The sequence below is a fragment of the Octopus bimaculoides genome, chromosome 5 (assembly GCF_046866305.1).
Source record: "Octopus bimaculoides isolate indiv1 chromosome 5, ASM4686630v1, whole genome shotgun sequence".
Classification (NCBI taxonomy): Eukaryota; Metazoa; Mollusca; class Cephalopoda; order Octopoda; family Octopodidae; genus Octopus; species Octopus bimaculoides.
In genome coordinates, this window is record NC_142932.1 from 65,592,759 (window position 1) to 65,800,258 (window position 207,500).

The 207,500-nt window shown below is 38.4% G+C and overlaps 2 protein-coding genes across 2 annotated transcripts; one reads left to right on the plus strand and one right to left on the minus strand.

Annotated features, from left to right (window-relative positions):
- The first annotated feature begins 23,342 nt into the window (after nt 1-23,342).
- Nucleotides 23,343-164,705, plus strand: LOC106870415 (uncharacterized). Its single transcript, XM_089352355.1, has 15 exons — nt 23,343-23,499; nt 40,207-40,284; nt 43,306-43,380; nt 52,452-52,584; nt 54,891-55,069; nt 87,379-87,516; nt 95,657-95,689; nt 99,184-99,234; nt 103,171-103,257; nt 123,617-123,814; nt 133,045-133,116; nt 133,237-133,294; nt 140,167-140,362; nt 140,631-140,658; nt 162,851-164,705. The coding sequence occupies exons 1-15, from the start codon at nt 23,436-23,438 to the stop codon at nt 163,531-163,533; spliced, it is 2,073 nt and encodes a 690-aa protein (XP_089208481.1). The 5' UTR covers nt 23,343-23,435; the 3' UTR covers nt 163,534-164,705.
- Nucleotides 164,706-184,509: 19,804 nt separating this feature from the next.
- LOC106870414 (uncharacterized) lies at nt 184,510-193,678 on the minus strand. The gene is made up of 2 exons (XM_014916477.3): nt 191,981-193,678; nt 184,510-185,296 (listed from the first exon to the last, which is right to left on the minus strand). The coding sequence occupies exon 1, from the start codon at nt 193,549-193,551 to the stop codon at nt 193,027-193,029; it is 525 nt and encodes a 174-aa protein (XP_014771963.1). The 5' UTR covers nt 193,552-193,678; the 3' UTR covers nt 184,510-185,296; nt 191,981-193,026.
- Between the last annotated feature and the right edge of the window lie 13,822 nt (nt 193,679-207,500).

Here is a 207,500-nt window from a genome sequence, read left to right on the forward strand (position 1 = left end):
ATATATATATATATATATATATATAAGGTTGAGGAGGGTATTGGATTTAACTAAACCCAAAGGATACAGGTAATACCGAGTAAGTGCTGTATACCAACTAGTTATGCCCCAGTCGTTGTATGAACAGGATTGGGGATTATAAGTCGTGTATTAGCGTGTGTATGTATAAATATATAAAAGGATAAAGAGAGCAATGGTAAAGCTGGAAATATATTTTATGGATAGAGTCTTACAGCTGTTTCAGGGAAGATCCAATGCATCCCTTCATCGGAGACAGAAATAGTAAAGGAATCGATTATTACATCCATGAGCGGAGAGTTATAGTAGGAAGTGAGAGTGAGTGTGATGCGCTGAAAAAAAGAAAGAAAGAACAGTACTTGGAGTGTAGTTTCATTCCAGTAGTAAGTATCCGTGTAAAATAATCCTTGTGGGAATTTTCCGGAGATAGTTGCTGCAGCAAAGGCTGAAATAGCAGAGGTGGATATATGCCATATCGTGACCGAGGTATATTGCTTGTGTTTACTTGAAGGATGTCTCAAATCAAGTGAGAGATGTGTGTAGGGTAAATAGGTCAAGTCTTAAAGACAGAAGGGGAAGGGGATAGAGGAATGATTCAGGTGGGGGATGGTAGTGGTATTTTTTGTGGTCAGTTAATCTGACTGGACAGAGAGAATGAGTATTGTGAGGGAAGGAGGAAGGGGGATGAGGGTAAAGGTTTAGTGAGGAAGAAGGAATATGCAGAGGTAGTATATAGGTGGTGGGGGTATGGGTGACAAACCAAGGACAGTATTAAAGGAAAAAAGGAGAGAGAGAAAGAATTAGTAGTATCATATTCTAAAATATAGCTAAACCTAATTTACAGATGGTGGAAGTGGGATCAAAAGTTACCAAGTAGCCTGTATGCGGTGGTGGTGTTACTACTGGAATGAAACTACACTCCAAGTACTGTTCTTTCTTTCTTTTTTTCAGCGCATCACACTCACTCTCACTTCCTACTATAACTCTCCGCTTATGGATGTAATAATCGATTCCTTTACTATTTCTGTCTCCGATGAAGGGATGCATTGGATCTTCCCTGAAACAGCTGTAAGACTCTATCCATAAAATATATTTCCAACTTTACCATTGCTCTCTTTATCCTTATATATATATATATATATATATATATATATATATATATATATATATATATATATATATATATATATATAAAGACAGGATGGTATTTTTAAAATACCATCACGTGTGGCAAGCGAGTTGTCGGTCGTACAGGCAAATTAATAAAATATATACATCTCCCCTTCTTGCTAGCTCTCCTGTGGGACCCTTCTACCGGCATTCGCCATGATAGATTGCTAGCCACTACACATTCTTTATTTTCTCTCCCTGTTTCTTTGTGTTCCTTTCTGTGGAAGAGCGTAGACTCGAAACGTTAAAGACTTTTTCACTTCCCGAGCGTTAAACTAATACATCTGTGTGTTGTCTACACAACCTGTCTTCGTCTTTTTTTTTGTGAATTCTCACTGTATATATATATATTGATAGAAAGGACAACAAAAGAAAGAAAGAGACCTCGATATTATGTAAATACAGAAATTTATCTGTAAAAATATGTGACACTTATTCGGTAGCCATGATAAAACTCCGAGTTTTGGATTCCGGGGTGGGAGCCCACGCCAACATCTCTTCAGTTATCCGGGCATTGAAAATTCCTGTGAAAATGACCGTTAAACAAAGGGAAATTACCACGCCGACTAAAGCCTTGGTAGATGGAAACTGAAAGAAGCCCGTCGTATGTATGTATGTATATATATATATATATATATATATATATATATATATATATATATAAGCCCGTCGTATGTATATATATATATATATATATATATATATATATATATATATATATATATATATATATATATATACATATATATATACATATGCATACATACATACGACGGGTTTCTTTCAGTTTCCGTCTACCAAGGCTTTAGTCGGCCCGAGGCTATAGTAGAAGACACTTACCCAAGATGCCACGCAGCGGAACTGAGCCTGGAACCACTTGGCTGGTAAACAAGCTGCTTTCCACACAGCCACGCCTGGTTCGAAACGATCGTATGCATGTATTATAATCCTTTTCAAATTCTAATATCTTTTCTCTATCTTTTAATAATTTGTTGAGTTTCTATGGGACACCTTTCCATAAATTCTCATAACACACTACATACATGTAATAATTTCATATTCGTAAAAATCTTACGCCAGTAAGCTATCAACGAAATATGAAGAATCTTTGTTAGAAATCGCCCTTTGGAACCTTCCAAAGTAAAGGATGAAATAAAACTCAACCTTTTCACACACACACACACACACATATATATATATACACAAACATATATACAAATACATATATTAATATATAAATATAAACGAATAATTATATTCTTGGGAATAGAAATTTCCCTTATGAATTTTTTTACACACTAGTTTCCTGATAAAATTCTTGTAAAAGATTTTTATCCTCTTATTGAATTAATATATATGTATATATATCTATCTATCTATCTCTCTCTCTCTCTCTCTCTCTCTCTCTCTCTCTATATATATATATATATATATATATATATATATATATATGTAGTGAAACTAACCTCTATCGCCATTATATACAAACAGACCATCTTCCCCACTGTTATAAATATATTCAAATTCGGGCGTAGCAGAGAGCAGCCTGCTGTATCCATCACATGACTGACTATTCTTTGCGCGGGTAAATTTCTCCACCCGTTCTCCCCATGACGCAAACTGACCAACCGTAGCCCCTAATAAGGTCACGTGATAGTGTTTTTCTAATGCTTCTCTGGAGCCTACCTTCAGCTATAAATAGACTAAATTATACCTGCCAAATGGTCGCGCTTTAGATCTCTTAGATCTGGCCGCCGGCCACACACGCGTAACACACCACAAACCAACCAGCCAGTTCCAGCGACGACATCGACACCATCGTACAGTTAAGAACTACAAGCATCGCCCCCCGACGTCGCCAACAGCATCGTCCAACTACGACTACCAGCATCGCCGCCAGCGTCAACATGACTCTACACGTACACAAGCTACCAACAGCTAACCGCAGCACTTCTCTTCGACCCTGTTAGTGTGAATCGCTTCGCCACGAAAAATAACAGCCAAGAACCCAGCCTGCGAAGAACATCTGTATTCAAGAACCCGGCTTGGCATAGAAGCCCTAACATCACGCCGAGTGATCGCTCTGCCCCACACGCCTTAACTTCTTATATACAGACACTTACCACTGTGTACTCTAATTAAGAACTGGTAAATTCTTATACGTGTTACTGACTCTAATCTAACTCTGTATCTCACGCATTCACATACATGTATTACTTGCACACACTCTTTTGTTTACATGACGGCCAGTCTTATATTGTGTTTTATTATGTCGCATCCACTCACACACAGACATACAATTTAATGCTCCAATAAATCTTACTGTTATTCATCTCATACGGTTGTGTTCCTATCGTCTTCCTTACTGGCATTTACGACTTCTCTATGTTATAGAATTATAACATATTTATCATTTTATATTTTTGTGTTCGACCGTGTGACGCGTTTAATAAAGGAGCCTGTTTTTCCATTCGTCACCATTTCTCCTTTTGGGTTCGCACGGTCGTTCTTATATATATATATATATATATATATATATATATATATGTATGTATAAGCCATATAAGTCAAGAGGTATGCTAGGTAAATATATGTATTTATTTAACCCCGTGGCATCTTTAGGGCTATAGCCGTTTCACAACCTTCTTTATCAAATATTAATTCCAGTGTGGGAAAATTATGCTTATATGTGTAGCGGGGATTCGAAACCGAATTCCTGGATACGGGGTCAGACATCATGAGCAAACCATCATTGTATCACATAATTGGTCTATTAGCCGACTAATCACCGTGAAGCGTTGGCGTAGACAGGTTTTCTCGAACATTCTACTATTTGATATCCACTCCACTGTAAAAACCGTAAGCACGCTTTGTTGCTAGCTAGACGATTCAGGAAGATGGCTAAGACAGATGGCGCAGATAAATGACAGGAACCTCCTTCGTCAGGAATATAGCACAGTTGTTTCTATTTATGCTGGGCAAACCGCGGGTTGCCGTATTAAGAATTTGCTGTAAACTCCAAGCAGTATCTCTCTCCCAGTATGTAATTATTGCTGTGGACATCTGTAAAAAGCCAGTTCAGTTTGTCTTTATGAACGATAATAAAATCTTCTGTTAAATGTTTGCTTGTGTTGTTCAGTTATTTCTACACGCAGCCCAAGAAGCATATTTTCATTCATCAACTCAACTAGTTACCACCACAGACGAGACCAACAACCTTCAGACCATGGCACGTTTGCATTAATATGTATGCTTTACATTACACAATACAATTATATTTTCACAAATCAATGGAAATACAGAACGCTAGCTCATGAGATCACCAGAATATCATGGTTACACCAACGATGGGCTCGATGTGTGTGTGTGTGTGTGTGTGTGTGTGTTTTACTATCTACTTGCCATGACGTCGGGTAGTAGTTTTAAGCGAGTGTCACTGTCATGCAAGAGATGCTCTTTATTTCCCGTCTTCCATGTAATCATGTCTGGGCATGGATGCTATTCCCGTCTTCAATTTATGTTCCGTTTTGTGTAGTATATTATTCGTTTCCTTATTTATTTTCTCCCTATTTACTTTATTATGTGTCAACAATTTCGCGCCGAAATTTGTCATATGCTGGATTCGTCTCTTGAAAATTACATTTGCAAACAATTTATTTTCTTAAATTCCAAGCTGTTCTTCTTTATTAACATTAAAACCTCTTTTCGGTGAGGTAAAAGACAACTCTGTCTCAAGAGCGGAAATTATATTAAAACACTATTACAAGGACCCTCTCAATCTCCAAATATATCTGGAGAGACCAGTCGAATATGTCTTGTTTGGGTCGTGTGTGTGAGTAATAACGTATCTTAAATTTATTCGTTGATGATCCAGTGTAGGATTTTGGCTGTCATCATTCATTCACTTTTTGGCAAAATATTTTATGGTACTAGCAAGATGGTTTTCATTAAGCGGATAATTACGAGAGTTTATTCAATTATAAGTGCGTCTGGTGTGAATATTAAGATTATTTAATAGGCGTCACGTAATAAATGGGGCTAAAGTTTTGCAACACAGGTACGTGACTTTAATTAGAATTTTATAATATCTGTGTTTCTTTCTAAAACGAAAGGATTAAAAATCTCCTTGCCCATTTCTGTTGGAGGTAGCGAAAAGTAATATTATATTTTCAAGCAAATAGTCTGACGTCATGCTATAAATAGTTTACGAGCAAATGGAAAACATCCTGGCAATCAACCAATCAGCTCAGAGTTAATGATCAAACGTTAATGTGGACATGCGCCTGTGTGTGTATATCTGATAGCCCATGAAATATAAGAATTTTAGAGCTGCATATTCGACGTTGCATGCTTTACGAATTTTCTTAAGGGCAACAATGCAACACGTACAAGAGAAAACACACATAATACATATCCTAATGGTCTGATTGTTCGGAAATACCAATGGCGGTTTAACAAATTCAAAAAACGGTGGTTTCGATCTTTTGGGTGGATATCGATCAGGAAAACCAATGGTTCTCAATACTGACGCAATGAAAACAGCAATTGAAAGCGATCCACGTCAGTGTATAGGGAACTTATTTCAGAAGCTTAATAAATCTTGATCACTGTGCAAAATTATTTCAAGCACATGGAGAAAGTGCAAAGGGAAGGCAAGTGTATTCCTCATATGTTTTCCCCACCCAAGTGAGTGCAACAACTTGCAACAAGAAAAGATAAATCCTTTACACTAGGAAGCTCTACCTCACCCTTCCTGCTCACCAGATCTAGCAACAGAGATTTTCACTTATTCATGTCACTTAAACACTTTACCAGTTGAAAAACATTCAAAAAGCAGGGACGATTTCGAAACTGCGCTCTAGGAATCAGAAAACTGGTTTCGAGGTTGGAAAATATTATTGCTAACAGTAATTATTATATTTTGAATGAATAAATATATTTGGTTTCAAATTTTGGCAGGGCCAACAATTTCGGGGGAGAGAGAAATTCGATTACATCAACCCCAGTACTCAGCTGATACTTATTTTATCGACTCCGAAAGGATGAAAGGCAAAATCGACCTCGGCAGAATTTGAGCTCAGAGCGTAAAGACGGACGAAATTTCGCTAAGCGTTTTGCTTGGCATGCTAACGATTCTGCCAGTTCGCCGCCTTAATGAATAAATATATTTACGAGAAATTTTATGCTGATTTGAACTCATTACATAAATGTGGCATTACTTTTCAATAAGTCTAATATTTCTACGTTGAGAGATTCAGGCTTGGATATATATTCTGCCTTATCTAAAAGTCCTCTACGTCTAAACGTAGTTGAGTTGCAGTTTTGCAAGTCAGCTACAACTTTATATAAAGTCGATTTATATCTATTAACATCGGAAGCTAAATTGTTGTGATTTTACGAATGATTAGAACTCTTATTAATGTAAAAGAACCTTTCATTAGGTTTATGATAAGTGTTTTAGCCTCTAAATTTAATTCTATATCTTGAAAATTAACTTTTGCAATGTTACTCTCGACTGTAGTTTTTAAATCTTATCCACAGAAGAATGAAATATCATTAATTTAATTATGGTCTGCCCAGGAATCAAAATATGTCAGTAAAGTGCAGTACAATCTTCCATACATTACACAATCAAAATCGTTACATAGATGACCACCTTGTTTTGTGGATCCAAACAATGATTTCAAAATCCTAATTGATAATATAACAACATACACTTCACAATGGAATACAGATGAGATTAACTACACTTTTTGCATATTTTAATCATCATAAAGGACACAAATATTGAAACCGACAGTTTCTAAACAAATTTGATATTTACTTTTTGTCACTCAAAACATGCCAAAAACAACATGAAGTTTCATATATATTTAACGCTATGTTCAATAGTGTTGAATTTTGAAACTCGAAGTAAAAGACTTTAAGAATTAAAATAAATACTTTTTAATAGACAATACCCAACAATGTTAACTGATATTGAAATAGAACGTTCCAAAGTAATAGATATTCAAGAATTACGGAGAACAAAAATCAGTTCAAATGCATCAAATATTCTACACAGCATCACAACATACAACCTAATCAAAGCATTCCATTCGAGAAGCAAGACCCAAAACTGAAAAAGTACTTGAAATACAAAAAAAAAAAAAAACCCGAAAGCAAAAGACAATCAAACTCTCTAAAGAAAATTATTTTCCAGCATCAAATCCCTCATTAATAGGTATAAAATCCCTCAATCAATAAGTATAAAAGAAATGTAGTCGCCTCGGCAACGGAACTTGCATCAACCTTATGGACGACATTTTATAAATTGAAATCAGGAATGTTTTCTTTGGAAAAAAATCACTTCACCTTAATTTATGCTATTAAATGTGATGGATGTAATGGAAAGTGCGTAAGACAAACGAAACGTAAGAAAGAGATTCAACATTTACTGGTAGCGAATACGAAATTAGATACCAGATATATTCCACTAAGTGAGCATTTGTGCAACAAACAAATCACTTCAATTCCTGGTTCTTCTTATTTTAACAAATTATAGATAAAATACCGACGAGTAAAAAAGATTATGTTCATTAAAAATACAAACCACGAACGAATAAGTTATAACAACGTATCAGACGGAGACATTACACTATTGTACTTCATAATTTCACCCACAAACACATAGACAACTATGTATATGAACAATTAAGCTATCACTCTATTTTTAGTTATTCTGACAACTTGTTCGATGAATGTGTCATGTTCATACTGTAACATGTCGCATTCATTGGATTAACACGGACTTGACATTCTTATCTTCTATACTGTCACGACTTATTCTGCAAAGATAACATAATTGTTGTTTATACTGTCACTTACACATTCACTGATCTAATACATCCAAAAATTTAGGTACAATTATCGTTCATACAATTATATGATACTCTGACCTTGTGACCAGTTTCAACCAACCAAATTCTATTGCAATTGATGGCAGTTTGAGCCACAACTTCTCCATCATAAGCAGAAGTTGTGGGGGCGCATCATAGCCATATGTTGAAAGGAATTCTTTGGGGTTTGGATAATTCACCTTTGGAAACATGGGTGTTTCGTTCAACATCCTTAAACAACCCTTATTCAGGGACCTTCTGATCGGGATGGGCTACTCGACCTGAAGAAAATTCAAACTAGGCCCCACCTGCAAGGTCATCGTCGCACACATGTGGTTGTGATGCATGTGCCTGGTGTACCCTTATCAGACGGGTATTCATGATGGCTTCGTATATTTTACCCCAGTGTCACTTTGATGGCATGCACCGCTCCCACTCAATAATAATAATAATAATAATGATTTCAAATCTTTGCCACAAGAGCAGCTTGGGGGAGGGGATCAAGTTGGTTACATCTACCCCAGTGCGTAACTGGTACTTATTTAATCAACAATGAAAGGGTGTAAATGATAATAATAATAATTTTTTATATTTATTTCTTTATTGCCCACATGGGGCTAAACATAGAGGGGACAAACAAGGACAGACAAAGGGATTAAGTCGATTACATCGATCTCAGTTCGTCACTGGTACTTAATTTATCGACCCCGAGAGGATGAAAGGCAAAGTCGACCTCGGCGGAATTTGAACTCAGAACGTAACGGCAGACGAAATACCACTAAATAATAATAATAATAATAATAATAATAATAATAATAATAATAATAATAATAATAATAATAATAATAATAATAATGATAATAATAATAATAATGATGATGATGATGATAATGCTAATAATGGTTTCAAATTTTGACACAAAGCCAACGATTTCGGGAAAGTGTGTAAGTCGATTTCATCGACCCAGAGATCAATTGATATTTATTTTATCGACCCCGAAAGGATGAAAGGTAAAGTCAACGTCGGCGGCATGGTGATGATGATGATGATGATGATGATGATGATGATGATGATGATGATTTTTTTATATTTGGGGATGGTCGTCTTTTACCAATTAAAAACACACGCACTATTTATTTGATCTTTACTTTAGCTTTCTTCTTATTTTGTAACCGCTTCAGTAACTTTTTCTCCCAAGTATCTCCTCTTGTCCTGACTATTCCATTTAGATTAAGAATCTTGAAAAACAAATACATAAACGTAATAATGATTTTATTAACCACAAAGGGTTTACATTAAGAAAACATTAAGGACAGTGCAGGACAAAACATTGAATGTGTCTGTATGCGTGTGCGTGTGTGTTGGTGTGTGGATTTTGCGTGTAAATGGGTTTAACAATAAAAAAAAAGGAGGTAACAAAAGAATGTTAGCAACGAGAATTCTTCAATAGGGAGACGTTCGAGGGGCTGCTTGTGAAAAAAAAACTTATAAAACCACGGCTGCCTTGACTTTTGAGGTAAGTGCCATCTCTCATTTCTTAATCTCCGATTTACAAGCGTATAGTCAGGGCAGGTCTGTTCACTCAGACCATGTCGCCACTTTCAACCAATTTTTAACAAAATAGCGGGAAAACAACTCTTCCCTCTCCATCCTTATTTTCCTCTTCAAGTGAAACTTAAAGAACCTGATGAGGGATTAGCCACAGAGGTAAGTATTTGTTTTCAGCCTCTTTAATCGCATCCCCATATAACTTCTTTCGGCGTGGTCATCAGCCTTATAAAAATTGGCTGCCCTTCCCAGTAAAAAGAAGACGGCCAGGCGATCTTCACGATGAACTCAGCTGATAGTTGGGTCCGTCTCAAACCCACAGGTCAGCAATACTCGGGCACTGAACGAATGTGTATAAGAAGGTTTCGTCTCCCTGCGCGTATCTCAGACATGCTCAATCATGTCTGTAGAGTTATTTCGAACCAGCAATGCTCCTCGGTAGCACCGTCAGGCCAGGGATTTCTGGAAGCCACCCATCGATTCAGGGCTGTAAGTTACTCTGGAAGAGGTTGGCTAGTTGATCAGCTTCGATGTCCAGGATCTCTCTAAGAACGTTGTCGCTTTTACTCTTCTCTAACCCTCTATAGGTTGCTAAAATGGATTTTTCACCTATCACAGTGCCTGATTGGCTGGAGGCTTGTGAGCGCTTTCCAGGTATTCTCTCTAGTTTTTTTGCTGAATCCAGGGTTGTAACCCCGTCAAGAAGACGAGTTGGGGAAACGCGTGTTCGACGAACAGCGACCGCACCTGTTCACAGTCAAGGAAGCGCTGGAGATGTCTTAGCATTAGCAGATGTTTGCGTATCATCATCATCATGCCCAGTCCACTACGTAGAGGATGTTGACTGCAGATGGCTCACTTGACTATCAGAATGCGTCCCTTCCACAAAACACAAGAGTAAACGCTCCAGTGCAATCAGACGGAGACCGGGACAAAGCACGACGGTCAGATGGCAGTAGAGGACGTGTTGTACGCGTTTGCCACCACCTGACCCTTCAAGATTAACTTTCTCTCGTCCCATTTCTGAGTGAGCGTAGCAACGCTGCTCGTTACTTCGTCCCAGTTTTTGTTCATGCGGAGGTCCGGACAGAACATGAACTCGAACAATTTAATTGGTCCGTCCGTTCACTGGTCAGCGTGAACTTGCTTCTCCAGGTGCCGAACCGCAAACCCACTGACTTTTCCTGGTTAATTTACGCTCCTGTTTCGGCTTCGTACTCTCTGAGAGCAGTACCGATTATCTTAATGTGTTTGGTGTTCGATATAACTACGGTGATGTCGTCGGCATATGCCGACATGGATCTTCCACGTTGCCCCTCAATGTCCCGGATTTGTGTAGTAGTGGATCGAGGGTCAGTATGTACAACAGGGATTAGAGGAAACAACCTTGATGGACCGAGCGCATGATGTTGAACGGCTCCAAAAAGTGACCGTTCACTCTGACCACTGAACAGATGTCGTTGTGCATTGTCACGTTCCATCTCCTGAATACGAGCAGAAAACCGGCTGCCATGATAGACGATGGATCCTATCAAAAGCTTTCGAGTGATCTAAGTTGAACAGGGCCCCACCCATGCCAGGTTCTTTAGTCATCTTCTCTATGGTGCATTGCACAAGGTCGTAGATGGATCTTTTTTGAAATGGCTTTTGCCTGCGTTTCCCCTACCTGACTACTGATGACAAGCGCCAATTTCGTCGCTAACACCTTGGCCAAAAGTTTGAACTCTGCAGAGTTATGGGGCTAAAATTATCAATATAGTCCTCCTTGTTCGGGTCCCTTCTCAGCAGCACCACCGTTCTGGTAATTCTCCCGTTCTGTTGCCTATAGGTCAGCGAACAAGTCTGACTCATGACTAAAGCTCGTAGAGCAAACCATCTAAAGTAGGCGATTTATCCCTCCTACAGTTATTCATCACTCCCCGTATTTCAGCGGCTTTTCACAACACTCTGTCCGTTGAAGTCGGCACTGATGTCCATTCAACGATGGCCCACCACTGCTTCTGAACAGCTGAACGATATGTTGATGAAAAGCCGAACACATCTGTTTGGGATCGAGTAGTCTACAAGAGGTACAAAACCTGAAATTTTGTGGGGAGAGGACTAATCGATTACATCCACCCAGGGTACAATTGGTATATATTTTATCAACCCCGAAAGTCCAAGTCGACCTCACCAGAATTTGAACTCAGAACGTAGAAACGGACAAAATGCCACTAAGTATTTTACCCGGCATGCCAGCTCGCAGTCCAATAATAAAAATAATAATAATCTAGACGATGTAATGTAACCAAACACCTGACAGTGAGAAGAAGCACAGATTAGGTAATGACAGACGAGGAAGAAGTAGTGTGTTTAACTTCCTCTTACAACTGATTAAGGTTGCTGCTACTACTGCCACTGTTACCTAACTCCTACACATAACAACGCTATCACTACAACCATCACCAGCTCCATCACCAGCACCACCAGCATCAGCACCAGCACCAGCACCACCGCCAGCGCCACCACCAGCAGCACCACAACTCCAGCACCACCAGCACCAGCACCCCACCCCACCACCAGTACCAGCAGCAGCACCACCACCACCACCACATGCAACTATATCTTTACTAAATTCAATTACTGTGTTGTGTATACCTTATTAATGCTGCATAAGCGAATTACAAAAGTCCCTTTACACCCATCCATTATACGCACATACATACACATGCGCACAATAATACACACACACACACACACACACGTTTATACACAGTGTTCATAAATTATTTTTGCAACTTAATTCACGGTATTGTTTCATCTACATAGATGTTTTGTGAATGTATGCATGTATATATACATCAAACAATCAAGCAATCTATCATGACATTAAAGGATGCTTAACAGAGGATTGTTTATCAATTTTGATCAATGAACAGGTTCAGTAGCCAAAATAGGTCAACCTGTTCATTGTTCAAAATTCCCGATATATTTCTGAACCTGATTATGGTCACATCTCTGATGCATCTTTCGCTGCTCCGGTCCTGGAGGCGTTGTTGCTGCTGCTGTCATTGGAGCTGTTATCGGTGCAGTAATTACGGGTCTGGCAATATCGCTGTGGCTGTCGTCGTTGTAGTAGTCATCCCTAGCCGTAGTGGTCAGCCAGAACTGCCTTCAAGCGGCGCCTGTACAACTACAGGTCCTTTTTCAGAATTCCGGAAATATGATTCGTCACGTCCCTGGCAAGCCACATGTGGCACCTTAAAGATGAAGGGACCCCAAGCGATATCAAGTGAAGAATCATAGAGCGGTCGGGATCCTATATCAACGGGAGCGGACGCTGCTAGCTTTGCATAGCTGAGCGAGCAAGGATTCCCAAAGACTCTCTGGAATCAGAAATATCAAATTCCCGACAAGAGATTTATATCTCCTGCCTTCGTTTCAAACGCTACCTGCTGCAAGCATGGGATTCCCCATTCATCGATTAGATCCGAAAACGTCCTTACGGGCTAGAAGCAACCTAAGGGTGAAATTCCTTGCTTGCCATTTTAGCGTATATGGACTGCCAACTGAACTGGTCTAAGGGAAATAACTCGTCCTCACCAACACAGATTGTTTATTCTTTGTTTACTAACTGACCGTAACGTTTGAAGAGGTATATGGACTTCGCCATTAGAGTCTGACGAGTCGTCCATAAAGCTATGCGATTTATGGATGCGAAACCACTGGTCACTCTATGACCGGACATATAATTAGCTGCATATAAACTCATTGCTGCTCTATGCCTTAGAGTGTGCTTCTTTTTCGGATATATGATGATATATATATTATTTAATAAGCACATGTTTTATGTGCTACTATTAGTTTCATGGGCTGAGAACATGCCAAACATTGATTTATAACACGTCTGGTGTCCCAGTACCGTCATCAGATAGTGCCCACATGGCATTACGAACTAAAAATGGGACGAGAGAAAAAGCGAGAAAAAGGCGAGAAGAAAGTATATATAAAAACTGGAAAACGAAACAATAATCAGAAAATAACGGATCCCCAAAAGAGTAATAAAAAAGTAACGGATCAAAAATAATGTAAGCTATGTGTGGCTGAAAGATCTCAAATCCTTTACTGACGTAAGATCTCTAACTTATTGCTGAACTCTAAATCCGAAAATTTCAGCGGTTGTAAGCATACGCCTAAGTTCCTCTTGAAGAAGTAGAAAGTATTTCCCCTCACCGGATTAAATCTGTACCATAAACTCTAAGCTACTATCTTTTCAGCCTTATAATTTACAGTATAAGGGGAAATAACCTTCCACTTTTTATATATACTTCCTTCTCGGCTTTCCCCGTTTCTGCTCTCGTCCAATTTTAAGTTCGTTATGCTATATGGGCAGTGTCTGATGATTGTGCTTGGACACCAAACGTTATAAAACAATTGTTTGGCATGTTCTCAACACATAAAACTAATAGTAGCACATAAAAAACATATATCGTGCTTATTAAATAATATCTATCTCTCACAAGATCGTGTACATTTTTTATTGATCTTACCACCACGGAACAGTACACAATATATAATGGTGTTGATGATGATGATGAAGATGATGATGATGATGATGATGATGATAATAATAATAATAATAATAAGAGCACTCAAAGAGCGCAAACCTCCGCCAACGCAACACCAACGTCCTCTTAACGATTAACCGGAGATGGTTTTTAAAATTAGAATATTTGAAATAAAATCCTTCAATGAACATTATGAGACCTTTTGGTTTTCTCTTCTCTTAAATTCCGGACTTCCTTTAATAATACTATTGTCTTAGATCATTGTATAGAATTATGTATATATATCTAAGTATACTGTAAAGTGTTAAAATGTATGTATAAACTCCTAATAATGAGCGTTTAAGTATATATAAAACTCCTAATAATAATAAATGCGAAAACTAATTTCTATGTGTCAGTGTGTCACACTTTGACCCCCTCTCTCACTATTCAATGACACTTCCTCGTGCTGGCGGGAGAGGCATAGTGACGGTGAGGACGGTGGCGGAGAAAGAGAGAGAGAAAGAGAGTCAGAGAGAAAGAGAGTCAGAGAGAAAGAGAGTCAGAGAGAAAGAAAGAAAAAGAGAGGGAGAGAAAAACAAACAAAGAAATTTAGGGAGAGTTAACGATGTTTTATTAATAGTAGTGTTGATGGTGGCAATGGGAGTAATAATAAGTGAGGGAGAGAGAGTATATGAGAGAAAGAGGGAGATGATGTACAACTTTCCTGGACAGAAATTCTTGTGGCCAGCATACTGAACCAACTACTTAACACTATCTTTTTGTTTTATTTTTTGCTTTCTTTAATACATACATATATGTATGTGTGTGTGTGTGTGTGTGTGTGTGTACATACGCACACATACACACACGCACACACACACACACACACACACACACACACACACACACACACACACACACACACACACACACACACACATATTTTTCTCTGCTTGTTTCTCTCCTTGTTTCTTTCTGTGTTCCTTTCAGTGGAAGAGCGTAGGCTCGAAATGTTAAAGACTTTCAATTCCCGAGCGTTATGCTAATATATCTGTTTGTTTTCTGCACCACCTGCCTTTGTCTCTTGTTTTTTTTTGTGAATTCTCCCCCTATATATATATATATATATATATATATATATATATATATATATATATATATATAGAGAGAGAGAGAGAGAGAGACGGAGAAAGAGAGAATAAACTTTAATTGAAATACAGTTTCCCAAAAATTAAAAATATCTAATAAATGTGAATGTCAATGTGTCACACTTTTTCAACTCTACTCCTAGAGGCCGTAGCCCAACGTATCATACCATTTTGGAATCAGGATGATTCCGTGAGTAAATTAAAAATATTCAGGACCGAATCCGGACCTGCAATCCTGAAATTTTGGATTCCTATGTTTTCATTACAGCGATTGTTTTCGGCAACTTTTATTACCTTTTAACTATGAATATTATCATCATTGGACGAAGCAATTGCAACAAATTCTCCAAAACAAATCAGAGATCTCTTTGCAGATCTTCCCATTCAGGATTAGTTGCTTAAAAGCTACATACTAGCTTAAAAGCTAGTTTTATATATTTGTATATATATATATATATATATATATATATATATATATATATATATATATATACACATACACAGTAGGGGGAAATAAATATTCGTACATATCAAAATTCTTTATTTATTTAATTTCTAATGAACATAAATGGGATATACCAATACTATATTTGCATACACATGCATAAACTAAGAATATGCAAAAGAAACTAATAAGTTATAGTAACTAAGGAATTTATATTCAATTATAAATATTTAGGGGTGAAAAAAGTATTCTTACAGAATAAATTTATGATTTTCTATGTCACAAAATACTGTTAAAATAATTATTTTCTACTATAACTTTCTCATTTGTTCCAGTAATCTTATCAGTAGTCATTTTTAAGTGTCAAAAATGACACTTCTTCGAACCCACAAGAGTTAACAAGTGAAACAGAGACAGACAGAAACAAGATAAATGCCCGTTATTTGAATACTATACAAATATGTCTTTAAAAAGACTTTTCTTTTAAATTTACCAATATTTAACTTTTCAATAATTTTTCAAAAATTTATTATTCATATTTACCGTTGAAAAGATCTCAAGGATCGAAACCGGTTCTGTAATGTTCTTTATAAAAGTCATTTAGCATTTTCTACTTTGTCTTTTTTCCATATATATCTACTCGTGTGTTCCTCTTCAACCTTTTACATACACACACACACACACACACACACACACACACACACACACACACACACACACACACATAATTTATATTATTATATGATTGAACGCCACGCATCCTCTTCCAAGCTTCCAAGTAAGTTTTAGCTTAATTATTCTGATGCGCTCTCTATACGAGCTATACGAGAGTAGAAAAACAGCCAACAACTGATGAAGGGTCGTTCTTCATGTTGTTTGTCTTGTTTTCCATTTGTGTTTTTCGGTGTTCGAAAAAATAGTTCATATTCCATGTACTCGTACTTCGTATTTTTTTGTTGTTATACACGTTTTATGACGTCCTGTGCCCACATATGCATATATATATATATATATATATATATATAAAAATGAGAATGTGTGTCTGTCTGTCTGTCTGTCTGTCTGTCTGTCTGTCTGTGTGAATCCCTAAAACTCGAGAACTACGCAACCAATTTCATTCAAATTTTACAGATGCTTTACTTAAGGTTCCAGTTGTGTTTTAGTCAAAAAAATTTTTAACTTCTTCCAGAGTTCGAGCCCACAGCAACATAATATCTCCTCCACTATTTAAGTATTACGTGTCAAAAGTCAAACAAAAACACTCATGTCAAATACTTTCACTTTAAAAATGAAACTATTCTACTAACTGAAACAATCACATTTCGATACTTTCAGAGAGAGAGAAAGAGAGAAAGAGAGAGAAAGAGATGTATATGTATACATATACATGTATATGTACACGTATATACATAGATATATATATATAGATATAGATCTATATGCATACATGTATATGTATACACATGTGTAGATGTATATATATAGATGTACATGTAATATGTATACATATATACATATATATACATGCATACAGATATCTATACATATATACACCCATCACACACAAACACATGCATACAAACACACACATTAGTCATTTGTTTTCTTATCCAAAACTACGTCAAAAGTACTGAACGGATCTTTATGAAATTTGGAAATTATATTCTATGTATAACGGCCATAACTCCCATGAAAATTCATATATTTTTGATGTTGATGAAATTTTAACCCGAACATAATAGATGAGCATTATTTGTAATTCAACGATACAACAGTGTAAGACTACCCTTTCAGATATACTTTCATTGTGATTTCTGCAATGTGGTGCATAAAATGTCAAGTAAATGAGACGCATCTTTGCCTCCACTGATTCACTTGCAAAGTGTTGAGTAAAATTATTTCGTTGCAGACCTCCTTGGGTCTTTTTATTATCACTACGACACACATAGTCCCCAGTTGGTAACATTGATTTCAAGGCCCTCCTAGATGAGAGACTGGCATTCCACTTAATGTCTATGTTCCATGCTGGCATGGATTGGAGAGTTATTAATGTAGAAATATGGTATCGTAGCTACTAACAGTTGAGGGTTGCGTAGTCTAGACGGCGTTTTTAGATTTCATTATTCTCTTTAACCCGGGCAAAGCCGGGTATTTCTGCTAGTATATATATATATATATATATATATATATATATATATATATATATATATATACGTATAGATGTAAGTATGTACATATGCATACATACATACATACATACATACATACATACATACATACATACATACATACTCTCCTTGTCTCCGTATTCTTTCTGTTGAAGAGCGTAGCTCGAAACGTCAAAGACTTTCCGTATTCCCGAGCGTCATACTAATATATACTTTTGTTATTTACACCACCTGTCCTCGTCTGTTGTTATTATTTGTATATTCTCCCATATATATATACGTACACATGTATGTATGAATGAATGTATGTATGTTATCAATCAGTTTCATTTCTGTATTTCTTGTCCATAGAGAAAGAGCCGGACTCTAACATAGATTCAAGGCTCCTTCATTGGAACTTTTATCAACATCATCTAGGTATGTGTGCATATGTGTGTGTGTGCAGTATTTGGTGTTAGTGTATGCGCAGATTTGTATGTTTGTTTTATGGATGCGTTTTTATGTCTAGATGCATGCATATGTATTTATGTGCTAAATTTTTGGAAAGTTTTACATATCTTTACAGTTCCATTGATGGCTTGAATCTGTAGTCTTCTAATCAGCCTTTTTCTTTCAGGTTTTGAGAACCCTAATTTTTCCAGGTTTTTGTTGAGCCAGTTCGTTACATATCCCAATGCCCCAACAATCACGGGTATGTATGTATGTATGTATGTATGTATGTGTGTATGTGTGTATGTATGTGTGTATGTGTGTATGTATGTTTGTGTTTATGTGTGTATACATATGTGTGGTGGTGTGTGACATAGTGGTTAGAGTATTGTACTTATACTCTTAAGATTGTGGTTTCGATTCCTGTCCTTTTGTAAAACAATTCATTTCAAGTTGCCATAGTTCGCTTAACTGGCAAGTGAGAAATGCTACAACTGACCGATCTTCTGTCCAGGGGTGTGGGAACACAATACTCCACAAATTCCAGGAAACCGGCTTTGAGCCAGTGGCTCGAGAAGGGTTATTGATTCTTTTGTTTTTGACACACAGACACATACACACATCTATGTGTGTCTCTCTTTCTATTTGTCTATCTGCCTCTCTCTCTCTATCTATCTATCTATCTATCTATCTATCTATCTATCTATCTATCTATCTATCTATCTATCTGTCTGTCTGTCCATCTATCTATCTCATTCTATATATACATAGCCATGCACATAAAGAGATTGGTATTTACATTATATGTAGATAGGGGTGTATGTGTATGTGTGTGCGCATTTTTGTGTGTGCTTTTGAGTATGCCCGCGAGTATTTGTGGATGTGTGTGTTCGTGCGCATGCGTGTGAATTGGTCCCCATCGCTGAAGTTATTTATGGTTTAGAATTCTGTGCCAAATATGAGCCACCGCAATTCCCCGAAGCCAAGTTGAGGTGGAGTTAGGCAACTTTTTATCTCCGTATTTAGCAAAGCCACCCGAATATTAAATAACTCAGCCTGATAGCAGTGCCCCACCCCTTACATCACCCTTATTTCCTTCCTCTTTCTCTTGTACGTTCCCAATGAGTGTGTCTAGAGAGAGAGAAAGAGAGGAGAGAGAAGGAGAAAGAAAGAAAGAAAGAAAGAAAGAAAGCTAGTGTGGGGGAGAGGACACACACGCACGCACACACACGCACACGCGCGCGCGCACACACACACACACACACACACAAGACAGAAACATAAACACAAGCATACATGGTATATGCAAACACACTTGTGCGTTTTGTGTGTCTATGTATGTATACATACACACGCACACACACCCACCCACCCATATAAATAAATTGATGTATATCTCCGCGCACATATATAGTTGACATGCACATACGTGTAGCGTGTATGTGTGTGTATATACATGTATGAATATTTGCAGGTATATGTTTGTGTGTGTATGTGTGTGTGTGTGTGTGTGTGTGTGTGTGTGTGTGTGTTTGTGCGTATGTGCATCAGGCAGAAATAAGTGTGTTTAACATTTATCCATCCATCCATCCATCCATTCATCCACGCACATATACATAGACGTACACACACACACATATATATTTGCAATATACATACACGCAAACATACGCATACTCACATACATATACATACATTTATAAAGTTCTGAAAAGAAAGTGAGAGTAAAACACAGATAGGAAGAAAGAGAAGGCGGTGAAAAGAAGCGAATGGGTGGAAAAGGTAGAGAGAGAGAGAGAGAGAGAGAGAGAGAGAGAGAGAGAGAGAGAGAATGGTTGAAATTACGAAGGAGAGAGGTAGGTGAAGGGAGAGGCTGAGACCAGAGAGTGAGAAACAAAGTGGGGAGTAGTGTGCGTAAAGGTTAATAAAGGAGAAGAGGAAATCATGATAGAAAGACATGGAAAAAGGAAGACGAGATGGAGGAATAAGGAAGAGGAAGAGATTTGTGCGTGTGCGTGTGTGTATGTATGTAAGAGATGTGTATGCATGTGTGTATAAGAGATATGTGTGCGTGAGTGTGTGTGTGTGTGTGAGAAAGATAGTAACAGAAAGATTTATGTGAAAGAGATAAAGTGATGTGTGTTTGTGTGTACGAGAGAGAGGGGAAGAGATGTGTGTATAAGGGCAAGGTGTGTATGAGAGAAAGATAAAGAGAGAGAGATAAAGAGAGAGAGAGAGATGTATGCGAGAGAGATAGAAAGATTTGCGTGTAAGGGGGATGTGTGTATGAGAGAGGGAGTGAGATAGGGAGAAGGAATGGTAGCGAGAGATAAGGGGAGGGAGGGAGAGAGAAAGAGAAAGAAAGAGGAAGAGAGAGATGTGAGTGAAATGAAGAAAGGTGAGGTAAGAAGAGTATGCAAGCTGTCCTGTAGTTCATTTTATCCCTTCACTATTTATGGCGTTAACTGAGTGTTGGGTATCAAATTGTCGACATTGTTGTTGTTGTTGTTGTTGTCATGACTATAAGTGGAGAGATGGAGATTCTCAACAACAACAACAACAAAAATAATAATGAAAGAAGCAGCAGACAACTTTAAATATCTCGAGGAAACCTCATTGGTTCATTCTAGAGGTGTGGAACTGTCTAACTCTTGCCTCTCTCTCTCTATCTCTCTTACATTCTCTCCTCTTCTCTTTCAAATTCTCTCATTCTTTCTCTCTCCCTATACTCTTTCTTACTCTTTACCTCCTCCCTCTTCCCTACATTCTTTATTTCACTCTCTCACTCTCTGTAGTATGGTATGGATAGAAAGAATGTCTTTGCGTCTGTCATTGCTGTTTACGTATTTATAGCGATGTGTGTGTGTGTGTTTGAGCGCGTGTGCAAGTCTACGTATGTGTTTGTATATGTATGTGTATATGTGTGCTTGTGTGTATGTGTATGAGCATGTATGTGTGTGTGTATATATATATGTATAAATCTTTGTGCGCGCGTATATATATATACATACATACATACATACATACAGGTATGTTATATTCCTATTGCTGTTTCTATGTTTAAACGTGTGTGTAAATGAGAGTTACAGAAGGTAGGACAGGAACATCTAGGTGTCAGTACTACAGGTAATTCAGTCCACTAGACAGTAAACGGGTACCATGTTTGACACAGTTGAGGTGGCTGAATCCTTTCAATATGCAACGCTTACATCATAACCTATTCCTTCTCAGATAACCACCACCGCTGCGGCCGCCTCCTCCACCGCCACCGCCGTTATCACCGCCACTGCAACCGTAATCGCCACCGCAGTCGCCACCACTACCGTCACCACCATCTTGGTTTCCTAAAGAATTTATCGAAAATCATGAATCCTAGGGGACAAGTTGGCCCATCTCACGACTGGAGAGAATTGTTACTTATTTACATTTAGAAAAATGAAAAAAAACGTCAACAAATATGTAAATAAATCATTTAATGGTGGAATTGGAAGTGAAAGATATTGGTTTCAAATTTTGGCACAGGGCCAATAGTTTCGGGGGTGGTGGGTGAGTCGATTACATCAACCCCAGTACTCAGCTAGTGCTTATTTTATCGACTCTGATAGGTTGAAGGGCAATGTCGACCTCGGCAGTATTTGAACTCAGAATGTAAAGACGGACGAAGTGCCGCTAAGCATTTTGCCCGGTGTGCTTATGATTTTGAAAGGGGAGGATAAATGCTACCTCTTGGATTTGAACAACTCATCTTTTTTAACTGTGGCATATGTTCTAACCTACATCATCAAAGTCTCCGTCGGTCTCTTTTCAATCAAATTAAACACTATCATCACATAAGTGAGTGGCCTGTATAAACAGTTTCGTTCGCATTAATTTGGTCACTTTAAACACCACCGTAATTCGAACTAGTGATTGAGAGACATTATTATTTAACTAATTACAACGATAAAAGCTGGAATAATTCCTGACTGTAGGATTCAATCAGTAGGTTATCTTGTGTATACTGTCGATCCCATAGGCAGATCATAAAACCGATATTTGGGCAACTCGAATTATATTGCGGGCCACTTTAATCACAGAAAGTCTTTTTGAGTGCTGCTTGTATACTTTATGCACTAATAGTCAAATAATCAAATTACTGAATCAAGAATTTTTCATACTTTTCGTTTGTTTAAAATTATAAAATTGTAGGCTATTGCTTTACTGCCAGTTATAAATTTTAAATTTATTTTGAATCAAATGTTTTACACAAACAATTTTATTTTGAAATTAAACATTATACTTCAAGAAAGTATCAAGATAAAAGTCTGCGGGCCGCATGCGACCCGCGGGCCTCGTGTTGGCCAACTCTGTCCTAGACCAAGCAGGGCACCCTGTCAGTCACATGACATTATCTACACGATAGAATTTACATAATTTGGTCATATTTACCGTCAGCCCTTTTTACAGTCCCCTGTGAATTGTCACGTTATGTAAGATCTCAGTTGTTAGTGTGGGGGACTCTGTTAGTAGTAAGTTCGATGCTATAAAGCAGTGGATGGGTAACCATCCTCCATGCCACCTGCTGACAACTACACAAAACTGACTTTAGTACTGAGCACTTGCCAAAGAAGTCACCACCGGTCATTAGCCGATGTTGTAAGCACAGTATTAAGCTACCATTTGTAATGCACCCTTCCTATTCACATCAATGAGTTGTACATTTCTATGGTATTTATACTCACAATTAGGTACATTAAATCTTTGAGACTTATATAACTTTTCCAGGAGTTCTGTGCAACACCCAGTTATGAATGTTTATTACCTAAACTAATTGAATCATCCAAAGCATTGATCAAGCAGTCAAAAGAGGTGAATGTTAAAAACGGATAAAACAACGAGTAGATCAACTTTCCATCCACTCGATGCGATATCGATGAAAACAAAAACTACGTTGGAATGTGTGTTTGTCTATGATAATGTTGAATATCGAGGTTTCAAGCGAGAGAACGCTGGGCGTTCGATGATCAATGTTTAAAGAAGGAATGGGCCGGCGTTTAGTTTTTGTCGGAGAAGAAATACGACGTGAATACTTGTAAACGTTAGTTATACGTCTTGTGAAGGAAATGGAAGCGGGTAGGTTAGTGACAGTCATTATTGTTATTCCACTGGTACTCTTGGTCGACAATGGTAAGTCATTTGTAACACCATTTCTTTATTTCTCGCCAAAATTTCAAATACGAGTTATGAAGGGGGAAGAGATATATTGAAGAAACAACTATCTTTTAACCAATTTGCAAATAGATATCATAAATCTGTCTAGTTACTTGAAAATGAAATCTTGTATGTTTAGCTAATCCCATTAATATAGGTGCTGGACGGTTTTTCGTCAGTGTGAAAACATGAAGCTTGGATTGCGGTTGAAGAGTCGACACATAAATTAACACTGAGATACATTGCACACACGTGTGCATGTTTGTGTGTGTGTGTGTGTGTGTGTGTGTGTGTGTGTGTGTGTACGTGCGTGTGTGTGTGTGCGTGTGTGTATACACATACATATAAATATCACACACACATATATATAATACACACACATACTCGCACACACACAAACACACACACACACACACAAACACACACACACACGCATAAAATAAACATAAAGTTTTATAATTTAGTATATTATTTTTTTACCAAAGAAAAAGAAGAAATAAATATCCTTAAGCGATAAAATATGAACAGAGAGAAAAATTAAAGAAAATCATTTTGGTTTAATTCTTGTGGAATCATTTTTAAAGAAGTGGAAGCAAAATCTATTTGAAATATTAAAAAACGGTTGTTCGTTAGTCATAAGAGCTGAGCTTTATTTTCTTGAAACGATAAGTTGTGATGTACATGCCTACACTAAAGACACACGTGGTTATAACAATGAAGTTCCTAAATAGTCGTTCCTAAATAGAAGTTCCTAAATAGCAGCTAAATCTTCCTCAAATTACACGCCATAGCCTTAAACTAGAACATACAGTATAGTGTAGTCCTAGTTGGATCATGTTTAAATAAAAGACAGGAAGGGAATGACGAGAATTCTGTGATTATTGGTTTGCTTAATCCGGAATAACACAAGCCTAAACAACAACAACAATAACGACAGCATTAGTAGCATGTGAAGATGCTTAAACTTGAGTCACAGACTCTGTTGAGTTTTGGAACCCTGTCTGTAATTATTACAATAAATCATTCACTAAGCTGTAACTCGGCTGTTTAACAGTTTGCCTTTCCACCTGGTGACGTAAGGTATGAATTTAACAGTTGGTGTTGTTTAGCTCCGAATCAGACTCGATCCAGCAGACTTGTAACTAAAGATGTTCTAGCGGTGACCATTCTGTTATTTGCTGTGACATAGTATATCTTGAAGTACATTATATGTTCTTATTGTTGTTTAGTACCAGGTCAGACTTGGACTAGGAGAAGAATAATAATTATTTCTACTACAGGTACAAGGCCTGAAATTTTGGGAAAGAGGGCTAGTTGACTCTCGTGCTGAGCTGGCACTTATTTCACTGGCCCCGATAGGATGAAAGGCAAAGTCGACTTCGCCAAATTTGAACTCAGAACGTAAAATCGGAAGAAATGCTACTAAGTATTTTGTTTGACGCGTTAACGATTCTGCTGTCTTAATAATTATATTATTACTAGCTGACCCTGTGCCGTCAAAAATAACGGCTAATTGTTTTATTTTATACATAAATGTGGATGGTAAATAAAATTAATACACTTGTCAATGTTATCTAGCGGTTGTCTTCTGAGATGTGAGGTCGATCATCGTTTGTTACTGAGAGAACGTTAGTTTACACATACAAACATTCACATATTTCCCTTGTACACGCACACACACATACACACATATATTCACACAGAGTTGAAACGCTGTTTCATTTTTCTTTTCAGCGTTGAATGTTCACCATTCCACTTCCATTGCACATGCGCGCACACGCGCACACACACGCACACACACACACACACACACACACACACACACACACACACACACACACACACACACACACACACACATTCACATACCTCCTTTTTATATACACACACATACTCACACAGAGTTGAAACCCTCCCACTACCAGTTCGCCATCACCCCTTCCTTCCTTATTCATCTATCACCCCTTTCTTTCTCATTCATATGTTGTGACGAAGAAAACAAGATTCTACTTGTCCCTGCGTTCCTGCGTGTTTCATCCGAGTGTTATTCTTACGTCATCGAATGTAGAAATTCGTGGAAAGAGACCCTTTGATAACAGAATTAACCGAAGCAAATACGATCGCGAGCTCTGTGAAGTAAAATGTAATAATAATAATAATAATAATAATAATAATAATAATAATAATAATTGATTCTTTTATTAGTCACAAGGGCTCACATACAAAAATATTAAATGACAATCAACAACATAAAAGACAAAAACAGGACGATACAATGGGTTTTACAGCGTGAAAACAAATTAAAACTCCCAGTAGGGGAGGCACTTTAAGGTCCCCGTAGAAAAACCCACAAAATCCATGGGTGCCTGCTCAACAGGGCAAGAGCCCTACTCCTTTAATTCCTTTTTTTATAGGTGCACGCTAAGAATTGGTCCTTTCACACTGGCCATTCTTCCAACATACACCCACCTTTCAACAAACCTGCTAGAAGACAACACTTCCCTCTCCACCCTCAATTTCCTTTTCAAGTGAAACTTGAAAAAGTTGATGAGAGCTTGGCCAAAGAAGAAAGTGTCTGTCATTAGCCCTTTCAAACGGGTCCACCATACTACATCTTTCGTCACAGCCACTAGACAAATAACAATTGCTTGCCCCTCCCGGCCAAAAGAGGTCGGCGGGGAAATCTTCACAATAGATTCAGCTGACAGCCGGATTCGTCCTACACGCGACAGCAGGTGTTCGACATTAACCCGCAGGTCAACAATACTCGGGTATTGGACTAGGGCATGCAGAACGGTTTCACCGTTCTGGCCGCACCTCGGGCAGGCCCGACTGATGGCACTTCCGTGACTGTAAAGTATATCCCGAACAGGCAGCGCCCCTCGGTAGCAATGCCAAGCAAAGGATTTCTGGAAGTTATCCATAGGCCCAGGCCCAAAAGTTCTCCGAAACATACCGGTTAATTGATCTTCATCGACGCCCAGAGTTTCCCCGAGAACGTCGTCGCACTTTCCCTCCACTAGCCCTCTATAGAATGTTAGAGTGGAACTACCACCGACCGCATAGCCCGCTTGGCGGAGGGCTGTGAGCGCTTGACGACACTCGAGGTGCCAAGCGCCCTTCCTCGGTTTACGCCTAATCCAGCCTGATCAAAGTTTTCTTAGGACAAGACACAACGGTTAGGCAGTAGTACACTACCGAGGCAATATATGCATTCGCTACTTCCGCCCGGCCTTTCAGAGACAGCTTCACTTCTGCCCATTTCCGGGTGAGCTTGGCCACTCTAGTCATGACAATTTCCCAATTCCTATCTACCTGGAGATCTGGTCCGAACCAGACTCAGAGCACTTTCACAGGACCCTCCGTCCAGCGACAGAAGTCGCTACTAGTCGACTTGCCTCTCCAAGAGACTACTCAAACTGTTCTCGTCAATCTGTTCTAGATTCAATCCTTGGCCATCATCGCTCATACCCTCAACTAGCTCTCTATAAAAATTTTGGGTTCTTTTCTCGTTAAGCAAATATAAAGATCTTGAAATAGAAATTGGCAAAATGTGGAACTTCAAGACTAGAATAATACCTGTTGTCATAGGCGCCCTAGCAATAATAGCAAAATGGGCTGTCTCAGATACGAGGAAATCCTAAAATGGAAGAAATTAAAAGTATAGTGTTCACAGGAACTGCTCATATCCTGCGAAAAATATTATCTATGTAATTCCAAAACATTGTCAAAAGTACTCTTAAATGTACATAATAGCAAGCACTTTTTACTATCATCTTAAGACCACACTATCATCTTATAATCAAATTACTTTTAAAACAAACTTTTGATTCTCCTATGTTTTGACAGACACTCTTTAGAACATTATTTTGTGCAAAAACAAAAATATGACGCCCTAGTCATAATATCAATTTGAACTTCTAACGTGTTGTCTCTTGGGGTATTTGGATGAAACTTGGAGCCAACTTGTACAAATACAAAGCAAAAGCCAAACAAATAATAATAATAATAATAATAATAATAATAATAATAATAATAATACCCCCACTCCACAGAAGATTCCTCCAAATAGCATGTCAAGGAGGATGAACATTAGCACTTAATTTTGGACGGCCATAGAAAGTGCTCCAAATCAATAACGACATAGGCCATCCAACCAACACAGTCAAATACAAGAACGAAGACAAACAAAAACAACAGAAACGATCTGACAGAAGAGCAACAAAACCACTGCGATTAAAGGAAATAGTCAAAGAGAACAATAGCTTACAACAGAGCTACCACCACCATCATCAACAACAACAACAATACAAGCAAATGATAATAATACTAATGATAACACGCCCTGGATATGACATGAAACAGCATCCGGTTGTGGCGTCACGACTTGGGAAGGTTACCCTTAACTTCAACTACCTGCAGGTCATTGTTGGGCAAAGTGTAGTATCTGTAAGCCACCCTGGGACCTATAAATACCATAGCTATAAGGATCGTCTTCTCAGCAGTTGGGAGTGGTATGTACTTGAATTGACAAGTAGAAAATTTGTCAGATGTAGTATCCAATGAGGTCAAAGCTGGCTGGTCAGCAGCAAAGCGGACAAATCTATCACTGAAGTGGAAGATAGAGAACAAATAGGAAGTCTGAATAAAGCATCTGCGATTGAGTTATTTATTCCGGCTATATGTGAAATATCACAAGTAAACTGCGATATGAAGTCCAACTGTCGACTTTCTCGACTTGGTCTTCGATAGTAAAGCGAACGTGAGTGACCTGTGGTCAGTGAAAATGGTGAATTCACGACCCTCTAAAGAGTGAGAAAAGAGGTACATAGCTAGAAGTTCTCTGTTAAAGGTGCTGTAACGAGTTTCAGCAGTTTTAAGTTGGCGAGATAAGAATGTCAAAGGACGCGTCTCGATGTAATAGGATTATTGTAGAACGGCACCTACAACAGAATCGGATGCATCAACTGAGAATGACAGCTTAGCATTCTGTATTGAATAGGCTAACAAAGAAACTTGTCCTAGCTCATCAGTTGCGTTAGAGGAGCCAATTACCTAGCACAATGTGGAATGAAACGCCAGTAGAAGTTTATCATTCCTAAAAATTGGCGTAGCTGGAGAAGAGAAGTGTAACATCTGAAAGAAGAGGCTTGTCTGTAAGGAACTTTACCGGCCAAATTATGCATGATGCACCAGTGTCTACTATGAAGAACTTTCGAGAATTAAAGTTCTCCACAAAAAGTGCACGATTTTGAGCCTGGGAAGAGGAAGCTGCTACCGTGCTCAAGGCTTCCTTTTCCAGACAAGGGAAAAACAAGGAGGAAAGCATTTTTGCTCGTTCTTATGAAACAGGCATGATACCAACAATATGGCAAGGCAGAAACAGAAAACGACCGGCGTCTTGGAGACGGTGAACGACTGGAGTACCGACGACGTCAAGGATATTGCAAAGAGAACAGCTTTTTAACTTTTTTGGTAAGTTCTAATATTGCGGCTGAAGGAGAAGAAGACGACTTTTATTTTCAGCAGGAGCGCTGTCTGAAAACTCCATTTTTTAAATCCGCGCTTGTTGCCAGCTGGTCCACGGAACTGACCTCTGGCATCGATTGAACGTTCCTTGGGAGACAGCAGAAGAAGAGTTGTTTGACCAGTTGCAGTAGTTCGGCATAACTATTTATGAAAAGAGAAAATGGAGGAAGGGAATTTGATAAGTGTGGAAGACCGCGTGCGTATCGAACTCGAGAGCTTAATGAAATACTTAGTCCAAAGTAAGAAAACTTTGCTAGTGACAGTTAGGAACGAGGGAGTACTGAAAGCAGAGATAAATGGAAAGCAAAGGAAGAAGTAGAAAAAGAACATGAGGAAGAATTACGCAACAACGGACTACACAATCAATTCCACGTGGCCACAACAGAAGTTGCTGGAAAAAATAGGTGGGATTGGCTGAAGAAAGGAACCCTAAAAAGAGACCAAGAGCACTATACTAGCAGTGCAAGACCAAGCTTTGGCCACGAACTGGAGGGCCAACCTTAAGAATAAGCAAGTGTCAGCTGTACTGCATCTGCAATAGAGTAGATGAAACCATTGCCCATATCATGAACGAAACCCTAGACTTGCCCAAAACCACTACCAGTTGTGGCGACACGACCAGCTAGCGAAAGGGCCATATTGGAAACTGTGCGAAAAGTAGGGGTGAGAGAGGGGCAAGACATGGTATGAGCACAAACTGTAGAGAGTTGCAGAGTCGGAGACGAGCAAAATCCTCTGGGATTTCCCAATCCAAACAGATCAGATGCTAGAGCGTAACAGACCAGACCTAGTAGTGGTGGACAAGGTGCCCCACATATGCAATATAGTTGATGTTGCATGCCCCTTTGACCCACGAATAGTCAAGAAGGAAGGTGAAAAGATAGATAAATACAGCCCTCTTAAGTACGAAATAGCCCTGCTATGGCAAGTGAAGAAGATGAAGATAGTGCCGATTATTGTTGCCTCCTTGGGAATAGTATCAGAAGGTATCAAGAGGAATATAAAGGAAATTGGAATAGAGTGCCCAGTAGAACTGTTACAAAAGGTTTGCCTCCTTGGCATGACCAGAATAATCAGGTAAGTATTAGATAGCTGAAAAGAACGGATAGCATGGTACCGTAGGCTGCAGGTAGTATACCTGCTACGCATGCAAGACTCCAGGAGCTCCAATAAAACCTGTGATAAAGAGAAATAACAATAATAATAATAATGATGAAGGTGAAAGTAAAAATGTCACTATCCTCTGAGGTTTTCTAGTCAACACCGACGGAACGATCCAGATTAATCGGCCAGACATAATTATCAAAGACAGGGAAGAAAATACTTGTAGACTATTAGATGTAAATGTTCCCACTGATAAAAATATATCTGTAAAGGAATTTGACAAATTAAATAAATATAAGGACCTGGAAAATGAAATACAAAAAATGTGGCTTTTTAAAGCAAGAACTGTTCCTGTTATTGTAGGTGCCCTAGGTATGATAAAAAAAAAAGGGATGTCAGAAACATCTAGATAACATCCCAAGAGAACTATGTCGCAGAGAAATCCAAAAGATTGTGTTTACAAGTACTGCCTACATCCTGAGAAAAACCCTATCAATTTAAATGTCTGTTGTATTACATGAAGATATATATCGCTACTGTCTCTGTCACTTCCCCTCCCCAAGCTTTCAGTCTTACTGAAACATGTCTTGTACTTCACTCGCCCTAGGACGCTGGGTGTGTCTCGGCAAGTGATTGTAACAATCATGCAGATTAAAAGTAAATAACAACTACAGGCAACGATGACAACAACAACAACATTAATGATAACACCCTGATCTTAAATGATTTGAAATGTTATCCTGCACATATTTTGTCCTGGTATAAACATGGGCTTAGCAAGTACTCTGCTCAGTATCACAGATTTGCTTGTCAGCTGCTTGACCTTTTTTTCTAGTTGAGCATGCCCCTTAGTGACTGATGATATGTGCATCTCTGATCACGAGCAGAAGTAGTTGGGGAGCATCATAGCCATTTGAGAGAAATTCTTTGGGGTTTGAATAATTCACCACTGGAAACATGGGTGTTTCGTTCACCATCCTTAAACATCCCTTATTCAGCATGGGCTACTCAACTAGAAGCACATTCAAACAAGGCACCACCTGCAAGGTCATCCTCTGTTTATCTTGATATAAAATCATCATATCGCACACATATGGTTTTGATGCATGTGCCTGGTGTACCCTTATGAGACGGGTAGTCATGATGGTGTAGTGATGCCAGTATGCGACAACCTACAATTTTACAATTGCATGCGAGAAAGAGGGGGTCACCATCTTGTACGTAAAACGACAAGAAAAATAAGAACTTGTGAGACGTTCATAAGTCATAACATATTTATTATCGGATCTAATGCGTTAACATATAAGAATGGTTCGAAAGAAAAAAGGCTTGTAACATATTACATGAACATACTTTACAACTACATGTCTCAAACCAAATGTGGCGAATATGCGCGCGTGCATGTGTGTGTGAGTGACGTGGCTCAATGCGTACGCCTAGAAACTGACAGGTGAAAGGCACGAAATTAGAATTGCGTTCGCTTTATATAAGGGATGAACCGGAAGTCTCTGACATCTATGTCATCCGGAAGTTAATTGAAAGCTTTTAGAATATCCGAGAATGTCCGAGAAGGTCGAGGGAGATTACTCTCGTTAGATCCCTTTTTCGTTTTTGCTTTCCTGCTTGACTGCCAGAGGTCACTACAATGGGTATATTGGGCTTCGTATATTTGTACCCCAGTGTCATTTTGATGGCACGCGCTGTTCTCTCACTCAATAATAATAATAATAATAATAATAATAATAATAATAATAATAATAATAATAATAATAATAATAATATATAACATGTGAGAGCGATAAAACACTGCTCAGAAATCTATCCAAAAACATCGAGAATAAAGACATCATATGGAACCAAAAATAGTTGACAAAGCGTTGGACTATATCCGAGTAAGAAATACTTATTGACATTTATTTCTATTTTCCAAATGAAATGATGTATTCTAACGGTATATCATCTCCACTTCTCGCACAGCACATATAAACACGCTCGCCACGTTACGATCCAATCAACACCAGACCATCTCCGTCCCCAAATACCATGTACAAAAAAAATTTAAATAAATTAAATAATACCGGTATTATTCAACCCAAGATTAACAATCGGGAAGTACGTACTTTAAACTTGTTACACAAAAAGTACGAAAAACTACACGTGCAAAACAATTTAACACCTGAAATGAACGGACCGGTACCCTACGAAAATGATGACCGTCAAAATAAAAGGCAAGACGTTATTCTTCATGTCCTGCAAATAAAATCAAAAAAGCATAAATGGACACATGAGGAATATATTTCAATCCTACACACTTATTTTACAGCAGTGCTCTACACAACGAAAACACCACAACATATAGTTCTATATTTAAGAAATGAGGAATTACTTACATTATTTACATTTGACGGATATTCGTCCTCATCTTGTTTGTTGTTAACACAACGTTTCGGCTGATATACCCTCCAGCCTTCGTCAGGTGTCTTGGGGAATTTTCGAACCTGGGTTCTCATTCCTATCGATGTTACTATTATTATTATTATATTATTATAATTATCATTATATTTTTATTATTATTCAGGTCGTTGCCGTGAATCGAACTCGGAACCTTGGGGTTAGTAGCCCGCGCTCTTAACCACTACGCCATATGCCCGTGGGCAATTATGGGGTGAATTTTAAGGCTTATAAATCTATTATTTTTCTATCCTTCCTCAATACCGGTTCCCATATGCTATTCATATCTGCACTCGGTCTGCTTAGGAGGTTGTTGTGTCCTAGCATATGTGCTGCTTCTTTTAGTTTTCGTATTTTCCAGTGTTGTTCCCTGTCTATTATTTTAACTTCATCCCACAGGGGGAGGTGGTTTCCATTTTTCCATACATGATCAGCTATACCCGATTTATCAATATCTCCTCGTGTCACAGCTTTGCGATGTTCTTCTACCCTTATTTTGAGGGGGCGACATGTTTCGCCTTTGTATAACCTGCCACAGTTGCATGGGATGGAGTACACGCAGTTTTTGGTCATATTCTCTTCTGTTGGTGGTTTTACCCGAAGGAGATATTTGCGAAGTGTTGTATTGCTCTTGAATACTGCCCTGATGTCATATGGGCCGCATATCTTTTGTATCTTTTCGGAGAGGCCTTTCACATAGGGTAGACAGACTGTAGACAGTTTATTGGTTTCATCCTCTCTTTTCTTCATAATTGGAGTAGATAGTATGTTCTTGGGGTAGTTGTTTCTTAATAGATTGTTACTGAGCTTGATCATTTCCTCGTGGTGGGTATCACCATCGCTACTTATATTCTTTGCTCGGTGTTTTAGGCACTGAGCAATTCCTCTCTTTACACTGTATGGATGGTGGGAATTGAAGTTAAGGTATCGTCCAGTGAAGGTTGGCTTGCGATATACGGATGTCCTGAATCCATACTCGGTGCGTGTTATTAATACGTCCAGGAATGCCAGCTGATTGTTCTGTTCCTTTTCCATGGTGAACTGTACGGATGGATTTATTGAGTTCACATGATCTAACAGCATTTGGACATCTTGCTGGTGGGGCCAGAGAATAAAGGTGTCATCAACGTATCGCAGCCATAGGGTTGGTTTTAGTGGTATTGATCCTAAAGCCAAATTCTCGAAGTATTCCATGTATATATTGGCTATTATCAGTGATAATGGCGAACCCATAGCTAAACCATCTTCTTGTCGATATATATCAGTGTCCATACTGAAGTAGGTAATTTCTACACAGAAAGTCAACATTTCCATCAAGTTTGTTATTGGTATACTAGTGCGTTCTTTTAGATGGGTGTCTGTCACTAGTTTTTCTTGAATCACCGATAGTGCTTCACCAGTTGGGACTTTGGTGAATAGACTTATCACATCTAGACTCACCATCTGGTTGGATTCAATGGGGGTATCCTTGATCAATTCTGTGAAGTGGATGGAATTCTTCACGTATGATGTTGACTTTCCTGCTAATGGACTGATTATATCCACCAAGAAGCGGCTCAGTGGATGACATGCTGAACCTCTACAGCTCACTATAGGTCTTAGTGGAATACCTTCCTTGTAAATCTTAGGGAACCACCAACAGAAGAGAATATGACCAAACACTGCGTGTACTCCATCCCATGCAGCTGTGGTAGGTTATACAAAGGCGAAACATGTCGCCCCCTCAAAATAAGGGTAGAAGAACATCGCAAAGCTGTGACACGAGGAGATATTGATAAATCGGGTATAGCTGATCATGTATGGAAAAATGGAAACCACCTCCCCCTGTGGGATGAAGTTAAAATAATAGACAGGGAACAACACTGGAAAATACGAAGACTAAAAGAAGCAGCACATATGCTAGGACACAACAACCTCCTAAGCAGACCGAGTGCAGATATGAATAGCATATGGGAACCGGTATTGAGGAAGGATAGAAAAATAATAGATTTATAAGCCTTAAAATTCACCCCATAATTGCATATGGCGTAGTGGTTAAGAGCGCGGGCTACTAACCCCAAGGTTCCGAGTTCGATTCACGGCAGCGACCTGGTTAATAATATTAATAATAGTAATATTAATAATAGTAATATTAATAATAATATATTAATAATAATAATATAATAATAATAATAATATAATAATAATAATAATAATAGTAACATCGATAAGAATGAGAACCCAGGTTCGAAAATTCCCCAAGACACCTGACGAAGGCTGGAGGGTATATCAGCCGAAACGTTGTGTTAACAACAAACAAGATGAGGACGAATATCCGTCAAATGTAAATAATGTAAATAATGTACCACAACATATATTTATAAAATCTGGAAGAAAAATAACCTAAATAAAGACTTGCATACCTTAATGAACCCTAATAAACTAGCTAACATACGAAGATATATTCTCAAAACAAAACAAAAAATATCAGAAATAGCAATAGAACACTTAAAATGAAAAATACATCAGGAAAATGTAGATAGTAACCATACAGCAATGCCAAATAATATCATAAGCATTGGAACTGTAAAACACGAAGACAGACGTAACATTTCCAACAAAAGCGAAGTAAACAACGAACGATAACAAATCCAGACCGTAGGAATGTATAATGATGTACAAAAAGCATCAAACCAGAACAACACAGACAAAAATATGAACAGGAGGGAATATGAAACAATTCTAAAACCTGGAAACAGTGAAGGTGAACTTAATGATTATGATACTCTAAAAATGAGCATAATCAAAGAACTGAAAGCTACAAGTCTCAGTATGAACCACCGATTGTACATCCCAAAAGTTAAAATTGATACTAAAACAACGTCAATTATAAATAGCATGAATTTGGCCGTCACAGAACTAATAGCCACAGAAACAAATATCAATATCACCGGGCTAAATGATATAATTTATGCAGCAGCCACTGTGGCCCCAACAGAAGCTGGATACTCCCTCAAACTCATCCAAACAGGAGTACTACCATCCAAACAAACCCTGTGGATAAATACTATCCAGAAAAAAATAGAAAACAAGAGAAAAGATCTGTCAATCCTTAACGAAACTAGTAGACAATCAACATTACAAGAAGAGAACAAAAATACTGTGCAAATACAACATTACAGAAAAAGGTTTACCTAAGGTAAAAGAACAGGTAAAGCAAGATATCCTTGCCAAAGCACAAAGGATCCGCTGGTATGAGAAAATCCAACGTTTCTTTGAACAAAACAAACAGTTCCAACCCCAAAAGATTCTACCAAGAACTTGGCACAAATAAAATAGACATCAATGCAGCACCAACAGCAGAAGAAGTGGAGGAATTTTGGGAAGAAATATGGTCGGCGAAGGAACAACCTCAGAAAAGGTTTATCAAAACAACGAACTCAGCACCTGAACAACTCTGGACCCCTACAACAACTGAAGAGGTCACCCAGGCACTGCAAAGACTAAGCAACTGGAAGGCATCCGGGCGCGATAAGATCTCCAACTTCTGGTTAAAATACCTGACAAGAACACACAAAAAGCTGGCTGAGAAATTTAACGACATAGTAGCAGAGCCAGAGACAATGCCTGAATGGCTCATGAAAGGGAAAACTAGCCTAATTCCCAAATCCACTGAAACGGCAAAACCACAAAATTACAGACCAGTAACTTGTCTCCCAAAAATTTACAAAGCCTTTACTGTAATAACATCGCAGAGAATGAGCAAGCATCTGGAAGAAAACAACCTGTGTCCAGAAGAGCAGAAGGGATGCTGCAAATGCTCACACGGCTGTAAATAAAAAAACTAATGATCAATAAAGTCATAACTGAAGACAACCGCAGAAAGAAGACAGGTCTAAGTATGGCCTGGATCGATTACCGAAAGGCTTTTGATAGTATTCCCCAACACATGAATCCTAGAAACACTAGCCATGAACAAGGTAACACCAATAATCATAAAATATATAAAGCACTCTATGAATACATGGCAGACAGTGCTACATAGCTCCAAACAAAAGAGGGACTCATAAAAACCAAAGCCATCCCCATTAGAAGAGAAATATTTCAGGAAGACACGCTCGCTCCACTCCTTTTCTGCTTGGCACCGACACCTTTATCTGATATGCCAAACAGAACTGGATGCGGATACAACTGTTACGGCAAAACAATCAGCCTATATGGATGATCTAAAACTGTACGCTACAAATGATAAACAGCTGGAAAACATTACTACAGACAGTACATGGATTTACCAAAGAAATAAATATGAACTTTGGCTGAGAAAAATGTGCCAAAGCAACATTGAAAAGAGGAAAACTAGTTATGAGTAGCTACATCACACTAGATAAAGAAAATGGAATAAGAGAATTAGACGAAAGCTAGACATACAAATATTTAGGAATCAATGAACTAGATACGATACAACACACACAAATGAAAGAGAAAATGAAAAAAATTATGCTATAGACGAGTTAGATTAATACTGAAAACAGAGCTCAATGAGAAAAACAAGATAATAGGTATCAACACTAGCCGTCCGAGTTATAAGTTACAGCTACAATATCATTAACTGGACTCTAAATGAACTAATCAAAATAGACGGGAAAACAAGAAAAATAATGATATAGGATGCACCACCCAAAACGTATAGAAGGTGGTAGAGGCTTATACAGCTAGAAAACTATTACAAAATAACCACCATAGGACTGCAAAAATACCTACTTCAGAAGCAGGGAAAACTAAACACGAACAAAGCACGAACAAAACCAAAAAACTATTTTCAGTCTTTAAGGAAGCTGACAAATACAAAAAAGAGGTCATAGTATCTAACAACTATGAAGAAAAAGAAGAAACAACAAAAGCTGTAAAACAAATGAAATCCAAACTAAAACTAGAACAGCAACGGATCATGATAAAACGATGGCAAGAAAAGCCCCTTCATGGCAAATCCTGGGCTAAACTAAACGCAAAAGAAATAGACAAAGCAAAATCCCAGCAATGGCTGAGAAGCTCAGGACTCAAAGAAGAGACTGAAGGATTTTTAATTGCAGCACAAGACCAAAGTCTCCCCACCAGAAATTACCAAAAACATGATAAAAAAGAAACATATCAAGTAACTGCAGAATATGTGGAGATGGGCAAGAAACAATAAATCATATTGTCTCTGGCTGCACAGTCCTGGCTAAGAAGGAATATATTCACAGACACGATAGAGTTGGGACCTACATAAAGTGGAAGCTATGTCAACACTATGGAATAACAACAGAAAAAAGATGGTATAGGCACACGCCAGAAAAGGTCACAGAAAATGAGTAAGCAACAATACTATGGGATATGCCAATACACACAGATAGAGAAATTAAGGCCAATAGACCAGATATAGTTGTCAGAGATCATGAAGAAAAAAAAATGCGTTCTAATTGATGTATCAATAACAGCAGAAGACAACGTTTCTCTAAAAAAAAAAATGGAGAAACTTTCAAAATACAAAGACCTGTAAATAGAGGTAACTCGAATGTGGAGTCTAAAAGCAGAAACAATTCCTATCATAGTGAGCGCATTAGGCATGATAAAAAAATATCAGACAAATACATAGCAAAAACACCAGGACTAACAAATATATATAACATACAGTAAAGAGCACTACTAGACACTGCACACATCCTACGTAAAACACTTTCAATACAGTAACCATAAGAGCATCACAGCACATACCTAAGGCACACAGGGCTTCGCTCGGTAGTACAGTGAAAGCACGTTATAAAAATAAAACTACTGAATAATAATAATAATGATGATGATGATGATGATGATGATGATGATGATGATGATGATGATGATGATGATGATGATGATGATGATTTCTTTTATTTGCTACCAGGGCGAAATATAATAAAATAATAATATTTACACATATACACTGGAAGCTATGCCAACACTATGGAATAATAGCAGAAATTATGTGTAGGCAGAAAAGGTCACAGAAAATGAGAAAGCAACAATAATATGGGATATGCCTATATACACAGATAGAGAAATTAAGACCAGTATGCCGGATATAGTTGTCAGAGATCACTAAGAAAAAATGCTTTCTAATCGATGTATCAATACCAACAGATGACAATGTTTCTCTAAAAGAAACAGAGAAACTTACAAAATACAAAGACCTGGAAATATTCAGACAAATATGTCACAAAAACACCAGGACTAACAAGTATATATAACATACAGAAAATAGCGCTACTAGGCACCGCACACATCCTGCGTAAAACACTTTCAATACAGTAAAAATAAAAGCATCGCAACGAACCACAGCACATACCCAAGACACACAGGGCTGCGCTTGGTAGTGCAGTGAACGCACGTGATAAAAAGAAGAGTACTGAATAATAATAATAATAATAATAATAATAATAATAATAATAATAATAATAATAATAATAATAATAATGAGATACTACCTGTCTAGCAGAAAGGATATAGAATACACTCCCAGAGAACTAAGGACCATATTGTTATTGACAAAGCGATCATAAATAATAAAAATTTAAAAAACGGCTTGGATAGACTTAAAGAAAGCCTTTGACATGGCTCTACATTTGTGGGTATTGAAATGTTTGAGAATGTTTGGAATAGCAGATTGTAATGGAGTGCAGTATGTTTTTGTAGAAGACAAACTTATATCCAATAAATAAACACCTCGGTGTGGTCAATATAAAAAGTGGAATATTCCAAGAAGATCCATTCTCACCATTACTCTCTGTGATCGATTTGGATCTAGTATCAATGATCTTACGGGAGACAGATATTAGCTATCAGATTAGGACATAATAACAATCATATACTTTTCATGGATGAGCTGAAGCTCTTTGACAGGAATGAATCACAGGTTGGTTCACTGGTCAGAACTGTTCTTGATGCTGTAAAGACATTGGGATGGAGTTTGGTATTGCAATGTGCGCCACCCTGACAATGAAGAAAGGTAGACGTTATGCAGTAGTGGATTGAGTTACCTAATGGAGAGTCTACTGGTTACCCTGAGGAGAGTGGGCAAAAATATCTGGAGAAAATGAAAAGAAATGCGAAGGAAGTCTAATTAAACAGGTTAGAGTTGCCACTGAAAACGAAGGTGAATGGGAAAAAACTTGATTACTGCTATCAAGGTCTGGGTTGTGCTGGTTATTAGATATAGTGCAGCCATTTTGAATTGGACCAAAGGAGAGACAGAGAAGTTCGATGGGTTAACGCGATGGAAAATGGCTGACAATAGTGAAATGCACCCAAAGGCAAATGTTATAAGGCTATATACACTGCAGAAAGGTGGAAGAGGACTTATACATGTGAAAGATTGTATGGCAAGTGAATTCAGGTTTTTAGATTTGTATTTGGCCAGTTGTAGAGAACTTTTAAGATATGTTGGATAATGCAGTCCTTAATACACTACATCTGTAATCTAAAAAAATGGAGTGGTCACTGTTGGTACGTCTTTGATCAAAACTGACCAGACGTAAGATAACAACAACAATAAAAATCTCTTGTCCTGAATTAATGGAAGTTTCTTGTTTTATTCTTTTCTTGAAGGTCTTCATTGTCTAGAAGTAAATATTTCTATGGAGAATGAAACTGTTCTCCAATACAAGTCACCGTCGTTAATGAAAGGTAAGATTAACAACTGGTCTCCTCCTCCTCCTCCTCCTCCTACTACTACTACTACTACTACTACTACTACTACTACTACTACTTTAGCCACTAACACTAACTACTATAACATGCAGTAGATAATGTAATTCTAGATACATTATGTCTGAATGAAAGATGGTTTGATTACCGTTGGATCATCTTTTATGGTAGACTTGTCTGATCAGGCGTGACCTGAGTCTAAAGAGGAAGAAGAAGAAGAAGGAGAAGAAGAAGAAGAAGAAGAAGAAGAAGAAGAAGAAGAAGAAGGAGAAGAAGAAGAAGAAGAAGAAGAAGAAGAAGAGGAAGAAGAAGAAGAAGAAGAAGGTAGAGGTGTGTGTATTGAATGACGTCAGAGCCGCCTTAGAATCCATCATTGTTGGTCCCTAGGCAAATCAATGTACCCTATAGTATTTATTTATTGACAGTAAGCCACAACATGCATAGTTGAAATTTGGGTCCCTAGACGCTAGGTCTCCTTGGACCAGTGTGCCGATACCTTAAGATGGCCCTTAATAAGCTGAAATTCACGTCTTTAGAAATTGTATTATTGTTTATAAACTTTTTAATAATTGTTATATTTAGGGACGGTCATTTTTGTTTTTGCTAAATAAACACACGCACTAACTGTTCGTTCTTCACTCATTTATTATTGTTCTTATTTTATATATGCCCATTGCCTGGAAATCTTTCGTCACACATCTGTGACCTCTTCAGCGACACTTTCCATTCACGTGTATCCTCCTGCTCCACCTAGTCCAGGAGTAGGAGGATACACGTGGATGGAAAAGTCGCTGAAGAGGTCCCGGATGTGTGACGAAAGATTTCCAGACAATGGGCATGTATAAAATAAAAACAATAATAAACGAGAAAAGAACGAATAGATAATGTGTGTGTTTATTTAGCAAAAAAAAATGTAATATTACAATATCTCTTTCAACGCACGGTTTCACATCAGAAAGCTTGAAAAACAAATTCATAAACGTAAATTTTTAATAATTGGATGGTGTAAAAAAAAAAATAGGTAAAGATTCTTCCCGAGTCATATAGACTCTCTGGGCCTGTTTCCCGGGCGTATATATTCCCCACCAGGACGGGACGCCGGTCTGTCGCAGAATTACTCATTTTTGTCAGCTGAGTGGATTGGAGCAACGTGAAATGAAGTGTTTTTCTTAAGAACACAAGGTGCCGCCCGGTCCAGGAATCGAAACCACAATCTTATGATCATGATTTCAACATCTTAACAGCTAAGCCACGTGCCTCCTCTCATTGGATAGTGTGGTCCTTGATATTCTATGATTAAAAAAAAGACAGCATGGTTACCGCTGGAACGCCTTTGATCATAGGTAAGATGGATGAAGAAGTAAACCACAACAGCAGCGACAACAATATTTGTCGTTATTTTCAAGATGTCATGGTTTTGCGGGAATGTATCATGATGTTCATACTATTCTCAGGAACAGCGTTGGCAGTTTAAAAGAAGTAAAGAAAAGGCTCTGTAGGAGACAAAATAACAACAACAACTGAAGATGATATTACGAAGAATACAATTTTATAAAACTAATACTCAAAGATTACATGAGGAACTATTTTTGAAGACGAATACTTCGGAAACAAAGCAGGCAGCCGTGTGGAATTTATAAATTATAGAACTTCTATATCCATACGGCAGTCTAACAGTGATTTGGTTCCTAGTTTTAACGAAATCTTAGCCTTTCTGAAAACTTGGTAGAAGGAGACAGAAGATATATTTTAGGTTTTGCACCAAAGGTTATCAAAGGTTATTTAAAAATAGAGTTTTATTCTAGGAATGGCTTTAAAAGTATTTAGCTTTAACGAACCGGAAACATCATATATTCAAACTGTTGATTCTTGAATGTGTGACTTCAAAACTCATTCAAACAACATCTTTAAAATTGACTCAACATTTTATTGATATTAATATTAAGTTCTAACACAACACCATAAATGCAGAGGGAGAGACATGTCGATTTATAGTCTCCAGTATTTTATTCGCACTTATCTTATTTTCCCTGGAAAATAAGAAGCAAAATCACCTTCAGTTGGATAGGAAACCAGAATATAAGGGGACATAATAAAACCCCCTTAGTCCGTTACTGAACTCTTTCTGTCAGTTTACTGCCCAGTATCGGCTGAGGCAGGATTTTAAGGTCAGCCATTGAGATAGTGTACATAATGATTGCCCGTAATAACTCCCATTTTTTTTAATGGTACAGTGTATTTAGCATTTTATAAAAAGAACAATTTGCGTTGCTACAAAATAAAACGGGATAATTACGGGTGGAATGTTTTTGGACATCGGTCTATTCAAATAGGTTTGACCTGCGGATAAAAACCAATAGCAACAACATCAAAAGCCAATGCCAGGTTATTTTTATATTTTTCCAGAAACCATGGGAAGAAATCTTAGCTCTCGACTAAATAATGAATATGTCAGCTTTATTGAAAATACTGAAGGTGTGGAATAAAATGAACAAGTTTCGGACTAATGTGAAATAAAAAGAGTACTTGTTCAAAATAAACATCAACATTTAAAAAGTAAAAGATAAAAAAAAACAAATACATTACTCAAAATTTTTGTTTCATTTAATTATCATTGTTGGTGGATGATGATGGGGGAATATAAATTACATTTTAAAACTGAAAAGAAACATTAATTCCTGGCGTCTTTGATAAATGTGATTCCATGCCATTGTATCATAGAACAAATTTGAGTTTCATTGTTTTTCGTTCCTTACTGAAAACCATCATTATGACTGCCCCTTCCTCATTTTCTCTCTCTCTCTCTCTCTCTCTCTCTCTCTCTCTCTCTCTCTCTCTCTCTCTCTCCTCTCTTTTTCTCTCTTTTCTTTATTTTGATCACAACCAAATATCGAACAGAATTTTGGTACTTGGTCAGAGTTTTGCTGTACAAATTCGTTCTCAATAAAATTGGGTGATTCATTTTAAGTTGTCATATTTTTGTATCTGTCTATATTTCAGACGATATTGGAAAGACTCAAACATTGTCTGCTACTCGGAAGAAACGAACCTATGATGTCAATCATCAGAAAACAGGTAACAATATTAATTCAATAACGAAATAATTGACATCAATGAACGTAGAATAATTCAGTTGTATTTAAAACAGTTCATGTTCACCAGTTCTTGTTTGATCACATTTTATAGAATCGTGTGTGAATGAGAAGTTCTGCGCTTCTTTGATCGCTTTTTCATCAAAGACGTGATTAATTTCATTTTTGTTTTTTTGCTATGACTGCCCTTGAATATCCATAATTCCCCACAAAGGCAACTAAAACAGCAGCATATCAACACCAATTATCATCTTTGTATGAATTTAGTCTTTCTTTCCAGAGTCAAGAATGTCTTTAATCGCAATATATGACAACCTGGAATGGAAGATTAGTCAGGGCCACAATGCTATGAGATGTCTTCTGTTTCGTAAGTCGCAAACTGTCTCCAGTCTCATTTATCCTGTACGACTAGGTATTCCATATTTAACTATATACTGTGTCGTGGTTTACTCTTTCTTTATTTTTTTTTCCAAAGTCACATTCCTATTTTCACCCAACATTAGATTCAAATTTTGGCACAATGCGAGAAATTTCGGGGAGGGATAAGTCGATTATATCGACCCCCAGTGCTTGACTGTACTTACTTTACCGATCCCGAAAGGATGAAAGGCAAAGTTGACCTCGGAGGAGTTTGAACTTAGAACGTGAAGGCTGACGAAATGCCGCAAAGCATCTTGTCTGGCGTACAAACAATTCTGCCAGCACGCCGTTTCTTCTCACCTAATATTAACATAAAATGAAATGAATATATACAATAGTCGCAATGGTTTTAGCTGTGTTGACAAGCTAGGAGAGATGACTTCAGGTAAAACGTTGGAGAGTGGGGGTTAAAGAGACTTGACCTGAATGCTTGTAACCGAGTGGCCTCTACTAAGGGTACTCAAGAACCAGGTGACATTAAAGCAGATGAAGCAACCAGAAATTATCCTGTCAAAGGCTTCCAAATAATTTCTCCCACAAGGCTATGGTATAAGGCACTTAGCCAAATCACCGAAAAAAGGAGATCGAACCGGGTATGATGAGATTACGAAGCGATCTTGTTAAGCACACGACTACGTCTTCCAGACGCCTTCTGATATTCTTCAAAATTAAGAGGGTTATCTAAATAAGTAGTTATTTCTTTTGTTGCGTTATTTCATGGAGGTTGTTCACCATTTGTTGGTAGAACAGTGGCATCGCCTGTCACTGACTTGTTTAAGAGATAGCTCAGCACACGCGCGCAGACATAAACAGAGTGGAGAGAGGGGAAGAGAGAAAAAGAGAGATTTGATCTAATACCACTGATGTTTTAGCAACAACACACACAGACATTCACACACACACACGTATGTATACGCACAGTATGTATACTTAAAATATACATCTATACATATACATGCAAAACATAAGAATACACACATACAACATAAACATACATACGTACGTATACACATATATACAAACACGCTCGCATACACACACACGCACACACACGCACGCACACACTACACATATAGACATATATTACATAACGTTACATACAATCTACTACTCTTCTATGTTGTTCAGCATACTAACTCTGTAAATATCTGTACATGGAGTATGGATACGCGTACACACACACACACACACACACACACACACACACACACACACACGTTTGCATACACGCACTGGTAGACACCACAAACACCCAGATATATGTAAGAATGTGAATGCAAATCTATTATGTATGTCTAAATATGCGTATGAATGCATATATGCGTACAAGTAAATACAGACGTATCATGTAAATCTATATATAAAAACGCATACGTGTGTATATATATATATATATGTATATATATATATATATATATATATATATATATATATATATATATATATACATATATATAAGAGAGAGAGAGAGAGAGAGAGAGAGAGAGAGAGAAAGAGATAGAGATATAGAGAAAGAGAGAAAGAGAAAGAGAGAGAGAGAGAGAGAGAGAGAGAGAGAGAGAGAGAGAGAGAGAGAGAGAGAGAAACTGATAGAGGGGAAGAAAGAGATGAATAGGGTTCTAAAATCAAATTCTTGTAAATATAGAACCGTTGCCAAAAATAAAATTCTCTGCTCATTTCACTCTAAGTTGGGTTAACAACTCTTCAATCTTTGGCGTATCTTTCCCTGCCCTCAACACGTTGCTTGTTGTCATTGTTGGTAGTGGGTTTGATTTTTCATATCACATATGCCTACTTACACAAACACACGCAGGCACGAACACACTCACACACACACTCATGTATTCGTATACATTGCAGCTCAAAGCTACGTATATATGTGTGTGTGTGTGTGTGTGTGTGTGTGTGTGTGTGTGTGTGTATGTGTGTGTGTGTGTGTGTGTGTGTGTGTGTGTGTGTGTGTGTGTGTGTACTAGACTACCCATGACCCATTGGATCATGATGACGCTGGTCAGCAGACTGATGTCTGAAGGTTGCATCAAGTGACGTCTCGCGGCGGAAGCCTGAACTACAACGGGTTTGTCCCACAGAGAATGTTTCCGGTTATTTTTGGGTAGCCCTAGTATTTTATTTATTTATTTATTTATGTGTTTCAGCCAAGTGGCTGCGGTCATGCTGGTGCACCACCGCGAGTATATATATATATATATATATATATAAGTTCAAAAAAACACAAAAAACAATAACAAAAAAACAACAAAGTGAGGACGTGATACGGATAGTGTTATTGGACGCTCGGGAAAGGAAAGAGAGAGAGTATGACGTTTCGGGCGGAGCCCTTCGTCGGAAAGACGGAAAGTTCAAAGAATTGAAAAACGGAGGAAGAGAAAATCGGCACCGATGCCCACGAGGTTACATTGTGGAATGACCGGAAGAGGAGGTGGTGGAGGAAAAGTTCTTTCTAAGACAGGAGAGTGAAAAAGGGAGGTGAATATCTGTGCGTGCGCGAGTGTCTGCAAGTGTGTGTGTAATAACAGAACATGTGTGTGCGTATGTATGTGTGTGTGTGTGTGTGTGTGCGTGGTTTGGTGGTTTATCTGTTAGTGTGTATGTGTGTGTTTGTGTGTGTGTGTGTGTGTGTTTGTGTGTGTGTGTGTGTGTGTGACGTAGTGGAAGGAATTAGTAGCAGGAATAGTTAGTGGGTGCTTATGGACAATGGTCAGTGGAAGGTCAGCAGGCAGTTTTTGAGTATGTGTGTGTTCGTGTGTGTGCTTGTGTGGGGTTGTAGGTGTTGGGTACGTGTGCGTGCGTGTGTGTGTGTATTTTGTACGTGCGCGTGTGTGTATGTGTATGTTTTTGTGCGTGCGTGTGTGTTTATGTGTATGTGTATGTTATGTATATGTGCGTTGCTGTGTACGTGTGTGTGCGTGCGTTTGCTTTTGTATGTGCGTGTGTTGTTTATGCCCATGTGTGTGTGATTGTATGCGTGTCTGTGTGAGTGTGTTGTGTTGGTGAGAGGTGTGTGTGCGTGTGTGTGCATGTGTATGTGTATGTGGGTGTGTGCGTGTGTGTGTATGTGGGTGGATGTGCGTGTGTGTGTATGCACGTGTGTGTTTATGTGTGTCTGTATGTGTGTGTCCGTGTGCGTGTGTGTCCGTGTGCGTGTGTGTGCGCGTGTGTGTATATTTTTTGTGCGTGCGTGTATGTGTATATTGTGTATGTTTTCGTACGTGCGGGTATGTATGTGTATGTTGTGCATATGTGCGTTCCTGTGTGTGTGTGTGCATGTGTTTGCTTACGTACGTGCGTGCATGTGCGTGTGTCATTTATGCCCCTTGTGTGTGTAGTTGTATGCGTGTTTATGTGAGTGTGTGTTGTGTATGTGAGTGAGTATTGTGTATGTGAGAGGTGTGTGTGCGTGTGTGCATGTGTGTATATGTGTATGTGTGTACGTGTAATTGTGTGTACGTGTAATTGTGTATGTGTGTGTTTGTGTATGTGAGAGGTGTGTGTGCATGTGTGTTGTGTGTGTGTGGTGTGTTGGGGGGCGATAGGTGTGCATACATGTGTGTGTATGGGTGCGTGTATTTTTTGTGTGTGGGTATGTGTGCGTGTAGGAAGAGATGAAATAAATTGTGGAAAATTGTAGTGATTGTAATAAAAAAGTGAATAATGGATATAATGTAAAGTGGATGAGGGGGGTGGGGTAAAAAAAATTAATAATAATAAAAAATAATAAATAAAGAAAAGTGTTGCATTGTCGTAAAGGGGAGAGTCATAAGGAGGAGGGGGCTGTGTTGAGACCGAAGGGGAAAGATGATCTAAGGTTAAAAATATAGCGCTGTTCCAAGTGGAGTCGCGAGGGAGTGGACCCATGGTGCAGGGCGAGGCCAAAAACGGAGATGTTAGAGGGGGAGTGGTTGGCCAAGTGGAAGTGACGGGCGACGGGAGAGTCCGAACCTAGTCGAACGTCCCTTAGGTGTTCGGTGAAACGGTCGGCCAGCCGGCGGCCCGTCTGCCCCACGTATAGTTTGTTGCATAGGTTGCATCTGATGCAGTAAATTAGGTTGGAGGAGGTGCTGGTGAAACTGTGTGGAATGGGAAGAGTGTGTAGGTTCGACCCTGTGACAGAGGTAGTGTTGGTGAAGAAGGGGCAGGTGTGACAGCGGGATCTGGAGCACGGGAAGGAGCCGGGTGGGGTGGGGAGGAAGAGGAGAAGGTACTACGGACCAGTAGATCGCGTAGGTTGCGGGCGCGTTTGAAAGAGGATAGGGGTGGGTTAGGGAAAATGGGGTGGGTGGTGGGATCGAGCTGGAGGCGACGGAAGGCCCGTAGGATCCTCCGACGAAGGGGTAGGTTGGCAGGGTATATGTATGTATGTATGTATGTATGTATGTATGTATGTATATGAAGAGATTACAAAACGATCTTGTTAAGCACACGACTACGTCTTCTGATATTCTTCAAAATTAAGAGGGTTATCTAAATAAGTAGTTATTTCTTTTGTTGCGTTATTTCATGAAGGTTGTTCACCATTTGTTGGTAGAACAGTGGCATATATATATATATATGTATATATATATATATATATATATATATATATATATATATATATATATATATATATATATATATATATACACACACATATAGTTTATATATATATATTATAAATATGTATGTGTGTGTGTGTGTGTACATACAAATATGTATATATATGGATATATATAGGTAGCTTTGCAACCGTGAAGATCACGGTTTCAATCCCACTGCGTAGCATCTTGGACAAGCGTTATCACAGCCACTGATCGCCCATACTTACAAAATGAAATAGAGTGGAAATTGTGTAGAAGCTCACTGAATGGCCTGAACATTAATTCAAAAGTGCAGCTTTGAATTTATGTTTAGGATATATATGCCTGTAGAATACTCACACACCAATTCAATAAGCAGATATTTCTATTCATCAAACGACTGGACATTAACGCGTCGTTCTCCAAATATATATAGTAAGACAGTGAGATGACAAAAGAATAAACGATTATCATATGAATTACATTAGCTTACAGCTGTTTCTGCTATAAGATGCAGTGGACTCATAGCTGAGCGCCTCAATAGCACCTTGTAGCCTAACTGGAGCCTTGAAAATTAAATGAAATTTATTTCTTAAATAAATTGCATTTCATTCTTGAGGCTCTAAAGCTATAGTGTGCTACTGAAGCACTTAACTATGAGTCCACTACATCTTATAGCAGAAATCATATAGCTAATAAAATTTATTTGATAATCGTTTATTTCTTTGTCATCTCACTTTCTTACTACTACTTTGTACTTGACTAGCGCTTCATTCTGAAGCATATGTGTATTGAGTTTTTCACCAAATTATTAGTCTCGAAATACTTAAGCGATATATATATATATATTTGTGTGTGTGTGTGCGCGCACGCGTTGAGTCAAGAGTGTTGCGATATTTTGGTAACTTACTTGCTTTATTCGTCAAGTTACAACAAAAGCAGCCTAGCATTCAAAGCAGAGGCTATAATGTTGTACCGTCAGAAGCTACTTTTCTGCCAGTTATTTGATCCTACCTTGTTGTCACTTATTTTTCTATATATTGCGAACTGGAGCGGATTACTGCTTTCTCTAGCGGTTGAGTGTCCACCACTGAGGATGAGCACAAACAGCTCGAAATCGTACGGTCTGGTGATCCCGTCACCGCCGCTAGAATATGGTAGGGGTTCACTCCCCTGCTTGCAATATATATTAGGTATAGATTACATCGAAAACCTGCTGGAAGAGTCTCCTCTCGAAGTTTAAAATGGTTGTAACGTCGGTACCTACGGAACAGTTATATTGAAGTGGTGATAAACATTACTTCTCAGTATAGTTATTACTTTTATCTCTCATACAGATTTTAAAACTAACTATTTGGCTTGTTATAAGATCAGTGACTGGTTGTCACTTATTTTTCTATAAGCTGGAGTGGATTACTGCCATCTCTAGCGGACCACTGAGAATAAGCACAAATAGCTCGAAATCGAACGGTCTGGTGTTCCCGTCGCTGCCACTAGAAGATGGTAGGAGTTCGCTCCCATGCCTACAATACATATCGGATGCAGATTGCATCGATAACCAGCTGGAAGAGGCTCCTCCTACGGTTAAAAATGGTAGTAACGTCGGTTCTTACGGAACAGCTATATTGAAGTGGCGATAAGCATTGCTTATAGATATGTGTATATCTATATACAATGGGGGGAAATAAATATTCGTACATGTCAAAATTCTTTCTTTATTTAATTTCTAATGAACATAAATGAGATATACCCATACTCTATTTGCATACATATATATAAACTAAGAATATGCAAAAGAAACTAATAAATTATAGTAACTAAGGAATTTATATACAAATATAAATATTTAGGGGTGAAAAAAGTATTCGTACAGAACATAAATAATTCTGATTTAATACTTCGTAGCATAACCATTATTCAGTTCCACTTCAACCAATCTCTTCTTGTAGTTCTTAATCAATGACTCGCACGTTTCTTTAGGAATTTTTTCCCATTCTTCTTGACAAATTTTCTTCAAATCTGGAATGCACACTGGGACTCTTGAATGAATTTTAATTTTCAGATAACGCCACAAATTTTCAATGGGGTTCAAGTCAGGTGACTGGCTTGGCTATTCTAATAATTTTCATATTGTGATTGATAATCTATCTTTGGTAGACTTCGCCGTGTGCTTAGGGTCGTTATCCTGTTGTAAAACCCACCCTTCACAAAGCTGGAGCTTTTCAACAGAGTCCCATAAATTATTGTTCAAAATATTTTGGTACATCTCTGCATTCATTCTACCATCTATCACATGTAAATTGCCAGTGCCATTTGCAGAGAAACACCCCAATACAGTGATGTTTCCACCTCCAAACTTTACAGTAGGAATTGTGTTTTTCGGCGAATAGGTGGTACCATCTTTCCTCCAAACATGGCTACGCGAATTTCGTCCAAACAATCCAATTTTCGACTCGTCTGTCCAAAGAACATTTTCCCAAAATGTATCAGATTTATCTTTATTTTCATAAACAAATTTTAAACGGGCATCTCTATGCCTTTTAGTCAACAGTGGAGTTTTCTAGGAGAAGTTCATTGCTGATTGTTCATAGTCCCTGAAGCTAACAAATTTTCTTGCAACTCCTTTCCGGTGATCATTGCGTTTTTTTCGACACTTCACTTCATTTTTCTTAAAGATATAGGGGAAATCTTGTGTGGTGCACCGGATCTTATTCTGCTTTCAACAGTTCTCGATTTTTTATATCTTTGAATAAATGAAGATATTTGAGAAAATGGATTACAAAGGATCTCTGATATTTTCCTGTAACTTTTACCTGCTTTCCACTGTTCAATAATTAAGTTTTTCACTGAATTTGTGAGTTCTTTACTTTTTGCCATTATTACGACACTACTTTATGTTGTCTCAGTGCTGAATGAAGAAGCTAGCGTTTTGACATTTAAAAATGACCACTGATAAGATTATTGGAACAAACGAGAAAGTTCTAGTAAAAAAAAATATTTTAACAGTATTTTGTGGCATAGAAACTCATAAATTTATTCTGTACGAATACTTTTTTCACCCCTAAATATTTATAATTGTATATAAATTCCTTAGTTACTATAATCTATGAGTTTCTTTTGCATATTCTTAGTTTATGCATGTGTATGCAAATATAGTATCCCATTTATGTTCATTATAAATTAAATAAATAAAGAATTTTGACATGTACGAATATTTATTTCCCCCTACTGTACGTATATACATATGCATACAGAAACCTACGCGCATATATGAAATGTCATGTAGAAAAATAAATCAAGTTACACGCATTGAGACACATTTTATATATCCTTCGCCTGGACATGAACCCAAGTTTCTAGTGGAAATTTGTCAATAAAATTTTATGTACTATCGTCGTCAGTAGGTGATAGAGTGACCAGTATGTTATGCTGTTTAAGATTGTAGGACTAAATTTAATTGTCCAGTATCTATAACACGTAGTGAGGTAATATTCCGTGTTTTCTCGAATTTTCGGCTATCTCGAAAAATTCCGCTGGTTTAAAAATAGTTTGTTTGACTAGCCATTTATCTTTACGAAACAAATGAGTGAAATAGGTTATTTTTAACTCTCGTCTAATTCTCGAGCAATCTCTTCAGCAACATACATACATGCGTGCATACATATATATCTTTCTGAGGGACTTTTCTCCCCTCTCATGAAAACTTTTTAATTGTAGCCATCTTCGAATCACAAAGAGTTGAGCAGATAACTTTGATTTAACAAATTGAAGATATTTCAGTCATCAATAATTGCAATGACTAAAAGAATGCGATACAGGCTTCATGGTTAAACGATCATGAGAAGATATCGGCCCCGCTAGTATGTTGTAGTGCTGTGAGTAGAAGAAGATTTAGGAAAACGGAATTTGAAGTATTGCATATTGCTACGGTCTAACAAATTAGAAGCTGAAGACTAGCATAATATGTTTGTACCATGATTAAATTATGTCACAGAAGAATGAGTGAATGTCTCTTCCTCACTCATATCTAATTCCCCTGTCTACATTTGCTATATTTCAGCTAGTGACGCTAATGGTATTTGTATCAGCCATTTGTCACTTTTCAAATCGAAGTCAACGTCCAAACCAGAACCGATACACAAAGTCATTGTGGCCGATGAAGGAACACCAGTTTCACTGGCTTGTCACTTTTGGTTAGTAAATCTCTTTCTCTCCTATCACACACGCATGTGTGTGTGTGTGTGTATGTACACACACACATCTACATGCATATATATTTATATATATACATACATATATCTTATGATTTTGTTGCAGAACTGAGAATAAGTGAGGGACAGTTTGATGTGGGAGGAAGAGTCATGATAAGAGTGTGAGTCTATGGGTTTATAGTTGATGGAGGTGGTAATAGAGGAGTGACGGATGGTAACAGAAATGTCGAGAAAGTTGACAGAGGTGTTGGAGACAGCACAGGAAAATTCGAGGGCGAGATGTAAGGACTGGGTGAAAGAGAGGAAAGAGCCGAGCTGTTCGCGGGTGAGCGAGTTTTCATCAGTATAGTCGTCAATGTAACGACCATATAGCTCAGGAATGCGACTGATAAACACAGAATATTTGGACCTCAGTATAGCCAACGAACAGGTTTGGATAGCTGGGGCCCATTCTTGTCCCCATTGCCACTCCCGAATACTGTTGGTAAAATTCACCCGTAAATGAGAAGTAATTTAGAGAAAGACCAAACTCAGATAAACGGAATATAGATTTATGGATTATACATGTTTATAATTATGACATTCTTGATAATCCAATATATTTTAATTGAAAAGGAGAATATTAACGAAATATTGAGTTGGTTATTAGAGAAAGACATCTGATGCACACAAGAGTTGATAGAATGTGAGTCGTGAAAAGTTAAGAGTATATACGTTGCGATAGTGCCGTCTGGTTGGAAAATTCAAATTTCGAAGAGACATATGAGCAAGTCATAGAATATCACATAATTTTGTCTACAAAACCACCAAGATTAAGTTTTTATTTTTTATACATTTTCATGATCAATAAATATAAAAACTTTACTAAAGTCATTTCTGTTAATATTAACTCTTCTCAATATTTAACCTACTCAAATATTGACTCCACTCGAACTACTCAAACGGGAAACGCCCCGATCTCTTTTCAACAGAAAACGTTATTACACACCACCTATGTAATAGTATATTTGATTATTATTTGAGAATCTAACTTTACACTCTTGCAACATTTATTTTGGGGTAAAATATTGAAACAGAATATAGGGATATATTCAGTCGTTATGGTGTCGTCTATTTGGGACACTGGTTCGACGCTGACTTGTTTGACATCAGACGTTTTAATGTTTCATTCATTTTAATGTTTCATTTATTTTAATGTTTCTCTCATTTTTTTTCTCTCTCTCTTCCTTCCCCCTCTCTCTCTCTTCCTTACCCCCTCTCTCTCTTCCTTCCCCTCTCTCTCTCTGGGTATGCGTGTTACACCTAGTAATGTTTGTATGTATAATGTCTCTCCCCCTCTCTCATGTGTATATCAAGGACAAACCCCCCTCTCTGTATGTGTATATTTCTGCATGCGTGTGTGTGTGTGTATTTGAGTGTGTGTCTGTGTATGTGTGCGCGCGAGAGAGAGTACTGTGAGTATTTCCCTCGAGTACCAAAAAAAAAAAAAATACTGTCACCAAAAATAAGTTGAATGTCCAGTCAGCCGTACCAAATCGTCAGCATCCAAATAGTCGCGTTCAATCATTTCGTCCCGAAATATAGTTTTAGTGTTTACGAGAGTTCGAGTTCAAACAAATAAGTTATTACAACGATTCATTTTTAAGTAGAGTTACTGTCGTTTATTCTAACTCAGCTCTGAATCGTGGATTGGCATGTCTTATATTTTTTAAAACGGTGGGAGTAAAATTTAAGAGATATTTGTTTTCTATTTCTAGCAATACAAGCTACTGCCGACGTGCTTGGCTTCTCTCTGTCTTTTCGATCCCTACAACAGTGGCCTCTCCTTTTAAGTCCTTCTTAGTGTGTCTCTACTACTCGGGATCTCTCGACCCACTTATCTCTCCAACTTTTGTTTCCCTTGTTCGTCCCCTCTTTCTCCCACTAACCACTTTGTCCAGTCCTTCACCCTGGAATCTTCTCCTCACTCATGTCTTTCCTGAAGATGTAAAGCTATAATAGTTTAAACAGAACATTATCGGCGTGTGGGGGGGGGGGGGACTGACTAGGGTCATAGGTCCTGACTATTTCTCGAGATTCATAGAATTAAAAATCAATTGTCTCCCTTGTTGGTTTGTAGATAGTACTATACAGATTAAGTCATCACTGACTGAGTCAGTGTTCCATCCCCAATGCTTTGGTTTGTCCTTGATAATATTTGAATCTAGAACAATGTCTTTGGTTCTTCCTTTACTTATTCATACTAAACTGACGTTTCAATTAATGGGGATTTCTTTGTTTTCTACTAGTAATGATTCCAACACGGTAGTGTACAGTAGCATCTTGTGGTACCAAATTGCCAGAACAGTTCCTGAAAAAAGCGGTCTCCCAGTTTCAGAGGTGGCCACTGATATGAAGGACGACGAGAAGGAAAACCGTATCATCGTCACTCCGACTCACACCTTAATTTTCAAAAGTATAAAAGAAGGTAACAACTTATTAGTGACGTTTCAATCTGTAATCTATTCTGTCACAGCATTTCTTCTTCTTCTTCTTCTTCTTCTTCTTCTTCTTCTTCTTCTTCTTCTTCTTCTTCTTCTTCTTCTTCTTCTTCTTCTTCTTCTTCTTCTTCTTCTTCTTCTTCTTCTTCTTCTTCTTCTTCTTCTTCTCATTTATAATGTCTTCACGAGGATACCCTCACAGGAGTCGGGGCTATGTATTGTCACCTGTGGTTCTTGATTCGCTAGGATTGGGAACAAAATCTCCCTAAAATTGTACACTGTTGTGTTTTCAGGGAATACATTCAATAACGTTGTACTATACATACACTATGTCTGAAAATAGATGGAATAGTCATGGTTGGAACATGTCTGATCATGGATTCTATTGGATCAAAGTTGACCTGGGGTTAAACAAAACACAAGTGTGCTCATGGCTTAAACTCCTTTGATAACAACTTGCATATGTTTAATCGACTTGCTAAAATAAAAGGTAAACTTTAACGATGTTATTGAAAATTACGATCTACTACACCCTGTCAAATACCCCGAGTCGCGAATAACCATTGTAATGACCCAACAAACTTTACGCTGAAAGTAATCTTTGCATTACAATAACTCCACGTACAGATTTCAAGAGTTGAAAGACACTAACTGCTTATCAAGTCAGGTTTCTATTGAAGGGAACGTTTCATGTAGGAAGAGTTTTACGCACTCATCTATTACTACTACTTGTTATGCACATACATTATACGACTCATGATAATTCAGATGTTCACAACTAAATATTCTGAACGTGGACACAGCACAATACCCACAATTTTGTATATTTCCTTTCCAAAATTGCACAGAAGTGTCATATTTTGAAGAATAATTGTTTATATATATACATACAGACAGACAAACATACACACATACACACACATATATCTATAGATGTATGTGTACGTACATACATAATTTAGCTGTCACACGTGAGTGAGTATAACTCAATAAATTGTACTTTGCTTTCACAAGTAGTTTTAGGCGCCTGTATAGTTGTGAGCAAACATGGACACTTATGGAATCGATCTCACGACCTTACGACCATAAGCCCAACATCCTAACTACTATGTCTCGCGCCTTCTCAGATATTTATACATGCATGTATGTATGTCTCGTATATAATAAAGGTGGATCATTCACAATTTACAACCGAAAGGCAGAACTATAGACGTCATATATATATATATATATATATATATATATATATATATATATATATATATATATATATATATATATATCCCAAAAAACGGAATAAGAACATAACGTACGACAATAAAAACATACGGACAGATAGACGATACAAAGACGGACAGGAAAAACCAGAATGGATCATTCGTGACCTTCTTTTCATCAGCCAAGTTTCCAATTATCTTTACAGTTTCGGCCTGTTACACTTGAGACTGTTCAAAATTGGTAGGCTCCAACAATATAAGCTAAGAGCATTAAACTTTTGGAAGAAAGCAAGCAAATGTGTACGACTACACAGACAAAGAAACGAGAAGACGAAGAAAATGTTACACGATTACAAATACAAACAACACGAGAATAACAACAGATGTCTTTCGACTAAAAAGAACAAGTTAAGTTGAGCTGGCTTGTGGAGTGAAAGCCATGCGGCACAACATAGATGAAAGTCAGGAGACGGGAAAATAAAGTGTTGTACGGGCGGCGGTCGGGCTAAGAAAGAAAGATTATGCTTGGCCGAACACCGGTCACGCGGAAGGAACAGAGAGGTAGGGGACAGAGGATTGAGGAATTAGGGAAGGAACTAGAGAGAGAGAGAGAGAGAGAGAGAGAGAGAGAAAGAGAAGGAGAGGAAGGGATAGATGGAAAAGTACAAGAGAGATAACGAAATATGTATATATATATATATATATATATATATATATATATATATATATATACATGTGAATTTTGAACAATGAGAATGAGTACTCAACACTGCATTGGTGGATGAAATTTCTTCATTTGTGTATTAAGGCAACCATTGGTCTCATGTAAGCAGAATGTCTTAATATCTTAAAAGTTTTTCAAGCCTATCACATGGAGGAATAGTGTTCGTCTCCATTTTGGATGAAAAATGGAAATGAACTTATTAAACACCGAATTCTTCATGACGTCAAGAGTGGCTCTAAGAGAAATTCAAGGCAAGCTAATATGGTTCGATGAAGGAAGCCGGACTTATGGTAAAATCTCTGTCATTGTTTACTGGTTGTATACCCAATACTCGCTGCACAAACCATCAGCAAATTACGAACTTTACGGTTATTACGTAACTTCGAGATTCTTGAAACAGCAGTCGAATTAAGAAATTATTATTCTCTTAGTATTCTGTATTTTTTATGCTCTATGTAAATATGTGTGCGTGTGTATATGTTTATCTTTCTGAATATCTGTACGTGTGTCTATGTGTATCTCTCCTCCTCTTTCTCTCTCTCTCTCTCTCTCTCTCTCTCTCTCTCTCTTTCTCTCTCCCTCTATCTATCTATAAAATTGTATTTGTTGTTAAGCAAGTTATGGGTTTATAATTTTTGGGTTCATTTGTTTCTTCATTTTTTGGAAGTAGGAATGTAACACCATTAACTAACCAAGAGGGAATCATACTAGGTTGTTGCAAAACATTTTTGTAAAGCTTTGTTAGTAGTTCATGACTTTCTGGGAAGGCATTCAACCAGAAGTTAGGAATTTTATCCTTTCCTGGAGATTTCCAATTGCTTGACTTCCTGAGAGCAGATCTTACATCCTCTACCTTGAAACCCTTCCAACTTTTGCTCTTCTAAGGAGTCTACATCAGTAGATATTGAATCAATCCAAAGGGCCTTTTTGTTGAGTGTTTTTTCTTCTGCCCAAATTTTATTCCAAAATTCCTGCACTTCTATTTTTGATGAGACAGACTTTACTGTAACTGGTGTTTTCCCTATCTTCCTGTAAAACATTTTTGGGTTATTTTTTAACATGTTGTTGTCCTTGAAGAATCTAATGCGCTTTTCATACCTTGCTACGCGGTTAGCTTTAGCACACACCTTTTGCTTGATAGTTTCTAATGTAGTATAACGAGCTGAGATTATCTTATTTATATGGTAATTATTCTCCCGAGTAGACTTTTCTAAGTCTTAGTCGGTCTGTCACCAATTTATAACGTTGTGTTGGATTATCTGGTTTAAAATGTTTTTGACTTGGAAAAGATAATAAATATAGATGTTTATTGAGTAGAAATCTATTGTGATAAACCCGTCACTTATAACTTAATTATAAGTATTATCACTATACATAAATCTTAACTCAGGCTGCGTAAACGCCGTGATGAATTATATACACCAAGACGCTGAAACGTACATGTATGTTGAAGATAAATAAGTTCGCTCTTTTTCACCGCTATAATAATAGTTTCATAATTACAGAAATAAATCTCATTAACAGGTTGAAGAAAATGAAGAAAGAGAAAATATTTACTAAATTAGTTTATTTACGTACATTTAATATTTACAGTACATTTAGAAGTCAAAGAAAATTGTCGTAGAGAGTTACGACGTAAAATTTATATTAGCCAATTCTTCCATACTAAGCTACTAGAGTTTTATACAACAATTCAAAATAGACTTGTTGAATTAAGTAATAGACATGGTATAACAATAGTCAATATCTCAAGAGAGTGAGTATCGTGGAAATGAGTGACAACCAGCGATCACTGAGAGTGAGTGTCATGGAGTCGATTGACAATCAACGATCACTGATTAATTTCCCCAAAATCAGGTTTTTTATAACTGCTCATACCTGAATTCTAAGAACCGTATTTCGTGAAAGATTTCTCTTTGACGAAAGTTTAGAATTCAAATATGGGCAGTAAGTTTAACCAATGGGAAACTAACAATTATACCTATTCGGGTAACATGACCATTACGTCATATTACCACCTATAAATCTTTATTATGATGACTTGCGTTGCTACAGCAGTATCGATGTCAAGTATGGCTTTCATATTATACTTTTCTTTAACTTTTGTTGGTTTGATAGTCTTATCAAACTTAAGGCTTTTTGAACATTCTATGTCAGACCTAAGTAGCTGAATTTGGTGTTGAATACGCTCTTGCCAAGTAGGTTTTTTGTGGGAATGTTGTCGTTTATTATTATTATTATTATTACTATTATTATTATTATTATAATTATTATCATTATCATCATCATCATCATCATCATCATCATCATCATCATCATCATCATCATCATCATCATCCTTTTTTTGAGTGAGAGAGCAGTGCATACCATCAAAGTGACACTGGGGTAAAATATACGAAGCCCAGTATACCCATCATGACTACCCGTCTGATAAGCCCATCTCGCTCAAAAGGTCTCTGAATATAGTTTGTTTAAGAATGATCGACGAAACGTCCATGTTTTCAGAGGTGAATTATACAAATCCCAAAGAATTCCTCTCAACACTTAGCTCTGATGCTCCCCAACTACTTCTGCTCGTGATCAGAGATGCACATATCATCAGCCACTAAGGGACATGCTCAAGTGGAAAAAAAAGTTCAAGCAACTGACAAGCAAATTTGTGGTATTGAGCAGAATATTTGCTGTAGCCCATACCAAGACAAAACATGTACATGATAACACTTCAAATCAGTTAAGATCAGAAGCCATGGTACTTCATCTATTATTATTATTATTATTATTATAAAGGAATTTGAAGATTTCATTCTCAAAACCCCCAAGGACAGACTCTTAATTAAAATGTCTTCAGACTTTTATAAAACTATGAGAGAAAAATTCCCAGGTAGTGTGAGGATTTAAAAAAAAATGTATTGATAAAAGGTTGCTGGAAGGGCAATTTAAAAACTTTTCGCAAGGAGAGAGGCCCGGAACTTTCGGCCGTCTCAAAAATTAGGCGAATAACCTCCTCATTTTCTTTCTCCGACTAGCATGGCTATGCTGAAAATGTGAATATGCGTGGCCTGTGATCAACCTGGAAGGAAGGTCACTTACTCAAAAATCTCAGGTAACTTGATTTTGATGTAGCTACCATTAGTGAATCAAGGATCTCCGGAAAATACGCTCTAGCATCTATTTTCGAGGACTACAAAGTATTCTCATCTTGTGGTCTATCGGGAGCGGGTGGCGGTGTAGCAGTGCTACTCCGGAAATCCTTACATCTCCAAGTACGCACTATCTTCCTGCACCCGGATGGTAGGGTGATGATCCTGGACGTAAATGGCAGTGAAGTTGGCGTTTTTAGACTAGTGACAGTTTATGCACCAACAGGGGTTGGAAGGCCAGATTTCTTCAGGTGTCCTAAAAATTCTTGGGAACGTCTCGTACTTTAATACTAGTAGAGGACTGGAATAGTATTTTGGACGCACGGAAGGACTGTGTGGTTTCAACACATAGTAGAAGGGGTTGTAAAAGCTTCGAACACCTGCTCAGGACTTTCCAGCTTTCTAACAGGTACCGACTAGATTTCCCTGATGTGCCAGTGTGGACATGGAACAGCCACAGCAAGTCATCTAGATCATATTTAGATAGAATATTTTTTAGGTCAGAGGATAGGAAGAGCATAGGTTGTCCACAATTTAAATTTGTCGGCTACACAGATCACAAATTTGTGATATGCTCAGTCGACTTAAGTAGGACACGTAGACGGGGACACGGTTACTGGAAGTTGGATGCGTCCTTACCGGCTCACAAAGACTATAGGGACCGGATTAGCAAACTAGTTAAGCGGCAGTTGACGGGAGCTATCGTCAGCAACCGGTGGTGGATCGCTCTGAAGAGAGGGATTGGAGTAGAATTGAGATGGTTTAGCAAAGAATTAGCAATAGAAAGGAATAGATTAGAGGGAGAATTAGTTAGCAAACTAGAAGAGGCTATTAGTAAAGGCATCGTGACCGACTTGTTAGCGGCGAGAATGGCCCTTGACCATTTCTTTGAGGTGAAACACGAAGGGTGCGTTGTCAGAGCTAAAGCACGTGCGCTAAAACACGAAGGAACTAAAGCCATCGGATGTGCCCGAAGACTGATAAGGGCAGACGCATGCTACTCGTTTCTGAGCAGATGTGTGCAGCTTTCTAGCAGCACTTTGCGGGGCTGTTTGAGGAGCGTAATGGAGGGTCGACGGGCCTACCACGGCTCTCGGTGATGGACATGTGATTCTGCGAAAAGCTGATTACAGCCTCTGAAATACAGGAGGCGATGAGCGATTGCATAAGTCGAAAATCGCCCGGTTTGGATGGTCTGCCCTACGAATTCTATGTATTCATGTCAGATTTGTTTGACAGCCTCTTGACAGATGTCTACAGTAACTGACAGCAGAACGGGAGAATTGCCAGTACTGTTAGCCAGAGTGTGGTAACGCTGCTGAGAAAGGACACCGACAATGGGGACGTGCTAGAGAGTTTTCAGCCCATAACTCTGCTAAAAACAGAGTTTAAGATTTTGGCCAAGGTGTTAGCGAAAAGGTTGGTGGTTGTAGTGGGTAGTCTGATCGGGGAGGCACAAGCGTGCGCAATCCCGTGCAGGTCAATCCACGACAACCTCTACCTTATGCGATACATCGTAGAGAGGGCTGGGACTAAAGCTGGTTTCGGTGGGACCCTGAGCAATTTAGATCAGTTGAAAGCTTTCGATTCGGTATACCATCGCTACTTGGATACCGTCCTTAAAGCAGCCGGTTTATGACCCGTTTTCAGAGGCTGCATTGCTGCAATGCACAGCGGTACCTGCTCGGTGGTCAAAGTAAATGGTCACCTATCGGAACCGTTTAGTATTACACGATCGGTTCGTCAGGGCTGCCTGCTGTCACTTCTTCTGTATGTGCTGGCTCTCGATCCAGTATTGCGGAAGTTGGAACAGCTAAGAGGCCTCCCTTTCGAAATTGGACTCAGGAGCTCAGTGTCTACATACGCGGACGACGTTACCGTCATGGTGTCGGACGCCTCCGAATTGGAGAGGGTCGGCTCCATTGTAAAGGAATATGAGTCGGTTGCAGAGGCTAAAACCAATGCCGACAAGTCGGTGGGTTTGCGACTGGGCACCTGGAAAGGCAGATCCATGCCATCGGACGCTGGACTGATGGACCAGTTAAACTTTTCGGGGTTTGATTTGGTCCCGACCTCCAGGTGGATAAGAATTGGGAAGAGGTGACGAACAGGGTGACCTCTCTTTTCCAGAAATGGGCAGAGAGAAAGTTGTCCTTGATAGGTCGGGTAGAGGTGGCGAATGCCTACATCGCCTCTGTCATTATTTATCGGCTAACCGTCGTTCCTTGACCCAGTTACTGCTTAATTAGATTGGAGCATATCCTGTTTTTCTAGTGAAAGGAACGCATTCCAGGTGCTCACTGTCCTCTACAAGTCAGGCAATAGGATCGGTGAATGTTCTACTTTAGCGATTTACAGAGGATTAGTAGCGGGGGAGTGCGACGGCGTCCGCGGGAAGACCCTAGGCGTCGACGAAGACGAACTGACAAGTCTATTCCGGTCCGGTCGGGAACTGTTATGGATAATTTTCAGATGTCTTTGGCCTGACAGTGCTACCGATGGGTGCTACCGGTTCGTCCTAAACTCTACAGGAACGGATGTGCTATCAGACGGGCTTGTCCGAGGTACTGGAAGAGCGACGAAACCGTTCTGCATGCACTGGTTTAGTGTCCGGGCATTGCTGACTTGTGGAATTATGTCAAACAGCTGCTGTGGCGTGTGGGACGGATCCGTCTGTCAGCCGAGTCCATAATGATGATTGCCCCGCCACCCTCCTTTAATCGGGCTGGCAAGGCAGTTTTTCTTTGTCTGGTGACTGTGGTGAAAGAGGTTATCTGATGGACGAGGCTGAAAGGAATGAGAACAGAAACAGTCTTCTTTGATAAAGTCCCCACCGACTTTTTGAAGTTTCAATTGAAAAGGAAAGTGAATTTATGAAAGGGTGGGTCAAAGTTGCGAAAACAGCAAGAGTGGATGGTACCACTCACAGTGTAGACCTGTGAGTCGGAAGAAAGAAGTCGGAGAGGGCTCTCGTCCTTGGTATTCAGGGTGATCTTGGATGGTGGGATTCCTTGATTATCCTTAGAAGTCCTCCAGTATCAGGGGGACCCCATCACAATCACTTCCCACCTTTTTTTCTAAACGTTTTGAAACACGAAGTTTACAATATGTTTCAACAATGCGGAAATTTTATTCATCAAAGTAAATACCATTACAATCAACACATTTTTGCCAATGAGTTACGAGTTTGTTTATTCCAGTAACATAAAAATCTGGAGTTCTGGAGCTGATGAACTCTTTGAATGCATTTTCAGTATCGGTTTGATTTTTGAACTCCTCTCGCAGGAAACCATCAAAGTGCTTGAAAAAGTGGTAGTTGGTAGGAGGAAGGTCTGGGAAGAATTTGGGAGGGAAGAACCGTGGTCAAGTTCCCTCAACTTCTGGAGCGTCATTAGTGAAACGTGTGGTCGAGAATTGTCATGAAGAATGATTGGTCCTCTTCTGTTAACCAGTCTGGGACGGAGGAATAGTAGTTTTTCGTTCGTTTTGGTAATTTCATGGCAATATGTTTCTGCAGTAATGGTTTTAACGGGTTTTGAGAAGTTATAGTGTACGAATCCAGCAGTACACCACCAAACAGTCACCATAACCTTCTTTTTGAAGAGCTCGGGTTTAGAGGTTTTCGGTGCTTCATTTTGGTCCAACCATTGCGAAGAACATATTTTCATTATTGTACAGAAACAACTTTTCATCGCAAGTTACAATACGGTCGAGAAATGGATCGGTCTGGTTACGGAGAAGAAGCAACGAGCAAATTTCATATCTGCGTATTTTCTGATTTTCATTCAAATCGTGTGGTATCCATTTGTCGAGCTTTTTTTATTTTCCGATCGTATGCAAATGGTTGCAGGCAGTTTTCTGGCTAACTTGAAGTTCTTTTGCTAGTTCTCGAGTGGTTTTACGTGGATCTTTCTCAGTGATGGTCTTTAATAGACCATCATCGATGACAGATAGGCGTCCACTACGCTCACGATCTTCAAGGCTCAGGTCTCCACTGCGAAATCGTTTAAACCATTTTCGAGCTGACCCCTCACTGGTCATTTCCTTACTAATCGTTTCGTTAATATCGCGAGCAGTTTCAACTACACGTGAATTTTATGAAGTCGAATATCACGCTTTAACAGCTCTATTCCAGATGTTTGTAACAACGGTGAAAGAATTATCAATGTTAATTTATTGATGCAAGTCTATATCTGTATTATCAGACAATTTCAAAAAAATGTTTAAAAAAATTCAAAACTCTGCAAAAGTTTGGTACAAATTCTTCATGGTTCAAAACGTTGCTTACTTTTTACTCAACCTGATATGTATACTTCCCTTCTTCTAATGTATACTGTATATACTTTTTATTTTATCATTCCCTTATATGTAAGTCCCAACACTTTATGTCTATCTTTCTATTGTCCCCCTCATCCTTCACCCTTGTGGCAAATAAATTATTATTATTATTATTATTATTATTATTATTATTATTATTATTATTATTATTATTGTTGTTGTTGTTGTTGTTATTATTATTATTATTATTATTATTATTATTATTGTTATTATTATTATTATTATTATTATTATTATTATTATTATTATTATTATTATTATTATTATTATTATTATTATTATTATTATTATTATTATTAAGGCGGTGAGCTAGCAGAGTCGTTAGCGCGCCAGGTAAAATGCTTAGCGGTATTTCGCTCGTCGCTACGTTCTGAGCTCAAACTCCGCCGAGATCGACTTTACCTTTCATCCTTTCGGGGTCGATAAAATAAATACCTGTTGAACAGTTGGATCGATGTAATCGACTCACCCCTCCCCTAAAATTGCTACCCTTGTGGCGAAATTTGAAACCATTATTAAAGGCGGTGAGCTGGCAGTATTGTTAGCACGCTGGACGATATGCTTAGCGGCATTTCGTCCGTCCTTATGTTCTGAATTCAAATTCCGCCGAAGTTGACTTTGCCTTTCATCTTTTCGGGGTCGATAAGTTGAGTACCAGTTGCGTACTGGGGTCGATTGTCCCCCTCTCCTCAAAAATCCAGGTCTTGTGTCTAGAGTAGAAAGGTTTGTTATTAAGGCTGTGAGCTGGCAGAATCAGTGTTCAGTATCAGACTCTAATTCGAGATTTTGAAAAACAGGCTTGGTAGAGAATTACAAAATGCAATTCTTGAGATGCACAGATGGAACATGCCACTTACTTGTTGGTTTCAATGTAATTAGAATGTCACCCTGATGATACCCGTATTACATGAAAGCTCACCAAGCTGATACACCACACCCATATTACTTGATAGCTCATCAAATTAATATTTCTTACCCGCATTAATAACATATCATACTCCTCTATACTCTCCCTCTCTGTCTACATCTCTGTAGCCCACCCTATCTGTCTGTCTGTCTGTCTCTGTTAATGTTTCTCCCCCTCTCTCCCTCTCTTTTTCTCCCTCTCTCTAAGTTTAATAGTCCTATATCTACATCTTTTCCTGCATCTTTCTTTTTCTGTCATATCGAGTGACCCAACAAATGATACCAGCGGTCAGCAAGACAGTGACGGCATTGCTGTCGCTGGTGTTGTTGCTGGTAGTGATGGTGGTGGTGGTGGTCGTCGTCGAGTAATTAATGTTAGTGGTGGTGATGATGGTAATCATGGTGGTGGTGGTGGTGTCCATTGCTGTCACAAGAAATATATGAGAACTGCCGGCTGTTGATTATACGTGCCTGCTGTATATATAAAGTAGAGAGCTAATTTAAGACAATGTGAGAAGATATCAGGTCTCGCATGTCGGTCTGAAACCCGATACTGAAGGAATCTACAGCATAAAAATGCTTTTGTGAAGCAGACGAAGCAGAAGATATGGAATGCGGCAAGTTCTTTGCCAGGTTTCTGTAAACGCCAACGAAAACGGAAACAACGCAAACATAATATACTTCGAGAATGGCATTTGTAAAGGCAACGTCTTCCGTGTTTACACCATCTGGTCCTTTCCAACGTTTGTCCATACACGTATGTATGTATGTATGTTTGTTTGTAGGTATGTTTGTTTGTATGTATGTTTGTTTGTATGTATGTGTGTATGTATGTTTTTATGTATGTGTGTATGTATCTATGTATTTATATATATATATATATATATATATATATATATATATATATATATATATATATATATATACATACATATACATACATACATACATGCATTTCGTGCAAATTTATAATTCATAGCTATTTAAAGCTATTATAACTGCGTTCCACCCATGCCACTACTGGTGATATCATCAAATTTAGAATTTATCCACAGATGATATGAACAGTAGTGACATCTAACTTCAAATCTCAGTGTTTGAATGTTCCATTTATATATATATATATATGTTGTTTTCACTGTCCATTTTTTCCTGTCTTGGTTTGTGTTTGCCACCTTGGAATCCTCTGTTTAGTGGGTCGATCCACTACTCAGGAAGAGACTATTCTAGAGTACGTTCTGCCTTATCTTCGAAACGTCTAGTTAGAATAGAGGCAGCTGACGAAGGATTAATTCCAAGTGGCTATCTGTTTTCGTATGTGTTCGTTCCGTTGTCTGTAGTTCATTTTTTAAACGTCCTGTACCCTGATATGCATCTGTATACACATGTAGATGTAAGTATGTACATATATGTGAGTATACATGCATACATATTCTTTGTATTATATATATATATATATATATATATATATATATATATATATATATATATATATATATATATATATATATATATATACATATATATATATATATACATATATACATGCGCACGCATATATGTATGTATGTGTGTGGCATCCTCCGTCAGTCTGGAGGTTTACAGACAATGGAATGCACCTGTAGTGGTGGAGAACCCCTATAACTACTCATAACATATACCACTGCTGTTTCTCTTGCAATCTTTCTTTCTATGATGAGAAGTGAATGTTGGGCTGTTTGATATAATCTTTTGTGTTGATATTAGACACACACACCCCCACACACACACACATTCATGTAAGTATGTATGGAAGAATTCGAACCACATTTCGTGGTTAGCCAACTCAACTCCTTTATAAGATCCAGTGGCTAAGGACATCATCAGGAGGAACCACGTCCGGTTTCGGCCCCTACTCCTCTACCGTTTTCTGATGTAGCGGGGCCCCTCCTTTCGGAGGTGTCTTCAGCTCTGGTGCTGGGTGCGTTTTTTTTTCTTGGTTGCGTCATCTTCCATGCAGCATCAAAGAATGTCAGCTGGCGAACGACCACCCTGCCAAATTTACCTCTAAATACTCGCCAGTAGGCTGCAGCAACCAGCGCCAGCTAAGTGTCACGTGACACAATCGAAGCTTCAACAGCCCGCATCGACTAACTGTCACGTTGCGTAGTCTACTAACCGATGGAGAGGGAGGGCACGTAGTTTTGGCCCGCACCCTCTCTAGACCTACCGTCCAACAAAATCGTGTGAGTTTCAGCTCCAGCAGCCAGAACCGACTAGCTGCCTCGAAGTGCAAGCCTTCAAACTATCGGGGGAGGAGGGCGCGCAATGAACAAGATGGTTCCCTCGGTCCACCTGTCAAACAGCAATGCTTAAGTGCCAGCCAGCCTCACCTGGGGACGCTATTTCCCAGTCGGCATATTATAGCTTTCGAGCCATTTCGAGTCTTCTCGTTTCAGCCATATATAGAAGCTGGCCTTGTCGACTGCCTCCTGTATCCTCCTTATTACATTTTTCAGTTCTGTGCTCGAAAATACAAATCGTCTATTAAATAACGTCGCCATTTTCTTTCCAATGAAGCGTCTAGCCCCTACTGCCAGTGGTAATACTCGACAGTCCACCCCTATTCCCCGCACTCTTCGATTAGTTTCTCATACCTGCTCTCTTTCCGTTGCTCCGCATTAGCGATGTTCTCGTCTCACGGCTCTGTCAGCTCTAGCAAAATTCCAGTTTTTCGGTCTGTATTCCATATGATTAAGTCCGGTCTTTTTATTGTTTTCATGAGTGGACATACTAATCTTTCCCAGTATCCCTTCCATCTTTCGTCTGTCTCGTATACTTTGTTTTGAAGGCCTGGTCTTATGTTCTTTTTCTTCCTTCAAGAAGCATATCCTTCAGCGTTTTTCCACATTTGGGTACTCATCCCTATTATATCCCTCGATCTTCTCGTTGAGTGCTGCGCTTCTGACGCCGAGGACTTGGTTGTATATCTGTCTAGTGCTAGTCTGCAGTTTGACAGAACATGTCTTACCGTTGCTTTCTCTCTGCATCTACATTCATCAGTCGTCTGACTAAATTGGCCGGTGAAGGTAAAACGTCGAAGGTAGACTTAATCAAGAAGCCCAGAATTCCTTCCATGAGATTTTGCGACTGACCACATATTCCACCCACCTCAGACACTGTCCCTGTTGACGACATTGCACCAAACGTACATTTCGCCTATCTTTTTCCTCCTTTCTCACTTCGTGTACCATTGCTTCCTTTATCTCTTTTACATTGCTCTTGCAAAATGGTTTGAAATTTCGCAACGCTAGCTCTTGCTTCTTGCGTCATTCCGACTATATCGGTATGCCTTAGCTTTCCAATCTCACTGTTTACTGCTTCTTCCGCTTTCCATTTCCTCCTTGTTCGTATCTCTGGAGGGTTTTCTCGGATGTTCTGATCTTTCGAATAAATACCTTAGCATTATTATTGTCCTCACATTTCCTGCCTTATATTCTTCGACGATTGATGTTATCGGTAGTTACAGCACGGGTTTTCCATATAGTGAAGTAGTATTCAGCGGTCTTGGAAGACCAAACCATTTTCTGATAAATACATTGCATCTTTGTTCCATCCTTTCTACTTTACACGAGGCTATTTAATATATTTGCAATCCTGTTCAAATTGCCGTATCCAGCATTTGAATTTCCCCGGTAATGTTGTTCCGTCTATTGCCTTTAGTCCCTGTTCAACTAACTTGCGTGTTTCTTTGCCTTGCTTCTTATCATTTAATAAAGCTCTGTACCGTCTGCCGAGACTTTTTACTAATTGTTCTTTCACCGTCGGTATTTCTTCACCTCCTATCCTGAATTTCACTTCATTTTGGATTCCTTTCACGAATACCACACTTTGAGATTTCTTGGCTTTGATTTTCATTCTCACCCATCCTATCAGCCCTTCCAACTGCCTAACGTTCCATCTGCTGCTTCTCTATTTTCTGACAATACAGTAATGTCGTCTATAAAAGCCCTTAATATAACAGCTTTCTCACAGTTTGTTGATCTTAGTAACATCTCCATGACTAGCACAAATAAGATGGCTGATATCGTGCATCCAGCTGCAATACCTGCTTCTAGCCGTTGCTACTCCGTTGTGAATTTTACTGCAGTAAATCTCATCCTCAATTTATCGTAGTAACACATCAGCTTTCGTTGAACATCTGGAATTCAAAAGAAGTCCATAGCTGCTTGAATTAGTGCGTGTGGAACAGACCCATATGCATTGGCAAGATCTATCCATACAATGTATAGGTTTTTCTTCCGTTGTTTTGCACTGTTGATAGCTTCCCAGATGGCAAATGCATGTTCTATGCATCCAGGGATTCCAGGGATCCCTGCCTTCTGGATTGCTTCCTTAGCATATCCGTTATGCTATACGAATTTTATAATTCCAAACATGATCTTCCCGCCGATATTTAGCAGTGAAATGGGTGTGAATTGTATACGTTGGTCAAATTGGGAATGTATTATTGGAACGTTCACGTGTGTATTGACAGCAAATTTGAGACCCTGATGTCCATCAGATCCCTTCAAGCAACCATCTGGCAACATGGGATCAGAAAAAGTTTATATTATTCGCATCCTACAAACTACACAACTCAAGGGAAGTTGAGAGAAAGGTCAGAGAAAAGAATTTTATTGATAAATTCAAACCCGCTTTAAATGGGTAGTTATAGTAACGGTGATAATTATAACGATGCTGGTGATAATAATAATAATAATAATAATAGCTATTGCTATCACTGCTACTGCCATCGCCACCACTAACAACAACAATGATAAAGGTGATGGTGAAGATGGTAGTAATGTTGACCATATGAACATTGACTCGATCGAAATGTAAAATTTCTGGAATAGCAACAATAGAAATCAGTGAAAACAGGAATGTTGGAAACAACATTCCAAAATATAGTCACAGTTATTCCTTTAGGTGCAGTCAAAGTAAAGAATCCTTGACGTGCCCACCAAACTATGACGTCTAAGCCACATACTAATTGGTCGAAATATACTTAAAACTTAGTTGGCGCGTTCACCAAACTGTGACATCTAAGCCACATATCGATTGATCAAAATACAGAATGGTGCAGGTAAGATCCGGGCTACATATGTTTCATAGCAAGCGGAACCTTGGAAGTAATAAATATCCAAACGAGGTGTGTACCGCAGTCTACTCCTCAGGAGTGGCTGTGTGGTAAGTAGCTTGCTTACCAACTACGTGGTTCCGGGTTCAGTCCCACTGCGTGGCACCTTGGGCAAGTATCTTCTACTACAGCCTCGGGCCGACCAAAGCCTTGTGAGTGGATTTGGTAGACAGAAACTGAAAGAAGCCCGTCGTATGTGTGTGTGTGTTTGCCCCCCCCCCCCATCGCATGACACCCAATGTTAGTGTGTTTACGTCCCCGTAACTTAGCGGTTCGGCAAAATAGACCGATAGAATAAGTACTAAGCTTACAAAGAATAAGTCCTGGGATCGATTTGTTCGACTAAAGGCGGTGCTTCAGCAGGGCCGCAGTCAAATGACTGGAACAAATAAAAGAAAAGAAAGAATTAGTATTGATTGTTGACTCGCTGATGAGTATGACCACCTTTTGTGTTCTTTTCTGTTTCCTTTTAAAGTGTGGTCCCTATGAAGACAGAGCTGTGTAACAAAACAAAAGCACTGCCAATCCAGACGCAAATGGTACTTCAAAGAGGGTTGTAATCACACGGATGACTGAAGATTCGTGACTTTCCCACTTCTATACATTTTATATGCCCCAACGAATTATGGCTCTAAAAAGTTCGAGGTTTGACTCGTGCATTTATTTTATTAAAGTCAACTGTCATTCACTCAACGAGGTTTTTTTTTCTGTCTCACGAGCTCTCCTAATATCTTCCTCTTCATGAAGCAGATTTGGTGTTGTTCCTTGTTCAATTATCAACAACCAGACCATCTAATAAGTTGTACTCGGTTACATGTTATAGTATGTGTGTATTGTGGGATTAAATAATTTTAAACAAGAATGGTCTCATGTAAAAATGTCATTTAATATTTTTATCTAATTGCTGCAATATCCATCTGTCACATTACCTCTAATAATTTTGCAATAATCGGCTCGTTAGATAATTATTCGATTGCTGAGGTAATCTAAATATAAATCTGAAAAATCATGAAGAGTAGACATATCTGAGATATCAGTATACGTGAAGAGAGTCGAGTCTTGATACTGCAGGCAGGTTTTACCAGCCATGACTGTCAATACCTTTCTCCTGTCTCTACTTATTATCTTTGCTAGATTAACGTCAGGCTAATCCTATACTATACCAATATTAATAATATAAGCATAATAGAGGTTAAATAAAGGCGTGTGGCTTAGAGGTTGGGAGTGTTCGACCGAGGATCATAAGGACGTGGGTTGAATTCCTTGACTGAATGGGGGTTTGTGTCCTTCAGTAAGGCACTGCTTTCATGTTATTCCAGTCTATTGAGATGAAATTGAGTACCAGCCGACTGCTGGTGGAGTTTTCTCTCTCCCTCCAGCACATCTTGGATCTACCACTGAGTAAGTGTAAGATGATCGAGAAGGTGTCTATGTCTGCTCTTAATTACATAATCATATAAAACAGCGAAAGCGCAGTTCATGTTCCCAAGTCATACCCGCTCACGAGTGATTGATGGTTGTTAAGAGCTGCACAAGAAGCAACTACAGTATTGTGTAGGAATTAACTATAATTACAGTATAGTGGGTAACTACTGCTCAGGGATTAACTAGGTGCCCTATCTTTCTGTCAGTTCGAATGGTGAAGTTCCAGAGTAATGAGATGTGATCATTTTCAAGCACTGGGGGTGGTTTGTGTTCCCACCAGTTTTTATCATGGGGCAAGTCCAGGTTTTTGCAAATTAACCAGTGAATATATTGTGCAGCTCTATCATGCCTGTTGAGATACTCTGTAGGCGCAAGAAAACTGCACATGGAGGCAACATGATCAATGGTTTCCTTTTGTTGTAGACATACACGACATATTGGGCTACTGCCGTTCTTTAATATGTTGGCATGGTAGCTCCTTGTAGGTAAGCATTGATCTTGGGCTGCTATGATAAACCCTGCTGTTTCTGATTTGAAGCCAGTAGACACTAGCCATCGATGGGTAAGGGTTTTGTCAACATCGGCCTTATTAGCTCACTTTGGATATCAACCATTGAGAGGTTTTTCTTGCCATTTATCAGTCAGAATATGTAAGGCAGCAGTTTTAGCACGGGTTTTCATGCACTTAGCTTTTTCTGCGTTTGTTTCTAGTACGTCTAATTCTGGAATCTGTTGTATTCGGAATTCTCTTAGATGTTCTTTCGCCTGTTTTGTTACTGAGTAAGATGCTTTCTTGTTTTCATGTTTTGAGACAAGTTTTAACATCCAGTCCTCAGAGTTTTTCAGGTAGGTGTCTATGCCAATTGTGGCAATTTTCATTGTTAATGCCAGTTGTAAAATCCACGGCCTCCCTCTTTTCTTGGCAGGTAAAATCGTTCTATATCTGCCTTAAGTTTTCGTATTTTTCTGTCAAAATTACATATTTCAGTGATTGACCAGTTAATGATATTGAAACTGTAAGTCACGACCAGTATGGCTAAAGTATTGATCGCTTCGATCCTGTCTTTTGTATTCAACTCTATCTTGAGTATTCCCCTTACTCTGCGATAACATTTTCTGCTCTAGATTAACGTTAGATGTTTCTGGTCTAGATTAACGTTAGATGTTTCTGTCAGTTTTCCTTTGATAAAGGTAGCTTTTGCACATTTATCGAGACCAAATTGCATGCTGATGTCATCACTGAATTGTTTTACAATCGCTAGTAGGCCTTTGAGTTGTTGGTCATTTTTTGCAAATGAGATGATTTATATTTTTATCAAATATTTTATAATCGTACTGTGCATCATTGAGCAATTTTGAGAGAGGTATTAAGGCTAGACAAAAGAGGAGTGGTGATAGTGAGTCACCCTGGAAAATGCCACATGAAATTCTTACATCTCCAGCATTTAGAGATTCATTGTCACTGTTCAAAGCCAGTGATCTAATACTTAAATACAAAAAGTTTCGCAGAGTAGGAGCTATTTTATACATTTCCAGACATTTCTTAATCCAGTTATGTGGTAGGCTATCAAAAGCCTTTTTATAGTCTATCCAGGCTATTGACAAGTTTTTGTGTCGTTTGTGACAATCTTCCAAGATCATCTTATTGATGAGTAGCTGATCTTTACAACCATAAGATCCACGTTTACATCCTTTTTGCTCATTAGGGAATATGCTACTTTCTATTAAAAAAACTATAGGTATATTCAGTCAGAACAGATGTTAGCGTTTTATACATTGTTGTTAAGCAGGTTATGGGTCGATAATTTCTGGGTTCATTTGTTTCTTCATTTTTAGGAAGTAAGAATGTTAAACCATTAACTAGCCAAGAGGGGATCATACTAGGAAGCTGCAAAACATCGTTGTAAAGATTTGTTAGTAGTTCATGGCTCTTTGAGAAGGCATTCAACCAGAAGTTAGGAATTTTATCCTTTCCTGGAGACTTCCATTTACTTGACATCCTGAGAGCAGATCTTATATTTTCTACCTTGACACCCTCCTACTTTTGCTCCTCTAAAGAGTCTAAGTCTGTAGATATATCAATTCAAGGTCCCTTTTCATTGTGTGTTTTTTCTTCTGCCCAAATTTTATTCCAAAATTCCTGCACTTCTACTTTTGATGGGACGGACTTTACTGTAACTGGTATCTTCCCTATCTTCCTGTAAAAACTTTTGGGGTTATTTTTTAACATGTTGTTGTCCTTGAAGAATCTAACGCGCTTTTCATACCTTGCTGTGTGGGCAGCTTTAGCACTTTTTTTATGGTGGTATCAATGTCAAATATGGTGTTCATAAATTTTTTCTTTAATTTTCGGGTTTTTGTAGGTTTGATAGTCTTATTAAACTTAAGGTTTTTCAAACATTCTATGTCAGACCTAAGTAGGTTAATTTGGTGTTGAATGCGCTCTCGCCAAGAATGCTTTTTGTGGGAATGTTGTCGTTTTCTAATCTTTTCACCACATAGAATCGTTGAGATTTTTGCGGATGCATAGTACAGGTGGTTGAGATCTGTAATATCAACATAATTTGCAGAAATTATATCTCTACGTGCAAGGAGGATTTTACCAATTATTTTCAGGTTTTGGTTTGAATTGCGAATTTTCGGGAAAGTATCGCGTTCATTCATACTGGTTTTCTATACTTTTTAGCCATTCAATCATGATTTGATTTTTTAGATCATGTAGTTCTGTCGGGTCAATTTCTGTGTGACTTTCTTCATCTATTTGATTTTCATCTGCCTTAGTGTTTATGGTTGGTTCAGAGAGTATTTCACTTTGCTTATTAGTTAACTCTTTCAATCATTACTGTATTTTCATCAGCCCAGGGCTCGTCTATAATTATTTCCTCTGTAGTATCTTTTTTAGCTGCAGCTTTATTCTTTTTATCCCTTACTGCTTGTTTAATTTGGTCAATATCTACTTCAGTTAGTATTTTTTTTCATGATGTTTCTTCTGACGTTGGCAAGTTTGTTACTGTCTATGTAGGGTCTTACTTCAAGGTTTTTCTATCTCCCGTTTAAGTAGGTTTGTACAGCATTAGATATATTTGTGGGGAAATATATGGCATGGTAGAAGGTCGTAAGAACTTCTTTATTATCTTCCCTAGACCATTTTTCATTCTTTTTCTTTTGGTTGTTTGATGACGGGAATGGATGGCCATCTGTTGAAATATTCCGGTTGTAGGGTACTTCCATCTCCTGTTTGTCGGGAAGATTTGAACCAGTAGCGGATTTCCTGAATCGAATCTAGTTCCTCATTCGAGTAAGCGGCCTTTTTTAATCAGGGCGATGACCATTCCGGTTTGTATTTTGCTTTGTTAACAGTGAGGCATGACGAGCTTCGACGTTGGCATTAGGGGACGGATCTGTCTGTTTAGGGTTAATTTTCTGAGACAACACCGTCTCCGAGTTCTCTGCATGTAAACATTGCTCGTAACGTAGCTTCTTAAGGCTAACAGATCTATATAGAAGAGAGTACGTGGCCCTTTGTAATCCGGTTGACGACTAATCTGGTTTGTAATTTGCTTTGTTATGTTGTTGTTGTTGTTATTATTGTTGTTATTATTATTATTATTATTATTATTATTATTATTATTATTATTATTATTATTATTATTATTATTATTATTTCGAACAGCTGCTGTCGCGTGTGGGACGGATCCGTCTGTCGTCCGAGTACATAGTGATAATTGCCCCGCCTCCCTCCTTTAATCGGGTAGGCAAGGCAATTTTCCTTGGCCTAGTTGCCATGGCGAAAGAGGTTGTCTGGTGAACGAGGCTGAAAAGAATGAGGACAGAGACATTTTCTTTGGTAAAGACCTTATCGACTTTTTCAAGTGAGGGTGGAGAGGGAGATGCTGTCCTCGAGTGAATTTATGAAAAGGTGGGTGAAAGTTGCGAAAATGGATGTTATTACTCTCAGTGTAGACCTGTGAGTCGAAGGAAAGAAGTTAGAAGGGGCACTCATCCGTAGTATTCAGGGTGATCTTGGATGGTGAGGTACTTCGATCATCTCTAGAAGTCCTCCTGTATACATTAACAGAAGTGAAGTATACTTGTGTGTCTGTGTTTTTTTAATTGGAAAAATTAATAAAATCTTCTCTTCACAAAAAATGCAAAAATGCCAAACAATTATTACACCCCCCCCCCCCAAAGGGGAGTGAAATTATACAAAATGTTACCACCACGATCCACATAGTGCAAAAATACTTGATTAAACACAAGTTAGAGAGTTTGAACTTGTATGACGTCATAGGCTGACGGCCATAATAATAATAATAATAATAATAATAATAATAAAATATTTTTTATAGTAGTAGTAATAGTAACAACAACAAAAGCAACAACAACAACAATAATAATGATTGCTTTTATTTGCCACCAGGGCGAAGGATGAGGGGGACAATACAGAGACACATAAATGTGGAGGGGGGGTTAATTTTCTGAGACAACACCGTCTCCGAGTTCTCTGCATGTAAACATTGCTCGTAACGTAGCTTCTTAAGGCTAACAGATCTATATAGAAGAGAGTACGTGGCCCTTTGTAATCCGGTTCACTTTTTCTTAGTGCCATATTTTCTTTTACTTGTTTCAGTCATTTGACTGCGGCCCTGCTGGAGAACCGCCTTTAATCGAGCAAATCGACCCCAGGACTTATTCTTTGTAAGCCTAGTATTTATTCTATCGGTTATTTTGTCGAACCGCTAAGTTACGGAGCCGTAAACACACCAACATCAATGTCTAGCGATGGTGGGGACAAACACAGACACACAAGTATACTTCACTTCTGTTAATGTATACTGTGAATACTTTTTTACCATTCCATTATATGTAACCCCCCTCCACATTTATGTGTCTCTGTATTGTCCCCCTCATCCTTCGCCCTGGTGGCAAATAAAAGCAATCATTATTATTGTTGTTGTTGTTGCTTTTGTTGTTGTTACTATTACTACTACTATAAAAAATAATAATAATAATAACAATAATAATAATAATAATAATAATTATTATTATTATTATTATTATTATTATTATTATTATTATTATTATGGCCGTCAGCCTATGACGTCATACAAGTTCAAACTCTCTAACTTGTGTTTAATCAAGTATTTTTGCACTATGTGGATCGTGGTGGTAACATTTTGTATAATTTCACTCCCCTTTGGGGGGGGGGGGGTGTAATAATTGTTTGGCATTTTTGCATTTTTTGTGAAGAGAAGATTTTATTAATTTTTCCAATTAAAAAAAAAATGTCGGATTACGAAAAAATGATTATAGTCGACCAAGAGCAGTGTTCTGTTTTAACTCCGAAAACAAACTCAACCGAAGGTGAAATTAATTTCTCGCCAAAGAGAAATATAATTTCCTCTTGCTGCTACGACGACAGTAACAAGTGAACAGCAGCAGCACCACCACCACCAACAACAACAACAGCAGAAACAACAACAATAACAACAACTGTATCGTCAACGTCAGCAACAAGACGGACAAGATCGAAAACAAGAAAAGTAACATGAACAGCAAGATTGAAAACAACGACGACAACACCACCAACAACAATAGCAGCAGCAGCAATAATAACACAACGAATCTCAACAAAGTTACTTCCTTTTCTAAAACCGTTAGCAATTGGACTATTTTCTCAGTGAATGACTTAAAAAATAAGGCACTGAAATACAGGAGTGACATTATGAAACCAGGTATTATGTGTTTTAGTAAGGAGGAGAAAAAAAACCCCGAAAGACGAACAATGGTTTATAAATGTGTTTCTCGTAAGGAGAGTAAACTTAAATTTCCTATTCCGACAGACTGAAAAAGGCATCGAAGATGTGTGGCCCTCAGTGCTACACACACAGAAAGGTAAACAATATGGTACGGTAGCTGCTATATGCAGCAGTAAACAAGAAGAATGGCTACTATAACTTGCACGTCCCAGGATTTTGTAATGATTTCCCATTACATGGGTAAAAAGTTGACTCGAATCCAAGACAAGAACGTGCCGGGTCACCGTGATCCGGCGAGTGTTTTAGCCATTTTGGAGGAGCATGGCGAGATTGTTGAGGTGAAGTCCATCCCACAACTCAACAAGACTGGAATTCTTAAAGAATTCCAGATACTAGTTTCTCCAGAGGAAATATATCGCATTCCTGATTTTTCCTGTTTCGGGGAATGCGAACAGATTCCAGTTTCTACAGAAATTTTTAAAAAACCGAAATGTTTTGTGTGTGGGAATTCGAACCAACTCAAAGCTTTCATCCCTGCGGTGGAGAAAGCGCGAATCTCTCTACTGTTACTTCCAACTCCTCAAGGGGAGAACAAACCTATTAATTCGCATCTGCCTCCTTCCTCCGACTCAGGCCTCGCGAAAGCAAAGTTCTCATTGACATCGCACCAAAAGGCCTTTATCGGAGATGAGAGAAAAAACTGATTATGAAGCAAACAGAGACCGGCCTAAATTGAAGGCCCTAAGACATGACGGCAAAAAACAAAATCCGTCACAACTCCAATTTAAAAACAAATCATCACCAACGTCAACACCTTCATCACAAGACAACAAATTTTTACAAACACATTCACAATCACAAAAAACACGAAAACTAAAAGAAACACCCGAGAAACAAAATGACCAGCAGTCGCACTCTCGAGTACGTACTTCCTTCGTCAGCTTCACTGTTGTTCAGAAGGGCAACATTGAATTGATTGAGGAAATTATTAATAACGAAAACATTACAAGTGGAGAAGGTTTTTGCGGAACTCCTCCCGAAAACTCCACCAGACAGGATGTTAATCCAAACAAATACGGACACCTATCTTGATTTGAAGCAGAAATTCCCCCAGAACATTGGAGGATTTAGTAAGTATCAAAAAATAAATAAAAAAACTTCCTAGAAAAACCCTTCCCCACTACTCCCCTCGACCACAAAAGAAAACTGTGTCAAAAGTCATCCCTGAAGACCAAGGTACGTAATTCCATTTTCTTTCCTCTAAGTTAAATGACTACACTAAGAGTTGGCTGTGTAAATGTTCGGGGCCTGGGTTCGGCTTGGAAGCAGGATCACCTGCTCAACGATCTCAGGTCCCTAAATTTAGATGTGACCGCAATTAGTGAGATGAGAATTTCCGGGAAACATACTCTTGCATCCATTTTCGAAGACTATGAGGTATTCACATCTTGTGGTTTATCGGGAGCGGGCGGCGGTGTAGCAGTGATATTCCGAAAATCCTTAGGTCTCAAAGTAAGGGTAATCTTCTTGGACGTCTCGTACTAGTACTAGTGGGGAACTAGAATAGTATTTTGGACGCGCGGAAGGACTGTGTGAGTTTAGTACATAGAAGAAGAGGGTGTAAAAGCCTCGAAAACCTGCTCAGAAACTTTCAACTTTTTGACAGATATCGATTGGATTTCCCTGATGTGCCAATGTGGACATGGAGCAATCACAATGGGTCATCCAGATCGTATCTAGATAGAGTATTCATAAGGTCAGCAGAAAAGGATAGTATAGAGTGTCCACAATTCAAATTGGTCGGCTACACAGACCACAAATTTGTTCTGCGAAAAACCGATTACAGCCGCTGAAATACAAGAGGCGATGATCGATTGCATAAGTCGCAAATCGTCAGCTTTAGATGATCTACTCTATGAATTTTGTATATCAATGATATATTTATTTGGCGACCTCTTGATAGACGTTTACCGCAATTGGCAACATAACGGGAGAATTTCCAGTACTATTAGTCGGGGTGTGGTGACACTGCTGAAGATGGACGCCGACAGTGGGGACATACTAGGGAATTTTCGGCCCATAACTCTGTTAAACACAGAGATGTTAGCAAAAAGGTTGGCGCTTGTCGTTGGTAGTCTAGTAGTGGAGGCACAAACGTAGATCTCATGCGATACATCATAGAGAGAGCTGGGCTTAAAGCTGACTTCGGTGGGGCCCTGATCAATTTTGATCATTTGAAAGCTTTCGATATGGTAGACCATCACTACTTGGAAGCCGTCCTTAAAGCGGCCAGTTTCGGACTCGTTCACAGGGGCACCTGCTCCATGGTCAAATTAAATTAAATGACTATCTATCGGAACCGCTTAGTATCGCACGCTCGGTCCTTTAGGGCTGCCCGCTGTCACCTTTTCTGGACGTGCTGCGTCTCGAGCCACTGTTGCGGAAGTTGGAACAATTGAGGGGCCTCCTTTTCGAACTTGGACTCGGAAGAGCAGTGTCTGCATATGCGGTCGACGTCACTGTCATTGTATCGGACGCCTCTGAAGAAAAAACAGTCGGCTCCATTCTAGAAGAATATGAGTCGGTTGCAGGGGGTAAAATCAATGCCGAGAAGTCGGCGGGCTTGCGACTGGACACTTGGAGAGACAGGTCGTTGCCGTCAGATAGCGTCGTCAGACGCTTGACTGACGAACCAGTTAAACTGCTCGGGGTTTGATTTGGTCCCAACATCCAGGTGGATAAGAACAGGGACGAGGTGACGAAGAGGGCGGCCAGTTTTACCCAGGAATGGGCTTAGAGGAAGCTGCACTTGAAAGGTCGGGCAGAGGTTGTCATTTATCGTCTGACCGTCGTGCCTTGTCCCGTTTATTGCTTGGTCAAGTTAGAGCGTCTCTTGTTCATGTTCTTGTGGAAAGGACATGTTTCAATGGTCAGACGGTTAATCTGCTGTCAGCTCCCTCTGAGTGGTGGCTTAGGCATACCGTGGCTTTTGATGCGCAGACATGCTTTCATGTTGCGCCACCTGCAACGATTTCTAGAAGGTGAACGTGTTGGGACTGCGTTTGTGAGGCATGTATTTCCGCAACTCGTCTCTTTGACGGAGCTGCAGTCCTGGATGAAGGATAGACCAAGACTGGACGCCTGACACTTAGAATGTCATCAGGCGCAGACATCCCTCTACCAGTCGGTCAATAGGATCGGTAGATGTTCCACTTTAGCTATTTTAGAAGATCAGTGGCGGGAAAGTACGATCATCTCCTAGGGGAGACTGTAAGCGTTGACGAAGATGAACTGACTTGTCTGTTCCGGAGAACTTTTAGGTCGGAGACTATTATGGATAATTTCCAGATGTCTTTGGTTTGGCAGTGCTACCAAGGGGCGCTACCGGTTCGAGATAAACTCTACAAGCACGAATCTGCTATCAGACGGGCTTCTCCAAGGTGCGAACAGAGCGACGAAATCGTTCAACATGCTCTCGTTCAGTGGCCGGGCATTGCTCACTTGTGGAGTTATGTCCAAAAGCAGGTGTTCGAGTGTGGGACGGCTCTGTCTGTCGTCCGAGTCCATAGTGATGATTACCCCGCCACCCTCCTTTAATCGAGCTGGCAAGACAGTTTTTCTTTGTCTGGTGACTGTGGTGAAAGAAGTTATCTGGTGGATGAAGCTGAAAGGAATGAGGATAGAGACATTCCTCTTTCGTAAAGCCCTCGTCGACTTTTTCTTGAAAAAGAAAGTGAGGGTGATGAGGGAGGTGCTGTCCTCGAGTGAATTTATGAAAAGGTGGGTCAAAGTTGCGAAAATGGCAAGAGTGGATGGTACCACTCTCAGTGTAGACTTGTGAGTCAGAGGAAAGGAGTTGGAAAAGGTATTTGTCCGTGGATAGTGGGGTTCCTCGATCACTTCGAGAGGTCCTCCTGTATCAGGAGGTTCCCCCATCACAATTTTTTTTTCTTCCTAATTTCGGTGTATTATGTATACTTCCCTTCTTTTAATGTATACTGTGTATACTTTTTTCAATCATTCCATTACATGTAAACCCCAACACTTTATGTCTGTCTTTGCATTGTGTCCCTCATCGTTCGCCCTGATGACGAATATAAGAAATTCTTATTAATATTATTATTATTATTATTATTATTTTCATATACACTCAACAGATTAGTCTGTTGGAGAAGAAAAAATCCTAACATCCTAACATCCTAACAAGTAACCTTAGTTGCCAAGAACCCTCCTAAGTATCCTAGCTGTCCCTAATGACACTGTTTTCTCGAGCCGTACCAAACTGGGTTTCTATACTTTACTATACTTTTCATATTAATGTTTACATCATTTGTGACTGTAAAGTCAATTATCTGATACTTTCTATTCTCTTTATCTACTACTACCAAATCAGGCCTTCTAGCTTCCATTACTTTGTCAGTCAGAATTTTAAAGTCCCACAACATCTTATATTTCTTACTTTTTAGTACCTTACTAGGTTCATGTTCATACCATTTATTAGTATGTTTAAATCCTAGCTTTCTACATAACTCCCAGTAGATTACTTTCCCTAGGTTGTCAAGTTTTTTATTGTATTCTTTCTATATAAGCGTGCTACATTCATTTTCTATATGAGTAACGCTTTCCTCTTTTGATTTGCGTAAATCTACATTGGGAATCTACTTGGTTTTTGATTATCTTGGCTTTTATCCAATTAGTCCTTAATGCTTGATCTTGTGGTCCTACTAACAAACTTTCTGTCTCCCTCTTCAGGTTTCCTTTCTGCAACTATAACCGTGCCTCACTACTAGTATTTGTTGCAACTATCTTTGGGAATCTACCATGCAACGCCTTCTCCTGTCAGTCAGATAATTTCTGGTTTTTAACTTCGACTGGGCTTTTGGTTTCCCTATGTCTTGCTGTGTCTGCACTTTTCCTACCACTTTGCTCATTAATGCACTAGTTAATTTTAAATCTGATTGCTTCTCACTCATTACTTCTTTCCTCACATTCTTTAACCATACTGCATCTCCATTATGATTGATTGGCTTATCCCAAATATTACTCCAGAACTTTCTAGCTTCTTCTGCATTACGTTTCTCATCTTCAGTACTGCATTCTCCACTATTTATTTGGTTATAAAATCTCCTCTGGTCTGTCTCAAATAATCTATTCTGTTGACTGATCTATTCTTTTCTGATATCTGGAGATCTTGCCTGCTACTGCTAGCATAAGCTGTTTCAAATCTTTTATTACCGTCCCAAAACCTTTCTCTTTGACTAAGTATCTTTTCTCAAGGGAAGATTTGTATCTTGTCTTTCCTAACTGGTTCAGTTTCCAGGCTTCTATTCTACTCAGATCTTGTCTTAAAGTCTTCACTTTATTTTGTAGTCTCCTTTTCCACATTTACTCTCTTATAATCTTTCCCTGTGAGATATCTAATCTTCTAGTGACTACTACCCCTCCCGCGTAGATCCTTCCTTATTGGTAACGCTATTATTATTTTTCCTTTAGTTTCTTCTTTGGTTTGAGCTGTATCTCTTATGTTATTGTTTGTTTTTCCTACTGCCTGGTCTTTCTTTTCCAGTTCTCTTGTGATCTCTTCTACCTCCAATTCTGTCATCCACTTTCTCCTAATAGCATTAGTTTGATCAACTAATCTCTGCGCAGTCACTTTAAACACACCCCTCTCTACCCAAAGTGTAAACATTCGTTTTCTATAGCCCCATCTTTTAGTTTCACTTTCTAAGTAGCACTGCATCACTATCCTGTTTTCTTCGCTGGTCCACTTCCTCCTTGCTCTATTATCTGCTGATGGTGTATAGGATAAAAGCTGTGGTCAGTCTGCATCTTTACTGAACCACTACCGAGCGAGAGATTTTCCTTTAATGGTTTAGCTCCATTTTCGCTGTTAAATCAGGGTTTCTTCGAAAACTCCTCTCTCTCATAAACTGAGGTAAGGTAACGTTCGTCACCATCGTCATCACCACTATATTTTTTCCCGACATCTGAAAGATTCAAGCAACCTTCTATTGCATCATTTGTTGCACCTCTGTGCATGCTGCATGTTTTTTTTGTTGGGGGTATATTGCAAAGTATCAGTATGTTTTGTTTTGGGGTTTGGTTTGAGTCTTATGTTGTATTAGTTTTTGTATTGTGTGTTGTTTGTGTAGCGCAGGTTGTGTTCTTCTATCGGGTATCGGCCTTCTGTGGTACATGTTGTGGGTTTTATTTATATTGTTGAGTATTTACAGTATGAGTTTATTCTTGTATGTTTTATTGTTGTTGTTGTTGTTGTTGTTGTTGTTGTTGTTGTTATTATTATTATTATTTAGTGAGAGAGCAGTGCATACCATCAAAGTGACACTGGGGTAAAATATACGAAACCCATTTTACCCATCATGACTACCCGTTTGATAAGGGTACACCAGGCATATGCATCATAATCATATGTGCGTGACATGGTGATCACATATCAAGATTTACAGCGCATGACCTTGCAGGTAGGACCCAGTTAGAATTTTCTTCAGATCGAGTAGCCCATCCCGCTCAAAAGGTCTCTGAATAAGGGTTGTTTAAGGATGTTGAACGAAACACCTGTTTCCAGAGGTGAATTATCCAAACCCCCAAAGGATTCCTCTCAACATATGGCTATGATGCGCCTCCACTACTCCTGATCGTGATCTGAGATGCACATATCAGCCATTAAGGGATATGCACAACTGGCTAAGGTCAAACAGCTGACAAATAAATCTGTGGTATTGAGCAGAATATTTGCTGTTATTATTATTATTATTATTATTATTCAGTCGTCTTATTTCTATCACGTAATTTCACTGCACTACCGAGCGCAGCTCTGTGTGTCTTGGGTATATGCTGTGGTTTGTTGTGACACTCTTATTGTTACTGTATTGAAAGTGTTTTACATAGGATGTATGCGGTGCCTAGTAGTGCAGTTTTCTGTATGTTATATATACTTGCTAGTCCTGGTGTTTTCGTTATGTATTTGTTTGAATATTTTTTTATCATATTTAATGCGCCTACTATAATAGGAATTGTTTCTATTTTTAGACTCCACATTCGGGTTACCACTATTTCCAAGTCTTTGTATTTTGAAAGTTTCTCCATTTCTTTTAGAGAAACGTTTTCTTCTGTTGGTATTGATACATCGATTAGAAAGCATTTTATTTTCTTAGTGGTCTCTGACAGCTATATCCGGCCTATTGGCCTTAATTTCTCTATCTGTGTGTATTGGCATATGTCAGAGCATGGGTGTTTCTCATTTTCTGTGACCTTTTCTAGCGTGTGTCTATACCATCTTTTTTCTGTTGTTATTCCATAGTATTGGCATAGCTTCCAGTGTATATAGATCCCAACTCTGTCGTGTCTGTGAATATATTCCTTCTTAGTCACCACTGGGCAGCCATAGATAATATGGTTTATTGTTTCTTCTCGATCTCTACATAGTCTGCAGTTACCTGTTATGTTTCTTTTCATTATAAGTTTTTTGATAATTTCTGATGGGGAGGCTTTGGTCTTGTGCTCCAATTAAAAGTCATTCAGTCTCTGCTTTGAGTCCTGAGCTTCTCATCCATTGTTGGGATTTTACTTTGTCTATTTTTTGTTTAGTTTAATCCAGTATTTGCCATGAAGGGGTTTTACTTGCCATCGTTTTATCATGATCCGTTGCTGTTCCAGTTTTAGTTTGGATTTCAGTTGATTTACAGCTTTTATTGTTTCTTCTTTTTCTTCATAGTTGTTAGCTTGTTGTATGGACGCCCCCAAATGATAAGTAGGCTGGTCCAATACGTATAAATAGCTAGACGAAAAGTGTCGCATAGAGCGAGCCGGAGCCATCGGTAGACTAGACGTCGAGTTCTGTTGAGTCGTGTCGTCGGAAGTGAGAGTTGAGTAGTTTCGAAGAGGTCATCCTAACGAATGATATTACATAGGTACTATGACTTCTTTTCTGTAATTGTCAACTTCCTTAAAGACTGCAAACAGTTTTTTTCTGTTCGTGTTTTGTGGCTATTTGTATTAGCTTTCCTTGCTTCTGAAGTTAGTCCTATGGTGGTTATTTTGGTTATTTTGTAATAGGTTTCTAGCTGTGTAAGGCCTCTACCACCTTCGATGTGTTGTATATATATATATAACCTTTCTATGTCAGATTTTGGGTGGTGCATTTTAAATCCTGTCATTAGTTTTCTTGTTTTCCTGTCTATTTTGGTTAGCTCATTTAAAGTCCAGTTAAGGATATTGTAGCTGTAACTTATAACTGGGACGGCTAGAGTGCTGATACCTATTATCTTGTTTTTCGCATTGGGCTCTGTTTTCAGTATTAATCTAACTCGTCTATAGTGTTCTTTTTTATTTTCTCTTTCATTTGTGTGTATTGTATCATATCTAGTTCATTATTATTGTTGTTGTTATTATTATTATTATTATTATTATTATTATTATTATTATTATTATTATTATCATCATCATCATCATCATCATCATCAACATCACCATCACCATCATCATCATCATCATCATCATCGTCATCATCATCATCATCATCATCATCATCATCATCATCATCATCATTATTATTATTATTATTATTAGTATTATTATATACACGCACACATAGATAATACATATATACAACTCCCCACCCATCTCTCTCTCCGTCAGTATTTCAGATGTCTCCTGCAATGTGTTGTATTTCAAACGTCTGTTTTAATCTCAATTAGACTTAACCAACACTACGCAGAGTCTCTTTAAAATGACCTAACGGTGGATAAGTATGACGTAACGGTAAGTAGCGAGGGAAGTCTGGTTTATAGAGTCAGATGAGAATGGGTGACATTTTTGCCTTTCTCATAAACAATAACGCCTAAAATGAAGTAAGCTACTTTTATAATTTTTTACCTATTTATTTTTTGGGCTTATCGTGATTGATGAGAAGGAGGGGTAAGTTGTCCTCCAACGGAATAACTAGCCTGCATCCTTCTAACAAAATGGACTCTACGAAAAAGCACAGAGGGGGAAGAACTCAGATTTCAAAGGCACTTAGTTCTATGCTTTAGCAATCCTGTTAGGACTGGCACTTTATTTTATTGACCTTGAAAAGAGGAATGGCATAACTGACCCTGGTGGGATTTGAACACAAATCGCAGAGAGCAAGAATAAATATCACAAGGCATTTTTATCCAAAATTCTTACGAGACTGTCACTTAGCGACACTTGAAAGTGGAAACTAGGTCATAGGTTTGACTTAGCCGAGATAATCTCGAGTGACGTTCTTAGTTCTATATTAGAGACAGTAGAGAAATGTAATAGTTACAGCTGAGAAATGTAACCGTAATATAGTACCAGTCATGTACTTGGGTCGATGACATCGACTAGAACACTTCCCCTTAAAACTGCTGGCCTTGTACTTAAATTAGAAATATTTATTAGTTGTGGTTTGGTTCAATCGTATGAACCTTGCATAAAATACTTGATATTTCTTCCGTCTCTTAATGTTCAGGTGGAAAATCTCACTGTAGTCGACTTTGTCTTTCATTCTTTAATCGACAACTCTCACCCCTCGTACCCCGAAATTTCAGGCTTTGTGTCTATACGAGAAACAATTTTTAGCTCGCAATTTTTTGTTACAGTTGATGCTGGCGGATATTTCTGCATGACCCGGGAAAATATGACCACCCTCATTGAAACCGGATCCGTGACCCACATTTCAAATATTTCAAACATGCTAAGTATTTTCTCCAACATCAGTTTTTTTTACCACGTTGATGGTAAGTAGTTTTCTATCAATGTTCTATTGTCTTTCTTGGGAGCGACGAAAACAATTTTTTTTTATATTAGGGGTAATTTGCAGGGGTAATTTGTAGAAACATGGTGCACAATATGTATTTGCATGCACACATACATACATAAATACATATATATATATTATTCATTTGGTTTTTTTTAAAGATTATTTATAATAGATAACTTATTTAACACTAAATTATTTAGAAGTTATAGTATCATTTCAACATAATATAAGACTTCGATTTGAATAGTGTTGATATATTTTCGATTAGTTTTGATTAATTATTAGTCTGTATTGTTTATAATATCGTTAAAGGTTTATTTTTATTAAAACTTAGTATATATAAAGTTTAATCTTTTATTTTTAATAATTTTTTTGATTCTTAATTTTTTCATTCATAATTTTTTCATTCATATTTTTATTTTTATTTCTACGTTTGTAGAAATAAGTATTCTTGTATTTTTCTATTATTCAATTGATTTTTAATGATAATTAAATTAACGTTTTTAGTTTTAAATAGTATAGCTTTAACTATTACACCGGTTAAATATGTACTCATTTTATCTTTATTATTATTTTAACCTTAAACTTCGTTTAAATTGTACTTAAAACGATAATAATTTATGTAAGCTGGTTTTTGTATATAATATACATGTTAGCATATATTATAATGGAAGTAGGGATGATTATGGAATGTTTATTATTTTGATATTTTGATATTTTTAATAATTTTTCTATCTTTATAAAATAAGTATTTTATATAAATTCATTTGGTACTTATTGTTGGTTGATATATATATTTATTTATTATAATTATTATTTTATTTACGACCTGACGATTAGCTGTATTTTTGAATAGAATTTATTTTCGATAATTTTAATTGATTTTAATCGATTTAAATTTCCTTTCTATCTGAAAATTAGTTATGAAACACGTGTAGTCATTTTACTATCTTTATCTTATGATATTTACTTTGTTTTATATTATACTCATTTATTGTGCTTTTAATTATTAATTTTTCTATATGTGATAGTGGATTTTCATCGATGAGTTCTTGAAACTTGGTTCTTTTCCTTAAAACTATATATTTTTATATATATTATAATCTATAAAGCTCAATTTAATTTTAATTCTTTATATATTGATTTTAATTGAGTTTTTATCTGTAATTTGGGATTTTGTCCCTAATATTATTATTATTATTATTATTATTATTATTATTATTATTATTATTATTATTATTATTATTATATATATATATATATATATATATATATATATATATACATCTTTACATACATATACTTGCATACACGCACACATATAATACAGATATACACATCTATCTATCTATCTATCTATCTATCTATCTATCTATCTATCTATCTATCTATCTATCTATCTATCTATCTGTCTGTCTGTATGTATGTATGTATGTATGTACATACATACACAGACATGACAAAAGTAAACAGACGCCCTTATAATCGTTAAAATTCATTTAAACCTGAAATTATACATTCATATAATTTATTATTTATCATAATGTGAAAATCTAATATTTAGTAGACATGCCCTTTACATCTTTCAATGCAAGGACCCTATTCGGCATGCTTCTGATCAGATGATGAATATTCTCTTGAGGAAGTTCTTGCCAAGTTTCATGCAGTAATTTTAAAAAATCTGGCTTTGAAGATGCGTTCTTGTTCTTTTTACGAAGTGTCCTGTCCATTATGCCCCAGAGCTGTTCAATAGGGTTCACATCTGGTGACTGGCTTGGCCTTGGAAGCTTTTTAATGCCATTCTCTTCCAACTAATCTTGGGTCTTTTTAGTCGTATGACAAGGAGCCTCATCTTCCATAAAGAAAGAGTCTTCTTTAATCATTTTACCACTGGCGATGATTGGAAGGAGTTCTTTCTGCAACATGGACACATTTATTTGAGTTTATGTTTCCCTCATACTCCACCAAATCTGATCGACCGTTGCTCCAGATTCCTCCTCAGACCATCACAGAATAGCTGCCGTTTTTTATTGTTGGCTGCAATCTTTTCACGCCAAATTCTTGATCACAGAGTCTTCAAACCCACGCTCGACCACTATCAGAAAATACAGCAAATCTTGACTCATCAGAAAATATGACAGTGTCCCAAAATGTTAGTGGCATCTCCACCATCTCACTGGCCCAATCGTTTCTCCGCTTGATATTGGTTGGTCAAAGAAGTAGCTTCCTTCTTGCTACTCTGCCGTAGTAGCCAAGTTTCTGGAGATACGTGACAGCTATTCTGGGACTGACATTAACTGGTTCTGCTATGTCAAATACCTTGCAACGAGGAGTATCCTCCACACTTCTCTTAACAAAGCGAAGGGTCCTGTCAGAGGGCCTTGATTGACCTGGGCAAGGTGATGTGGACTCCTTTCCTTCTCTGATGAATTGCAAAATCACTATTAACAGTAGAAAGCGGGATCCCAAAGTTTTCTGCGATTTTACACTGATTAAAATCCGCCTTCAGACTGACCCACAATACGGCCTCTTTGAAATTCGGACAGTTCTAACGCTCCTTTTGAACGTGGCACAATCAAACAGTCACATATAGAACCTGAGACATAAAAATGTCAATTGATAAAAAATATAAATAATTTCAAGTTAAAATAAACATAAAACGATGTTTTATGGAGTGTCTATTTACTTCTGTCATGTGTATTATTATTATTATTATTATTATTATTATTATTATTATTATTATTATTATTATTATTATTATTATTATTATTATTATTATTCAGTAGTCTTATTTTTGTAACGTGCTTTCACTTCACTACCGAGCGCAGTTCTGTGTGCCTTGGGTATGTGCTGTGGTTTGCTGTGATGCTGTGAAGCTCTTATGGTTACTGTATTGAAAGTGTTTTGAGTAGGATGTGTGCAGTGCCCAGTAGTGCAATTTTCTGGTGTTTTTGTTATGTATTTGTCTGAATATTTTTTTATCATACCCAATGCGCCCATTATGATAGGAATTGTTTCTGTTTTTAGGTTCCACGTTCGAGTTATCTCTATTTCCAGGTCTTTGTATTTTGAAAGTTTCTCCATTTCTTTTAGAGAAACGTTGTCATCTGCTGATATTGATACATCGATTAGAAAGTATTTTTCTTTCTTAGTGATCTCTGACAGCTATATCCGGTCTATTGGCCTTAATTTCTCTATCTGTGTGTATTGGCATATGTCAGAGCATGGTTGTTTCTCGTTTTCTGTGACCTCTTCTGGCATGTGCCTATACCATCTTTCTTCTGTTGTTATTCTATAGTGTTGGCATAGCTTCCAGTGTATGTAGGTCCCAACTCTGTCGTATCTGTGAATATATTCCTTCTTAACCAGGACTGGGCAGCCAGAGATAATATAATTTATTGTTTCTTGTCTATCTCCACATTTTCTGCAGTTACCTGTTATGTTTCTTTTCATTATATGTTTTTTTGGTAATTTCTGGTGGGGAGACTTTGGTCTTGTGCTGCAATTAAAAATCCTTCAGTCTCTGTTGAGCTTTTCATCTATTGCTAGGATTTTTCTCTGTCTGTTTATTTTGCGTTTAGTTTAGCCCAGTATTTTCCATGAAGGGGTTTTACTTGCACTCTTCTTCTTCTTCTTCTTCTTCTTCTTCTTCTTCTTCTTCTTCTTCTTCTTCTTCTTCTTCTTCTTCTTCTTCTTCTTCTTCTTCTTCTTCTTCTGCATATTTGTTAGGTAGTATAACTTCTTGTTTGTATTTGTCAGCTTCCTTAAATACTGAAAATAGTTTTTTTGTTTTGCTCGTGTTTTGTGGCTATTTGTATTAGTTTTCCTTGCTTCTGAAGTAGGTATTTTTGCAATCCTATGGTGGTTAATTTATAATAGTTTTCCAGCTGTATAAGACCCCTACCACCTTCTGTACGTTGTATATATAGCCTTTCTATATCAGATTTTGGGTGGTGCATCCTAAATCCTCTCATTATTTTTCTTGTCTTCCTGTCTATTTTGGTTAGTTCATTTAGTGTCCAGTTAAGGATATTGTAGCTGTAACTTATAACTGGGACGGCTAGAGTGTTGATACCTATTATTTTGTTTTTTCCCATTGATACCTATTATCTTGTTTTTCGCTCTGTTTTCAGTATTGATCTGACTCTCTATAGTATTCTTTCTTTATTTTCTCTTTCATTTGCGTGTGTTGTATCGTATTTAGTTCATTGATTCCTAAATATTTGTATGTCTGGCTTTGGTCTAATTCTCTTATTTCATTGGCTTTATCTAGTGTGAGGTTGCTATTCTTAACTAGTTGTCCTCTTTTCAAGGTTGCTTTGACACATTTTTCTAAGCCAGAGTTTATATTTATTTCTTTGGTAAATCCATGTACTGTCTGTAGTAATGTTTCCAGCTGTTTATCATTTGTAACGTATAGTTTTAGGTCATCCATATATAAGAGGTGGCTGATTGTTTTGCCGTAACATTTGTATCCGCAGCCTGTTCTGTATAGCATGTCAGATAAAGGTGCCAGTGCCAAGCAGAAAAGGAGTGGAGAGAGCGTGTCTCACTGGAATATTTCTCTTCTAATGGGGATGGCTTTGGTTTTCACGAGTTCCTCTTTTGTTTGGAGCTGTAGTACTGTCTGCCATGTAGTCATAGAGTGTTTTATATTTTATGATTATTGGTGCTACCTTGTTCGTGGCTAGTGTTTCGAGGATCCACGTGTGGGGAATACTATCAAAAGCTTTTTGGTAGTCGATCCAGGTCATATTAAGGCCTTCAGTTATGGTTTTATTGCTCATTAGTTGATCTTTGCAACCGTATAAGCCCTTGCAGCATCCCTTCTGCTCTTCTGGAAACAGGATGTTTTCTTCCAGATGCTTGCTCATTCTCTGCGATATTATTGCAGTAAAGGCTTTGTAAATTGTAGGGAGACAGATTATTGGTCTGTAGTTTCATGGGTTTGCCGTTTCAGTGGATTTGGGAATTAGGCTAGTTTTCCCTTTCGTGAGCCATTCAGGCATTGTCTCTAGCTCTGCTAGTATGTCGTTAAAGTTTTCAGCCAGCTTTTTGTGTGTTTCCTGTCAGATATTTTAACCAGAAGTTGAGGATCTTGTCGTGCTCATGTGCCTTCCAGTTGCTTGGTATTTGCAGTGCCTGGCTGACATCTTCAGCTGTTATAGGAGTTGTTCAGGCACTAAGTTCGTTATTTTAATAATCCTTTTCTGAGGTTATTCCTTCGCCGACCATATTTCTTGCCAAAATTCTTCCACTTCTTCTGCTGTTGGTGCTGCATTGATGTCTTTTTTATTTTTGCCAAGTCCTTTGTAAAATTTTCTGGGGTTGGAGTTGAACCGTTTGCTATGTCCAAGGAAATGTTGGCGTTTCTTATACCGGCGGATCCTTTGTGCTTTGACAAGGATATCTTTTTTAGCTTTTCTTTTACCTCAGGTAAATCTTTTTCTGTAATGTTGTATTTGCACAGTATTTTTGTTGCCTTCATGTTGCTTAGTAGTGTTGATTGTCTACTAATTTCGTTAAGAATTGACAGATCTTTTCTTTTTCTTTTTTTTTTGAGGAGGGGATATTATTTATCCACCGGGTTTGTTTGGGTGGTTTAGATAGGTTTGAGGGAGTATCCAGCTTCTTTTGTGGCTGCAGTGGCTGCTGCATATATTATGTCATTTAGCTCGGTGATATTGACATTTGTTTCTGTGGCTATTAGTTCTGTGACGGCCAGGTTCACGCTATTTGTTATTGGTGTTGTTTTATTGTCTATTTAGATTTTTGGGAGATATAATCGGTGGTCCATTCTAAGATCTGTGGTCTTCAGTTCTTTGATTATACTCATTTTTATAGTATCATGGTCATTAGATTCCCTTTCACTGTTTCCAGGTTTTAGATTTGTTTCGCCTTCTCATTCATATGTTTGTCTGTGGTGTTCTGGATTGGTGCATTTTGCACATTATTATACATTCCTACGGTCTGGGTTTGTTGTCTTCTGTTGTTTACTTCGCTTTTGTTGGAAATGTTACGTCTGTCTTCGTGTTTCACTATCTCAGTGTTTATATTATTTGGCGTTGCTGTGTGGCTACTATCTACATTTTCCTGATGTATTTTTCCTTTTAAATGTTCTATTTCTATTTCCGATAATATTTTTTGTTTTTAGAATATATATTCGTATGTTAGCTGGTTTATTATTATTAGTAGTAGTATATGTGTCTCTTTCAGTTTCCGTCTATAAAATTCACTCACAAAGCTTTGGTCGATCTGGGCTACAGTAGAAGACATGTGGGCAAGATGCTACGCAGTGGGACTGAACTTGGAACCACGTGGTTGGGAAGCAAACTACTTAACGTACAGGCAGCCATGCATGCAAAAATATATATACATTTATATAATTGCAAAATGCGGGAGAACTAAAGGACCATTACTGGCACATCTAGCGTCATTAATATCAGCCTAGCCGTTTAACCGATATCGATGAGGAATGCAACAAGTACTTACGGGCGCGTGAAAACCTTTTCTGTAATAAAACTTGTGACAAGGACCAGGGAATATAACACCAAGATGAAGAAAATATTGTCCTCAGAATTTTCCGAATGCAATAAATTAATAGAACTATTGATGCTAAAACCTGAAAATTGTGAACGCAGACCGGCAATTTCTATATCAACACAGATGTGAACAGCTATATAAAATGAAAACAAAGAGACAAGGATTCGACATCAATTCAAACAACTTTTGAATGTTAGATCATATCTCTATTAGTAGTCTACAAACTACTGTCCTCCTCGGGCCATGTTTGTAGAGATACGTGACAGCTTTTTCTTTACTTTTTATCTGTATATGTGAGGCAGATACAACCATGCGAGTTGGAAAGGAACTTCTCAGAAAGTATTCTCTGACTGATGAGGATATACACCCAGAGACGTTGGACTACTCTACTGTAACAGTGAAAGATCATGCATGGCTATATTTCCAAAAGTTTTCAAAATGACAGCAGCATTGACAACTAGAATGGTCTACTCTGGATTAACAATTGGGATATTATTAGCTCTCAATTTGAAGGATTTCCTTTTACAATACAGTAGCAGAAAATAGCCACAAAATACCCTATGCAGAAAAGGGAAAGGGATGTAAGTAAATCACTGAAGTGCAACAACCAATGCAGGCTTTGCATCATAAGCAGCAATCTAAAACATTGTCATGGTATTACCTATCCATAAAACATGTCATGGCTAGAATATTCTTTTCTACTCTAGGCACAAGGCCCGAAATATTTTGGGAGTGGGTCAGTCGATTAGATCGACTCCAGTACGCAACTCCTCACTTTTCAATGTATCCTTCACCATGACGATGGCTTATCCAGGATATGCTGATACGGTGCCGTTGTATGTCAGCTCGAGTGAGATGAACCTCAACATCTCCAGCTTCCACAGGAAAGGTTCGTGCGATGAAACACACAGAAAACACAAAGAGAGACATCTTTTCCGGACTGAACTTTGATAAAACGGTGCTGATGGTTAGTGGGACCGTTTTATCTTTACAATGACATCTTGGCAACGGCATCTGTTCAGCGACACTTGTAAAGCGACATCTGTACAGGAAACAATTGTTCGCTTGTTAAACTAAACGTTGGCTGTTTACTTTGATAACGAAACAGATGTACATTGGAGTGATCCAAACAACGAAGACGCAGGTTCAATCAAGTTATACTTAACCTAGCCACCAGGTAGCGATAGTTGACCCTGCTGCATACTGAAGACTAATATAAATTGATCAAAGCCCTACTGAAACCAAATCTAGTTCAATTCCCCTACCATATGCCCCATAAGCGAGTGTGAGTGGTGAGGGGGAACACCTGATGTTATTATAAAATATATTTCAAAAATTAGTTCCTCTCCCATCAATATATTATTATAAATCTACTTTTTAATGTTTATGCTGTTTAGTCTCAGGTCAAATGCATTTTGGACGTGACCCTCCAGGCCGTGATCATATCCCTAAAAAATAAAACAGAATGTCACAGCTTGAACTTCTTAAATCATGTTTGTTTAGAGTCGACCTGGCGCTAAGCGACAACAACAATAAGCCAGCCTCTAAGAGAATATATTTATTGATATTTTCAGTTTTACCATCGTCAGAAACCATGGTTAAACGAGGTAAGTGAAAAAGAAATATTAACTTTTAATTGTATTCTTTCTTTATCCTATGAGATCATAGTTTATATCTTTTTCTGAACCAGCTGTTGACCTGGAGGTTCAACATAGCTTTTTGGTTTTACACTTAGATAAGAGTATTTCGTCATTTAAACAGACCCATGCGCAAGGTGTATAGGTCTCATTGCTATACACATCTACGTCATTATGGAATCAGGGTATTAACTTAATATGGGTGGCTTTCAGTGTACACATCTATTTAATTTGTATAAATTTTGCTATAAAATACAAGCATAAATATTATGTTGATGTTAAATGTAGTGGGAGACACAGTTTAGAACTGTGTGGACAGTCAGTGATGAAAAATCTAACCTCAGAAAAACGTCCATTCTCCAGTCTTGCTTGTTAGTCATTCTTCTATATATGGAACTTTCGTTTGAAAACAATGAATGCTAATGGCTAGAAAATCTTTTAAGCAGACCTAATTGCTAGGGTTCAATAGACAGGAATAAAACAGTGAAACTTAGAATTTGTTGCAGAATAAAAAGTAACATTGACGTCATCAGGAAGAGAACATATTTTTTCTATCATTGTTATGCTGGAATTAACGTGTAATAGAATTTTCAAAGTACTTATTTGGTGGAGCGATAAAGTTTGAAATAAAAATACGAAAAAGAGTAAAATTAAAGCAAAACTATTAACTCGGAAATGTTTTTCGCTATTATTAATTATTTCGGCAGCTGTTTAAAATTACAGCCAAGATAAATTTTAGCATTTAAGCAATATAGCAAATATTTAAAAGCAATGTACGGAATCAAAGTTTTAACACCGCTAAGAAAATAACTAATTTTCTTTGATATGAGGTTTCTGTCTTGAGTTTTCATTTACAATCAGGAAGAATTAGGAGAAAATTTTGTTTTTCATTTCCCGTAATTTCATTTACCTGGATAATTATTTCATATCAACTGTCATAAGAAATTAACAAAACAACTTATATAAAACCACTTATAATTAGTATTTTTAACACTGCGGCGAGCTGACAGAATCATTAGAACACACCGGGCAAAATGCTTAGCGGCATTTCGTCCATCTTTACGTTCAGAGTTCAAATACCGCCGAGGTTGACTTTACCTTTCATCCATTTCAGAATCGTTAAAATAAGTACCAGTTGAACACTGGGGTCGATATAATCGACTTATCCATACCACCCCACCCCAAAATTGCTGGCAATGTACCATAATTTGAATTTAATAATTATCTTCAATGATATGGTTACAATCAAGTGATGAGATCATTTATTATTTCTAGAAATACTGCTTTTTCATTCTGCACAAGTGTCTAATTAAATAAAATCCTAATTTGTGAAAATGTGGAAATAAGGCATTATTTTCCGCACAGGTTTACAGTATTCCAGAATGACATTCATCGTCATCATCTTCATAATAAAAATAATCCTTCCTGATGGAAGCATAAGGCCTCGAATTTGTAGGGAGGGGACTAGTCGATTACATCGACTCCAGTGTTCAACTGGTGCTTATTTCATCGGCCCCGAAGGAATGAAAGGCAAAGTCGACCTAGATGGAATTTAAACTCTGAACGTAGCGACGGTCGAAATACAGCTAAGCATTTTGTTCAGCATGCAAACGATTCTCCCCGCTCGCCACCTTAATAATAATAATAATAATAATAATAATAATAATAATAATAATAATAATAATAGGCTGCCCAGTCCTGGCTAAGAAGGAATATATTCACAGACACGACAGAGCTGGGACCTATATACACTGGAAGCTATGCCAACACTATGGAATAACAACATAAAAAAGATGGTATAAACACACGCCAGAAAAGGTCACAGAAAACGAGAAAGCAACCATACTCTGGGATATGCCAATACACACAGATAGAGAAATTAAGGCAAATAGACCAGATATAGTTGTCAAAGATCATGAAGAAAAAAAAATGCTTTCTAATTGATGTATCAATACCAGCAGATGACAACGTTTCCCTAAAAGAAATGGAAAAACTTTCAAAATACAAAGACCTGGAAATAGAGGTAACTCGAATGTGGAATCTAAAAACAGAAACAATTCCTATCATAGTAGGTGCCTTAGGTATAATAAAAAAAATATTCAGACAAATACATAACAAAAACACCAGGATTTACAAATATATATAACATACAGAAAATTGCACTACTGGGCACTGCACACATCCTACGCAAAACACTTTCAATACAGTAACCATAAGAGCAACACAGCAAACCACAGCACATACCCAAGGCACACAGAGCTGCGCTCGGTAGTGAAGTGAAAGCACGTTATAAAAATAAAACTACTGAACAATAATAATAATAATAATAATAATAATAATAATAATAATAATAATAATAATAATAATAATAATAATAATAATAAGAGCACTCAGAGAGCGCAAACCTCCGGCAAGGCAACACCAACGATTAGCCAGAGATGATTTTTAAAATGAGAATATCTCAAATAAACTCTATTGCTCTCACAAACGAGAATACTAAAAATGAACACGACCACTCTCAAAAATTAAGTAAAGAAACAGGAAAAATAATCTAGAATCCTTATCCGATACAGGATCGATCCCAAAATCTAATCAGTTCGTGCCGGTCACGAGGCCAAACATCCCTGAAAGTTTCATCCGAATCCATCCAACGGTTTTTGAGATATGTTCCCGTACAGACAGGCAGACAGACAAACAAACACGACTGAAAACAATACCTCCACCTTCGCTAAGGCGGAGGTAATAATGAGTTCAAATTTTTGCCACAAGGTTAGCTTGGAAGAAGGGATTAAGTTGATTACATCGACCCCAGTGCGTAACTAGTACTTATTTAATCGACCCCGAAGGGATAAAAGGGTAAAGTCGACATCGGCCAAATTTTAACTCAGAACGTAGCGGCTAAGCATTTCACCCGGCGTGTTAACGATTCTTCCAGCTCGCCGCCAATAATGATAATAATAATAATAATAATAATGATAATAATAATGTTTGTAATAAAAATATAATGATAAATATGTATTATGTGCATATTTATCTGCTATTTTTGAGTCGAATAAAATCTATTCGTTTTGTACATCTGCTGTACAAACAGAAGGCAGTTGAGACAGACACAAATTCATTTTTAAATATTATGATGTATGTGTGTGTGTGTGTGTGTGTGTGTGTGTGTGTGTGTGTGTGTGTGTGTGTGTGTGTGTGTGTGTGTGTGTGACTACTACAAATATAACTTCTTTTACATGACTTTAAATTTCATGTTAAATAGTGCACTCTCCAGACAGAAATTCAAGAAAGCATTATCACGTTCACCTGAATTGTGGCTAATTTAGCATGAAACCAGTCAGAATGGAAAATCATATCTATTTACTATAAACATACACACACACACATATTTGTAAATATATATATGTATGTCTACACGTATATGCATGCACATAAGCTAATCGCAATATATTTACTATTTTCAGTGTCATTATACAACAAGGGCTATGAGAAGCCGAGTGAAGATGAAATTTCAAGTATGTGGTAGTTTTAAATAAAATTCTTCACCTCTATCTTGGAACTATTTAATTAAAACTATTTGATTAACACTAATTAATACTACTTAGGCGAGAATATAGCTTTCCACACAGCAGCATTTTTTCATAACTATGTTTGGTCACATTGAAAAGATATGTGTACGCATGTGAAAGTTTGTGTGCTTGTGTTTGTGTGTGTGTGTGAAAGGGAGAGTGAAAGAGCGTGAGAGAGAAAATCTACTCAATACGTGAAGTAAAGTTTATTTTGTCATTCGGAGTTTTTGAATAACTCCGAGTTGAGGATCAGCTGGTACGGTTGTGTTATTTAGAAGTTCGCTTCTTAATCATGTTTTTTTAGGTCAATCCCACTGAGTCACTCTTTGGGCAAAGGTCATCAGCCTCTGATCAACCAATACCGCGCGAGAGGAATTTGGTGGATGGAAACTGTGAAACAGAGTAGAAAATTGGATGGATGGATGGACGGATAAAACAAAATTTCTTAAAAACTTGATCAATATCAATAGCTTTCCGACAGTTTCTCATTCTTTCTTTAAATGTTCTTTATGCACAAAGGCATGTACATTTTACGCTGGTATGAGATCGCACCAGCGTGCCCATGTTGGTAAGGCATACATGAACTATGAGAATTTTCATCCGGATGACCAGTTTCTGTCGAAAAACCGCAGGTATCTTGAAGGATTGAACTGGCACTTGGACATACATATAAACAAACGGAAAGTGGAGCCAATGCTGAAGTGAGATATTACTGCAGTATATGTAATCAGCTCTTCATACACCTTTCAGAGCCCAAAAGTCATTTGAGATCTCACGCTAGCGAAGGACCCCTAGTTCTCGTTAGAACTTTTTTCTTAGAGATAAGAAAACTTGAAGCGTAGTCTCAACCTCAATTATGCCACAGGTTTTATAGCTCACTAGCAGAGATATCCGGCATTGCTCGGGATTGAAATGGCATACTTTTTATTGTTATATTTGTTTCGGTCATGTGACTGCGGCCATGCTCGAGTACCGCCTTTAGTCGAAGAAATTGACCCCAGGATTTATTCTTTGTAAGCCTAGTACTTATTCTATCGATTTGTTTCGCAAAACAGCAAGGTTACGGGGACGTAAATACAGTAACAGCGGTTGTCAAGTTATAGTGGGGATAAAAACGTAAACACACACACACACACACACACACACACACACACACACACACACACACACACACACACACACACACACACACACACATATATACATATATATATATATATATATATATACATATATAGAAATATATATATATACATATATAGAAATATATATATATATATATATATATATATATATATATATATATATATATATATATATATATATATATATATATATATATATATATATACATAAAACTTACTTGGAAAAGGATGTGTGGCGTTGGATCATATAATAATATAAATAATATGTAAATATATGCATATATCAATACATATATGTACATAATCTACATCTATATGTATACATACATGCATATATGGGTACAGGACATAAAAAAAAACGTTAAACACAATGAGGAACGAAAACATAAAAACGAAAACAGAAAACGAAAGAAACAGAGAAACGAGACATGCAACATAAAGAGTATACCCCTTCGTCAGTTGTCCCTGTTCCATCTACTCCGCGTTTCGAAGGCAAGGACAATATGCAACTTCGTTGGAACAGTCCTTCCCGCAAAGTAAATTAAATATATATACATATATATATATAATAATATAGATTTAATCAAAAGATTAAATGTGGTACTTAAAATGTTTGAGGCACCAGAATTTGGTAGGATAAAAACCAAAAACAAAATCAAGAGATTTGGTGAATAAAATTTGAAGTTAAGCAACAAAAATTCAATAGGTTATAGCAGTACGTACGTTTCGTACAAGCTCCATTTATTCATGTAGTGAGAACACTACAGAAAATACAATGAAAATGTACTCCTCAGCTGCATAAAGGAATTTCATTTTAGAAAGTCATTTTGAAGATGTTTGCAAAAAACAAGAGTACTACTTAACCTGCCTTCCTCTAAATTTGAAATTACTACTATCCCTTCAATTAGATTTTAAATTCTTGTTTGATTCACTTGTCTGTGAAACGGCAGCATAGTCGAGATGTGTTTTCTTCGCTTACTCTTGTTTTTTTTGTGTGTCTATGTTTAGTGTGTGTGTGGAGGGATGTGCCTACATTATCAGTATTCCCTGTTGATACACGTTCGTTTAATTTACTTTTATTTATTTTATTCATTTGTTTACTTTTTTCTTTCTATTTTTTGTATCAATTTAATTTAATATAATTTTATTTTGTTAATGTATATAGTTATTTAATTCCATTTATTTATCTGTGTATTGTATTATATTCATATTATTATCAGTTTATAGGAATCTTATTCTGTCATAGGTTGTGGTGTGTTGGGGGTGTGTGCTAGTGTTCCATTCTAGTTTCCTATTCAGGATAGGTTTGTCTTCTATTATGTGTGCAGCTTCCGTAATTTGTCTAAGCGTTGCGTCTGTTCTATGTGTGGACAAGCTTTTAACTTCTATGTTGTTGAGTGAGCCCCCGTGGTCCTGCTCGGCGTGCTGGTACAGAACCGATGAGCTCTTCTCTTCCTTAAGTTCCCTCCAACGCTCATGTACCCGCTCTCCTATACTCCGTGCTGTCTCCCCTACGTACGTCTTTATCTTGTTACTGCACCGTCCCTCTGTACATCTTATACTATAGACTACATTCCTAGCTTTACAGTTTGTTTTGGGGCTAAATCAACATACAGTAGAGTTCCTATTAAATTAAATTAAATTGATACCAAAAAATACAAAGAAAAAATTAAGCAGATGTAAACAAATGAATAAAATAAATAAAGGTAAATTAAACGAACGTGTATAAACAGGGGATACTGATAATGCAGGCGCATTCCGACACACACACACACACACACACACACACACACACACACACACACACACATACACACACTTACTAAACATAGACACACACAGGGATATACGCATGCGCAAATAGACACATACAATAAGAATACAAAATGGCAGATCAATAGTAAGGAGAGACACAAAAAAAAGAAAGAAGAAAGCAAAGGACCACTGATGAGGTCTAATGACTGAAACAAGTAAAAGATAAACCTTCTTGTGATTTTTCTAAGTCTTTCCTGGAGTGTACTAGTCCTGCACATCTGGATGCCAGCCAGTCATCAAGAAGTAAATGTTTCTTGATGAGTTCTCTCCCGTCCTTCAGAATGCTAATCATTTCATTGAGTACTGATTGTTTTTTTTTTCTATGCCGCTGTTTAACAAGTGCTAACCATGAGGCACTCAAACTTTGTGTGTGTGTGTGTGTGTGTGTGTGTGTGTGTGTGTGTGTGTGTGTGTGTGTGTGTGTGTGTGTGTGTATTGCCGATGTAAAAAAGTGACCAATCCAGAAGACGGTGCCTAACGAACGAATTTCGTTGCAATACTTGTTCTACACCAAGTTTTAAATACTCCTATTACTTTCACTATGAGTAAACCAAAAATTGCTCCGTTGGACACCAGTTGCCTGCGATTTTCACAAATCGACATATAAAATGAACATATCACTGTATCATCCTTCAGGAGCCTTAAGATGCCTGTGGACATTGCTTATATTTCTGCACTCAGATATAGACATATCTACAGTTAATTAATATAGCTTATATACAGTGTCAGCGAAATGAGTTTTATAGAATATCGGATCTTTCTGTTGGTTCTTCTCATATCCAAAGAAGAGATTGTTTTACCTGACACATTTAGTTTCATATACCAGAAAGTAATTTCTTTTCATCCTATCTTTTTCCTTTTTAACTTTACCATTTTCTTGTTACTCCATATTTCCACTACTCCTCTTGTTTCTTGTTCTCAGACGTCAACAATCTACTCTTCTTTACCGACTGGCAGGATTGGACAAGATGTAGTGTATGTGGTTCTGTTGGAGAACGTCAGAGATACGGTAAAACTATTTATTATCGCTAAGAACGCAGAGAATGACTCAATTGTCCACTCAATTCTAATTTTCTTATAGTTTAGATTTTCTCCAGATGTTGATAACATCCCAAAGCCTTCATTTAATTCTTGTAAACCACACATCGCTTGCTTTAGATAAAGGATTCTATCATTACTATTCCTGCTAAGTTTCTATGGCTTAATGTAAAAGGTTTAATATTACACATTTCAAATAATGTTTAATATAATATACTTTTACTCGAAGAAAAATCAGCGAAAAATTTCGCACCCTTATGAAATCGGCTAGAGAGAAACATTCCAATAAGTGATAATTTTTTTCTAGGTATAAGGACTGAAATTTGGGCAGTGAGGGGGTTAGTCGACTGCATCGACCCCAAAAGTAGTAGTAGTAGTAGTAGTAGTAGTAGTAGTAGTAGTAGTTTCAAATTTTGGCAGAAGGTTAGCAATTTTGGTGGTAAGTCAATTACATCGAACCCAGTGCTCAACTGATACTTATTTTATTGACCACGAAAGGATGAAAGGCAAAGTCGACCACAGTGAAATTTGAACTCAAAACGTAAAGACAGACGAAATGCTGCTAAGCATTTTTCCCGGTATGCTAACAATTCTGCCAGCTCGCCGCCTAACATCCAAGTACCAATCTAAAAAAAAAAAGTGGGGGACAGTTAGGATTTTGAGATTGGTACTTGGATGTTAAATGTCTCCCACGATAATCAACAACTAATACGATATTATCCCACGATAATTAACAACGGAAATTGACCCTGTGAGACAGACCCCTGACAACAGGATGCAAACAAGATCGGGTACTCGTGCTCGCAAACGCAAGTGGTCTGTTGATATGAACAAAAAGAAAATTAAGTGTCATGAACAAGCCTTGCTAAACAAGAACAATGGCAAATGTAAAGCTATCGGGAAAAAATCGTTAGAACTTTGGCACCAGCTGGGTATGTTCTAGATTACTGAATATGGGCTCATGAAATAGATATGAATAATTCGGAATTGAGGCTTTCTTAATAAGGCCCAGATTCAGACAATCAGTAAAAGACTCCGTAGTGGTGATAATCTCGCGGAGGATAGTGTAGGTGAAGATCAGCGAATGCGTAGGCAAGGTAAAGTTGTAATAAAGGAGAGGTCTGCCAATCAATATAATGTGGAGAACCCTATATTACGTGAGGATATGACTGAGGAACAGAGAAACCTCAGGATAAGACTCGATGATATAATGGTTACAAGAAGAGAAATCAAGCCGGTGAATTTAAGAAGCTCCAACCATAACAATGTGAAACGCGCGATCCAAAAGGTTGATGAGATTCTGAAATACATTCCAGCAAAAGATTAACAGAAACAAGGGACTTGATCAGATCCACTTCAATTTTAGAAAATGAACTAGTGGGAAAGAAAGAGAGGAAAGCAGAAGGACAGAAGGAACCATGGTGGAAGCGGAGAATTGAAGACGATATTAAAACTTTGCGTAAAGATCTGAGTCGCAAAGAAGAATAGTTCAAAGGGCAATGGAAAAATGCTAAAAAACAAAAGATGCAAGGGCATATCTTGACGCAAAATACCAAATAGAAAAGAAAGGGTTCAAAACCGTCATCGAAACAACGTGTACGGGAAAAAAACATTAAAGGTGCAACGCTGCACTGATTGCATATCGCAGTTCCAGTAAAATAGGTTCTTCTCAAATAACCAGAGGCAGTTTTTTTAAGAGCTTAGGAGGAGATACAGAAGATAACATACTTCCTGAAGCAGAGGAAACCCGCGAATTTTGGAATAACATCTGGGGGCAAGAAGTTTACTACAACCGATGCTGAGTGGATTCATTCCGTGAGATCCGAACTCCATCACCCGGAGTCTCAACGACAGGACCATGTACGCATAACAACGGAAGATGTAATTGCACAAGTATCAAAACTGCCAAACTGGCAATCACCTACCCATTGCTTGTCTTAACGTCTTATGGAGAGTGTTAACAGGCATCCTCGCAGGGAAAATACATATGTTCCTTGCAGAAAACAATCTACTTCCAATAGAACAAAAGGGATGCCGAAAAGGATCCAAAGGCATGAAGGACCACCTTGTGGTAGATACGGAGACTCACCTTTTTATTTGTTATAGCCTTGATCCCACTTTCTATAGTCCTACTCAAAGTCAACGCACACTATGAGCTGAGAAAGAATGGACCTCGTTTCAACAACCTTCTGTTCGTGGATGATTTAAAACAGAACCTGAAATGGAGAGGCTAGCTGAGACTGTGCAGAAGTGCAGCGAGTATATAGGGATAGAATTCGGTATCTCGAAGTGTGCGGTGCTCGCTTTAAAACGAGGGTAAAAGATCGGATTGTAGGCGCATAGAATTGTCAAACAAAGAGCCAATGGAAGGCCCAGATGATGATGGGTACAACTACCTTGAGATCATGGCGCGGGACAATATTTGCATAGAGAAATGTAAGACAAAATCATCACTGCATATTTGAAGCGCCTCAGACTTCTCTTGAAATCAAAAACCCATTTCAAGGAACAAATGGGCTGCTGCTGTAGTCCGCTATAGTACACCCATCCTGAAAAGATCATGAGTGGAGATTAACCAACTCGATCACACTACTCGAAATACAATGACAATGCATAGTACCCTCCACCCTAAGGCGAACTTACAGAGGATCTACATGAAGAGATGTAAAAGTTGACGTGGGCTGATTAGCGTACGGGAGTGCATCAACAGTGAAAGAAGAAAGAAGAAACATGGTAGAATATTTGGTAGATAGCAAACAAGACATGCTACAGTATACTGCTAAAGCAGAAGGATTTTCCAACAATGGAGTTGAGAGTGCTAATGAATTCCGATCACGAAAAGTCAACTACAAAGAAAAGAAGAAACAATAAACCATATAGTCTCTAGCTGCCCAGTCCTGGCTAAGAAGAAATATATTCACAGACACGACAGAGTTGGGATCTTTGTACACTGGAAGTTATGCCAGCACTATGGAATAACAACAGAAAAAAGATGGTGTAGGCACACACCAGAAAAGGTTACAGAAAATGAGAAAGCAACCATACTCTAGGATATGCCAATACACACAGATAATGAAATTAAGGCCAATAGGCCGGATATAGTTGTCAGAGATCATCAAGAAAAATGCTCTCTAATCGATGTATCAATACCAACAGATGACAACGTTTGTCTGAAAGGAACAGAGAATCTTTCAAAATACAAAGACCTGGAAATAATGGTAATTTGAATGTGGAGTCTGAAAACAGAAACAATTCTTAGGTATGATAAAAAAAATATTCAGACAAATACATAACAAAAACACCAGGACTAACAAGTATATATAACATACAGAAAATAGCATTACTAGGCACCGCATTCATCGTACGTAAAACACTTTCAATACAGTAAAAATAAGAGCATCACAACAAATCACAGTACATACCCAAGGCATACAGAGCTGCGCTCGGTAGTGCAGTGAATAACAACAACAACAACAACAACAACAACAATAATAATAATAATAATAATAATAATAATAATAATAATAATAATAATAATAATCCTTTCTACTATAGGCACAAGGCCTGAAATTTATGGGGAGGGTTAGGGTACTTAATTTATCGGCCCAGAAAGTTTGAAAGGCAAAGTCGACCTCGGCGGAATTTTAACTCAGAACGTTATGTTGCCTCATAACGTCCAGAAAAATGGATACTTTTTAACAAATACCGATTAGATGTTGTGAATTCATAGTATATAGGGATTTATGGGAAAGAATTTTTCCGAGGGGGTGGGGAGAGGAGTTTCGGAAATTTCACACAATCCGACTTTTTTCCCTCATAACATTCAGGAAAATGGATGTCTTTTGATGAAATTTTATACAAATACCTTTCAAACGGTATAGATTACTATTATAAAGTAATTTGTGGGGAAAAGTTTTTCCGACGCAGAGAGGAGTTTCGAAAAAACGGAGTTTCGGATCAGGAAGACCAAACAAGTTGGAACTACTCCGTTTTCACAGGGATTTTTCCCATTTTTTATTTCACTACAGCCTTCGAAATGATGAGAGCCATCTTTTTATGAAAAAAAAAGTTACGAAAATTTTTGAAATTCCTCACCATCCCACTCCGGACCGATTTTAGCCAATTTTTTGTAACTTAAAAACTATGGGAGGAACCTTTTCGGTAAAAAAAAAAAAATTGTAAATATTTTCAGAGGAATATGTGTACGATTCAAGTGAGATTTGGCTGTTGCTTCTAGCACATCCCAAACCATCCTCCATTTTCACTCTCACGTGTATTGATGTTTTCTCGATATTTTTCCAATTAAACACATTTTATGGATTGATGATGCCGAAGTAACACATGCGTGGTCCGTTGGTGGAATATAAGCAACAACAAAAAAAATTGTAATTTTTATTTTTACCTCTACCTCAATCAAGTGAAGCCGTGTGTGGGTGTAAGAAAAAAAACATTTTCTGACAGAAAAGTATGTTATAAAAGTGAATTGTCGTTTACATACCACTATGGATAAATGCCAGCAGTGACCTTCTGAGGCTCCCCAATATTTTTATTTATAAACAGAAGCAATCGGGAGCAGAGAGTGGAGTTGCAAAACAATCATAATTTTTCAATTTTTTTTTATAGCATATAAATGTATTTATGGGGAGAAAAATATTGAAAAACATCAATACATTCGAGAGTGAAAAGGAAACGAAGAGGGTTGTCTTGGGATGTGCTAGAAACAACTGCCAAATCTCCCTTAAATCACTCACTTTTCCCTCTAAAAATATTAACAATCTTTTTACCGAAAAGGCTCCTCCGATTGCTTTGAAGTGCAAAAAAAAAATAGATTAGCCAAAATTGATCCAGAGTGGGATGAGAAGGAGGGGGGAGGTTGTACAAAAACATTTTTGAAACCTATTTTCATAAAAAGATGTTCGCCTACATCACTTCCAAGGCTGTGGTTTAAAAAAACGAGGGGAAGTCCCCGTCAAAACGGAGTAGTTCCAATTTGTTTGATCTTCCTGATCCGAAACTACTCTCCCCACCCCTCCGGAAAAAGTTCTCCCCACAAATTCCTTTATAATCGTAATCTATGCAGTTTGAAAGGTATTTGTATAAAAATTTCATCTGACTTTTCTCCCTCATAACTTTCTGAAAAATAGATCTTTTAAGATCCATTTTCCTGAAAGTTATGAGGGAGAAAAGTCGGATCGTGTGAATTTTCCGAAACTCTTCTCCCTACCCCCTCGAAAAAATTCTTTCCCATAAATCCCTGTATACTCTGAATCTACATCATCTAAGCGGTATTTGTTGAAAATGTTGTTAAAAAGTATCCATTTTTCAGGAAGTTATGAGGCAACAAAGTCGGGGGTGGACGTTTAACATCTGTAGTTATGCCAGTTTTGTTTGTGTGCTTGCTTGCGTGCGTGCTTGTCTATAAGTTAATACAGCCAAACCGGCGCATAATGGGAAAATACTCTGAAAGTAAGGTACGCCAAGCGGACCACAGATTCCCGAAATAGGCAGTTTTTATTTTTTTAATTTTATTGTTTATACCTTCATAAATAGCCAAACCGGTGCATAATGGGAAATTACTCCGAAAGTACCATAACTCTGAGATGGGAAAATTGTTTCCATTAATTTTATGTTTACGTTATATAACAATTCCTTTTGCATTTTTGTAGATGTGTGCAATGTTGAAATCAGCTTCAATGTTTTATAACTTGAACCGTCAGTGACCCAACGGGTCACGGGTAATCTAGTATGTATCTTTCAATACATCTCAACGCTTCTAAAACAAACTTTGTTTGCTTACTTTCATCGTAAGATGAATTTAACGTTAGCGTCTTACATCCTACATCCTACATCATCCTGACCACCAATGGCATGAGCTTTCTTCAAACTGTTGTTCTGTGGCCCACAGGTGCGTGTTAAAAGTAGCTCTATCGACCTTAACCATTCCCGTCACAGTCACCCACCTTTTGAGACATTCAATGGATGAGAGAACATCTTTCTCCTCTTCATCTTTTATAAGTGAATTTAGACAAGTTGGTGCAGGTTAGACCGAGGAGGACAATGTATGTCTTAATCCTTTCAGTCTCGTACACAACCACTGGATAGTTGTGTTATAGCCACTGGATAGGGAAAAACTAAAGCCACTCAGGCTTAAATAAAGCTGGATAGGTGGTAGAGTAATCTTACGATAGCCTGATCTGTCCAATATGCGACATCAGTTGGACATAATTCTACGAGACAGCAATGCTCAGTTGGTTCTCGGGCAGTTTCCTGCATCTCGGACATTCCCGTCTGACGGCACTGTTGAGCATGTAGAGTTTATCTTGAGCTACTGTAGAGTAGTGCCCCTGCACTGCAAACTTAGGGGTTTCTAGAAGTTCTCCAGAATAGATATATTATCCTTACGCCAAAGACAACTGCCTTCTCCCGGTTTAGTTGTTCGCTCTACAGGTGTACGCTGAGCGGCAGACCAATTCAGTCAGGCCTTACTTGCCACTTTTACTTAGATGTTGGAAAATTTACTGGTGAGCAGTATCTTCTTCTCTGTCCTTATCGTTGTCTCTACGTGGTACTTGAAGAAATTGATGAACATTTGACCGAAGAGAAAAATATCTGTTATCATTTCTTTTAATATTGTCCACTATACAAATCCTTTCTCTATAGTCACCAAGTAGAAGAAAACTGCTTGTCAATCATAGCCAGAGGAAGACAGAGGAACGATCACTGTCCTAGATGTTACGGTAACTGTTTGGCACAACTGTACAAATCACAAATGCTCGGACACTAAACGGTTTTGTCGCTCGTTAAGGCCTGGCTGACGAACTTCTGTGTCTGTAGAATTTATCTCGAATCAGTTATACCTCACCCCGGTAGCACTATAAGGCCTGGGATTTCTGGAAATAGACTGTTTAACCTCGTCGACGTCTAGATTTTCTCCTAGAATGTGTAATAACAATGCTTTCTCACATCGATACTGCACAAATGTTACTGGATAGAGATAATATAGGTTTTTGCAATCATTTTCGTACGTTTGTCATTCAATTTGATAATCGGGTCATTCAAAGTCGCGAAAAAAATTAGCGCCATGAAGTTGGTCATTCAAATTCGTTTTTTGATCATTCAATTTCGCACTTCGGTGAAAGAGTTTAACATTTACACCGTTCAAATTAAAATACCTGTCGAGTGCATTCAAATTAGTAGGAATGCGAGGAAACGTCTTTTCGAGTATTTAAATTCATTTCAGAGCAATCTGTTTAACACTTCGTAAATTCAAATTAGCACGATAGCTGTTTTGATTTTATCTCATGATCATTATCATAATCATGTGTTTTCATTCATTGTTTATACTTTAAGCACTCTATTGTGTCCAACTCTTTTCTATGTATTCTTTTATTTTTGCATAGGTACATGTATTTATTGCTAAAGACTTCATGAAATTGCATTCCAGTCTTTTCAATCTTTTTGAAGAAACTCACAATTACAACAACTGCTCCTTTTCTTTGATTTTGAATACCGTAAATCCTCGAGTATAATCCGCATTTTTTTCTCAAAATTTAAAGGTCAAAATTCCTAGTGCGTACTATATACGAGGTTAAAAATGAAAAATAATTTCTAAGCAATGTCCGAGTCTCTATTTGCTGTCCAGCAATGTTTATTCAGACGCATTTTGTGATGTCGGGCGCGTAAATACCTTAAGCTAAGCCTGAAAGCAATGAAGTCATAAAAGAATCATCCATAACTTGCAGTAAGCAACATTTATTAAAATAAAAGTGTTGTATATCGTCTGCACTGGATGGTACTCAGGATGACATTGTATGGAAAGATGAAATAAATGAAAGTGAATCTTCTGATGTTGACTATGAATCTGACGATGACGGAGATTTACACTACAATGATGTTGACATGTTTACGCAGGAACAAATGGAAGTTATTTGATGCTGAAAGTGACGTTGAATTTGAAGGATATGAATAAATGTTTTTGCTTTTGCTTTTGTAACTGATAGTGATAAATATGTGAAAGGCAATTTACTTAATATTTATTTTTCACTGACGTTATTACTGCTATTTCATTATTTTCTGCAAACAAAGTGCACAAAAAAGCTACACGTTTGCATTATGTTATATATACAATAATAATAAAGGACGTTACCGTATATATGTTTACAAACCAAGGACGTTATATAGACCTCCTTGACTCAAGTTAGAGAAGGGGTGCGTACTACACACAAGGTTTAGGTTTTTCAAAGGAACAGCCCCCTAAAAGTCCCCTGTGTATTATACTCAAGGGCGGACTATACTCGAGGATTTACGGTACTTGATGTTATGACACGTGTTCTTTCCTTGTATGTCTTGTTGGGAAAAGTATATATTTCTTTGATTTTACATTTTTCTTTTATCGAGGAAAGGGTGCAATGTACAGTCTTGATAAGGCAAGTACAGTCTTGATAAGGCAAGTTCGTTTGAGAGGATTTGGCTGTCTATTTCCTGGCGGTCGAGGCATCTCAGGAGGTAGGTCTGGATGTGTCTATACCAACGAACACAATTTTCTGGAGTGATAGCGTCGATGTTATGCCTTGCGACCTATTGTATGACATGTGCTCGCCATTCTTCCATGGTCATGCCGGTTTCTTCTGCAGCTGCCTGGTCACCAACCCTTTGCTGCAACTCAGCTCGAGCGGGGTTCGGCTTGACAGCCGCCTTAAAGGCAGAATGCGCCATTTCCGTACAATTAAGAAACGGCGAGTAGGGAGCCAGGAGTTTCAGACTGATCCGTGTGTCGGCGTCAATTGGGAGCTCGGCACAAACGAGTGGCTGTGCGTTGTCGTAGATCAAGTAGATGGATTCATCCACTAGGAACATGACAATTGCTCGAACTGTTTCCGCCAATTCCTCGAAAGAGTTTCATGTAACATATCGTTCGCAATGAACTGGTGAACCAGGCCGATTTCTCGCGGCTCCGCGAAAGTGACGTTGCAGTTTTTCCAACGCTGATATGGCCTACACGGTAAACAGGAACGCCACGAGGAGCTCGTCCAAAAGACCGCCTCGTCCAAAAGTTGTACCTACATTCAGCAATGAATATTCAATGGCCGACGATTCTCTCTTCCATGAACCAGTGCGCGTACTCATAATGCTTTTCCAGAGTTCTTGGGGCATTTATTGCACCTCAGATGTTTTCGGTCAACTTCATAGTTATCAATATCCCATCTAGAGCCCATGAGATTGCGGACACGGAAACAGGCGGCTTTCTGGGCAGTGCTGCCTCTAAGTCCCTCTTCATCTGTGAAAGGTTTGTGAGTGGGTTGGCATCAATAATCACCTGCAGCCTGGCTCCCATTTCTTCATCAACCTTAATATGGTGGGCTCCTCCTATGGGAAACTTGTGACGCCACCCAGACCATAGGCAGGTCGCTACTATGGATCGGGCAGTACTCCTTTTAATGCAACGTGTGTCTGCCAGATACAGGTAGTTTGATGTCCCTCGAAGGCGTCAACCAGCCTTGCCCTACCTTCGTCCGATATAGGTATGTACCTTTCGCGTGGCTCCAGGATTACAAGTTAATGTAAGAGAAAGGGATATAACATGCAACTGATACCGACCGGTTATGGATGTTGCAATGAAAAAAACTTCGTTTTTTTTATTATCCATACGGAATAACAAAGAGGGTATAGCACACAGTGACTGGGGTCGTACACATATGATAATAAAAATTTACAATTACAATGGAATCGAATGAGACACAAGAACATTTTACATACAAAAACTATACAATGAGGTATTAAAACAGGAAACTCCGACCCCACGAACCCTGTTTCTCTATCGACTCCTAGGTAAGCTTTCTGACGTGTTCACGCTGGGCCTTTCATTCCCAACATGCGTGCTACACGCATCCATCATTTATTGAAAATACTCTCTGACAGGCAGCTCCTTTTGAGGCGAAAGGTGAAAACATTCACTAGCGCGCGGCCGGAGACAAAGCTACCCGTCACAATGCCTTTCATTCTCGACTTCCATATCACCTCTCTCGCAATTACTACTGCTACGAGAAAACAATTCTTACCTTCTTCCATGAGGAACTCAGATGGATCAATTTTTAGGATTGACTCAGACAATAGCTGTACTCTTCTCACACTTGACAATAGGTGTTCTACATAAACTCACACCTCTGACACTCTAGGACACTGCACAATAGCGTGCAGGACAGTTTCCACGTCCCGCTCGCATGGCACAGGGTGGCCGTGTCTGGTGGGATTATCCCGAACGGGTAGGGCTCCTTTGTAACACTGTCAGGCCAAAGACTTTTGGAAGTTATCCAGTGTCTTCGTCCCGAATGTCCTTCGGAACAGGCTGTCTAACTGATTATCATCGAGACCCAGGGTCCTTCCCAGGGCATCATCATTTCCTACCTCTACCAACCTACTATAGTGAGCCGCGGTGATACCGAAACTGCTGGCGTTGCCCGAGTTGCTGAACTGGAGAAGAGCCTTGTGGAACTCCATAAACCAGGTACCCAACCTCGATCTTCGACGAAACCAGTTTTCTCAACCACCAAAACTAGTAAAGTTGGGGAACATCCGTCTAGCGAGCGGAGACCACTCCCGTTCACCATTCAGGTTGACCCAAAGATGCCTCAACCTCAGCTCACGCTTGCGCATCAACAGCCAAGGCATCCCTAACCCACCCTTTCACGGCTTTTAACAGCAAATAGAACGTTTTACAAGTGGAGTGGAGTTCTTCCACTAAAAAAAGAAACGGAAGATTAGCCTCTCCAACTTGCTCGACCACGAATCTAGACAAGGAACGACGGTAAGACGGTAAACGATGACCGATGCGATAAATACATTGGTCACCTCCGCTCTCCCTTTCAAGGATAGCCACCGCTAAGACCAGGCCTTGACTATGTGGATCACCTTGCCCGATACCTCGGACCAGTTCTTTTCTATCTGGAGATCTGGACCAAACCAAATTCCTAGCAACTTAACCGGGCCCTCCGTCCAGCGTCCTACGACACTATTCGAAGGCATCGACTTGCCCCTCCAGGTGCCGAGTTGCAAGCCGACCGACTTTTCCCGGTTAATTTTTGCTCCTGTCACCGTCTCGTAAACCTTAATAGTTTCGCCTACTTTCTGTAGGTGTTCCATCTTGGTCACGATGATAGTGATGTCATCCGCGTACGCTGTAACCGATCCTCCACCTCCTGGATTCGTCGGGATACCACTCAGCTTTCGCAGTAATGGCTCGATGGCCATCATGTACAAAAGCGGGGAGAGTGGACACCCTTGGCGAACCGACCGTTTGATGCCGAACGGCTTCGAGAAAAAGCCGTTCACCCGAACTATCGAATCGATATTGTCGTACAACTGTATGATCCACCTGAGGAAACCAAGACCTGTTCCGAACCGCACAAGCACGTAAAACAGGTAACGATGGTCTACCCTATCAAATGCTTTAGCTTAATCTAAATGGACCAGTGCCCCACCTTTGCTAGAATTATTACCATACCCTTCTACGGTGTAGCGTATAAGATGAAGATTATCCTGGATGGTTCTGCCAAGTACCGCACAGGTTTGTGCCTCCCCGATCAGGCTATCTGCGACACGCGTCACTCTTTTTGTTAGCACCTTGGCCAAAATATTCACCTCTGCGTTCAGCAGAGTGATGGGCCTAAAGTTATCTATATTATCCCCCTTGTCCGGGTCCTTCCTGACCAGCGTTACAACTCCCTGGCACACAGCTCTGGGAATTAACCCATTCTGTAAACGCTAGCCAGTACGTACCCGAACAAGTCTGGCATACTTTTATGTAGCTCGTACGGTAGACCGAGTCTCGGCGCCTTACTACCGCCGCAGTCTGCTATGGCACCAATCACTTACTCAGGTGTGACCGACCCTTCACAGCTCTCCGCCCCGAGAGGCGCGGCAACCCGGCGAGAAAGTCCGTAAAGTCCGTCCTACTATCCGGTCTATCGCTTCCCCCGAAAAGCTGGGCGAAGTGCCCCTGAAAGGTCCGACACATCTCGGGTTCGTTTATCAACTCACCTTGCGAATTCACCAAAGATCAAATTATGAAATCATTTCCACGTTGAGTTTCCACAACACGTGCCTATCCAGCGTTGATTCCCTCACTCCCCATTGCACGAAATCTAGCTCTGACGATACACCTCATGTGTTTGGCTTCGAGGTCCTGGTTTAACTCCAGTCGCTTCACCTTCACCTGGGATGCGTCGCCAGTCCTCGTAGCTTCCTCTAGGGCCCTAACTATTCCTGTTTTCTTCCTACGCCTTCTAGCCACTAAACCTATACTATATCTAATAGACTCGAATTTAATGTCTCTTTTGAGGGCGTACCACCATTTGTTGTTAATAAAGGAACCGGTCAACGCCCTCTGTATTAATAACTTAATCCGGCTCCTGTACTCCTCAATCGCCAAAAGGGACTTATTGAGTTTCCAGTAGCCGGAACCTTTTCTACATAGCTTATCTAGGTACAGCTTACAAGTGACCTTCTTATGGTCACTGTAACTGACCATGTGATATTGTGGACACGTAACTATATCTTTGTCTAATTTTCTAATAAAAATCCTATCTATGTAAAACCTCGAAAACCCGTCGCTATTTGACCATGTCCACAATGGAGCGGCCAGGAATTCTAATCTATAGAGATCTACTAGCTGAAAGCGACTTAGTTGATCTCGGAAGTCACTGTTAGGTCTCCTATTAGAATTTGAGCCAACACTATCCACGCGTGCATCGAGAATAGCGTTAAAGTCTCCTACGTGATGTGCCTAGAAATTTCTCCAACTCTCGGTAATAATCAGTCTGACTCGAATTAGGTGCATAAACCGCGACCAGCCTGATTTCCTTACCACAACTGAACGTCAGGTCTAAGACGACCAGCCTACCTTCTGGATCAAAAAAAAAATTAACTTTTTCTCTGAAACTCGGTTTCTTTTAAGTAGGACCAACACCCCACCCCGCCCCTCGGCCGGCCTGGAGAAATGAATTCCTCGTAGTCTTTCAGGAGCGGGAGCAGATCCCTAGGCCCTTTTAACCAAGTTTCAGTAGCAACAATAACATCTAAACATTGTGACCTGACGTCATTTAGGAAATGTTTCCAGCTCAACGTCAGGCCACGCACATTTAAACAACCTACGCGAGCAGCCATAAAGTCTTACCTCTTTAGTCGGTGTCTTGAGACGAGGAGAACCCACCTCTTCTCTTTCCGGGGCTCGTAGTGTCGGAGTGATGAGGCCCTCATACATTTCTGGGTTAAAGTCCAACCTGGGAGGGCCAACATCTTTACGAAAGTCATTAGCAAAAATATTATAAGTCTTCCAATTTGTTTTGTAAATTTCAATCCCTTCCTTCTGACTCTCTACTTCCTCAATTTTTTTTCTGCAGAGACAGTTGCTAGGTGGTTCACTAGATTTCTATTCGAGATTCGAACTGCCATATAGCAACTGTCTTCTTTTTTTCTTTTCAGGCTTTCTCGGCTTCTTAATCCACCTCGTCTCTGTTTTCTCTTTGTCTTTTTTAGGGGAGGGTGGTTTCATTTTTCTCTTGTTCTGCATCCCTCCCCTATTTTTCTTTCTGGTATTGGTGTTCTTTCTGCTGATATTGGTGTGTCTTCTACTCCGGCGTCGCTGGTTCAGTTTCTACCACCTCTGTTTCTTCTTTCTTCTTTTCAGCCTCCTTGGGCTTTCAATCTACCCTGAGATGGTCCTTCTTGCCACATTGTAAGCATTGAGGTTGGCGACTCCCTACTGTCACCACCAGACGGGTCTCACCAACCTCGAAGGTCTCAATAATTTCCTCCGGTGTGGTCTGTTCGGCTTGAATTATAATACGCATACTCTGTCCATGCCAATTTCTTGGCTCCATCACGGCAGCGTGCAGGACTGATATTTTATCTTCCAATCCCATCGTCACTGCCGCGACGAACCACTCTGGGTTCACCTCAGGGGGAATATTGCTGATTGTAATCTTCGACGTCCTTCTACCCATATATATGGGCATAAGTACCACATCTTCCGTTCTTAGGGGTTCCACTAAATGGAGTCGGGCTTCTTCCTCCGACTCCATCCTCACCTCTACCGTCGCGTACCTTCTACCTCTTGCTAGGTACTTTATCTTATGCTAAATAGGCCTGAGACACTTCTCAATCTCTGCCTCTAACACATAATCAATTCTCTTATTTTTTTTTTTTACCTTGTTGGTCTTATATATTATGGTTTTTGTCTATATATCTTCGAGAATACTTTTTGGAGGGGTCGCTGTAATTCCGTGCCCCTCCTTTGTCAACATTTGTTTGTGTTTCTCCACATTAGCCAAATGAATCTTTCTAACATGAGCCCCTGCCACTGCGGCAAAGTCTAGCTTTTTCTCTTCTTTCTCTTTCGTCATTAAACTTGGTGTATCAATGTTTTTCCTTGTAGTAGCCGGCATTTTTCTCACTCTCTCCTCGTCTGAATCTAGTATAATTTTTTTTACACAATTCTTTTCAACCTCCTCCTCACTCAAGCACCTCCTTTCATCAACGCTCTGCTTTTCTCCGCTCGCCTTATTGCTTTTCTCCGCTCGCGGAGAAAAACAATAATTGTTTAACAAACGATTAACAATACTATCAACACTTCAACAAGAACCAAACAATTCAAAAATCAACAAAAACGCTCACCTCCAAATAAACTGTCAAGTAAGTACAGACCAAAGAACACAATGTTGCAGTGGAAAAAACTTTCGTAGACCGGAGAGTCACGTAATTTATTTCTTCCTTGTAGCTATAACAACATAATAAAATTTGCACGACAAAATGTTATTTAAATTTGCCATTTTTAACATTCACTTCTTAGAATGTGAGTAAAAAGACACGTAAAATTTGTTCTAAATTGAATGACTTATTCCGAACTCGAATGCTCACGTGCAAATTCGAATGCTCGAAAAGGCGCTACCTCATATTCGGACTAATTTGAAGGCTCTCGACGCGTATTTTAATTTGAATGATAAAAATGCTAAATTCTTTGAGTGAAGTGCGAAATTGAATGATCAAAAAACGAATTTGAATGACTAACTTCATGGCGCTAATTTTTTCGCGACTTTGAATGACCCGATTATCAAATTGAATGACAAACGAACGAAAATGACTGCAAAAACATATATTTATAATGATTCCATCTAATTCCAGTACATAACTAGTACTTATTTTCCAGAACCCGGGAAAAATGAAAAGCAAAGTTAATCTGGGCGGAATGTGAACACGCAACGTAAAGGCATGTGACTAAATTTCCACATAGAGTTTTGACCGTATTTCGACTGATTCTGCCATGCCTTTCCTTTTAACAAAAATGATAATGATAGCTAGAAGTATAGCATTAATGTTAAGACGAGGGGGAGGAGGAGGGTAATAAGATGAGGGTGAGGATGAGGATAATGTTAACGATGAGGATTATTGTTATTATTGTTGGTGTTATTATAGACGTCGCACAGTATACAATATTGTGAAGTTGTTGATTGAAGATTTGTACTGTTTGTCAAGTCACAACAAGGACCTCAGACACAAAGTGCTTTACGCAATATACGTGCAGTTCTAAGTAATGCCGACTTTTGCAATACATGCAGATTGTAGGGTATCTGCAAGGTTTTCAGATGTTCTTTTCAGATTGGGTGGTATTGAACCCACTGCTCCGATGACAATAGGGACAACCTTTATGTTCGACTCTCGTAGCTGCCACATCTTAGCGATCTCAATTATCAAGTTTCCATATTTATCAACTTTTTCTTTTTCTTTCATGATAACATGTTGATCTCCTGGCACTGCTACGTCGATTATTGGGCAGTCTTGTTTGTCCCTTCTAAAGGTTATTATATCCGGCCTTTGGTGCTCTAACATTTTGGAAATCAAAGTCCCAGAGGATTTTTACCTTCCCCTTTTCGTCCATTACCTTTTCTGATGTATGTTGGTACCAATCACCCGTAACCTCATATCCTCATACTATTTACGACATAGTAGCCAATGGAGGTTTTGGGCTACTTAGTCATGTCTACGCTTGTACCCTTTCTGCGCAAGACTTTCACAAGCACTAACAAAGTGAATCAATCTTTCGACACTCTTCCCACACATTCTGCAGAGTTCTGATGCACTTGTATGGTATATATTCTTTTTCACTGAGTTGGTATTCACTGCCTGGTCCTGGGCCGCGATGATTAGGCTTTCAAGTATTCTTTTTTAGGTCACCTTTGTTGAGCCATCTCCATGATGCTTCCTGGTCTTGTAATTCCATGCGGAGTTATTCCTGACCATGTAATTCCATGCGGAGTTACTATTATTATTATTATTATTATTATTATTATTATTTTATGTTTGACTTTTGTTTAGCATTTGTACAAGTTGGATCCAAGTCTTACCCAGAGACCTCAAGAGACAACAAGTTAGAAGTTCATGTAGGTGTTATGCCTAGGGTACCATATATTTGGATTTGTACATAGTGTTGTTCTAGAGAATGTTTAAAAAACCATAAGAAAATTATGTGTTTGTTTTAAAATTTGAGATCACATAGACAGTATTTTACGTAGGATATGGGCAGTTCCCATGAGCACTATTTTTTGAACTTCAGCCATTTTGGGGTTTCCTGGTATCTGAGCTAGGTAGTAATCAGCCCGTTTCGCTGTCATTCCCAGGGCACCTATGACAATAGGTATTGTTTTCGTCTTCAGATTCCACATTTTGCTAATTTCTATTTCAAGATCTTTATATTTGCTCAGATTTTGGTAGGTCTTGACAGATACGTTTATATCGATTGGGACAGTCATATCAATGAGGAGGCATGATTTTTGTCTGAAGTCTTTCAGTATGATGTTTGGCCTGTTTGCATCTATCTTTCTGTCAGTTTGAATGGTGAAGTTCCAGAGGAGTGCGATGTGATCATTTTCAAGTACTGGGGGTGGTTTGTGTTCCCACCAGTTTTTATCATGGGGCAAGTCCAGGTTTTTGCATATTACCCAGTGAATATATTGTGCAGCTCTATCATGCCTGTTGAGATACTCTGTAGGCGCAAGCAGACTGCACATGGAGCCAACATGATCGATGGTCTCATTTTGTTGTTGGCATATACGACATAATGGGGAGCTGCCGTTCTTCAATATGTTGGCCTGGTAGTTCTTTGTAGGTAGGCATGGATCTTGGGCTGCTATGATAAACCCCTCTGTTTCTAATTTCAAGCCAGAGGCCATTAGCCATTGATGGGTAAAGGCTTTGTCAACAACTGCATTATTCGCTCTCTTTGGGTATTTGCCATTAAGAGGTTTTCCATGTCATTTATCAGTCATAATATCTAAGGCAGCAATTTTAGCACGGGTTTTCAAGCGCTTAGCTTTTTCTGCGGGTGTTTCTAGTACGTCTAATTCTTGAATTTGTTGTAATTGGAATTCACTTAGATATTCCTTTGCCTGTTTTGTTACTGAGTAAGATGCTTTCTTGCTTTCATGTTTTGAGACTAGTTTTAGCATCCAGTCCTCAGAGTTTTTCAGATATGTGTCTAGACCAATTGTGGCTACCTTCATTGTTAATGCCAGCTGTAGAAGTCCACGGACTCCCTCTTTTCTTGGCAGATAAAAACGTTCTATATCTGCCTTAGGGTGGTGCATTCTATGCATTGTCAACAGTTTTCAATAATTCAACAGCATATTTCAATAATTAACCAGTTAACGATATTGAAACTGTAAGTCATGACTGGTATGGCTAGAGCATTGATCGCTTCGATCCTGTTTCTTGCGTTCAGCTCTGTCTTCAGTATTGCTCTCACCCTGCGATAGCTTTCTCTTCTGATCCTTTCCCTCATCATTGAATGCTTGATATTGACCCCTTCAATTACCCCTAGGTATTTGTAGCTCTCCGCTGGTTCTAACGCTTTTATGACATTTTGCTGGTCAAGGTTCACATTAGATGTTTTTTGTCATTTTTCCTTTGATAAAGGTAGCTTTTGCACATTTATCGAGACCAAATTGCATGCTGATGTCATCACTGAATTGTTTAACAATCGCTAGTAGGCCTTTGAGTAGTTGGTCATTTTTTGCAAAGAGCTTTAAATCATCCATGTAAATGAGATGATTTATATCTTTATCAAATATTTTATAACCATACTGTGCATCATTGAGCAATTTTGAGAGAGGTATTAAGGCTAGACAGAAGAGGAGTGGTGATAGTGAGTCACCCTGGAAAATGCTACATGAAATTCTTACATCTCCAGCATTTAGAGATTCATTGTCATTGTTCAACGTCAGTGTAGTTCTCCATGATCTCATACTTACAGATAAAAAGTTTCGCAGAGTAGGAGCTATTTTATACATTTCCAGACATTTCCTAATCCAGATATGTGGTAGGCTATCAAAGGCCTTTTCATAGTCTATCCAGGCTATTGACAAGTTTTTGTGTCGCTTGTGACAATCTTCTAAGATCATCTTATTGATGAGTAGCTGATCTTTACAACCATAAGATCCACGTTTACATCCCTTTTGCTCATTAGGGAATAGGCTACTTTCTATCAAAAACTATAGGTATACTCAGTTAGGACGGATGTTAGCGTCTTATGCATTGTTGTTAAGCAGGTTATGGGTCGATAATTTTTGGGTTCATTTGTTTCTTCATTTTTAGGAAGTAGGAATGTTAAACCATTAACTAGCCAAGAGGGGATCATACTAGGAAGCTGCAAAACATCGTTGTAAAGTTTTGTTACCAGTTCATGGCTCTCTGAGAAGGTATTCAACCAGAAGTTAGGAATTTTATCCTTTCCTGGAGACTTCCATTTGCTTGACCTCCTGAGAGCAGATCTTATATCTTCTACCTTGACCCCCTCCCACTTTTGCTCCTCAAAGGAGTAGATATTCTGTAGATGTTCTATCAATCCAAGGGGCCTTTTCATTGTGTGTTTTATTTTCTGCCCAGATTTTATTCCAAAATTCCTGCACTTCTTCTTTTGATGGGACAGACTTTATTGTTACTGGTGTTTTCCCTATGTTCCTGTAGAAATTTTTGGGGTTATTTTTGAACATGTTATTATCTCTGAAGAATCTAACACGCTTTTCACACCTTGCTATACGGGCAGCTTTAGCACATACCTTTTGCTTGATGGTTTCTATGGTGGCATCAATGTCAACTATGGTTTTCATATTATATTTTTTCTTTAGTTTTTGGGTCTTTGTAGGTTTGATACTGTTGTCAAATTTAAGGTTTTTCAAACATTCTATGTCAGATCTAAGTAGCTTAATTTGGTGTTGAATGCGCTCTTGCCAAGAAGGGTTTTTGTGGGAGTGTTGTCGTTTTCTAATCTTTTCACCACATAGAACCGTTGAGATTTTTGCGGATGCATAGTACAGGTGGTTGAGATCTGTAATATCAACATCATTGGCTGAAAGTATATCCTTAAGTGCAAGGATATACTTTCAGGTTTTGGTTAGAATTGCGAATTTTTGGGAGAGTGTCGCTATTATTATTATTATCATTATTATTATTAATGCGGCAGCTGGCAGAATCGTTAGCACGCCGGGCGAAATGCTTAGCGGTATTTCGTCTGTCTTTACGTTCTGAGTTCAAATTCCGCCGAGGTCGACTTTGCCTTTCATCCTTTCGGGGTTGATAAATTAAGTACCAGTTGTGTACTGGGGACGATCAAACGGACTGGCTCCCACCCATCAAATTTCAGGTCTTGTGCCCATAGTTAAAAAGATTATTATTATTATTATTATTATTATTATTATATGCCCTGATGCAATACCAAGCAGTGGCTCTCATGGCTTCTGATCTTAATTGATTGGAAGTGTTATCATGTACATTGTTTTGTCTTGGTATAAAAGATGGGCTACAGCAAATATTCTGCTCAATACCACAGATTTGCTTATCAGTTGTTTGACCTTAACCAGTAGAGCATGTCCCTTTGTGGCTGGCGATATGTGCATCTCTGATCACAAGCAGAAGTAGTAGAGGCGTATCATAGCCATGTGTTGAGAGGAATTCTTTGGGGTTTGGATAATTCACCTTTGGAAACATGGGTGTTTCGTTCAGCATCCTTAAAGAACGCTTATTCAGGGACCTTTTGAGCGGCATGGGCTACTTGACCTGAAGAAAATTCTAACTGGGCCCCACCTGCAAGGTCATGCGCTGTTTATCTTGATATGAGATCACAATGTCGCGCACATATGGTTGTGATGCATGTGCCTGGTGTACCCTTATCAGACGGGTAGTCATGATGGGTATACTGGGCTTCGTATATTTTACCCCAGTGTATTATTATTATTATCATCATCATCATCATCATTATTATATTATTACTATTATTATTTTAGGAGTACGTATGGTGTCTAAGCTCGATCATCATGTGGCTAGTAAACCCTGGTTTCTTGACAAAGTACTCAGCACCTATACTCAGGGAGTACCGTGCCGTTCTACACTCCTGCGTGAAGTGAAAAATATTACTGCAAAACCAGATGAGATTGAAGTGGAATTGTGTGATACGACCTGTCACCGGCGCTGGATTTACTCTGGTAAGGCTGTACATTGTTGTCGGATAAGGAAGAGTTGTAGTAGACTGGGTGTTTAAGATCTGGATGGTAGGCCCAATACCTCGCACCTGATAAAGAATAATGGGTTTTGCATGCAAATCTCTGGCGGAAAAATATCTTCACATTTATTTCTTGCATTCCATCCGATTCACACTAGGTAAATCTCCTAAAAAAAATTTCTTTTCCAACTCACCAGGTTCACTACCACGGATCATACTTGTCAGGTGCTAATGCTCTTCGATCGCTCAAAACCATCATGGCGAAATAAATGCTTTTCATAAGCAATACGAAAAGGCGATGGATTCGTGGTAGCGGATAACGTTTTTTTTTTTTTCTTACTTGTAATTGATGACGGACGATGCGAAGAAGAAAAAACAAAGAATAAAAAGTACTTGTATTATAGTTCCATTGGATATTTAATGTTGGAATTGAATTATACTCCAAGTACTTTTTTTTCTTTGTTTTTTCTTCTACGCATTGCTCTCATTTCTTACTGAAAATTTCCTCAGATAGATGTAATAATCCATTCTTCTACTATTACCGTCTCCGATGAAGGGATACATTGAATTTTTCCCTGAAACAGCTGTAAGACATTCTACATAAAATATAAAATATAAATTTATTTATGCTATTAGTCTCTTTATCTCATTCTTATATATATATATATATATATATATATATATATATATATATATATATATATATATATATATATATATTGGCTAAACTGGCAATATGACCATCCCCAAGTACAACAACATATATATATATATATATATATATATATATATATATATATATATATATATATATATATATATATATATATATATATATATATATATATATATATATATATATATATATATATATATATATATATATATATATATATATATATATATATATATATATATATATATATATATATATATATATATATATATATATATATATATATATATATATATATATATATATATATATATATATAGGCGTAGGAGTGGCTGTGTGGTAAGTAGCTTGCTTACCAACCACATGGTTCCGGGTTCAGTCCCACTGCGTGGCACCTTGGGCAAGTGTCTTCTACTATAGCCTCGGGCCGACCAAAGCCTTGTGAGTGGATTTGGTAGACGGAAACTGAAAGAAGCCCGTCGTATATATATATATATATGTATGTATGTGTGTGTATATGTTTGCGTGTCTGTGTTTGTCCCCCCCCCCCAACATCGCTTGACAACCGATGCTGGTGTGTTTACGTCCCCGTAACTTAGTGGGGCGAAGAATTTCGTCTAGCGAGAGGCCTACCGTTGGAACAGAAATGTCTGTTTTTCCTGTTGAAGCGAAGAATTGCATGTTGTCTGGCGAGGAGCCAACTACGAGCAAAGAAATATATTCCCCGAAAATGTAATTTTTGATTCTCCCGTTGCAAAATGTATGAGTTATTTGGAGATGTGTCTGAAAGCTCGTCAGAACTTTCACTAGAAGAACACCCGAATTGGCCAAAAAACAAAAGTATTGTGTCCAAAAGAACAATTGAAGCACCTAGCATCCAAACTGAACAACCAAAAAAAGAAAAAACAGTTTTGCGTTGGCAGCTGGGAGTGGAACCCTACTGCTTTCGATGAATAAGTGTGATTTTATGAAATACAGTGAAATGATGCAAATAAATGATAACGTGGTTAAAATACAACCACCGGAGAAATTACTACTAGAAGAAAAACAGAAAACAATAATATTTAAAACTTACTGTTTGCAAAAAAGAAAAATTGAGAGAATTACAGAAGAGAAGATAGAGAAGTGCCTGAAACCAATCTGGAGCGACGTAGTTTATCTGACAAGAGGCAGGAAATTTGGTTCGGTGGAAGTGAGGTTTACCAACAAAGAAATAGTACAAAAACATTCAGTAGAAACGCTGAAAACGGATGACGTGGCGCTCATCCCCACCTATATGGGGATGAGAACGTCCAGAATTAAAATCACAAGGATCCCACCGGAAGTGGATCCTATGTGGTTGGTGGCGACTGTCCTAATCAAACAGGAAGAGAAAATTACCCTCCGCCAGGCTGCCGCTACCGAAAACGCTAACTGGACTGGTCAAACAGTAAGTCTCTTCATCCAGGCTGACCCTAAAATAATTGAAGTAATTCCCGAGACAATTGAGATAGGGGAGGAGACCCTCGTGGTGTTTGTTGAGGGCCGAAAACCCTGATGCTTTTTGTGCGGCTAATTAGGCCACATTCGAAGGAACTGCAAGGAAAATGAGGAAGAGGCGGAAGAGGAGAAAGAAGAAAAGAGGAAGAAGGAGAAAAAGATGAGAAGGAAACAACAAACAAAAGAAAAACACAATCAGCAACTCAACCGAGAGCGGCGACTACTACAGAACAACAACCAAAAAAGACTGCCAGAAGAGAAAAAGAGGAAAAAGGCATAATAGCCGTATACACTAAAGATACTGAGATAATGAGAGACATTCAATTAATTAAGACTGCAAAAAAAAAAAGAAAATAGATAACCTTTCGGAGAAATATAACAATTATGACGTGTATGAAGTCTCAAATAAGACTCATAGAATTTTACTAAACAAATACCGTAAGACAGTATCATCAATGAGATTGGGCTTTAATATGTCTATATTTCATGGATTACCAGCCCCGATCCCACAAGAAAAGGAAAAGGTGGAGACCCCTGCTCCACCTGATAATTCTGTGTCGGTAATGAGACGAGAATTTAAATCTATTTCCCAAGACCTGCCATCTCCGACCCTGTATCAAGAAAAGGTGGAGGGTCCCTCTCCACTGGACAGCCCTGATTAACAGGTAAGTCATGTCTATTCAAAATGGTTGTATAAATGTTCGTGGCCTGATGTCTAGCTGGAAGCAAGGACGCTTCCTAAATGACATCAGGTCAAGAAAATTGGATGTGATTATTGCAACGGAAACCCGGGTAAAGGGGCCAAGAGATCTGTCCCCCCACTCCTGAACGGCTATGAGAAATACGTGTCTCCGAGTCGGACGGAAGGTGGGGGGGGATGTTGGTCCTACTAAAAAGAAACCGGGTAGCCGAGAAAAAGTTGTTTTTTTTCTGATCCAGAAGGCAGGCTGGTCGTTCTCGGCCTGACATTCAGTTGTGGCAAGATAATCAGGCTAGTTGCTATTTATGCACCCAACATTATGGGCCCGCAAAGTGAATATTTTCGTGACCTGGGCAAGTTCCTGACGACGTCGCATTCACTAGTATTGTTAGGAGACTTTAACACAATATATGACGCACACATAGATTGTGTTGGCTCGAACATGAACAGAAAATGTAACCCAGGCTTACGGGATCTGCTAAGTAACTATCAGTTAGCAGATCCATATAGGTTGGAACACCCGAACACTCCACAGTGGACGTGGTCAAATAGCGACGGGTCTTCCTGAACATATCTAGATAGGATTTATTTTAATTAGAGAAGCAGATAAGTCCATAGCTAAATGTCCACAGTTTTTTCTAGTCAGCTACAGTGACCACAAGATGATTACCTGTAAACTGACAATAGATAAGTTACATAGTCAGGGATCTGGCTACTGGAAACTCAAAACGTCCCTTGTGGTGATTAAGGAATACAGAAAGCGGATCAAGATGTTAATACAGAGGACATTGACAGGTACCATCATTAATAACAAATGGTGGTACGCCCTAAAAAGAGCCATCAAATATGAGTCTATTGCGTTTAGCATAAGTTTAGCTAAGAAGATATGGTTTAGTTAAAGAACTAGAAGAATCCTGGAGGACTGGCAATGCGGACCAAGCGAAGGTGAAAAGACTGGAGTTAAACCAGCATCTTGATACCCAACACATGGGAAGTATTGCAAGACCGCTGGATGGGCCCGAGTGGTGGAAGCTCGGCAAGGAAATAGTTCCATTATACGGTCTTTGACGAATCATGATGACGTCTTGGTAAGCGAACCCGAGAAAATGTGTGAGGCCTTTCGGAAGTACTTCACCCAGCTGTTCGGGGGTGACAGCGATCCTGGTGGTGGGAGAACCCTCGAGGACTTTCTTGCTGGTCTGCCGTGTCTCTCGAGGTCGGATGCGGAGTCTTGCTAAAGGCCAATCACGCCTGGGGAGGTGATAGAGGCTTTGGCCGACTGTAAAGCGGGTAGGTCGCCGGAACTTGATGGTCTTCCGTACGAACTGTATAAATGTATGCCAGACTTGTTCGGGCATTTACTGGCTGACGTTTATGCGAACTGGCAACAAAATGGGTTTATCCCCAGATCTGTGCACCGGGGAGTAGTGACTTAGGTCAGAAAGGACCCGGACAAGGGGGACGTAAAAGAGAATTTCAGGCCCATCACTCTGTTAAACGCAGAAGGGAAAATTTTGGCCAAGGTCTTAGCGAAAAGGTTGACGCGTGTCGCGAATGATATAGTAGGGGAGGCACAGACATGTGCCATCCCAGGCAGAACCATTCAGGATACCCTCCATCGTATCCGCTATACCATAGAGAGGGTTGGTAATAAATCTGGCAAAGGTGGGGCATTGGTACATTTGGACCAGTCTAAAGCTTTTGAGAGGGTTGACCATCGATACCTGGCGACTGTGCTTGCGCGGTTCGGCCTGGGCCTTGGCTTCCTCAGGTGGTTTATCGCTTTGTACCACAACATTGACTCGATAGTTCAGGTGAACGGTTTCCTTTCGAAGCTGTTCTGCATCAGACGCTCGGTTCGTCAAGGATGTCCGCTCTCACCTTTTTTGTATGTGGTGGTTCTCGAGCCCCTACTGCGAAGGTTGAGTGGCATTCCGAGAGAACCAGGTTTAGAGGAATTTGTTACGGTTTACGCGGATGATATCACTATCAGCGTTACCTCAGTAGCACGCCTATTGAGGCTTACGAGGAGGTGGCAGGAGCAAAGATTAACCGGGAAAAGTCGGTCGGCTTGCAGCTCGGCACCTGGGTTGGCAAGTCGATGCCTCCAGACAGCGTTGTTGGGCGCTGGACGGAGGGACCGGTTAAGTTGCTGGGAGTTTGGTTTGGACTAGGCCTCCAGATAGAGAAAAACTGGACGGAGGTATTGAGCAGGGTGGCTGCAGTAGTCAAGACATGGTCCTGGCAGTGGCTATCCCTGAAAGGGAGGGTGGAGATGGCCAATATGTTTATCGCATCGGTCATTACCTACCGCCAGACCGTCGTGCCCTGTCCGGATTCGTGGTTGATCAAGTTTGTAGAAGGGCAGGTCGTCACTTGTGAAACGCTCTGTCTGCTGTCAAAAGCCTTTAAAGGGAGGTTTAGGGATGCCTTGGTTAATGATGCGCAGGCATGCGTTGAGATTAAGGCACCTCTGGATTCTCCTGGAAAGTGAACAGGTGTGGTCTCCGCTGGCCAGACAAATATTCCCCGAGTTCAAAAGTTTTTGCGAACAGGAAGCCTGGTGTTCTCGTAGATCGAGATCGAGTGAATGGCATAAAGAGTGCCGTAAGGCCCTCTTGCTATTCCGGCGCTCGGGCAACGCCAGCGATGGGGGTTCCACATGGATTTTATATAGTGGGTTGATAGAGTCTGAATGCGATGATGGCCTGGGGGGCGACTCTAGGTCTCGGGTTTATTCAACTGGACAGCCTGTTTCACCGTACATTCGGGTTGAGAACGTTGGACAACTTCCAAAAGTCCTTAACCTGGCAATGCTACAGAAATGTCTTGCCCGTTTGGGATAAGCTCGCAAGACACGGTAAGCGTCTTGACCTGTCCAAGATGCGGGGGAGACAGGGAAACCGTCCCTCACGCTATTGTTCAGTGTCCGGAGATATCTGAAATGTGGGCTTATGGTGAACATCTGTTGTCCGGCGAAGGAAGAGTACAGCTGTCGACTGAGTCAATTATAAAAATTGACCCACCGGGAGTTTTAACAAACGAAGGTAAGAATTGTTTTCTTACGGTTGTAGCAATAGCGAAAGAGGCAGTATGGAAGACTAGGATAAAAGGAATTAAGACAGGCAACTTTATCTCTGGCCACAGTTTTCGTTCATTTTTTACTTTTCATTCGAAAAGGAAGTTGTGGCTGGAGAAGAGATGTCTGTCGGAGTGTACATTCCAAAAGAGATGGAAGCATGTTGCACGAGTGTTGTGCGTGCAAGGAACCGTGTGAATAGACGGGAAAAAAAAGAACAAAAAAGGTACCAGCGATAGATCGGGCTTGTGAGGTCGGAGCGTGACCTGATCATCGCTTCATTTGTATTGTCCCTGTATTGTTAATTTCATTCGATTTTTTATATATTTTATTTAATTTTTAAAAGTCATATTTTATGTAAAATCATACCGATTTACTGATCCCATCAGTTGTTCTGTCCATTTCTATGTTTAGTCCCTGGTGGGCAATAAAGAAATTGGTATTTCGTCTGCCGCTACGTTCTAAGTTCAAATTCCGCCGAGGTCGACTTAGCCTTTTATCCTTTCGAGATCGATTAAATAAGTACCAGTCATGCACTAGGATCGATGTAATCGACTTAGTTCCTTGTTTGTCCTCTCTATATTTAGTCCCCTGTGAGCAATAAAGAAATAGATGTTATTGGTTTCACAATGGAAGAAAAGGTTTAAACATACTGTATATATCTTATACATTAAGTTCTGGCATGCAATTGGCCGGTAGTTTTTTTGCCATGTGAGTGGTTCTTCATTTGGGGATCAATTTTGTCTCTGCCAGAGCTAACCAGTGTGGTATGCTACTGTTCCCAATGAAAGCTTGCTGGTACAGATTGATAAGATATGGTCGGTAGAAGGTTAGCTTCTTGTACCAATATTCGTCAATCAAGTCTCTTCCAGGTGGATCACAGTTGCAAGAGTTTCACCATCAATGTTGTATGTCTTGGGTGTAAGGCAGGAGCAATAACTTCTTCAGATTTCTTCCAGCCGCAGAGCATCTTGGTTAAACTCCTTCTCTTCACTCCAGATTTTCCTCCAGAAGGAGTCTATGAGTTCTCATGAAGGAGCTTCTGTGTTGTTCACTGCTCCTCCTCTCATGGCTCTGTATACTGCTGCCTAGTTCCGGTTAAAGTTTTTGTTTATTGCTCTTCTCTCAGTTATTCTCTTCTGATGTTGGAGTTTTTCACTGACAACTTTTAGCTCCTGCTTGAGGGTAATCAGTTTGAAAGTGTGTCCTCTTTTTGCTGTCTCCAAACATCATTTTTATCACCTTGACTTTCTGTTGGTGGGACGTATAGTGATTTGCTTGTTTGCACGCAATAAGCTGATGCCTTACATGACTGATGGTCTTCCGCAAAACCAGTTATCTTTTTCTATGTCTTCAAAACCCCTGATGTTACTTTCTTTGTTATTTTGGTTCTGTTTACTTTTTGAATGCCATTCATGTAGTGCTTTGCAGTAGTAGCCAGAGTATACAGCCAGGCGTTAATCAGCCAGTATGTGGGTTCATCACACTGCTGTAAATATTCATCACCAATTTCGTTAACAGCTTTTAATACCGGAGTCTGATGTTTTTTTACTTACTTTGGTAGAGAATACTCTCTCCCCGAGAGAGTACTTCAAAGCCAAAGTTATTTTTTCTCGGAAAATTTCAGTAAGGGGACATTTCACCGATATATAATCCTGACTACCACTACTACCACAATAATCGTTGCGGTTGTGCTTACTATTTACCAGAGTCGTAGTAGGTGAACAGTGGTCAGTTACTTGTGCTAGTAATGTCGCTTGGCTGGCAGGCACTATGGAATCTGTTGGAATGTCGCTAGCTGCGAAACCTCATGGTGTCTTACATCATTCACGTTTTCGTTTTTGTTCATGAGGCTGGGAAGAAGGTAAATTTTTGATTTTTTACTAAAGTTACAGTTACTAACCTTCTCCCTATGTTCTACAAATGTTGTTTGTCGGTATAGATGCTTCGCAGTAAAATGATTTAATTCTGGATGCAGTTCGTCCCAATATGATTTCAATTGGTTCATATAGCCAACAGCGGGGTTTTGTTTCGCTTTTTCGTAGCAGTTAAATAGATCAGTATTCAGTTCATAACTCCAAGAGAAATGAGTTTTTAATTACGGTTTCTTCTTTCACTACAGCTAGAAATAATTTGTTAACCTTTTGAGCTGTTTTTTTCGTTCTGTTTCTCGGCTGTGTTGTTGTTGATGTCGTGTCCAACCATATTGTTTGTAGTAACTCTCTGCATGCTAAATTCAAGTTTCAGTCGATAATCACTGCAATCATGAATAAAAGGCTCCTTCAGTTAATTCATCTGAAGATTAACCAGTTATTTAACAAGGCTGATAGTTGTGGTTCCAAAGTTAGAGATGGTATTAATCGTATTTTCGATAAATAGTTTCCCACGCCAAATACGCGACTTGTCGCTTCGAGTTCGTATGTATGTATGTATGTATGTATGTATGTATGTCTCTTCTATATTTAATCAATTTAAATTCTTCTTCTGAAGAAGGAGCTTGTTTCTAACAAAGATACAAAGCTCCAGCTTTGGAATGTAGATACCGAAAACAATGTCACATTTTAAACCTGAGAAAACTCTTGCATAATTTTACTGTTCCGCTTACAGATTTGTTTGTAATGTGCGAATCAGTTGGTTGATTTCTTTTTTTGTAAATCCAAGCTGATCCAGACTGATATTTGAGAAGTTACTTACAGAACCAAGTATTCCAATGATTATTGGTATAAATGTAAATTTGTAATCTGAATATAGAAGCTGGAGGTTTCGAAGCAGTCGTCCATAGTTATCTTCTTTCACTTTGATTTTCAAAGAGGTATTCACGTCAGCAGGATAGCTGTCCTCTGTGACGGTACATACTTTTGTCTGTCCCAAACAACAATATCCAGCCTCTTATGCTTACACTTGAGAGATATTTTGATGGGAATGTATGTAAAAAAAAAATTAATTAATACTGTCTATAAATTAATAAAGGATTGAATCAGTGCGTGTGTTTATTACTGGCATAATGCCTCTCCCAAGGTTTAATTGTATTTCTTTCAACACACGTATCCACATCAAGAATCTTGCATACCAAATACACATACGAAATATGTATGTATGTATGTATGTATGTATGTATGTATGTATGTATTTATGTATGTGTGTGTATGTATGTATGTATGTATGTATGTATGTATGTGTGTATGTATGTATGTGTGTGTGTGTGTATGTATATACCTTAAATGAAATTATTAACTATTACAGTTCGATATCATTAACAATGATGTTTCAATGTTTTAGACGACAATACCCAGAAAGCTAAAATTACAAATGAAAAATGGCGTGAAATTAGCGGTGAAAGTAAACACAAAGGTTGGTATTTCAAGAATTTATAAATGTCTATAGAATATTCTTGTGAAGTCATTTAGTCAAAATTGGTTTGCCTCGAAGTATCAAAGCCTGATAATTGATTTTGTATTCAACTTATTCCAGTGGTGAGACGAATTGCGAGAGGAGCTGTTGGAGAAATGATCAAGATGGATTGTCCAGGGTATGTACACCACTTAGAAGATCTCACATCTTTTCATTTCTACTAAATACATAAAGAAAGTAGCAATAACATTTATAAAATCAGATATTTTACTGTATTGCGAGGACAGAGTTTTTATGTGATGGACATGACCCTTCTACACAGTATAGGGCAATGCAAAACATTTATCTATCCAAATTTCAATATTTCGTATAATTTTGTTTTGCGGATCTGTAACTCCATTCTACTTATGTATGTATATGTATATCTATCTTAATATATAAAGCTAAAGTTGTGTGTCTGTGTGAAGCCTTTTTAAAAGTTTATAGAAATCCACATTTTCCACTTTTTCGTAAAAATTTTTAGATCAATGGAATTTTCTCGATCTGAACTTTCAAGTGCAGTAGTTAGATTTTAAAAATTCCGTTTACTTTGTGTGATTTAAGGGAGATTTGGCTATTGTTTCTAGCAACTTTTATATTTCATCCCTTCTACCTGGAACACCATTCTTACACACACGCTCAACATAAAAATATAGAGAGTAAGAGTAAAAGAGGGAGAGGGAGAGAGAGAGAAAGTGATACATACAACGTCATAGATTAAACTTTCATCTCAGTATTCTTTACCTATTTTTCATAACATAGATACGTAAAAACACACACAACCACACATACATGACCTGTGACAACAACATACACATTGCTCTCAACCTCTATTCATTTCTCCCCCTCTTCCTCTCTCGCTCTTTCAAACGTATACACGTGCAAGTAAACACAATCATTCACATCGTGGTATATTTACAAAACATTGATGGCATAACTACAGAGTTGTATCCCCCAACTTTGGAAGGTCATAACTTTCATAAAAATGAATATTTTTTATGAAATTTTCTATGCATATATTATTTATTATGTAGATTCCAAATATACAAAAATTTTCGGTGAAAGTGTTTTGGAAGGGGGTGGGGTACAATATTCGGAAATTCCACTTAAATTCCTCTTAACTTCCAGGAAAATGAATATTTTTTCATGAAATTTTGTACAAATGTACCTTGATGTATGTACATTTCAAGCATTTAGGAATTTTGAAGGAAACAACTGCAGGTTATTTTTGAGAAGTGTTCCCCACTCGGTGGTGTTTCGGAGCAAGTCGTCCATATTTGTTTCATTTTTCTCTATTATGTGCTTATGTGCATCCATAGATTTCTAATGAAGTAATAGGCAGTGAAGAGAAGCAGTCATAAGAAAACTTTTAACTACCCCTATTCCTTTCTCTCCCCCTCTCTACCTCTTCTTCTCTCGCTCTCTCAAAAGCATACACGTGCAAGTACACAATCATTCAGTAAAATATAACTCATGTTCGTCAATGTTTTGTAAATTTACCACGATTTTCACTAGGGTGTTAAAGTTAGGGTTTTAGGGTCAGGGTTAGGGTTTAGTATTAATGTTACGGTTACGTTTTTTAGGGTCAGGGTTAGGGTTAGGGTTTAGGGTTAGTGTTAGGGTTAGGGTTAGGATTAGGTTTAGGATTAGGGTTGGGTAATCGTGCGGGTGTTAATCTTAAAAATTACAGATATATGAAAAGTACCGACCCTGCCATCTATTATAACTTTTGTTGTTCTGTTTAATATATACATAGATTATGCCTCCAAAGAAGAGAGTTTGCTGGGGAAAGACAGCAACCGGTTTAAAATGACAGCCACAGACTGCAGCAATTCACCACATTCCAGTAGCTACTTTGAACATAATGCAAAATGGTGCATCAACACCTTCTGCCCAATCTGATAGAATTCTGGCAAAACTGTGTAGCAACAGATCGCCAGCAATTGCTTCATCACAAATTGCCATCCTAGCTCCTGTGAAAAGGGATTACCCTGCTATGTGTAATCAGGGCAGCGCAAAAAGTTGTTTTGCACAAGCATTTCTATAGCCAATTACACGGATGAAATTTACGTATGCTTAATAATTTTACGCAAAACAGCCTTCAGACTTCCCCTATTAATTTCATCGTCTTTTAAATTATGAACATATTTACATCATAAGGGTTTTTTCATTGTAAGGCTTTCTTTTTTAGTTGATTTTCAGCTAGCAAGACTTATCGTAGATGGCATAATAAGTCACACCCGGACAAGGTCGGGTTATACTGCTAGTATATATATATATATATATATATATATATATATATATATATATATATATATATATATATATATATATATATATATATATATGCATGTGTGCGTGTGTGTGTATGAGAAAAAGAGAGAGCAAAGAAAGAGAGAGAGAGAGAGAGCAGAGAGATATTTGCTTGTTTATTTTTCGAATTCGTCACAAATGGAGAGTCTCGTTTTTAGACTAGAAACAAGACTCTTTCATATGAATTTAGACATCAATCAGGGTTAGTCTTGTATGTATGTATGTATGTATGTATGTATGTATGTATGTACACAGGTATGCATAAATATATATACATATTTTTGTTTACATGCAGACGTGGATGCAGGTAAAGATGTTATTGCATATGTGGATTTTATTACGCTAAACTTCTTGAATGTTTTACATATTTTGACACTACTTTTGATAGTTTGTAGCTGTAGTCTTTCTGATTTTGTGAAACCCAGTTTCTCAAGATAGATACTGTGGCAGTTCGTTATGTAACCAAGTACTCTAGTATTATCGGTAGAAATCTTGTTTTGGTCTGGATTGAGAACCAGCAGAATTCTCATCTGTTCTGCGTAAATATTCTTTTTTGCACAGATCTTCAGTATTACGTTTACATCTGCAGATAAATTGGCTTCAACAACCGTGCATAGTTTCTTTTCACTGTCTCAGATCATTATATCTAGTCTGTTAAATTCGCATTTTGTTAAGTCTTGACACAAACATTCTATTCGTATTGGTCACATGTACAAACGAAAGAAAAGAGTTCTAAACAACTTTCGTGGGTTATATTTAAATAAATGGTTTGGCTCAGAAATGCATTACTTGATCTGTCACATACGCAGAAAAGGTCTTATTCTGATCGTTCGAATGATTAATTCTGAATGGTGACGCAGTGTCACAGTTTCTAAATAAGGTTGATGTACATGCATATTGTACTTACACTCTCTTCTTTACTCGTTTACCTTCCAACTTTTGAATTCAATCATCATTTCAATATGTCATACCGAAAAGAAATTTATGGCAGTAAATGCTATTGACAATATATAGAAACGAAAAATAACTTTACAAACCCTATACGAGATCATAAATAAACATATACCAGGAAAAAACTGTAAAAGATTTTCTTTGTGAGTATCAACTGCATCTAAGATTTTAAAGGATAACTAAATATATTTGAATGGAATTAAAATGTACATTCGTCGTAATCTAAGTGAATGTATCAGGCTTTCAGTATTATTCCTCGCATTGAAAAGCATTTGTCTACACGGATAACTTAGCAAATGAAACGATTAAATTTGCCAATTACGCAAGTTGTCGCCTTATCTATTTTTAAGAAGCTTAAAGACAAGAAAGAAAGCACGGCTATGAAGTAACATTTACTGCAAGCTCGTTGGTGGCAAAATGTAAAACTACAGCTGAAACTAACCGTTGATGTTATTTATTTTATTCAAAGAAATAAATCCAAGGGCACTTAAAGGCCTTTAAGACATATAGAAAATAAAAGAAAATGATTGAACATTGGTTTAGATTAAAAAAAAAAATATTGTCCATGTTATTCATCGTGTAGAATGTAGATTACCACTAGCAATATGTACATCATTACCATCTAAATGTTAGATTAATGTTTGTACTATCAGATATACATTACTTTGACGACTAATAGAACATAGTGCTGTGGTAACATTTAAAGAATATTATCTTTGGCACACATTTGATCTATACATAAATGTTATTGATAAAGTGATGGGCGGTTACGATACTGAAAGGATTTCGGGATTCCTTCAAAAGAGCATGGAACAAATTACAGAAAAAAAATGTATATTGGAGAGTTTGAGAATAAATTCTGTCCTCTTTAATTTATTAACAATTTTAGAGGATTTGAAGAAACATTAGAGATTGTTCTAAATAAAACATAACTGATTGTAGATGTCATTAATACCCAATTGCACATTAATATTTCTACGAATGACACAAAGTGTGTTTCAGTCACGAAGCCAATGTGTCACAAACGAAGACTTCAAAGAAATGAAGAGACATATGGAAGCTAAAGAAAATCTAACAATCGAAACTTTATTCTTTTAGAAGAACCGTTCCAAATATTAAGAAATCATTTAAGATTTTCGCGCCTTTAGATTCAAAATTTCGAACGAATTTGAAAAGGTGATTCAGATCTACATAAATTACAGATTTGCTATCGTGAAATTTATAAAGAAAAGGCTGTCATGGAAGTTGGACAAATACAAGCTACATGAAGTCAAACGAAACGGTAAAACAATATTGAGTGGGGGAAAATGTTTGTGCTATTTGATTGTTTATTACTTATAAACGTGTATAGTATACGTAAAAAAGTGACAAGGTATATTTCTTTCACATTTTAGTAATTCTTAATTTCATTTCTAATTCAAGTTTTGCTTCATAATTTTTGTGCGTTTCATTTTGTCATTTTACTGTTATTCTTATATTTTTCTACCTCCAGACTTGCTCGTGTTTCTTCTTGAGTTGTAGTTTTGTTGTAGTTTTTCAGCACTTCTCTCCAGTTAACATTAATCATGACTTCTTCCAATAATAATCTTCGTTTTAGTTTTGAATTCGAAGTCGATCAGTTTCTTTATTATCAAGAACGTCATCGTCTGCTTCACTTGCAAATTACCTTTTCTATATTTGAAAAATCGGAGTTTTTGCTTCCTTACTCTTACGCTCTCATTCTTTCACTCCCTACATTATTCTGACACATTCACTTCGTTATTTCTTCTCTCTATTTATCTATCAACGTACTCACATACATGTACATACACACATATAAACACACACATATACATATAGTTCCCTCTCTTATTTCTCTCAATCAGAAATTGCGGTGTCTTTTCTTCATTTCTCGACCTATCCCTTTTCTCTACTCTTCAATATCATGCACAAAATTCCTTCTCGCTTTCTATCGTTTACATTCTTTCTATCATTTGCTCATTCTCAATAATTCTGTTATTCTATCCCGTAGCCTCTTTATTTCCACTTCTCTAGTATACAAATATCCAGCTCTATCTTTCTTTTCTCCATTTCTCCTTTTATTTAACTTTATTACGTACTCGATCTTCTGCTCTCCTTCTCCCTTTAATCCTTCCCTACATGTCAGTGTCTATTCCAGGTAAGAAGAAAAAAACTGAAATAGCAAGAAAACCACCAAATAACTGCGTAGAGTGGCATTATACTAACACTTCCAACTTCCAGGACTTGTGGAAGACCACATCAGAAGGGAATCTCCGCGAAGAAACAGGGTAACTGCTTGCAACTATATAGGATTGGACATCCAATTGAAGGGAGTGGTGGTGGTCCTGATCGCAGGGGAAAGTGAGTGTTAGGCGGTGTCTAAGCAACGAAAGGCAGAAAAAAGGTGTGTGTGTGTGTGTGTGTGTGTGTGTGTGTGTTTGTGTGATTTAAATAAGACGAAGAAAGAATTTAGCACATGTCTAATTATCAGTTACAATTGTTTCAGTATTTCTTCGTTTTCAACGCCACTATACATAAAAATTTCATGTGAAAAGTTAGGTAATCTTTGGGATATTTTTCTTTTATATTATAGTAGCACATCATCAGCCTTGCATTAAAAAATGCTCTCTTACATACGAGATGATCAAGCACTGTACGTTGGGAGGAGACAGTAAGTAAAGCTAAGTATAACAAGTGAAATAGCGGACAACACCTTAACTGTAATGCTAAATACGAAGACTGAAGAAGAAGAAGAAGAAGAAGAAGAAGAAGAAGAAGAAGAAGAAGAAGAAGAAGAAGAAGAAGAAGAAGAAGAAGAAGAAGAAGAAGAAGAAGAAGAAGAAGAAGAAGAAGAAGAAGAAGAAGAAGAAGAAGAAGAAGAAGAAGAAGAAGAAGAAGAAGAAGAAGAAGAAGAAGAAGAAGAAGAAGACGACGACGACGACGACGACTGGCCAATGGCATGAATTTTCACAACAAAATAAATAATGGTATACTAAATATAAGATAAATTCTTAATTTGTTGAAACGTCTAGTGCCATTTAGAGTCGACTCAGAATGAAAAGAGGAAATAATCACAAGCACCAAGAATTCTCGGGATTTAAGATGCGTTAATGAAAAATTCAGTTTGATATTTCTAGATTCAAGAGGATAGCAGTATGTGCATGTTTAAGGCACACAGTTGTCATATCTTGACTCCAGTTTTATCTAAGACGTAAACATGTACAAAAACAAAAAATAAGGAGTGAACATTTATGGTTTAGGATAATTTGCATAATCTATCTGTCTCACTATAACCTTTACATCATCACCTCCTCCAATACCTCCTCCCCTCTTAAAAGTGTTTGCCTTGCAAGTAGTTGGTGACCCTATCAGTGCAGGTGCCACTTAAAAGCACCCAATCCACACTGTAAAGTGTTGAAGTTCGGAAGGGCGTCCAGCTGTAAAAACCTTGTCAAAATTGACCTCACCTGTGCTTGTGCCACATAAAAACTCCACTCTGTTGAGTGGTTGGTGTTAGGAAGGGCATCTAGCTGTAAAAATCTTGCCAAGACAGTCACAGATGTCTGGTGAAAGCTTCGGCCTGGCCGGCTTTTGTGGTACCGTCCTACCAATGCTAGCATGGAACACTGACGTTAAATGATGATGATGATGATGATGATATATATGCATGTATGTGTGTGTGTGTGTGCGTGTAGCAACTACCTTATCTCTCCTTATTGTTGTCACTTTCACATTTATCCTTTCTAGGACCAACCTAAACAGTTTGGTTTGGTGGAAGAATGGTACTAAAACCTTAAACTACATGGGATTCGCTAATTCAACTGATACACGAGTACAGGTGAATCCAAATGGTAACTTGATTATAAACGATATAGAACAAAGCGACCAGGGCAAATATTCCTGCTGGCTTCATGGAAAGCTCAGAGCCGTCTATAAATTTATTGGTACGTCTTACCAGCTCTGGCCCCTATTTTCTCTTGCAATATTCTTTTGGGAATTTTTTTTCTATAAATATCTTATAATACTGAAATTTTGTCTGCGTTGATTCTCATAATAACCTGTTTTTAAATATGGTGGTGTTGAAGTTGTGCTTTTACGACATTCAAATTTCAAATATTTTGTTTTATGGGGATTTACTCATAAAGAGACCAAATATCTGAGAGGACACATTGAAAGCTTGTAATAAAACTATATCTTATGTCTGTTTTCAGGTGCGACCACCGATGGAACAGACAAGAGGTAAGTCATTTTCAAAAGAGACGCGTTATCTTCGATAGTGCGAATGTAAAAACTAGATCTGTGCTTCATGGGAAGAATTACTCGTTTTATTGACCGTTATATATGTCAGCCATGTATTGCCGGATTTCTCTTTATTATATCTGCAGGACATTATAATCTGGCGAGTGACGACGAGGGTGAGTGGCAATAGACAAGACAATGTAGTTAGCGAACGAGAGTTATTAGATAACTAACAAGAGTAATAGATAATGAGAGAGGGAGATGGAAAGAAAGAGAGAAGGAAAGATAGATAGATACATAGAGAGAGAAAGAGAGAAAGAGAGAGAGAGAAATTGTGACGCTGTAATTTAGTGATCGTCTGTTTCCATTTTATGGCATTTATGTTTGTCTTTCACCACTTTATGTGCTATACTAGGAATGTAACTTAGGATATGAATGTACATGTATAGATACAAATACATCTATCTATCTATCTGTCAGTCTGTCTATCTATACATACACACCTACACACACACACATAGATATGATCCGCTGTTGGCACTCCGTCGCTTACGACGTCGAGGGTTCCAGTTGATCCGAACAACGGAACAACCTGCTCGTGAAATTAACGTGCAAGTGGCTGAGCACTCCACAGACACGTGTACCCTTAACGTAATTCTCGGGGATATTCAGCGTGACACAGTGTGACAAGGCTAGCCCTGATGAAATACAGGCACAACAGAAACAAAGTAAGAGTGAGAGAAAGTAGTGGTGGATGAGTACAGCAGGGTTCGCCACCATCCCCTGCCAGAGCCTCGTGGAGCTTCAGGTGTTTTCGCTCAATAAACACTCACAACGCCCGGTCTGGGAATCGAAACCGCGATCCTATGACCGCGAGTCCACTGCCCTAATCACTGGGCCATTGTGCCTCCACAAGATATGATCTGTAGAAGGCTGAAATTTCGAAGTAACTGTCAATCTTTTCCTTCGCAAGTAAGCAACCAATACTAGAGTCTTTGAATGAATACTTCCCTTCATATATCTTTTCTTCTTTCCTTACTAGTGCATGATTGTAGGCATTTAGCATTATCCGTTATCTCACGAAATCTTATGGTACACACTCACCTTTAAAATGGTAGATATTACCCATCATTCAAACTCCAATTGAATAAATGCAAATATGCTCGCACGAAACACAACACTCATGGTACTGGTACTGATTTCTATTCGAAGAAATTATTTGCCTACTAATAGCGTGTTGAGGCTTCATTTTTTAAGTTTGTCATTAACGTGTGTATGTGACCGTACACACACACACACACACACACACACACACACACACACACACACACACACACACACACACACACACACACACACACAACTTATTTAACTTTGGATAGATTTCACCCATCATTGACTCTGATAGTGTCTAACTTAATGACACCTCCTGTCGAAGTTTTCGTCATCCAAAATCAAACAGACTTACACTCAAAGACGCCCCAGCCATGATCGTCCTATCTTTGTATATCTACAAATTCATCGTCCAATGTGTCCTTATTTTAAGACGGTAAGATATGGTCTGAGATTATTTGGCTGTTATTTCTAGCAGATTGAGCATCCACTTCGATGCTTCCGGATGTGGTTGATGTAAATGGTAAAGTCTAGTCATTGTTGCTGCGATCCAGAGTAGTACCAGATTCCTTTGATGTCTACTTCCTTAGAATGATGGCGTTTCTATGGCAACAGCAGACTTGCACAGATAACATTTGCGGTGGCGTTCTTTAGATATATCATCATCATCATCATCATCATCATCAAGCAGTGTTTCACCTGCCATGTGCCTATAAATAGGAACTGCTCGCGTTTTGGGGGCGGGATTATAACGTGGCGTGGGGTGGGATTATAACGTTATTTTCAGTAAACTGTTGGCAACATCTTTGGTGGTGGTGGTGGGGTGTTGTGGGGGTGGGGGTCGTCGTCGTCGTGATAAAGAGGTGAAGAAAGAAGAGGAGGCGGAATAGGAGAAAGAAATGGTGCAAGGGAATCATGATGATGATAACGATGCTGTTGCTGCTGCTGATGATGATGATGCAGTGACTGTGATGACGTCACCACCACTTGCTGTTGGTATCTTGCTATTATTAACGAAGGCGATGTTGATGCTTATAGTGACGGTCATGGCAGTGTTGATGGTGGTGTTGATGGTGGTGGTTGTGACGGTGTTGGCGGAGTAGTGAGTGTCGGTATTGTTGGTAGTGGTGGTGGTGACGGTTGTCGATGGTGCTGGTGGTGTCCATACTGATGGTGGTGGTTGTGGTGGTGATGGTGGAGCGGAGGGATAGCGGGTTGATGTAGTATTGGCATGGGTAATGGGTGATGTCGTTGTTAATGACTGTCTTGGTAGTAGTTGCAACAGCAGCAGCATTGGCAGCAGCAGCAGTAAACTAGTAGTAGTAGTAGTAGTAGTAGTAGTAGTAGTAGTAGTAGTAGTATAGTAGTAGCAGCAGCAGCAGTAGTAGTAGTAGTAGTAGTAGTAGTAGTAGTAACAGTGGCAGCAGCAGCAGCAGTAGTAGTAGTAGTAGTAGTAGTAGTAGTAGTAGTAGTAGCAGTTGCAGTGGCAGCAGCAGCAGCAGCAGTAGTAGTAGTAGTAGTAGTAGTAGTAGTTGTAGTAGTAGTAATAGTAGTAGCAGCAGCAGCAGCAGCAGCAGTAACAGTAGTAGTAGTAGTAGTAGTAGTAACAGTGGCAGCAGCAGCAGCAGTAGTAGTAGTAGTAGTAGTAGCAGTTGCAGTGGCAGCAGCAGCAGCAGTAGCAGTAGTAGTAGTAGTAGTAGTAGCAGTAGTAGTAGTAGTAGTAGTAGTAGTAGTAGTAGTAGTAGTAACAGTGGCAACAGCAGCAGCAGTAGCAGTAGTAGTAGTAGTAGTAGTAGCAGTAGTAGTAGTAGTAGTAGTAGTAGTAGTAGTAGTAGTAGTAGCCGCAGCAGAAGCAGCAGCAGCAGCAGCAGTAGTAGTAGTAGTAGTAGTAGTAGTATGTGATGGTGGTGGAGGCGGTCGTTTTTACTGCTACGCTTGCTAACGAAACCGTCTAAGACGCTGTTAACGTCGAAATTGTTTTATTCTTCTGCCGTCTTCTTATCTCTACTTCCGGCAAATTCTCCTGTCATCGCGTTGCTGCTGCTGCTAGAGTTGTCCCAGTTGGGGTTGCTAAACTCCTTTAAACTCATTCATGCTAGCGTTGCCGTTACCACCACCACCGCCACTAGTATCGACGCTTATGCCGTTTCAGCTACTGCCTCTTCTTTTTCGTCTTCTCCTTCCCCGCCTTCTTTCCCGCCTCCTCACCCTCCTCTTCCTTCTCCTCCTCCTCAGTTTTCTTCTAACTATTACTACTACTGCTACTGCTGCTGCTGCCGTTGCTGCCGCAAAACCAGCTACCGACGCTCCCCACCCCGTCTCACCTCACGCTTCCGAACTTCCGCCATGTTACGCGGTCACCCAAACTGCTAGAAATAGCAGCTAACCACCTTCAAATCAATACAAACTGAAGCATTAGACAACAGTTCTGTTATAGGAAAGGTGTGATGGTCCATGGTTAGGTCTGCTGGATCAAATAAGACCAATATAGTGTTAAACTACAAAGGTAACAACGGAACAGTTACCATCACTATCACCAACACTACCACAATCACCACCATCACCACCAACATCGTCACACACACACACTTACGCGCGTGCGCACATAACCGATACTACGACTGCTTCCATCCACAGCTGTTGACTAGCTCCTCCCTATCCCGTCAATCAAAGCTGCTCCTCCCACACTAACGTCGATTCCAATGTTATCACCACACCTACTAATACCGTCACCTTCACCACCGTAAAATTCCGTCTCCTCTCCCTCCCCTACGTTATTCACTGCCACAAATAGTTACCTTCTCCATCACCATCGCCACCGTCGCCTTATGTGACGTCATAACTGTCGGGAATTCCGCCTTCCTCCCCACCTCCCAGACCTTCCCTCTCACCCACAACGTCATTCAGTACAGCAGGAGGGGTACGCGAGCGTAGAAACTGTATCAGGTTACGTTAACCGACGTTCACGTGCAACATAACAGCTGCAACGTTAGAAACACCGCTTCCCCTCCTTCCTCCTCCACCCACTTCCTCGTTCATTCACCGTTTCTCTCTCTCCCTCTCTCTCTCTTTCTCTCTTTCTCTCTCTCTCTCTCTCTCTCACACACACACACACACACAGACGCAATCAACATGTCAGCCGACTATTTATTTCTAAGCCGCCATCATCACCGCCGCCGCCACAATGTTTATAACTTCAATCAGACGGTGGCACCATCTTGCTCTTATTTTTGGCGGGAAAATTGACGTTACAACTGAATGAGATATTTTGATCCTCTTCAGCATACGTACTCACACACACCTATATGTTACACTCAGATTACATATACACACACATACATACACACATATACATATATATAACGCACACGTTATACATAACTTGAGTTTATAAATACATACAAGCACATCCATATCTATCTATCTAATCTGTGTGTGATTGTGCGCGAGCGTGTGTATGACTATAAATCTAAACAGATACAGACATACGCGCGCGCGCAAACACACACACAAATACATGCACACACTCATTGATACATAATCATATGCATATGCATATTCAGACACAATTATAATTAATTATAATTAAATTGCTTGCGACTTAACTTCCACATTCCTCATCACTATTAACCTCTAATTATAGCCATTGTCAGTAGTATATGCAGTCAAGTCAATGGATAGAGTTAGTAAGGTATTATGTCAGATCAGGTCGGGTCAGGTTAACCGTTCATTATATCAGACACCTAGAGAACAATTTCAAATGACATCAACACCAAAGACATAACCATCTTGTTGCTGTTGTTGTTGTTGTTGTTGTTACCAGGACTTACAAATATATATAACATACAGAAAATTGCACTGCTGGGCACTGCACACATCCTACGCAAGACACTTTCAATACAGTAACCATAAGAGCATCACAGCAAACCACAGCACATACCCAAGGTACACAGAGCTGCGCTCGGTAGTCAAGTGAAAGCACGCTATAAAAATAAAACTACTGAATAATAATAATAATAATAATAATAATAATAATAATAATAATAATAATAATAATAATAATAATAACAACAATCCTTTCTACTATAGGCACAAGGCCTGAAGATTTGGAGGAGGGGATGAGTCGATTACATCGACTCCAGTGCATAACTGGTACTTAGTTTATCGACTCCGAAAGGATGAAAGGCAAAGTCGACTCCGGCGGCAGTTGAACTCAGAACATAAAGACAGACGAAATACTGCTAAGCATTTCGTCCGGCGTGCTAACAATTCTGCCAGCTCGCCGCCTTAGTAATAATAATAATAATAATAATAATAATAATAATAATAATAATAATAATAATAATAATAATAATAATAATAATAATAATTCTTTCTAAGAACGTAAAACCACAAGAAATGCTGCTAAGCATTTTGTCTGGCACGCTAACGATTCTGTCAGCTTGAATAATAATAATAATAATAATAATAATAAGAAGAAGAAGAAGAAGAAGAAGAAGAAGAAGAAGAAGAAGAAGAAGAAGAAGAAGAAGAAGAAGAAGAAGAAGAAGAAGAAGAAGAAGGAGGAGGAGGAGGAGGAGGAGGAGGAGGAGGAGGAGGAGGAGGAGGAGGAGGAGGAGGAGGAGGAGGAGGAGAAGAAGAAGAAGAAAACCAACAATAACCACAAAGAAATATGTTTCAAAAATTATCTTATTCCTGTTGAAACTTAAATCTCTAGCTGTGTATCTTCCCTTATGAGGTATGTGTGTGGGTGGGGGTGGAAATACTTGTGTGGCATAACAATGTATAATAAAATATTTATAGCAAAATAAAAATATTGTCAGAAGCAAGCTAAAAATGTTTAAAGTAAATAAGAAAAACAAGAAAAAAATAAAACCCTGAAGTATGTGTGGATTATTGTGAGTGCGGTGAGGTAAAATAGATAACAACATTTACTGGGAAATGTTGCTCAATTACTCCATCAGTTGCTGTTGCTGTTGTTATAGCAACGTCAAGTAAAGTTGCTCTGTTCTAGAATCAGATTTGGAAAACAAGTTCGTGTGGTATTTTGTAAGCGTATCTGTTGATAGATAAACCTCTGACTGCTTGCTAACCATTTTCTTAGACACACCCTGCTGTTGTCGCACAACTAGAGCTGCTATGTGGCACTGTAACTGCTGGAAAGTGCAACCATATATTCTTCAAATTATACTTTCCCATCATGAAAATGAAGTACACATTAGAAAATATAATATCGAGGATAGTTGCGGTTGAAATGGCTTTGATCATAAGTCTATTCAATAACGGCTAATCTGGAGCTAAGCAACAGCAATATATCATTGGTAATGTTATTATTTTTGCTGTTGTTAAGTCCCGTGGGATGAGTTTTATCCGACAGACCTTTGACATGTCGTGGAATTCATGGAGTAACTAGTTGTGTAGTTTCAGTGATGAAAATGAAAGTAATTCATTTGTAAGTAGGAAACAATGTAACTTTACCGAAACATCCCCGTCACACTAGACATCTACCAATTACCTGTTTTTTTGGTGAGTGGGGTAGATTTTTGTTGCACCTGGAGGGAAGAGCTCTGCCCATAGCTTCCACAGGCTTTCCTAGATCAGTGAGATCGATGTCATTAATGTACCACTTAAACCTTTGTGAACGAAGGGCTGACGTTCTTGGAAATGAAGTGATTAGTGATTAGTGAAAGGTCTGGGGGAGTTGAGTGGAGGAGAAACAATTGGGACTGGAATATCTGAGTGGAGCGGGGGAGGCTTATGCTCAGCCAGCTCCGAGGAACATTAGCAGAAGAGGCAGAGAGAAAAGACAGTGTACCTGAGAGTAAGAGAGTAGAGTGTGTATGTGAGTAACTTGATATCAGTCAGTTACGTGGCACATTTCTGGATGAGGTCTAGGATATCAGTATAGATTAAAACAACATCATCCTATATGTGAGTACAATATTTCATTGTGGACCACAACTGAACTTTGTTGGGGGTGAAGTGTCTTCTGACCCCGAAGAGAAAGGTCAGTCGTTGAGATGTAGTCCTAGCTATGTTAATAATGGGTTTTGCTGAGAGTTATTTTCATTGACAGGGAGGTCCAACATTTCAGTGATTTTGATGGCTATATTTGAGTGCAGGTCATGGTTATGGGGTTGTATTTTTTTTTTTTTTTAATAAAATCAGTAGGGTTTATGTTTGGCTGTTGTCAGAGACAAGATTGGCATATCGTCAATAGAAGATACTTTTGAGGTCTTTTTCATGATGTCAAGATTGTGATTGAATGGTGCGTGGGTGGGAAAGATTAGGCGGAAATGAAGAGTAGTGTCATCGGCAGAAGAGTGGAAATTTATTGTACGTAACAGGAAATCATTGGTGTACAGAAGGAAGGAAACGGGAATAAAACCAAACCTTGGAGCATGCCAAGAACTGATATCTCCGTCAACACATGCAACAATAGTAGAATAGAGGAATCTAATAGGAAGCTACTGATCCAAGAAATGAGAATCAAGTAGAGCCTACGGGCAGGAAGGAAGCTTCGATAAGAAACTGGCATGCCAGACACAGTCAAAAATTTCGTTGATATAAAAGACAGTGACAACATTACTTCCACCAAATTCCTTCAAGACGAGATAAGGAGTGTACGAAAGTTGGTTACCAATGTTTCTGGCTTTACAGAAACCATATTTGAGGCATTTAAAGAGTGAGTGACATTCAAGGTGCTGGAGGTTGTCGTTAATAGCTGTCTCTGAAGGTACTTTTAGCATTTGGCGTGTGAATTGTTGTGGACCTGGAAGTGTGGAAAGGGAAACTAGCTTTGGAGTTTTACCAAGTGTATATAGTGTATAGTTGGCTGCGAAGTGGGCGGCGAAGAAGGAGGATTACTCTGCGGTGTACTACTCACAGAACCATCAAGTGAAGAGAAAGAGGATTTTGCAAATTTAGTGGAAATCTTTTTGACAAAGAATAAAAAGGATCGGTTTCAGTTTGGAAGGCATGATAGTTTTAGGGCTGTACGGTACACGTGGAAGAGAAATTAGATTGTGTGATGTTCATCTCTTTTTCATTGGCACTAACTCTCAAAAACTCTGAAATTTCTCATGGTGATTCCTAGTTCCATAAATAATCAATTTAGTCAATCTCTATGTTAATGATGTTTTATTGAACGGATCAGAACGAGAAGTAGACCCCCATTATGTTTGACCCTGAATAGAGTGTGGAGACAGTAGTAAATCAAGTATGAATTAAGAAAATTATCTCTGCTTTCTCTGTAATGTTTTACTTTCTTAGAATATTTATTTTGTCGACAGCGGAAAGATGGAAGGTGATATGTGGAATTAGAACGAAGAATACAAGATTAAATGTTGCAGGATAGTATTTAAACTAACCTACAGTTCTACTTTCTTTCACGATAAAGGGTAAATTAATTATGGTGAATATTATCAGTGTTAGTAGTAAATTTTCTATCAACCTCGTCTTTGTTGTTCTTGTCTTCACTGTCTTTTGTCTGGTATATTTTATCAGCTTCAGGTTTTACAAACGTGTACAACACTAATGAAGTTAGTTTTGAATTCAAGGACCATTTTCTTCTTTCTTCTCATTAATCTCTCTTCTTATAAGGACACAAATAGTGATCCCTCTAACTAATGGAAATGGGATTGTTCCTGAAGAGGCTCTATGTCTGCACGCACTGCTCCTGTTATTACTACACTGAAATTGCATTAATAAACTGTTTTATTACTCTGATTATCTCTACTACTGCTGCTGTTAGCGAAGTTGCTATCTTCAGCAGAGCCACACCACCAACGCTACCACTACAGCCCTAACTACAACTATCACTACCACCACCATCACTACCACTACCATCACCACCACTACCTCCACCATCACCACTACTACCACCATCACCACAATCTCCTCAGCCACATCCACAGCCACAACCACAACTACCCCCACCATCACAATCACCACTATCACCATTCCCACCACCACTACTACGACCACCACCACTATCAAAACCACCGCCATCACCTACGTCGCCAGCGCCGCTACTGCTGCCCCACCACCACCACCACCACCACCACCACCACCACCACCACCACCATCACCATCAGACAGTAGTAATGTTGGCAGGTAATGTTTCTACTTTAAATTCCGTAAATCTGAAAATAAACATATCCCGATACCGCCACGTCCTCCCCACCCCCGTTCCCACCCCGCAATTGGTAACAACGTTAGCAGCAACATTGTAGCGACGTAAACCCCTCCACCATTGTTTATAACGTTGCTACCGACACTATCAACTCACTGCGGGACTGTTGCTGCTGCTGCCAGGAACCTGTATATCCCATTTCCTGCATTCTTGAAATCACAAGTAAACGAAAGATCCTCTACGTGGTCTCTTCGCCTACTAGAAATTGCAGTTAAAATTCCTTTCAGTCACACTCAACTAGTTTTGAAAAGATGTTAAATAATGGGATCCTGGGTTACCAGCACAGAGGAAGGGGACGGGATTGTCCCGAGTAGAATATCATTCATCATAGGTCTGTTCTAACAGGCCTGATGCTAGGGTTAAACAACAACAACAGTGTTATTCGGTACACGTTGAAGATGCCGTGAATGTCTCTATAACTACCTCGTGTAACGTTGGCCACCTTGACATATAACAGAGAACGTAGGAAATACTGCTCCATCCCACATTATCCTCACACCTATACAGTCATGCGTGCAGTTAAACAGCCGACTGTTTACAAACCAAGCCATCACCACCACCATCAGCAACAACAACAGCAACAACGTTAGCCAGTGCACGTTAAGGCGTCTCGTATTACGTTAGTTACGTTTAGATGTACGAGTAAAACGTGGAAATAGCGTGGCTCAATGAAAAAGGCGTTCCGTTTAATATTTGGCGCGAAAAACTAACGTCATTCTGACTGACACGTTTAGTAAATCCGCTCACTCACCCATTCTCTCTCTCTCTTTCTCTCTTTCTCTTTCTCTCTCTATCTCTCTCTCTCTCTTTCTCTCTCTCTCTCTTACTCTCTTTCTTTCTCTCTCTTACTCTCTTTCTTTCTCTCTCTCTTCCTCTCACTCGCTCACACACACACACACACACACGCATACACACGCACGCACACACAAGCACACACACATACACACACACACACATACACACACACATACAGACATACACACAGGTATAGGTACTGACAGACACACAAACACACACACACACATACGAGGGGGTGCTGAAAAGTTCCTGGTTTTGGGTAAAAGAAAATACAAGAGGATCAGTTAATTATGATTTTATTCAACATATTCCTTTCTCAGTTACAAACACTTATTGCAGCAGTCCTTTAGTCTTTCTAAGCGACTGTAAAAGAACTCGGAAGGTCGGGCCTTCGACCAGGCCTTAAAGCCTTGTATTTTTCAGCACTCTCTCATACACACAGACAGTACATTCATACTCACACACACACACACACACACACACACACACACAAACACACACACACACACACACACACACACACACACACACGTCTTAACAAATCGTGTCCTACCGAAGATTTCTGGTGTCATTTGAATTTCTCCCCAATTCCTCTCTCAGTTGGCTCCCTTTTGTTTGCAAATCGATATTAGCTAATCCAGATATTGATTCAAGAAATTTCTCTTTCATGATGTAGGTTCGATTATCAAATCAGGTGACTTGTTGCGTTCTTGAGCAAAATATTTCATTTTACATTGCTTCACTAGTCAACTGAAAATGACCACCAGTGGTACCTTAGGGTTAAACCTCTGACGAATCGTTGGCCCGTTCGGGAGAAATCTTGCACTGTCAGACTGAAAAGCTCAGATAAGTCCGAACCCCACTAGTTTGCTGTAGGGCTCGATGTACACCCAAAAAGCACAGAAGTTTAGCATTCGGGAGTGGAGCTGTTTCTGAGAGGGTAATATTCAGAATACTATCACCTTATGATTTGTCGGGATTTTGCAAGAAAAATTAATGCTGGATAAAGAATGCTTTTTCAATTACAGTTTCTTTCTCTAACAGAACTGGTTATAAAATCATTGAGAATTCTTATCATGCCAGAACATCTCAGACGTAGCCTTTAGTGAGGTACTATATAGTTAAATGTTTCATGACCGGCTTTTCAGAATCTCTACTTCAATGCTAGACATATTGCGGCCTGTTACATACTGTACGAATGTCACTTACACAGAAGAAAATAGTTCAGGTGGAATAGATTTGCTGTGCCTAAGTGAGATCAGGAGATTTTGAAATTACGAAATTCGGAAAGTGTGTTGTCTATATACAGATGCACATATAAACAGTTACATATATAGTTGTGTGTTTGTGTGTGCGTGAGTGTGTGTGTGCGTGTGTGTGTGTGTGTGTGTGTGTGTGTGTATGTTCTCTTCTCTAAGAAAAGTCCTTCCCAGTGAGTTACAGCTATTAAATATAGAGAATTATCATTTCAATTAACGGGGAAGCATCTACATGGTCATTCTGTCTGCTACAAAATAGCCGCTAAAATTCCCTCTAATTCAATATTATCGTCTACTCGTTATACCTCTTAATACACAACGACGGAAAATGCCCATAGCCAGAACACCTTTGATCATGGTCCACCCGAGTATGACTGATTCAGCTTTCCAGTATTTGTTTTAAAATAAGTTCTCCTGCCTTGTTTCTTTTTTAACGGTTTTGTGGTTGTTCCGTTATTCTTCTCATTCTAATACTGTTTAAATAGTAACAAATCTGAGTCTAGTATTCTAGTTATTTTTTTAAACGTACTTTAAGCAACAGAAAAATACTGAACTCTAAAGCTTAATACATCGCACACTCCTCTTATCATAAGTTTTGTGCCTTTGATATAGCTTGGAGCTTTATTTTTTAAGTATCTATGTTCATTAACTTATTTGCTGCCGCCGCGGCTGCTCCAGCGTGAGTTGATGATCCCTCTAATGATAATAACAACTTCCAGCCCATACGAAACCTGTTGTAACCATATTCAGCAAAACCGGTGCCAAGAATATCATCTAAAGTATGAGAAATACCATTTAACCCCCACCCCTTTACCAAATACTTCAATTAAAAAGAAAGTAAAAAGTTACCGAGTTGTATAAAGGTGTGCTCTACATTACAACATTACCTTATACACACACACACACACACACACACACACAACACACACACACACACACACACATACATACATATATATATATATATATATATATATATATATATATACATATATATATGTATATACATATATATATATATATATATATATATATATATATATATATATATATATATATATATATATATAAATATATATATATATATACATAATATACTCCTATCGGCCTAGCGACAGATTAGAAAGCGTGTTTGAATGTGGATAAAGAAGTTTGTTTCTTCTCATATATATGTGTGTGTGTGTGTGTGTGTGTGTGTGTGTGTGTGTGTGTGTGTGTGTGTGTGTGTGTGTGTGTAATATTTCATTTTGATATTTGGTCAGCTGTAATATTTTGTGTTGTTTGGTAAAAGTTGATGGAACTGGTTAATAATGGCATACAGCGATTAGCGTGAGGAGGGGAGGGTGGGGTTATATAGCCTATCAGGTGTTTAGCAAACTGACCATCTATATAACTATGCATGTTTGTGTAAGTGGGTAAGTGTTTGCGGGTGTGCGTTTTCATACATATATACCTACATACATACCTGTAACTAGAGGTGCACTTGGTATTTACACTACCTAAATACCAATCTTGAGAAATTAGGCTTCTCAAAACCAGGAAAAAGAAAGCTGATTTGAAGACTACAGATCCAATCGATCACTGGAACTGTAAAAATTAGTAAAACTTTTCAGAAGTTTATCATTTAAGTATATATGAGCATGTCTAGATATGTAACTATATGCATGAGAATACATACATAAAATAAAACGTACGAAGTTGCACAAATACATACATACATACAAAAGTACCCTGTTAATGTTGTTAAAACTCTAATGAGGGAGCCTTGGATCTAGGTCAGAAACTGACTCTTTCTCTATTAGCAAGAAATCTTGAAATAAAGCTGAATAATGACATACATACATACATACATACATACATACACACAGACATACGTGCGCGCGCGCACACACACACACACACAGTTTTCTAGTCGGAAGGGAAAGGTATGCCTATGACCTTTTGTAGAGCCTTCGTGATACTGGTGAGGAAGGAAGGAAGGAAGACAGCATCAAGTCGGAGACTTAGTTTTGAACGCTGAAGGGACACACAATGTCCCGTGGTTGTGTTAAACCGGGTGAATGCTCAAGTCGACCACCCAATACATACATTAATACTGGAGTACCCGAGCGCGCAATAGTGATGGAGGTATAGTGAAAGAAGTTTTCCCCCTAATTCCGCAATCCCGATTCTTTCACTATTGAATGAGTACGGTGTGAAGAAATCTGTTTGACATATGTGTACCATTCCAATAAAGCTTGGTATGAAACCCGATACTTTAAACTTTGGAACCTCTTTACTATCTCTCGTTAGTTCAACGGTGTAAAAGTGTAATATTACAAAATACAATCTTTATTAGGAGTGTCGACATGTTGGTATCACGACTAGGAAGGAACTGGCTCTGACATAGCACCAGTAGCAGTAGCTGTCAACCTAAATATGTTCTTCCCAAGTATTGAAAGTTGTTGAAATTCTTTGGCTGCCAGTCGAATCATGTGTTGTTTAATTGAGATATTAATATAACTTGTTCATTGTTGTCGTTTAACCCCAACCCCAGGTCGGCAAGAATTAAAGACGTCTCATCCGTGAAAATCCCGTCTTTTTCTATATCTAGTACTACGACATCTAATGTGTAAATAAAACGGAAGGATAGGGTATGAACCGAGGGGGATTTGGGAACAATTTCTAAAACTGTGAACGACCACATGCAGGATCATGGAAATTATCAAGGTTATCATCGAGGTTTGTATGAAAACTCAAACAGAAAATCGATAAACGCAGTTGAACACATAATGTAAAACTTTCCCCCTCTATCCCTCCATCTCCTTTTCCTCTCTTCTTTCTCTCCCCTCTTCTTCTCTTGTACTTTCCCCTTCCCCACTCCTCTCTCTCTCTCTCTCTCTCTCTCTCTCTCTCTCTCTCTCTCTCTCTCTCTCGTACTTTGTATTCAAACTAAATGACTCACAATATTTTGTGGAATATCTTTATCTTTTGAATGAGAACAGCTTCAATAAAATACCAGTCAAATACTGGGAATGTTTTATTGAACCACGCCAATGACATGTAATCCTATGCTCATTTTATAAGTCATTATTGAATTATACAAAATACAGAATAAAATAGTTGTAGCAAGTAACACAGAGCAGAGGTGAACTGTCATCCCCGCATATCATCTGATTTCCTGAGCCAGTTGCAATAATTTTACTTCATTCATCTCCCTAGTGTCCCTCAAAATGACACGTGTATCTCGGCTTTCTGTTTCCTCGAACTAAAAATGTCAGTCTGCTTAAAATATATATTGACGCATTGTTATCACCTACTCTCTGACTCTCTTTCTCATTCTATCTTTCTCTGTATTTCTCTCTCTCCTCTCTCTCATTCTTTCTCTTTGTCTGTCTCTTTCTCCCTTTATCCCTCTCTTCTCTCTTTCTCTCCCTCTCTCTCTCCTCTCTCTCTCTCTCTCTTTCTCTTTGTCTGTCTCTTTCTCCCTTTATCTCTCTCTTCTCACCTTCTCTTCCCCTCTCTCTCTCTCACACATACACATACAAATACACACACTCGCACACACGGGTATATCGATTTGATCTTGAATAAGCAAATCGAAGATATTCCAACTCGAGCTATCCCATCTGACATGGTGTATCATGGATTACAGTATCCACTGTGCACCTTTTGTTTAAGGCAGTAAGATATCAGTTGAGGGACATCTAGTTATTTCTAGCAAATTCAGAAACTACATAGGTACACCGTTTTATATGCTTGAAGAGTCGTGGATACACACACACACATACACACAATGAAAAAAGTAAAAAAAAAAGGTGTTGTTTTCTAATGCAAAAGTTTGTAAGTTCAAAGCAACTACGGGACTCGATCCCGTACACCTCAGATACCGGCTGAGTACTTTATCATCAAGTTAAACGGCCCACTGACAACAATTACCATCAATTTTAACGCTAACTAATAATAGCTTTTGAAATGCGACAACATTTTATAAGCAAACTTTTGTAGCGTCGAATGGGTTTGGTATTTTACAGACAAGAAAGTAATATTTAGAACGCAGTATCGCCGTGAAAACTGCAGAAAGATTGGGTATTTTACCCTTATAAATACCCAACCTTTCTGCTGTTTTCACAGCTATACTGCGTTTGAAATTTACCTTCTTGTCTGTTAAATACCAAACATATTCGACGCTTCCAAAGTCTATGTTTTATATATATATATATATATATATATATATATATATATATATGCTAGGTCTGATCAATAAGTATCGGGACTGTTGCTATAATAACGAAGCTAAAGCATGCAAAGTAAAGCTGCTTGGCACAGACTGACCTTGAACTCTGCTGTGCATGCGCGCTAAGTTTTACCGTTCTAGGACACTTCCACTGTTTACAGCAATGCTTCGAAGGAAGGTGTGTAGCGTGTGATCGTCACATTGACCATGACAGAGAAAGTTGAGCAGAGAATTTGCTTCAAATTTTGCCACAAGCTTGGCGATACCTGCTTAGAGGCCTACGCAATTTTCGAAAGGTTTTTATCGTTTTCGACACAATCAAGGAGATCCTGTGCAACTGAAACCCGAGTGTCTTTTTGGTCAGCTGAAAGCAGTATCGGCACAAAATTGGCAGACAAGCGTCTCATACTCAAATCTTCAGTGATAATGGACTGAACTGAACCGTAATTAATCTGCACATCCTCTGATAACTTACGGATGGTGATTCGACGATTTCTCTTCACAGCTGCAAGTCTTGTGAAGTACAGATACCAAGGGGTTTCTGGTCGAAACTGTAACTTATTTCGCCATTTTTCGAGCCGATAAGAACAATACCGGTTGTCAGCTGCATTCAAAACAGATGGCGTTTGAACAGGGAATGCTCATAAGGAAGAAAACAGAAAGAAGCAGACAGAAAAATGCAGGGAAGATAACCAACGTTACAACAAAAGTGTCAATCAGGTCGGAATGGTTTAAGTTTAAGATGTGCCCGGGTGTCTATATTTAAATTCTACCAAGAATTTTTTAAAATACATGCCCGCTACTACTCCGGGTCATAGTAGACCTGGAAATAATAGTGGCTAAGAGGTGGTTCCACAGTCTTTAAAATCCTGGAACTTCTATGCGAGGGTCCCACAACTAGATGCAGTTTAAGTCATACCCATATATAGTGATTGCTCTATCTTCACAGATGATTGCCGCCACTGAGATTCCTCGTTGTCAATGATATTTTTGACGTTCCCTCTTAAGTCCCGCTGCAGGGCACTTTGTGAAGTATGATCCCTGTGAACCGTCATAAGTCTCCTCAAATCCGAAATCGACTTGTAAGCTCTTTCACACACTGCACACATCGAATCACTCTGTCTAAGAGGAAGGACGTTGCACACAGTTGGTCTTTCATGAGACTTCAGATGGTTAACATACCTAGTCTTGGAAAGGAGGACATGGCTACATATTTCACTCCTCCAAAACTTTGCTCTCATTGAGTTTCTGATTGCAGCTCCAACGAAATCAGCGCTTCAGGTTTTCGGGCTCAAGGCGACCCGCTTCAAAAATTTTACAGCCTTCCCTTACAGGCTTCTTCCACTCAGCTCTTACCAAACTTAGTTCTTCCCGTCGTTTACTTTGATTTGCTATTCTGTCAAGTTGCCTTTTATGCAGTTTTTCAGCCTTTTTGTGGTTTGTGTTGAAGACACTTTTGTGGTTTGTAAAAACAGCTGCTTCGAAATCCCATTATCGTTCATACGTCAACATGGCCTACCCAACGCATATATACATATACAATATACATACACATGCATACATATGTGTTTGTGTGTGCATATGTGTACATATATATTACACATGCACACGCATAAATTTTTACACACACACACACACACACACATGTATGTATATGTGTGTGCGTGTGTGTGTATGTATGTATCTATGAATGTATGTATGTATATACGTATGTATGTATGTATGTATGTATGTATGTATGTGTGTGTGTGTGTGTGTGTGTGTGCATGTATGTATGTACGTTCTCTTCATTTTTGTTATTTTGTGTCTTCATCTGAGGGAAAGTACTATTTCTAACAAAAATACAAAGTTCTCTCATTGGAATGTAGATAACAAAAACAAATTCACATTTTGAACTTGATAAAAGTTTTACATATTTTTACATGTGTTTGTAATGTGCATGTTGGTAGATTGATTTCTTTTTCTGAAAGTTACAGCTTATCCAAATTATCATTTAGGCATTCACTCTTAAAACCAAACGCACCAATGAATTGGTATGAATGTTATAATTTTAGAAATAGAAGCTGAAGATTTCGAAGCAAATTGCCCACATTTATCCGCTTACTCTTTGATTACCGAAGAGATATTCACATCAGGAGGGTAGCTGACCTTGATGTTACATACATTTTTCTTGACTATACCAAGCAATATTATTCGGCCTCTTATGTTTGCAGGTCAAGTCAGTTGTTTGGGCATTCGCCGTTGTAGCAAGTTGCTGCATTCACCATTAGTTGGTATATTCCCGGGTAATCATCGAGCAGAGTCCCAGTCAATCCCCATCTCTGGCAAGATACCTCTTCATCTTCGTGACCGTGTGGCATGTGGTCGACCAACACGAGCCGTGAACCCACCCGGATCCTCAGTGAAGAGAAGAGAATACGATAAGCAGAATCTAACTCGGAAAATCAAACAACATGACCAAACAGCTCGAGCTGGCGCTCCCGAATAGTACAAGTACCAGGACGCATCCCAGTTTCTGAGTAGGATTATGGGTTACCATGATCGTTATGTTTGCACTCTGTAGGAATTTTGATGGAAATGTTCCACCAATACTCCTTGTGCAGATATTAAGGAATGTACTCAATAATAGAGAGGATTCTCTAAATTTATCGCAGGACTGTATTATCTTGGGGTGGCATTGTATATTGTTTTACGATAAGTTCATGTCACATTGGGAAGTAATACTTTGAAGACATTTTTGGGAAGCTGCTGATCACATGTAAGGATGTCTTCCACAGGAATGTGACATAATCAACATTTTCGGTTGCATCTTGGGGTTCCAAGCACTACACCGTCTTTTTGTTTATTGGGTATTTTGGAGTGATCTCAATTGTTCTTGAATTACAACTGCATAGCCCTTGAAGTGTATGTGTCTAGTAGCATGCATGTTTGTGTTTGTGTGTGTGTGTGTGGGGGGGGGGGTGTAGTTGTTAATAAGTGATTATCAATCCGAGCAAAATACTTCACAACTTCATATAAACACATCAGTTTAACAAAATGTTTTCAGATTGGTATAGAAACTGCAGATAATCCTAAGGCAGGCTATGAAGTTAAAAAATATCACCAGTCGACTTTCTAAATTCATGGTTTCATTCCCCAATTAAAATGATCTTTTTCACAGAGTACATACCAGAAAAAGCATACAAAATGAGGTTCATGTATATATATATATATAAAAATATATAATATATATATATATATACTCTTTTGTTTTGTTTCAGTCATTTGTCTGCGGCCATGCTGGAGCACCGCCTTTAGTCGAGAAAAATCGACCCCAGGACTTATTCTTTGTAAGCCTTATTCTATCGGTCTCTTTTTGCCGAGCCGCTAAGTTACGGGGACGTAAACACCACCAGCATCGGTTGTCAAGCGATGGTGGGGGACAAACACAGACACACAAACACACATACATATATATATATATATATATATATATAACACAAACACACTCATATATACGTATGTATATTATATATATATATATATATATAGATATATATATATATATATATATATATATATATATACGAGGGGGTACCCAAAAGTAACCGGAAATGTCCTGTGTACGACAAGCTAGAAGCCATTTGATGCGACCTTTAGGCATCAGTATGCCGACCGGTGTCGTCGAGTGTAGTCCCTACTCTGCCACGTGATGTGTCTTTGCTTTGCCTGTTCGTCGATTTTTTGCGATGGCTAAAATGAAGGAACAGCGTGCTTTCGTGAAAATTTGTTTTCTGCTGGAGAAAACGGCGGCCGAAACAGTCGTCATGCTTCTAACTGCTTATAAGGACGCTGCCATGAGTAAAACAAAAGTTTACGAGTGGTTTTCCACGCTTTATGAATGGTCACTTGCTGTGGCGGCTCGTGTATAGGCACTGCGGAACTACAAGAAACCCCTATTTCCCCTCGAAATTATCGATAACATTCAATATAATGAGTCTTTTTTCTTTAATTCTGTCTTTATACTTGTAGATTAAATAATCTTTAAGCTTAATGTCAGTAGCCATCCCGTAGTTTATGAAAAAAATACAAAAATCCTTGTATAGAACTGTTTTGTGATTTGGGGTGGGTGTGGGGGTGAAAAACAAGGGGAATTCGCAGCGATATTCAGTGAACAAATTAAATACACCACCCGGCAGTGGCTAAAACGCAAACCGATCAAGTTTATGTATAAATATTCTTTTTGTTTGTTGCCTTTTACACAATATTAAAACAATGGCTAAACATTTCCTGAAGCAGCACCCCCACTAATTTTATCTACGAGCCACCACTGGTCACTTGTCGCTTGAAGACCAATCTCGTTTAGGGCGTCCGTCGACCTCCCGACCGAATGAAAACATCATGAAAATTCATGAATTGATCTTGGATGACCAATCCCGAACAACTGACGAACTTATTGATATGACTGGTGTGTCCTGAAGCTCCTGCCAACGAATTCTGAGCGTGGAATTGCGAATGAAAAGAGTTGCATTAAAATTTGTGCCTCATTTGTTTACGGAAGATCAAAAGTATTCACAACTGAATGTGTGTCGTGAACTGAAAGAACAGTTGGAAGTTGATCCGGACCTTTTTTTCGAAGGTCATCACTGGTGATGAAAGCTGGTCTACGGAATTTGCAGATGTGGAAGAGTTGAAGAAAAAGAAAAAAAAGGACGGGGGAGTTGAAAGGCATCACTGTGAAAAAGTTCCAGCACTGGAAAGCGCGTCTGGACCGATTCATTGCTTTAAATGGAGAATACTTTGAAGGCGATAAAAATGTAAACATGTAAAACTAAGTGAATAAAATAACATTGCAAAATTCCGGTTTCTTTTGGGTACCCCTCGTATATATGTATGTGTGTGTGTGTGTATGTGTGTGTGTATGTGTGCGTGCGTGCGTGCGTGCGTGCGTGCGTGTATATATATATATATATATATATATATATATATATATATAATGTATAATTTATGTATATAAATACTAGCTGAATTACCCGGCGTTGCCTGTGTTACTGGTGTTCTTATTTACATTAGTAAACAATGAATATGAAGATATATTTTTTCTCATAATTATTTCAAAATATCTATATTCTATTTTAAAATATCCAAATTGTAATGATAATAGAATTTAGAACTGAAGATCTATAAATCTTGTAGCACCTCAGGGTAAACAATATTCATTGTGTAATGGTGTTCAAATGAATAAATTGTTGCTGCTTCCAACTCGTGAGCAACCAACGTAGAATTGACCTTGGGAGAATCATGTACTAGAGAGATGAAGTTCAACTACCTTGAGAGATTGACCCTGAGATTTGTTAATTGAAATACCGTATCTTGGTTTGGCTGGAAACTGAAACTCCTTAAGTTCAACTGGAACATCTGTAGGTATAAGAGGAAATTTTGGAATGAAGATATTTTCTTCTTTGTGACTACCTGTTATGATTGTTGCCTGTAGAACATGGGGCTTCATGGAAGTAACAATTAAGCGAGTTCCATTACACAGGCGAAGTGGTTCAAGATTCCTAAACAACATAATAGGAGCAGGCATCCCAGTGGGTTTAAGTGTATTCAAAAACTCAAAAGGGTATTGAACAGTCTGATCTTGGTCGATTGTTGTGTGAATTGATGGAAAAGTTATTTCTGATGATTTTGTTAACTTTTGAAGAAGTTCATGATTGAGTTTATCAGCCATTTCATTAGTTGGAGCGAGTATAACTCTTTCACATAGCCAGTTTATATCAGTGTAATTGACAATCTCACATACACTTATACACTCATACAATCTCACATACACTGACACACACATACACTGACACACACATACACTCCCATATACACTCACATGCATATACTAAAACAGATACTCAGATGTACATTTACGTAATGAACGTACAAACACACACAAACTCACAGACACATACATGCTCATATACAAAATGTGTCGTGGTGGAGGTGGTGGTATAAAATATCCTTTACTATGTCGTACATAACGAACGTGCAAACACACACACACACACACACACACACACACACACACTCACAGACACATACACACTCATATACAAAATGTGTCTCGTCGTGGTGGTATAAAATTTCTATTACTATCTCATACGTACATATAAGTAGTAGCAGCAGCAAGAGTAGGGGTGTTATCATTAGCACTACTCCCACTATGCGTAGGTGCGTGCGTATATAGATATATGCGTGCGTATATAGAGATATGTGCGTGCGTATATAGATATATGCGTGCATGCGATAGTATACGCAGTTTTAGACGCGTTTTGATCTTGTCACTACACAGTAATTTCCCTTTGTTTTTAACGGTCATTTTTCACAAGAATTTTCAATAGCCGGATAACTGAAGAGATGTTGGCGTGGGCTACCACCCTGGCATCCGAAACTCGGAGTTTTATCATGGCTACTGAATAAGTGTCACATATTTTTACAGATAAATTCCTCTATTTGCATAATATCGAGGTCTCTTTCTTTCTTTTGTTGTCCTTCCTATATATATATATATATATATATATATATATATATATATATATATATATGTTGTTTGCTAAGTCATTGTTTCTTTTTTACCCTCTATAGGTCTTCTCTACCATCTTCCTTATATTGGAACTGTTCTTTCATTCCATTTCTGGGTTTTCGTATCATCTCTACTGTTTGGCTACACAAGGTACAAGCTTCATCCTCCTACTGACGACGATGACAACACTCACATCAACCTCTATCAAGGCCATAACCATCACAACGATCGCCGCTACTACGACTACCACAACCACTGCGAACGCGATGCCAAGATGACCGATAAAGAAGATGGCTACAACGGTGACACCGATGACCCAGTCACTAATCACATTTCACGTAATACTGGTGGTGGTGGTGGTGGTGTTGGTGGTGGTGGTGTTGGTGGTAGTGGTAGTGGGAGTAGTGCTAATGATAACACCCCTAATCCTGCTGCTACAACTTATACAGGTGAGGCTGTGAAATCCCTCAGCTTTAATGATGCCATTGGTAACTTTAGGCGTAATAATGAATGGTTTAGGCCGCTAAAGTTTACTCACGATAATAGTAAGATGTCCACTTCTTTGAGTACTAAGCAGTCTAACAGTAGCATTGGTTATCTAAACTCGAAAATAAATCGGGCAGCGATGGCTGCCAACAAGATGTCTCTTAGTAGTGATTCTGATTCGGATACCATATATCCTAGTCGTCGATTCGATGCCCAGCGGGAGCAACAGCCTCTAATTAGAACATATCATCTGTATTAAGATAAAGGCGGAGGCGGGGTGGCTTACAATGATCTGTAAGTGTGGGTGAGTGTGCTGACGTGGGAGGTTTTAGGAGAGGATGGGGGTGTTGGTTTGAGGTGTAGCTTGCTTTTACTTCTAGGAACGTATAGCGTTCAGTAACGTTGGTTTGAAGTTACAGACATCGCTCCAAGTTTGGTCATGGTTTACGGGTGCGTGCGTGCGTGCATGCGCCTGTATGTGTGTGTGTGCATGCGTTCATATATGTATGTGTGTATAAATAGTTACATACGTGCGCGCGCACATACACACACATGTATGTATGTATGTATGTATGTATGTATGTATGCATTAAAGGAGGTGTGTATCTTTCTTAGAGTTGGCGGCAAGCTACCAGGAGTGGGGAGGGGGGAAGAAAGAAAGAGCAAAAAAAGTAAATTAAAAACAGGAAAAAAGTGAGAGAATTAGAACAACAGCAACAACAACAATTAACAATCAACAAAGAAAGAACTTTTGTATTAACATCAACCTCATCATGAGTATCATCGTTAATAGGAACAACAACTACAACTGCAATGGCAGTAGCAACAGCGCTCTGGAACTGAAATTGTAAATAGATGAGGCAGGAAAAAGTTGTCGGAATGTTTCATTTGTTGGTAGGGTGAGTAGTGACGCTGCTGGGGGGGGGAGACAGAGCTATCAGTGGTGGTGGTAGTGGTAGTGGTGGTTGGGGTGATGATGGGAATTGATGGTAGCTATAGCGTTGACTGTGGTGGTTTCTACATGGGATGAAAGTATACAGCATCACCACTAACACCACCACCACTACCAACGCCGTCGCCACTACCGTCTCCGCCGCCGCCGCTGCTAGCAAGCTATCTTTGAAGCTAGACCAGGAAATCAGATGGAATAGCAACTATTTACAGAAGAAGCAGCAGCAGAGAAACTAAGATGCTGCTGATAATGCTGTCTTATCCACTTGATGTTACTCAACAAATTTATTTAGGATCTTTAATCATCATTATCATATCATCATCAGTAGCAGTAGTACCACCACCACCACCACAACAACAATCATTATCATCATCATCAACAACCACAACAGTGCGATCTAATTCTTTTCTCTTGTATTTAGTATTTCTTACCGTTTATTTTTTCAGGGAAGTTGAAATAAAAAGTAGTTTATATCAAAATTGTTCGTCCTTCCTTAATTTTTTGGCCCTATAGGAAAGGACTGGTTGTAAATATGTGCACTTTATACTTTACATCATCTATCTTGATAACTCATTGATTTCGGTTCAAATCCCAGTGCAGCCAGTTACAACTTCCCATCTGGATTCATAAATAAGTACTACCTGTGTTCTTTCTTTGGTGAATAAGTAATAATAATAATAATAATAATAATAATAATTTCTTTTATTGGCCACAAGGCCGAACACAAAACAAATATGGACGATACAATACAAGGGACAAGTGGGGTCTTGAACAATGCTGTGTATAACAAAAGCAACAAAACAAACAATAAAATTGGATCTTTTTTTAAAACGGGGGCCACATTTTTCATTAATGTTTTACGTAGTGTTTTTGGTACCGAAAGACTTTCAAACTTCGTATACTTATCTATTTTGTGTTATAGAACAGAAAAATATTTTTGTATTCGAATTTATTTCATGTAAAAAATTGTCTTATTTCGATAATTTCAACCAATCACTGACGTCCACTCAGCCGATATACGTTAAGTGCCGACTACATAAACAAACGATTCTTCGTTTTATTTGCTTTTTTCATTTTAAATTTGCTTTAACCCTAACCCTAAGCCTAAGCCTAAGCCTAACCCTAACTCTAACCCTAGGGTTAGGGTTAGGGTTAGAGTTAGGGTTAGGGTTAGGGTTAATTGTTTCAGAATCGTTTGTTTATGTAGTCGGCACTTAATGTATATCGGCTGAATGGACGTCAGTGATTGGTTGAAATTACAGAAATACGACAACTTTAACATGGAATAATTTATGGATTTCTTTTTTTTTTAAGAAGACTAAGAGAAAAAGATGTTTTATATGACACATTCTACCAGTGTTCCAAGTTTCAAAGTGTTTCGTTAATGAAAAATGTGGCCCCCGTTTTAAAAAAGATCCATAAAGTTTCCCCAAAAGGGAGGAGTTCCTCACAGGCACAACCTAGGAAACCCCCGCATTCTGGTTATCCCAACCGCCATATGCACCTCAGCAGGTGCCTCTCTCCTTCTCAAATTCTTCCGGTTTACAAACGAAAGTTCAGAGTAGGCCCATTCATACGGGCTATCCTCGCCACATTCACCCACCTTTCAACAAATTTACTGTGAGGAAAAACTCCCCTCACTACTCTCATTTCCCTTTTCAGCTGGAACTTGGAAAAGTTGATGAGGTCTTTGCTGAAGAGGAAAGTATCTGTCTTCAGTCCTTTCAATCTCGTCCACCGCACTGCTTCTTTCGCCATAACCAGCAGACAGAGGAAAACTGCCTTTTGTTCCCGGCCAAAGGAAGGCGGCAGGGCAATCTTCACGACGGTCTCAGTTGATAATCGGATCCGTCCTACACGCAACAACAGCTGTTCGACAAAGCTCCACAAGTCTGTAAAGTATATGGACACTAGACGAGTGCATGCAGGACGGTTTCGTCGTCTTGCGCACATCCCGGACATGTCCGTCTGACTGCACTTCCGTGTCTGTAAAGCTTCTTTTGAACCGGCAGAGCTCCCCGGTAGCACTGCCAGGCCAGGGATTTCTGGAAATTATCCAAAGGCCCCGGCCCGAAAGTCCTCCGGAAAAGACCAGTCAGTTGATCTCTCCCGACACCCGGAATTTCCCTAAGTACGTCGTCGCTCTTTCCTTCCACTAATCCCCTACATAACTCCATAGTGGAACTTCCACCGACCGCATTGCCCGACTGGTAAAAAGCTGTGAGCGCTTGTCGACACTCCAGGTGCCAAGCGCCCTTTCTTGCTTTACGCTTGATTCAGGACTGTAGTTCTGTCAATGAGACGAGCTGCGGAAAATCCTGTGTGACAAACGGTGACCACACATGCTCGTGGTCACTGTTTGTCATACAGATGTGGTCACCGTTTGTCATACAGGATTTTCCGCACTGAAGATGACACAGCCTCAACGTGTGACTGCGCATTAGCCACGGCATGCCCTCCACTCAGCAGCTCTTGATAGCAGATGAACCGTCTGACGAACGGAACACGTCCCTTCCACAGAAAGCGGAAGAGCAACCACTCCAGCTTAATCAGCCACGAAGCAGGGCAAGAGACGACGGTCAGATAGTAGTAGTAGATGACGGAAGCGATATACGCATTTGCCACCTCCGCCCGACCTCCCAGGGATAGCTTCCTCTCTACCCACTTCTGGGTGAGATTGGCTACCCTGCTCGTCGCTTCCCCCCAGTTCTTGTCCACCTGGAAGTCCGGGCCAAACTAGACCCCCAAGCATTTTAACCGGTCCTTCCGTCCAGCGCCCTACAACGCTATCGGTTGGCACGGACCTGTCTCTCTAGGTGCAGAGATGCAGGCCCACCGACTTGTCCTGATTAATTTTTGCTGTTATCACCGCTTCGTATTCCCTTAAGGTAGCGCCGATCACCTCGATTTCCGAGCTGTCCGACATTACGGTGACATCGTCTGCATATGCCGACACGAAACCTCCGCATACCCCTCGAAATATCTAACTTCCTAAGTAGAGAGAGTGGACATCCTTGACAGACCGAACGAGCGATGCTAAACGATTCCGATAGGTGGCCGTTCACTTTGACGACCGAACAGATGTCGCTTACATTGCAGCGATCCAGCCTCTGAAAACGGGTGGACAAGCTCTGAAAACAGGATGTTCTTGCCGCCGCAAGGACATCCTCCAAGTATTGAAGGTCGACCCTGTCAAAAGCTTTCGATTGATCCAAATTGATCAGGGTCCCACCTATGCCATGTTCCTTCCTTACTCTTTCTATGCTGTAGCGCGTGGGTGGAGGTTGTCGTGGATAGATCTTTTTCGGGATAGTGCATGTCTGAGCGTCACCGACCAGCTTATCAACAAGGCCAAAATCTTATAATCTGCGTTCAGCAGAGTTATAGGCCTAAAATTATCTAATTGGTCCCCCTTGTTCGGGTTCTTTCTCAGCAGCACCATATGCCACGGCTCACAGCACTGGGTATTCTCCCGTTCTTCTGCCAGTTGTGGTAGACATCCGCCAAGAAATCTCCGAACGTCTGGCATATAAAGATAAATCTGCAAGAGCAGACCATCCAGCTCCAGAGACTTCTTCCTTGTGAAGCTCGTCATCGTGTCCCGTATGCCTTCGGCTGTTATCAGCATTTCGCAGAACTCTGCATCCCTGGCCGAAAGGCACGGAATGCCGTCGAGGTAGGGGGTGAAATCCACCTCCATTCCCGTCACACAGCACGTCCCGAACAGTTCGGCGAAGTGCCGCTGAAACTTCGTACACATCTGCTTGGATTCGTGTAGCATACGCCCGTTCCCGGCCCGTCAAAGACCGTATTGTGGTTTTGTTGCTACGTTGCAGTTTTGCCACCCGGGCCCATCGAACGGCTTGTCTCCTCATGTCTTAGGGCATGCACCCTAGCTCTGACGACGCAACCTTCATGCTTGGCATTGAAGAATTGATCAAGAGCCAATCTGACCGTCATCACGTCAGTCGCAATGCCGCTCCTAAGTGCCTCATCTAGCTTCCTATCTAACTCTCCCTCGATCCTAGATTCTTCTAAGGCTATTTCCCTACTAAACCCTACTGCCCCTACTCTAATAGTCCTCTTCAGGGTTATCCACCAACAGTTGTTGACGATTGTACCTGCCAACTTCTGATGGACTAGCTTGTTAACCCGGTTTCTGAATGCTTGACGCGCTGGGAAAGACACGTTTAGCTTCCCGTGCCCGGGGTCCTGCCTGTGGATTTTGTCTAGCTCGATCGTACAGAAGACAAATTTGTGGCCTGTGTAGCCGACGAGTGAACAACCTATGCTACTTTTATCGACTGGCCTACAGAATATCCTATCTAAATACGATCTAGAAGAGCAGGTGCTCTTTGCCCATGTCCACATTGGCGTATTCGGGAAGTCCAGTCGGCACCTGTCAGCCACTTGGAAACGACTGAGTAGGTTTCTGAGGCTTTTTCACCTACCTCTCCTATCGGCTAGCCCCACCCTATCCAGGTGTGCATCCAAAATGACATTCAAATCGCCCACTAGAACTAAAGTGCGAGATGTCCCAAGGAAAAAAACCTCCAAACGTCTGAAGAAATCTGACTTCCCCACCCCAGTTAGGGCGTACACAGCGACTAATCTGAAAGTACCACCTTCGCTGTTGTTCACATCCAGGACCATCAATATACCTTCCGGGTCCAGGAAGATCGTCCGTACCTCGATATCCAAGTTTTTACTAAACAGCACTACCATCCCACCCCACCCATCAATTCAGGCCGACTAAGAGATACATAGATCTCGAAATCGTCAAAAGTGGGGGCTAGATCGCGTGTGGTCGGAAATCTTGGTTTCGCTGACGGCTGTCACATCAATAGATAGTGACCTAAGGTCGTTGAGTAGGTAATCCTGCTTCCAGGGCGACCCCAGGCCACGAACATTTATACTACACTTAAACACCCCCGGACAGAATTTAAAGACACAAAGAGGCGCCTATTTACCACTAGGAGGTCAGGTGGCTCAGTGTCCCTTTAAAAGCCTAATTGTGGTCTTTACATTAGGGATTCCCATATCTTGCAGAAAACTCTTCCTAATGAGTTTATTTGCCTCTGTAAGCATTCGAACCAACACCAATGTTTCCGGCACCTGAAAGGTGCTGGTGCCAAATATCACACCTTCTCTCTCGGCATCCTTTCTTCGTGATAAGAGGTCCATCAATTGTTTATTTGACTTCCTCACTAGCAGGAAGTTAGGTGTTTGTGTGATTGGTTGTGACTCTTGGAAGTGTTTTCTTTTGATCGGTTGCTGTAGTTGAGGTAGTGTTGGGGGCGCAGTTTATGATTGTGGTGCTGGAGAGGTTGGTGATGCTGTCGGTGTGTCTGTGGCAGTTGTGGGTGTATTTTCTGCTTTTTGATGTGAGACTTGATGCATTTTTGTGATTCTTTTTCTTTTTTTTTTTTGTTTTGGTTTTTTTTTTTATTTTGGGTGTTTCCCCGTCATTTTCTTTGTGTGTTGCCAATGAATGAGTCTGTGGAATCAGGGCATGGGTCGATGGGATTTGAAGTAGACGGAGAGAGGGAGGGAGTGGGAAAGCTTCGTTGTGGGATCCCCTGGGTGCTGTGTGTGTTTTTATGTATTGTCTTTTCTGCTGTTAAAGGGAGTGAAGCTGGTGCATCTGTTGCTGGTGTTGTTGATGTTGCTGGTGAACTGAAGTTACTGGTGCTGTTGCTGCTGTGGCTGATTTTGCTGGGGTTGCTGTTGTTACTGGGTTTGCAACTTCAGTTCACCAGCAGCATCAACAACACCAGCAACAGATGCACCAGCTTCACTCCCTGGTGTTAGTGATTTTCCTTCGTTTATTGGTTTTACTGTTGTTGTTGATGATAATGCCGTTGTTGCTGGAGTTGGCACTGCTTTGGTTACTAGTCGTTGTTGGTTTGGTTGTTGTTGTTGTTGTTGTTGTTGTTGATGAGGCTTTTAGGGGCCTCGTGTTGGCAGTAAGGGACCTCCATAGTTCCCTATCTTCTGTTGGGGGCAGAAGGCTCTTAAGTGTCCTGTCGTTCCACACAGGTGGCACCGTGGCCTTCTACCCTCAACTGTGACATGTAATTCTGGAGGCGAATAAGGTCTGGGATCATGTGAATAGCTTCTGGTTGAATGTGGAGGAGTACTTCCACACTGGTCCCAGACCAATTTTCACGTCGTGTCCTTTTCACCTCCAAGAGATTGTTGCTCCCTTCCAAAACGATCGCTGCGAGAATCCACCATAGGTTTACCTCTGGTGATATCCCAGCGATCTTTATGCACACCATCCTCCTTTCTGAGTAGGATAGATGGAGCACATATTTTTCACTCCAGCAGGGAACCACGGAGTACTTGGCGGCCAGGGCTTCAGATTTAAAGAGCACTGAAATTCCCGCAAACTGTTTTGCCCATTATATATGAAGAATGTTGGGCATTATTTCTTTCAGTGCCCTTTCCACGTCCGCCTGGATCACCGGCTCTGGGCGGTTCTTGTTAGATGAAAGCGTGTAAACAAAAGAATAACAAAAACAATGAAACAAAAATATACAGACAAGAAATATTCCCAACGGGGCAGAAACTTGCAAGGGCTGCTCGTAGAAATCCCACAAAGCCGTGGTCACCCTTACTACTTCCTCTCTCGATCTACAATTGCATGCTCAGAGAAGACTCGTTCACTCGGACCATCGTTGCCATATCACTCACCTTTCAAATAATTTGCTGGAAGGCAGCACTGCCCTCTCCACCCTCACTTTCCTTTTAAGGTGAAAAGTGAAAAAGTTGATGAGAGCTTGGCCAAAGAGTAATATGCTTAACTTCAGCCCCTCCAATCTGCTCCACTCCTCTTTTACTATGGCAACCAGGCAGATAAATATTGTCGGTCCTTCCCAGCCAAAAAAAGAAAGCGGAGAAACGATCTTCACACTGGGCTCAGCCGAGTGCCGAATCTGTCATACACGCGAGAACAGGTTCTTGAGGTAAGCTCAAAATCACCAATGTTGGAGCAGTGACGAATGCGTGCAGAAAGTTTCGTCGCTTAGCACACATCTCGGACAAACCCGGTAGACGGCACTTCCATGACTCCAGAGTTTATAGCGAACCGGCAATGCCTTCCGGCAGCGCTGCCCGGTCAGAGACTTCTGAAAATAATCCGAAAGTCCCTCAGAACAGACCAGCCAGTTAATCAATGCCGAAACCTAATTGCCTGACTGGCAGAGAGCCATGAGTATCTGATGACAATCTTGGTGTCAAACACTCTGCCTCGGTCTACGCTTAACCCAGGATTATAGCTCAGTTAAAGAGTCCGGCTGCAGAAAAGCGAGCCTTACAAACGGCAACCACACCTGCTCACCGTCAAGGAGACGCTTGAGATGTCTCAGCTCAGCATGTCTGAGCATCATCAGCTTGCTCAGTCCGCAGGTCAGCAGGTGTTGAAAACAAAAAAAATCGCCTGATCATCGGAGCGCTCACATTCCACAGAAAGCATTCTAATTTGATGAGACGTGAACTGGGGCTAGGCAAACGGTCTGGCAATTATATGATGGAGGTAATGTACACGTTCACCAGCTCTACCCGACCTTTCAGGCAAAGATTTCACTTGACCCATTTCTGAGTAGGATTGGTTACCCTGCTCGTCATCTCGTCCAAGTACTCCTCCACTTGTAGGTCTGGACCAAATCAGACCCAGACCTCGAGCAATTTAATCGGTTCGCACGTCCAGCGTACCACATTGCTATAGGACGGCATAGACCTGCCTCTCCAGGGGCCGAGCTGCAAACTCATTGACTTTCCTTGGTTTATTCTTGCTTCTGTCACCGCCTCGTGTTCCCTTAGAACAGTGCTAATCAGGTCTAAGTGTCCGCTGTCTGACATTATGAGTGACATCATCTGCGTATGCTGACACGGTTCTTTCACGTTCTAGCTCACGCGGGATGCCCTTCAATGTCTCTAGTTTTTGCAGTAGATACAAAAGAGACGACAGGGGTCAATCTTCATGGACCGAGCGCATGGTGTTGTATGGTTTCGATATGTAACCATTCACCCGAACCACTTGGCAGAAATTACTGTACATTGCGGCAATCTAGCCGCAGAATACGGGACCAAAACCGGCCACCATGAGAACAGCCTCCAAAAAGCCCTATCGAAGGCTTTTGGTTGACCTAAATTTATCAGAACATCACTCATGCCAAGTTCATTACCCACTCTCTCTATGATGTATCGCATGAGGTGGAGGTTTTCATGAATAGATCTGTTTGAGGTGGCGCGTGTTTGCGCACCACCAAGCGCCAACTAATTTGCTAATATCCTGGCGAAAATCTTTAAAACAGCGTTTCACAGAGTTATGGTCAGAAAGTTATTAATGTGATGCTCCTTGTTTGAGTCTTTTCTTAGCAGGGCTACCACTCTTGGGCTAACAGAACTGGGAATCCTCCCGTTCTGCTGCCAGTTGCGGTAGACGTCTGCCAAGAGGTCTCCAAACAAGTCTGGCATATAAAAGTAAACCAGACGATTTGCTCCTCATGCAGCCGGCCGTCACTTTCCGTGTTTCTGCATATGTTATCGGTTTTCCAAACGCTGCCTTACTCGCCGAGAAAACCTCCAGATGCCTAAAAAAAATTCGGCTGTTCCGCCTCTGTCGGAGCGTAAACAGCTACTTGTCTGAAAGCTCAACCTTCACAACTTTTCACCTCCAGGACCACCAGCTTACTTTCTCATTCCAGGAGGATGGTCTGTATCGTGACCTTTCAGACCTTTCCGAATCAACGCAGCAGTTCTTCCTCACAATTCCAGTCGACTTGGAGAAAATCTCGTATCCATCGAGAATGGGATTGAAAGCTTGTGGATGTAAAAGTCTAGTCTAGCTAATGGCGACCACATCTATATCTGGTAATCTGAGGTTATTGAGAAAGTGACCCGGCTTCCAAGCTGACCCCAAACCTCATGCATTTACATAACCTATTTTGAGCAGACATGATCGGCAAGAGAGAAGTCGGTGAGAAAGGATCATTTACCTTATTCCTGTGGGTAGACAGATATTTCGTCCCTCTCGTTGACTGTGGAGAGTGAGGAAAATATTACAGTCAAGGTTGAATTCAAGAAATGCTATTGAAACAATTAATTCACGAGCAGTGCCAGTTATTAGGCATAGAGTTTGAATTGTGGATTGCAGAAAAGGTGAAATGCAGATACGTTACAGAAAACTAGAAAACTGTTGACTATTTATGGAGCCTAACATCCGAAAGCTGATATCAATCGGTTGTACTTGAAAAGAGACAAGAGTGGAGGAGGCTTAATTGGTATTGAAGAGTATGTATAGATGGAATGAAAGAGATTACTTGATTATTTGCAGAACAGAACAGAAAAGTTTCTAAAGGCAATGAATAAAGAACAGGCGAATAAGACTGGAAAAGGGGAAAAGGACAAAAATGAAATTCAGAGAGCTTCAAAGAATTGAAAAGAAACCTTTGCATGGTCAGTTTTGGAAAGCCATTGAGGATGTTTGCTGGAACAAAATCGTGGCTTGGTTTAAAAAATAGGAAACTGAAAAACGAGATCTTTATTATAATCTTGATTAAGCACTTCAAACAAACAACTTATATGCATGAGGAGAAGGTGTCGGCAAAATGTAGAGTGTTTGGAATTTGGGATGAAACAATGACATACACTGTTGCAGAATGTTTCAAGTTGACCCAGGAAGAATGTAGAAATGGAAAAAGTTTTACATTGGTCGCTTGAAGCGGGAGGTACATGGTACAATCATCAGGTAGAAAGAGTACATGAATCGGAAACATGCAAGATTTTGAGGGATTTTCCCATTCAACTGGATATGATAACAAGCCAAATATTAAACAAGAAAAATCGAATGTGCATACTGATTGATCTGTCTTGTCCATTTGATACTAGGAATGTGAAGAAAGCAAATGAAAAGTTGAAAAACTACAACTCCTTAAAATTTGAGATTGTGAGGATTTGGTACATGAAGTCTGTAAAGATTACTCTTGTGATTACTGGTGTAATAGGAATTGTGAGTGATGAAACAGACAAATGAATGAAGGAGATTGGAAGCCTTAAACAAAGAAAATTTTCTGACTGACATACACGAACTATCCAGAGACTACTTTTAACATCTCAGATTGATTTTCGTCCTTATCAACAGCCTTGTCATATTTGAGCGCTTTTTCGTCTCTATGGCTTCAGCTCCTTTAAGGTCAGTTTACGCCTCTTGGTGCACTTCATCGCCATCAAAAGATTTTATTGTGACTGGATTTAGGAACTCAGCAAGGTATTCTCTCCACCTCCAAAGGATTTCTCCCAACCGAGTTCTTTATGGCAGATGTGAAAGAGGTTTCATATAACGAAGGTAACGAATGATCTGCCAAAATACATTATTGATCAATAAGTCCTCGCTGACCTGGACGTTTTTACTGTCTCTCTTGCAACTTTTCGCGCCTCGGTGTAGAGCATGTACAAAAGGAGAGACTTGTTTTCAAACCAGGCTTTTTAAACTTCCTTCTTTGCGTGTATAGTAACTTCCTCGCTAAAACAGGGTTTCTTTGATCACCTGATATCACACCCCGCCGCTTTCGTCCACTACATAGTACAGCCAAAACGGAAACTGCCAAACAACAATCTCTACTCCGTTTCTATGTCCTTAGTTTGTCCAGAAAGGTCTCTGAATTCGGATGCAATAGTGTCCGCATAATTGTTTCTCGCATTATCCTATGAGTTGAACTGGACTTACTAGTTTTGTAGTTTCTCCACGTTGTAGATCGTTACAGATTGTTAAAAGAGGAGGGTTAAGAGAGAGAGTGTGATAGAAAGAGAGTAGAAGAGAGGAAGGGAGAATAGGCAAGGAGAGAGAAGGGAAGAGAGATGGGAGAGAGAGAATACTGAATGGATTGTTGCAGGTAGCGATGAGTGCATAGCTCAGCTCCTCTCTTTACACGAACGCCCAGCACAGAATTAAAGAGGTCCAAGACGATCAAAGATAATCCTTGTAAACTAATTTTAATCTGCTTCGGTGCTCCAGCATGGCCGCAGTCAAATGACTGAAACAAGTAAAAGAATAAAAGAATAACATTAAAGACCTAAAGACATCACACATGACATCCTCGTAGCATAATTCAGAGAACAGTTTTACAACTACAATAAAAGATATTTTGTCCTTATCACACTCAGACTTTACTACAGCAAAGATGGCCTCATAACATATATAATATTAAGCGTTTAGTTATATGAGGCAAAATATTGCAAATTACATTCTTAAACTAACAGAAGATAACCATATTAGATATTCAGGAATTCAAAATAAAATCAGGAGACTTGTACAAACTTGTGCACCTCTGCTAAAGGAAATAAATAGTAATTTCAACGCAGAGACTGCAATGGACGACCAAAGACATTGAAGAAACTACACAACAAGACAGCGCAAAATCCTATAATAAATGTTAGATCTTTTTGTATGTTTCAAAAATCTGAGTGGAAATCCACTAAGCATAACGGATCTATTCCATCTAAATCACAGACTTTTTTAATTATTTTTTTTTAACTAAACAGTTTGAAACTTTGAATACTGGTAGAATTTCTCACGTAGAACACGGTTTACTCAGAACGTTTTTGACAAAATTTCGTATTTTAGAAGTTATTTCGTGTTAAAGTTATCGTATTTGGGTAATTTCAACCAATCAACGACGTGTATTCGATTGAAGAAAACTACTGCTGTTTGCGATAGTAATCGAAGAGGAACAACTTCCGGGTCATCTCTACTAAATGTCACCACTCTGTTCGAAGAATCGCAGCTAGCTTTTTTGTTGTTGACGTAAATGTAGTTTCAAAATGCCTTATTTTAAACTATGAGATGTATTATTATTGTCATGATTCTATCTTACTATAATCAACAACAAACACATTTCGTCAATATAAAAGTCTTTATTAGATAAACAATAACATTATCAAAACATGAAGGTAAAAACAAAACAAATAGCGGCTTATACACCGGAAAATACAGTAATTGTAGTGGAAGTGACAAGTTCGCTCGCTGGTTGCTAGTTGATAGTGTAGAAAGGAGGGAACGAGTAAGGAATGGACGGAGCTGACTAGAAAGGAAGAAAGGATAAAGGTGGTTCGCTCGCCATACGAATAGAACAGAGTACTCACAGTCTCTTTTTTCCAAATCAGAAAGATAATTAGAAAGAGGGATAAGGGAAGGAAGTAGAGGAAAGAGAGAGAAAGAGAGTAAGCGAGACGAGGGTTAAAACAGAGAGGGAACAGAACAGAGGAAGGGGAAAGAGGAAGTGAAAAGGAGAGGAAGTGAAAAGGAGAGGAAGTGAAAAGGAGAGGAAGTGAAAAGGAGAGGAAGAGAGGTGGGAAAGAGAACACTGAACGGATTCATTGACTCGTTGCACCACAAGTGTCGATAGTGACTCCTCAAATTTAAACGCATCCAGAAGCATTTTCTTCGTTCAGTCGAATCTTGATTATGGTTATAATGGAATCACTATGCCAAGAATATTTTTTTCTCTCCTTCAGAAAAGTCAAACAAATCGACCAATGAAATTGACACTTGTAGAAAGGAAGGATTCCCAGCCTGTTTTACACATCACTTGAAGTGGGTTCAATGATGCGTGACGACTGTCACTACAGAAATTGGTTGAGTTGATAAAGCCTGAAGAATAAGATGAACCAGCATTATATTTCGCTTTACCTTGATACATATTCACGAAATAGTTATACACAACTGATATACACGCTGTAGTTACATATACATTAAACTGTTAAATACACTGTAGTTACAGACACACTAAAGGGATACAAATGCTGTATACAGATATATACACGTTATAGTTATACTCACTTAATATACACACTATTCTACGGTTGCAATCTGAGAAAATGGCTCGAGTGGAGAAAAGTGTTTCCGAATACATTATCATCATCATCATCATCATCATCATCATTATCATAGTGGACCACCCATTCACTGCACAGGAGAGCGAATGCCATTAAACATGTAAGGTATTGTCCGAACCTGGCGTCATGGTAATCCCCGAAAGGGAAATGATGTGCACGAAGAAAAAAAAATGACAACCACATCAGTCACAAGACACGGAACAATTAAAGCAACATCTTATGGACGAACTTCTTGACTACACAGTTTTCTGAAAGGATAACGAGGAATTGATGCAGTTTGTACACTCTAACAAAGATAAAATTTTGATAATAGGCGTGGGTCTTGATAGTCTCATCATTTCCGAAACTCTCGAAGAGAAGGTTCTAGTAAGGACGACTCCAACAATGTATCACATTTTGAGGAAGCGTTTGCCACGTGATGTGGGAGGATTAAAAAATTTATTAGACAGGAGGAACTTAGATGGCTTGTACAGAGACCCCAAAAGGACCGCCCAAGACTAGGGCAAGTGACTAACTGTTCTTTTTGTTTCTGACCCTCCTCTTAGAATGGTAACTCTAAGACTGGGCGCTGGTGGGTAGCGTGAAAACAGAGTCACCTGCTCAACGACCTCAGGTCACTACGTCTAGATGCAGTAGCTACTAGTGAGACTAGGATTTCCGGAACGCAATCACTCGCTCTCTTTCTGGACGACTACGAAGTTTAAACTACCTCCAGTCGGCATGGATCAAGTGGTGTGGAGTGGCGGTGCTGTTTTGGATAGGTCATGACGCATAGGTGACTACGGTTTCTTTAGATCCAATCGATAGGTTGAACGAAAGTAAAGATTATGTGGGAATATCTTATTAGGGAGTGGGGTGCAAAAACCTTGCAAACCTTCTCAGGTATTTCCAGCTGCCTGACAAGCTTCTTCTCGATTTACCGAACACGCTAATGTGGACATGGTCAAATCTCAGTGGGTTATCCATGTCATACTTAGGATTTTTATCTGGCTAGCTGATAGGCATTGTATCAGTTGTCCATAGTTTCAGATCGTTGGCTATTCAGACAAAAATTTGAGAACTTCACAGTCAACCTAGAAAAGACAAATAGACAAGGGTCAGATTACCGGAAGAAGAACACGTCCTCCCCGTCACAGGAAGATTTCGGGTGTCAGATTAGTATACTAGTTAAACGAGAATTGACAGAAGCAGCTATCAAGTGATGGATTTCACTAAAAAGGAAAGTCAAAGAGGCATCTGTTAGTTTTAGCAAAGAAATCGCTTTAGTAAACAACAGCATAGAACAGACAAGTCAATAGTTTAGATGGGGCACATAAAGGAGGAATAACAAAAGACGTACTAGCGGCCAGAATGGCCCTCAGCAATTTCTTCGACACAAAACATGAAGATTTCATTGTCCGAACTAAGATGCATGCGCTGAAACATGAAGGCTAAAAGCCGTCGGTTGAGCCCGAGTGGCAGCAGCATTGCTGTTTTCGAGGAACGGTATATCTGCGACAGTAGGCTTTGAGGCCTACCTCCATGGTTTGCCGCATCTATTTGACGGAGGTTGAGTGTTGCGAGAAACTGATTTCAGTGGAGGAAGTAGCAGATTTGCTAAGCCACTGTGTGGGGAGCATATCACCAAGATTGAATTATCTGCTTTATGAGCTATATTTCGACATGGTTGTTTTGGTAGCCGTCTACTGCAGCTGGAAGCATCCCCAGTTGTGTGAGCTGGGAAGTGGTGACATTGCTGAAAAAGGAGAACGTGATGGAAATTTTCAGGCCCTTAACTCTATTCAACATTGAATTAAAGATTATAGCTAAGGTGCTCGCCAAGAGGTTGTTGCTTATTGTCGGTAATGTAGTCGGAGACGCGCAGACTTGTACGATTTCCGACAGGTCTATCCATAACAACCTCCACCTCATACAATACATCGTAGAACGAGTCAGAAACAGATCCAGCTTTGGCGGAGTAATGATCAATTTGGATCAATCTAAAGTACTATCTGGTGGTTGTCGGTTTTCGTTTCCGTCTTCAGAAGCTCAGTCACCACAAAGTACAGTGGAATCTGCTCGATGGTCATATTAAATGGATACCTCTAAGATTGACTCAGATTGTTCTCATCGACGAGAACAGTCTGAGTGGTCACTTCTGGAGGACTCTGAAGTCGAAGATTATGGACAGCATACAAAAGTGCTTAGCACTGTCGTGGGAGGGGGCATTATCCGTTCAGGACAAGCATTTCGGGTTTTCAGACTTTTGGAGTTGATAAAACAAGTAAGGATTGAGCACTGGGGTTGATGTGAGTGACTGGCCTCCTCCCCCAAAATTTTGGGGTTTTTTGTAGAAAGGATTATTATTGTGATCATATGGTAAGCAAAAATGTATTACATTCGGGATTAGTGTCCCTGATACTGGATCACAATCAGTTTCATTAGATATCGAGGATCTTCCGAACAATCCTTGTATTCTTAATAGAGCATATTTCAGTACTGATGCATGTCACGTAGTTATATCGATTTCAATAAGGAAACTACCAAGTCTGTTGGTAACGGTACCGATAGCACTTATAACCACTGAGATTACTTTATCAGAAACCTTCCAGTCTTCTCATTTCCCTGAAGATTGACATAACTCTACACGAAGATAAATACATAATAAGAAGAGCGTGATGCGATATGAATTAAATACAGATTGACTCTGTTCATTTCAATAAACAATATTTCTACTCTATGTCTGTCTTTCTCGGGTTCAAAGCGAAAAATGAAAAATACACAGAAATTCAGAAATTCAAAATTTGAAATGGAATATCCTGCCTTCCTTTCTAGACAAAATGACTGGTAACAAGGATAAAAAAAAAGAAAGCAGTGAAGAGAACACTTAGTCAAAAAGTTTAGCGTAAATGTGATGTAATTCTCGTCTCATTTTGTTAATTCCTCAAGGGTCTGAGGTTTGTCATTCACAAGTATATTTATCCTCATGTGATTCGGGAATTTGAAATGAAGTGGAGTCAGAATATTTTCTGAGAATGTGTACTTTCAGATGTCTCTCAAATTTACAACCGTTTGATGTAAAATGTTTGGCTAGTTCCGCCGAAGTACTGTTATTGTGCTTGATGTTATACCTATGCCCATTGAATTTTTTATTTAATGTTTCTGTTACACACCCAACATAAATCAAGTTGTGTTTGGTGTACTCGGCTGCGTACACCAAATGGAATCGTTATAAGTCCCACCTTTTGTGTAAATCATAACATCTCTGTTATAATTTGTGATGGAATTGACTGTCATTCACGATTTCCTTCAATCGTAACGCACTACAATCGCGTTTGACATAATGGCGCACAAAATCGTTTCCATGTTTCCAATAATCCTCTGTATCAGTACAAATCCGTTTTATCCTCAAAGATTGGGACTTTGGATTTGACTTAATTGCATGATGTGAATGATCTGAGCAATGTGGAATGGCGTAGGTTTGCAAACTTACTCTGCCACAATGAAGAAATTTTATGCGACAAAACCACATTTACAGAAATAGATAAGAAAAATTTCACAAATGGCTCTGAATCTAGGATTTTTCAGTCAGAAACCGATTAATTAGAATGAATTATTGAAGTGACCTTGAAAAATCACCATTATATTACCATAGAGTTGATGTATCGTTGGTCAATATATATTTGTTAACATACTGTATGTTAAAAATAATTACTGAGCACCCATAGTTTTCCGGGACTTCGAAATTATTTGTACGTACCCAACAAGTCTATAAAAATTTTCGGTTGTCCCCACATCTGTTGACGAGGGTGCCAGTTCACCCGATCAACAGAAAAGCCTGCTCGGGAAATTAACGTGCAAATGGGTGACCACTCCATAGATACGCATACCCTTTAACGTATTTCTCAGGATGATTCAGCGTGAAATAGAATGTGACATAGCTGGCCCTTTAAAATACAGGTACTACTCATTTTTGCCAGCTAAGTGAATAGGAGCAACTAGAAATAAAATCTCTTGCTCAAGGACACAATGTGTCGCCAGGAATTGAACTCATGATCTTTACGATCGTGAGCCGAATGCCTTAACCACTAGCCCCGCGCCTTCACTGCACCTGTTGAACAAAAAAACTAAAACTAAGCATCTAAATGGCACATACTAATTTTTGGCAGTCCCAATTGTTCTTTTTTTCTTTTTGGTTCTATTATTGAGAATATATTTACTGATGATAATGACTATTTTGTTTTTATTTTAACTACACTTTTTATGTTCTGAGTCCAAATTCCGCCGAGGTCGACTTAGTCTTTCATCTTTCCAAGGTCGATAAAATAAGTACCAGTCGAGCACTGGGTCGATGTAATCGACTAACTCCTCCCCCAAAATATCAGGCCTTGTGCCTATAGTAGAAAGGCTTATTTTAACTAAATTTTAAGGTGGCGAAGTAGGACAAAATGCTTAGCGGCATTCCGACATATCACATTCTGAGTTCAAATCCTGCTGAGTTAATTTTGCCTTTTGGACGTGATAAAATTAAGTACCAGTCAAGTACTGGGGTCCATATAATCGACTGGCCCTTCTCCTCGAAATTGCTAGTTTTGTGTCAAAATTAGAATTATTTACGTGTTTTACGTGTTTTATTTTCAATATTTCTACTGAATTTAATGATTTGTGTGCAAAACTTTGAATCATTATTTGACTTTTTGAAGTTAAAATTAACACATAAAATGGAATTCTTACACGTTATATATATCCCCCACCACACCAAATTTCATTCGTCAAGCAATATTTTCCAAAAAAAATAAGTATGTCGTTCCTTTTGTCCTTCATATATATATATATAAGGCAGTAGCTGGCAAAATAGTCACCACACTGGGCAAAATACTTAGCGACATTTCGTCCGTTTTTATGTTCTGAGTTCAAATTCCGCCGAGGTCAACTTTCCCTTTCATTCTTTCAGGGTCGATAAAATAAGTACCAGTTGAACATTGGAGCCTATCTAATCGACTTATTTCCTCCCCCAAAATTGCTGGCCTTGTACCAAAATTTGAAATCAATGTGTGTATGTGTGTGTGTGTATAAATGTGAATGTGGAATGTAAGTTGTTGACCGTACCACTATTTTTTCTTTTGACTCTCTCTCTCTCTCTCTCTCTCTCTCTCTCTCTCTCTCTCTCTCTCTCTCTCTCTCTCTCTCTCTCTCTCACACACACACACACACACATACATACACTGAGTTTTTTTCCTTATCTCCCATCCGTCGAGACCGCTACAGCTGCATATTTTAGACTTGTCCAATTCGTTTCCAGAAACATGTAAATGCACAGACGGATTGTCATCATGAGGAACCGTTAATTCCAACATATTTTTTTCTCTCTCCGTTTTTTTTTTTTTCTCTCTCCATTTTTTCACTTTCAACACTTTCTATTGAAGAGCGTAGGCCCGAAACGTCAAAGAATTTTCCATTCTTCCCGAGCTAATACACCTGCTTGTTCTCTCACCTGTCTTCGTTTTCTGTTTTCTGTAAATTTGAACTATATATATATATATATATATATATATATATATATATATATATATATATGTGTGTGTGTGTGTGTGTGTGTGTGTGTGTGTGTGTGTGTGTGTGTGAGTGGAAATCGAACAGGTGGGTGTGTTAGATGATAAGGCATTAAGACAATATGACTCTCCAGACACAACACACGAATTCATATAAAGAATCTTGCAAGCCAGATACAAAAACGAAGTATATGTGCATGTGTGTGTGTGTGTGCGCGCGCTAGTGCATACATACAGGCTATGGTAGAGGATACTTGTCCACAGTGCCGTTCAGTAAGATTTAATTTAGTACTTCTTAACCGCATAGCTATGCCAATAGATAAATCGCTATTGAATCGACCCCAATATGTAACTGATCTTTATATCTTGGCTATGGAGAGTTAAAATATACTGCTGACTATGGCTGTATTTAAACTAGAATCAACCATTGCACTCTTTTGACTGATTCTCTATCAATCATCACGCTTCCTTAAATTTTATAAAGCTTAGCTATTATTGGAGGAAGTCCATAACTTCTTGAACCAATTACAGTTAGTCGAACGAGATAAAAACCTCAATAGACTCCTTTGGATATGTCCTCAGAACACTGAAGTACAGAATTAATATACTTTAACAGATAACATTCTTTAACATTATAATTTTTTCTTCTGCGTAGGATTTATATTCTTATGGTAAATGAAGGAGATATTTTAACGTTTGTGCCTTTCTCAATGGCATTAACAGGTGCAAGTGAAGTGAAATTGGTTTCCTGATGGTATATTTGCAAAATAATGTTTCTAAACATGTATTGGGCAGTGAGATCACCACCTGAGGGTGGCCATTGTTCGTTTTTCCGTCTAAAGTTAATGTTTATCATGTCGAATTAAAATCTTAATAATTAACTGGTAATGTTTTAAACTGAATAATTATAGTATAGCTTATGGAATACTTTAATTATTAGCTACATTAATTATGTTCTATCAAAGATATATGTTAAGTTAGTTGTGCCATGCAATATTCTAGCTGATGTTTGTTTAGTGTTCAGCAAGTTACTGAGCTGAGTTCAGAGGTTATCTGGCCCGTCTGGTAATGACGTGGTGAAGTTTGGGTTCATTGTCTATGGTTCTGTGTCTAACCATGATGATGTAGTAGGAGAATTCTTTTACACACTTCTCTATACTCTCCTCTGTCTTTGCTCACAAATACTTTAGTGATTAGTGTTCAAAACCAAAGTATTTTCTGATAACGCCAGGATAAACGTATCTGGGTAGTCTATCTACGTGTTTTATAGCAATACAAACTGTTCTTAGCTTGGCCCCACTACAATGTTACAGCAATACTGACTGCGACTAATTAAGTCATACTATAGATGTTGTTGCAATATCTATTATGGTTATCTAGGTCACACTATACATGTTACAACAATATATACTGCAACTAAGTTGGTCGCATTGTAAATGTTACAGGAATACAGGCTCTGACTAACTAGGTTACACTATGGATATTCGTAGAAACTGCTTTAAGCCTATCCTTGGTCAAGAAGATTTACTGCTTTTTCTTTAAACATTCCAATATCTTGTAAAATTTCCAACACCTGAAGATGCATTTGACACATATGGTTAACCATGACCAGAACTTCTAGTTCAGAAGTTCGACGTCTTTGTAACAGCCATCTTACTCGGTGTGCGCCCAATATAATGTTCATGTTTCCCTTAAAATATGTACTGGTGTGAGTCAAATGGTACAGAAATTAGGTTTGGGTCTTGTCTCACCAAGAACTTACCTTCTTTCATCGATGTTGCTTGCCTCCTGGATGATTAATAATTAGTGAAAAAAATTATAATTTGTTTATAAAGTAAAACAAGAAATTTGCTTTTGAAATTATAATTCAGTTTTATTTTTCAGATTTGGTTAGCTTTTAATTTCCAGAGTGAAAACGCCAGCCAAATACATTTTCAAGTTATTTCAGATAAGAAATTTTAAAAAAATGATGCTAGGAGAAAACCCCAGAAACTAAGCAGCAACGCAGCCTTATTGGTATTATGGTGAGCGGAAGTGCAGATTAAGCATGTGGTTCCAGTAGATTCCATCTGCAGTTAGTACGCTTTTCTTCATTCTTGTTTAATTTTCACCAAACGTTCAAAAACCAGCCAATAATTTCACTGATTCAAGTTCATTGAAGACTGTCTGAGTTTGGTCAGTGAATGTATTACCAAGTCCAAATGTTTTTGATTTCCAGTATATCGTTGGTTCGTTTTAAAGACTTGTAATTGAAGATTTTAAAAATCTCAAATAATTCATTACATTTATTATTTATTGATTGATTAAAGTTTTTTGAAATGTTTTCTCCAAGAATAAAAACTGTTAAAATGCTGTTTTCTTGAAGAAATTCTTTCCGAGGCTACCAAATAAGCGAATAACATGTAGCCATAGCCCTTACGTCTGTAGGTTTTTTTTTTATGAACTTGTTCTATTGCAGTCTCTGTGACGGTATTCCCAGTTTTTTGGTTTTGCTTTTGAGACTTATCCGCTCATAAATCTTTCTTTTAAGATTAAGCTATCTGCAGTATTACAGTGTTTGTTGTTTTGAAATAAAAGCCGGGTACAGCTAGATTCCATTGCTGGCTGGCATCGATTAGCCAAAAATAGATAAAAACTCTCTGAATATAATAAGTTAAGGAAATTTATGAAAGAAAAACATACAAAAGTGTTGTAAGTTAAGTTTAAAGAGATTATTGGATTTAAATCAAACTGAAGTAAATCATGTTAACAACGGATGATCTAAGTCGTAATCGCAATATTATTAATAATATTAAACATATTAATAATAATGTGATTATTATTAATAAACTATAATAGTAACTATAGTATATCTGAAAACTGTATTTGTACGAAGATGGAACTCGCTGCATTCATAGCCTTAAACTCTGATAGCTTCCTTTCAAATCCTTCATTTATTCAAATTGAATCAATCCCTACAGGGTAACATTAGTTTTTAGACTAAATTTTTAATAACAAGTGAAATTAGTACTAGGCATGTCAACCAACCAAAGTGATATTCATGTAATTTAATGAAGTTACCAAACGTATATCTACGAATATAAATTTTCCTTTTTTAAACTTATTATTTGTGAAAAGTCAAAATATTATTTCTGTTCTGAGTTCAAATCTCTCTTATGATTCCAGTGAGACAGAACATTAGATTACATTGAATTCATTCATACTTCTTACAACAGTGGCAAGAAATCATGGATCTTTCTGATTTGGCGGACACCATTTTTTATTTAGTTTTTATTTAGTGTGTTTTCTACCGAAACACTTTAAAACTTCGTATACTTGTATATTTTGTCTTATAGAACAGAGAAAAATTTTGATATTCGAAGTTATTTCATGTTAAAAGTTGTCGTATTTCGGTAATTTCAACCAATCACTGACGTCTATTGAGGTGAAAACAATCACTGCTGTGGTTTGTCAACAACACGTTGTGGCGGTGTATTCCCTTGAATAAAATTAGTGCCGTTGTTTGTAAACAACAACTATCGGTGGTACTGTTATTTATGACATCGTTCGTGCGTTTGTACTGGTTTTAGCTTTAGGGTTTTAGGGTTAGGATTAGGGTTAGGGTTAGGGTTAGGGTTATGAGTATTTTTGCCAAATTTGGCGAAAAATTTGTGGCGGTGTATTGAACATATTTTCGCCAAATTTGGCAAAAATGCTCATAACCCTAACCCTAACCGTAAAACCCTAACCCTAACCCTAACTCTAAAACCCGAACCCTAACCCTAAAACCCTAAAGCTAAAACCAGTACAAACGCACGAACGATGTCATAAATAACAGTACTGCCGATAGTTGTTGTTGACAAACAACGGCACTAATTTTATTCAAGGGAAAAGATCCCATTACACCGCCACAACGTGTTGTTGACAAACCACAGCAGTAATTGTTTTCACCTCAATAGACGTCAGTGATTGGTTGAAATTACCGAAATACGACAACTTTTAACATGAAATAACTTCGAATATACAAACTTTTCTTAACAAGGCTAAGAGAAAAAGATGTTTTATATGACACATTCTATCAGTATCCCAAGTTTGAAAGTGTTTCGTTAGAAAACAAATGGTGTCCGCCAAATCAGAAAGATCCGAAATCACTTTAAGATTGACGTCAACTATAAACTCGGAGTTGTGGACTGACGAAGTTCTTGAAATGCAAAGAACGTATTAGATAATGTAGTCCTAGATAAACTGTGTCTAAATAAAATACAGGAGACATAAGATAATGTAGTTCTAAACTGTGCCTGAAAAATAAATATAGGATTGAAATGATTAGAATGCATTTGACGACAAGCCTACTAGATCAGGGTCGATCTGAGTTTAAATGAACTTAGTTGCTATTAGTATTAATGCAGAGTTTATACTAAGTATAACAGAGACTGAAGAGGAGATTCCACCACTATAACAACAAACAGCAGCCACAACAACGACAATACAGCGCATGAATTTCATTCCAATTACGAAGCTGAATTCTCCACAATAAATGAAACAATACCAAAGACATCAATTAACAGCATCAACAATAAAACAACGAGCATGGCCATTACCTACACCACCACCACCACCATCACTGCAACAACAAAAACTATAATAGGGAAAAAAACAAGACCAACAGTAGCCTCGACAACTTAAACGGCAACGATACTTACGTTGTGAATAACAAACAATGAAACCCCCCAAACCAAACAAATCAAAAATAAAACACAATAAGGTACATTGCCCCACACCAACACACATCAAAAAACAGAGAAAATACACCCACATCTACAGCAACATCAACCCCTCCAACACCACTGCAACAGCCCTGGAAAGAACCCACCACCATCACTACCAATAGCAACAACCAACAGTACAAACACAAAACTTCGTAATAGTGAGGAAGGCCAACAAAGAATTGATAACCCTCATAGCACGAAGGAAGGACATCGAGAGAGACGGTGAGATCTTCGGTACCAGCACCGTGTAAGTGCCAGAAACACTGATGGTGATGCGAATGCTTCTAAAAACAAAAAATATTAGGGAGAGCTTTGCCGCGATGTGGGAACCCCTAATGTAAAGGCCACGAGTAGGCTTTTAAGGTATTTCCGAAAGGAACCCCTACAAGTGATGCTGCAGACCTGTTGATGCTACTAACCAAACTGGCGTAGTTTCGTGTCCTGTTCCCATCAGCTGATTGTACAGAGATAGTACAGTCCTATGAATTATATAAGTTTTATAAATTCTTAAATATACAATTTTATTTCGTCTCTCCAAATTTGTTTGACCAAAGATTTTATAAAAACTCATTGCCCTATCTTCTACAACTACAAACGAATTGAATATTGAATATTGGCGGCATTATCTTCAATGTCATCGACAGCTCTTCATTTATACTGAAGGAGGTTCAACAATGTCTAAACAGTTCATTCAGAACTCTTACAAACCAGTACAAAAGGTCTTCAATGTATCAACTGCATCTTTACAACTTGATAAAATTATATACATTTCTCTAAAAATATATAACCGTCGTATTTCGGCAAGTTGTCAAACTACCAAATATATAACCCTTTCTATATTTGAATAGGGAATATTTTCTCATTGTTTTGTTCAAATTTTTTCTTGATAAAGTTAAATAAACAGGAATAGTCCAAAAAAAAACCGTTGTGACATAGTAACTCCATTTCGACTACAAATGGACTGAGAGCGGCTGGTTGGCTATTTTGAGTACAAGTAGCGTAAATGAACTGAACATCTACAGCTCTAGTTCGTTGGATGCTTACCACCCCCACCACTATGTCTGCATGTCAATATGTAATGTTCTCTTCTCTTCTCTTTTTAGTTTTAATTCTTTTTGCTGTCGTGTTTTACCTATAAGAAATCTCACTTTCCTACATAAGCTGCTGTTAAGTCTTTCAACAGTTTCACAGGCAGGATCTGAGGGTACTTCTGAATACTACTACAGTATGTGCTCTACTACAGTGCACCACCGTATTCTATACTATACTTCAGCGCAGTACTTTAGTCAGTACAGCACTGTGGTTACTACAGTCATGCGTTAGTTCCTTACCAAAAGCTCACCTGCTGATACGATCTGAACAGAAAATAGGTATTTGTTTAATATTAACTCACCGCCACAGCTGTCGCCACCTCCTGTTTATTCTATTTTATTTTTGATGACATTTTAACAAATAAAGGAAAAAATGTGGAAAAAGTGGCTCCAAACATTTAGAGTTCAACTGATACTTATTTTATCGACCCCGAGAGGATGAAAGGCAATGTCGACCTCGGTGGAATTTGAACTCAGAACGTAACGACGGAATAAATGCCGTTAAGCATTTTACCCGGTATGCTAACGATTCTGCTGGCTCGCTCAATAATAATAATATTATTATTATTATTTTAATTATTATTCCACCGGGGTCGACTTTGCCTTTCATCCTTTCAGGGTCGATTAAATAAGTACCAGTTATGCACTGGGGTCGATGTAATCGACTTAATCCCTTCCCCCAAATTGTGCTTCCAGTAGAAAGGATCATTATTATTATTATTGCGGTGAGCTGACAGAATCGTTAGTACTCCAGGAAAATGCAGCATTTCGTCCGTCTTTACATTCTGAGTTCAAATTCCGCCGAGGTCGACTTTGACTTTCATCCTTTTGGGGTCGATAAATTAAGTACTAGTGAAACACTGGGGTCGATGTAATTGATTTATTGTCTCTCCCCAAATTGGCGCCCTTGTGGCAAAATTTGAAACCATTATTATAATGTAATCGACTATCCCCCTCTCACAAATTTCAGGCCTTGTGCCTCTAGTAGAAAGGATTATCATTATTATTTCAATCGAGACAGTTTTGAAAAAAATCAGTTACCATTCGAATACTGGGGTGTATGAAATCAATTGTAACCACTTCAACTCATGTAGCTTTGTGGTTGCATAACAATTCATTATTATTATCTTTCACATAACGACGTTTGTATATAGAACAAACGAATTCGTTGACCTCGAGCTTCCAGTGCTGACCGTTTCAACACAGCAGCTACACGAAACAAGATTTGCATCGCATTTAATTACAATAGAAAGTAAGTTTGGACATGCATATAGTTATACAAGACACGTAAGATTATGTATGTATACAATAATCCCTCGCTATATCGCGCTTTATTATTTAAGCATATGTCGATTCCTCTATGGTGTTGTTTTACATTTATAATATATACAAATTATAAAAATAATAATAATAAATATACAGTACAGTTTCCATTTCGCAGATTTTCACCTATCGCGAAGTTTTTGGAACGTAACATCCGCAATAGTCGAGGGCTTACTGTACATACTTGCATACATACATACATACATACATACATACATACATGTGTGTAAGACTAATTTGATGAGGCCAACAGCCAAGTAAAAGCAGATCAACACGAAGAATGCGACTTTTCATGTTCAACCACATGAGGAGAATAATATGCACAATGGAAATACTTTTCACCAAGCAAGGACAAGCAATGAAGAACAATTGGTGACAGATTAAAGCAACTGATATGAATGACATAAGAGGTTTCACTAGTGTGATTAAAGCATTCAATGGTGTATGTGCAATGGGTTCTACACGGTTTAGACGGTACAAAACGTATAAAAGAACAAGCAGCTGCTAATGATTGAGGGTTAGAATATTTCTATGATTTGTTTAATTGTGAGTGTACTTTGAACGAAAGATCTCTGGACAACATTGTACAAAGGTCAATGCTGAAATTCTTAGCCACATCACCTGACATTAGAAAAACCCAACAAAAGCAATTTACTCCCTAAAGACTAACAAGTCACTCGAGCCTGACGATATTTGACTGACAGAACTGGAGTAAAACAGGAAGGTGTGATTGCATCTACCCTCTTTTTCATCTTCCTCTCAGTTATACTCGGGTTTTGTCCACACAAATAGCAAGATATTTAATCTTGTCAGACTCCGTACTAAAAAGGAAAACTACGACTTCAGTATTACATTGATGACACAGTTGGTGCTTTTGCAGACAATTACCGATATTTTCCATGAAGTCTTTGAAAGATGGGTTTTAATTACCAACATAACTAAAACAAAGGTGTTACATAATCAAATCCCCAACATGTAAGAACTTATTCCAACTATTTGGTTTCTTGGGTAGGTGGTCTAAAATGTTGAATACTTCCAAGATGTGGGCAGACACAACACTACATAAAAAAGGTTCGAGTACAATCCTTGCTTCCCTGAAAAGACGAGTAAATGATGATGATGACACGAAACAACTAAATTTTACATTTTTTTTTCCACTATCAGTTATTAAAGGAATGAAAAAGTAAGTCTGAAGAGAATAAATGAAATTCTTCAGAGATGTCCTTAAGAGTAGTCTGTAAAAGTATGATAACAATGAATTCGAGTGGGAATTGACGGTGGAATACTGACGTGCCAGGAGATGACTCATCTATGATGAAGGTCATCACTTTAATACGATTCAGATTGACTTTTCTATCTTTGTATGTATGTGTATGTATGTCTATGTATATACACACACACACACACACACACACACATACACTCACATTACAGCCATGTATGTATATATATAAATATTTATGTATATATAAATATATATTCAACTAGAGGTTAAATTAGCCTCATTAAGGGGTGGTATCTGAAGATATTTAGCCTAATATAATGATTTTAATAATTGCTATTTAATCTTTTTAACTAAATTGAAACAGCTGTAAGTCACCATGTTTGATTTTTGCAGATAATAAATTTTTATTAAATGTTATATCTCCATTATCTTACTTTCTTATTATCTTAATATATATATGCATGTATATGTATGTATGTGTATATATATATATATATATATATATATATATATATATATATATATGGATATAAATATATATATATATATGTATATAAATGTATATGTATATAAATATATGTATATATATATATATATATATGTATGTATATAAACAAATATATATACGTGTGTACACGCGCGCGCGCGCGCGTGTGTGTGTGTACAACTGTAGTATACACTTTTCCGCTTCATTCACTAAAATTTCTCACCCATTCACAAATATGAATCTCTACTCTATTCATAAATTTTCGCACCACTCATATATCCGACTACCACCACGCATGCAACACTAGAAGTGTATCTCAAGAATTGGGTAAATTGGTAAGAAAAATAAAGAAATAAACAGTATTATAACAAATATAAAAATGCCAACAACAAAAACAATTAGAATAAAAACTGAAGAATTAAGACATCAAAATAGCAGTAAAAGGATACAAATAAGAATACTGAAGTCAGTCGGCAAACAATTCCATGATGGAATTAGTTCAGATTTGTTGTACATCTTTCATCATTTACTATTTTATATATATATAACTGACTTCAGTTTTTCTTTCAGGAACAGCTGTTCACATTTGTTTTTGTCTGTTGTTTTGTTTATGTTGGTCCTTCGACAAGACACTTAACGCTATTTTTACTAAAAATGAACAAATATTAAATGTAAACAAATTTATTTCCAAGATGAAGATTCTAGTCATAGATTTTTAAAGTTTATTTTCTTCTTGCAAATATTCATTTTCAAAATAAATCATTGTTTTTCTTGTTTCTGTTTTTGTTTTGCTTTATTATTGTTTGCTTGGCGATCTTTCACACATTTCCAAAGGTGTTGTTAAAGAAGACTTGGTTGCTTCAACTGTGACCTGTGATGTTGGTCTCTGGTTAATAAAGTTCCAAACAACTTGGTTTCCAGCAAAACTACAAACACGGCAGGGCTAACGCTTGGCTTTTACCTTTAAAATTTTTTCTTGTTAAAACGTTTGATTAATGTGAATAACAGAGATAAAATTACTTAGAGAACACCGGTTGGTGATATTGTGTGACTGTCGTTGGCATATTGATCTTTGTGATCATCAATCAATCAATGATAAACAATATGATCGCTGGATTATTGGTTAACTGGTGAACTAACTGGATTATAAATAGGACATCGATAGAGAAGGTGCAGAGTAGGTTTGTTTTCCTCCAAATAATTTTCACAATTTAAAAATATAAAAATAAAAAAAGATTAGAGATGTTCCACTAATCTTAATTACATCTTTTTTTTTAATTAACTGCTTTTTATTGTTAACAGCGCTGTTTTATGCTGCTTGCATTGTCATTATTAGAAATAATGTTTGTCTGATGTTATGGCTAATATTCACTTTTAAATAATATCTGGCTGAAAACATTAAATTTCTTACCTTTCTCGTGAGGGGAAGAAAATAAAATTGCAAAAGAGTCAAGTCGGACGGGAAGGAGAAAGTTAAGTATGAGGCAGTTGTATTTTAATACAATGCTACATCGTTGTAAGCATCATCTAAATCTTTAATGAGTTGGTTATATTTTTCCTTCTCTTCGTTCAATGAGACTTCCATTTTCTCCAGATCTTCTTCCAGTTTGGTCACCGTTCGTTCGGCGTTTGTTGCCCTCAACTCGGCTTCCTTCAGCTTCTCCTGGTTTGTTACTTCTTCGGTCTTTTTCACAGACAAAGCTTCTTCACTTCTCTCAAGTTGTAACTCCAACATTTGTATCCTCCTTTGCAAGTTCTGGATCTCTGTATCACACTCGCTAACTCTTTCTTCGGCGTAGTGCATCATGTCCTGGGCTTTAGACAGGTCATTGTTCACAGTATCCAGTTCTTTCTCCATGTTAGAATATTTCTTTTGTAACCAGTTCAGTTCCTCATCCAAGCGGCTCCTTTCGGACTCGGTGGCCTTCAGTTTTTCCTCAATGACCTCCACCTTGTCCATAGCAGTTTCTTTGGCCACTCTGATGGCCTGGACTTTTTTCAGATATGTTTCACGATCCATGGCTAAAGTTTACTGTCAATCGGAGAAGAAAGAAAGTTTATTAAGAATTCCACTCGAAGGAACCGGTTCGAGTTGAGAAGAAACGAAGAAAACGCACTCCGCTCTCAGGCTGCAGAAATATGGAACTGAGAGAATTGTCTTCCGACTGGCAGTACACCTGCTACTACTCAGCTGTCTTCACCCCTTCCTTCCTCTTAAGCATTACCTCCTCCCTTATCTCTATTACTGTACATCACCCCACCGCTACTCATGTAGATAAATGAGGGTGAGGGAGTACGAAGAGTTCTCAACCCCCTCCCTCTATTAGTTAATATGGTTAACACTAAGGCAGAGGCAGCAGCGGCGGTGAAACTCATTACTCATTTATTTATTTATTTATTTATCTAGTCTTACAGCGAAGTTTTATTTTTTTTATTTAATTATTTATTATATATATATATATATTTGTATTTCCATATTTTTACTGGTGAAACAAACCTCTTTACTTTGTTCCGCAACTATTCACCCACACACACACACACACTCTCTTTCTCTCCTCCCTCTCTTTAATTCTCCCTCTCAAATCATGCGCGCGCACATGCACAAACACACATTTATGTAAACAGAGAGCACTCTTTAAAAGGATGACGAGGTGAGATGGCTGGGTATATGTATACCAAGACGCACCCGTACATATACATTCATAAAACATACATACATACATATGTATGTATGTGTGTGTATCTATCTATCTGCTTATATGTGTGTGTGTGTGTGTGTGTGTGTGTGTGTGTGTGTGTGTGTGTGTATGGGGAGGGGTTTTATTCATTAGTTTGGGTGAGAGGCAGTGAGAGAGAAAAAAAAGGTGTGTACGTCTGGAGACGTGATGATGTAAAAGGTGGAGGGTGGGATTAAAATATTGGCAACAGTCAGTTGCAGTTATTTCCCTTTAATCAATTTTCAGATAAAACCAAACTTAAATTTTTTTTTTTCCCCCCCGTTAATTTTACATTCTTAGAGTTGAAGAATTATTTGAACATCGGGCAAATGTCTTTTGGCATTTGTTTCTGCTTTTTACGTTCTGAGTTCACTTCCTAGGAAGGGCATCTTAGCCTTTCACTCCTAAAGTGTTGATAGATTAAACTCGACAGTAGCCAAGCAATGTGGGTTAATTTAATCGTTATTAATTAGGCTACCATGTTACAGTAGGACCTAACTATTTGCCCTGTAGTAGGGTTCCGGCTACAGGTGAAGTGGGTGTACAAGATCAGGTACACTGCAAGACACCATTATTATTAGTAACACCCTCAATTATTGTCAACACATATTAACAGCCCCATCATTTTTACACACACACACACACACAAGTACACAGTTACACAGGTACACAGTCATACTATCATTCACACATACTCACATACACATCATAAAGCGGGCCACATTATTCAGACTGTAACACACACGTGCACATTCTCTCTCTCTCCCTCTTTCTCTCTCTCACACACACACTCTCTCTCCCTTTCTCTCTCTCTCTCTCTCTCTCTCTCTCTCTCTCTCTTCTCTATTTCTCGTTCTCTCGCATTCTCTCCCTTGTCCCATTAAAAAGAATCGTGTATAAGAAAAACAAAAATGTTTTTTCTATTCGTGTTATTTCATGTTTTTTTTTTATGCTGTTGCAGCACCATCATCACCACCAGCAATTGCATCATCATCATCATCACCAGCAGCAGCAGCAGTAGTAGTAGTAGCAGCAGCAGCAGCAGATGTAGTAGTAGTAGTAGTAGTAGTAGTAGTAGTAGTAGTAGTAGTGGTGGTGGTGGTGGTGGTGGTGGTGGTGGTAGTGGTGGCGGCGGCGGCGGCAGTGTGTAGTATTAGTAATGATGATGGTGTAGTAGTAATGATGATGGTGACGATGGTGGTGGAGATGGTAGGGTATTCCGTTGCTACTATTTTTGGTGTTGTTGTTGTTGTAACAGTAAACATAAATAGTGATGGAATGTGGACATCTTAGGTTTTTGTACATGTTGGAAGTGGCTGCAAATGTTCGTTGTTGTTGTTCTTCTAGTGATGGTGGCAGTGACGTAATAATTAGAAGTGTTGACATGTTGATATTCGTGCTAGTTATAATGATGTCGGAGATATTGTGCTTATCATAGTTAAAACTGTTTCTATATATATATATATATATATATATATATATATATATATATATATATATATATATATATATATATGTGCATGTATGTATCTATTTACATGTAGGCATATACATATTTTGAACGTATGTATAAATACATATCTACATATTTTTGCTTATACACACACACACACACACACACACACAAATACACACACACACACACACACACACACACACACACACACACACATATATATATATATATATATATATATATATATATATATATATATATATATATATATATATATATATATATATATATAAATGTTACACACAGTCCTTGCTTCCGTTATGTTTATACGTATCCCAGCCAACCATTGCAACTGCCATATCCACCCCTGTCCCCAACACCTCAACCGCCACCTTAACCACTCCGCCACCATCATCTCACTCTTACCTTTTAAGTTTTCTAGTTTCAAATAACAATAATTGAAATAAATCCGTTTTACTCAAATAGTAATCCCAGCACACACACACACACACACACACACACACACACACACACACACACACACACACACACACACACACACATATCCATGTATAGTTACTCTTTTCCTTTCCTCCCCGTCTTTCTTTCTCTCCCATCTCTCCCTTTTCTCCCTTCCCTCCAACACTTTGTTACGGATGCTCACCCACACACTTTACTTCCAATTTCTTAAAATATTATCTCAGACGCATACATACAAATACACATACACTTTATACACATGCACGCACACACATACATACATACATACATACATACATACATACATACATACACATTTACATAGATATACACATACACTCTTACATATACACATACCTCCAAACCTACATTCACACAGTCATACACACGTGCACAAACGGGGTGATCGAGCTAAATTTGACGATTTTTTTATGTCTCCTTTTTTCAGAAATAGCTTGATGTATTGATGAAAAAGTCAACGGCGTTAGAGACTATAATGATTAAAGTTGTAGTTTGGAAAAAGTTAGCTGACATGGGGGACTGGGAGCCATCTGAATATCGGGAAAGCGTACCTGTATCATGATGATTCATGCTGGCTATCAGCATACCGGCACCATGACAGCTGCTCAATGTTTTGTTAATACTGTAAAGGCTATAAGATGTGACATGGACAACTGTAGCGGAGACTACGAAGCTGTAGCCAGCTAGAAGGAATACAACAGGCGTTCTGACTCCGTCCGCACGCCCAAATTTATCCAACAAGTGTAAGACAAGGTGATGGAAGATCCAAGGAAAGAAATCTAGGCCTTGGCGAGAAAACTGAAGCTGGCCCTGAATGAGGACCTTCACTACCACTCGTACAAGAGGCGCAAGGGACAAATTCTGACAGCCAAGGTCAAGGAGAACCGCTTGACGAAGGCAAAGAAGCTCCTGAACATGCTGAGACATCCTGTTGAACCGGGGATGATCTGGTTCTACTTAAATGGAAAAAACTTCGGCCAGAGTCAGTTGCAAAGGGTCTTTGAACGGGGCCTTAGGCTCAAATCAGACGGTTATGTGGAGCTGCTGGAAACTGATCAAACCCGGGCTGGAAAGGATTATTACTGGAAGGCCATATGTGTAGCAGCAGGAGTTTGCACCTTGCTATACTGCTAGAAAGAGTCAAAACTGATTGTCGGAGAATTTCTACGATTTCACCAAGCTCAATTACTGTCCTCCCAATTTCCTCGATTGTAATTCCATGGATTACTATGTGTGGGGCGAATTTGAAAGAGACACCAGCCACTCTACCTGAGATACCAAGGCAGAGCTGGTGGCGAAGATCAGGAAGATGTTCGAAGATCTTCCCAAGGATACAGTGAGTAACACATGCACCAGATACTGGAGCCGTCTGAAATCGTGGTAGCAGTTGAGAGCAGCTACTTTGAATAAATTATTATCTCCCAGCCATAATCTAGTTTATATTTTGGACTTTTTAAAATATTTTTATTTTGGATGGGATATTTTGTTTTCTTTTCCTTTTATATAAACTTTCAAATTGAACCCCCAAAACTTTGTATGTGTGTGTACATGTGTGTGTGTGTGTAATTTACAAGGAAAGATTCATATATATATGTATGTACATTCATAAATATATATATATACACACATCCATGCATTCTTCTATCTGGACACATATATGCATACATTCATTCATACATACTTATCTCAGCCCTGTGAATGAGATACAAAGGCAAAATGAAAGCAACTGCAGAGATAAGAAAAATTAATGTCACCCACACTTCTTTTTGTCGATGACATTAAACTGTGTTTAAGTAATAGTCACGACACCAAGAAGCAGTTAAAACCAGTCACAATATTGTTGTAGAACATAGGAATAGAATTTAGTCATGTTAAGTGTTCATATTTAGTAAACAAATGAATGGCTTGTCTACATCCCTTGTCACCAGTGATGGATGTTACAAATATCTTGGATTTGGAGAGAAAATTGCGTACGTTCGTGCTGTGAATAAAGCTAGAGTGACAAAAAAATATTAGTATAATGTCGATACGGTGTCCAAATCTGGCACTTACCCAAAGTAGTACCCATCGAGACTATTCAATACCTGTGAGTAAAAAGATGCGAGTTTTTTGTTTGCACGCCATTGCGAGGTTGATCGTTGTTTTGTGGCCTATACACATCCGGTGGCACACTTCCTGCTTCTGCAGCAGTTACTGTAGATTTAGACACTCAGGTATTTGAATTTTCTGATCAACTCGATTAATCGAATCACTAAGCGTTCATTGGAGCTCAACCATTGTCTTGATTTTGTCTGTATTCGTGTCTTTTAATTAGAGCAACAGATCTTCATAGATTAAACGCATGGTTCCGGAATATCTGGAAAATCGTAAAACGATTCTGCGACAAACCAGTTTGGGAATCACTGACAATGACGATAAACTACCTTGACTGCTACATATATGCGTGTGTGTGCGTTATGCGTGTGTGTGTATTTGTGTTTATCTTTGTGTTTGTGCGTGTGTGTGTGTTTGTGTGTGTGTGTGTGTGTGTGTGCGCACACACACACACACACACACATATATGAGCATATTTATATACTGATACATATGGATGTGTCGAAAGCACAATGGTTTCCAATAGAGTAGCTGATGATGGGGTGTCTATGTATATTTCGATATAATTTTTATCGCAATGTTCCTATAGTTATTTATACGTCCCATTTTTGGTTCATATTTTTTAATGTATTTTAATATTCTCCAAAATATTGACGTTATCCCCTATTAAAGTTTTAGTTGTTTACAGTTTCCAATGTCTGCAATAAGACTAGGGCTAGTTTAATTCTTTCCATTGCCCTTTATTTTTATGCTAAGGTTTATAAGGGTCTAAGGCATTTAATTGGATTTAGATCAGAATTTTAGATTGTTATTAGACACATCAGAAATTGAGTGATTTACAAGGCTTACTGAGTTAGATATTAGCCAGGAATCACGTTATGATGGATTTCTGACATATATTTATACATGTGTATGCATGCGCGCGCGCGCGCGTTTGCGTGCGTTTGTGTACGTGCTTCGCTCTATCTCTTTGTAACTGTTCTATTCTTTTAAACCCTTTCCTGTTTTCCTCTCCCTCACTCCACACTCATCTTTTTGAATTTACATGCATAGAAATAGATTCTCTCTCTCTCTCTCTCTCTCTCTCTCTCTCTCTCTCTCTCTCGCACGCATACACACACACACACACACTACCCCTCTCTTTGTAACTCTCTCTTTCTGTCTCTTTCACCCACTCTCTCTCTGACTCCCTGACTTTCTCTCTCTCTCTCTCTCTCTCTCTCTCTCTCTCTCTCTCTCTCTTTCTCGATAAATAAATACATAGAAAGGAAGAAGTTAAGAAAAGCGGATAGAAAGAAAGAACAAATGTAAGAAAGAGACTACTAAATTCTATGCAGCCCTAATAAATGCCAGATGTTAGCACGTGCTAGTGTTTATATTGCAATTAACTGATTCACCGCGCATCTTACTAGTGTTTAAGAGAGCCCAGTTCCTTTCTCAGCCTGAAATCACTCTCATCGTGCCCGCTTTGCTTGCTAGGTATAACCAACGTAGCTAATTCTCCCTCAAATATCAAAACCTCTAGTCTTTAAAACAAAAACATAAAACACTGGATAAGGTAGTCTATTATACATTGTCTGAATATAATATGGAAATATTACAACTAGAATGTCTTTCATCATAGGTTTGATCGATCATAGCCGACTCGGGCATAAACAACAACAACAACAACAACCCAGGTCAATAAAAATGTTCGATCACTACAATAACCATTAACTGATTGGTAAACCAGCCGCTAACCATTACACACTCATAGTATTACTGAAATAATGGAAACAACGTTGAGGGATACGTGTTCAAGATTGATTTGATGATCGTCCCAGTTATCGTTAAATGATTTAACATTAGTTAATGGTAGAGTAGCTGAGTCGTTAGGGCACTGGACAGACAGCGGTATTTGTTTCTACTTTCCTTCGACGCCAACTTTACCATTCATTTTTTTTTTTAGTCAATAAATAAGGAACCAATCCAGAACGGTGGATTGGCGGGTGGGTCAGACAAAATACCTTGTGGTATTTGTACCGATTTTATGTGCCCTCACGGTTAAAAACACCTGCGACGACATTGTTGTGAAATTGTATTAGTAGTTGGATTAAACCCAAAATTGGAGGGGGGGGGGCAAAAATGTCTTTTCGAAAATAGTAGCTGAAAAAAACCCTAACCTAACCCTAAAACCTTAAACCTAACCCTAACTCTAAAACCCTATCCCTAACCCTAAAACCCAAACCCTAACCCTAACTCTAAAACCTGAACCCTAACCCTAACCCTAAAACCCCAAAGCTAAAACCAGTACAAACGCACGAACGATGTCATAAATAACAGACAAAGTAAATTTACACCGTCAGAAAGTCATGTTGACAAACCACAGCAGTAATTGTTTTCACTTCAATAGACGTCATTGATTGGTTGACATTACCGAAAGACGACAACTTTAACACGAAATAACTTCGAAAATAAAGAATTTTCTTAAAAACGCTAAGAGTAAATGATGTTTTAAATGACACATTCTACCAGTATACGAAATTTGAAAGTGTTTAGTTACAAAAAATTATTTTTCTATGTGCCGGCCAAAAGGAAAAGATCCAATATTTGTATTGTTTTTCATTGTTGATGATTGAATTAAAATAAGAATTTTATGAATGAGAAATATAATTATAGTTGTAAGAACTATTAGATCGTATATCTTCACTGCATATAAATTTTTATATTGAAATAAAGTGCATAATAGGAACGCGCCTAAAAAGAATGTGGGAAAATTCATTATGAAAAATAATTTTCTATATAATGGCGAATATTAATGTAATACTAATTTTATTATAAAATCAAGAAATAAATTAGCTATATGTATGTATAGTAAGAAGAGCTAGCAAAAAGGGGTATGAGAATATATCAACTATATAACAAGAAGAGAACCTGATCATATGAATAGTAAAGCCATGACTAATATAACATTTTTAAAAATGCAAAAATAGCCATTACACCACCGTAAGGCAGGAGGTGCCACCTGCCCTAGTTAGGGCAAAGTTCGTTTCTTAGTTGCAATTCATGCAAAATAAAACTAAAGCCTGCAATTCAGCTACCGTTCTTGTTAACTTGCCTGAAAATAAAAAATCTGAATCCTACTACTCTGAAAATCCAAGCATACTATAGCTGAAAGCAAACACTTTGTCATATAATAATCTAAATTCTGCTACTCTTAATATTGAATTAAAGTTTTAAAGCAAACAAAGAACTTATTAAAACTTCCGAAGTTCTTACAACTTTGATTGTGGTAATGCTTTGCTTTCATTTGTTTAATAAAAAAATTCCTCCTCATATAATGATTTTGCTTTCATTTTGTGATAGACAACTATCATGCAGAAAATGCCAACTTCTAAATCCTGTTTTCTGATTAGGTGAAAATGATTACACTTTAAACCTCAGTAACATTTTTCTGCAATAAATATGTAGGTATGTATGAATGTATGTAGGTGTGTATGAATGTATGTACGTATGTAGGTGTGTGTGTGTTTACGAAAGTATGTATGCAGCATCGCGTGTATATCCCTGAAGTCGATTTCAGGCGTTATTCTCCCCTTTTCGACTTCACATATTTAGAATCTCAACTTTTTTCCCTACTGAACCAAATTTCAATTTTTCTAACTCAAGATGTAGCTTAGGAGGTGACCAATCCAAAAATGAATAAACCTCATCAAATTTAGTAAAAAAAAATACTGAATTAATGACAAAGCCTAGAAGTGGTTGCGAGTAACTGTTGACCTTAAGAATGTCATTCACACACTGTTGTACGTGAATGATATTTATTACAATATAGTGTATTCTATGAATATGAGGTAGATCTTTACAAGATACCTAAATACTGAATTGATCCATACATTTTGCAATGTTGGTTTCCAATGTTGGCAGAAGGCCATCAAATCCGGAGGGGAAGGAATGTAAATACAAGTACTATTATAGCCCGATTTAATAGAAGAAATATAAAATTATCCGGACGGATTAGTAATAATAATATTGTTAATAGTGTTTTCAACCCTTGTAATGGTGATAATAATAGTGGATATCTAGGAATCCAGAAGAATGGAACTAATACAAACAGTGATGCCGATAGATATAATAACTCAAGCCTTACTGATACAACACTTGATAATACTACAACGAATTTGTGTGATACTACAAACGATAGAAGTAATACTACATTCAATAATAATAATAGAAGTAATACTAAATTCAGTAGTAATAATAATAATAATAATAATAATAATAATAATAATAATAATAATAATAATAATAATAATAATAATAATAAATACATCTAATGTGAACCTTGACCAGCAAAATGTCATAAAAGAGTTAGAACCAGCGGAGAGCTACAAATACCTAGGGGTAATTGAAGGGGACAATATCAAGCACTCAGTGATGAGGGAAAGGATCAGAAGAGAATGTTATCGCAGGGTGAGAGCAATACTGAAGACAGAGCTGAACGCGAGAAACAGGATCGAAGCGATCAATGCTCTAGCCATACCAGTCGTGACTTACAGTTTCAATATCGTTAACTGGTCAATTACTGAAATATGTAATGTTGACAGAAAAATACGAAAACTGTTGACAATGCATAGAATGCACCACCCTAAGGCAGATATAGAACGTCTTTATCTGCCAAGAAAAGAAGGAGGCCGAGGATTTCTACAGCTGGCATTATCAATGAAAGTAGCCACAATTGGCCTAGACACCTATCTGAAAAACTCTGAGGACTGGATGCTAAAACTTGTCTCAAAACATGAAAGCAAGAAAGCATCTTACTCAGTAACAAAACAGGCAAAGGAATATCTAAGTGAATTCCAATTGCAACAAATTCAAGAATTAGACGAACTAGAAACACCTGCAGAAAAAGCTAAGCGCTTGAAAACCCGTGCTAAAATTGCTGCCTTAGATATTATGACTGAAAAATGGCATGGAAAACCTCTCAATGGCAAATACCCAAAGAGAGCGAATAATGCAGATATTGACAAAGCCCTTACCCACCGATGGTTAATGGCCTCTGGCTTGAAATCAGAAACAGAGGGGTTTATCATAGCAGCCCAAGATCAATGCCTACCTACAAAGAACTACCAGGCCAACATATTAAAGAACGGCAGCTCCCCATTATGTCGTATATGCCAACAACAAAATGAGACCATCAATCATGTTGTCTCCATGTGCAGTCTGCTTGCGCCTATAGAGTATCTCAACAGGCATGATAGAGCTGCACAATATATTCACTGGGTAATATGCAAAAACCTGGACTTGCCCCATGATAAAAACTGGTGGGAACACAAACCACCCCCAGTACTTGAAAATGATCACATTGCACTCCTCTGGAACTTCACCATTCAAACTGACAGAAAGATAGATGCAAATAGGCCAGACATCATACTGAAAGACTTCAGACAAAAATCATGCCTCCTCATTGATATGACTGTCCCAATCGATATAAACGTATCTGTCAAGACCTACCAAAAACTGAGCAAATATAAAGATCTTGAAATACAAATTAGCAAAATGTGGAATCTGAAGACGAAAACGATACCTATTGTCATAGGTGCCCTGGGAATGACAGCGAAACGGGCTGATTACTACCTAGCTCAGATACCAGGAAACCCCAAAATGGCTGAAGTTCAAAAAATAGTGCTCATGGGAACTGCCCATATCCTACGTAAAATACTGTCTATGTGATCTCAAATTTTAAAACAAACACAATTTTCTTATGGTTTCTTAAACATTCCCTAGAACAAAACTGTACAAATCCAAATATATGGTACCCTAGGCATAACACCTACATGAACTTCTAATTTGTTGTCTCTTGAGGTCTCTGGGTGAGACTTGGATCCAACTTGTACAAATGCAAAACAAAAGTTAAACATAAAATAATAATAATAATAAATGCTTTCTAATTGATGTATCAATACCAGCAGATGACAACATTTCCCTAAAAGAAATGGAGAAACTTTCAAAATACAAAGACCTGGAAATAGAAGTAACTTGAATGTGGTATCTCAAAACAGAAACAATTCCAATCATAGTAGGCACCTTAGGTATGATAAAAAAATATTCAGACAAATACATAACAAAAACACCAGGACTTACAAATATATATAACATACAGAAAATTGCACTACTGCACACATTCTACGCAAAACACTTTCAATACAGTAACCATAAGCGCATCACAGCAAACCACAGCACATACCCAAGGCACACAGAGCTGCGCTCGGTAGTGAAATGAAAGCACGCTATAAAAATAAAACTAATGAATGATAATAATGCCCTGATGCAGTACCAAGGAGTGGCTCTCATGGCTTCTGTTCTTAACTGATTAGAAGTGTCATCATGTACATTGTTTTGTTTTGGTATAAAAGATGGGCTACAACAAATATTCTTCTCAGTACAACAGATTTGCCTGTCAGTTGTTTGACCTTAACTAGTTGAGCATGTCCCTTAGTAGCTGATGATATGTACATCTCTGAGCATAAGTAGCGGAAGAGCATCATAGCAATGTGTTGAGACGAATTTGGGGGTTTGGATAATTCACCTTTGGAAACATGGGTGTTTCGTTCAACATCCTTAAACAACCCTTATTCAGGGACCTTTTGAGCAGGATGGGCTACTCGACCCGAGGAAAATTCTAACTGGACCCCACCTGCAAGGTCATGCGCTGTTTATCTTGATATGAGATCACTATGTTGCGCATATATGGTCGTGATGCATGTACCTGGTGTACCCTTATCAGGCGGTAGTCATGATGGGTATACGGGCTTCGTATATATTATCCCAGTGTCATTTTGATGGTATGCACCGCTCTCTCACTTAGTAGTAGTAGTAGTAGTAGTAGTAGTAGTAGTAGTAGTAGTAGTAGTAATAATAATGATGATGATGATGATGATGATGATGATGATGATGATGATGATGATGATGGTGATGATGATGGTGATGATAATGATAATGATAATAATAATAATAATAATAATAATAATAATAATAATAATAATAATAATGATGATGATGATGATGATAATGATGATGATGATGATAATGATGATGATGATGATGATGATGATGATGATGATGATGATGGTGATGATAATAATAATAATAATAATAATAATAATAATAATAATAATAATAATGATATCCCCAACTGTAATTGTAGGGTAAGATCCCAATGCTCGTTATTACATCGTTGTTTAGCCCAAAGTGTTGTTTACAAATGTATAGTAATGACTGAAACTAATAACTTTATTTACATCAGATGCACGATAAATATGGAGAAGTGCCTTAATAACCATCTTTACTCCTTTAGACTTAGACATAAATCTAACAGTACATCATTATCTAGCAAATTCTGGGAACTTGAGGATAGCAATAGTAAATTTATCCTTAAGTGGGATATAGTACGGGAAGCTCAGCCATACAACGATAGCCGATATGAATGCGAAGCTATGTTGTATGGAAATTTACGAAATATTTAAGTATAGAGGTAAGAATAACATAACTAATAATAAATTAGACCTTAGAGTGTCTTGTGTGCATAGGATCACCCGTACCTTCAAATATTTTAGAAACAAATAATATTATATATATCATACTATGATTTTGTGGCAAAAATTATCTGGGGTGTCATATCTTTTATAACATACCCTCTATTGTATGGAATTAACGTAATATTTCCCTCTTATAACCCCTACCTGTTTATTCTGCATTCCTTCTATACTTAGATTACATTATTTCCCCTTCGGTTCAAAGACTTTTTTCTCTATCAGTCATAATAAGTATATTTACAATGGAGTACCAGATCTTACGGCTCCCTTAAGTATATTATATACCCCCTAGGAAATGTTATGATTCTATACACATCTGTGTCTGTAAATCCTTTATTAAAATTTTTACAAATATTTTTTCCTTTTATTCATTTATATTTTACTTTATTTATTATTGTATCTTATATTATTGTATTTTGCATATCTATATACCGTCATATATACTGGTGTAATTTCTATAAACTGCGAAGGAGTTTTCAACTTCTCTCAATAGTAATCATGGTATAATATAATACAATTTGGTATTTATATTTATTTATTTATATTTATATTTTATAATTGCACTATATATTTAACACACACACACACACACACACACATATGATATTTTTATGTATATATATATGTGATATTTTTATACCTTTTTGCATCCTTTCAGATTTTTTCATAATTTTGGTAATTTTTATATAAATATATTTTTCCAAGGTTTTTAAATACGTTTACCTGTTGTAGAAATATTTATCTTATTTTTTAGCCCTTTGGCTAAATAGAAAATGTGTGTCCCTACTTGGATGATACCTCAATTTAATTATAGGTTCATTGTCGAATAGTTTTATCATGACCACCTTAACATTATGCTAGGAAGAAGCATTATAAGGTTTCTATTTTATATAAAAGTCCCCCACTTTTAAGGCTCAGATTGCTTTATCTGTCTTTCTTTCCCATACTTAGATCTCTTTGTAACCTCCTTTGTTTCCCATTTTAGGCACCTTTTAGCTGATTATATGTTAAATCACCCCTGCCCTTCCTCTTTCTGGTTATCTTCTCGTCCCTATATATCACTATCTTGCTAGCATCTTCTTGGACATATTCTTTTATGTAGATATGACTGATTTTATGGTCACAGTAAAATAAGGATAGAGAAGAGTATCTGACACTAACTGATTATCACTAACAGCAAGAACTTAACTGTCAATTCCCAATGGTTTTAATTCTAAGGGGATATAGCCTACTTGCTACATGGAGTCTTTTGAATGAGATAAGTATAAAGATGCATGTATATCACCAGTCCTCTTTCTTGACTCCCCATTATTTTCTTCTGCCGCTCTAAATTATAGTAGGCTTTAGGTATTTCTTCCCTAAACTTCAATTTGCTACAATAATAGCAAAAAGAAGCAATGTAATTATTTTAGTCTCTAGTACTGATGAAAAATGTGCTAAAAAATTGTTATGGAGTATCCTATATGTTGGAAATCTATCGTATGTGTCCGAGGAGAGCGGTTTATTTCAAGTTGGTGTATTGTTTGATCGATTAAATGGAGATATCAAATATTCATGGATACATAGTTATGTATATATGTACACATATGTGGGTATATAAACATATATATATGCATTTATATATAAA

What these genes read in the sequence shown, in the direction of transcription:
- LOC106870415 (XM_089352355.1), top strand. Translation starts at nt 23,436, where the DNA reads ATGGAAGCGGGTAGGTTAGTGACAGTCATTATTGTTATTCCACTGGTA. An exon ending in TGTCAATCATCAGAAAACAG is followed by an intron (nt 43,381 to 52,451) that starts GTAACAATATTA and finishes GCTATATTTCAG; the next exon opens with CTAGTGACGCTAATGGTATT. An exon ending in TTTTTTTTACCACGTTGATG is followed by an intron (nt 87,517 to 95,656) that starts GTAAGTAGTTTT and finishes TGATATTTTCAG; the next exon opens with TTTTACCATCGTCAGAAACC.
- LOC106870414 (XM_014916477.3), bottom strand. Translation starts at nt 193,551, where the DNA reads ATGGATCGTGAAACATATCTGAAAAAAGTCCAGGCCATCAGAGTGGCC.